Source organism: Pecten maximus, chromosome 2 (genome assembly GCF_902652985.1).
Source record: "Pecten maximus chromosome 2, xPecMax1.1, whole genome shotgun sequence".
NCBI lineage: Eukaryota > Metazoa > Mollusca > Bivalvia > Pectinida > Pectinidae > Pecten > Pecten maximus.
The window spans coordinates 26938993-27227350 of record NC_047016.1 but is presented as its reverse complement, the minus strand read 5'-3'; the positions used below and the strand labels follow the sequence as shown (position 1 = coordinate 27227350).

Below are 288358 nucleotides of genomic sequence, written 5' to 3'. Positions count from 1 at the left end.
CTTTCGCCATGACCGGTCCTGCTCGAGGCGGCTCCGAATATTCCAAGTGCTTTGTCAGCGGTTGTGTTGGTGAAAAGAGACACTACATCGTTCGTGTGAAATAAATGCCCGATCTTTGTGGATGAGTACTGTCGACAACCTTTCAGCTAGGTCTTTTGAATTTTTGACATGATGTTCTGATGTCCCAATTGGCTGTAGAGTGTTCCTTTATTTGTTAATCTTGGGTGTGCAGTTCATTCTTGGGGTGCTCTCTGTAGTGTGAAACATGTGTCTGTATTGTGATTCAGTTATCATATTTTCTTGCTGAAGTTTTGATATGGTAGCTACCAGTCGCCGTTTGGATATCCGAGCATAGCGACACAGTTCACTTGTGATCTAAGTTGATTAGCCTTGGCGTAACTCAATTTCTTACAAGCCTGTTCTGTGGCTATTATAAAAATCATCAGCTGGGACGATGGCATAGTTCAAACCCTTAGCTAGTAGAGTTTTGGCAGTATATATAATCTGTTAGATATTCTAATCACCCACTTATTTAGTAATGTTTCATTCAATTCTCCATTTGTGCTATTATTCGAAAATCTCTCTGTGATACGTTTCACTTTCGTCAAATGGCGTTCTTTGATCGTGTTGAACACTCTTTCCCCTTTGTGCTTCATGTGCGTGTTCATATCATAGAGTATGTCACTCGATAATCGCTCGGTAAGCTTAGCGATGTGTAATGTGTTCTCGCTATTCAATGTGTCATTTTTGGCCTCGGTCTGGGAATAGAACAGATGACTTTTCTTCACTTTGGCGTACGGTCAAGCTTTCTGTCAAAAAAAAGGGTACTGTCAAGGGAAGTGTTAGTAGAGAAAACGGATTGAGAACGTTGACGGGCGATAGAGAAAGTATCAAAACAAGTTTTATAACCTTCAAATGCATTCTAACTGAATTTATTTTTGGTTGAGAAATATAAGTAGGAAAATCGAATCGTAAAACATGATTACTGTACAAATATTAAATCAAGACTTTCGAATTTAGTGCTAAGAGATCGACTGTTTAAGGGAAAAGGGCAAATGATGTAAGAAACATTCATCGATATAAGTGTCTGTAAGTATAATATGTTGCCAGACTAAAAGATATTTCTGTTCCAACCTCAGTCACGTTGTTACTTTATTTTCATATACGAATGTCATAATCAAAGGATGTGTATTGAGTTAAAAACTGCGAAGATCCTATCTTACACACACTATTCAAAACAAGCCTGTCGACTTGCTGACGACTGACGAGAGTTCAGGTCTTGCAGACAACGTTTTGTTGATTTGTAATGCTATTAAGCACATTTTAGAAATAAATCTATATGCATAATTGCCATGGTTATCTAACCAATGACATTCCGGAAGGTTAAGCGTCTTCTGCTTCATCGCCGACATCCTTCATACAAATACAAATATGTCACATCCGGGTTAAGTTGCATACTCAAAATTATACAATGATGATGTCAACGGGACCACTAGGCATACCAACAAGCAGCGAACATGCCTGTCTTCATATCACACACGAAAATGGAAACTTTGCAAATGAGATCATGGTGTCGTTCATAAAACTTGCAATAATTTACATCAACTTGCATCTCTCGCAACCCCGTGTTGTTAGTTTTCTGTCAGCAGACGGCACCCGTCATGGGAAAGAGTGCTTGAATATATAGAATTTACTGGGTCATTAAATATGTAGATATGTATTAACAATTAGGGAATTAAAATCCTTCACACTTATGATACAGATTAATTAAAAGCTGTCATTGCTGGTAACATTATACGAAGTTTTTGTCGGTTGACAAGTATTACTGACTTATCGACAGAGTTTCCGTCGTGCATGAATAGTAATGTCACTATCTGAAACAGATTCTCGATCAAAATTAATCACATATCTAAACTGTTGACGTATAGTGAATTAAAATGCAAGGATGTTTACAGCAAAAGCTGTTCCCGGTATCTTTCCTGGTTAAAACATTTCCCGTTGTAGTTCTCCGACCTTTTCCCATTTCCGATTATTTGTGATAAGTTGTTTACTTTCTAGTCACTTTAGAGAAAAAAAGGTGAAGTTGTTTTGGTTTTGGAAGACGAATCAAGGTCAAAGCAAGCATTCGATGTGATTATACATGAGCGAGTTAAATTTTCTCATGGATAAACGCTTCATATCGATTGTTACAAGAACTAATTCTTGCAAATTGTATATGCTGATATGCAGCACCTCACGCTTTATCGAAATTCCCCTGATGTAATCACAATACCATTACATGATTTCAACATCAGTTGTCCAGGTAACCATAATCACATGACCCTGTCTGTCGTGGTCATCAATGTATACCGTCGTCATATGACCTTATCTAGTGCTGGCCTCGTCATCAACGGGCAGCATATGACCTTATCTATTGCTGGCCTCGTCATCAACGGGCAGCATATGATCTTATCTATTGCTGGCCTTGTCATCGATTTACACCAATTGACCTTATCTATTGATGGCCATGTCATCAATGGACACCAAATGACCTTATCTATTGATGACCTTGTCATAAATGGACACCAAATGACCTTATCTGTTGATGGCCTTGTCATTATTGGACACCAAATGACCTTATATATTGCTGGCCTCGTTATCAATGGGCAACATATGACCTTATCTATTGCTGGCCTCGTTATCAATGGGCAACATATGACCTTATCTATTGATGGCCTTGTCATTATTGGACACCATATGACTTTACCTATTGCTTGTCTTGTCATCAATGGGCACCATATGACCTTATCTATCGCTGGCCTCGTTGTAAATAGGCACCATTTGACCCTATCTATTGCTGGCCTCGTTATCAATATATACGATCGTCATATTCTGAGGCCTTGATAAATTAAGCACATTTTATGATGTGAGATTGAAAATGTTTGACTTGATTTTTGATTGAAGTTTGATTTAAACGCTTATACTTGTTTAATTATCGCAAATCGAGGTAGTTTTTTTGCAATTTGTGTATAGACATGCTGATTGCGAAATCATCAACTCGAAAGAAATATAATGACAGTAAATTTTCACTTTTGATAAAAATATTTAAGTTAACAGACAAAGAGGACCCGTGGTCGGGTGAATCTTTACATTGATCAGTAGTAAATTGAAGCATACTTTGGATTGATTTCCTGATAAAAGCGAGACATCGGCGAACCTTGCGCCCACTTTCCCCGCGCCACTATCAATATGTATTAATATATTGGTCTCATATCATTTCACTGTAGATAAATTTTGTATGGTCTCGCAGTCTTGTCTGCTACATGCATTGTCAGGTTTAGAAATCATTTATATTCATTATTTGTATAAGTGGATAGCAGATGGGCTATCTATGAAATGCGGGGTAATCGGAAGTCAAAATTTAATGATGTGAAGCGTATACTTCAACAAGATCTGCTTTTCAATGGGATATATCTATTTTCAAATTTGTCGTGAAAATAGAAAATAACGATGTATGAATGTATTGGTATCAACCCGATAGCGATAATTAAATTTTGTCTCTGTATGAAGTCATCAATGTTTATTTAAATATTCTACTACATGCATGATAACGCATTTGCCGTATACATATTATACTATATAAGGGTGAAGAAGGTGCGGGACCAACCAATTCGAAAGAGAAAGTGATTAGGTAACAAAGACCTATTTTCATCATTGTGTGTTGCCTCGTTGTTACTTTTGACATCTGATATAAACAAATCTTTGATAATAGTAATACTGCCTAAGAGGTAGGGCGTAAGAATTGTACATGTCTTCCAAATTGTATGATACGTAAGATGCAGGTAAATTAGTGATGTTGTATTTTTTTTCTTTCTTTTTTCTAATATCTCTCTTGATACTGCCTCACTTTTCTTTGAGCGTTCGTCCTTGTGGCCGAGATGCACCAGAGTCTAAAAATGGTAGTTGCTTAACGCTTATATCAGCATTGTGTGAGTAAAATGACCGGTTCGTCTATAATACTGCGATCAGGTGGAGTGTCTAATTGGCGACAAGCGGCAGCACAGTTCAGTGTGAAAACACTACGAAGTCGGTATCAGTTCCGCGCTATAACAAGGAGGCAAACATGAACATACCGCAGCCTTCCCGAGCAAACATAATCACCACGCACATGCAACTCGTACAAAGGTGAAGTCCTCCTTAGATAAGCTGTTGACATGATGTTAAACAATGTAAAATTAAACCAAAACAATAAGCACTTATTTCGTTAAATAATAACAATAATACTAATAACTATGTTTTATCAATTTCGTTTATATAGTTTTTTTTAAAGCATGCCTATGTTTTCATGAATCCGTATTTCTATGAACCTTCTGTTATAATTGTGTATTTGAGTACTCTCGCACTGGCATTGTACCCAGGGTAACTGCGGCCTGTATAGTTAGAATAGGCAGGAATGTTGCTATTCAGGAAGGGAATATTAACAATAGGAAAGTCGAAAGTATTGCACTTAGCTTCTATTGTATTAATAAGCAATATTAAATGTATGACTAAAGATCCAGATAACAAGTTTATATGGAGGAATCAGTATTGCATTAGATCTGAATAAGAAAATGGACATACATGTATCTAATCTCTCTATATCAATACCATCACATATGAATGCAAAAGCCAGTCGGCCAAAACAGGGTTACCGCGTGTTCCCATTGTTATGTTAGTTTTTAGGTAGAGCATCCTGCCACGAACTGAAGAAATACATTTAAACTAAGAATTGATTTTGGGTATATTTCAACAAATCGTTTGTCTTATTTCATAAAACATGTTTTAAGATGCTCCATATAGCCACAACCATATATCTCGTGTACCATGAAAAATGCGAATTGTTGTTATGAAAAATAGTAATGCACGAATTTGGAACGTCAAATATACAATATATCACCTCTCTGTGTCCTTGTCTTTAACAATGAATAGAAAATCCATGAATCCTTAACCGTTATCCATACACATTGTGGTTTTTGTTAAGTTTGCATTCTTTAGTAACGATTAAGCTATAAATGATATCGAACTGGACAATTTTAGAATTGCTTGAAACTTGAAATAAGACCTAATCAGTAACTCTGTAATTACCGTATTGCCTGATAAATGACGAAGATACGATTCATTTTCCTGAAAGCCTTCTTCCTTCTGCTCAATGTAAACATTTTTTTCGACCTGGTTCTTTAAAAACGTAAAAAGGACACAAAACTCACTCACTGGAAAGCAGCACAACGCTATCACTCATTATCAGAGATTGACTGACAGGTAGAATTGCACCCAGGTGTATGCTTATCCAATAAAGAATGCGTCGGTAGTTTCAATGACCTTGGCATTTGGATGCTGACCTGATTTTATCTGCCGCTACATGTTTCATTCCTGACAAAAGACAATGAATCGATGACAATGATCCACATTAACTTTCTGCGCCGATGACATGGGAAGCTAGCTGCACGGGAGGAAGATAAGTCGAAAATGATAACATTAAATATAAGTACATGTATGTATCGATCAATAATTGGTACAAACAACACTATTAAGGACGTACGGTCCCAATGTCTGAAATCAAAGCAGAACAATAAAACAAGAGATCCCAGAGGGAATTTGGTGCCCGTCATTGAATGATCTTTATGACGGCGATGTAGGACTGATTTTTTTTCATGTTTTTCCTTCTTTCCTCTTTTCGTCTTAATAATATGATAACAGGGTAAATATTCATGTGGAATAAAAAAAGATCTAAGAACGTTCAGAGAAATAGCGAAAACAAACTTTATCTTCAAAATCTAAGATAGCTGCCTGTCGACTATTTTATTTTCCCGAAAATTGAAAAGGCACAACTAGGGACGTGAGGAACCTACATGTGAAATTCGAGAAATATCCTTTCAGTTCTTCTCAAGAGATAATGATAATAGGTATTGTTTACGACGTTCCACGGATCACCGACGTATGACGGTTTGAATAGCCCATCATCTGGTGGTGGTGATCTAAATATTTACACATGTGAATTGATACTGTTACTTTATACGTTAATATCACTAACAGCATGTGTAGTTTAGGACACAATGGCACTAAAATGTTTGGTAAAATATCAAAAACAATCTAAAGAATCAATTCAATTAGAAACTGTAAAAGAAAGAGGGTAATATAAATGATTGTTAGTTTATATGTTGATTTGAATTGTTTCTGTGTTAAATAGATCGTCATAATGATTTATTGGGCTTTATAGTAAACAGCCCGAGAAAAAAAACATCTTAACATCAAGTAATGATATTGCTCTCACACGACGCTTTTGAGAAATCGGTGTGGAAGGCGCGGTGGCTAATTTCTGAATGCTTTTAACTGTTTATTTTCTCTGTTTTATTGAGATATAGCTGATTCAAACAGATACATGACGATTCTTGATAATAGCCGCAGTAATTGTTATAATTAGCATAGAATCGGCATCAACAGTAAACTAACTTTTTAGGAGTTAAAGGTAGAAAACATATATTGAGTAATAATTTGACAAAATCACAATCAATTTAATCATTTTGTTTTGTACAGAGTAAAGGTTTTTAAACAAATACATAGAATATAAAAGCTACAAGGTAGTTGACTATCCTGCGCATGCATCAAGTTACCAGTTTTCCCAAGTCAAGGCATAATTGAGACATTTCTAATACAGCTACACACATCTAGTGAATGCAATGTAAAGAACAGGGGGATCAGGGCTTGATGAAACCTACTATATGCTGTTATGGGGCGACTGTTGTATAATTAAGTATAATCGTTGTCTGTAACATGATGATATGGACCATTGTAGACATTAGGAATTGCCTGCTGCCATATCGACATGGCGACCTTAGTTGTTATGCGCTTTCATGTGAGTGATGATCACTCTATTATCGTAGGAGAGATTTAGTAGTGTTCGAGGTCATGATTCCGTTCCAACTTTATGGTATGTAAGTTTATTACCATTTCGTAAATACACCACTATCTCCCTTTGTAACTTTTTTTCTTACATACGAATATATAAGCAGTGTACCTTAACAATACCGAGGGAGAAATAATTTGATATATGTAGTGAGATAATTTGTATGTATTACTAAATTGTTGTCGTTAAAGTAAAACACGTGGCATGGTGCCAACCACCACGCTCTGACTTGTCGGCTAATTGATGTGTACAGTGTCATACCAGACAACATTGATGTCCTTCAAAACGAATCAGCAATCACTCTCCTCTAACCGCCAACTGTCCTAGCCTATTAGCTCCAGTAATGAGTGTATTGGACCTGTCGTAAAATATCGTCAGTTCTTTCCCCACACTGAATATAAGAACGCATGTAATATCCCCTGAGATGATGTGGCTATAGAGTGTTTTAATGGTCGTGTCTAATTATCATGTGTATGTACAGTTGTCCATTAATGCTATTTTGCAAGTTGAAGAACACTGATGATATTTCCTGAATGCATTAATTTGTATAACCGGGCATTTCTCCCCACATTAATAGGATATTGGGCATCGTATTCAAGGTAGAGCCGTAGCGTATCAGACATCAGTTTCGTCAATATTCCTTGAATTAAGAAAATTCTTTAACATAAAATTTTCATAGGGAAGCATTACGGAATTATTTTTAAAGTTCCTTAACTAAGATGTTCTCTTTAAATCCAATACTGCCTTTCTGTGAAGATGTTAATTTAAGGACTTGCCGTAGATTTAAGAACGTTGATAAAACCTGGGCCAGGTCGTCAGGATGTTCCACTTTTCTGTAATGGATCGATATGAAGAAAATGAAAAACGCATTCCAATAGTGCAAAATGGGTATAAAAATAGTACTTTTATTCTACACATTGTTTCATTTTATCAAATTGGGGTAAACACTATCAACCAACGTTTTGGTGTATTATTAAGTTATAATATCGAGCCTTGGTAATATAGAGCTTAAGATCATTTACCTCAATAATTACCCCGAGAGTGATAACCTCTGTAACTTATAAACGTCTGAGACAATTACGTGGTTGCGCGTGCGGATTGTTGAATATGTTGGACCAGCACGGAACAAACCAATTACATACCGACCACATAGTTTTCCTTGAAAACTGAAATCGGCATTTCATTACTTCAATATACGCGTTTATTTTAGTTTATTTTATGAAGATTGTGTTATTCCCACCAGGAGATTGCAATTAGATTAAACTAACGACGTTTCCAAGAAATATCGCTGTTTAATCTACTGATTACATGTCGCAACTGTACTACTAGTGTAAGGGGTACACAGTGAACTTTAACTCTGCCCGCCCCGGATTTCAATACTGTTTACTTGTTTGTAGGGACCATTATGTTCCTGTTACAAAAATATAGCATCTGCTTACAAAAACACTTACCTTAATGGCCATCCTAATATAAGACAAGATGTCTCGTGGTTCTACATTTATCTTTATCGTCACTTCATATAGGGAATTACGTGCGTATCGATAATTTTATGGTCATATATTTTAAATAGTCCATATTGATAAAAAATATCGTCTAAGGTAGTCATAGGACATCACACAGAACTACTGCAGCCTCAGATACTCCATGGTAATAAAAACATCTGTCTACTATAGTCAAAAATCCTCAGACGGATACTACTGCTCTCTCAGATACTCCCTGCGAATAACGCGTCTATCTAAGGTAGTCACAGAACATCATCTACTAGTACAACCCCAAATACTCCCTGTTAATAAATCCGTCTGTCTGAGGTAGTCACAGCACATCAGGTACTAGACCAAATACACCATGTAAATAAATCCGTGTGTCTGAGGTAGTCACAGAATATCAGATACTAGTACAACCCCAAATACTCCCTGTTGATAAATACGTCTGTCTGAGGTAGTCACAGAACATCAGATACTAGTACAACCCAAAATACTCCCTGTTAATAAATCCGTCTGTCTGAGGTAGTCACAGAACATCAGATACTAGTACAACCCAAAATACTCCCTGTTAATAAATACGTCTGTCTGAGGTAGTCACAGAACATCAGATACTAGTACAACCCAAATACTCCCTGTTAATAAATCCGTCTGTCTGAGGTAGTCACAGAACATCAGATACTAGTACAACCCCAAATACCACCTGTTAATAAATCCGTCTGTCTGAGGTAGTCACAGAACATCAGATACTAGTACAACCCCAAATACCACCTGTTAATAAATCCGTCTGTCTGAGGTAGTCACAGAACATCAGATACTAGTACAACCCCAACTACTCCCTGTTAATAAATCCGTCTGTCTGAGGTAGTCACAGAACATCAGATACTAGTACAACTCAAAATACTCCCTGTTGATAAATCTGTCTGTCTGAGGTAGTCACAGAACATCAGATACTAGTACAACCCAAAATACTCCCTGTTGATAAATCCGTCTGTCTGCGGTAGTCACAGAACATCAGATACTAGTAAAACCCAAAATACTCACTGTTAATAAATCCGTCTGTCTGAGGTTACATGAAATACTAGTTCAACCCCAAATACCACTTGTTAATAAATCCGTCTGTCTGAGGTAGTCACAGAACATCAGACACTAGTACAACCCCAACTACTCCCTGTTAATAAATCCGTCTGTCTGAGGTAATCACAGAACATCAGACACTAGTACAACCCCAAATACTCCTTGTTAGTAAATCCGTCTGTCTGAGGTAGTCACAGAACATCAGACACTAGTACAACCCCAAATACTCCTTGTTAATAACTCCGTCTGTCTGAGGTAGTCACAGAACATCAGATATAGTTCAACCCCAAATACTCCCTGTTGATAAATCCGCCTGTCTAAATTAAGGTAACCACAGAACATCAGATACTAGTTCAACCCCAAATACTCCCTGTTGATAAATCCGCCTGTCTAAATTAAGGTAGTCACAGAACATCAGATACTAGTTCAACCCCAAATACTCCCTGTTGATAAATCCGCCTGTCTAAATTAAGGTAGTCACCGAACATCAGATACTAGTTCAACCCCACATACTCCCTGTTAACAAATCCGTCTGTCTGAGGTAGTCACAGAACATCAGATACTAGTATATCCCCAAATACCACCTGTTAATAAATCCGTCTGTCTGAGGAAGGCACATACTACCATACACACAATGCTACATTCTCTACATAGCTTGTCGTTAAGACGTGCGTATAGAACAAGTATATCAATATGATTAATAATGTGATTTCCTTGATATACAACCAGTTTTTGTTATACATTTGTCTAATTACATCCACGTGTATGGCGTTTGTCTATAATCCTTATATAGCATGGTTTGCTCATCCACTACTATGTGGTAGTAAAATAATTATATAATTAGTTTAGCTAATCTATCAGCATTGATTACAGCACTTTCCTGAATATCTTACGACTTAAAGAATCAAACTAGCACAGTGGGGCGTCTATCATCAGTATCTTTAAAGCGTGATCTTAACCATGAACTTTGCTCTCATTGTTTTCTACATGTCAACCAATAAACAGCTACTTCGGGAGTTCAGAGGTAATATGGCGAATTGTACGACCATATCATTATTTTGAACAGGAAAGATTCGCACAGTATGATCGGAAACTGTTAATAAAGCGTCTCATCACCACTAATGACCATATACTAGAAGACACCACATCCTCTCAAGCAGGAACTGTGTAACATAAAATGAAATGACCCTTTATTTAATTAAAATAATTGTGTCCTTTTTTCTACCCAAATCTGTAAGCATGTCGGCGTTGATGGTTGCTGATTATTTAACATCACTGCTGCTACCCCCCCCCCCCCCCCCCCCCCCCCATACTACATTCGTTTTTCGTTTTTTATATAATTAAAGACATTCTTTTAAATAACTTTTTGCGGCATTACTCCATACATTATTTCATCATGCAAATATTACGTTAATTATGTCATATGTGGATACTCTCAATATTGTTTGACTGTAGGTATGTAATCACCTTAGCTTTGTAAGTGATTCTGTAAAGTACAATAAAATACAAGAACAAGAATGTATTCAAGCTTCTGTTTTTCATAAATTCCCGCATTTTACCATTTTCATTTTCAATACGAGACTTAGAAATACCATCCTGTTTATTTCAGGACATTGTCCTAATAAAACCAGAAGTTGTAGCTTAAAAAAGATACGCCATGAATTTGCTCTTGCAATCAATGCCCCTTTTGATCTTGCAAAACCTGATTCTACCTTAAACTGTAGTAGTTAATTTGGCGAGAAGCATGAATTCCCTCCGGACTTGTGAATTACTCAGGTTACCACAATTCAGCACAAACGAGTAAATTGATTTCTTGATTAGATAAGAAGCTGAATGTGAAACCTTATTGGACAGGAAATTAACGCTACGTCAGCAGTTTAGGGTTGACTGAACATTAAATGAAGATCTATTTTGTTAAAGGTTCATTTGTCAATTTATAACCGAAAAATGACACTACTGATTCTATAAAGTAACAAAGCTTTTAGAAATATAAACTCAAACCAAAGCTTCTAGTAATGCAGCCTCAAAACAAAGCTTCCAGTAATGCAGCCTCAAACCAAAGCTTCTAAAAATGTAGCCTCAAACCAAGGTTTCTTGTTATGCAGCTTCAAACCAAGGTTCCTAGTAATGCAGCCTCAAACCAAAGTTTCTACAAGTGGATCCTCAAACCAAAGTTTCTAGTCATCTTATAACTGAATCACAAAGTGTGCACACATAACCGTTAGAGATCGATACCAGAAAGTTCCCAAATGATGTAGCGATCATTTAGTCGTTCATTTGAAGATAAATCAGTTTCTCTCTAGCCACAACAAAACCAGACACGTTTCTTTATCGCAGTTTCATCTTTGGTTGTAATTACCTATTTGATTAATTCGTTTATATTCCAGTTTACATTATGTTCAAATACATTTTCTGAAGATTTGAACACTGATATTGTATGGTGATAAAAGATATATGATAACTTGAAAATACGTTACTGTAGCATTTATCATCGAGGTAATAGTAATTATGATTTGCTGTTTAAATGCATTTGTTATGATGTTGAAATCTCTTTATTGTCAATGCAAACATAAAATTTCGAACATCACATATCACATAAATGATTTATCCAAAAGGAAAACAGAGCGTCAAAATGGTCAATGATACAGGATCATTTAACTTGCAGAAGATATATTATTGTATCTATTTCGGCGATTGTTCCAAGCTTACTTTCCTGTAATGATGTATTCAAACCACGAAAACATTTTTTTCTTGCAATTCAAAATAATTATATATTGATCCAAGCCTAAATTTTACATATTTGAACGTTCAGTTTCCCAATATTTTGCCATTGTTAATGAAACAAATAAACAGCTTTACATTAAAAGAGCCTGTCGTTTTGATTGCCATGTATCAGTATATGATATCTCAATCGTCCAATGTACATTGTACTGCTATGCATGCATATCCTTGCTATTGTCATAAAACCATGTTTGTTATTGACGACGAATAACCAATACTTAAAACGTTGCAAAGATTTTTTTTAATTTATATTCAGATTTCATCATAATATTTCTCAAAAGCATACATACGATATTGTAATCTTAACCACAGACTTGCCAGCACATTAATGTCACGATAGTTTCTATACAAACTGTAATTTTATCCAATAGCGAAGTTCCTGGATATGTCAGATAACAAAACCCAATCTTCTCAAATTCTCTGCTATAACCCGCATGGCTGGCTTTCTTGTCTTGTCAGGATGCACCTCAATCTCATGGTATTGGATTATATAATGAATGTTTTTATTCGAGAGATGCAATCAAAAGTGATATTGAACACAATACGTATTTTTACGTTTTGAATCTATTAGAACTATCTAACAGTAATATATTTTCTTCACAGTTAACAATTGTAAAACAAAATGGAATTTGGAATTGCAAATGCGAGTAATGTGATTGGTTAGGTAGTCTGAATTTTTGTAACAATACAATGAATATTCACGTGATCTTCTGACGTCTGATGCAAACATTTATTGGACTAGACATAAAACTACTGGCGGTTAATTATTCTCTAAACTTATAAAACCAGAACATATATTCATATAAGTGGCATGGTATTTGTAGCACAAAATCGAAAAACCGAGGGGGAAATATAAACAAAAATATATTTACACGGAAGCCATTCCAAAATTGAAAAAAAAAAAAAAAAAAAAAAAATAAGACCTGGCCCCAGCTTCATCAAAGTTCTTTAACTGAGAATTCCCTATAATGATAGCATTACAAAATTGAAGGGAAGTTTCTTAACTAAGGTTCCCCCCTTTAATTCCAATAATGCTTTCCTATGAATAAATCTAAGTTAAGGAATTTCATTACCTTATACAAGGTCGGTAAACCGGAACCAGGTGATCCGAAAGCACAAGCTTCTAGTTTATATTCACAATATGTTTTCACACATTTATATTTCAATTCAGTATGCTTGAAAGCATTGGCGAATATTATATTTCTTTTTTTCATTACAATATTACTCCCTGTACAGTGTGTGATCATGTCGGGGACCGCGTTACCACGGGTAGTACTCTTCACTGTCGGGTTTTTCTTTCTTTTTCGTTTTCTTTTAGATAAACACGATCAATGTAATATTCACATAAATCCAATGTTGTTTTGGTCTCCTAAATGTTCAAAACATTAAAATCACTCCAAAAATTCCACATAAGTGTTGTAGATGGAACTACATTTCGTTTGTGTTGTTATAACGGTTGCTAAGACGGTGCCAAGAACTGTCTGACACTTTCCCGCAAAAACGGCTGCTCTCTATCCGACTTCACTTCAAGGTAAAATACGAAAAATGTATTTTATTGGGTGTTTTAACAGATAAAATCAAAAATAATTGCAACGTAAATATAAGGAAGAAACGTGATTCATGGTAAATATGTCCAGAAAGCCAATGTTGTTATGGCCTCATGAATGTTGAAATAAATGTAATTCCTGAAATATTGATGTTATTCTGTATGACTTTTTCATGCTTTTATAAGAGAAAACACACGTTATAAACCAAACCCACAGGAATAAAAAAAAACTATGTACAGTGAATGAGAAGTCTGTATGTAATGTAGCTGGGATATGACGGCGATATGTATTTAGTATCTTGAATGGTCGCTGACACGATACGTGTAGTGAATGGGTGCTGATTTGTGATATATCTATAAATTGACCCTGACATGTGATATGTCCATTGAGTGGAACTCTAATGGGAAACGTCTTGTAAACGTATACGATACATCTGTTCTATCGGATGGCCGCTGGCATGTGATGCATCTGTTACATAATAACAACTACAGCCAAAATATAGCTAGAACCGCCTAACGAAGGGTTGCCAAACAGCAACAAAGACATCCATGAAAAAGCATATATGCATCCGGTACAAACAAAAATAACATTACTGATTGTATGCTCGCAAGGATGTGGCGGGATTTCCAGGTATTTGCTTGCGGATAAATACAAAACGGCTGCCAGTGGTGCTGGACGGCCGGATAGCGGCCGATATGCCATTCTAACACGATTCGTTTGCAACGCGTGTTTTTATTGGTTACTGACCAGGTTCTAATCTGCGATAGAACCATGATCTATCCTGTTAAGCCACGTCCCGTTTCTAATCAAAACAATATGGCGTCAAGTTCGACTCGTACCGAAATTCAACACTCTGCACCATTTATGATTGATGATCCATGAGATTGGAATCGAAAATGAAGAAATCGAAAAGATGAGATAACTGAATAAATTTAACAAAAATCGTTAACATCATAATTCTTACCGTCATTTATTGATTGAAACCGAAATGAAATGAAACAAGTGCACATAACTTTCACATAACGATTGAGCCTATAGAAAAACATCAACTCTGACTTTGTCAAAACGCCCATGTTGTTATGCATACTGCATAAATCCAAATATGTCGTTAAATCTTCTGTAACAGGACTTTCACAGCAATCCAAATACACCGCTTCGTCAACATACAGATCGAACTCTCGCCAGTATGGGCGTGGCCAATTGACCGACTTTGAAAGCTTCTTTCTGATTGGTCAATCCGCCACAGTATAACACGTAACTAGCGGAGGTCACAGAGTACTTAACAGCGTACTTGTAGCGATGTAAAACAATGTTTCTAAATATATGCGATAGTAAACGTGTTAGAATGGGGATAGTACGTTGTTTTTCGTGGCTATACTGGCGATTAGAACATGAAATTTGGTTTAAACTCTCGACCTATCGGTCTCGAGTTCAAACCAAATTTCATGTTCTAATCGCCAGTATAGCCACTCAAAACAACATACTATCCCCTAAATATGTATCATCGCCTCTCATTTACCATCATAGGTAGCACTGTTGATGTAATCGTCAGCAGATAGGTATAACATTTCGCATGATTCAGCTATGAAATAGGACTTATTGTCACTCTGCTATCGTGTAAAAACGGTACAAGTCGTAACTTGGGCTGATATATTAATTTTCGAATATAATCTTGTTTTTGATCACGGCGTAAAATATGTTTGACCTTTGTAGAAAGGTGAGGTTATAATTTGAAACGTATCAAAGTATAAGACATCCACGAGAAAACGTCTGTAAAGCAAACAGATTAAGTTTGTAAATACGCAGAATTCGGAAAACTCGGACACCTAGTGGTACTTCAGTATATCTGGAGGTGGTAGGTATAGTTCAATGCCGAGCCTCACGCCTACATCCATTCGTAACACATATATGATATCGATATTCGCCACCTTCGAGAATGCAATAAGGCATTTTGATTATTTCAGAGGAAGTAATTGGTATGGTATGATTATATTAGAAGGAGAAAAAGGAATTCCCTAGAGTCACATTTTAAATAAAAGTGATCCGGACGCTATGTAACCAGCAGGCAAGGTGCCTAGATATCAGTCATGACCACTGTAGGAGATCATTAGCCTACATCTTAATAGGAAGTTAATTGCCCGAAATAAGTGCAGTTTTTTTTACACCAGTTCACGCTACAACGAGGGACACACGTAATATTACAGAACGATAGGAAACATCAACATTAACAAGAAGTTCAATATTCTCTCAACTTATAAAAAACAGACAATCCCTACATACATTGTATTAACGATATTGTTGTTATACCCCCAAATCGATAAAACGAAGGAAGCTATGAACAACAAATATATTTTCGCGAAAACCATTGAAGGAACCGTGGTGGGTAGATGGCCGGTAAAGTTAATGACCATAGCTTTTAATGTTGATGTATAAGGCTTTTACCTATATGGAAGCCTAATGATATCTATAAAGAATCATACATCAAGTTTTGATATACTGAAGTTACAAACAGGTGAACGTATTTCATATCGTAAAATTAGTAGAAGCTGTGCTAAGATATATGAAACATCCGTGTGGTCTATAAGAAAGATACTCTGAAATGCGACGAGATCTCGTAGAGATATGCTGCGTAATCAAAATTCCATATTGGTTTAAAGGAGAATCTCTGAAGAATGTGGTATCTTTTATTAAATTGTCAGTTCACATTCTTTCCATATTCGGGTTCAGAATTTCCCATCTACGATGTAAGGAAAGCGAGACTTTGGTGCTAATTTCCTGACGGAGCTATCAACATTTTACTTTTAAGATATTTTGCGTTTAGAGAACAATTTTAATCAAACTCTAATTACGATTATACCACAGAGTGGACATCTCTCATTATTTTTATAATAGTATCCAGATTTTCTGGTACCGAGACAATAGGGATGAAGGGAAGCTAGACTTTAAAATCATACGTATAACTCAGTTACTCAGAAAATGCTGATATTACACGTATTTCAACCTAGTCTGGTATATATTCATGTCAATGTATTATATAGATTCAACGCATGGAATACATAACGCGAATAGTATTGGTTTTATAACCTCAAATATCATCATTGTCTATATGGTCTTATCGAAACAAGCATTGTAATTCATTGTACTTGGAGATATTGCATTGTCATTTCAAAATGATGTTTTATCTGACATGTAAGATATTTACAAGGACTGTGGCATATTTTATGTCATTGAGTATACTTATGACAGACATATGCCTTTAAATTCGCAGTCAAATTTTGAAATTTTTGAAAATTTGAAATCATGACGTTTGAAAATAAGATATTTGAAATCATGCTGTTTCAAAATTTCAAAAAGAATAAATAATAGGAAAATGAAATTTCTTGTAACGTAGACATGCTCTTTTATCCCCCCCCCCCCCCCCCCCCCCCCCCCCCCCCCCCCCCCCCCCCCCCCCCCCCATACATGGTTTTTACAATCAATGATGTTTGGTCTGTTATGGAGACCAAGCCAAATCCAGCCTTTCCATGGCGATTTTAGCGATCCGTACAGTAAAATCTGCAAACCTAACACAAACATTTGAATTCCTTTCCCGTTCTTATGATTATGTCACAGAGTTAGTGCGCGGTGATGGGGGGATATTGCCACATTTAATGCGAAACTTCATTAGTTGTAAAAGACATGGTTCTGTTGCCGTAACGATCTCTGATTAGGCTCTCGGCGACATTAACTGGACATCCAAGGGCTCAGATCTATCCATAACTGTAAAAGGAGAAGTGATCTTTATCGTTTAAATAGAGCCATTCGCCTCGTTACCTCCCTTGCGTTTTATTTCCTTAAGTACAGTACCTTGTTATTTAATGTCGCTGTCGGAAAGCCGTCAATGGGTTACCACTGTCAGCTATAACCAAACTCTGTATGTAGGTTAACAAAATAAAAACCGGAAAGGGTCGTAAAGAGCTGCTTCGGATTAATATATCATATGGGCTGTTTTGTACAATCGTCACGACACGTCAGTTTACACAACTAAATTGAAATTAGCATTACACATTTTACACGAATCAATATAGTCATTCACTCTTACACAAACACATTAAGTGACCCGCTACTTAACTGTACAACTAATCTGAGGGCATTGTCTCATCAAATGAGCCATTGTTCGGTAAATTGACCAATGATATTTTTTTTTTCAAATTATATGCGGAAGGATGAAGAGTCTGCCTATTGTTATGTTTTGAGTGGCAGACAAGCTTCTTTCGGAATGTTGGATTCGAATATCACTTTATGAGAGTGTGGTTTCCTATCAACATATTTTGGTAAGTAAAGGGCAAAGTTAACTTTCTGGACATTTTATTATGTCATTTCACTAAAATCCTTTGTCGAGGGCACATTGGCGTGATATTATTCTCGTTCCATTATACGCATGGTGAAATGGGCAAATAGGTCTTTCCGGGGCAGACCAATTTGATTCAAACTCATCGAAACAAGGCAAATATATGAATTTAGATTCAACTGAAGAAACTGGTAAACAGTACAAAGGTAATTAGACCATGTGTTCCGTAAGGGTGAGCATGTTCTGTTTTACTGAAAGCATCTGTTATATAAATCTATGATGATCAAGGTAATCGCAATGAGTGCACTGGCAAAATGTCTTCATGTCAATTCAGGTCAAATTCAGGTCAATTTCAGGTCAAGATTTTCAGGTCAAATTGACCTGAAATGAGCAGATTGTTAATTCATGTCAAGAATTTCTTGACCTGAAATTTCTTCCATGTGAAGTTCAGAAATAAATTGGGTCAAATTTCATGTCAATTTTTTTCATGTCAAATTGACATGAAGACATTTTGCCTGTGTACTTGGTGACTAAAACGAATACTTGCTGACTAAAATGAAAACTTAGTGACTAAATTGAGTACTTTGTGACAAAAAATAGTACTTGGTGACTGAAATGAGTGTTTAGTGACATAAATGAGTACTTGGTGACATAAATGAGTACTTGGTGACTAACATGAGTACATGGTGACAATGATTACGGAACCATCGTGCACCGATTACATCTATCCTTGAATCACAAATGAAAAATAAAATACTCACTGATAATTGGCAGTGGTCTGCATAAACCCACCTTCCAAACTGTATTAGTTTATTCTTTAACCACATTTGCCAGCTATCATGAATTTGTGATTGTATTATCACTTTATTGAAAATTGAATAAACTATGACATAACAGCGTAGGTCGAGAACGCAGTTGTAAGCTGCCCCTTTTTCAGTTTAGGATTTTGGAGAACCTGCAGTATCCTTAATTTCAAGTGTATATATCATATCGACATGATGGATTTATCTTTATTATTTAAACATGATCTATAACCTTTTTATGTTCACTTAAACAAATGTCTAAGTTTCACTGAAGGGAGTGAACAAAGTCAAAAACAATTAAAATCTTGTCAGTAAAGACGTACCAGATGTTAAATTATTGTTTTAGAATAAGGAATGTCAATTGTAACATTGTTGTGCTTTATATTACGAAAGTGTCAATAGTTGGTAAGGTGAGCTATACATTGAGAACTTATCAACACAAGCACGTACCTTTGGTGTTCTGTTAGATAAGCGGCTCACTCAGAGTAACCGTCGATGTGTCCGGATGCAGTTACTGTAATTAGACAACCATGTGTGCCTACAAAGCTAAAGCGCACGAAGGGAGATAACTTTTACTGCTAAGCTTATGAGTAAGTCTAACGCATACAATAAGGAAAGTTATTTTCTCCTAACTTACACATATCCTCGGTTCTGAACATGACTTTCAGTGTGGTAAATATTTTAACAGCAATGTAGAAATGATTGTCCCTCCTTCATTCACCCAATAAAGCCCTCCAATACATCGTAACGTGTGTCTGTTAATGAATCGGGGTTTACAGTTTACTACATTATCATTATTCTATTATTTATAGCATATAGTTTCATAATACAACGACATATCTGCATTCTAATTTCAATTAATCTTAATTTCGCATCTAAAAGATCAAACGGTACATTTCTTAAACAGTTCTTTGCGTGGTGTGTATTTTGATATAGAATTTAATTTATTACGATGCTTCAGTTGGAGATAGAATCCAGTACCTCAAGATCACATTCCAACGCCCAACAATCAAGCTAAGGGAGGTTCTATCTTGCCAAGTGGTGCATTGTAAATTGTAATAATTTATGTTGTTGGTTACTGTTTCCTGTGGTTCTTGTTTCTTATAGTACTCATCATACTTCTGATTTGTACGAGCAAAACCGAATGCACACATTACTTACGATTTATGTAAGCTTAGATAGCTGAGAGGTAAATACTTGCTAAAACATGTAATCGAACAGAAAACATAACCAAGAAAAAGGTTAGGTTAACAAATAAAGTATGCGGCCAAAGGGAAACGTGCTCGACAACAGCAACATAATCAGCCACAAAAAGATTGTCCAATAAAGTCAAAGAAGGCAGAAATTAACATCTGTAGGTGAAATGTATCTATCTGAGATATCTTATTAAATAGGCGATGATGTTTTATGACAAACTACTAAGTATTTGATTCATCAAACCTGCAGGTGATTTGTTCAATAGTCATGATACAACTACCTTATTCTTTAGAGACAATAAAATTAAAAAAAAACCAAACAAACAAACAAACAAAAACAACGATATGATTAACTTAAAGGTAATCATCGTCATCAAAATTTTTAATTGGGGTTGCCTTTCGTTCTTTTAATAAAAATAGCCCAGCTGGAAATTTAGCCTATATTCCACCTGTCGATAACGACCACATATCAATAACAATGATAACTCTTGTTGCAGAGGCATATATCATGGATATAGTTTATCTAGTAGTAAAAATTGTAACGTTTTATGTCATTTATAATTCCGATAACACATGTCATAGGAAATAGCCAGTCATTTATATAATACACGAGGCATTAAACGAATTTATTTCACAAAAAGAAAAAAAAACACTTACAATGTCATTAAATGATAACAGTAGATATTGCAACGAAGTAGCGCTATATTTGGAACGCGGTTTAATCTTCGAGTTTACTGCTCACGGGTAGAGACTAATATCAACATATATAACTATAGGATGGGATTTAGGAACAACATTTTCTTATCCAATTAATCAACAATATTACCAGTTTTAAAGGTTAATAATGACAATTAGTAGCGCGTATCTACATATATGTATATATAATGTGTGTTGGCATGGGAGTATACCAGATAGAAAAGTATCCAAACAAATCCCATATTGTCGGTCAAGGCTACATCATAGTCTCATACTAGTTTATGTGATCTGTGATTCAAACAGCAACCGTCTTTGTGAAATAGAATATGTACAGTTCTCACTGATTCACGTTTGTCGTTTTAAAGCAGGTAGCTCCTATTAATAACAAAGCCATCGATGGTTCAGAACAATTTTGCACCAGATGATAATATTCGCATTTGGGATGTATCGCTTACAAAATACATAAGTTAACAGAGTTCTTTTGACTATAATGATTATTATCATTCTGTCTGTGAACACACGATAAGGTAGTAACTACTGCATCCAATTATTTTTCCCATGGCCCCCACCAGCCCCCAAGGCGTTCAGGGTTAGCGTTAGGATCAGCAGGGGGATAGACACAAGGTACAGCTGTCTCGTTCTGCTGCTGTAGCTTTGTAAGCATCTTCATCACCATGTCAGGATAGTCTGATGATAGGTCTACTCTTTCCTCTGGATCCTTGGCGATATTAAACAGCCACAGGTTCTTTTTGGATTGACTAGTATCATCACCCATGTTGATATCCTCCATAGTTGTGGGCACTGGAACCCATGTTCCATTGCCTATAATGTAATAAAGTGAATTGCTTAAAAAACCTCTGTTATCACATGACTATATATCATAAATAGGAAACCAATAATAGACACACGTGTTTATATGACTAACAATCCGAATGACACCAATATCGTTTTCTGATTTAGCATGTGCTAGTGATATATACATTTTATACCTTACAAATATACTATCAGTTTGTGCGAAACTAGCTAACGCTTTATATGTGTTTATCTATTCGACAAAAATGCTTTGAAATCAATTGCATCTGATACTAGACAATTTGCATGAATCGTACTTATCTTTGCGGACTCAAATTAAAAATTAAAGACCAAGCCTGAGGAAGGCATACCATCCTTGTTCAAAATAAAAGATAAATTACATAATTTCTGATTAGAAAAATTCAAAAGTTATTTATTGGATTGATAACATACCTGGGTCACCAGTTATCAACTTCCAGTCTCTCCACCTGATAGCAGCTCTGTAGCGATTATCAAACGGACTCCCCTTCAGTTTGTCTCCCACAGGCTTGGTTAATGGGTCTATGTTGTGTAGTAGTGTTTCTCTGGGACTCTTAGCTCCCTCACTTAAATCATAGAAAAAATAGAATGTATTAATCATCACACAGGCTACTGGTAGCAGTTTTAAATTACACTAACTAAAGCGCAATTTGGTGATTATCGCCATGGTTTGAAGAATTTCATTTATTCAATGGGATACTAAATGATGTAAAAGAATATTATAAACATTGTCATTGAACAATAAGGAAGGATCTAGGTAAATAATGATTTATCTATGACACTCTTTTAATTTCTGGCCAACTCCTGTTATTGGTAGTAAAACTGATACAATAGTGGTTTACTTTGTTTGTTTGTGTTTAACTTCCTTTTAACAGCCAGGTCATTTAAGGACGTGCCAGGTTTAGGAGGTGGAGGAAAGCCGGAGTACCTGGACCAAAACCTCCAGCCTTTGGTCAGTACCTGGCAACTGCCCAACGTAGGTTTCAAACTCGCAATCGCAATCCAGAAAGGGATGGGGGGCGGGGGCTAATGATAAAGTGTCGTTACACCTTTTCCACAAGGCCATCGCGATCCCAGAGTGGTTTACAAGGTATTGATATCACAAAAATGTTATTTCTTCCTTTTTTGTGCGACTATAAACAACAACAACAACAACAACAACAACAACAACAACAACAACAAAACAAAAACAACGTGTTTACTCATAATAATAATATTCTTTCAAACATAGATAGATATGTTTACCTGATTGTTTTCCATTGATTGAATCCATCAAGGGGTTTAGTGCCATTGAGGGAGCCCCCTGCTAATCCTACCAATGTAGGATACCAGTCTGTTACATGTAGAAGTTCATGGGACACACGTCTCTTTTCCTGTAGGGCTTTCCCGTGTACAAATCCGACTCCGTGGATCCCTCCTTCCCAAAGAGATTTCTTCCATCCTCTGAGGGGCCAGTTGTTACCTCCGTTTTTAATTTGTCCTCCGTTGTCTGAAAACGTTGTTTACTTCATCATTATTACATATCTTAAAGTGGATACTTAACCTTAACTTTGAACGAGGACAAAAATATAATTTAACAAGTTTCTTATAGAGTCATCCACCATTATTTACAATAGCAAAAGCATTATAAAAATGTTATCTATGATGCGAAAAAGAAATAAAAGATACTTACAATAGTGATCCATATTGAAAATTCTATTGATTGGTATTAGCGCTAACAAAAAGTTGATAATGAAACAACAAGTCCTTACAAAATTTATCCTAGAACACTCGCTTTCAGCCTTGACATTATCATCGACGATATGAAACTTCCATACATATCTTGATAAATTCGAACAACAAATGCATAATTGAGAGCGCTTTCATACATCGATATGAAATACTTTGTAAAAGTCAGTAACTCCCACAAATATTATCCGAAAGACTCATTTTCGAGAACCTACTCAAGGTATTGACAACGTACATACTCCATATAGATATTGTAAATTCCACCAATCATATAATTATAGCTTCGAGAGCACAACATAAGAGACACGAGCGGACTGCAGCATATCTATGTTCCTTGCAAAATACAAGGGACACAACGTAGAATGGCAATTTTACCGCTGAATGGGAAACAAAAGCATTTAAAAATTATTTTCCAATAATTGTATGACCATTGAATTGTTATGATAACCGTGATGATTTCAATTTCCCTATTGTATGTTTTAATTTGTAGATAACATCATTTCTAATTCCCTATCATGTATACGTGGAACCAATTTTCCCACACTTTTATTGTTGACATCATCATCAAACAGACATTTTCCCTTTAGTTTTACATGTTTGTTGAAATATATGGCATCCCGTTATTTCATTTTGAGCACTTGAAATTATCTGTATTCGACCTTATTTTAAATAGTTGTATGTCGTTCAGACAGCAGCAGCCGACTATTCCGTCTTTTCGTAATGTAGAGGTATATGCTCTTGTGAGCAGGTATTGATTGCTACGTCATTCTGTCATTTCTACGGGAATATATTGTTCATAATTTTCCTACATTTAATCGATTTTAGTAAGAATTACTATTTCGTTTTCATTTCAAAATTCTATCGTTATTTTTCAAATGAAGCCATAGTTAAGTAAAATGTATGCTTGACTATTTACCGTCCTTGCTCACATATCATGCAATCAAGCTTCTTTGATTTATTCATTTAAAACTGTATAACTGTTGTAAATGTTTCCCCAGAAAAAACTACAAACCTGTTGAGAAGACCATAATGGTATCGTCCCATATTCCTTTGGCCTGGAATGCCGCAGTGATGTTACCTACAGCCTCGTCCATGGCAGCTACCATACCTTTTAGATATTAATACTACAGTAAAAAATAGCTGTTGCTCGGCAATTTAACAAGTCATTTATCCTGAAAATCATAGACAAATAGCATTAAAACCGTCCAGTGCAATGCATCTTTTCCTGATAATACACTTGTACAACTAGTTAAAACACTGGTTTTTGAGAGATGAATGTCCATCGTCATCGATACATCCCATTTTGAGTGTAATAACAAAATATAGACACTATGGCAACGTCATACCCTTTGTTCAAATGACTAACATACTATGTAAGTTAACAGTCAATATATATTGAGGATTTTTCATTGATAGCCTACCAATTATATACTGCCCTGAAGGTAGGGCGTAATAATTATAACCTACTGACCCCATTGCATGATGCAGCGATTTTATCTTTTCTCTTCTATCAACGTTATTATTCTTAACGACTCCCATGACACTGCCTAACTTTTGACCTTAAGATGGTTGTTTGTCCCCTGTTAGCAAGACTTTTTAGTTCTGTCCCTTGGTCATGAGACACCAGTGTCTATAGAAATATAAGATGCTACTCTTGCTCAGGTATACTGCTTGGTGTCTTCGGAAGTATGCTTCAGAGAGGTAGCACTATAAAGCCGAACATTCTATGTTGAAAATCGATTTCGGTAACGAATACACTTGCTAAATGTTTAATGTGTAGTATCACCACCACATTTGTAACCTTTGTTGATATTATGTAGTACAACTGTATTTAATTTGTAAATGAAACACATGCTTGCCGGGGTTTAGTATCTTATTAAACCCTAATAAATTACTGACCTGCGTAAATTTGCCTGTTGTGGTCTTTAATAAAAGTATACTTGTTTTTGTATCTTGCGGGAACTTCTAAAGGTCCATGGACAGCTTGAAAAGCTAGATAGATAAACATGGGCTGAAAACAAAATTTAATAAAAAAAAAAAAAAAAAACAGATAGTTTTGCTGGCGCATAAGAAGCATGGCTGTGTGACTCATTGGTTACATGTGAAACATCAATAGCTGTTTAAATACAATCTAAAGTAACTCGGATAACCCATACCTGTTTACTTATGATAGACACAACTATATCGGTATGGAAATTTTCAGACCAGATTTAGAGTACATGGGATTAATAAAAGATTTTTTTTTTTAATTTCAATAAATATGGATTGAGTTATAGGTCAAATAATAATATGTGGCAGATATAAATAAACAACAGCATACAACTACTGTCCCCTACTTCTCCGGCATTTAAATATTACACGGGGCCGGAAGTGCGGAACAATACAAGTCAAGATTTATTCTAATGAATGAAAACAAAACAATAGAGTATGAACACCATATAAAATAAATTTGTGTTTCTACCATACACTGCCAAAACATAACACTGTTTCTACCACAATACCCTGTGTTATTCAACTCTCAGACCATCAGTTAATCATTACAGCTGTTGATTAACAATCTGTTTATACCACACGTGGTATAAACTCTGTACGCATTTCGATTGGCTTACACGGTGAACTTTGACCCAAGCTGCAATTGTTATTGACGTCATCAATAATCAAATGACGTCACATCACCGGGTCCCGGACGTCACCGGTACACTTTATTTGCATACGCGAAATTATACTTGGCCACGTTTCCCTTTGATTCAAACCGATATTATTGTGGTAGAAACAGGTCACACGACTCGAAATTGTTGGATATAGAATTTATTTCACACTCGCTAAAGCTCGTGTCTTTTGTAACTTTTAAAAAATAACTTACTCGTGTGAAATAAATTCCATATCCAACAACCACTCGTTGTGTAACCTCTATCTTTATTCAACGGCTTTGAATCAAGTATTAATGAGACCCCAAATGATCATGATATTGTTAGACATCGTGTTAAACTTGCATTCTGTAACAAAATAAGACATCTGCTTCATGCAAAACAAATTGTCCGTGTCGATTCCTGCGTAGAATGTAATTCAATACAATACACTTTGACCTTATATCCCGACAGGAAATCCAATGGATAGTACAGATTTGAAATTGATTGATGTATGAGATGCATAAATGAGTAAGCGTTTCTAACACCATGTTAAAGCCTTACCGTCTGTTACATCGCGCTGATATACTCAGTACACCTTATGGTGGCTACACACCGACAAACTATTACCTGGATTAGTGTTTAGTATTTTTAGGTTTTAGTATTTTCATACTATGAACATGTCTGTCTTGGTTATATAAGTTATGAAATGTCAATACATGCCATTTATTTATTTATTTACTTATTAAGTTTATACATAGTCATATTTATCAATAAGATAAACACTCACGTTTTTATATTGTAATATACATTAATATTTTAGCTTTGGAAATAATTTTCAAATATCACATTGTCAAAACACTTGACGCCGGATGCTAATCTTAACGCAAATAATCAATATTGTGCTATATACACATAAATGTGGCTAGTGTAGACTGTTACCATCAAATCCTTCGTATGTTAAAATATATCGTTATCGAATACAACAAAAACACCCCCCTAAATCCTGTAAGTGAAGGTTGTGACTTGATCGATAACGGCTGCTTCTCGTGAGTCATTTTCAGATAAATCATCGTATCCAAAGTATTCTCACAACATGTCATCTTTATTGTTTCTTTTTTGTTCAATTTCAACAGAATTTTATTGACTTTCAATTGGACATCAGGTTAAGCCTATGTAGTTCGTTTCCATATCACAAGCACAATTTTATAAGTGTATTATTCTGAATCTGTATTCCTTATATATGATGTTCAATGACGTATACCATAAATTACTTATAGGTAGTAAAGTGTAACGTTAACACAGACAGGTCAGCAAGAACCCTGCCATATAGCTGTATATCCTCCATAAGCATCAAGAAGCTGCTCAAATCTCCTAGGTTGATAATTATTATGAACAAGAAAACATTTCAATAAGAAAGCATTGTATAAAGTGTGATTTCGATCGGCCCAAAGGCTATATGTTATTTCAAGGAAACTGATTTCCTATTTATAGTAACAGTGACCTTGACCTTTGACCTTTCAATCAGTAAATCAATTCTAAGAAACACTAAGTATGAAAGTACTGAAAGATGTTTGGGTTAGATTGACCAAAGCAAACTCTAGATAATGCATCGAAGGAGAATTGTTTATCTATATTTAGTAACAGTGACCTAGACCTTCCAATTTAGACGCTGAGATGCAATTTAAAGCAAACACTTGCAATAGGAAAGCACTGTATGAAGTTTGAGTTACATCGGTCTAAGGAAACTGATTTTCTACCTATAGCAACAGTGACCTAGATCTTTGCATTAGGACGCTTCAAACAAATCCCAAGCAAGCAATTCCAATAAGGAAGCACTATGTGAAGTTCGAGTTCGATCGGTCCAAGGAAACCCATGTTATTGCACGGAAATAAAAGTGCTGATGGATAGACTGACGGACGGACGGGCACGGCGATTACTTATAAGGAATAATAAGTTCCGGATTATATGCCTCTAACACTAAAAATGTCATATACTTCCACATTTCATATACTTCTTACCACAGACAAAAATCAAAATCTGAATGAGAAGACGAATTCGGCAGTATAGGAAAGCTATATATTGCGTTTATAGAGTGAAATGCCAGTGATAAACATGGAATTCCTTTAAAAATGTTTACAAAATGTTTGATCATGATATACAAGCTTACCTTGGATGAGTTGTAGTTGTTGACAATGTCTATAACACGCTTGCTGTACATCTCTGTTGAGTATTCATCTGGATTGGGCACAACAGGCTTAAAGTTGTCTCGTAAATCATTTCCGCAAACATTTTGTCCGAAACAGTGTCTTTTGGTGTAATAATCCTCACTTCCAGTCAAATAACCTGCAATTAAATGAAGATAGTGGGATGTTCATGAAGCCAATGCCATTTCGCCCGTTCTTACCTTGCATCTAAAAATAGCATTATATATAGAGGTCAAGAATACATTGTCTTTGCTCATCAGCTGAAAGTCACAATAGCACAAGCCGTAATAGTGGACGTAAAACCCGTTAAATGAATAACCTTGCCTTCAAAGATTCGGTGAAAATCATGGAGGTAGTTGTGGCATAGAATAAGATAACCGAGCATTGTTCAGGAATTTTCTAACATCATGTAATCCTTTCTGCATTGGAATTATAAGCTAAATTGATGAAACGGGATCAGAAGGCATTTAATTAAACATGAAATAGAATACCAAACTATAAAATGTACGAAATACTAAATGTCGTTGACTTATACAATTTTCTGATAATGAGACAATATGACAAGGGAACACATCGAAATGCCAAAAACACAGATTATTATCATTAAATCTATTTATAGAAATATCGCACGTAATCGGGATACCATTAATTGTGGTGTTAACGCAAACGCGTAACCTTTTCAACCCGTCATGAAACAAGCATGGCTAAAGTAAAGTAATCAATTCAAATGAGAAGTATATTAGTGGTAGATTATGAAGACTATACTATATAGAAAAACTTAATGTTGGAATACAATACAACAGGTAATACAAGCACATTACGTTATACGGTATATTTACCAAAGAACGTGTCAAATCCTCTATTGTTGGGGAGATACTCCTCCTTGTAGAAGCCCAGATGCCATTTCCCTACAGCATGTGTGGAGTATCCAGCCTCTCTCATCTTGTCTGGTAGGGTGGGACTGTCTCTTGGTAAGGCATTCGGTTGGTCTGGCAAGATTACATGGTGCTGCAAACCGGTGTGAATCTGAAAAAAATCAAATATATATGTATAATGAGTCATTTTAACAAATACTAGTACAAAATCTTACATAACGTTATCCCCATTGAGCTCCAATGTCTCCTTATTTCAATAAGAATAAGAAATTTTAGAATTAGGTTTCGAGAAATGGAGGTTGATTTAGACAATGAATTTCTATGGAGGGCACCATGAAGAAATAGTCTATTTGTGTGAAAAGATATCAGATGTGTTTGAATCTTGTTGATATGATTTGAAGTTCAATTGCCGTCACTCTAGTTCTCATTTTGAAAATGTGGCCTAATCAAGATTGAACCTAGATTTGCCTGGTGGGTATCGTCAAGGAAGCAGAAACTGTTACATTTCCGTTTGTACTCTCCAATTAGTTTTTCAATGGCCTCCATTCAAATCTATATTTGCTCCTATTTTGCCCTCGTTTAAAGATCTTTAGTTAGAACTACGGATTCATTTTAATGTTGGTATTCTCTGTCATTTTATACATTGTATATTTGAACATAAAATAACATATCAATGTAAACCCATTAGTACACCAACGATATACATAAAATCGAAAAAAGCTGGGTAAAGGGTTTCCAATTAACCAACATTCACTTTTGCAGTAGATACTCTAGTTGACGATTTAGATGAAAGGTTTTGCCGATGCTAAAAAAAACGAAATTTCAAGGGCGTCCATTTAGCAACGAATTTGGCTTATATTTTGCCCTCATTTTTATAGTTTCTGAGATACAAGTGAGATATTCTTTCCATGTCTGTATTTCATGTTTGTACGTAACAAGGACGAATACGATGATTAACAGTTTGAACAATAAGAAAAGAAACAAGAATGATATTAGATACTGCCAATGCTTTATAATATTTATATATTTTATATTATTTTTTGATATTATTTTTTGATATTATTTTTTGATATTATTTTTTGAAATTATTTTTCCCCTCAGTTTGAGTTCCATCATGCTATTAGTTAGGGTCACGATTCTACTACACCAGTCATATTAAACCTCATAATCTACATTGACAACAAGCCAAACTCACTAACAAATAAGTACCAACACTGGTTTACTCAAAGGATGCGTAGCAGGACAACACACGGCCAAATCTCGTTATCATGTCTTTACAGCGACAGTACGAGCTTTGCTGCATTCCTTTAATGTCTGATTATCAATGATGTCAAAGTTTACATATATTCCATGTTTAAATCAAGGTTACGCTAGTGGTGTAATGATTGTAAAGTCAGGGTATTCGTCCTTCAATATGGCCATGCCTATGGTACGTATAACATAGCTATAGGGATATATTGAATCCAAATCGGAGACATTAGATGGTAGATGAAAAGCATACAACACTCAAACATCAATCAAATATAACTTTTTGCAAAGGCCCGTCGCTTTGGAACATGTGTTATTATATGTATTTAATATACCGTGGTTAGTAGTGAACACGTGTCTCTGCCCTTAACAAGAGCACTTTAATATTGTTTTGTACGTTTAACTATACCTGGTATCTCCCCGACATAAGCTGACTCCTGGTAGGTGTACATATGGGTTGTACATAGTAATTCTCCAGTCTAACACCCTCTCCAGACAGCTTGTCCAGGGTCGGTGTCTTGATTTCTGATCCATGATAACCAATGTCGTTATATCCGTAATCGTCGGCAAGAACAAATAAAATATGTGAGGCTGTTTTGTTTCGACAATATTCATATAACAGAAAGTGCTAACAAAATAAAACACGTAATACGTCGCCATTATGTCATTTTTATATGAACTACACAATGCACAAATCTAAACTGCACCTCGTGACCAAACCGGAATTTGCGATCAGGTCATAAAAATGTAGATCGGATTATGGATTAGAATATTTACAAGCTCGTACTTTATTTGATCAGTTATACCTCGAATTTTGATATATTCTTCAACATGGGATATTTATCTAGTTTCGCATAATTCCAGTATTGAATTAAGAATTCAAATGATTTCTGAAAATAACGTCTACATGTACCAGTAGTTTACTTGATGTATGATTATTCTAGGAAAGATTGTTCTATGTAAGCAAAGTAAGTAGGTTTGCTACTAATCGAAATACATAACAGTGTTTTACATCTTACTCGGCCAGTAACCTTCCATTAATGTACAACAAAGCGTTGAGCTATTTATACTTGTTTCTCTGTCAGTAATCTTCCATTACAGTACAACAAAACGTTGAGCTAGTTTACATGTTACTCGGTCAGTAACCTTCCATTACAGTACAACAAAACGTTGAGCTTATTTTACTTGTTACCCTGTCAGTAAACTTCCATGAATGTACAACAAAACGTTGAGCTATTTTTCCTTGTTACTCGGTCAGTAACCTTCCATTACAGTACAACAAAACGTTGAGCTATGTTTACTTGTTACCATGTCTGCAACCTTCCATTAATGTACAACAAAACGTTGAGCTATTTTTACTTGTTACCATGTCTGCAACCTTCCATTAATGTACAACAAAACGTTGAGCTATGTTTACTTGTTACTATGTCTGCAACCTTCCATTAATGTACAACAAAACGTTGAGCTATTTTTACTTGTTACCATGTCTGCAACCTTCCATTAATGTACAACAAAACGTTGAGCTATGTTTACTTGTTACCATGTCTGCAACCTTCCATTAATGTACAACAAAACGTTATGATTTTTACTTGATACCATTTATTAACCTGGATTGGTGTGATGATGATGATGATGATGAGGAGGAGGAGGAGGTTCATTCGTTAGAGGACACTTATATCGTGTTATAAATGTTATTTTCCACCAGAATCCTGTACGTTTCTTCTAACAACATCCTTGATATATGTACCTGATTGTTTTTCATTGATTGAACTCATCGAGGGGTTTAGTGCCGTCGAGGGAACCTTCGTTTAGTCCTGCCAAGGTTGGATACCAGTTCGGGTCGACACTGTTCCCTTCTTCTGTAGGGCTTTGATATTCGATTGATTTACCACCAGCATATGATTCATTCCCCGGCATCAAAATGAAAGTCATTTTTATTCAAAATATGACGAACACAAGAAACAGGTGATGGGTTTAGACTATACCAAATAATGTAACACTACCGTGTATGCTTAAGTAGTGTTATAGTAGTAATGCATTAACAATTTCATAATGATATAAAAAGGATGATCACAACAAATTCATGAACGACTGTTTTAACATAAAGCATGACTAGGGGCAATTCCATAATGAGTCTCTCAAAAAAGACTAACTTTCTTTCCGAGTGTCATCAGTCTATGAGTTCGCGAGCAGTACTTCGCAGGGGAAATCTATATCGTGAAATAGATGTGAATGTTTGCAGGTCATCGAACCGACACACAGATTTTGTACCGTGGTATGAATCGCAGTCCATTTCTCAAATAAAATGTTTATATGAAATGTGAATGTGAGATTGGGGTATTAGATATGATAGCCAAAGTCCATAAAACAACGAAATCTCTCTATATATACATATAGAATACATATTTGTCCGTGCGGTATTCAAAGTTAACATTTTGTCATATAAGTATATCTTGGTCAGTAACCGATCTGAAGTAAACGAAGCCTGTCCAACAATATTAGCGGCATACATTATCAATATTGTTAAATCCCATTAAAGTACTGACCTGCGTAAGTTCGTTTGTCCTTGTTTTCAGTGTGAGCATACAGTATCGGTCTTTGTGCCTTCGGGGAACTTGAGGAGGTTCATGGACAGCTAGGAATGCTAGGTACCTAAACATAGGAAAATACAGCGATAGGCTGAAGGTACAACAATCACAATAAAATCAAAGAATGCATAATGCTGTCATGATCCCATTATAGGTATACCAATCGAACATGTAATGAAGCACATTAATCGCGTCAGACATTGCGTCAGCTTGAAAAAAAAACAAATACAGACTGTATATAAATTTACAAATACTAGTTTGATGTTTTACGAAAAAACACAAACAAAAACACCTCGGCCAATGTTGTTTTTTTTAGGTGAGAATAGGAATACATTGTCGTTTATGTTCTTTCGAGAAGGTTTTTTTGAAGAGATTCCTGTTGACAATATATCCGACATTCCAAGGTGAAGACCATTATACCAAAACAGATCATCAGTAATGCAAAAGTATAAATATTCTTTTTCTCAAGACTTCAAGTATTAATTTCGTGAATATGGACTTATGCCCAGGCAAGGATTTGTAGACCTTATCATAATCGCATAACTGACATGTGATGGCAACCTGTTCATATTTTACCAACCAGTCCTATGACTTTGTAGAACTAGCAAATTATATTCCATCTCATTTTCAAGAAACTTTTCTCTGTAAGGAATCCATGCTTTATTTAATAGCCTGTGGTCATAGTTACCCGTGCAACACCAAGAAAGGTTTAAGATGACCCCCAAATATAATTACTTACATTCACTGCTAGATAGTACATTATACATAGAAATGTCTATACGTGCTCAAATCCCCCTCTAGATAATTTAGTTATATCTCTACATCATCACTATATGTAATGACTTTGTAAATGATTTTTTTAATTGTACATTAATGATTTGGCAAAAGATATAAATGATCTCAAATGAGGCATGTATATTTCAATCGTGTATCATTGCCATACTTCTTTATGCTGACGACATTTCACGTATTACCCCCGATTAACAGACGTTGGATATTTTAAATAACTGGTCTAGAAAGTGGAATCAAAGTTAACCATGACACAACTAATATCATTCATTTTAGGAATAATTCCATCCCTGTAACTGACTATACATTTTCATGAGGTGACATAAATGTCTCCTTAAATAGCAAATATAGAAACGTAGGACTCTGTTTTAAAGAACACTTAGATTTGTATTTTGCTGTCAGATAACTCTGTAAATCTGCCAGTAGAGCTCTAACAACGTTGTATCTAAAATATCCACATGCCGGTGAAACGTCTTATGACGTACTTAACAAGCTGCGTACAACATTAGTTGAGCCAGTACTTTTTTATGGGTGTGGATTGTGGACTATGAATAGATAAGGGAGGTTTCTGTCATATTGCACAAGGCAAGTAGATATTTTTGGGACCATCCCGTCGAGCGAATAATTTAGCACTTTGAGGTGATATGGGATGGCACTCTTGCAATGTAAGTCAGGATTTAGAAACTATACGTTTACTTTTCAGAAATCAAATACTCTGATGATAACAGACTCATAAAAGATTACATCGGTTGTACGTATACATGGAAAAATCGTGGGATTCTAGATTCAAAAGATTGGTTGACAACAAAAGTTTGAATGAGATTGTAAACTCAACGTTTTCTATTAAACACAAGATTAGACGAGTGAAAGAATGAATGGCTATTTCAGATGCTGATGATTGGTACAGATTTATATTGAATTATGGTAATAATATAAACGGTGACAAGCTGAGAACTAAATTTCTTTTGAATAAGAGTTAATTATTACCAGATTCATATGTCAAACTCGTTAGGCAAATGAACAAACGAAGAGTACTTCTTAATTTTAGATATGGCTCTCTACCTCTAGCAGTAGAAACTGGCAGTAGGAAAAAACACATGAAATAATTTTAGCAGTTGTGATAGCACCGACAAATTTAAGTTTTTAATGTCTAAGGAGGAATTACACATTCCACTTTCAAATCATTTATATAACATGTTACAGACTATGTGAATGATAACTTTAACCAGTGTCGTGTAAGCCATGTTTGGCTGAATATCACATAAAATTACATTTTTGATTGATGAACTTGGGGGTAAATAAGATTTTTTAAGTAATATCCCAGATAGTTGTACCTACATTGTAGCTACTTGATAGAGTGAAATTAGCAGACCTTGCTGGTAGAGCTCTACCCAACCCTTTTGAAAACTAGATTTCACTTCTATGTAGATCAAGAAACCTATATGATATATATTTACTATTTATTCATTTCATTCAATACTACTTTAAAAGACAATGTTTTAATGCAGTAATTGTAAAAGAAGTGTTTTAATCATTTATGTATGTGACAGTACGATTTCAGAGAGTTTGGTAGGTAGGGGCTGTCCCAGTCACCTGCTCTCTGGATTGGAATTTGTGATTAAGCCATTGGTTTTATTACTTATTGTAACAGGTCTAATCAGATGTTAAACAATGATTTTATACTTTATAAATATATACTTGTACAGTGTAATTCTGATAGATGACACTTTAATAAACAAATTGATTGTTTGATTGATTATATGATTATTGTTTCTGTAGTGAAAAAGTGTCTTCCATCAATCTTCGCTATATAGAGGAAACCCATCAAAAATGCATGTTTCTGGAGTCTTGTATACGTTCTTCCATACATTGCCTTTGAACTTTAACCCAGCTCGTTTTATTGTAAAAAGACAAATTTTACATAGAATATAAGCAATTATCTGAAATACCATTAATATCATTTGCCGTTTTACAACCAAAAACGTTGATGTACTAGTAAATAGGGGAACTGTGTTTAAATGAACGTGTTTCATCTCAATAATCCGACTAAGCTTAAATTGCTGGATGAAACGATGTTCTGATGAAAACACCGCCAAAGAAAGTTCTTTCTGTGAATAATCCGTTGCCAGTCAAAGAATCTTAGGAAGTTATTATCCTGACTTAAAGATTATCTTCTTGACAAAAAACAGAGTAAATTAAAACAATTATAGTTCTAATTGGGTATCTATTAATGCCGGAGTACCCCAAGGCTCTATCCTTTGGCCTCTGCTATTCTTAGCGTACATTAATGACACTGTTTCTTATATAAATTCAATAATAAAACTGTTTGCCGACGATACGTCTTTGTATATGGTTGTAGAAAATCCTAAAACGACACATGAAATATACCAGAAACGGACTTGGCAAAAATAAATACATGGTCACGTTAGTGGCTTGTAGTTTTAACCCTTATAAATCGGAACCCATCACCACAAGTAGGAAAGGATATCCCTCAAATCACACTATCCTTCATTTGAAGTTCCTAAAAATAATGTATCTTTCCATCAGCGTCTTTGTCTCTTCCAACGGTAGTTGGACAGACCATGTCAACTACATTATCACTAAAACATCAGCTAAACTTACGTCATGCGAACATTAAAAGGCCAAGTTGATTGAAAGACTTTACAAACAATCTGTTTTTCATGTATAAGACCTTTACTTGAGTAGGGAGATATTGTGTGGGGAAATATACCGTATGAACTAGGGAAAAACTTCAAAATCTCGATATTGAAGCCGCCTGAATTGTAGCAGGTGCAACTAAATTAGTTAGCATTGAAAAACTTTTATAAAATCAGGCTGGGTCAGCATTTTTGATCGGAGGCAAATTCGTGAAATTATTCAGTTCCATAAAATGTGTTATCAATATACACTAGAGTATCTATATAGAGAGGATATTGAATGGTTCCCCGTTTAATTTAACATATATTTCACGAGTATGACAGAATATCGATATTTTCACGAGTGCGAAGCACGAGTGAAAAATATCGAAATATTCTGTCATACGAGTGAAATATGTTATATGCAACGGGAAACCATTCAATTTTCTTTTTATTGCATTTCATAAACTTGAAAACAACATTAAAAACATCGAAAAAAAAAGTGCAAGAATCAGTAATGACGTCATCTCTTTGTGACGTTACTCCACGTCAACTTGACGGCGCCATTTTGAAAGGACTGATCAACACAATTTAAGCGTTTTCTGCTGTTATAGGATAATCTGTGCATGGATAGCTAACGTCAAGTGAGTATTTTGTCCATAACTAGTCAGACATTTTCAGATATACAGCAAAATAACCAATTTATCTATCTCCGCTTCGATTGGAAAAATCGGCAAGTTTCAGCGAGGTGAATACAAAGGTCCACTCTGATTGGTCAAAAACGGAAAACTTATATTTTCACTGCAAAATCTTATATTTTCACTGCTCATCGCTGCAGTGAAAATATAAGTTTTATTAATTTGATAAATTTCTATATTTCAATGGCAAAAATGCAATAAAGCCTTATCCCGAGTACTGTATCTGAAGGTCATCAGTATGATACAGGGAACTCGGACCATACTTTTATTCCACCAATATAGTGAGCAAAACTTCTTTTTATAAACAATCTTTCCTACATTCTGTTATAGATCAGTGGAATAGCCTTCAACAAAATATTCGCTCAAATTCTTCTACTGCTGCTTTAAAATCAAATCTTACCTTGATAAGCAATACACTCAGAAAACGCCCATCTATTATAGTTTTGGTACCCGTAATGCCCCTGTCACACTTGACCGGATTGGTGTACCGGACATCAACGGATAGAAATTTTTGTTATCCGGTGGTATACGGTGGCAAAGTTGTCAGTCCGGTAGAAAAATCCAAACTGACGACGTACTTGCACCGAATATGGAACGGATAAAACGTACCAATAACGAACATGTAACGTACGGCTACCGTACTACCAACCGGGTGTCTCCGAATGAGTAACGAACAACAAACGAACATGAACCGGTGAATCAGGACGTGTACAGGATGCATTCCGGACAAACCGAACACCTAACGGACATTAACGCGCGCGTGCAGAAAAAAACAAGATATATGCATTTCTCCGCAGTTCTACCATGAGTTGGCCATATAGACCGAACTGCCTTCGTCTCTCCGGGCTCAGCCATGACCTCGACCAATAACGTCTTCGCTGTTGCCTGTGGTGCCTTCTTCTCCTGTGGGAAAGGTACTGGTGAAGGTCCATCTGAACATTGTTCATATGCATTTCTGCCTGCAGCAAGGCGGCCCTAAACTGCACAGAAACTTTAGTCTGACATTCCATGCTGACAACTGTCTGTGAATCTAATTTGGAAGCTTCCAAGAACCTTTTTATATGCCTACGATAATTAATCAGTTTCTGTCGGTAGTCAGTTCCTCCCCCTGTAGGTATCCTGTAGGTATTCTGTATTCATCCGTTCTGTGCGTGTTATCCGTTTTCAATCCGTTTGTCTATTCGTCGTGTCCGGTGTTAATCCTGCAAGCATCCTGTGTTTGTCCGTTATGTGTTCGTTATGTGTCCGCTGAAGGTCCGGTTTATGCGTGGCGTATGCATTCAAGTTCCATCAACGGAGTGGGTAACGCATGCCCCCCCGTACACCTACCGCATATAAACGAACAATGACAGGATATATACAGGATAAAACGGACATGCACAGGACAGCCAACGAATATTCTTATCCGTTACTGTCCGTTTCAAGTTTTGTGCATGCACAAAACTTTCCAACGGATACCACCGGACGCACCGTACATCACCTGACATGAAACGAATGAACCGAACATAAAACGAATATTGACGAACATCACCGGATGTCCAAAAATGGTATCCGTTTCACGTCCGGTGGCCCAATCCGGTAAAGTGTGACAGGGGCATAAGGGTCAGATATATCATGCGCGACTTCTAACGGACTGTAGCTCTTTCAATGGCAATTTATCTGCAAAAACAGTTCTCGATCTCCGTTATGTATATGCGGTGAAATCGAAGACAACAAGCATTTTTTTTATTAGATTGTAGATGACATTGTTTGCGTTATGATGTTAATCTAGAATTGTTACTTTGTGGAGAGGAATCTTTTTCTTTATCTGATAATAAAATTGTATTTCTAGCTGTTCAGAATTATATACTTACAAACTGGCAGGTTTTCTTAAATAGATTAATATGACATGTAAACATGTACAATATATAATATGATTATACATGTATTTCCCAGTGTCATATTATACAATGTATCAGTATGCTTGAAACGAAATAAAAGAAAGTTTAAACTAAATAATCTTAGATGCATCGAATGTACTTTAGACCGTATCGATAAAGGGAAGTCGTGTGATAAGAGTAAAACTCTTAGTAACGTTTGTGACGTAGTTTCCCCACCGTGAAATAGAGTCAGTTTGAATAGTAAAGAGTATTAAGACTTCGTGTACTACCAATAACTTTTTAGTTTGGTGTGTAACATTCTCCTCCGTGTTTGGCCCTTATCAACAAAGATCTTTTCGTCATGATTAATCATCTTACTTGGTAACATGTGTTGGTCGCCCCAAGAACACCTGGTATAAGCGGCATGGATGTGACCATACAAAATGTATCACATGCCTGTAGGTAGTGTAATTTATTGTTTGGTCCTTTAGGACGATTCCTAAATATAATAGTCCAATGAAACTGGAATGTTCTTTTCAAGAATAATAATTTAAACGTCTGGTAAATAATTTGTAAGCTGTGTTTGTCAAAGTTTCGAAACCACCTTCTTACAAACAAAGAATGTCCATTATACACAGAGATAAGATCAACGTTCTTGAGAAGGAAATACTATGTTAGACCAAATGCATTTAAGTCTATTGATCTCATGTCGTCAGAGGACACAAATATTGTTCAAAATTTGGCTACATATATTTACAAAGCTAATGAAATAGGAAATGAAAGATTATTTAACTAAATTTTGTTTTATTTTTCTTTTGTAATGTTCGAGTACCCTTCGCTTACTATATTGGTCTTGTTTGATTGTAATATGCATAGGCTAACTGAATTATTACTGTTCCTTATTGTACTTATATAAATGTTGCTTCTCAATTGTACATCAAATTTCCACCATACAATGTAGTTCACATATTTATTGTAATTGTTTTGTATAAATGCTCAAAGACATATATATCATAACTTACAAATTATTCAGCAGAGTCGTCGTCTTTGTTCGTGTGGATATTTATTTGCATATTTATACGAACAAGAGATCCCAGAGGGATCTTGGCGCCCATCATTGAATGATCTTTAAAGGTTCCATGTCAGATTGATCTTTTCTCTACCTTTTCCTTCCTCCAAGTCTTACTATCTGTGTAAATTCAGAAACAGCCCTCTAGTACTTTTCAAACAAGGGGAACCTATATATAAAATTGAAGATTAAGCGATAATGGCTGTCTGTCGGCCATGTCGTTTTCGGTTTGGTCCCAAAATGCAATACCAGGGACCAAGGGGAACCTACATATGAAATTTAAGATCCCTTCAGTACCTTCTGTAAAATAGCGATACCAAACTTCAATTGTTAAAATAAAAGATAGCTGCCTGTCGGCCATGTTGTTTTCTGACTGGTCTCAAAATCCAATATGCATAACTAGGGACCGAGGGCAGCCTTCAAATGAAACTTTCAGAAAGATCCCTTCAGCACTTTCTGAGAAATAGCGATAACAAACTTCAATTGTCAAAATCCAAGATGGCTGCCTGTTGGCCATGTTGTTTTCCGATTGGTCCCAAAATGCAATATGCATAATAAGAAACCAAGAGGAACCTACAAATGAAATTTCAGAAAGATCCCTTCATTAGTTTCTGAGAAATAGCGATAACAAACTTCAATTGTCAAAGTCCAAGATGGCTGCCTGTCGGCCATGTTGTTTTCCGATTAGTCTCAAAATGCAATATGCATAACTAGGCACCGAGGGGAACCTACATATAAAATTTCAGAAAGATTCCTTAATTACTTTCTGAGAAATAGTAATAACAAACTTCAATTGTCAAAATCCAAGATGGCTGCTTGTCGGCCATGTTGTTTTCCGATTGGTCTCAAAATGCAATATGCATAACTAGGCACCAAGAGGAACCTACATATGAAATTTGAGAAAGATCCATTCAGTGCTTTCTGAGAAATAGCGATAACAAACTTCAATTGTCAAAATCCAAGATGGCTGCCTGTCGACTATGTTTTTTTCCGATTGGTCTCAAAATGCATTATGCATAACTAGGCACCAAGGGGAACCTATATGAATGAAATTTGAGAAAGATCCCTTAAGTGCTTTCTGAGAAATAGCGATAACAAACTTCAATTGTCAAAATCCAAGATGGCTGCCTGTCGGCCATGTTGTTTTCCGATTGGTCTCAAAATTAAGGGGAACCTATATATGAAATTTGAGAAAGATACCTGCAGTTCTTTCTGAGAAATAACGATAACAAGAATTGTTTACAGACGGAGGGACGGAGGGACGGACGGACGGACGGACCACGGACGCAGGGCGATTTGAATAGCCCACCATCTGATGATGGTGGGCTAATAATACACAATTCAACGAGAACAGTTTGTATCTAGTTTAGACGTTGATTTGAACACCGATATTATTCTATCAGATAGAGTTGACCGGTGAAAAAAAGTGCAATCAACGATTGCGAAAGCTCAGCGGCGGCAGCAATCACACTATGCATTCATTTTTTATGTATGTATAAGCATGTCATTTTGAAATTGTACGTCACATAATATCGCTCCTAGACCTCTAATGGATGTATAAACCAAATAAGAAGGATGTGGACTTAAAAGCTTTCCAAAACTTACCCCCAAAATCTTTAAAGAGGGTTTTTGTGTAAAAAAAGTAAGTCCAATAAATGGTAAAATGCCAAAAAAATCACAATTTTTTTTTTGCATGATTTTGCCATAACATCACTCCAGGACATTTAATGAATGTATAAACCATATTAGAAGGGCATGAGGTGTATACTTTTGGACTTACAAGCTTTCCAAAAACTTACCCCAAAAACTTTAAAGTTTTGGGGTGGGACGCCGACGCCGGAGTGACGGCATTAGCTCTCGGTTACTCGTAACCGGTGAGCTAAAAATGCAATTTTTATTGGATTACATTTATGAATCGTCCTAAAGGACCAATCTAGTGGTAAACGGTACGTGTTACTAGGTAAGTAGTGTTAGAATAGTACTTTAGTACTTTATTTGGCGCACTCAAATTTTAGAGCCAAAAGTATTTTATATAGAAACAGTGTATAGAAAGTGCAACTAACACAATCATAATTTAGCAGAATGCTTGAGCTCGAAAAGCTCTGGAATAAGATTACCACTAAAGTATGTAATGTCCATTCTTCATGCAAAGCTTGCATTTCATAAGTACAAATGATGAACTTTACTAGTGTACTTTTGTGAGTGAAATTGGGGCTGTATCTACATGTTTGTGAGGCCCAGTATAAAGAAACAAGAGATCCCAGAGGGATCTTGGCGCCCACCATTGAATGATCTTTATAGGTTCCATGTCAGATTGATCTTTTCTCTACTTTTCCCTTCCTCTAAGTCTTACTAATCTGTGTAAATTCAGAAACAGCCCTCTAGTACTTTTCAAACAAGGGGAACCTATATATAAAATTTAAGATTTAGCGATAATGGCTGTCTGTCGGCCATGTTGTTTTTGGATTGGTCCCAAAATGCAATACCAGGGACCAAAGGGAACCTACATATGAAATTGGAGAAAGATCCCTTCAGCACTTTCTGAAAAATAGGGATAACAAACTTCAATTGTCAAAATACAAGATGGCTGCCTGTCGGCCAGGTTGTTTTCTGACTGGTCTCAAAATCCAATATGGATAACTAGGCACAGAGGGCAACCTACAAATGAAATTTCAGAAAGATCCTTTCAGCAATTTCTGATAAATAGCGATAACAAACTTCAATTATCAAAATCCAAGATGGCTGCCTGTCGGCCATGTTGTTTTCCGATTAGTCTCAAAATGCAATATGCATAACTAGGCACCGAGGGGAACCTACATATGAAATTTCAGAAAGATCCCTTTATTGCTTTCTGAGAAATAGTGATAACAAACTTCAATTGTCAAAATCCAAGATGGCTGCCTGTCGGCAATGTTCTTTTCTGATAGGTCTCAAAATGCAATATGCATAACTAGGCACCAAGGGAAACATACATATGAAATTTCAGAAAGATCCCTTCATTACTTTCTGAGAAATAGCGATAACAAACTTCAATTGTCAAAATCCAAGATGGCTGCCTGTCGGCCATGTTGTTTTCCGATTGGTCTCAAAATGCAATATGCATAACTAGGCACCAAGGGAAACATACATATGAAATTTCAGAAAGATCCCTTCATTACTTTCTGAGAAATAGCGATAACAAACTTCAATTGTCAAAATCCAAGATGGCTGCCCGTCGGCCATGTTGTTTTCCGATTGGTCTCAAAATGCAATATGCATAACTAGGCACCAAGGGGAACATACATACGAAATTTGAGAAAGATCCCTTCAGTACTTTCTGAGGATTAGCGATAACAAGAATTGTTTACGGACGGAGGGACGGAGGGACGGACGGAGGGACGGACCACGGACGCAGGGCGATTTGAATAGCCCACCATCTGATGATGGTGGGCTAAAAATCCTATTTGAAATGATTGAATAACTCGAAGTATAATTTTCGTGTGTCAACAACGATTGGTGGTAAACGCCGACATTTTTTAACAGCTAAATTCCGTTTGTAATACTGAATATATCGGCACTACAAACCTACATGCTATTATAAGTGTTGCATAAATTCATTAAAGAAATTGTCGGTGGAATCTTATACCAGAGGGATCTTGGCGCCCACCATTGAATGATCTTCATAGGTTCCATGTCAGATTGATCTTTTCTCTACTTTTCCCTTCATTTTACTAATCTGTATAAATTGAGAAATATCCCTCCAGTACTTTTTAAACAAGGGAAATTAAACTTATATATGAAATTTGAGATTAAGCGATAATGGTTGTCTGTCGACAATGTTTTCAGATTGGTCCAAAAAATGCAATACGACGGACCAAGGAGAACCTACATATGAAAATTGAAAAAGATCCCTTCAGTACTTTTTCAGAAATAGCGATAACAAACTTCTATGGTCAAAATCCAAGATGGCTGCCTGTCGGCCATGTTGTTTTCCGATCGGTCCCAAAATGCAATATGCATAACTAGGCACCAAGGGGAATCTACGTATGAAATTTGAGAAAGATCCCTTCAGTACTTTCTCAGAAATAGCGATAACAAACTTCAATTGTCAAAATCCAAGATGGCTGCCTAACGGCCATCTTGTTTTCCGATCGGTCCCAAAATGCAATGTGCATAACTAGGCACCAAGGGGAACCCACATATGAAATTTGAGAAAGATCCCTTCAGTACTTTCTCAGAAATAGCGATAACAAACTTCTATGGTCAAAATCCAAGATGGCTGCCTGTCGGCCATTTTGTTTTCTGATCGGCCCCAAAATGCAATATGCGTAACTAGGCACCAAGGGGAACCTACATATGAAATTTGAGAAAGATCCCTTCAGTACTTTCTCAGAAATAGCGATAACAAACTTCAATTGTCAAAATCCAAGATGGCTGCCAAACGGCCATCTTGTTTTCCGATCGGTCCCAAAATGCAATGTGCATAACTAAGCACCAAGGGGAACCCACATATGAAATTTGAGAAAGATCCCTTCAGTACTTTCTCAGAAATAGCGATAACAAACTTCTATGGTCAAAATCCAAGATGGCTGCCTATCGGCCATTTTGTTTTCTGATCGGTCCCAAAATGCAATATGCATAACTAGGCACCAAGGGGAACCTACATATGAAATTTGAGAAAGATCCCTTCAGTACTTTCTCAGAAATAGCGATAACAAACTTCAATGGTCAAAATCCAAGATGGCTGCCTGTCGGCCATGTTGTTTTCCGATCGGTCCCAAAATGCAATATGCATAACTAGGCACCAAGGGGAACCTACATATGAAATTTGAGAAAGATCCCTTCAGTACTTTCTCAGAAATAGCGATAACAAGAATTGTTTACGGACGGACGGAGGGACGGACGGACGGACGGACGGACGGACCACGGACCACGGACGCAGGGCGATTTGAATAGCCCACCATCTGATGATGGTGGGCTAAAAATATCTATTGAAATACATTGAGTTAACTGTACATTTAATTACAACAAATATTTCTTTGATATCTTTACTTGTTATAATAAATCAGTTTAAAATATCAATAAAACATTCATATTGATAATAAGCGTATTTTATTGACAGATCAAGGAACAGTGATCTAAACAATGTAAAAATAGAGGAATGTATACATAACAATGAAACCTTTAAAATGAGTAGCACTTGGTTTCCATAGCAACTGCCATCGACTGGCTGTAGCGTCAGTACCTATAAAATAATATCTAAACTCCAAGATTAGGAGACTTTATTGTAACATTACTGGTGAAATGAAAGATTGCAAACACAAGTTCTTCCAACATTTGTTACAATATATCCATGACATACAGGCATACCTCACAATCCACTCACCAATCAGAGATAATATTGTCACCAAACAGAATCTCTCATGGGCCTGTTCTGCGAGAGATTTGCTGGCCAGCATAGGCATATGAGGGCCTCATGCTGACCGACAAAGCTCATGCACTGGGGTTGAGCTATCCCTGTCCACTGAACAGGCCTATGTTAGATTATTAGCTAGCTCACATGCTTACAAAAAATGGTTTGCAATCAGAATAAACCTAGGATAATTACTACAATAATTATTATAATAATGTCACGTCACCATGTAATTTATTTTGAGGCATCATTTTAGCCCTCTTTGCCTACAACATGTGAGATTGGATGAACATTTCCATTAAAATGGGATCACCACGTTAAATATTTGAGAAATTTGTTTCTGGAATATACAGGTATTTCAGACCTATATCATACTAGAGCATGTACCCCGCCAGTAATCAGTAATTATAAATGACAAATATTTCATCAGTATGTTCACCATGTGATTCCCAGATTGAAGGAACCACATTTTATCTCCAATGGTCAAACAACTATCGACAGATCGTTACAAATACTTGATAAATACAGAACAGCACTATATATTTCTAAAAATTGCACTTCTATCACAGGTATAACTAAACTTCAAAAATATAAAGTAGTATGTCCATATCATCAGATTATTTTATGTCAAATATACACATTTTTTCATTAATTGTTTCCAGAAAGTATTCAATTTTCAAAATTCCAGCAGAGCTGAGCTCTTATGAGCCTGATAGGACATATTGCATATTTAGAATGCTACACAAAGCTGGACAATTTTCTTAATGCCTTTTTTACAGTTGTATTACATTTTGTAGCACATCTGAACATTTCATGATAAATGATTTGTGATGGAGACATTCTGTAGGTACACTATTTTCTCATTCTCCCTAAATAAATCAACTTACTTATTAACAGACTTATTACTGCATCATAATTCTAACATGTAATTATTATACAATTGGCAGATGAGCATTTTATTTTAAGTAAAAAATGTGCCTTTCCTTAATTTTCAATTTACTAATGTCCATCTTCCTTAAGAAATGAGAATACTTGTAGGAGGAGGAGGGAAGAGCACCCGCGTGATAAATACAATAAATGCTAGTAAAAGTAACAATATAGGCCTAGCAACAGCTCAATAGAAAACAATATATATTATATGAGGAGATTCCTAGTTATATGAGGAGATTCCTAGTAAACTAACATTCTGTTGAAGTATACACAAAACAATTAACAAGACAAATATATTAAAACTAATATAATCAAAGCCATTTGTATATATTTGCAAATGAACACAGTAAATACTAGTAGATGAAATGTTCAGCATACAATATTATATTCTAGTCTAATATATGATACAAAAAGAGTATTAATCCTTTCAAAACAAAAACTCTGTATGTACGTCTATGATCAGATAATCATGTGGAGAAATAGATATGAGCCAGGTTTGACAGAGTAAGGTTACTGGACCTGACTGTAATAGTTACATGCTGTTCGAAGGCTTACTTTAACCAGACTACAATAATAATAGTACAGATTTAAATGGTCACAGATTATCTGAACAAAATTAAGCCATCATTAATTCGAAAATGTGTCAAAAACATTGGCATAAGTGGTCAATAAAGGTAGATACACAATGTCATGTAAAATAACAATAGAAAATATGCTTTGTATACTTATGATTTCTGTAACCTGTTGCTTCATGTTACATCACAAAGAGGAGACAAGACAAAATTCCAATCACGTACATGTAATACCAAATTTACATATAAACCCGTAAGGCACTAATCCAAAACAATGGTTTTTTTTCATAATGGTAACAAACAGTAAAATTATTCATAGGAAGACTTTGGAATGTATAGTGTTAATTCATGTGTCATGATGATAAATAATACCAGTTCATAAAAAATAATACAAAAAAATATACATATATTATATACCACACCTTTTAATTACCACAATAAATTTCCGCATAAATATCAACCTCAATAGAATTCTTACAAATTATCACCAACTAAAGGAATATGAAAATAACAAAAAAAAAATACTATTTTTCAGCTATACAGTATATTGTGTATGTCTCGCCAAAACAAGCTAAATACAGCCTACTTTTCCCATGGCCCCCACCAGCCCCCAAGGTGTTCAGGGTTGGCATTAGGATCAAAGGGAGGATAGACACAGGGTACAGCTGTTTCGTTCTGCTGCTGTAGCTTTGTCAGCATCTTCATCACCATGTCAGGGTAGTCTGATGATAGGTCTACTCTTTCCACTGGATCCTTGGCGATATTGAAGAGCCACAGGTTCTTTTTGGATTGACTAGTATCATCGTCCATCTGGATATCCTCGTCAGTAGTGGGCACTGGGACCCAGGTTCCATTGCCTGTATGTATAGTTTATTGTGTTTATCTTACTTATCAGATACACATTAGCAAAAAATTGTGTAAAAGATTTCTCAATTTGAATTATAACAAACAATTCTCAATGTAAATTGTTTTGACCAGCAAAAATGAAAAAAAATATCACTAATTATGCCTTTATCATTTGAATGTTGTGTTCAGAAAAAAAATCACTCAGTATATTCAAATATATAACTGTTGTGAGGGAAAACAATAACCTGCCATATGATACATTGACATGGCAGTAGTAGTAATATTCCTAGACCTTTTGTCAATATAGTTTCCATCTAATGAAAGATATACCTGGGTGACCTGTAATTAACTTCCAGTCTCTCCATCTGATAGCAGCCCTGTAGCGATTATCAAACGGACTCCCCTTCAGTTTGTCTCCCACAGGCTTGGTTAGTGGGTCTATGTTGTGTAGCAGAGTTTCTCTGGGACTCTTAGCTCCCTCACTGACAAATGAATCCAATATATAGCTTATAAGACCATTCTTTAGCACAAAAAGATAAAATATTGTGCCATGAAAGACATAACAGATTTCAGCAGATACATTTTGCATCAAACATTTTTTAGAATAGAACAAAAATATTGAAACTGTCGTTTTATAAGATATCAAGTCATATAAAATAATTCAAAGAAATGTACACAGAAACGTTTTTAGTATTCTGTAATATTTTTTCATAACATGAACATAATTATGTGCTGGATAAAGACAATAACAAAGTTCTAACAGTGTTTAGTAAACTTTAACAATTATAGAGATCTATTTATATGTATATATATATATATACATGTATATATATAATACAATGTAATAATAATGAACACTTGTAATATCAGAGAGATTGCTCACAAGGTGATAACAACATGTCCTGTTTTACTATGATAATTATTAATAGAATCTGCTTGTAACATTCTTCACACCTGATTGTTTTCCATTGATTGAATCCATCGAGGGGTTTAGTGCCATTGAGGGAGCCCCCTGCTAGTCCTACCAATGTTGGATACCAGTCTGTTACATGTAGAAGTTCAGGGGACACACGTCTCTTTTCCTGTAGGGCTTTCCCGTGTACAAATCCGACTCCGCGCATCCCTCCCTCCCATAGAGACGCCTTCCATCCTCTAAGGGGCCAGTTATTGCCCCCAGATAATATCTGTCCCCCATTGTCTGAAAGTATCAATGTTCAATTGTGCAAAACATTTTCCAAAACATTTATAAAAGAAATGTGAGATAACAATAATTTTAGAATTGCAAAATTATTGAAAATGCACCAAATATGTTTTAGAGATAACAAAAAGAAGAAATCTTACAAACCTGTTGAGAAAACCATAATGGTATCATCCCACATTCCTTTGGCCTGGAATGCTGCTGTGATGTTACCCACAGCCTCGTCCATGGCCGCTACCATACCTGTATATTTACACTTGCAAAGTTGTGTCACTATATAACAATACCAGACCGATTTGTTTACCATTCTTGCATGGAAACATTGACCTTTGAACTTGCGTATGAAAATATGACAGGGTACTGGAACTACTTTCGCCAAGCACATGGCTTTGTTTACATTTACAATTTAAGTTACAAAGGGTTTGTTTACCATTGTTAAATGTATAAAAATAACATGTTTGACAATATTAAATATGATAATCTATCAAAATGTTTTTGTTATTTATGTTAATATCATCATAAAAAACAGAACTATTGTTTAACGCGGAAAAAAAGTCTCAATTTGTTGTGAAGCGTCACCATTGGCTGTTCTAATAATTGACTCCTCCCACTGTGTCCGACTTTTATATGATTTTTTTATTTACAAAGAAAAAATATTGTAATCACAAAGACTTATAGAAACAACATCCGTAAGTGTAAATATAGGGATTGGATTTCACTTTTATGTTAACCATGCTTTTATGGAGCAATTCCTCTAAGAATATATTCTAAATGGGGCGCTAGTGCGCCCCATAGAATATATTCTTAGAGGAATTGCTCCATAAAAGCATGGTTAACATAAAAGTGAAATCCAATCCCTATATATATATATACATTGCACAAAGACATATATACTACAGTAAACAATTGCAATCTAATCTTAACAATTTTTTATCATAATAAGACAATTTTTAGCATGTATATTTCACAGACCTTATTTCTTTGTTTGCTTGGTTTATCACTTCATGAACAGCCAGGGTCATTTTGAGGAGGGGTCTCCTTGTAGTAGTTGGTGACTACTTCAATGAATAACATACGGAAGGCCTACTGCATGTCATATCCAAAGCAATTAAGGTTAAATATATTGCCTGGGGACACAACCATGACAGAAAAGACTGGCCCATTTCTTAGCTTCCTGAGAAACACAAACCAACACAGGTAGGGATCATCAAACCACACACCTCAAATCGTCACCAGAGGTTACATGGCTGGCTCTCTAACTGACTGAGCTACCACTAAGACTTTGAGACAAACTTAAGTTTTACAATTTTATTTTTGAAGCTGTTCTTTCCTTTTTAATAATTGAATCTTTTCTTAATTGTGATGGAACAACTAGTGTAAACATATCAGAAAAGGGTCCCACAATAAGTACTTCTAAACCTGGGTGTTACATTACAATTGACACAACATAACTCCAGATATTTATATGTCCTTCTCATTTAATTAGAATTCCATGTATTGTATACCTATATAATTATAAACTACCAGAAAAACACGAACTCTAACAGGGATATCCGATCTGAAGTATACTGACCTGCGTATGTTCTTCTGTTGTGGTTTTTGATGTGAGCATACTTGTCGGTGTACCTTGATGGAACTTGTAATGGTGAGTGGACAGCTTGTAATGCTAGGTACAGAAACATAGGCTGAAAAGACAAATAGTTAGAGAATTTAATTAACTTCATTTTACTAAATTAACATATACCCCCGGTATACATTGTACAGGTGTACCATATTTGACCTAATAAGCATATCTGTAGCTATAGGCCACCCCCACCTTTTTTCAGTTCCTTACCTCACTGATCTGTTAATATAATCTTCATTTTCACAACATAAATGTATAATATGTATATAAAAACGTTTTTTCCACACAAATTTCAAATGGAATTTTTTCCCTGTACGTTGGTTTTATTTGAAGTGCTCTCTCTTAGTTTTTTTAAGCACATGGTGCACTTATTAGGTCAAAAACACTATACCCGGTATGTGTTTTGCTAATCACACTTCCTAACTTATCTTGTTCTGCTAAATAATCAAACCTCCTAGCTTGTCTAGCTCTGCTGAAAGTCCTGAGAACTGTTAAAACTACCATGTAATACTGGGACAAAAACTAGCAAAAATGATAAACAGCATACATCATAATTAACAATTAGATTCTAACCTACAGTAACTATTTTGTGACACAAAGATACATCAGTTGATGGGAACCAATGCTTTAATGATAAACATACTGACACATTAAAACTACTGCTGAACAATTCAATATGAAATTCAGAAAGGATACATAGTAAATACTGCTATATCACAATGAATCCAGAAAAAAATGTACATTATATGTACATGTATTAAGGTTTATTTGAGCACATTACATATTGACCCCTACATTACTTTGAATAGCCACGAAGAAATGTTATAATTATTAAACTTATTTCCTTATACATTAAATCAGATTGTCACAGAAATAAATCTGTTTTAAGAAGCCTTATACAGATAATTGAAATGTACAGTAGACAGCAAAATTACAGTTAAAATTAATACATCATACTAATCTGTAGTAACCTCATGCATGGTGACAACTGCATCATCTCTTACTCATAGTACATATATACATAATCATGGTATATGTACATTGCTAGGTTTATCATAGGACAATGAAGTGATATTACTCTCTACTTCAGATCTACAAGGATTTATCGGTGAGCTTATTATCAGACATGGACTTAATGCCAGATAAAGTACTTAGGGAGCAGATCACCTGATCACCGACAGCTGGTACTTATGTGTCATGTACAGATGACTGTACCAGGAATGGATACAAATTATACAAATGTTAAATATCTAAATCACAATGAATAAAAACAACACCAACATACCACCACCTCCCAAAACACACATGTATGCATTTTGCTCACAGGGGGGGGGGGGGGGGGGGGGGGGGGGTTCATCCCTAAATAACCATATATAGCTCAATCGCTGATAGGACATTGGACAATACAAAACAAAACCACAATCAATCATATACATTAATTGTGATGTTCCAGCAACCCAAAGAATGTAGATATGAACTTCCTGTTGTAGTTGTGCTCTGTTTGAAATACCCAGGTAAATAATCATATCTCTTTAATGATATTTTGTATGTTTTTAGCCTGCTGACACACAAACAGCTTTCACAATGGTAATATACAATGTACACACAAAAAAGATTATTATTTCAGAAAGTTTATAAATGCATAATGGCAAGTCAGCGGTAAAATTAAACGTTAATGTATTTTGTCCTGAAAACTTCTGTTACATTTCTTATTGTTGATGTTTTTGAAATGCTTCGGTGTTGGTGTTAGTGGAATCTGAATAAAAAAAATACATCTCTTCAATACCCCCACGCTAGCGTAGGTGTATTGAAGAGATGTATTTTAATCAGATTGGTGTTAGTGAATTTTCTTTTCCTTTTCCTGGCAACATACAGTAACTTATCTATTTTGCAACAATTATTAAATAGATTTGATCAACTTCCATATGTATCAATTACTATTATTGGCACACAAGGATTAAAACTAAAGCTCATGCAGGGGTCACTACTTATCTTTTTAAGTTTTAGGATCTGATTGAGAAATCAAATCCCAGCTGGCTAGGTGACAGGCCAGTACACTACCAATTATGCCACCTATAAGAACTGTTACATGTAAAGTATATTACCTTGGATGAGTTGTAGTTGTTGACAATGTCTATAACACGCTTACTGTACATCTCTGTTGAGTATTCATCTGGATTGGGCACAACAGCTTTAAAGTTGTCTCGTAAATCTCTCCCACAAAAATCATGTCCAGAACATCTTGACTTAGTATAGTAGTCTTCACTTCCAGTCAAATAGCCTTTATATAATAATAATGAAAAAGATAACTCTCTGAAAAATAACGTCAGGGTATACAAGGTACAGTACGAATGTATCATATGACACTTTAGCTTACATGGTTCCATCATCTGAAAACATTATTTAGTCAATGTCCTTGACCATATATTGTATCTGATGGCAGTACAAAATGTTAATGTTTACCTGAGGTTAGATAACATGAAGATTATGAGGCAGAAATTCATCCGATGATTAAAACTGGCATGTTGATGACCTGATCTATCATCAATTTTGTTATGTCATTATACACTTTGCATATTGAGATAAAAGACAAATAATCACTAGTATCCAAACAAACGATTTTTAATAATGTACTTAATTTGATATTACATGTAGTTTTCTTTTAAAGTTAAGTAAGCAATTAATATCAAACAATTATAATTATGTTGAAATTAGTTACATGAATATTATCAAATTGTATGCTTACCATAGAATGTGTCAAATCCCCTGTTGTTGGGGAGATACTCCTCCTTGTAGAAGCCCAGGTGCCATTTCCCTACAGCATGTGTGGAGTATCCAGCCTCTCTCATCTTGTCTGGTAGGGTGGGGCTGTCTCTTGGTAAGGCATTCGGTTGGGGTGCCCAGATTATACCATGCTGCAGTCCGGTGTGGATCTGTGAATTAAATTTAAACTTTCATCTACAAAAAAAATCATTAAATTGAGAAAATGAATTGATACAACTATGAACGTTACATGCATAAAATTACAACATACATATTGATAATCATGCATGTATACTAGCCAGAGTTTCCTCTGGCCCTGTCACCGCCCTACACCAGACATGGTGTCAGGACCAGAGGAAATTTGGGCTAGCATGTATACATGTACATGTAACATGCAAAGTATATAGGGCCTTTTATACTACAAAACTATGAACCCTACAACAAAAAACATACATCTTTTGTTCATCAAATAAAAACTGAAAATAAAGAAAATACAAATATCATAACCTTTTTAAGGAAAATTATGAAAAATATATCAAATAAATGTATAAAAAACACTTCATACATTGATCAGTTATATATTTATTTAATGATTTCACACTGCGCTGAGCTACAAAGACATAAAGGGTCATTTGATGATGTATCCGCCGTACGGAAAATTTGAAGCGGCAGCCGAATAAATGTTAATCAATCAAGGTACATTTAGTACCTACACTACAGTATGAACAGAAACTGAGAATAAAAAAATGTAAGCATTATTTGAAATGTTATACCTGGTATCTTCCAGACATAAGTTGACTCCTGGTAGGTGTACATATGGGCTGTACATAATAATTCTCCAGTCTAACACCCTCTCCAGACAGCTTGTCCAGGGTCGGTGTCTTGATTTCTGATCCATGATAACCAATGTCGTTATATCCGTAATCGTCGGCAAGAACAAATAAAATGTGTGGCTGTTTTGCTTCGACAATAGTCACGAAACATAAAAGAATAACACATAAAACCGATGATAATATACTATTTTCCAACATCCTTTTTTTTGGATATAGAATCTAGTATGTCTTCGTACAACAATGACTCTTGGTTGACAAAGCAAATCGAAACTACACACTCGTGACCCACCGGAAGTTCGAAATCCACAAAACGGAGTACGGAACTAAGGCTAAATATATGTACGGATCTGACGCAGGTTTGTATAACGGGCCTCACTGCACACTTCTGTCAAAAATCATAAATAGACTCTACATAAAATGATAATAAATGAAAGAAACACCCCGACCTTTGATTCATATCAGTATGCACATTTCTTTCTTTTTTAGTTTGAATTAAATTCGATATTTGAGTCTGATTTGTTTTTTACCATTTACCAGAGACATATATACAGAGAGATTGGCAGCTCTCTATTTGCCCTTGTGTTTACATAGTGGCCCCTGACCTTCCCACAATCCTTTGCGGTCGCTCGGTTCAGTCTTCACTAGACGCCATATTGGAGAAAACTTGAAAACCAGACACATAATTATCGATAATTTCTATTTGAAATCATCACCAAGATCCAATTATGTGCTTTAATTTTATTAATATCAAAGTGCAGAAGTGTCATCAATATGAAATATATCACAATTTGCTGTCCAAGTGTTTGTATTTTGAGTATGAAAGTCAAGCACAACGCAGGAAAGATCGGCGGGAATCTCCAATTTTCGAAAAGTCCCTATGGGGTTTTCGAGAATACGGATAAATGACAACAATGTGCATGATAATCAAGACCACATTCCATAAGTATGATAGTTTTTGGTTAATGTGGTAACTTTTGTAGTGGCCAAAATAAAACGATGTGCTTTCTGTGTGTATTTAAAATGACGATGTTTTGGTCTGACGTAATGGCGGATTAACCAGAACATGTCGAATAAGTTCCAATACTACGATACACACATGCGCATAGCCCGATTTACCTGCGCTCGCGTGTGTTTGATAGGCGACAGGACGCTCTCGATAAGGGATATGCTTGAGTGGTCACGAATAAAGGGAGCCACTATGTGAACGGGAAAATAGCGATGTTACTAATCTCTCTGTATATATGTCTCTGCATTTACTTGGGGTTGGGGCGCAGTTTAATGTTAAAATTAAGTTTAAATTTCCATGAAATATGATAAATACGTCTCTGGTATCACTAAAAAGTTTAAATAGGTGATATCAACTTTTACAAATAGGGAACTAGTTTATTAAGCGGATCAGGGAATCTATATTTCAAAGCATAGTGAATCATGTTCCTGAAAAAATGGCAGCCGGTCACGACCGTTTTCTTCGTCAGTGTGACCAGATTGACATCGTGTAAGTGATATCACATTCTTGTAAATGATATCACATTCGTGTAAATGATATCACATTCGTGTAAGTGGTATCACATTCTTGTAAGTGATATCTCATTCTTGTAAGTGATATATCACATTCGTGTAAACTTGTGATATCACATTCGTGTACAGTTGAGTGTAAGCTAACCTTTACACCCTAGTGCACTCCTACATTTAAGCTACAGGTAAACTAGTAGTGCACTACGTCCAGTCAGGTGTGACCACAGATCCCCCTATAAAGATGGACAGTGCCACTGGACACCTGTGTTAGATACCTGTAGTTGTTACTTATACAGACCTGTGTAAATTGACTGCCTTATATCTGTCATCCTGACTTTACCATGCAGGTATACTTAAATGTTGATAAAATTTAATCTAATATTAACTCAAAATAAAATTGGCTGCGGCTCTTATATGATATATTGCACAAGAGGAATTAAAACTCTATCAATTGGGTTTGTAGTGGGGTTTTTTATCATTATTTTTTTTTAAAGATTTCATTATAGTGTAAAATCAAGGTTTTTCCTGATTTCAAAATGTTGATGCTTTTCATTTATTTGTTTAGATCAGAGACCTAAATACTATGTTTAGATGTAATTAATATATTAATTCTACCTTAGGCCTTGATGACTGTTTGTAGATCTTTTTCTCAAGTACACTGTATATGTACATATATTTTGATATTTATTATTTTATCACACAAAAATATTTTTAAATTCAATGTATTGTTACTTCACTAATATCTGTTAATTCAACCATGAAGTCATTTCATAGTACAGAATCAAGAATCAGAAGTTTCGTATATTCTCATTTATGTTCTGTAAGAGACAATATCTACACAACAAGTTATGTACATGTACCTGTATGTATAATTGGTACTCTCAGGACATGCCTGTTGTCATGGCCACCAGGGCCCCAGGGCCAAAACCCCAACCTTACCACCACCTGATAGACCTCCATAACACCTTACCCATATATATCAGATGAGGATCAGTATTAAGGTATACTTGTTTTAACACCTGGCTATAGTTTTGTCAAGTCCCCAATTACTCCTCCCGTGAATTGTAAAAAAAAACAACCTTTGGCTTAAGGCCCACGTGATCCACATGTGTATATACTATATTTGTTAGCAGGTTAACTTTATAGAAGAAAATTACGAAATTACAAATACAAGTGTTGTACATTTCAAGTGTTGTATCACAGGTGCCTGACTCGTTTTATAAAATAATAACATATAGAGTACATATGAATGACATTTATATGTACTCTATATGTTATTATTTTATAAAACGAGTCAGGCACCTGTGGTTGTATGACAAGTACAGCTCCAGATACATCAACATGTATGTGTGTTATATAAGCTTTAAACAGTTGCTCTCCCCCTCCCTCCCCAAGTTTGCCAGTATATGTATTTCATAACAAAAACGACATTAATTGTTCCCTCAGGCCATTATCTCATTCTGTGTTGCATGTAACTGTAGTAGATATGTTCTTCCCATGATAACACAACTCCTAGGGTTCTTTCATACGAAGTTTATTGTATCCAATACAAAAAACCCTGTAACATGAATAAATCATATTACCAATAATACACATTACAGCATAATACATTCAAACAATTATACAAGATGTAGCATCTAATAACTGATCGTAATCAGTTGAAATTGTTAAACATATATATACTTTACAGCTAATTATTCATTCCATAAATTAGATAGAAGATAGCTACATGTATATCTATTACCAATTACATGAATAATTACAAAATACGTCACATTATAAAAATACCCACCTCAATGCGAAGAGGGCTTTTCCCGGACCAAGTCCGCCGAGTCTTTGCTTGCCGACTCGTACAATATTTACAATGTAGTCGTACTATTTAAATAAAACAATACACATTAAAATAATATTAACGCTTCATTGAAACAACTTGTTCTCTAAATTGACCACGCCCGATATTTAACTCAAAGAGAAACTTTCAAAAATAATAAACTTATAACGCTTATCAAATATATTAAACAAATACTATATTATATTACGCTTATATAATTTAGACAAGTACTTAAATCTCAGACTGGCCTAATCGTCGACAGATTCAAATAGTTGTATAATTCTGTAGCATAGATATAGGTGCTGTTGCATCGGCCACTCTGTCCAAAAGTGACCATAACCCCACTAAAATTACCCAACATCAAACATTCGAAACATTCATGTAGACAACACCATATATGGACAATATACATAATAGATAGACAAGTTACATAACGATACGTCACATCCGTCCAGTGGCTCACATTCATCCACACGTGCTAATTTCCCGCGCGCGCTAACGCCATGTCGCATTGCGTATGATACGTACAGTACACGTACGGTATACGTATTTCGCGGACGGCTGACATCCGGTATACACGCTCGCGTAGAGATGAAATAAATATAAACAATTAAAAAGCAGTATTGTAAAATAATGACACTACTACATAACTGATACATGTACCTAAAATCAGATCCAATAAGTTAGATCTTCAAAGTGTACAGAAATCAACTATTTCAGTAAAGGAAGATGGAAGGTGTATTACAAGTAACAAATACCTTTTATAAACTTAAAATTTTGAAATGTAGAACTGTTATGATCACTTAATTACCAGTACATTCAAAGAATCTCTTTCTTTACATATTAAATCAATGTTTAATCGATTTCTTTATGTGTTCAGGTTTCTGACTTTTAGCATTTGATGTATACACATAGAATGTTCAACATATATTATGGGCTGAATTAGGTTTTAATAAGCATAATATCACATCAAAAATGAAATTATGAATAGGCTGCTTAATTTAATCTGAAATTAAACTACAATATAAATTAAATGTATCAAATTGAAAATGTTCAAGTAAAGATAATTGTTTTCAAACGTTTTATTACATACTTTCAAGTGATGAAAACAAAATTACTGGAATTAAACATGTGAAATATATAACTGATCAATCAATACAAAATATAAAGTACCAAAAGATAAATGAAACTTAGCTTGAACAATTTAACTTAGTTAAAGGATTTTATAAAGTAAATCTGTCTTACTTAGTTACAGTGTATGATTAACAAGAATAGAAAGGTTGAAATATAACATCAAACTAAACTTCCAAAACCTTTTTAATAACTCTTGGAATATATTTATTATTTATTTAAAGGGTTTTACGTCTGCTATTACGGCCTTTGAATATAACTGCTATATAGCCTTATATATATATATACAGTACAGGTAAAAATCACAGGTAGCCTTGGATACTGCCCATTACCTGTATGGAGTTTTTGCTGTTTACCACCTCTTAGGGTGTAGTGCACTACTAGTTTACCTGTAGTTTAAATGTGGTGCATTACTAGTTTAAACGTAGTGCACTAGGTGTAAAGGTTAGCTAATATCGGTGTCAAGTTCATAATGAAGCACGATTAAAATCACCCGCTGACCACGGATTAAATGAATATACACTGAATATGCACTGCAAGATTGAATCTGATGATGTATATATAATTGTGAGTAAGATCAAGAAGTGATATGGTTAGCTATAGTTTCACATCAACAAAACAATAAAAGTAAAATAGTTATAATGAATTAGGAACATTTTAGGAATCTGAAACCAGTATGACATGACGGTATAATAGCTGTGAGTGTACGCCTATATTTCGAGGTTAAAATTAATGATTACAATCATTGAAACATTGCTGTCAATTTATGCGGTTGTCCTGATTGTTCGCTTCCACTTCGGTGGTAAACCATGTTATTTTAGTAATGTACAGTAAATAATTTAAGAATATCGTTTTTCAACCTTGAACTGCCACAGGTACCTAATAATAGCCCGATAATAAGTTTTAACTGGAAGAGAAATTAGATTTATTACATATTCTACTGCCATGATTTTCGCACTTTCCTTGTGTCTTTCTGTAAACAGCAGAAACATTATAACCTAATACATGTTTTTTGTTTTTAGAAGCGGAACATGCGTGAAAATCATTGAAAGACTGTTTCACCAGAAGAAGTAACTTCAACGATATATTTAGTACATACACTACTTGCAATGTCAAACTTCCGAAGAGTTCCGATTGCAATTTTTGACTCGCGCCATATCCCACACCCGAGGAATTCCGACGGTCTAAGCATCTCGATGATCCCGATTATATGCTAAGTATACAAAGATGGAGGAGGAGAAGGAGCAACCTCGCGACGTTTTCCCAAATTCTCCTGATGAGGACCCCACAGACTTGGCACGAAAGGCGGGGAAAGTAAATATCATCAACAGATAACTTTGCCATATTACAGAACAGTACATCCCATGCCTGTATGAGGCACTATAGAACCCGAACTAAAAGAGCAATTCAGCAATAGATCGATACGCAGTCAGTCTTTAAAATTCTGACCGGTTGTAATTGCATGTTTATGCCATAGGGGCTCGTTATTTTGAGTAGCATATGACATCAGTTTCAGTATTCATATAAATGTATACATAGCTATATACAGATCGGGGAGAAGTCCTGATTTCACTATTATAGTGATATTCCACTATAATAGCTAAATATAGCTATAAAAACAGTAGCAAATCGAAGCATTTATGACAGAAAAGTTATATGTGACAAAAAGCGAGAGTTAAGGTCGGTAGTAGCCCCAGTTTCCTCTGGCCCTGACACCATGTCTGGTGTAGGGCCAGAGTGCACTACTATATGAAAACGTGGAATTATCCGACACCGTTTGGTGTCGCTAAGAATCTGGTGTAAATACAATAAAATCGGGAGTGAAATAACACCTACCTTACATATATGGATGAATGAGATATTTATTTACCCCAGAACACCCATTTAGTCCCATCTAGGTGTTTTATTCCGTCCGTATAGACCCTCGCTTTACGCTAGTCAAAATTTCATACAGTTGACCCGCCATTTTGTAAGTGATAGTACGACTATAACCACCCGAATCGGAATGCAATGGACCGAAAAGACCACATATCAATTATTGTGTTTTTCTTCTTACATAGTTTAAATTAAGAAAACTAAGCTTATTATTTCCCAAAACCTGTTATATTCAATTCAAAAATTCATTATTTATAAATTATAAGCGGTAAAATATATAAAAATAAATGTTGTATTTTTTTCTTTTCGTTCCATCGCGCACTGATTATGGTAATTAGGTCGCCCGCGACCTACATAGTTAGCAATATGGCGTTGAGTCAAGTATGAAATTTTGACTAGCGTAAAGCGAGGGTTTATACGGACGGAATAAAACACCTAGGTGGGACTAAATGGGCGGTACGACGATTTACCCAAAAACACCCAAAAACACCCAAAACTACCCAAAAACACCCAAAAACCACCCCAAAACACCATAAACCTACCCAAAAACACCCTTAAATGTCGAGATAATCGCATTATCACATTAAAATTAGTGTTAAAACATTTTTTTGTCGACTTGCTAAACTACGATTTTGATTTTTGTTTTCTTGGTCCGTATATTTCAAGACACAAAAACGCACAACTACCCAAAAACACTCCAAAACACCATAAACCTACCCAAAAACACCCTTAAATGTCGAGATAAATGCATTATCATGTTAAAAATGGCTTTGAAAAAAGTTCTTGGTCGACTTGATAAACGACGATTTGGGTTTTGTTGTTTTGACTCGTATTTCTTTATACAATTTCGAAGCGCCCTATTCGAAGGGGCATAACTCTAGCCTGTACTCTTACAATACGGCCACGTGGTTAGTTCTTGTGTCATAAGCCGACCTTTATTTTTTGAACAAATAAACAAGTTTTTGTTCTTGATTCTGATATTGCTTTAATATTTGTAGTAAATCTGTTTTAATTTTTTTTTATTTTTACTACTTACTTGTTTTTCATATTTCCATAGTACATGTAATTTCATTTTATTTTTTATTAATGCTTGGCATCTATATCAAAACTCTGTATATGGTACGCTTCATATAGGAAATATGTAGAAAGTATTGGAAACAAACGTGAACACGTGCCTGCAATTAATGCGAATTAGATAACAATTATGTAAGGGCTGAATAAACTTTTTGAGTTATATTTGTGAATTAGTTATAACAAGTGCTACCAGGGACATAATGTTCTGTTAAAACTGGCCATATATAACATGTAACATCTTACTAATTTTCTATTATAACGAGCCGTATACAACTTGTAACATCTTACTATTTTCTATTATAACGGGTCAAATACAAAGTGTATCATCTTAATAATTTTCTATTATAACGGGTCATATATAACATGTAAAATCTTAATAAGTTTCTATTTTAACGGGTCGTTGTAACATGCATAGCATTTAAATAACGGGCCGTTTATAACATGTAACGACTTACATCATATAGCCTTTATTATTATGAGGGCATGGTTTGTTGCATACCAATATTTATTTCGGTTATAATACTTCTCTGCTTCTAGTAATATAAGTTTAAAATGCAATTCATACATGATGTGAAATAAATTCTGAAAATTTAGAATTTTTACTAGCCAAAACAGCAATGGATACGTTGCAAATCTACTTCGGAAGATACCGCTTTTTGTGATATTCGGATCATTTGTCCGAACTTGATAAAACTTGTCCATGAAAGATTAGTAACGCCCAGGCAAGATTCATAGAGTAAATTTTCAACATCGTGGGTATATGAATGAGCCAACTTAGGTTAATTATTCTATAGGCAAACCTTTGATATACGAATTTGTTTTGCTTGTAGGGAAAACGAAACTCACTGAATTCCAAAAATTATGTATTTGATTTTAAAAACTTGAAAATATATTCCCTCACAAGCAATTATTGGCGCGTGCCGATTAGAACACCAGAAATCGCAGACACCTGTGGTGCAGTGACAGGTGTGACGAGCTTGTGAACCGTAATTTCACACCTGGTAATTGTTTAGCGGTATACTTACCAATTCAAACTTGAGAATTCGTAATTCTCCGAACATGTTTATACATCTTTTAAAAGTCCTTTTTTAAGTGAAGATATGACTTGCGACACGAATGGAAAGCAAAATCACAAGGGTCTCGATCACTTCACGATAATTACACAATTACAAAAAGATTTTTTTTTTTTTTTTATTAAATCGTACACTTTAATCATTGCGAGTTTAATAAGTTTTAGTATTAATTATGATTAGTCACGATGAACTAAATTGTATGTTTTTTATCATAAAAAACGGAGCTAAAATTATGGTTTTAATAAGTACCTTATATATGTACCTGCACGAAAACTATCAATAATATTATAATTGTTGCGAAGCACTTTTATATTATTTCACTGACAACGATCGTATATATGTATATCTTTCTCAAGCATTTAATCGTCGGTTATCCATGAGACAATGACATGTTCAAATAAGGGATAAAATCTGGTATGTATAAGTACGTTGTAGGCTGGTTTTCATACGGGAGAGATATAGTCTAGTGTAGATCATGATGAATCTATTTATTAATTTCTGAATTAAGTGTCCTTCACGACAGGTGCAATTCGCGTACTTCGATGTGCGATATCTCGGCACTCGGTGAACAGATTTTGACATTTTTCTTTGGTGGTTACATAGAATAACATATTTGAATATCGTTTTTCGTTCCAGGTACACTTTAATGTAGAGAAAACAATTACCGAAACTAAATATACACGTCTCTGCCGAAACTGAGAACTAATGCGGTTTAATTAAATTGGCATTATTTTCGAGGAATGGACCCAAATATATGTCTTCATTGCACAACTATATCATACGTTGAATATTAGGGTTTTAAATGACCAAGAGATATCTAAAATCATTTTTATTCATTCGTGTTTCGCGGTCCGATTGCCGTCTGAGTTGAATATCAATTTAACAGTTCTATATTTTAATGAAAAAAGCATGTGTTATAATTCCAACATCCTCATTCTGCAAATTCTACATGAACTTGTAAAATACAAAATCAGAATCAATAATAATGATTTAATATATTATCTATGGTTATGCATATTACACAATATGCAAGAAATAATAAGTGCAGGATACAGTACTTTACCTTGATGATAAGTAAGGTTATGAACTATATATGATTGACTACTCAGATTCATTTTCTGTATGAAATATTTGTTTACTTTGCTTTACTGGACAATAAAGACATTCAACATATTTCAACTATATATATTACTCCATCCTATTCTTTTAGCTGCCTAATACATTCACAGATATGGATGGTAATTTCTATAATATTTGAAGATCAATTTCTCACACCTGGGGAGATGATTGACATGCCTGTGTATATCTAATTGGCCAGTGTATTGAAATATTTCCTGAGGCTATACCTGAACTGTCCGGTAATAAAATGGTGTCACATCTGTATCAGCAGGTGTGGGCAGAGAGAGGAGGGGGATCTTTTTCACTTCCACTTTATTCACTCTAAGCCTTTTTATTTATTTAAACATATTTTTATTTGTAACTGAACTTTACAAAGGGATTGGGCACAAGTTATACAACTTATATAAAGCCCTTTCCCGATATAATTATACATATTATATTCACTCTAAGCCTGACAGCTCATAAGCATACTAAAAGATTACATCATATGATTTACAATCCTTAATATATAATACAAATTACCGAAAGATCAATCTGATTAAAATCAGCTGTTACATGGCTACGTTTACTATGCACTACGCCTGAACAGAAACGTTTGATTCACGTAAGTTTGTCCATTGGAAAGACGTCGTCCTAACGTTACACAAACACGTTACTAAAACGTTATCCCCACGTTATATACACGTATTTTTTCCGTAATTGGAACGATGCACAAACGTGAATGAATGTGCAGTAGACGTTTCTTAAACGATTAATTAATTTATGTAACGTTAATATGATAACCTTTCCGCAACGTTTATCTACCATATGTTCCACGTATCTGCAACGTTGCATAAACGTAAGTAAGTTTCTCTTATTATTTCGTAACAGAGTAAAACTTTTAGGCAACGTTTTGTAATTACCATGAAACGCTAATGTAACTTGTCTGCAACGCTTATCTGACATTTATTCGACGTTTCGGCAACATTGCATAAATGTCATTTAGTTGAAATTAGACTTCATACCGAAAATTTCGTAACGAAATGAAACCTTTCTTCAATTCTGGTGAAATGAATGGGTCGCCACGTTGTATTTCACTTCACGTCTTTTTCACGCTGTGCTACGTTTTCCAGCGCACACCAATGTACACTTTTATACAAAACATGACCTGCTATATATTTTAGTGACAAGACTTAATTTATTATTTGATATCCAGTATTTTCCTCGTCTCACACAGATTCATCTTCTCTGCTCGTCACAGTGTCGTGGATTTCCTCTGAAACAAAAGTAATAAACATTGATACCTTACAATTTTTCTGCTCGGTCATTTTTTTTGGGGGGGGGGGGGGGCATTTTGAATTAATAAAATCTATATAGGTCCCGTTCTTATTCATTAAATCTTGTATTGGGGTATTCCTATATGGAATTCGATTACCGAAATGTACCACTAGAGAGATATTTTGAAGCAGACTTTTGATTCAAAAGCCATAAGAAAGTGCCAGTCACAAAGGTACAAAAACGATCAGAAAATTTATAACTTGAACGCCTTTAATATTTATTTGAATAAAAGAATAATGATGATATCCTCAAATAAATCCACAAGCAAAATTAACAGAAATTCTTTGAAATATCATAACTCAATCGCTATAACAAGTCGCGTATTGTTTTTGATACAAGTGGGGTATGCATTTAATGGGCGCTGCCATTTTGTGCTTAGTCACATGATCTAAGTCACGTGCATTAATTGTAGATTGAAATACCGTTAAACAATGGTTTTGTAACATTTTTAAATATTTCAATACACGGAAAGGATATGTCGAAACACTTGAATGGCATTCGATATAACATAGTCATTTTTAATGAACGTGTATAAGTATTTACAGTTCGAATAGCTACGGTAGAACACGTGTGTACACCCACACCAACCTCATCACAAAATATAGTAAACTTTTTACGAAGTACCCGCACGTAGAATTAATTAACAAGTTAAAATTAGTATCCTGCTACATATGTTCCTCAAACCGATATATGTCAAAAATATGAATAAAACAGTTATATGTACTTACCGAGTTCTTTAATGACGCGAGTCCACTGTGTACTGCTCAGTTAAAGATGGAGTGGGTAGACAATAATTAATATTAAGTGCAAAAAAGTTGAATGAAAGGTAATCAAATCATGTTTTTATTTCCTGTTGATTTAACAGTATTCGCAATAATACATACAAGCTGTTACAAATCCATTTCTTCTGAACTAGTTTTACATTAAATATTCCATAATTACATTACAATCATTGTAAATATTATATATCTAACATGATATAATATAAGCAATATTAAGACCAAGCTATTACAATCATAGAACATTTTACCAAAATAACATATCCAATATACTTATTTTAAACCATTAAGTTGTACAATATTATAAAATTGGTTATTTAACAGAACGCTTAAATATAGACTCTAACTGATAAAAGAGGGCAAAATATCACCGAAAACGTAAACAACCCTGGTGTTTATTATCATTTGTATATTCAGTCTCAGTTTACCCGTGTCGGAGTTATACTTTTAATATGGTGATCTAGACTGCTATAAAAGCAATCAAATAATATCAAAATTTGTTTCGTGATAATTTATGTACATAAATTTTTCGTACAAACTAAGTTAGCTACATATTATTGGTTTCCGCGTGCCTGAGTCATACTTTATGGTCGTCTATAGACCAATACTAGCTAGATTAGTAATATTTCAAACTTTTTGTTTGAATACCTTTAAATATGTAGTATTTCTATATCAAACATATTGCAGTATAAATGCATAATTTTATGTATAGTTCCAGTATGAAAATGGTGTTCGCTATGTTATTGGCAAGCATTATATTTCCAGTTTTAGATTAATATTATGATAATTGATAATAATTACTCTTTGTAATCACCTTTATGTACGTGTATCGTTGTCATATTTCCGATACAGATGTGATAATCTTGCATTATTTTAGCTATAAATAGTGTTCTCTTAATAAATTAAATGTATCTATCCATATAATTTCAATAAGTTCGGATGAAATTCAGACTTTGTTGACACATTTTTTATAGGTTGCATATATTATTGTTTAAATGTATATTTGTAAACGCTATATTATCATTATTGTTGTGGTGATATATTTAATTTTATTCTGAATAAATGTCAAGAACTGGATCCTCAGTTTTTCTTTCTTATTCTTCCACGAGGTATGTACCGAAAGCCACGTGGTCATTTTTTTGAAGTCTTTGCTTGTTACAGTTACCTCCCTTCGAATATACTTCGTTTCAATTTCAGAACTGAGAACCGAAATCAGCACTAATCAAGTTGGTTAAGAATCTTTTAAATGTCATAATTAAGCTTGCCATGCATTTATCTCGACATTAAAGGGTGTTTTTGGGTAGGTTTATGGTGTTTGTGGGTGGTTTTTGGGTGTTTTTGGGTAAATCGTCGCGTCAAATATAGTCTTTGCTTGTTAGAGTTACCTCCCTTCGAATATACATTTTACAATTTCAGAACTGATAACCTAAATTAGCACTAATCAGGTTGGCGAAGGACCTTTTAAATGTCATAATTAATGTTGCCATGCATTTATCTCGACATTTAAGGGTGTTTTTGGGTAGGTTTATGGTGTTTTTGGGTGGTTTTGGGGTGTTTTGGGGTGTTTTTGGGTAAATCGTCGCGCCCCTAAATGGGTGTTCTGGGGTAAATAAATATCTCATTTATCCATATATGTAAAGTAGGTGTTATGTCACTCCCCATTTTATTGTATTTACACCCGATTCTAAGCGACACCAAACGATGCGCTCTGACCCTACACCAGACATGGTGTCAGGGCCAGAGCAAACTCGGGCTAGGTCGGTAGGTACATGATCCATGTCCTTGGTTGCTATGATAACTGTGTAAAAATTGAAATTTCACCTGTGCATTTTTCTGTAAAATCATCTTTTTCGTAACCAGAAATTACAATTTCTGTTTCATTTGCTTATTTCCTAATATCTAATTCATGTGAACGTCACTTCAATCTGTATATACTTTCCCATAATTTTCCTAATCCAAACAGAGCCGCTGCAAACGGAAGTGGAATAACACATTTTTTCTTGTTTTTTTTTCCGAATCTGGAGACGACAACCATCATTCTGATCTATTAGTATAGAGATTGAAAAACAGCGATTTCACAGAAAAATGCACTGGTGACATTTTAATTTTATTGCCGGTATTGTAACAACCAAGCACATGGATCATGCACCTACAAACCATAACTCTCGCTTTTTGTCAGGTATGCCTTTTCTGGCTGAAATGCTTCAATTTGCTACTGTTTATATAGCTCTATAAAGCTATTATAGTGGAATACCACTATAATAGTGAAATCAAGACTTCTCCCCAACCTGATATAGGTAACACCGATTTTTATAAGGTTTGAGAATGTATATGAATACTGAATTTATAGTGTTGTGGTTGTTAACGGATGTCATGTATTACTCAAAATCTTAGAACTGTCAGAGTCCCCGCCCCCTATAGGAGTTTGACATTGTATCAGTAAGAATATGTAATTATATGTAGCAGAAATGGACTGGGATGAATGCCGGCGATCAGGTAGCTGAATTAGTAGAGCATCCGGCTAGTGTTTGGAGGTCCCAGGTTCGAACAGGCAGTGCATTTTCTTCTATTACACACACACACACATATATATATAAGCCATATAAAAATATCCAGTATATGATAAGAAATGACTAGGAATGACCCAAATGTTCACCCTAGTCAATTCTTGTAAAGTATTTTGAAACGCATTTTTATAAATTGTCTATTTGCATTGTAAATGGAGCAGATGAGTTTGCTGTAATGTTTGGTTGGAGATTAATACCAGAAACCCTGGTTTAAGTTCATGTCAGGACATATATGTGTTTGTTTGTATGTTCATTCATGTTATATTGTTCCATTTACTTGTGGTTAAAAGTCCAAGAGGGCTGGTCTATATGTCCATCATTTCCACTGTACATGTCATGACTAAATACATGTAGTATGCTTGTATTTTGATGGATATTTTTTCAGACAAATTTGCTGCAATGGATGGAGGTTTCAGTCTCAGAACCTGAGAAACGGACAACAACATCCATGAAAGTCCAGGACACCTACATCGTTTATCTGATAGAGACAAGGTGAGAGCACAAATAAATATCAGGAAATGTTTTAAAGTGTTAATTAAATTTAAAAGAAGTACCGGGTAGTTTTCTTCTCTGAAATTATAATCATAGATTCACTTTTCTTGCTTTTAGGCTGTGTATTAATTATATTGCCACTCTTAACAAAATCTAATGTGTGAATTGTAATATATATTGAGATTATATTGCAAGGTTATAGATTAATTAAGTCTTTAAATAGTTACAGGTAGCAAATGATAAACTCAGACATTATTGGTTTATATTTTGCCTTGATGATATATTAAGTGTCATCTGTCATTTAACTTTTAGTTTTTGATTAGTTTTAACTCTTGAATTAACACTTTCTTAATGGTTAATGAGATTTCAACCAGCTATTAATTACATTTGCTCACCTCTCAATGCAACATAACAATCTAAGAAATGAGGCATATATGTAGTACTTGTAAGAAACATGTGACACATGTAGTGAAACATTCAAGTCTTAAATCCATCAGGATAACAGAAGTGAAGCTTAAATGTTTTGGGGATGGAACAACATCACTTTGGAGAAGATACAGTGAATTTGAGCTGCTGCGTAATTATCTGGACATCACATACCCTGCTGTTGTAGTACCACCATTACCAGAGAAAAAGGTAGGTCAATAGGTAGAGTGTCGAACAATATCTAAATAAAGATGGGGCGTTATACTGTCGATATAAGTGGTATAATACAGACCTATAGATCTAAATAAAGATATGGCACTACTGACAAAATTCAGTTGATATTAGTGGTATATACGGAGGTAGAACTATAGATCTAAATATTAATTACGCAGTCTATGTTAGATATAGAGAGGAAAACAAGATCTAGAGTATATATATAGTGTAACACTTTGTAACACATCGGAACACAATGACACTCTTATGATATATTACTAAAATATGTAACACATTGACACACTATGTAACACATTGACACACTATGTTGCACATTGACACACTATGTAACACATTGACACACTATGTTACACATTGACACACTATGTAACACTTTGACACACTATGTAACACATTGACACACTATGTTACACATTGACACACTATGTAACACATTGACACACTATGTAACACATTGACACACTATGTAACACATTGACACACTATGTTGCACATTGACACACTATGTAACACATTGACACACTATGTTACAAATTGACACACTATGTTACACATTGACACACTATGTAACACATTGACACACTATGTTACTTACACATTGACACACTATGTAACACATTGACACGCTGGTTACACATTGACACACTTTGTAACACATTGACACACTATGTTACACATTGACACACTATGTTACACATTGACACACTATGTTACACATTGACACGCTGGTTACACATTGACACACTATGTAACACATTGACACACTATGTAACACATTGACACACTATGTTACACATCGACACACTATGTAACACATTGACACATTATGTTACACATTGACACACTATGTAACACATTGACACACTGGTTACACATTGACACACTATGTTACACATTGATACACTATGTTACACATTGACACACTTTGTAACACATTGACACACTATGTAACACATTGACACACTATGTAACACATTGATACACTATGTAACACATTGACACACTATGTTACACATTGACACACTATGTTACACATTGACACACTATGTTACACATTGACACATTATGTTACACATTGACACACTATGTAACACATTGACACACTGGTTACACATTGACACACTATGTTACACATTGATACACTATGTTACACATTGACACACTATGTAACACATTGACACACTATGTTACACATTGATACACATTGACACACTATGTAACACATTGACACACTATGTTACACATTGACATGCTGGTAACACATTGACATATTGACACACTATGTAACACATTGACACACTATGTAACACATTGACACACTATGTTACACATTGACACACTATGTAACACATTGACACACTATGTAACACATTGACACACTATGTAACACATTGACACACTATGTAACACATTGACACACTATGTAACACATTGAAACACTATGTAACACATTGACACACTATGTAACACATTGAAACACTATGTAACACATTGACACACTATGTAACACATTGACACACTATGTAACACATTAACACACTATGTAACACATTGACACACTATGTTACACATTGACACACTATGTAACACATTGACACACTATGTAACACATTGACACACTATGTTACACATTGACACACTATGTAACACATTGACACACTGGTATGTAATACATGTACATGTATTATAAGATCGCTATATCCACAGGTCACCTATGTATGGCAGAATTCGGCGACCGACAAGTTTGACCCGGACTTTGTTGATAGGCGCAGAGCAGCATTAGAGGTAAAATGCAATCTTCATAGATATGAATTTATTTATGTTATAGATATGTGTGTGTGTGGTTTAAGAAATCATGAAATTGCCACATTCACACAAAATGAGCACATACTGAGGTTCTATACTATTTGGTCAAATAGTCAAATGGTCAAATTTATCTATCACATGGTCATTTGGTCAAAATGGTGGTTATATGGACACAGTTGTGTTTGTCAGTAAAAATATCAGAAATATCAGCGTGAATTAAATGCAAGATGCTGTCAAACTTCAATTCTGTTTGTTAACAAACTTTCATTAAATTATTCTTTGTTTATTTAGGAAGAAACTTTGTATTAAAGACTTCTACCTCCTGATCAGACATTTTCATTCAGTTATCATCTTTAGATCTAAATTGTCAGTTATTATCTATCTTACTGGAAAGGCATTTTATGACAATTTTTACAACTAATGTGTTACTTTAGAGAGGAGCTTTCTTGTTTTAAGGAAAATTCAAACTAATACGTGAGCCAGCTTGATTAAATTGATGATATTCATGTCGCTCACATATCTCCCTTGTTTTAGGCCAAAACCCTGTTAAATAATCATCACTCTCCCTTAATGGTCTGAAACATGATGTGTATGTCATGTGTTTATGTTGATGTTACAGATATTCCTGTTAAGAGTAGCTGCTCATCCTATCCTGTCTCAAGATAAAGTCTTCATTGGATTTCTACAGCAGGTAACTTACAGTACTGTTCTTGGTGATTTACCTGTAAATATAAACACTGTCTTCACTTATACATGAATCTGGTATACAGAGTTACAGCTCTATGCTCAGTATATAGGTAATTGATAAACAGGTAGTTTGTAAGCATTGGAAGATAACCTGAAAATGCATCATTTATAGACAGATTTTGCTTACTTTGGTGGCAGTCTTTCTATACAGATTTTTCTCCCTTGGGTGGTCTTTTTAGACAGATTTCTCTTGTCTCCCTAGGGAGGTCTTTATAGACAGATTTTTCTCCCTTGGGTGTTCTTTTTAGACAGATTTTTCTTCCTTGGGTGTTCTTTTTAGACAGATTTGTCTCCCTTGGGTGGTCTTTATAGACATTTCTCTCCCTTCTGTGTTCTTTTTAGACAGATTTGTCTCCCTTGGGTGGTCTTTATAGACATTTCTCTCCCTTCTGTGGTCTTTTTAGACAGATTTGTCTCCCTTGGGTGGTCTTAATAGAAAGATTTATCTCCTTTTGACAGTCTTTTATACAGATATCTCTCAATTAAGACATATTTCTCTCCGTTGGACGATCTTTAAAGACAGACTTCTTTCCTTTCGGGGGGGGGGGGGGGGGGGGGGGGGGGTTGAGTTCTTTATAAGTTAAGACAGATTTCTTTCCTTTAGGCAGTCTTATATAGTTTTTTCTCTCAATTGGATGGTCTTTATAGACAGATTTCTCTCCCTTGGATGGTTGTTAGATGTTTCACATAACTATTTCAGCCAATCAGCTAGAGTGCTTCACCTGAACCAAGTCTGTGAAGAAAAATTTTTCTTTAGATTTGTGGCTATTTCCTCAGTAAATAACACATGCAATGGATACTTTCTATATACGAGAATAAAAAGTAGGGTCTTGAGATTTTAAAAATCAAAAATATACACTCCTGGTATAAATAGAAAGATATAGGATTCTAGGTGTAAAAAGGCGGGACTTCCCCAGGTCGGGGTTCCCCTTTCCACTCTAAATATCAGGGTTACTGTCTTCAAAGTACTGGTGTGCTCTTATATGCTATTTAACCTATCCAATAACAAAATTTGAGCTTCAAATGAGTGATTGAGGGGATGGAGTCATAAGTAATAACATAAAGTGAAATAATTAGTTGTGTGAGACCTTACAGAGAGTTTTCTCTCCCTTTGGTGGTGTTTATATCTCTCTTTAGACAGTTTTATTGCTTCTTCACAGCATGTTATAAAGTCATTGAAATGCCTTACAGTCAATGGTTCCTTAAACATTTTTTTCTAATTAACAGAAATGCTACATAACATTTGTTTTATTGCTAAAGCTTCTTTGATTTGTATGTTTTAGGAGGAAGGATGGAAGGACTTGGTGTATAATACAGATTTCCAAAGCAAGGTACGATGTGTAATATGTAACCATCACTGTTGTGGAGCACTAAGTGTGTACTACACTGATGGTAGTAATAAGTTGTTACAGCAGCCAGTGTAATATATAGATAAAATGTTTTTAGGTAACTGTATGTAGTATATGTTATAAGGTAACTGTATGGAGTATATGTTATAAGGTAACTGTATGGAGTATATGTTTTAAGGTAACTGTATGTAGTATATGTTTTAAGGTAACTGTATGTAGTATATGTTTTAAGGTAACTGTATGGAGTATATGTTATAAGGTAACTGTATGGAGCATATGTTTTACGGTAACTGAAAGGAGTATATGTTTTAAAGTTACTGTAGGGAGGAGATGATTCATAGATTCTTTTAAAAATATGTCAACTGTTCTGTAATACACGTAAATGTTGAATTTGAGTCTTGTCAACAGTTATATCTTTAACCAGACACTAATTACAACCCAGTGTGTGGTAAGGCATGGCAAGTCTCCATTAATCTTTTGATGTGATCACCATTTGGACTTTGGACACCATTATTCACTCTCACTCAGTGTTAAAGCCTTTTGGACCTCATTTTACTAGTCATTACTATAACTCTTTATACTTTAAAGCAATGTTATGGACATTAAGGAATTTGGCATTTATATTATAATAGGTACCCTTTGACCCTGTATGATAAAGTTTTATACATTTGTGCCAGCAGTAGGCAGAAGGATAATTAACTACACTGTTGTTTTTAGCTCACCGGTTACGAGTAACCGAGAGCTAATGCTGTCACCCCGTCATCGGCGTCGGTGTCCTACCCCAAAACTTGAAAAGTTTTTGGGGTAAGTTTTTGGAAAGCTTGTAAGTCCAAAAATATACACCTCATGCCCTTCTAATTTGGTTCATACATTCATTAGAGAAACAGGAGTGATGCTGTGGCAAAATCTTACAGAAAAAAATTGGCATTTTACCATTTAGTGGACTTACTTTTTTTTAACACAAAAACTCACTTTAAAGATTTTGGGGGTTAGTTTTGAAAAGCTTGTAAGTCCACACCCTTCTTATTTGGTTTATACATCCATTAGAGGTTTAGGAGCAATATTATGTGACGTACAATTTCAAAATGACATGCTTATACATACATAAAAAATGAATGCATAGTGTGATTGCTGCTGCCGGTGAGCTTTCGCTATCATTGATTGCACTTGTTGTACCAGATGTAGTCAGTCCCCTTCTGACATCTGTTTAAACAGTCTTCACCACCAAGGCCAAATCATACTTGTATTTTTGTGTTTCCATATTGTTTGGGTACACAATCATCAACACAACAAATTAGTATGATTTTTTTTTAAGTAGTCTTTCAATATTTTAGGCTGATTCCAAATTGAAAAGTCTGAGTGCATCATTTCGTCTGAAGAAACCAGACAGAAGATTCGAGGAGCTGAAAAATTACAGCAATGAGCTTGAAAATAACATTTCCAATCTACTGAAGATACGTGCTGTAAGTGTTTAAGTCAAATCAAAGCTATTTCAATTCTTCTTTTTGTTCATATCACAAAGATCAACTTCTGATTTAGTGTCTCTATCCTCTTCAGTGGTTTTAGACAAAGTCTCAAATGACCTATTCTAATCGCCTTTTGTCAATCAGCATGCAACCATAAACAATTTACATTTTCGACTTCTCAGAAACCTCTGAACCAATTTCAGTGAAATCTTTCAGAAACCTTCCATGGAAAAAGGTCAACCAAAATTGTAAATTGTAAATTATAAATTATATGGAAATCACATTTTCGACTATCATTTCTAGATCTATTTGAATTCGTTTTAACGTGGTTAACATTACCAACATGGGATGACAGTTTGATTGTATACACATGTTGGCCCTGACTGACCCCTAGGGGTTGATGGGCAGAACCAAATAGTGTTAAATTAAATGAAATATTTTAAAACTCAGGTAACCATTAAGGCCCATGGCCATCTTGTTATATGCTATGAACATATAAACCTTTAAAGATCCCTGAATTACTTAAATAATCAAGATGTAAAAAATGCTTTTTAAATTAATATCCTTGTTTTGACTATATAGTAGTGACAGCATTACACAATGTACATGTAGACAATCCCTGTTTTCATTGGTCAATCACTGAGTTATTGTTCATTCAACTCAACTTTTCTTTGGTCAAGCATATCAGCTATCATTGGTCACCAGTGTGTGTTATGTTTGTATTTGTTGGTCACATGTCTGTTGACCATTACAGAGAATGGCTGACAAGATTTATGGGATACACAAGGTGCATGCTAACTACAGCCGTGTGTTTTGTGAGTGGAGTGGTATAGAGAAGGACATGGCAGAGCCACTACAGAGTGCAGGGCACTACATGAATGTGTGAGTATCACATGTACATACGGTCAATATTCTACCTGTAATCAATATACTACTATAAACCTGTAATCAATATTCTACTATAAACCTGTAATCAATATTCTACTATAAACCTGTAATCAATATACTACTACAAACCTGTAATCAATATTCTACTATAAACCTGTAATCAATATACTACTACAAACCTGTAATCAATATACTATAAACCTGTAATCAATATTCTACTATAAACCTGTAATCAATATACTACTATAAACCTGTAATCAATATTCAACTATAAACCTGTAATCAATATACTACTACAAACCTGTTAAATCAATATTCTACTATACACCTGTAATCAATATTCTACTATAAACCTGTAATCAATATTCTACTATAAACCTGTAATCAATATACTTCTACAAACCTGTTAAATCAATATTCTACTATACACCTGTAATCAATATTCTACTATAAACCTGTAATCAATATTCTACTATAAACTGTAATCAATATTCTACTATAAACCTGTAATCAATATTCTACTATAAACCTGTTAAATCAATATTCTACTATAAACCTGTAATCAATATACTACTACAAACCTGTTAAATCAATATTCTACTATACACCTGTAATCAATATTCTACTATAAACCTGTAATCAATATTCTACTATAAACCTGTAATCAATATACTACTACAAACCTGTTAAATCAATATTCTACTATACACCTGTAATCAATATTCTACTATAAACCTGTAATCAATATTCTACTATAAACCTGTAATCAATATTCTACTATAAACTGTAATCAATATTCTACTATAAACCTGTAATCAATATTCTACTACAAACCCTGTAATCAATATTCTACTACAAACCTGTAACTTGTCCAGATTTATTACCCCCCCCCCCCCCCCCCCCCCCCCCCCCCCTTACTCCACACCCATCAGAGATCTGAAGGAGATACTGTAATGCTGTTATCTGTCTTTCATCCCCCCCCGTGGGCATCAGTTTAGTTTCTGTGACCTTGTTTCAGGTTCAGCCAATCTGTGGACAGTGCTTTAGAGGATGAGGAGCAGTATGCTGATCAACTTAAGGAATACCTGGCCTTTGGGGATGCCCTCAGGTAGGTGATCATTTTGTAGGAGATAAAGTGTAATCTTGTGATTCCTAACTGTAGGAGATATAGTGTAATCTTGTGATTCCTAACTGTAGGAGATATAGTGTAATCTTGTGATTCCTAACTGTAGGAGATAAAGTGTAATCTTGTGATTCCTATCTGTAGGAGATATATATAGTGTAATCTTGTGATTCCTAACTGTAGGAGATATAGTGTAATCTTGTGATTCCTAACTGTAGGAGATATAGTGTAATAAGAAGATTTCCTTCCTGTGATTGATCCTGACAAGAACAGGTCTCTGTTTTATTTTTGTCTATCAATTTGGTGCTCTTTTATTCACTTATATGTAAACTCTTTTTGTATTCTGTCATATTCCTTGATGACAAATTAAAAAAAAAAATATAACAAATTAAACAAACAGCTCATGTTACCTGGTAATGATCATAATGCTATGTGTATGTTGACAGGTCTGTGTGTAGGAAATATGAATGTCTACAGTATGACCTTGAACGAGCTGATGATAACCTCTCCTACAAGGCCAATCAGAAAGAACAAATGGTGAGTGTTTCTATGATCTAACAGACCAATGCTGGTTCAATAATTGGTCTGTAATCATATATTCAAGCTCTGGTTGAATTGTTACTTAACATTTGGCCCTACAGGACCGGTTTGAGTGTAACATGTTAAATTAAGGTCAAAGTTCAATGTACATTTCTTAATTTCATTTCTGGCTTTGCTTCAAATTTAGCAGCGTTTTTATCTTGATGTAGGCATAGCTGTATAGAATAATGAAGTAAGATAAAACATACACTAGCCTTGTTGTAGATCTAATCAGCACAGCTGTCTCAAATCATGTCACATTATTGTGTTTAGTGAACTAAAGTTGTCATACACACCATCAACTTATCATGATCTGTTTTGTTTATCAATCATCCAGGCCAATATTATCCAGGCAATTCTTAAATAATTAATTACTAATCTGTTTTCTGCGCATGGTAAATATCGTTAATCAAACCCCATTATGTCAGGTGGGCATTTTCAATTTAAGAATCATAACAATTGGCATACATTTATTGACTTCTAATAAATCCTATATTACTTCAGAATTGTGTGAAACCTTGATAGTTATCTCCCCTGTATATATGTATTTTTGACATGCTAGCAGGAAAACCCGGAAAGTCCATCCCAGGTAAAGTGATCATATACCTGTAAAGTGATATAAATCAACAGGTAAAATTAGAAATATTGTGTAGATATAGAGGTAAGCTTTGGTATATCTGATCTATAGGTGTAATTAGCAATATTCAGGGGTAAACTGTTATTCATCTTCAAGTAAAAATAGAGATACCTGCATACGGTAAGTTTTATGTGTCTACAGATATGTTTTATATATCTAAAGGACACAAATGAGATTTTCTGATAAAGTTTTATATACATGTATCTACAGGTAGAAATAAAGATATTCTGGTATAATATTCAATTGTGATTGTGATCATGACTTCTTTTGGCTAGACCTGTTAAAATCTCAGATATACAGTCAAACTTCGATGTTTCGAAGTTCAAGGGACTAACAGAAAAACTTCGAAACAGCGGGACTTCGAATAATTCATGGTTGACAATAGATCGATGTTTTCTTGATAATGACCATATCTGTTAACGTTACATGTCCTCAGTGTCTTCGTGTTGATCGTCGCCTGTCAGGCTCACATCGAAAAGTTTAGTTAATTTATACCTCAAACACAACAAAATAAAAATTCTTTTCATTAATTATACCTAAGCATTTTATTAATCAAACAAAATATGTATCGGTTACAAAACACTTATATCACGTTTAACAGATAAAGCAAAAGAAGTACAATGCACACTTATGTAAGTTGTTAGGCTTTTCTGCTAAAGACACGTGCGTTTACGTTATGTGCATATAAAATACGGAATGCCGATCGGTTGGAGAATGCATGATTGAATGACAAATAGTCGATTTACTTGGATATTTATGTATAAGTTTGAAACATGACACTTTGAATATGAGTGAAGCCATCGCTAATTGTTTGTGTTTAAAATTGGTCCGATTGTTTTACAGTTCCGTAAAATTTACTCACCGACCGCTGATTTCAATGACGGCGGAGATTATCAGAGACGACTACCGAAATGTTTTACCGGAGTGATTAAATGTCATGGCTTCTAAATACACCTTTTATCTATCAATTTGGTCTGATTATTAATTAACCCCATGAACGGGAGTGACAACACACGCTATCGTTATCCCTACTGTCAGTCAGGGCATTTGGGGGAGAGGTGTGAAATCTTGCCGCAGGGGTCACGACAAACACCTGTCCAGTGGTCAGTACAGGTAAATTTTTTGTTCGAATCATGAGATGTCAATTACCTATAATATCATAGCTAACGGGTCATGAAAATAGTTCGATACATCGAAAACTTCGATTTATAAAAATTCGAATCATACATAGTTTCGTTACTTAGTGGTGTTATATAGTGAGAAAATTCGGGACCAAGCAAAAAGTTCGATACAGCGAGAAATTCGAATCAACGAAGTTCGAATCATCGAGGTTTGACTAGTTAAATTGAAATTATTTTTATTTCAACAACATGTATCATTAATGTAGATAGACATAGTACAGGTCCGATATCTTTGTGTACCCTTGTTTATGGCGGTCCATTATCTATGTGTACCTTTGTTTTATGACAACAAAATCAAAACAATGATTGTGCATTTGCATGTAAATGTTGTGAATATTGCATGTACATGTGTACTGCTATATGAAAAGTGCTTTTCATAATACACCAACTTGCATGTCGGATCCTTCGAACATTCATACATTATTATCGGGCCCAGTATACAAATAAATGTAATATTGAAAGCACAGTGTCATATTAATTTTATTACTGTAAATTTCAAAATGATATCGAAAATGAATTATTTGTTGTTTGAATATGATATAAACCTAAATGCAAATTTAAACTAGCCCTGACCATTATATTTCAAGCCCACCATCATCAGATAGTGTGCTATTCAAATCACCTTGCATCCTTGGTCCATCTGTCATCTGTAAACTATCCTTGTCATCAGATATTCCTCAAAATTCATGTGTAGGTCACCCTTGTTCCCTAGTTGTGCAAACTGAATTTAGATTTTTGATCAGAAAAACAGAATGGCTGACAGGCTGCCATCTTGGATTTTGAGAATTGTAGTTTGTTATCGCTCCTTCTAGAAAAGAACTTGAAGGATGTTTCTCAAACTTTACATGTATTCATTTTATCAGATTATTAATAGAGAAAAAAGAAAGAAGTGAAAAGTATTGAGTATTGAGAAAAGTATAAACTGAATATTAAACCTGACTTCACTGAAATTGATTGGAAATGATTGATATATGATATAATCAAGACCTATTTTTGAAAATTTAAAGTGTAGGAGATTTAAAATACAATATGACCATCATAGCAGCATTTCATTTTTTATAAATTTATTAATTAAAATCCAATATGATCAATTTGCGCTCTTTAGTGCTAATCTTCTGAAATAAGATACAGTTTCTAATAAACTTACTCCCCCATTACCAGTTTAATGAAAGTAATTTATGTGCATGGTTGAAATCTATCATTCTAGTAAGTGACAGCATGGAATCTAATATGGCTGCCCTGGAACAGCCCACAGTATCTGGGAAATATTATCTTCAACTTGATTGGATATTTTTTGTAAAAAGTTTGTAGTTCTAATTATGAACTGATTTTGCGAAATTAGATAAAAAATGCATGGTTGTGGTCAAATTAGATATAGACACTACTAACCCTGATTCTATCATGAAGAAAGAGACCATGAAGAAAGAGAGCTGGCCCTGATGAAAAATTAGGACCAAAACTCCTCTGGTGCAGCATGAGTATCAAGCTTGCAGTGATATAAGGGGGGACAAAGGGTCCGTGTAAAACCCAACCCCTACCTAGAGAAAATATTAAATATAAAAGCTGTGTGGTGCATTCTTAAGGAGTTTGTGGATTATTATTATTTCACAACAATTGCTAAACAACAAGTTATCTCAACTTTCATACACTGACATGCTTGGTGACTGACTCCTCTCTCACCAAGCCCCAGGCCAGGACAGCTACAGTAATTTTATCAGGTGGTGGGTGTCTTTTGTTTATTCAATCAGGCCAGGGTCAAAGTGTCTGAATTTTCCAGAATCTTATGAGGAATGAGAGCAGAAGATGGCTGACAGTAATCGTTTCCTATAGAAAACAAATGAGCGACCGCTGTTCCAAAATCACGGTCATTACTCACATTATACAGGTGGTCGCTATACAGAGGGTAGTTATATAGTAAGATCCCACTGCGAATCTGAATATCGGTCGTTATAGACAGGCGGTCGTTTTATACAGTTGGTTATTAGAGCAGGATCTACTGTATATATTTTTGGCATGGATGGAAGCGTGCAAGTGCTGTTGTGCTGTTACTTCACACATTTTTCAACAGAAGTATAGATAGTATAATAGAACATACAATGTGAGTGTTTTCACATGGTCTGCAGTGTTTGTTTTGCTTCTAATTGAAATTCTTCCAGTTGGTAAATTGTTTCTAATAATAGCTACCAAAAGCTGGAACCCAGCAGGCCATGAATGACAATCTAGGAACTATCATGGATTTTAGAGGCCTTAAGACCCTGGTCTTACATTATAGTTACCATGCCAGTACTGCTATTTACATTACAAACACTGATGTCAGATAAGGCTATGGAACTTGAACTGGAGCATCCTGAAGTGAGGTGGAAATAATGCTGTATATATAGAGTGTAGCACCCTGGGGATAGAAGAACAGGGTTATAGGGGAAATCTTTAAAATTCTTCTTTCAAAGTATACATTGATAATTAAAGGAATTTTAACTTAATTTGATTAAGGTGGAAAGAAGTCAGCCAAAATGATGGCTAATTGCAGTGGTCATTCATTATAAAGGGGCGAAATAGGAAGATAACTATAAAACATTCAATCCTGTTCCCTCTAGAAAATGGAATCAAAGGATTTGAATACGGTTTTATGAATCACATTCCCACCTTTATTTTATTGTGTATTGTGACTGTTGTAGGTACAGGGTAAGATTGTGCATTGACTGTTGTAGGTACAGGGTAAGATTGTGTATTGTGACTGTTGTAGGTACAGGGTAAGATTGTGTATTGTGACTGTTGTAGGTACAGGGTAAGATTGGTTTATGACTGTTGTAGGTACAGGGTAAGATTGTGTATTATGACTGTTGTAGGTACAGGGTAAGATGGTGTATTGACTGTTGTAGGTACAGGGTAAGATTGTGTATTGACTGTTGTAGGTACAGGGTAAGATTGTGTTGTAGGTACAGGGTAAGATTGTGTATTGACTGTTGTAGGTACAGGGCAAGATTGTGTATTGTGACTGTTGTAGGTACAGGGTAAGATTGTGTATTGACTGTTGTAGGTACAGGGTAAGATGGTGTATTGACTGTTGTAGGGTACAGGGTAAGATTGGTATTATGACTGTTGTTAGGTTACAGGGTAAGATTGTGTATTGTTGTAATGGTAAGGTATATATGTAGGTCGGTAAGGTTATTGACTGTAGGTACAGTAAATGTTTGCTGTAGAAGGTAATGTGTTACGTAACAGGTAGGGTTTGATATTGAGTCGGATGTTGTGTAGGGAATTGTTATATTTGTAGGTACAGGAAATGATGTGGTACAGGGTAGATTGTGTTATGACTGTTGTAGGTACAGGGTAAGATTGTGTTGTAGTACAGGTAGATTGTGTTTAGTGACAGGTAGTTTGAGTAACGGTAGTGTTTATACTTGTGGTACAGGGTAATTTGTTGTTGTAGTCAGGGTAGATGTGTTTGACTTTAGTACAGGAGAGTGTATTGACGTTTAGGTACAGGTAGAGTTGACTGTGTAGTAATGGTATGCTGTTGTAGGTACGGTAAGATGTGTATGCTGTTTATACGGTAGATGTTTGATGGGTACAGGTAAGTTGATTGATGTGAGTACAGGTAGATTGTTGATAGTAAGTAAGATGTTTATGTGAGGTACAGGGTAAGATGGTTTATGACTTGTAGGACGGTAATGATTGTGTTTAGGACAGGTAAGATGTGTATGATTAGGTACAGGTAAGATTGTGTATTGACTTGTAGGTACAGGGTAGATTGTGATTGACTGTGTAGGTACAGGGTAGATTGTGTATGACTGTGTGGTACAGGTAAGATTGTGTATGAGTGTAGGTACAGGTAAGATTGTGATTGGACATGTTGTAGGTATACAGGTGATGAGGTTACAGTAGATGTGTATTGACTGTTGTAGGTACAGGGAGATTGTGTTGTAGGAAGGGTAGATTGGATGTTGACTGAGGTACAGGGTAAGATTGTGATTATGACTGTTGTAGGTACAGGGTAAGATTGTATTGACTGTGTAGGTACAGGGTAAGATTGTGTTTGACTGTTTAGGTACAGGGTAAGATTGTGTAGGAACTGTGTAGGTACAGTAAGTGAGATTTAGTACGGTAAGATTGTGTATTAGACTGTGTAGGTACAGGGTAAGATGATGTATGTGGACAGGTAGATTTATTGTTGTAGGTACAGGGTAAGATGTGTATTTGACTGTTGTAGTACAGGGTAATGTATTGACTGTTGTAGGTACAGGGTAAGATTGTGTTATGACTTGTAGGTACAGGGTAAGATTGTGTATTGTGACTTGTAGGTACAGGGTAAGATTGTGTATTGTGACTTGTAGGTACAGGGTAAGATTGTGTATTGACTGTTGTAGGTACAGGGTAAGATTGTGTATTGACTGTTGTAGGTACAGGGTAAGATTGTGTATTGACTGTTGTAGGTACAGGGTAAGATTGTGTAATTGACTGTTGTAGGTACAGGTAAGATTGTGTATTGTGATGTAGGACAGGGTAAGATTGTATTGACGTGTGTACAGGGTAAGACTGTTTTGTCGTAAATTGTGATGACTTGTAGGTACAGGGTAAGATGTGTATTGACTGTTGTAGTAAGGTAAGATTGTGTTATGACTTGTAGGTACAGGGTAAGATTGTGTATTGACTGTTGTAGGTACAGGGTAAGATTGTGTTGTAGGTACAGGGTAAGATTGTGTATTGACTGTTGTAGGTACAGGGTAAGATTGTGTATTGACTGTTGTAGGTACAGGGTAAGATTGTGTTATGACTTGTAGGTACAGGGTAAGATTGTGTATTGTGACTTGTAGGTACAGGGTAAGATTGTGTATTGTGACTTGTAGGTACAGGGTAAGATTGTGTATTTAGATTGTATGGAGGTACAGGGTAAGATTGTGTATTGGACTGTTGTAGGTACAGGGTAAGTATTGCTTTGTAGGTACAGGGTAAGATTGTGTATTGACTGTTGTAGGTACAGGTAGATTGTTGTAGGTAGGTAATTGTGTTTGAGGTACAGGGTAAGATGTGTTGAAATATGACTTGAGGTACATTGTAGGTAGTAGGTAAGATTGTTGGTAGTACAGAATATTGTGTATTGACTTGTAGGTACAGGGTAAGATTGTGTATTGTGACTGTTGTAGGTACAGGGTAAGATTGTGTATTGTGACTGTTGTAGGTACAGGGTAAGATGGTGTATTGACTGTTGTAGGTACAGGGTAAGATTGTGTATTGTGACTGTTGTAGGTACAGGGTAAGATTGTGTATTGTGACTTGTAGGTACAGGGTAAGATTGTGTATTGTGACTTGTAGGTACAGGGTAAGATTGTGTATTATGACTGTTGTAGGTACAGGGTAAGATTGTGTATTGTGACTTGTAGGTACAGGGTAAGATTGTGTATTGTGACTGTTGTAGGTACAGGGTAAGATTGTGTATTTTGACTGTTGTAGGTACAGGGTAAGATTGTGTATTGACTGTTGTAGGTACAGGGTAAGATTGTGTTGTAGGTACAGGGTAAGATTGTGTTATGACTTGTAGGTACAGGGTAAGATTGTGTATTGTGACTTGTAGGTACAGGGTAAGATTGTGTATTGACTGTTGTAGGTACAGGGTAAGATTGTGTATTGTGACTGTTGTAGGTACAGGGTAAGATTGTGTATTGACTGTTGTAGGTACAGGGTAAGATTGTGTATTGACTGTTGTAGGTACAGGGTAAGATTGTGTTGTAGGTACAGGGTAAGATTGTGTTATGACTTGTAGGTACAGGGTAAGATTGTGTATTATGACTGTTGTAGGTACAGGGTAAGATTGTGTTATTGATTGTAGGTACAGGGTGATTGTTATTGATGTTGTAGTACAGGGTAAGATTGTGTATTTGACTGTTGTAGGTACAGGGTAAGATTGTTGTAGGTACAGGGTAGTGATTGATTGTAGGTACAGGGTAAGATTGTGTATTGTGACTGTTGTAGGTACAGGGTAAGATTGTGTATTGTGACTGTTGTAGGTACAGGGTAAGATTGTGTATTATGACTGTTGTAGGTACAGGGTAAGATTGTGTATTGACTGTTGTAGGTACAGGGTAAGATTGTTTATTGTGACTGTTGTAGGTACAGGGTAAGATGGTGTATTGACTGTTGTAGGTACAGGGTAAGATTGTGTATTATGACTGTTGTAGGTACAGGGTAAGATTGTGTTGTAGGTACAGGGTAAGATGGTGTATTGACTGTTGTAGGTACAGGGTAAGATTGTGTATTGTGACTGTTGTAGGTACAGGGTAAGATGGTTTATTGATGTTGTAAGGTATGACTGTGTTTGACGTGTAGTACAGGGTAAGATGTGTAGTGACGTTGTAGGTACAGGGCAAGATTGTGTATTGTGACTGTTGTAGGTACAGGGTAAGATTGTGTATTGACTGTTGTAGGTACAGGGTATGATTGTGTAAGGTATGATGTTGGTAGGTACAGGGTAAGATTGGTATGACTGTTGTAGGTTACAGGGTAAGATTGTGTATTTGAGGTGGTACTGTTGTAGGTACAGGGTATGATTGTGTATTGTGATTGTAGGTACAGGGTAAGATTGTGTATTGTGACTGTTGTAGGTACAGGGTAAGATTGTGTATTATGACTGTTGTAGGTACAGGGTAAGATTGTGTATTGACTGTTGTAGGTACAGGGTAAGATGGTGTATTGACTGTTGTAGGTACAGGGTAAGATTGTGTATTATGACTGTTGTAGGTACAGGGTAAGATTGTGTATTGACTGTTGTAGGTACAGGGTAAGATTGTGTATTGACAGTTGTAGGTACAGGGTAATATTGTGTATTGACTGTTGTAGGTACAGGGTAAGATTGTGTATTGACTGTTGTAGGTACAGGGTATGAATTGTGTATTATGACGTTGTAGGTACAGGGTAAGATTGTGTATTGACTGTTGTAGGTACAGGGTAAGATTGTGTATTATGACTGTTGTAGGTACAGGGTATGATTGTGTATTATGACTGTTGTAGGTACAGGGTAAGATTGTGTATTGACTGTTGTAGGTACAGGGTAAGATTGTGTATTGACTGTTGTAGGTACAGGGTAAGATTGTGTATTATGACTGTTGTAGGTACAGGGTATGATTGTGTATTATGACTGTTGTAGGTACAGGGTAAGATTGTGTATTGACTGTTGTAGGTACAGGGTATGATTGTGTATTGACTGTTGTAGGTACAGGGTAAGATTGTGTATTGACTGTTGTAGGTACAGGGTAAGATTGTGTATTATGACTGTTGTAGGTACAGGGTAAGATTGTGTTGTAGGTACAGGGTATGATTGTGTATTATGACTGTTGTAGGTACAGGGTAAGATGGTGTATTGACTGTTGTGGGTACAGGGTAAGATTGTTTATTATGACTGTTGTAGGTACACGGTAAGATTGTGTATTGACTGTTGTAGGTACAGGGTAAGATTGTGTATTATGACTGTTGTAGGTACAGGGTAAGATTGTGCATTGACTTGTAGGTACAGGGCAAGATTGTGTATTGTGACTTGTAGGTACAGGGTAAGATTGTGTTATGACTTGTAGGTACAGGATAAGATTGTGTTGTAGGTACAGGGTAAGATTGTGTTGTAGGTACAGGGTAAGATGGTTTATTGACTGTTGTAGGTACAGGGTAAGATTGTGTATTATGACTGTTGTAGGTACAGGGTAAGATGGTTTATTGACTGTTGTAGGTACAGGGTAAGATTGTGTTGTAGGTACAGGGTAGGATTGTGTATTATGACTTGTAGGTACAGGGTAAGATTGTGTATTGTGACTGTTGTAGGTACAGGGTAAGATTATGTTGTAGGTACAGGGTATGATTGTGTTGTAGGTACAGGGTATGATTGTGTTGTAGGTACAGGGTAAGATTGTGTATTATGACTGTTGTAGGTACAGGGTAAGATTGTGTTGTAGGTACAGGGTATGATTGTGTTGTAGGTACAGGGTAAGATTGTGTATTATGACTGTTGTAGGTACAGGGTAAGATTGTGTATTATGACTGTTGTAGGTACAGGGTAAGATTGTTTATTATGACTGTTGTAGGTACAGGGTAAGATTGTTTATTATGACTGTTGTAGGTACAGGGTAAGATTGTTTATTATGACTGTTGTAGGTACAGGGTAAGATTGTTTATTATGACTGTTGTAGGTACAGGGTATGATTGTGTTGTAGGTACAGGGTAAGATTGTGTATTATGACTGTTGTAGGTACAGGGTAAGATTGTGTTGTAGGTACAGGGTAAGATTGTGTATTATGACTGTTGTAGGTACAGGGTAAGTTGTGTATTATGACTGTTGTAGGTACAGGGTAAGATTGTGTTGTAGGTACAGGGTAAGATGGTTTATTATGACTGTTGTAGGTACAGGGTAAGATTGTGTATTATGACTGTTGTAGGTACAGGGTAAGATTGTGTTGTAGGTACAGGGTAAGATGGTTTATTGACTGTTGTAGGTACAGGGTAAGATTGTGTATTGTGACTGTTGTAGGTACAGGGTAAGATTGTTTATTATGACTGTTGTAGGTACAGGGTAAGATTGTTTATTATGACTGTTGTAGGTACAGGGTAAGATTGTGTATTATGACTGTTGTAGGTACAGGGTAAGATTGTGTATTGTGACTGTTGTAGGTACAGGGTAAGATTGTGTATTGACTGTTGTAGGTACAGGGTATGATTGTGTATTATGACTGTTGTAGGTACAGGGTAAGATTGTGTATTGTGACTGTTGTAGGTACAGGGTATGATTGTGTATTATGACTGTTGTAGGTACAGGGTAAGATGGTTTATTGACTGTTGTAGGTACAGGGTAAGATTGTGTATTGACTGTTGTAGGTACAGCGTAAGATTGTGTTGTAGGTACAGGGTAAGATTGTGTATTGACTGTTGTAGGTATAGGGTAAGATTGTGTATTGTGACTGTTGTAGGTACAGGGTAAGATTGTGTATTGACTGTTGTAGGTACAGGGTAAGGCTGGTGGGTCATTCTCACTTACTGGAATGAAATCTAAACTGTTTGGAGGAGACACCCCTGAACAACGTGACCAGAAGGTCAAACAATTGGAGGAGCAGATTCAGCAAGCAGAACAAGAACTTCAGTTTGCCAACCAGGAGACACAGTAAGTTGCCTCCCTTGTCTGGAACCCTGCTTGAATTAATTGCCCCGTCGACATGCATGTTAGATAAAAGTTCTAACATTATCTCTATGGGTGGCTTATTGTGTTGTACAGTGTATCAGTTGTCTCTGTTGTAATCCTTTATAATCTTCAGTGTTTAGTCTAATGTTTTGAAACTTTCGAAAGAGATCACTTCTAGCATAGTCTCTGAAATAAGATACATTTCTTGCCACATTTGTTTTAATGAAAAGTCATGCAGCCACTCTCCAAGAAATTATGGTTTCTATTTCAACCAAATTGAAAAAATTGAATTGTGATATAAAAAATTGAATTCATTTTAAAATGATATTGATCACATTTCCCAAAAAGTTACGTTTGATGTGAAACTGCAATGTTTGATGCGAAACTGCAATGTCATGACATCCTGTATGTTATTCTGCCCTGACAATGGATTAAATATACATTATGTAGTTGGATCAGAATAACTGGTTATTAGAAATTAATATTTCTGACAATTAAACCCTTGTAATAGAATTTCATTTCAAGTTGATCTTGGTGCAGTGTCAGTTTTATTAAATTTGATAAATTAAGTTTAGTTTTTAAGATATAAAGAATAGTTATCATTGGAAAGGTGATTCTGAAATTTGTGTGGTTAAAACTGAACCTTTACACTACAGGAAGTTTGTAGATGCTGCCCTACGGGACATTGATCGATTTAAACGACAGAGAGTTAAGGATCTTCGGGAAATATTTACTAACTATGCTATCATGCAAATAAAACAAAGTAAGAAGGTAAGTAAACACAGCCTGATGAAACATTTATGTGTAGATTAAGGATAATTCTCTGTGGAGAGTTTATCATAGACATGGAGGTATATACTAGGGAATGTAACATGGATGTATCAATTATTTACTCTGTACAGTGTAATTGGATGGTATCATTTTATTTATTTAATACAGTGTAATTGAAAGGTATAATGTTTTATTCAGTACATTGTAATATGAATGTATCAATTATTTATTCAGTACATTGTAATATGAATGTATCAATTATTTATTCGGTACATTGTAATATGAATGTATCAATTATTTATTCGGTACATTGTAATATGAATGTATCAATTATTTATTCAGTTCATTGTAATATGAATGTATCAATTATTTATTCAGTACAGTGTAATTGGAGGGTATCAATTATTTATTCAGTTCATTGTAATATGAATGTATCAATTACTTATTCAGTACACTGTAATATGAATGTATCAATTATTTATTCAGTACAGTGTAATTGGAGGGTATCAATTATTTATTCAGTTCATTGTAATATGAATGTATCAATTATTTATTCGGTACATTGTAATATGAATGTATCAATTATTTATTCAGTACATTGTAATATGAATGTATCAATTATTTATTTAGTACATTGTAATTGGAGGGTATCAATTATTTATTCAGTACACTGTAATATGAATGTATCAATTATTTATTCAGTACATTGTAATATGAATGTATCAATTATTTATTCAGTACAGTGTAATTGGAGGGTATCAATTATTTATTCAGTTCATTGTAATATGAATGTATCAATTACTTATTCAGTACACTGTAATATGAATGTATAAATGATTTATTCAGTACATTGTAATATGAAGGTATCAATTATTTATTCAGTACAGTGTAATTGGAACGTATCAATTATTTATTCTTTAAATAACCATTTGATTTCTTTACAGGGCATTGCAATTTGGACAAGTGCAAAGGATTGCTTTACAAAAATGTGAATTCACTGACAACATCGGAACTGTTTTACTAGTTACTACATCATACAGGAGCTTGTGACCATGATTTTAGTTTTCAACAATCAGATTCACACAGGTGTGTAGGACACATATAGCAGCCATTAATGTTGTCTGTGTGTTCTTAGCCAGAAAGCATTGTGTATGATTTGTTACAAATAGTTTTGAATGGACAGAAGGGGACCAAATTTGTACATTGTTATAGTGCTGTGATGTGAGGGAAAATAAATGTGAGGCAGACAATCCAACGTACTGTTAGGTATTAAATTAGTAATACTTTACATGTAAGTCATTTGGGAGTTCAGTGACTGTCTACCAAATATATACTGTACAATGATCTGGTCAAGGAAGCTAAATGTATGACCTACACGATATATTACCCCATATATACACTTGGTCATTGGTGTTACCAGAGTCCTTGGTGTTACAGAGTTATTGGTGTTACTTGACACATCAGTCATTAGTGTTACACGAATCATTTGTGTTATCCTAAATGTAGATGTGTATTTGTGTAACAATATTACCCTAACTATGTATATGTATTAGTGTAACCAGGTTACCCTATCTACAATGTATATGTTGATATTTCTACCACAATACGCTGTGTTATTCCACTCTCGAGCCATTGTATAAATGTGCCGACTGTTGGATATATATATGTTATATTCCACTAGTGGAATATGACCTTCCGGTCTTTCATTGGTCAAGAATTCAAACTTTGACCCAAGCTGCAATTATTATTGACATCAACAATAATTGAATGACTTCACATCACTGGGTCCTGTACACCTTATTTGCATACGCAAAATAAGACTTGGTAGTGATTCCCTTTGATTCAAGCCGATATTATTGTGGTAGAAACAGGTCATACGACTCGTGATTTTTGGATACGATATTTGTTTCACACTTGCAAGTTATTTTTTAAAAGTTACGAAATACACTCGCTGAAGCTTGTCTTTTGTAACTTTAAAAAGATAACTTATCTTGTAGAATAAATTCCATATCCAACAACCACTCGTTGTGTAACCTCTATATATAATACATCAGTGGAACCTAACAATTACATGGAGTACTGGTCAAACATTACATACTCGACTGTTTTGCTATTTGAGATTTAAACTATGGATTCCTCTATAATTGCCATCTTTATATGAATTCAAGTGTTGTGAGGGTTTAATCCTGTATCAAACTTCCTTAATCGGCCATTATATGTGATCCCACCTTGATATATTTACCGACTGATATTGTTGTATCTATGACCTTTGATAACCTTTGTGACATTGAATTGGTGCATGAATGGGGCATCAATGTTAAACACACACATCTTTTTGCTAAAATGATTTTTGTTTTGACTGATTATTTAACCTTGATTTCCCATCAGAAGTATTGGAATATATACACAGGATCACTAGAAAGATAAGAATGAAAATTGATACTGATGACTGACTTTATCATTTCTGTAATGATATCCAAACCTTCAGAGCTAAACATGAAAAAAATCACAAATTTTATATTGTACATGTAATCACAAATAGATAAGGGATGGAGCATCAACACAAAGGATTCCGTAAACTTGTAGGTTTTAATATGTTTACATGTTTTGGATGGCTAGGCCAACCGTCATCAGAACAATTTTACATTGGTAACAGGATAGCTAAGGTGCAAATTACGGTTCAACAATCTGATTGTTACATTGTCACGTGATTAAACAATGGTATAATAAAGTGCTGGGAAAAGGCAAAGTAACTTGTGATGGACATAATGGAAATATTGTACATGTAAGTGATAGAATTTTTTTTTTTTCTTAATTTTATGAAGCAATAATTTTTCAAAAAGGAAATTAAACAAACTGATAGATAATGGTGATGGGCTACGTGTTTAGTTTCCCTGATATTGCCACTTAATGTTCACACATGAATTGGAGTGTTTACAAGGTTGCTATTTAGAAATGTAGAATATCTAAGGAACATTGGCATTGGAGGGGGGGGTCTTATTAAATGTTAGAGTGTTCCATAGTATATTGTTGTGTTTGTGGTTAATGTTGAAAACTGTATTTCCCCAAGTGTGACATTAGAAGTTACCACATACAGAGGTTACTCATTAAAATCAATGAAATCCATGCTTGTTTACGATAAGGTGATACTGTTGTCAGTTATGTACAAAATATATTTATGGATGTGTATTGATATCCCGGAACAATTCGTAATATTGCTGCTTAAATCCCAGTAGTTGGGTTTAGCTGATGGACCAGAACTTTAATCATGTTACATTTATATGTATATGCTTGCATTCCTCTTGGATGATTGTCTGTATTTAGTTTACTTGCTTTGAAGGCTATCTCTGACTACCTGATTGTATGCACTGTTATGTTTAATTTATAATGACTTTTCAAAAGTTTGCTACAATATTAATCAGTCTTGTATAAATACTGACAATTCATCTACTGTGATTGTACTCTCAGTGGGAAATGTGCAATACTGTGTTTTCCTAGTAAAATACACACAATTCAATTCCACGGAGTTATTTTTATATTTCATTGATTTAAAAAAAAACAATGTATACACAAAGACAAATTGTTCAAAATTTTCTATGTATATGTGTTAACTTTGGACAAGTGGGTTTCTGTTGGTATGAAAAAAGTGCATTGATGTAAGTGTGTGGAACATCAGACCTGCTTAATACCCCACAGCTGGGGGGGGGGGTTGAGTATACTGGAATCAGCATGTTTGTCTGTCATGTGTAGACATAATTTTGTACAACCTACTGCTCCCAGAAATATTCACAGATTTCAACAAAACTTTGCTGCGCATGTTATTCATGCCATGTTCTTGTGTCTCCTAGACTACAATCAAGTTCCATCAAATTTTACTGGAGTTATGACCCTTGGTGTCATTTATTGAACCAGTCCTTATATGAGGCAATGGCTAATTATCTTAAAAACAGTTGATATTTTGTGTACACATGTACATCGGAGCATTGCACACATGGATGTAAGCCACACTTCTGACTGTTGTCAGAGGTCATGGTGTCAAAGGTCACAGATGCATTGCAGTACTAAGCTCTAAATGAAGCAGACCTTGATCAGGTAGTGTAATTTATTAAAGACTATAATTGAGACATCAGGTGTTTCCAGAAGTGTTACTATGGAAACTTAATGCAAGCTTTCCATTAGCCAAAGTTAAGGTATCATCCGATTAACCTGAAAATTAGTATACACAGGGTACTCTTTTCCATAACAATATATATCACCTGGTTGCCATAGTAACAAAAAGAAACCCTATGAGCTATCTTGCCCAGACGACTCGAAATAAGTTTAATCTATTTCAATAAAACTACTCAAGAATGTTAGGGGCCATGTTTAGACATGCATGCGGGCATTTCCAGGAAATTTTGGTTGCCATGGTAATCGGGTCACTTCACACAGATTTGTGTAATGGCCAATAATACCTCTTCAGTCCTTAGATCAATTTTATACAAACTTGGTCAAGTGGTTAACTTGTATCCTAGCTTATAGCCACAATAGCCAGACTTGTCTGGGCCCTCTCTCCCAACAGATTAGTTTGTTGTGACCAAAGCAACCAATGCAAAGGTTACAGGCCCATCCTATTACATATTTCAACATTATTTTGCCGTTAAATCACTCCTAGACTTGACAACACGGTTAAATAAAAAAAAAACGAGCAGAAGTAATAAGGTAACAGGTACAGATTTGCGGTCCAAAAGGTTGGTCCATTTTGGACCGGTGTTGTTCGTTTATGAAATAAAGACGGACCTGGCGATTGTATATTGTTTCCAGACGAGCCTTGACAAAGACTCCCAAGGCCTGTAATAACATATGCAGGTCCGTCAAGAATTATGTTTGAAATATTACATCTAAAAAACTAAAAGGTCCCTGGTTTACCATCTACAACCTCTATTGCTAGGATTTTGCCATCAACCATAGCTAGTGTCCGCCTAAATATTCCTCATAAATGTATATTGACCAGCGTTATCAAGCCTGGTCATGACCGTGGAGGGGTCGCTTTAGTGCAAGGTAGACATTTCTCACTCGGGACACCATTTTAAGTCACCCGACGGACTGAGCGTGATAGGTTATTGGTTAGACTTGTGCATTAACTCTTGTTTTTGGTGCTAGTCTTTTACAAAGATCAACTCCAGTACATAATGTCCTTGTTCTGTTTTCCATTCTGTAGAATTCACTATCCACCTATGTTTTAATGCGGATTGGTGCTTTCGTGACATATATTGGTATTTTAGACAGGAAGAGTAGATATAAAGATACGAGGGCTGATTTATGTGTTGTGAGCCTCAATTTGAAAAATGTGAATTTTTCCGGACATATTATATTATTTTTCAACAAATCCCCTTCACTATCTATACACTTTTGCCAGTGGTGTTTAATGGCCTCAATATGCCACTTTTATAGAACTCATTTGTCATCTGTCCAGAAAGTCATCCACTACATGTATGACATTATCATCGGACTGAAAGTGGGTGCCTGAAATAGCTGTTTTCAGTTTTGGAAATATATGAAAGTCTGATGAAGCGATATCAGGTGAATAAGGCGGATGCTCAATCAATTTAAAGCCACAGTCGTGAATGTCAGCCATGGCAATGGCAGAATTGAGAACAGCAGCATTGTCTTGATGGAATAACACACTTTTAGTGAGCTTTCCGCGGGGCTTAAGATAAATATTTTCCCGTAACTGCCTCATAAGTGAATCATAGTATGTGCCATTGGTGGTTTGTCCCTTTTGGAGATAATACATGTATATCAGAAGAATACCATCTCTGAAGAAGAATGTTGACAGGATCTTTCTCAAAAAGGTTGAGATTAGCACGCGATAATGTGCGTCTGTTGTGCTTCTGATCAACTGTCAGAATTGTTGGTAACCATCGGCCCGAAAGCTTTCTCATTGCAAGGTCCTCGGTCAGAATGGAATGTACTCTTTCCTGCTTTCCTGTGAAATGCCAACTCTAGTGGCTATATATCTTTCTGTGACTCGTATGTCAGTCATAACAATATCACGAGCTTAATTGACCATTTCTGGGTTACAACATTAACAGACCTTCCAGGACGGAGGTCATACCCAAGGCTCTGTCGGCCACGCTTAAATTAAGCCACCCACCTTTCCACTGTAGGATATGAAGAGGCATCTTTCCCTAATGTTGCTACTTTATCATTATGGATATTATTAAAGGTGTAAAACCTTTTTTGTGCAAATATTGGATCGCTGTTCTTTCGCCGATTTTGCCTATTTTGCAAAAGCCGCTTGTCTTGTTTACTTTAGAGTGCTACCTCGTCGATATAAATTAACCAAATCAGACCAGTCATTGGGTACACGGCCCTGTATAGTCAGAGAATAGTAGGACTTAAAAAGAACTTCCTTGAGAACCTTCGATACGAGGCTCAGAGAATAGTAGGACTTAAAAAGAACTTCCTTGAGAACCTTCGATACGAGGCTCAGAGATTAGTAGGACTTAAAAAGAACTTCCTTGAGTACCTGCTTCGATACGAGGCTCAAAACATATCAATCATCCCTCGTACATGTTATATAGAAGCTAGAGTGGAGTATGGAGTCGTGTGATGTTTATCCTTACTTGCCTTGTCAAGTTAGCAATATGTCTATGTAGTACGATCGACCATGGCTACATACTGAAGTCCTGTTGCAAACCAGTCACAATACGATGAGCCAAGAAGTCTTGTTTTAATGGGAGTACATAGATGCATAATGTAGTTTAGGTTTGTTTTTGTTTAACGTCCTATTAACAGCCAGGGTCATTTAGGACGTGCCAGGTTTTAAAGGTGGAGGAAGCCGGAGTACCCGGAGAAAAAATACCGGCCTACGGTCAGTACCTGGCAACTGCCCCACGTAGGTTTCGAACTCGCAACCCAGAGGTGGAGAGCTAGTGTTAAAGTGTCGGGACACATTAGCCACTCGGCCACCGCGGCCCCTTACATAATGTAAAGAAGACAACCATTGGACCACAAATAGGCACGTGTAGTCCTATATTATAATTAGCCAGAAATACCAACATGTAGTGTGTCTGGTTAGTTTTATCAAGATAAGACTAGATATGTCCCTGTGGTTTGACTGACCGTTCTATCGACTAAGTTAGTTTGGTTAAACACTCCCCTCAAAATACATGCCTCCTCGGCTGGTATCATTATTACTCTGGGTGACGCCAAGCATTTATAAAGGCAATGTCATTCAATAAGTCTATAGATCCATGAACCCAGGAACCTGTAGTCGGTTCACTTTGATAATATAAGATAATATAACATTCTGTTGTACATATTCAAGCTTGATGGGGTTTATTCTAAAAGAGTGTGAAGTATGGGATAGTATTGAAAACAGTGAAATATCTTATCATGATATTTAGTTTCAGAATAACTTGTATTTCATTCTTGATAAGAAATTAAGTAGCACAAATTTCTTAATTGGTCCATCTACATCATTTCAAAAAGGGAGGTTTTAGTGTTTATTATTTTCCTAGGACGGATGGAAACGTCTTATTGGATGAAGAAAACAGCTGTTTTATTTTAGACCGAATGGCTGATGTATCATTATTAAGGACGGAGTAAAACGTCTGCTTTATTTAGGACGGTCAGGTGTAAACGGCTGCGCTTTCGTGTAGAGCCGATTTAAAATGTTTTGCTTCTGACGACATTACATGTCATGCGTCACCTGATTACCATAACAATAATGATACCCCGTTTAGCAGCAATAATAACTTGCTAACCCCAGATTGGTGTTAATTCTCAGTAGGTAGATTTGTGATAATGAGTTAGAGAGGATTACCTTCGATGTCTCTAATCATATACGAAAACATGCATCATAATTACTATATAATCGTTTGAAATGACATAAAATGAACCTAATTAGCAACAATAATCGCTTTACGTTACAACCGTTATCGATGATCTGACTGCGAATTACAATGTGACGTAAACATGCCTACCACCAGGGACAGCTGGACTTCTCAAACCGACAGTCTTTTGGTTAGCATCGGCTGGACTAGCAACCAGACAACTAGGGCAGATTTCCCGCTTGCTGAGGCAGACTTCCCGCTTATATCGACAGTCTGATAACCGGACAACTGAGGCAGACTTCCCGCTTATATCGAAAATCTAATAACCGGACAACTGCGGCAGACTTCCCGCTTACTGAGGCAGAATTCTCGTTTATATCGAATAACCGGACAACTGAGGCAGTCTTTCCGCTTATATCGACAGTCTGATAACCGGACAACTGAGGTAGACTTCCCGCTGATATCGACAGTCTGATAACCGGACAACTGAGGCAGACTGCCCGCTTACTGAGGCAGACTTCCCGCTTACTGAGGCAGACTTCCCGCTTATATCGACAGTCTGATGTCCGGATAACTGCGGCAGACTGCCCGCTTACTGAAGCAGACTTCCCGCTTATATCGACAGTCTAATAACTGGACAACTGAGGCAGACTTCCCGCTTAAATCGACAATCTGATAACCGGACAACTGAGGCAGACTTCCCGCTTAAATCGACAATCTGATAACTAGACAACTGAGGCAGACTTCCCGCTTAGTAAGGCAGACTTCCCGCTAATATCGACAGTCTGATATCCGGATAACTGAGGTAAAGTAGCATTTACTTTGTGTTGTGTTCAGTATGTTATGATTGTTAACCTACCCGATACAGTTATTTACAGTTATTGCTGACAGATTAGTTACATTACAAGTTCGTCTCCTGGCCATTTGACTTTTTGAAATTTTGATACTATATTTAGTGATTTAATGACAGATCGTTTTAGATAACACATTGAAACACTTTTCATATAATACTATGCGGAACCTCGGTCATAAATAATCTTGATTATTTTTAAAATTTATCCAAGAACATCGCTCCCTCTATTAGGCACTACACAGTTTAAGAATATTGGCGAATTTTATATATATAAAAAAAAAATCATTGTTTTTGCCAATTTTCTGCGATATTGTTTTCTCTTGTTAGACTTTCTATTTTTATACTATATATGATGCTTGGTAATTCCCAGAAACAAATCGTCATGTAGATGAATATGCTTTTTAAACTGTATATGGTGCTTGGTAATTTCAAGTAATTCTAAACGGGTCTATAGATGATTGTATGTTTTTGTATTGTATACGGTGCTTGGTAATTTCCAATAAGTTTATACAGTCATAGAGACGATACAGAAATAAGGTACAATTTTGTATGTCACCTGGTCATCTTTCGTTCAGTGGGGTTTTACCTTAATACGTATCTTATTTTATAACGTTACAAAAATATGTATGTACTCTTTGAAAGCTGCCAATCTGTTTTACAAGATAAACTATCCAAGGCCACGTTTGCTATTTTTAAACTATATATATATATGGGAAATATGTAATTGATATTCACCTTTGTTCTGTTTGATATTGTTTTATTTTAAGCAGTTCTTTTTATTTATTGTTTTTTTCTATTTTTTTTTAAACCGTTGAATGCCCACCAGTCGCTGGTGTGATTTTTTTTTCAAAGAATATGATAATGATATACAATACCATTTGGTAATAGATAAGAAGTATCTACCAGGGATACCTAGGGAGTATAGGGTTGTAAGGTATGGTTTCTACTCTAGAAGTGGAATTTATTGAATGTGGATTTGTTCCTTCAGAAAATGATTCCAAAAAAAAATATTGTTCACCCCTCCATATATAGCGAGCTAGTGAACGGCATGATAAGTACATTTGGACCTATACCGGGGCATACTTAGTAAAACATACGACTAGCACTAAAGGAAATGCACTGAGAATTATTGTGTACCTGGTTTGTTCCTTAAACAAGCTGATGACACATCCATTTGAACAAACTGTACCTTTGGCGACTTGTTTTTGTTTCCATACGAGACTTAAACTGAAGATTTTCTCACAACAGGTACATGTAATAGAAACCAATGCATTTTGATTTTGTCTAATGATGATTCATTGTCTTTAAAGAAAAACGTAACTGACCATGTCAATCGGTTATACACCAAAAGAACCGAGAATACACCAAAATAATTTCCTATTTCTAAATAGTAATATCCCTACTTCTTTTTCCCCTGCAGTGTTTACATGTTGGATGTCCTAGTTGAATCCATATTGGATGACTCTTCACTATACCACGATTTCTATGACAGAAAACTATTGTCGGAAAAAACAACAAAAGGTTTCGAGAGATGCCATTGGATGTTGATCATGCGAAAATTTCAAATGGTTGAGATATCCTGATCTCATTGAAAAATATTATGTTTCCTTGTGTGTTATGAAGTCAGGCGTGTTAGATGTCCTTTGATTTTCACAGTGGTTCCATTGTCACCACCCTGGTTCTCTTTTTAGGAACGTGTCATTTCCTGGGTTTTTATTTAAAATTTAATTTTACCTCGGAATGCCCTCGTTTTTATCGATGTCGAGTAAGAGCTATAACTTCGTTAACATGGTGACATACTGATGCTATAGTTTTATCGATTACTAAGTTAATTTTGAATACAAGTTATATTCCGTAAACATATGATGGTGTCAAATCGTTTAATGGGCATCCTAATTTTTTATTTATTTTTTTGTCATTTCTATGAACTCGTAATAATGGGAATTAACATTTCGTGTGTTTTACATCACAATGTTCTATTATACTTTCATAATACAACATGGACGTATTTTATTTTGTTTTAGAAAATGGGCATTTTCATGAAAAACGGTAACAACCAAATGGGGAGCCAGCAGTCTAAGCTATCAAAGATAGCTGCCCTGAACAACTCGAAATTGAGTGAGAGTATCATTGATATGCTGATTCTTAGAGGAGATGGAAATCGGTGTCAGGCTGTCTGTAGAGGTGAGTGTACATAATATGTATATCGTCATTCTGCGGAACCTATTGATTTCATCGAATTGATTACAAAATGATTACAGTAAGACAAAACATTGGATCTAAAGATTTATTATACACAAAATGATAACACAAAATGTGAATTTATCAAAAATATCTTAAGAAATAAATAGATATATTACGAGACAAATGGATCGGCCCGGGATTACAGTGAAATAAAATCCGAAAGTTTCTTATGTTTAATCGGCCTTTAAAAATCTGATATGGGCTGACTAACATGAGAACTCATGCCATATTGAAAAGGGAGGGAAAAGCCAACCCGCCATCGGGTCGGTACTTTGTCGACTGTTTTTAGCTATTCAATACCGTCGTGTGGATATAACGCGCACATGTTTCTAAACATCTGAGTTCTAAACATCTGAGTTTCCAAACATTTGAGTTTCCAAACATTTGAGTTTCCAAACATCTGAGTTTCTAAACATAAAGTTGGTATATAGACTTCAGACAATTTTTTCTGCTGATCGATTATCTTATTTGAACGGATATCATTATAACTTTATATTTTGGTACTATGTCAATGACAGAAACGTTTGCTTAATGAATTAGGATGCACGTGACTTGATTTTCTTCTTCTTTCTGCAGGAAACCCAATAACAAATGCCGGCAAACAAAAGCAAATGGTGAAGATGTTGGCAATAGTTATGATTCCAATAGTAGCTCTTCTTGGCATAACTGCTAATTTCTTCGTCGGGACGTTGAATACATATTCAAAACTGCTTTCAATTCGCCAAGATTTGTTCCTGGGACGCGAGCTTGGTACGTTTCTGCGGTACTTTCAGCGGGAACGTGATATGAGTACTCTTTACGCCAGCAGAATTGGCCCGGAAACTAAAAGTCGTCTTCTTAACCGTTACATCGACACAGACAGCGCACTGAATAATTTGTCATCATGGCCTGTCAGTGTGAATAATAAACGCCCCGAATTTCAGACTGTGGATGAGTTCACGGCTTATCTGGCCAGGCACCGATACGAACTAGACATCAACGAACTCACAACTAGAGGTGAAATTGTTTTTTATTCGGACTGCATTGATGTTTTCATTAAGTGGCTATATGAGGCAATATCGGAGGCGAGTTCCGAAACAATATGGAAAAGTCTGGTGGCATACCAAGAGATCATTGTAACCAGCGAAAACATCGGCAGGGAGAGAGGGTATGGGGTAACATTTTACGCATTGGGATATTTTCGTAATCGGGAGGAATACCTCATGTTCCTGGAAAGCCAAGACATTGCTAATGTCACTTATCGATTTGCCAGGCAACTTTCAGAAATCGCTTTCAACATTTACGATAACAGTTTGAACGATCATCCAATTATATTCGAAAATATCAAGAGTATGCGTTATGAAATTCGTTCTAACTACTCGTCAGCTGTTGGCGGATCACTGGAGCTTGCCGATAGTTGGGATGGCAATATGACTTTCTACCAGGATGTTATCCGAGACGTCCAGCGGTCCATTGCTGTAGAACTCGACGTTATTATGGAGGATAATGCAGCGAGAAGTGTCCGCAATATCACTGTATTTTCATTTATGTTCGGGGCATTTTTGTTGATATGTCCTCTGGTGGTATTTGGAGTTTACTCGCTGACGTCACAAATCCAAAAGTACTCTATTTCAATCGCTACGAGGTATGTATCGATGAATAGAATCCTTCTTGGAACAAATCTAAGATTTCATTAATTACGATTTTGAAAATTCATATGTAATTTTGGCTAATAGACATACGCCGTTAGTAGTAAGCATTTCTTGGCTAGACAATACACGCCGTTAATTAATAATTCCTTCGCTGGACCATATAAGCCGTTAGTTATTAATAATTTCTTGACTAGCCAAACACGCCATTACATAATATAATGAAGTATATAGTAATGTCTGGCTTGACCATATACACTATAAGTAATTAGTCATTTAGAGCTGGAACACATAGTCCGTTAGTAATTATTGATTTCAGATTTCTGAAAAATAGGATCGGAAGCGGAAATAAGAGCATTTTACTTAAAAAAACGACTATATTCTGCTAGAAATACTACTTTGCTCATACATGAAATATACTGCTTAGGTTTTACTCATACAATTCACATTTTTTTCAATGTAGAACACGTGCGTTGAAGCAGGAAAAAATGTGCACAGACACACTTCTTTATCAAATGTTGCCGAAATCGGTTGCCGAAAGACTCAAGCGTAGTGAGGAGGTGGTCGCAGAGACATTCCAACACGCCACACTCTTCTTTGGCGATATTGTGGGGTTCACACAAATCTCCTCTAACAGTTCTCCACTCCAGGTCGTCAACATGCTTAACAAGCTTTTCTCGTGCTTCGATAAACGCATAGAAGAGCATGATGTGTACAAGGTGGAAACAATTGGGGATGCTTACATGGTTGTATCAGGTGGGTGTCACGTGATATAATTGGTTTACTTGATGTTTTCTTCTCACAATACAGGAAATATGTAGCGGAACGTTTATCGCATTGCTGAAGTGGCCAGGTGGAGGGACGTAAATGAAAACTTTATTTATTTTAAAACAACTGCGAAACATGTCATGTAAGCTTATAGTAATCACGTTTGTTGGCCTCGATGGAAGCGCGCGAGGGATCTAAGTTTGGGAGGAGGACAAATGAAGGCTAGTATATGTTACCACTGTGCCACCCGACCACCCTTGAGGAACGTCCGTCTGGAGTGTCATCAATTACACAGTATACATTTGACGAATGTTTAGTTAAAACAAGTATGTTATAATGAATCTGTGTATATAATTACTTGAATCAAACACAGGATGAATACTGGTCTCACTGTCGACAACCTAATTTTGAGAGGAAATGTGATATATAATTATTACTATAAACCTTTTATTAGTTTAGGAAATTTATAATGCTGCACTCTAGTTCACAACTTAAACGTCTTCATTATATATTCCAGGTGTGCCAAAACCAAATGGGCAAAAACACGCAGGCGAGATCGCCACAATGGCCCTCGATATCTTGGTACGTGTTAGCTGCATGAAAATCCCACACATTCCGGGAAAGACGTTCCAGCTCCGGATAGGATGTCACTCAGGTATTCACGTACAAATGTATTTTATAATGAGCTGAATTAAATGTCGCGTAAATTATGCATAGTTTTGAAGAAAAAAATAATGAAACCTAGTCTATGTGTCTCTCTAATTATGAACACGTGCTATAGACACACTTCTCTTTTTTCTGAAGTAGTTATTAGGAAAACAACACCCGGTCAATTATACCTGGACATCGATCAAGTTCTTATCAAATCTTCAAATACTCAGGGCTGATTGCAGAACTCTACTCTATACTTATCAGTGTAGCTGATTGCACTACGCTACCATATGTTTATCAGTGTAGCTGATTGCACTACGCAACTCTTTACTTATCAGTGTAACTGATTACACTACGCTACTCTATACTTATCAGTGTAGCGTAGCGTAATGCAATCAAGCGGGGGTATTCGACCATGCCTTATTGGTACATGTCTTTCTCTTAGGTTCCGTTGTGTCAGGCGTGGTGGGAACAAAGATGCCGAGGTACTGCTTGTTTGGGGAAAGTGTCAATGTGGCCGCTAAAATGGAGTCGCTAGGGCGCCGTAAGTGTTGATATCAGACGCTGGAATATCTAGGAGGTGGCTTTGTTACCAGGGCCTTAGTTTCATTATTCTACAATACTATTTTGTCAACTATTAATTTTTTTAACATCAGATACGGCACCAAAATGATCAATATTTAAACAAGGATATAACTTAGAAAGACAGTTCAGCAATCAATCTTATAACAAACTTGTTTTTTAATCTAATTCCAATAATTATAACCACTACAATTAATTGTTGGGTATGAAGAAAAGACGCCACAAGGATTAGCCCGGGATTCGATCCTTATCGAAAAGTTTGGTGATGTTTAACTAATCACCAAGTAGAAGTGATTAGATTAATCTCCAGGAAGTAAGCAATAAGTATATCCCCACAGAGTAAGCACTTTGGTGAAGAAAATACCTTGATTTTTCAAAGATTTACCTCCATATATCCTCGCATCAGTAAAAAGCGACTTATTACTTGGCCATCCCGGGCCACTCTGTGGAACTTATAACAAATATATCACTTCTGTTGTTAGCGGGTATGATACACATCAGCGAGACTACGTTTGACATACTCAATTCACTGGGAGGTTACGTGATGGAGATGCGAACCGACGACGGGGCCAAGGTAAAACGCAGATTTTGTGTAGGATATTTTAGGCTTTTAATAAACTCAACATATCTGATAATATCATCTAAATCTAGATTTCTGATCTGTCAAAGTGATACAATAGAAACATTTCCTCTATCGCCGTTTATTCATGTAAGTGCTACATAAATCTTCATATCATGTAATTATTTTCTGGCGATTTTATTTTGTCATGTTAGTGGTGGTATAGTTAGTGGTGTTTGTTTTGCTGACGTTGGTGGGTATTTTTATTGTGTTGGGCGTTGCCGTTTTTATTCTGCTACGATCCAAGCCACATCGACGTATTTTGCCACGTTATATCATCGTGTGACATCTATGACTGTTTCCATATACAGAATCATTACTTGATCTAGAACACTTTGATCATGAAACAAAAATAAAATTATTAAGTGGATGTGTTTGCATTGTAGGACGATACCGTGCTGAATACAGCCTTTAGAGGTGTCGTTAGAACCTACTGGTTGACACATAAGGATGGCTTCTCCTCAGACGATATTTACATGTCGTCTAGAGACAATACCCCGGAGTCAGACGATGCTCACCAGAAACTCTACGAGGTCGCAAGGAACAACGAAGATCGGCAGAAGTAAGGCGAGGCCAGCAGAAAAAAATAGCGCTGTTAACGAACAAGATATGTATCAGATTTATCAAAGACATGGTCAAGGTTTTATCTATTTTCTTGTATGCTTTCTCGGATATGTAGGAAAAATACATTTTATGACGGCTTTCATCTGTTTTTGACTCGAATATGAGAAAAATATATGACGACTGTCCCCTAATGCTGTCTGAACTTGATGTTTTGGCTCGGACATGAGTAAAAATTGACGACTGTCATTTGGTGTCGGTTTTTGTTGGTGTTTTGGAGCCTTTTCTTGGTCTTGTTGTCTCTTAACTAAATCTTAGTGATGTGTCTGGTCCTATGCTGTGACTCTGTTTATATACTACTGAAAGTAAAATGATTTAGATAACGTGGTATAGATGTTTTCTTTGTTTTTCATCAATAAAGCAATTTTTTACCCTTTGCGATAATCATCTCACTTATTAAACTTACCAAATGTTCTTGTTTTCCGTGCGTTTTTTAGCGCTAGACCACCATACGAATATGTGTTGTGTCTTGTGATTCAGTTCTTTGTAAATACAGGCTTTGGACTTTGCTGTTGAACTTAGTCCCTTAGGAATGTCGTAACTTACATATCCCGTTTTAATTAATTTGAACAGTGGCACGGTTAAGAATATACACATATACTTGCTTTTGTATTTAAAACTGAGGAATATAATAGGGATAATTTACCTCAGTACGTAGTAACACTTAAGGTTCTTTGTACCAATGACGAATCCTAGAAGGACGAAACAGCTGTGAGATACATTTTAATTCACTTTTGGCTCACCTGCATTTAACTTGCAATTTGTATTGAACGGCACTGATATGTTTTTGTTTTGTGTGTTTTTGCTTTTGTTTGTTTTTGTTTGTGTGTGTATTTTTTACATTTGATGACATTAAACACAATGTGCTATTAAAACGTACATCGGCCACCTTGTCATCTATAAGGTATTCGCTGTCGTTGTCGATCAAATGACTTACTTTTAGCGGCAGGCACAATGGAAACTATATCGGCTTTATGGGTGTCTCGCTCTGAATATTCAGCATATTTCACATGTATTTCGGGTATTCTGGAATTAACCGTTATAACCTATGTATTTCATAAAGTTTAACATGGTTGAATAGACATCTAGTTCAATACTATTCAATTCTAATATAATTAGTTTCACTATGCAAAGAAGTGCTTTCTATGACCATTGATATATTCTTCTCGTCCGAAATACTGACAAACCAGTGAAATTTCGACGAGGTTTCCTCTTTTGGGCTTTGCAATTTACATAGTACATAGGGCATGTTTATATAATAACTTTGATATCATGTGAATGGATATATGCTCCTCTACGCTACTGGCAAAGATAAATTCAACATTTCAGTTTTTGTAAGAGTTATAAGTACATGTATCTGTCTGTTAGTGGTTTGATTAGAGCGAGTTTGTGTAGCAGTGTGAATGAGGACGTCGGATGGGACAACCACTATTTACAGAAAAAAATGTGATTGTGGGTCTGAAGGATTTGCCAATGTCTGATACTGACCTGGTGGTACGATATCTATTTTTTTAGAAAATTAATTTATATGCTAACCTGCTGCACCCTAGTACCTTTACGATTACACCAAGATCTTTTACTGAATCAGTTTCCATAGTTACGACCATATAGAATTTAGTGATGAGGTTGGCTGATTTCGTTACCATAGTCAGCGAGGATTGGACATTTATCTTGATAGAACTTCATATCCCCATTTTTCTGGTATATACAGGTGTATATCAATACGATATATAAGTGTTATGTACGGGAGTTAATGGATCAATAAGTACAAGTAATGTCATTAGCGAATGCAGGTTAATCGCCGAGAGCAACAATGGATCCATTAATTGTTTGAGATGATTCCCAGTCTACGTATAGGGAGAAAGTTTTACACCTGCTTTATACGTATATCAAACATATTTACACGTATGTTATCAAAATAAACGAGTTGGATGTTGCAACATATTTTCATTCATTGAAAAATTTAACAAAAATCATAATCTCATTATTCAGTTTAGATTCACAATGAATTTACAGTGTATTCAACATATGTTTATCTACAATGTACAGCTTTGAAATACGCAAAATTAACAACGTTGTATGAATCGAAAAATAAACTATGACGTAAAACTCATCACGTGTAGTGCCCACCGTGTCTTAAACGTCTACCAGTTGGAAAAAATAATGGAAGTGTCATTTAAAATATATATTTGTATATTCTAGTGCACACGACATAAAAATCAGATAACATTGCCATTTTCAAATTAAAAAATAACACGGATCGTTCCTCTAGTATAATGTGAACACTTTGCATAAGAAAAATGTATCCATATTTTTGAATTTGGTTGGTATCGTTGGTGAGACTGTATACGAGTCAGTGTGTGTCAACTTTTTAAAAGTTTATTAATGCAATGTACCAGAAATAGTTCCAAAATGTGACAATTTTCACAATGAAAATGATGAAGTGCATTCAACTTGTATAAAAGGGACTCAAATCATTAAGAAGTGTTATAACATTTAAAAGTATGTTAAACGTGATATTTTCAGCACAAACACATTCACAACACTTTAATAATGTTGTCAGCAGTCTTATTTCAAATATTCCAATGCTTGCCTTAAAGCAAATGTCCGGAGGAAAATGTCCAACCATTGCGTCTCTTTATCACGTTTAATTTTTATGTTAATTAAGTTTTCAAATATTTTGCATAAGAAGGGTTTAATAAACTTGAAATCTATTTGATATGAAAGTGTACCAAAGTATTTTGTTAATCCCAGGCCCTATAATGATATACATCATACACTTGTACGTTCCTGCCAATTCTTTGTGTTGGTAAAGCTAACCAATCTTAATGGTCATCTTTAATCCTACGTACGCTCTATACCACTTACCGGTTACTATGAATTGTATACTTACTTATCAATGTAACAACTAACATCTTTCGGTAGATATTTCGCAACTATTGCATACTATCAAAGTCGTTATTTTAAAGAATATTCAATTGTTTTCACTATATTCAAGGATAAAATACTAATACGAATTGTTTTTTGAAATACGAGTAATACAAGAAACAATATGTTTCATAATCTCTGCAACAGCAAAAGCTACACTTGAGTCCAAAAAATGAGTTCTCTCCTTAAACTGACATCTTGGGCATATTTCGGGTACAATTATCGTTTACTGCTAAATTTCCCAAACAGTCGATATCAAGCATCAAAGTTATTCAGGAATGTAGAATTCAAAGATTATACTTGATACACTTTGAAACACTGATACTTGATATCTCACTGAAATTCAGCTGTAGTATTTATACCAACAAGCTATCGTTATCCTCACTGATGAGATCATCAAACGCATCAATCGATCTGAAATGGAAAACAAATTGGTTTGGAAGTACAGTATATTTGACCCGACTAATTAACGTATAACTCGTCAATAATTTTAATATTTGAAATTCATTTATAAATTACTTATCCTGCAAAACAGGAGTAAGTGTTGTTCCTTCCGAACCCTCATAGCAAACAAAGCCGTGCAGCTGACACATGACATATATATCAGGACGTGGAAAAAATAATATAACAACACACATGCAATCAATTATCAACATGTTGGAAATAAGAACAAAATGAGGAAAACCATGCTTGTTGACAATATTAACTTCGGGTATTTCCCTCATATTGTGTTCAGGTTTTATCAACATGTTGGAGGTACGAAAATTCGAAACTAAACATGCTTCATAACAATATTAGTCGAGTGAAGGTTAAACTCAGCATGCACAAGGAAAGGCCTTCAATGAAATAGGGGTAATAATGGGAAGTACCAGTTTCTGTAAGCACACAGTAGGACCAAATGTCGGCATTGTAGCCACAGGCACACAGTAGAGTACAAAGTCACTTCTTCAACATATACTTTTGGTGAAATTTCGGAATTAAGTTTTAAGTGACTTTCACCTTTGATCAATAATAGTTCTCCCTGCTGTATCTATACAATTTAATAAAATGGCTGACCAGTGTTATTGCTGTTTTATCTAATTTATAAGTGATAAAATTGCAGAAGACACCAGACACTATCTCTCAGATTACATCAGTCTATGTGTATTTTCAAAAAAGATGTATATAGTGGTGTAATATGTTAAATGTTATGATACCTGGTATCTACTTACATGGAACCAGGGGAGGAGACATGAGCAATATCCATTGCATTCATTATCTGTTCAACATTGAGTGTATGGTCATACTCAGATCCAAACCCAGACATGTCCTCCACTGGCCAAGTCGTTTCTCTGACAACACATCAAGCAGCATATTCATCATTTTAGATGCAATAAAACAGCCACACCCCACGGGGTACAGGCAATGTAACAAGCCAGTGACAGCTATGCAGCGAGGAGAGTTTATTATCTAAGATGGATGCAGTGAATATAACAATGGAATATTAGTACACAGAACAAATCTATAACGTGAGACTTTAATGATTTAGTAGGTAATGAATGGCTAATGGTAAATAACTTCCATAAGAGAAGAATATATTCATCATCATATTTGATTAGTTTAGACTTCCATATGTAGAGTCAAGAACCATTACAACAGCATCATATACAGCTGTTTCGTTCTTCTAGGACTCGACAGTGATGCTAAGGACCAAAAGTGTTTATACCTAGGAGGAGACTGACGAATCTCAAAGTGAGTCGAGAGAAATGTTAAAAGTGTAGATACAGCCATGATAAACATAACACAAAGCTAATCTAGTTTAGGGTTCACAACAAGTGATTAAAACTTTTAATTCTACCCCGATACTCTACATTCCTGTTCATAGAATGTATTTACATTTTAACTTGTTGAACTAACCAATGACAACAACAAATGATACACCATGACAACACTATGATTCAATATGAAAACAACAGTTCACGTAAACTTATTTCACACACAATTCATCAGTTTTATAGTGGGTTAGCTCCCTTTGTCCAATATAACGTTGGTGCGAAATAAGATGATGAATATATTCAAGATATAAGTGCAACACTGGAAATAGAAAAATAAAAATTCCAATCAAATTGCAAATATAATTTTTAAGCGTAATAAAAATTTAAATTCCTCAACGCGCGTGTCTACATCACCATTTAAATGATATACAAATACCTATATATTATGATGTCATAACCTACCTAATACATTGTAAATTTGTGATTTAACAAAATTTCAAAATTTGCTATTGGATGCACAATCTTATATTTAAGTAAGTGTATGAAATATTATTTGGGAGGTTGATACTCTGTTTTAAAAACAATGTACATCATATTTATTTCAAACCCTTTTCCAAAATTAACTCCAAGCGCGTTCACTATCACCAATAAACTTTGCTAGATAATTAGAAAATAATCACCCTGACTGGCCATTACGACTTTCTCATAAGACAATATTTGTGTTAGTAAGACATCTGCTATGACTATCGTGGTAAAGCCACACATGCCCTGATGATTAAAACTAAGAAAAGCATGCAAGATAGCCTGAGCAAGCTAGCTAGTTATCACTTTGATATAAATTAAGGAATGCCTGACGAAAGATACCAGCTACTAAGAGTTACTGCAAGCTGTAAGCCATTTCTTTCTTAATCTAATGTTTTTATGCAAGACAAAAGATTTTCAATACACACATCAAAGATAGGATAAAATACTCAAAACCAGGGAAGGTTCATATTGGGAGCAATTCTTCTGCAGACCACAGTCTCCTGATCAAATTTTATTTCAATATGCAATATATATTATGTTTCATTTAATTCATCCTAATAATCTATTGATGGTCTGAGTGTGCTTCCAATTGCAGTTGTCCAGTCAAGTGAATAGTTACAGTATTTATAAAACACTTAGAAAGAGGAAAAACAAGTGTACATTATATAAATCAATAAATAGAAATGGAAATAGTATGTGAACATGCCGATAGTATGTTGAATACATGTATGTGGATAGTATGATGATCATGTCGCATAATGTCAGTAGCATCTTTTTTTTTTTTTTTTTTACTTTTGGGATTGAGGGGACATGGGTCTTTTCGACTCTGTTTTGACCGGTCAAAATTTCTGTGAATTAGTGATATGACTTCTAAAATTCCTAAAAATCAAAGGTCACCTTCATGTTTTGTTAACTGCTTACGTTAAAGTAAAGGAAAGACGATCTAAAATCACCAATAGTGACTATATAAGTTATATATTAGTTCACATCGCATCATAAAAATATTTTTCAAACACCTGCGAGAGTTACCCCCCTTTGTTCAAAGATTGTCGTCAGATAGAGTGGGCTCCATATCACCGGAGAAATCTGCACGATCTGGACTAAACTAAGCTGAAATAATTTGAACTAAACTAAACAAAACTTATAACAATATGTTAATGTGGTAAAGTCTTTTACCTGTCCTGATCAAACAGAGAAGCTGGACAGAATTGACGTAAAATAAAAATAAAACCCTGAAAATCCATCTACTTGAATCTTTAGCATCTTCAATAAGTTATTATTTTATAATACTTAACTGTATAATTATTTTAATTGTTTGGCTCCACCCTACAGTAACAGAAAAAAAAACATGAACATAAATGTAAAGTTTTGATTGGGTTGCTTTCAATTTTTAAGTATGTGGTTGGCTAAATGGTTAAATACAAAAAAAATTGAAGATTATAGCTTGGTTGGTAAAATTATTTGCGGTATTAATATCGGACTGATTAGAGGCTAATACCAACATAAAATGATTAATCACCAAACGGAACTTACCGCTTAATCCCACTGTCCGCTGTCGCTTCTGTTGCCATCCCTTCATCAGTATCAGTGGTTTTCTCTCGTTTCCGAGACGCCCTGCTGTTCGGTGTTGGTACGGCACTACCAATTAAACACACGGATTCCATTACGCTATTTGTACAATGACTTGCTGACCGTACTAAACCTCTGGCCAACCCTATAGGAATTGCTACCGCCGGTATGTATCAAAATCGGTTCTAAGGTCAGCATATAAGTCACAGTGACATAATTTAACATGTATTCCACTATCATCCACATACATACTCCCATGTCATCATGAAATGTTGCTGAACAGTTTGCATTATGATGGTCAAATTTCAAAATGTAGGACAGAGTACCTGGTAGGCCATGGTCGAAATGATATGGAAACATTAACACAAATTCATCAATGTCATAACTGTTACCTATATTTTCTAGGTTGAATCAACGTTTTAAATTTCAACTGAAACACTTACATGATATCTTGAATCAAAGTTCCTATGTGCTTGTAGCGGGGATTATGTGGTTTTCTTGAATTTCGTCCTGAAATCAATTTTTTTTAAAAGAAATAAGGTGGAATGTTAGAAATGTCCAATTACATGTAATAAGAGCTAAATTTTAGAAAACCTCCAACAATTTGAGGGACAATGCAAGCAAATTTATTATCAATAATTAGCTTTTTTGTCATTACCATTTGATCTAACAACTTGGTTTTAATTTTACCTGGGAATGGAAGCCAATATTTTTTAAATGCCTGTTCCTTTGGTATGTTTGGATAAAGGTAAACAAGTTTGTCCACATCTTTGATCCTTTCAGCAAGACTCTTGACAGTAAAGTCTTCTCCCTCATAAGGCTGCGCAAAGTTTGCCTCCCTTGTCACTTCAACCTTAGCACTGGCGTCTAATAACGATCAATTTTAGGTTTATTTAACAATTATGTAGTGAAATAAATTCCATAACATAAACAAGTGATATTTAATATAATCTGAAGTGATCTGTTTTTTTAGTAATTTCGAAAATTTAGAAAATTTTATACATTGTATTAAAACATAAGAAACTAAAGTATAGAGGTAATAGTCAATGAAAACACAGGAACAGATAGATAATCACTTTAACAAAAACCTCAACGAATTTGGATACAAATATTCAAACAGAGACTTGATTTAATAAACTGGAAAATTGGTCAATACCAAGTATTTAATAACATTCAAGAATGAAATCAAACACTTCCTTGTTTTAATGTATAAATAAAAATACTTATTTCTGTGTATTGTTAGCCTTTGTATCAGGAGGTATTAATAAAAATACGTCTCTCTGTGTAATATTAGTTTTTAAATCAAGGATGAAAACTTACTTTGTTGCTGTGTAACATTATCTACCCAGCCAACAGTGACACCACCCAACTCAGATTCACTGAAGCGTAACAGAAAGTTCCCGTTGGCCACACTAAGCAGTTGCTGCTCTGCCTTAGACCGACTAATGAATCCCACAATACAACTACAAAAAAGTTTAAATTCAGAATTAATCTCCTTAAAAAAGTTCAATATAACCCTATTGCGCAAAATACAAGTCAATGTACACAAATATTTAAGTAAAACGTTAGATATATAGAGGATATCTAACAGTGTCTTCAGCACGAGTGAAAAATATCAAAATATTAGCCACACGAGTGAAATATATTTGGTATTAATGAAGACACTGTTAGATATTCTGTTTATTACATTTTTTATCAACAAACAACCTACCCCGTATGCTAACTAGGCCTACAGCGATAATTTGTAAACAAAAACAGTAGTTCCCCCTGTCCAGGTGCTGACATATATGTTGGGCTTTCTGATTGGTCAATATTTTTGGTATTTTGTAATCATTAATTTGATTGGTCAAATCAGCAAAAGTGATATTTTTCACTTCACTAGTGAAAAATATTATATTTTTTAATATCACTTTTATAGAATGAATAATTTTTGATATTTCACTGGTAAAAATGTAATAAATTGGTGTATTCAGATGAAATACAAAAAACACTATTCCTCATTTAGATATTTCTTGGAAATTTATGAAACGATACCAAGTATATATTTGATGCAACAGAGTCTCGTTACATAACAAGTTAAACTTTTCCAATTTCGCAGGACACGGTCGTTTACACAATAAATGTGTAAGGGAGTGGATGTTTAATTGTAAATCTATGACATTGGACAGTGTCATCCAAACGTTTTACACTTACCCGTCCTGCCACAGTTCCCTCAGGTGTTTCGCTGTCAGCTTCAGGATGCTGTAAAACCAATCCCAGAAAGTAAAGCTGACAGTCCCAGATGCAAGTTGAAGATTATCCTGTCAAAGTAAAAATGATAATTTACACATGCAGAGTATTCTACCAATCTAAAAAAAACCGATAAGCATACGTACATCATCCTGTCAACAACCAGTGAAGATATGTTAGATTCGTTTAAAGAAATAAAAAGTCAGTCAGAATGCAGTTTAAAACAATCTACAAGTACAGATTATCATGTCGATTTTCTTGTCAAATTGCAAAGAAAAGATATTCAATATTAACCTTGACAAACTGTGCCCATGTGATACTGTATGGTGAGTAATCATCTACATCACGGCTTCCTAAAACAGAAGTATATTTTAGTCAACAAATACCATATTTACCATAGAAAGCATCCCTCCTTAATAACAATAGACAATCACTACCATGTACTTACGCACACAATTTTATACTATAAATAAAACCAAATCACAAATAAAATTTATGTTACTTTTTATAACAGGTCTGATAAACTATCCATTATTCAATATGGACAGATAATGCTGAAATACTGTACCACGTAGTAAGCACAAACACATATCGGCATCGATTCAGGTTTGAGATTGCTTTGTGACTATATTTTAGTAATCATAATGTATGTATCTTCCCGAATTTAGATTATAAGATGGAATATTTGCCAACCTATTATCCAAATACTCTCCTATATATTAGCAATAAATACTGTGCATGTAGCTAATAGAATTACTGAAATCTATTTGCCCGAACTTTTCTTATAAGAGGTTAAGTGAGACATGAGAAGGCAAAACATCTGTTTTTATGTCAATGCAATATCAGTTTTTCCAATAAAATGAAAATACCCTGAAAGATCTTGTGTGCCAGATAGTCGAGATCATCCTTCGACAGTCCACGTTGTGTCATTTGCTCAAACTTACAACTGAGTAACTCGCACATTAGAGGCCAGGGAACAAGTTCTGGCACTTCAAACATCTGCCTGTCCTATAAAGATACAAACGAAAGCAAAGTAGACCATTGATATGAAATTCGAAGCATTACAAGTAAAATCCCTGGCACAATGTAGTTAATCGTCTACTTGGCTAATAGCTCGAGAACATTACACGGTGTATACCCACTTCCACAATACCTTTGAACAAGTAAACTTCATCTTTGGATACTTATATCTTGCAACAATGAAAGAACATAACTTTTGAAAATATGTTTATCACTATAACAGATAGCTGTTCAAAGTGGAAAGGAAAATTTAGTCAGAGAGGACCACCAGGATACTTACTGCCAATGCAAACTGGTTGTCCCACATGATTGTCGCCATGGCTCGGCATTCCTGGCTGCCATGGACGATCACAACTATAGGATTAGAGTTTGTCTGTATAATAAAACAACGCAAATAGCTATAGATGTGTTCTAATGATCGTTTGTTAAAAAGTAGTCATTTTCTGATGATCTATCTCAATATTATATACACCAGTATCAGTTGTATTCGGCAAGGTGATAAAGGAATTCAGTGGATTGGAGAGTAGGGATTTATCACATCACAATGTGACCTATAGGAGGTTATACACAAAAAAGCAACGTGAATTACATATGTAAACATAAAAAGTCGTTTACCTGTTTATCTACTTATGCATACATCAATCACTTTTAATAAGTAGTTCGTGTGTAATATTCCTACCCAAACAAATTGTTCTTGGTTTCCAATCTGGAATGTTGACTTAAATACGATACAGAATTTCTCTTCCGTCACATTCTGAAAGGATAGAACATTAATGTGAAATGTCCGAAAAACAAGTGCAACAAAACATTCATATATATACTGTAATATTTTACTGAGTGGCAGCAAATTCTGAGATAACATGTCGGCTGTTTGACTGATTCAGGTGGCCAACTAATGCAGACGCTGCAGTGTCCTTCGTTGGGGTAAGCTGATACACCTTTTTATTCATAAAGAAATAGGCAAATAATGTCTTTACACCTGAGCTGTATCCGTTACTACTAATAAGAACCTTTAAAATTATACTAGCATTATATATTATATAATGGATTCGTTTAGGATAATATGGTCATACTACCTTACCTGCTTTCTATCAGCTCGGCTAATTTTCTGGAGTTGCTGGGGAAAAAACACATTCTGTAAGTTATTACTCTATGTTTACTCATTTGTTTACGACATTGCGTAAGTTTTCTTTGTTTGATTGGTCTGTGCGGGAGTGCTGTTTTGTATTGGAGATAATGAATTATTTTCGTTAAAGAATTGGAGGGTATTGGCAATTTTTTTTCTTTTTGGAATATCTCATAACCGTTATATAAAACAAAAATCGAAGATTATTTTATTGCAGAAATCAATAGCTACCCAAATGTTCAATGTCAGGTCACGGTACAGTATGTTTCGAGATATAGGTTGATCTATACTTTAAATCCAGTATTTAACTTCAATTTCAATTTCAAACTATTTTATTGACATAAACCACATGCCGCAATTATTGGACATATATTGTATGCCAGAGCCTATTAAAGTCCTCTCCGATCAGTATTTACCATACTCTTCAGTGAAACACTATGTTCTTGTGTCGTTTCGTTGTACTCCATGCGCCCATTGTCATTTAGAAGTTTACCAGATGTCTCTTTAAATAGGTGTGGACTTTCAGATTCCTGCAGGCGACTCAACTGGCGCTCACTGTAAATTGAGACACATAAGCAAACGAGTATGTAACAGGCTATAACAGGATGGAGACAATACGAGTATGTAAGGGCTATAACAGGATGGAGACAATACGAGTATATAACAGACAATAACAGGATGGAGACAATACGAGTATGTAAGGGCTATAACAGGATGGAGACAATACGAGTATGTTACACACTATAACAGGATGGAGACAATACGAGTATATAACAGGCTATAACAGGATGGAGACATTACGAGTATGTTACACACTATAACAGGATGGACACAATACGAGTATGTTACACACTATAACAGGATGGAGACAATACGAGTATGTAACAGGCTATAACAGGATGGAGACAATACGAGTATATAACAGACTATAACAGGATGGAGACAATACGAGTATGTAACAGGCTATAACAGGATGGAGACAATACGAGTATATAACAGACTATAACAGGATGGAGACAATACGAGTATGTAAGGGCTATAACAGGATGGAGACAATACGAGTATGTAACAGACTATAACAGGATGGAGACAATACGAGTATGTAACAGGCTATAGCAGGACGGAGACAATACGAGTATGTAACAGGTTATAACAGGATGGAGACAATACGAGTATGTAACAGAATATAACAGGATGTAGACAATACGAGTATGTAAGGGCTATAACAGGATGAAGACAATACGAGTATGCAACAGGCTATAATAGGATGGAGACAATACGAGTATAAAACAGACTATAACAGGATGGAGAAAATACGAGTATGTGAGGGCTATAACAGGATGGAGACAATACGAGTATGTAACAGGCTATAACAGGATGGAGACAATACGAGTATATAACAGACAATAACAGGACGGAGACAATACGAGTATGTAACAGGCTATAACAGGATGGAGACATTACGAGTATGTAAGGGCTATAACAGGATGGAGACATTACGAGTATGTAAGGGCTATAACAGGATGGAGACAATACGAGTATGTAACAGGCTATAACAGGATGGAGACAATACGAGTATGTAAGGGCTATAACAGGATGGACACAATACGAGTATATTACACACTATAACAGGATGAACACAATACGAGTATGTTACAGGCTATAACAGGATGGAGACAATACGAGTATGTAAGGGCTATAACAGGATGGAGACAATACGAGTATGTAACAGGCTATAACAGGATGGAGACATTACGAGTATGTAACAGGCTATAACAGGATGGAGACAATACGAGTATGTAACAGGCTATAACAGGATGGAGACAATACGAGTATGTAACAGGCTATAACAGGATGGAGACAATACGAGTATGTAACAGACTATAACAGGATGTAGACAATACGAGTATGTAACAGGCTATAACAGGATGGAGACAATACGAGTATATAACAGACTATAACAGGATGGAGACAATACGAGTATGTAACAGGCTATAACAGGATGGAGACAATACGAGTATGTAACAGGCTATAACAGGATGGAGACAATACGAGTATGTAACAGGCTATAACAGGATGGAGACAATACGAGTATGTAAGGGCTATAACAGGATGGAGACAATACGAGTATGTAAGGGCTATAACAGGATGGAGACAATACGAGTATGTAACAGGCTCGCATGTGGGTTAATGTTGCGTCCCGTTTTGTTGCTCATTAGTGTATTCATGTAAAATATACATTGTTGTACATTGTTGCAACTTGTACATTCCAATGACGTCACATTGTTTACAGATCCCGCGTTGTGTCTGCACTGCCTGACACGAAGGCTTCATTCTGTGTTTTTTAATGTTTTTGTTAGTTTTCTGATAATTCAATTGATCAGGTATGATTAAACAACCCCAATCAATATGAGGTGTGATTGTAATTTTAAGTTTAAACCGCATGTTGCGAAAAATACTTCAACTTTCACTTTGTCAGTGCATTCGTGATCGCAGCTTCGATCGGCTGTCATGGCAACGACGAGGACGGTGGTTTCATCACAGTGACGAATTTACAAACTTGCATGTGTACAGCCGAAAACTTCTAACTATACCTTATGTCTTTGGAAATCATCTGTAAATAATTAATTGAATTAATTACGATCCATTGCATTCGTTTATTAACGTTTGTTCGTTTCTATATGCCGATTTCGATACTTAAAACACTGAAGAGTTCCAATATTGGAGAATGAACATTAACACTTGCTCTATGAATCGTCCTAGAGCACCCGACTATCCTAAATCAATACTTATGAAACAGGTACGAGCGTGAAGGTAATTGTATGAGAGCAACGAAAAGTGCTGTACATTCTTACGAAAATGACAAACATCGTCAAAATTACTTAAAAAGTAGTCAATTAATCGGCATTTCTTCAATTAACACAAGTTTATAACGCTGTTATGTAACCATACTTGAATAAATAGAAGAATGTACAGCACTTTTTCTCGGTTTCTTAGCACGATGAATAAGTGTATCATATTTGTTTGTACGACAAAATACGTTGGTCGGGTGCTCTGGCCATATTTACCGACCAAGTGTTAATGTAGTCCTTCGTGCCGGTCACGTGACCACGCGAGAACACGAGGAACGACGAAAACATCCCGATAAAGACGTTGGACACATAACATTAAAATCCGATCAAAAAAACAAACAGAACTAACCGGGAAATCATTAAATATTGAATTTATATTAAAACATGATGTTTTTTGTTCTTTTTAATTATAAATGCAACATTAACCCACATGCGCTATAACAGGATGGAGACAATACGAGTATGTAACAGGCTATAACAGGATGGAGACAATACGAGTATGTAACAGACTATAACAGGATGTAGACAATACGAGTATGTAACAGACTATAACAGTATGGAGACAATACGAGTATGTAACAGACTATAACAGGATGGAGACAATACGAGTATGTAAGGGCTATAACAGGATGGAGACAATACGAGTATGTAACAGGCTATAACAGGATGGAGACAATACGAGTATGTAACAGGCTATAACAGGATGGAGACAATACGAGTATGTAACAGGCTATAACAGGATGGAGACAATAAGAGTATGTAACAGGCTATAACAGGATGGAGACAATACGAGTATGTAACAGGCTATAACAGGATGGAGACATTACGAGTATGTAAGGGCTATAACAGGATGGAAACAATACGAGTATGTTACAGGCTATAACAGGATGGAGACAATACGAGTATGTAAGGGCTATAACAGGATGGAGACAATACGAGTATGTAACAGGCTATAACAGGATGGAGACAATACGAGTATGTAACAGGCTATAACAGGATGGAGACAATACGAGTATGTTACAGGCTATAACGGGATGGAGACAATACGAGTATGTAACAGGCTATAACAGGATGGAGACATTACGAGTATGTAACAGACTATAACGGGATGGAGACAATACGAGTATGTAACAGGCTATAACAGGATGGAGACAATACGAGTATGTAACAGGCTATAACAGGATGGAGACAATACGAGTATGTAAGGGCTATAACAGGATGGAGACAATACGAGTATGTAACAGGCTATAACAGGATGGAGACAATACGAGTATGTAATACACTATAACAGGATGGAGACAATACGAGTATGTAAGGGCTATAACGGGATGGAGACAATACGAGTATGTAACAGAATATAACAGGATGGAGACAATACGAGTATGTAAGGGCTATAACAGGATGGAGACATTACGAGTATGTAAGGGCTATAACGGGATGGAGACAATACGAGTATGTAACAGGCTATAACAGGATGGAGACAATACGAGTATGTTACAGGCTATAACGGGATGGAGACAATACGAGTATGTAACAGGCTATAACAGGATGGAGACAATACGAGTATGTAACAGGCTATAACAGGATGGAGACAATACGAGTATGTAATACACTATAACAGGATGGAGACAATACGAGTATGTAAGGGCTATAACGGGATGGAGACAATACGAGTATGTAACAGAATATAACAGGATGGAGACAATACGAGTATGTAAGGGCTATAACAGGATGGAGACATTACGAGTATGTAAGGGCTATAACAGGATGGAGACAATACGAGTATGTAACAGGCTATAACAGGATGGAGACAATACGAGTATGTAAGGGCTATAACAGGATGGAGACAATACGAGTATGTAAGGGCTATAACAGTATGGAGACAATACGAGTATGTAAGGGCTATAACAGGATGGAGACAATACGAGTATGTAACAGGCTATAACAGGATGGACACAATACGAGTATGTAACAGAATGTAACAGGATGGAGACAATACGAGTATGTAACAGAATGTAACAGGATGGAGACAATACGAGTATGTAAGGGCTATAACAGGATGGAGACAATACGAGTATGTAACAGAATGTAACAGGATGGAGACAATACGAGTATGTAACAGAATGTAACAGGATGGAGACAATACGAGTATGTAAGGGCTATAACAGGATGGAGACAATACGAGTATGTAACAGGTGATAACAGGATGGAGACAATACGAGTATGTAACAGGCTATAACAGGATGGAGACAATACGAGTATGTAAGGGCTATAACAGGATGGAGACAATACGAGTATGTAACAGGCTATAACAGGATGGAGACAATACGAGTATGTAACAGGCTATAACAGGATGGATACAATACGAGTATGTTACACACTATAACAGGATGAACACAATACGAGTATATAACAGACTATAACAGGATGGAGACATTACGAGTATGTAACAGGCTATAACAGGATGTAGACAATACGAGTATGTGACAGGCTATAACAGGACGGAGACAATACGAGTATGTAAGGGCTATAACAGGATGGAGACAATACGAGTATGTAAGGGCTATAACGGGATGGGGACAATACGAGTATATAACAGAATATAACAGGATGTAGACAATACGAGTATATAACAGAATATAACAGGATGGAGAAAATACGAGTATGTGAGGGCTAGAACAGGATGGAGACAATACGAGTATGTAACAGGCTATAACAGGATGGAGACAATACGAGTATGTAAGGGCTATAACAGGATGGAAACAATACGAGTATGTAAGGGCTATAACAGGACGGAGACAATACGAGTATGTAACAGGCTATAACGGGATGGAGACAATACGAGTATGTTACAGGCTATAACAGGATGGAGACAATACGAGTATGTAAGGGCTATAACAGGATGGAGACAATACGAGTATGTAACAGGCTATAACAGGATGGAGACAATACGAGTATGTAACAGACTATAACAGGATGGAGACAATACGAGTATATAACAGACTATAACAGGATGGAGACAATACGAGTATGTAACAGGCTATAACAGGATGGAGACAATACGAGTATATAACAGACTATAACAGGATGGAGACAATACGAGTATATAACAGGCTATAACAGGATGGAGACAATACGAGTATGTAAGGGCTATAACAGGATGGAGACATTACGAGTATATAACAGGCTATAACAGGACGGAGACAATACTAGTATGTAACAGGCTATAACAGGACGGAGACAATACGAGTATATAACAGACTATAACAGTATGGAGACAATACGAGTATGTAACAGGCTATAACAGGATGGAGACAATACGAGTATGTAACAGGCTATAACAGGATGGAGACAATACGAGTATGTAAGGGCTATAACAGGACGGAGACAATACGAGTATGTAACAGGCTATAACAGGATGGGGACAATACGAGTATGTAACAGGTTATAACAGGATGGAGACAATACGAGTATGTAAGGGCTATAACAGGATGGAGACAATACGAGTATGTAACAGGCTATAACAGGATGGGGACAATACGAGTATGTAACAGGCTATAACAGGATGGAGACAATACGAGTATGTAACAGGCTATAACAGGATGGAGACAATACGAGTATGTAAGGGCTATAACAGGATGGAGACAATACGAGTATGTAACAGGCTATAACAGGATGGAGACAATACGAGTATGTAAGGGCTATAACAGTATGGAGACAATACGAGTATGTTACAGAATGTAACAGGATGGAGACAATACGAGTATGTAACAGAATGTAACAGGATGGAGACAATACGAGTATGTAACAGGCTATAACAGGATGGAGACAATACGAGTATATAACAGGCTATAACAGGATGGAGACATTACGAGTATGTAACAGGCTATAACAGGATGGAGACAATACGAGTATGTAAGGGCTATAACAGGATGGACACAATACGAGTATGTAAGGGCTATAACAGTATGGAGACAATACGAGTATGTAACAGGCTATAACAGGATGGGGACAATACGAGTATGTAAAAGGCTATAACAGGAAGGACACAATACGAGTATGTAAGGGCTATAACAGTATGGAGACAATACGAGTATGTAAGGGCTATAACGGGATGGGGACAATACGAGTATGTAAAAGGCTATAACAGGATGGACACAATACGAGTATGTAACAGAATGTAACAGGATGGAGACATTACGAGTATGTAAGGGCTATAACAGGATGGACACAATACGAGTATGTAACAGGCTATAACAGGATGGAGACAATACGAGTATATAACAGACAATAACAGGATGGAGACATTACGAGTATGTAACAGGCTATAACAGGATGGAGACAATACGAGTATGTAAGGGCTATAACAGGATGGAGACAATACGAGTATATAACAGACAATAACAGGATGGAGACAATACGAGTATGTAACAGACAATAACAGGATGGAGACATTACGAGTATATAACAGAATGTAACAGGATGGAGACAATACGAGTATGTAAGGGCTATAACAGGATGGACACAATACGAGTATGTAACAGGCTATAACAGGATGGAGACAATACGAGTATGTAAGGGCTATAACAGGATGGAGACAATACGAGTATGTAACAGGCTATAACAGGATGGAGACAATACGAGTATGTAATACACTATAACAGGATGGAGACAATACGAGTATGTAAGGGCTATAACGGGATGGAGACAATACGAGTATGTAACAGAATATAACAGGATGGAGACAATACGAGTATGTAAGGGCTATAACAGGATGGAGACATTACGAGTATGTAAGGGCTATAACGGGATGGAGACAATACGAGTATGTAACAGGCTATAACAGGATGGAGACAATACGAGTATGTTACAGGCTATAACGGGATGGAGACAATACGAGTATGTAACAGGCTATAACAGGATGGAGACAATACGAGTATGTAACAGGCTATAACAGGATGGAGACAATACGAGTATGTAATACACTATAACAGGATGGAGACAATACGAGTATGTAAGGGCTATAACGGGATGGAGACAATACGAGTATGTAACAGAATATAACAGGATGGAGACAATACGAGTATGTAAGGGCTATAACAGGATGGAGACATTACGAGTATGTAAGGGCTATAACAGGATGGAGACAATACGAGTATGTAACAGGCTATAACAGGATGGAGACAATACGAGTATGTAAGGGCTATAACAGGATGGAGACAATACGAGTATGTAAGGGCTATAACAGTATGGAGACAATACGAGTATGTAAGGGCTATAACAGGATGGAGACAATACGAGTATGTAACAGGCTATAACAGGATGGACACAATACGAGTATGTAACAGAATGTAACAGGATGGAGACAATACGAGTATGTAACAGAATGTAACAGGATGGAGACAATACGAGTATGTAAGGGCTATAACAGGATGGAGACAATACGAGTATGTAACAGAATGTAACAGGATGGAGACAATACGAGTATGCAAGGGCTATAACAGGATGGAGACAATACGAGTATGTAACAGAATGTAACAGGATGGAGACAATACGAGTATGTAAGGGCTATAACAGGATGGAGACAATACGAGTATGTAACAGGTGATAACAGGATGGAGACAATACGAGTATGTAACAGGCTATAACAGGATGGAGACAATACGAGTATGTAAGGGCTATAACAGGATGGAGACAATACGAGTATGTAACAGGCTATAACAGGATGGAGACAATACGAGTATGTAAGGGCTATAACAGGATGGATACAATACGAGTATGTTACACACTATAACAGGATGAACACAATACGAGTATATAACAGACTATAACAGGATGGAGACATTACGAGTATGTAACAGGCTATAACAGGATGTAGACAATACGAGTATGTGACAGGCTATAACAGGACGGAGACAATACGAGTATGTAAGGGCTATAACAGGATGGAGACAATACGAGTATGTAAGGGCTATAACGGGATGGGGACAATACGAGTATATAACAGAATATAACAGGATGTAGACAATACGAGTATATAACAGAATATAACAGGATGGAGAAAATACGAGTATGTGAGGGCTAGAACAGGATGGAGACAATACGAGTATGTAACAGGCTATAACAGGATGGAGACAATACGAGTATGTAAGGGCTATAACAGGATGGAAACAATACGAGTATGTAAGGGCTATAACAGGACGGAGACAATACGAGTATGTAACAGGCTATAACGGGATGGAGACAATACGAGTATGTTACAGGCTATAACAGGATGGAGACAATACGAGTATGTAAGGGCTATAACAGGATGGAGACAATACGAGTATGTAACAGGCTATAACAGGATGGAGACAATACGAGTATGTAACAGACTATAACAGGATGGAGACAATACGAGTATATAACAGACTATAACAGGATGGAGACAATACGAGTATGTAACAGGCTATAACAGGATGGAGACAATACGAGTATATAACAGACTATAACAGGATGGAGACAATACGAGTATATAACAGGCTATAACAGGATGGAGACAATACGAGTATGTAAGGGCTATAACAGGATGGAGACATTACGAGTATATAACAGGCTATAACAGGACGGAGACAATACTAGTATGTAACAGGCTATAACAGGACGGAGACAATACGAGTATATAACAGACTATAACAGTATGGAGACAATACGAGTATGTAACAGGCTATAACAGGATGGAGACAATACGAGTATGTAACAGGCTATAACAGGATGGAGACAATACGAGTATGTAAGGGCTATAACAGGATGGAGACAATACGAGTATGTAACAGGCTATAACAGGATGGGGACAATACGAGTATGTAAGGGCTATAACAGGATGGAGACAATACGAGTATGTAACAGGCTATAACAGGATGGAGACATTACGAGTATGTAAGGGCTATAACGGGATGGAGACAATACGAGTATGTAACAGGCTATAACAGGATGGAGACAATACGAGTATGTAACAGGCTATAACAGGATGGAGACAATACGAGTATGTAAGGGCTATAACAGGATGGAGACAATACGAGTATGTAACAGGCTATAACAGGATGGAGACAATACGAGTATGTAAGGGCTATAACAGTATGGAGACAATACGAGTATGTTACAGAATGTAACAGGATGGAGACAATACGAGTATGTAACAGAATGTAACAGGATGGAGACAATACGAGTATGTAACAGGCTATAACAGGATGGAGACAATACGAGTATATAACAGGCTATAACAGGATGGAGACATTACGAGTATGTAACAGGCTATAACAGGATGGAGACAATACGAGTATGTAAGGGCTATAACAGGATGGACACAATACGAGTATGTAAGGGCTATAACAGTATGGAGACAATACGAGTATGTAACAGGCTATAACAGGATGGGGACAATACGAGTATGTAAAAGGCTATAACAGGAAGGACACAATACGAGTATGTAAGGGCTATAACAGTATGGAGACAATACGAGTATGTAAGGGCTATAACGGGATGGACACAATACGAGTATGTAACAGAATGTAACAGGATGGAGACATTACGAGTATGTAAGGGCTATAACAGGATGGACACAATACGAGTATGTAACAGGCTATAACAGGATGGACACAATACGAGTATGTAACAGAATGTAACAGGATGGAGACATTACGAGTATGTAAGGGCTATAACAGGATGGACACAATACGAGTATGTAACAGGCTATAACAGGATGGAGACAATACGAGTATATAACAGACAATAACAGGATGGAGACATTACGAGTATGTAACAGGCTATAACAGGATGGAGACAATACGAGTATGTAAGGGCTATAACAGGATGGAGACAATACGAGTATATAACAGACAATAACAGGATGGAGACAATACGAGTATGTAACAGACAATAACAGGATGGAGACATTACGAGTATATAACAGAATGTAACAGGATGGAGACAATACGAGTATGTAAGGGCTATAACAGGATGGAGACAATACGAGTATGTAAGGGCTATAACAGGATGGACACAATACGAGTATGTAACAGGCTATAACAGGATGAACACAATACGAGTATATAACAGACAATAACAGGATGGAGACATTACGAGTATGTAACAGGCTATAACAGGATGGAGACAATACGAGTATGTAAGGGCTATAACAGGATGGAGACAATACGAGTATATAACAGACAATAACAGGATGGAGACAATACGAGTATGTAACAGGCTATAACAGGATGGAGACATTACGAGTATATAACAGGCTATAACAGGATGGAGACAATACGAGTATATAACAGACTATAACAGGATGGAGACAATACGAGTATGTAAGGGCTATAACAGGATGGAGACAATACGAGTATGTAACAGGCTATAACAGGATGGAGACATTACGAGTATGTAACAGGCTATAACAGGATGGAGACAATACGAGTATGTAAGGGCTATAACAGGATGGAGACAATACGAGTATATAACAGACTATAACAGGATGGAGACATTACGAGTATGTAAGGGCTATAACAGTATGGAGACAATACGAGTATGTAACAGGCTATAACAGGATGAAGACAATACGAGTATGTAAGGGCTATAACAGGTTGGAGACAATACGAGTATGTGAGGGCTATAACAGGATGGAGACAATACGAGTATGTAAGGGCTATAACAGGATGGAGACATTACGAGTATGTAAGGGCTATAACAGGATGGAGACAATACGAGTATGTAAGGGCTATAACAGTATGGACACAATACGAGTATGTAACAGAATGTAACAGGATGTAGACAATACGAGTATGTAACAGACTATAACAGTATGGAGACAATACGAGTATGTAACAGGCTATAACAGGATGGAGACAATACGAGTATATAACAGACTATAACAGGATGGAGACAATACGAGTATGTTACACACTATAACAGTATGGACACAATACGAGTATGTAACAGAATGTAACAGGATGTAGACAATACGAGTATGTAACAGACTATAACAGTATGGACACAATACGAGTATGTAACAGAATGTAACAGGATGTAGACAATACGAGTATGTAACAGGCTATAACAGGACGGAGACAATACGAGTATGTAAGGGCTATAACAGGATGGAGACAATACGAGTATGTAACAGGCTATAACAGGATGGAGACAATACGAGTATGTTACACACTATAACAGGATGGAGACATTACGAGTATGTAAGGGCTATAACAGGATGGAGACAATACGAGTATGTAACAGGCTATAACAGGATGGAGACAATACGAGTATGTAACAGAATATAACAGGATGGAGACAATACGAGTATGTAACACACTATAACAGTATGGAGACAATACGAGTATGTAAGGGCTATAACAGGATGGAGACAATACGAGTATGTAAGGGCTATAACAGGATGGAGACAATACGAGTATGTAACAGGCTATAACAGGACGGAGACAATACGAGTATGTAACAGAATGTAACAGGATGGAGACAATACGAGTATGTAAGGGCTATAACAGGATGGAGACAATACGAGTATGTAACAGGCTATAACAGGATGGAGACAATACGAGTATGTAACAGGCTATAACAGGATGGAGACAATACGAGTATGTAAGGGCTATAACAGGATGGAGACAATACGAGTATGTAAGGGCTATAACAGGATGGAGACAATACGAGTATGTAACAGGCTATAACAGGACGGAGACAATACGAGTATGTAACAGAATGTAACAGGATGGAGACAATACGAGTATGTAAGGGCTATAACAGGATGGAGACAATACGAGTATGTAACAGGCTATAAAAGGATGTATTTATGTGGGTGTAAATATGAACAAAAGATTATCTTGTTTTTCTGTTGTTGCTGTTAGGATAAACCTTGTAGGATATATAATGAGTAAGACTAGGATGTCCTCACCTTATGAGAACTGCTGTAACCTTTCGAGGATCCATGTAAGTTTTCAGTTTGTTACCAAGTAGGAGCCTCACTTTGGCTGTGAACTTATTGTTGACCTTCAGTATCTGTGGAGGCTGGCATTCCACTATAAAGGCGCTGTGTCAAAAAATCGTTGACAGGTGATATTCAAACTTAATGTATTCAAATGATACTGATATAAGGTCGACATACAAAATGTGCACATTGTGGAGATTAAATAGATGTTAGTTAAAGAGTTCTAGAGCCACGATGAATAAAGTTTTTCCTTTTCCAATTTTAGCGACGACACGTTAGCGATTTGAAAGATACTTGGATCATTTAAAGGATTATCAAATACATACTTCTGCCAAAGGACATAGCAATGCTTTTCAAATCGTCTAATAGCCGAACCTTCTTAAACAACTAGGTAGCCCCTTTTGGCATACGTGAGCCTTATAACGATTGTTTTCCTAAAATGTCTCTCGCATTGAATGGATCACAAATGTTTTGACAAAATAATTGTCAGCACATTTTTACAAATACGCAAACAAACCCGCGGCGACAGTCACTTTGCAGGATACAGAAGAACTTGCTTTGCTTAATAGCCTGTTATTCGTAGTTGATCAGGTGACGGACGTACGCAGGTTTGTGGAAATGAAACTCATCCACAGTAAGCTGATTTTAGGTAGTTTGTGAGATTAAGTACATTTTGACCTAAATAATGCGAATTTCTATCTTCTGACTTTGTTAATGAGGATGACTGCCTTTTGTAAAGGTTAGTGAGAATGCTATTTTTATCTTCTGAAAAGGTTAATAAAAATTAATAACGTTTGACAGAGTTCGTGAAAATGCTATTTTATTCTGACCAGGTCAGTTCAAATTAATACCATTTTACAAGTTTAATGACGATGTCTACCTTCTGACAATGTTAGCGAGGATACTGTTAACAGAACTGCTCGAGCTGGCCACCATGTCCTGTATACCGTGAGGAACATCAATGGGAAAGTCTTGTCCAAAGGACTCCATCTGGGAAATCTGATTTCGATTTTTCCATGTCAAGTCAGCCAAGCCTTCAAACCTGTTATTCAAATGTGATATCATTGATTTTTCATTGTCCCAAAACATGTATTTATATAGCAAGTGTGGCATGGGACTAGGGAACTTTTTTATTGCAATCATCATTCATTTAAAAGTCACTTCCCACTTGAGTTCTGTAAGATCTCAGTGATAATGTTAACTGTTACTAAGGCAGTTGTGTACGTGTTGAACAAAACAAAGGGTCAGAACATTGTTTATATAGGGTTTAGGACCAGGTTACCATGGAGTATGCTCAACCCTTCTTACACAACTACAAGTAGTTAATGTGAAAAAGATGAAATGCTTGAACAGACGTCGTCCAAATTAGAAATAATCTCAGGAAGCTGCCCTACATGGAATATCGCATCAAATGAAGACACGTTACGGAATAACTACTTGCCTTAGCCTAAAATATTATCAAACTGTTAAAAAAACTAACCAGTTCTGTATGGTGGCCAGTGCTCGGAGGTCAAACTCGACTCCGTTACCTGCTAACCTCTGTTGCTGTTTCCATGACAACACTTCCTGATTGACCAGTTTTTGGAGAACCTCAAGTTCACAGCGTGTCTGATGAAAATTCTCTATAAAATCCTGTCAATCAACAACAGTAACAACTTACGATAATTAACTCTATCAATGCCACCTGTTTGGAACAACGAATACAAATAAACTGGATATTGTAGCATTGTTATATTACTGTTACATAGGCTAACCACGAAATTTCGTATATATGAAACAAACCACGAAAGAACGTAGACAGAACATTTCATGTGATACAGTCAATGTATCAGGTTTTACATATAGATCGAGGGGAATGCTGATATCGATGACTGTATAGGTAGATTTACTTTTATCGATAACAACTATGACATTGAGCCTGGCCTTTTCTGTAATATAAATAACAAATTCATCCAAACATCAAACTTTACAAAGCTGGAGAAAAATCCATAGCTAACACGATGAAACTTGACACAGAACCAGTGTGTAATAGTAGATGTCCTCTTCACTTACAAAAAAGTGACGAGGGCACACTATTCCGTACAGTACAACCTGATTGAAATGTGAACCACGTGACACATAACACATACTCGTCTTATCTGTACGAGCTGTGTGACCATATCTTTTATGGTATGGTTGATTTCCTGTGTCCTCTGGGTTAGACTGGACCTCTGGTTCATACATAACACAAGGTTTTGTTGGTATGCATCAGGAGCCATATTCGTAATAGAATTCTGCACATTATGGAGCTGGTTCTCAATCTGCTGTGTTTGGCCTGTAATTAAACGGTATACTGATTCAGTTTGTGCAATACTCCAAGACGTTTACTCCTTGTACTCATTCTTCACAAAGTCAGCTGAACTAAATTTCATTTGGGCTATTATTTTTAATTAAGCAATACCAGTATGCAAGTATTTCCAAATAAGTGTTTTCGTCGTCATATTTTGAATACCTTTTTTCATGAAGTTTGAATATTGATCTTTGAATTTGATATATTCTAAAAATATACTATACAAATACTTTGTAGTTTTTTTCATCTGATGTGAAACAGAGATTTTCGAGGTAAACATATCTAATACTTACGATTTTAAGAATATTTTCTCAAAACCGTATATCGATATGTATATCGTTTTGAATGTAACCAATCAACTAATATACTTTATACCTTTAACCTGGTTAAGCTTCTGACGCGTGATATTAAACTGTTTGAACTTTTCATCCAGTGTTTGCAGATAGTTCTGTGTTACCTGAAATGCGAGGATATGAAGTTAGACGAATGTAATAATGTATATACAAGATAATATGATATCATTTTACTCGTTATTTAACAACAACTGACTCCAGTATCAGTGTCTTTGTTTTATTCATATTTACAGTAGCTTTCGATATATCTCTCTTTTGATTGCCTCCTGTGTAAGTATCTCCCCTAGTAGTAATTTTCCCTGTAATTGCCTCCCGTGTAATGTTTGCCCCTTGCAGTAACTTCCCCTGTAATTTCCTTTTGTGTACCATCTCACCTTGTAGTTACTTCTCCTTCATTTTCTCCCTTTTAATTTTCTCCCAATGCAGTAGCTTCCCCTGTAATTGCCTCCCATGTAATTATCTTCCCTAGCAGTAACTTCCTTTGAAATTACCTTTTGTGTAATTATCTCCCCTTGTAGTTACTTCTCCTTAATTGTCTCTCTTTTAAGTATCTCCCGTTGTAGTGTCTTCGCCTGTAGTTACTCCCCCTGTAATAACCTTTTGTGTAATTATCTCCCCTGGTGGTAACTTCCTCTGTAATTACCATTTGTATAATTATCTCCCCTTGTAGTTACTTCTCCTTCATTGTCTCTCTTTTAAGTATCTCCCGTTGTAGTCTTCCCCTGTAGTTACTCCCCCTATAATAACCTTTTGTGTAATTATCTCCCCTTGTAGTTACTTTCTTAATTGCCTCCCTTGTAATTATACCTCTTTTGTAGTTACTTCCCTTGTTATTGCCTCCCTTGTAATAAGCTCTCCTTGTCGTTTCTTCCCCTGTTATTTCTCCCCCCTCCCCTGTATTTGTCTCTCCTGTAATTTCCTTTTGTGTAACCATCTCCCCTTGAAGTTACTTCTCCTTAATTGTCCCCCTTTTAATTTTTTCCCAATGCAGTAGCTTCCCCTGTCATTGCCTCCCGTGTAATTATCTTCCCTAGCAGTTACTTCCTTTGAAATTACCTTTTGTGTAATTATCTCCCCTTGTAGTTACTTCTCCTTAATTGTCTCTCTTTTAAGTATCTCCCGTTGTAGTGTCTTCCCCTGTAGTTATTCCCCCTATAATAACCTTTTGTGTAATTATCTCCCCTTGTGGTAACTTCCTCTGTAATTACCATTTGTGTAATTATCTCCCCTTGTAGTTACTTCTCCTTAATTGTCTCTCTTTTAAGTATCTCCCGTTGTAGTGTCTTCGCCTGTAGTTATTCCCCCTATAATAACCTTTTGTGTAATTATCTCCCCTTGTGGTAACTTCCTCTGTAATTACCTTTTGTGTAATTATCTCCCATTGTAGTTACTTCCCCTTAATTGTCTCTCTTTTAAGTATCTCCCGTTGTAGTGTCTTCCCCTGTAGTTACCCCCCCCCCCCCCCCCCCCCCCCTATAATAACCTTTTGTGTAATTATCTCCCCTGGTGGTAACTTCCTCTGTAATTACCTTTTGTGTAATTATCTCCCCTTGTAGTTACTTCTCCTTCATTGTCTCTCCTCTAAGTATCTCCCGTTGTAGTGTCTTCCCCTGTAGTTACTCATCCTATAATAACCTTTTGTGTAATTATCTCCCCTTGTAGTTACTTTTTTAATTGCCTCCCTTGTAAATATACCTCTTTTGTAGTTACTTCCCTTGTTATTGCCTCCTTTGTAATAAGCTCACCTTGTCGTTTCTTCCCCTGTTATTTCTCCCCTCTCCCCTGTATTTGTCTCTCCTGTCATTTCCTTTTGTGTAACTATATCCCCTTGTAGTTACTTCTCCTATAATTGCCTCCCGTGTAAGCATACCTCTTTGTAATTGCCGTCCCTATACTTACTTGGGTTCTACTCTGTAAACGTTCAATCCTCTGAATGACATCCAGCTGGCGGTGATACTGAGTGTCACCTCCATTCTCAGATGTAGCCTGATCAAACCAACAAAAATACCGACATTTTAACCACACTAGAATTCAAACTCAAAATTAATAACCAGAGGGCAAAACATGAACAAAAATATCGAGTGCACGGATACTTTTGAAAAAGTACAATAAGCCCGGGTGCTCAAATGAGGAGTAGGGGTGGAGATATCTGAACCACAAGGGACAAGCCTCGAACACGCCCCGACTTATCGAGTAAGTAAATAGAATGAGACAATGATGTGCACCATCACGTTTCCTCTGGTATTAACAGACTGCATCTCTCTCGACACAGCATGTTAATGTATCAGTCCGTAGACGACATTTGTCATCGTTATAATGGTAACACGCCCTTGAATAAATAACCAACTGGTATATGTAAACACCAAAGAAAGGAGAATCAGATATGTTACTATCTAGAAATGGAAAAATAGCAACTGAATTGAAGTCATCCTGCATATCATACCGCTTAGTTGTCATAATAAATTTACTCTCTTGTCATAATATTACGAGGAATACGTCATGATTATATATAATAAATGATCCTATACTTATTACTATATCATCCAGAAATATAAGTAAATGCAACAATTGTGTTTCCCCACTAACATTTTCTGCCTGAGCCACTGCACGCTCCTCCTGCGACAGGTAGCTTTTCACTAACTTGACAAACTCCAGTGCATTCCCCGTGTATCTTTGCTAAAATAAAAAAGAACACCAACGTGTAAACACGTGTATTTCACCTAGTATTTAAATGTAGAATCAGTTCTGGTCAAAAGCTAATAGACTGATTCATACCTACGGAATCTGCTTTGATGCAAATTTACAGTGTAACATTTGTTTGTGTCTACCTAGACATTAATGTATCATTTGGATGTAAAGAGCAAATACGTTACTTATTTATGTTTCCTCATAACTCGATTTCCTTATAAAGCTAAAGAACTAGTATTGTAATGAAGGATCACTCTATTGCAATAGGTATAAATTAAAACCTTATGTTTTATAGGCATTTTCCTCCATTACTATAAAAGCTAATATCCATAACCTGAGTAAGTTATATGCACTTTTTATAGGCATTTTTCTCTATTACTTAAAAGCAATTGTTCTTCACCTGAGTAAGTTACTTTTTATAGGCATTTTCCTCCATTAGTATAAAAGCTATTGTCCTTTACCTGAGTAAGTTACTTTCATCAAACATTCACTTACTGTTACTTACTCTGATTTTATGTTCAGAATCCCGAAGTTTTGTTTTCAGGACGAACTCGGTTGTTTTACGAATTGAGCTCCTGAGATCATTTAACAAGGATTCTAACATCTGATTGGCAAATCCTTCATCTTCTACGTTTCCTGAATTCTCTTCGTTCACTTCACTCCTGAACTCACAAAGTAAAACGAAAATAATGATATACCAATATAATGATGAAATCATAATTGAAACTCAAAATCGATTAAAAGAGAACAGACATATAGATTTGCGTTGAGACTCCTGAGGAAGTACAATGGGAATAAGCCAATGTCCTTCTGAAGAAAAAGCGTCTCCCGCCATACAAATCTAGGTCCGTGTTAAGTCACAATCTCAAATGAGAGTTAGGTTGGTGACATTGGAACAACTGATGCCTTGCATCTTCGACATTACCCACGTTCTCATCCCCAACCTTTCTCATTGAATTATAGAATAATTGGCGTGTATTTGCACACGTACATGTAAATGATAACCTAAGTCAAATAGGAATGCAAATAGCTTAGTTATATAATCTATGTAACATATTATTTAATGTGGCCTACAATGGCAGATCTTCTATAAGGTCCGCTAGCTGGTCACGGACTTCCACGGTGAATGGATCGCGGTACTGGTCCAGCAGCTGACGCTGAATCTGTATAGGTAACATCTTCACACGTCCCCATAATGATTTAGACTGCTCGTACAACGGTGTTCGTGGTGTCTGAAAAAAGTTACTTATTAGTGTTACTGACACATCACAAGAATTGGTACACAAAGGTTGGTTCTTTAACTGACCAAATATGACACCAGTTCAGAGCAAGTACATAGCCATTTCCCCACTGGAGTGATATTGACTTCAAGGGTGTAAACTAACTGTATCGTGTTCATCTAGAAAAGTAACCCTATCTCCGATAAAACTTACTATATTTATCCGGCAATGTCCTTACATTGTAATAAACTCGAGTCATAATGTAGTAAACTCAACCTCAACTTCGAGTCATAATGTAGTAAACTCAACCTCAACTTCGAGTCATAATGTAATAAAAACAACCTCAACTTCGAGTCATAATGTAATAAACTCAACCTCAACTTCCGAGTCATAATGTAATGAACTCAACACCTACTTCGAGTCATAATGTAATAAAAAAAAATCCCTTCTTTGAACCAAAATGTAATAAACTTAATCTCTACTTTGAGGCATACTGTAATAAATTCAACCCTTCCTTAAAGTCAAAGTTTGTATAATTGGATCTTGGGTGTAATTACACAATAAATACGGTATAATTCATTTACATTAAAAATGCTAAGATGATTTAAACAACATGCCAATAAATTTGATATTTAGTTGTAACAATATCAACATCAATTAAACAATGGAACCATCGCAAGGTAGATATAGAGAAACTTCTATTCTAAGGTCAGTGCTCACGGAACATGTAAAACACAATTGATTATACATAATCTCACATGAAAATGGTCATGACAAAACGATTAAAAAACGACTAAGGTATATAAACACTAGTTACGTTGAGTTCCGTTTCACTAGTAGTACTGCCAGGAGACCTTTCTTCATCAACACTCATATTTACGTCGGGATTTTCACGTTTCCACTTCAATCTACAAAGGACAAAGCGTTTCTCATTACAATACGTGAAGTTAAAACAAATGTAACAGGCCATGATCAAATAGCGATATTATCAGCAATGTTACTGCAATATCATCCGCCCTGCTTTACTTACAATGCTTTGCTATGCCCCCTCCTCCTTCCTTAGTATAATGTTTTTTCAGTGGTATGCCTCCCTACAAAGCTATGTCTTTTCTATCAGGCTTTCTCTTCTGTAGTAATATGATGGACTCTTGTGCTTCTAATCTTAAGTATGTTTGCAATTACAAATGCTATACAAAATGCGAGCCCTCAAATAGAGCAGAAAGAAAATACGAGCCTTCAAATTGAGCAGAAAGAAAATACGAGCCTTCAAATAGAGCAGAAAGAAAATACGAGCCTTCAAATAGAGCAGAAAGAAAATGTGAGCCTTCAAATAGAGCAGGAAGAAAATACGATACTTCAAATAGAGCAGAAAGAAAATGTGAGCCTTCAAATAGAGCAGAAAGAAAATGTGAGACTTCAAATAGAGCAGAAAGAAAATACGAGCCTTCAAATAGAGCAGAAAGAAAATACGAGCCTTCAAATAGAGCAGAAAGAAAATGTGAGCCTTCAAATAGAGCAGAAAGAAAATACGAGCCTTCAAATAGAGCAGAAAGAACAGAACGACATGTCGCATCACTGTTAATGTTGTCCTCTATAATATATAAGTACCGTAACATCGACACTAATTTTACTTTATTTCCCTATTGACCATGTTGTACATGCTCAATAAGCAGTTCAAATGAAAGTAAACATTGTCCTCTGTATCACGAAGGCCCTCCTGGGTCACTCGCATATTGAGTTAGGTCACGTGATTGTAAATGCGGTAACATTAACACCGTTAGAGATTTTTGCAAAGTGCAACCTCTAAATCACTTTTTTCAACAAGGTATCTTGAATCAATGGAAAGAGTATATCAATAGGCATCTGAAAAATGCAAAATGTAGCCTTCGTGTCCGGCAGTGCAGACAAAACGCGGAACCTGTTGAAGTTGCAACAACATACACTAATGAGCAACAGAATGGGGCGCAACATTAACTGTGATGCGATGTTAAAGTATTGTACTGATATTGTTCCTGAAGTATAACATTGTGGACACTTAAGTGGTGTATAACATTGTGTAGTGATGCATAACATTGTGTAGTGATGTATAACATTGTGTAGTGATGTATAACATTGTGTAGTGATGTATAACATTATGTAGTGATGTATAACATTGTGTAGTGATGTATAACATTGTGTAGTGATGTATAACATTGTGTAGTGATGTATAACATTGTGTAGTGATGTATCACATTGTAGACACTTTAGTGATGTATAACATTGTGTAGTGATGTATAACATTGTGTAGTGATGTATAACATTGTGTAGTGATGAATAACATTGTGTAGTGATGTATAACATTATGTAGTGATGTATAACATTGTGTAGTGATGTATAACATTGTGTAGTGGTGTATAACATTGTGTAGTGGTGTATAACATTGTAGACACTTTAGTGATGTATAACATTGTAGACACTTTAGTGATGTATAACATTGTAGACACTTTAGTGATGTATAACATTGTTGACACTTTAGTGGTGTATAACATTGTGTAGTGATGTATAACATTGTGTAGTGATGTATAACACTGTGTAGTGATGTATAACATTGTGTAGTGATGTATAACATTGTTGACACTTTAGTGATGTATAACATTGTTGACACTTTAGTGATGTATAACATTGTTGACACTTTAGTGGTGTATAACATTGTGTAGTGATGTACAACATTGTGTAGTGATGTATAACATTGTGTAGTGATGTATAACTTTGTGTAGTGGTGTATAACATTGTGTAGTGATGTATAACATTGTTGACACTTTAGTGGTGTATAACATTGTGTAGTGATGTATAACAGTGTGTAGTGATGTATAACATTGTGTAGTGATGTATAACATTGTGTAGTGGTGTATAACATTGTGTAGTGATGTATAACATTGTGTAGTGATGTATAACATTGTTGACACTTTAGTGGTGTATAACATTGTGTAGTGATGTATAACAGTGTGTAGTGATGTATAACATTGTAGACACTTTAGTGATGTATAACATTGTGTAGTGATGTATAACATTGTGTAGTGATGTATAACATTGTGGACACTTTAGTGATGTATAACATTGTGTAGTGATGTACAACATTGTGTAGTGATGTATAACATTGTGTAGTGATGTATAACATTGTGTAGTGGTGTATAACATTGTGTAGTGATGTATAACATTGTGTAGTGATGTATAACATTGTGTAGTGATGTATAACATTGTGGACACTTTAGTGATGTATAACATTATGTAGTGGTGTATAACATTGTGTAGTCATGTATAACATTGTGTAGTGGTGTATAACATTGTGGACACTTAAGTGATGTATCTTGCATTGCGACGTGAAAATAATAATTCATGGAAATATTCCTTCTAATTTTCTTTCCCAGATGTCTGGCCAGTCGTTCAGACGCGTCTCTGGTACATATGGCAAGCCGTTTTAACATTTAATCCCATTTCCTCTTAAGGGGATATTTTTTCACTTAAGTGAAATTCTTATTTCACTTAAGTGAAAAAAGAATTTTCACTTAAGTGAAAAAAACATAATGCAAATAATATATTCACCTTAAGGTGAAAAGAATTTCACTTAAGTGAAATTCTTTTTCACTTAAGTGAAATAAAACATAATGCAAATAAACGTTAATATCCCTTAAGACGAAAAGAATTTCACTTCAGTGAAAAAAAAATTATGTGCAGACATAATGCAAAACACTTGTCCCATAAGTGAAATTCTTTTCATCTTAAGGTAAATAAAACTGACCATATGTCCATAAAGTCACTCTGTCCTCCTATCCACCCCATGGTATAATGGAATGAACCCTCCCCTTGGACCTGTCAACTAAGAAACAGAGTGAGTAAACTTCAACTTTGACACGTTCTTATCACTTACCATAATGGAAATAAATAAAACATATATTTAATGGAAATAAAACATAAGTGAAAGTAAATCATATGGGAAATAGTATTGATTTTATTAACAACAAATGAAGTAGAGAAAAGGTCTCGAATTGGTCAGAAATTAAACACCCAATGCTTGGTCAATAGATGGACTAGTCCATATCTGATTCATGAGAGTGGGTGTCCGATTTACTCAACAGCAGCATTTGCATTATGTTTTATTTCACTTAAGTGAAAAAGATTTTCCCTTAAGATGAATAAAATTTATTTCACTTAAGTGAAATTCTTTTTCACTTAAGTGAAATAAAACATAATGCAAAAAAAGTCTTTTAACCTTAAGGTAAAAAGTATTTCACTTAAGTGAAATAAATTTGAAGCATATTTTACCTCAAGAGGAAATGGGATTAAATGTTAAAACGGCTTGCCATAGGTACACATGTTTGAGAAGAAAAATAAAACCGGAGGGAATATTTCAAATATGAACATTTGGTGAGGTCGATATATTGCTTTACCAACCATATTAACCGAATCACTTTAGTGATGTATAACATTGTGTAGTGATGTATAACATTGTGTAGTGATGTATAACATTGTGTAGTGGTGTATAACATTGTGTAGTGATGTATAACATTGTGTAGTGATGTATAACATTGTGTAGTGATGTATAACATTGTGTAGTGATGTATAACATTGTGTAGTGAAGTATAACATTGTGTAGTGATGTATAACATTGTGTAGTGGTGTATAACATTGTGTAGTGGTGTATAACATTGTGTAGTGATGTATAACATTGTGTAGTGATGTATAACATTGTGTAGTGATGTATAACATTGTGTAGTGATGTATAACATTGTGTAGTGGTGTATAACATTGTGTAGTGATGTATAACATTGTGTAGTGATGTATATAACATTGTGTAGTGGTGTATAACGTTGTGGACACTTTAGTGATGTATAACATTGTGTAGTGATGTATAACATTGTGTAGTGGTGTATAACATTGTGTAGTGATGTATAACATTGTGTAGTCATGTATAACATTGTGTAGTCATGTATAATATTGTGTTGTGGTGTATAACGTTGTGGACACTTTAGTGATGTATAACATTGTGTAGTGATGTATAACATTGTGTAGTGGTGTATAACATTGTGTAGTGATGTATAACATTGTGTAGTGATGTATAACATTGTGTAGTGGTGTATAACATTGTGTAGTGGTGTATAACATTGTGGACTATCTTTTACCAACCATATTAACCGAATCAAAGGTTCTTCATTTTTATGTTTGATAACAGATTTACACAGGGACATCGTATGACAAAATAAACGCAATATTAATCTGGTATTTCCAAAAAATATAATCATAAGGTTAATATCTCAAAGTATTAACCTACAGGAGACCTTATCTAATACAGAACTTAAAAAAGTAATAGAGAGTTCAGAAAAATGCTTTAATCCAAGGACGAACCGCATTGTTTCCAAACAGGTCGTTCTCTTGGCTATGTTCTTAATCCAATTTGAATTGTTCTCAAGTGCCGAGCTTCCTTTTACCCTTGTAACCTTTATAAATGGGTGTCATCCTGTTTCTCCCAAAACTGAAAAATATATATCCTGTTTCTCCCAAAAACTCTTGTAAACAATAAAGGGAGAGTGATGTTTTAACAGTTAAGTTAACTGCTACCTGTACAGGTAAATCAATGTTCTTGTTACCTGTACAGGTTATCAGTTGACAAATAAATGAAATAATAGATTTATCCATATATTCAGAGATGGTTTGAATTTAAAAATAAAACGTGTAATTTAATAAGAAATAGATAGATAAAAATAAAAAGTTATGTATGTATACATTTATATTTATGATAAATTTATAGAAGTGATTATAATTGACAACATTTAGATTTATCCATATATTCATAGATGGTCTGAATTTAAAAATAAACATGGAATTTACTAAGAAATAAATAAATAAAAAATTATGAATATAATGGATTTATTGAAGTGATTATAATTGACTTCTTCTATATTTGTCCATATATTCATAAATGGTTTGAATTTAGAAATAAAACTGATAAATTAATAAAAGTTATTTATATTTCAACATTTCAAAATTGTACAAATAGTGGGGCCGACCTCCCTAGGGGCTGAGAGGCGGGGCCAAAAGGGGTCATTTTGGCAGAATGGATATAAACAACTTTTTCTCTGAAACTAAGCAATGGATATCTCTAATATTTAACTGATAGCATTCTCTAGGGTTACAAATTCAAAATTAAACAAATGACAGGGCCAACCCTCTTGGGGCTGAGGGGCGGTACCAAAAGGGGTCAATTTGGTTAAATTGATATAAACAACTTCTTCTCTGAAACTAAGCAATGGATATCACTCACATTTGTATGGAAGCATGGTCATTGGGTGAAGAGATTCAAAATTGTACAAATCTTAGGGTTGACCCCACCAGGGGGCTGAGGGGTGGGGCTAAAAGGGGTCAATTTGGCTAAATTGATATGATCAACTTCTTCTCTGAAACAGCTCATATTTGACTGCTAGCATCCTTTTGGGTAAGGATTCAAAATTTTATAAAGGAAGGAACTGACCCCCCAGGGTGCAGAGGGCAGGGTCAAAAGGGGTCAATTGGTTTAAACAACTTCTTTTCTGAAACTAAGCAATGGATAACACTCACATTTGTGAGGTTGTCTCTATGAGGTTGCGCCAAAAGTCAGTTTCTTTTCATGAACTAATGTATTTTTTGGCATAAAACCTCACGTACCCATATAAAATGCCTATGAGATATCGACATAGCAATACCAGTGACAAATAAAATCATCATTCTTGTTTCATATCACTTGAAATCCAGGTGAGCGATACAGGCCCTCTGGGCCTCTTGTTTATGATATAAATAATGTTAATTTGTAATGTATGTATGAATGTATATTTGGTGCTTATTACATTGTATTTTGAAGATAATATAGTGCTTATTAGTTATCCATTGTTTAAGTATCATATCACCAGTAAAAAGTACATATATGTGTGCAATACATTATTTTTAACTTTTTAAAGTTTAGAATATGTTTGACATATGTATTCACATATTTGATTTTGTCAATGAAATAATATGTAATTTCATATCTCAAAGTATAATATCAAATTGACATTTTTGTAGTTCTATCACCTATCTACCTGTGTTTTCCTGGATTTTGCAATAAAGGAATGAGAGAGTTAATTACTTTCTGTGTTTACTTAATAATTAGACCCCTGTGTAAACAAATCCTGTTTCTCCCCAAAAATATTTTACCTAGATTTTCAGTTTTGGGAGAAACAGGATTAAACCTATAAATGTAGTGTGTTGAAACACTGGACTCCCATTTATATCCCGAGTAAATGAGATATTACACGAGTCTCACAGCAGACGTGAAAAACTGACCAAGAATTTATTTGGCTAACAAGTTTTTTTGTCGTTTTTTCTTTTGTTATTTCTTTTAAACTGTGTACGTAACATGGGCATTTTTTTTCAGGTACTTCAGAAAACAGACGTTTTTTTAAGCTGTTGTGTAATCTCTCACAGTAAGACCTTTGGCATGCTTCGTCCGGGCAAACATGCGTGATAAATATAAGTTCGTATACATGTAAATATGGAGGGTTAAAAGGGACATAAGTCAAACATAATATTTTCATTCTTTTTTCTTACTTTTTTTTACTTTTCTAATTGCAACTTCTCATTATTTGTCATTACTGATTTATTTCTCACAATTTTAATGCTTCATTTTACGTAATTACTTTTTTGAATTCAAAACTCTTTATTTTAACATAACATAGGATTGCTATGATATGCGGAACTACGAAAACCAGTCTAGTACTTCGAGCTCTTGGCCTAGGCCTACTGCCTGTGCCATTCAACCGGAGCAATCTAATTAAAATCTAGATGGTCATTCTCACTACGTTACATGAGCAACGTGTAGTGATAATGACCATCTAGATTTTAATTAGATTGATCATACAGCGCCCGTACTGCCAGTTCCAAGACTTCGGATATATAGATAACGGTTAGACTTCTATCAACCGATGATATTGCCGAAAATTGATTCATATATTTAATTGTAAATTTCATTTCATTTCGGGACTTTCCCCTATGTAATTTAATATCAAGAACAGGTGAGCAAGTTATCTCCCTTTTTCTATCACAGATGAAATTAAGTAATTAGCAAGTTTTAAATTATTTATGTGAATTTGACCAATAATTCATGTAAATGAAGCTTAATAATGCATAATAAATCATATTTTTATTTTTAAATAACTTTTTTCAACCTTTTATCAGGTAGCAGTGTACACCAGTTTGCCCTGGAGTTTCTGAAAATTAAGTGGCTAAATTATCTCTTACTCTTATATATATTTGCTTTGTTATTTGTTAGCTTTGTTTATCACCCTTTGAATAGCCAGCTGAGTCAGTTTGAGGCAGGGTCTCCTTGTAGTAGTTAGTGACTACCTCTGAACAACATGCAGGAGACCTGTCTGTCCACATGCCATCCAGGAAATGGAGCTTACCAAGCAAAATAAATAATATTTTCTTTTCAAATAAATGATTTAAACTTCTTGTAAGGTAGCAGTGTAGACCAGTTTGCCAAGATTCTAAAAAATAAGTAGCATCTTTAAGTCTGAGGCTGGGTCTCCTTGTAGTAGTTTGTGACTACCTGACTGAACAACATACAAGAGGCCCAATGCATGCCATCTAGAACAAAAAGGGTAAAGTGGTCTTGTCCAAAGACATAACCATGACAGCACATACCGGCCTGATTGTCAGCTTCCCTTTTCTTCTGGTTATCATTAAATCCTGGTCATTGTTTGAATTTGTCAAATAATTTTCTATAATACCTTTATATAAGTAAAAGTTTAAATTCAAAAGATAAAAACACAACTACTTTGTTCCCCAACACTGAATTTAACATAGTGCAACACAGTAAATACATAATAGTTCCAAAAACTTAAGTATAAATTTGTCAGAATTGGTGTCTTGCGCATTGTTTTCTTTGGTATATGGTATTTAAAGCAGAGATATTTCAAAATTTACCAATTGCTACCTATGTGCAGATGAAATTTTGGAGAAAAACTATTTTGTAAAATAGTGATAACAAAATATTAGTAATTCTTTAATTTTGACAAGTAGTTTTCTATTATACCTTTTGTAATAAGTTGAAACTGATTACAAATTCAAAAGACAAAACTACAACATGGTTCCACACCCTAAATTAGTTAATTAACTTAATGCGATATAACAATCAACATAATTTTAGTAAAATTTTCTCAGAACAGGTTTCTCGCACATGGTTTTCTTTGGCACATGTAAGCATAGGGTTGAATATGTTGATATGGAATTGATAATAAAGCAACTTGTAGATATTTGAAAATTTACTAATTCATGAAATTTCAAAGTCAACTATTTTGTAAAATTGTGATAGCTAAAACCTGGTAACTCTTTGATTTTGTCAAATAATTTTCTATCTTATACTTTTTTGTAATAAATTGAAATTGATTTAATTTTAAAAGATAAAAAAAAATGCATGACATCTTTCTATACGCCCAAAGCAACAGAATTTTTCCTATTGCAACATAATAACAGAGACATATATTTGTATATCTGTATATATGTCTCTGATAATAATTGACAATATTAATATTTTAGCTTAAAATTTGTCAGAACAGCTTTCTGTCATATTGCTTTCTTTGGTGCATAAAAGTGAAGGGTTTAAATATATTTGAAAACTTATTTCATTTATTAATCAATGCAACAGATGATATAATTTGACACTGTCAAAATTTAAAGCATTAGAACATATCTAGATATTTCATTAAGAATTTGGGAAACAAATTCTATTGCTGAAAAAGAATTATTTAATATACTGCTAGTGTGTACTGAAGTACATGTACAGTATACGTAGTTCCTTGAAAGTTCGTGTCATCGTAAGCTAATATGTACGAGATATGATTCTCGAAATGTCGTTGCTCCACAACATAAACAAATATCATCAGCTGATCAAGACATCAAAGCATAAACTAACGACACAGTAATTTCATTAAACAAACAAACAATAAAGACATTAAATATTACATATTCAACGTTAACGTCGCCTGTCTCTAAAACGTTAATGAACACGTAACATTTACACTAGACCGAGGAAACATACTGGAAACCTACAGGAAACCTACGAGATTTGTTATCGAAAAGATGAACGCTGGTCTAGCTGATTGACCCACTTCCGTCACAAAAGTTGAGCGATGTCGTAAAACGACACGGAAAAATCGTCAAAAACAAACATTTTATTGGTACACAAACGGTGTCTCAATACCAATAATATTACATATCTAATAAGCACAATGCCTAGGATTTAACCGTTTTGATAAAATCATAATATGAAGTTACCAGTCGGTGGCTGTTGGGGAGCGCCCCGTGATTATATATTTATGTTCAGATTTTACTGCCCCCTGGTGTTAGAATAGTTTGAAAAAATGCATCAAGGGTTTTTTGGGACATAATTCTGAAACACTTACATTGTTGTGGTGAAACAAAATATACTTAAATAACCAAATAGGAAAAGAAGAAAATGCGATATTAAACCACTAAATTTGAAAACCATAAAACTATCAAGCAGAAACTGAAAAAATGACATATTAAATCAAAGTTTTTGGTCACAAAATAGAAATAGCCGACTAGCCTAATATCTAAAATTGTTAAACAGAATTTTACTTAGTTTATAGCATCAGTCTGCAGCAATAGGAATATAAAACAAAGAAACACAAACTATCTACCGCTGAATAAAAGAAATTAAATATCAATACTTATCACGATGTAAAAATAAAGAAATGAAAAAATAAAAGATAAAGGAACAATAATCAAAACAATAAGTTAAATGGTTAAACAAACAAGAAAAGTTAAACATATAATTATGTCCCTTTTAACCCTCCATATGTATATTGTTTCGTAATTGTTCTAAAATAAAGTTTACAATATGATATGATATGCGAGAGAGTGGCGTGATTTTATTACTCGTTTTACTATAGTTAACAAGCCGTACTACATTATTTGATATGAAAAAATACATGAAACATTTTGATGTACCGACAGTTGAATTACGGACTGGCTCCACTATTTCTGACATACAATTTGAAACGAGTGACATAACTGACATACTGAAATCATTAAATATAAATAAAGCTGTTGGGAATGATACAATCAGTCACAATATGTTAAAAAATACAGCAAATTCAGTAGCTTTACCATTGAGTATTATTTTTAGAGCTTCTCTGGAAACTGGAGTTTTTCCTAAATTGTGGAAACATGCATTAGTTACACCTTTATTTAAATCTGGGGACAAACATATTTTTTCAAATTACAGGCCAATTTCACTACTCAGTACGGTTGGGAAAGTTTTTGAAAGGTTAATTGTTAAATATTTAAATAATTACTTGCTAGATCATTCATTAATATATAAGCTTCAGTCTGGTTTTCAACCTGGCCATTCGACAGTTCATCAACTTATTGAAATTTATCACACTTTGTGTGAAAATCTAGAAAAAAGACATCCTACATGTTTAGTTTTCTGTGATATATCGAAAGCTTTTGATCGTGTGTGGCACAAGGGACTGGGGGTGAAACTAGCAAACTATGGTATTAGCGGCAAACTTTTAAATTGGCTTTTAAATTATATAAGTGAAAGGAAACAACAAGTTTGTGTGGGTGACTCTAAATCACTTGTTAAAACTACTAACGCTGGCGTTCCACAAGGTTCTGTACTTGGTCCCTTGTTATTTATTTTATACATTAATGACATTTCCGATAATCTACAAAGTCTTTCAAAGTTGTTTGCAGACGATACGTCATTATTATATTCAAATCCATCCCCTCAAAATGTTGAATCTGTAATCAACAACGATTTAGAGCACATTCAAAATTGGGCAAATAAATGGTTAGTAAAGTTTAATCCTTCCAAAACAGAGGCACTGCTTATCCATAATTCTGAGCTAGATTATGTAATTGATATTGAATTTGATAATGTTAGTGTGAACTTCGTAGAAAACCATAGGCACTTGGGAGTTATATTGGACGGAAATTGTAAATGGACCAGTCATATTGATGGTATTTGTAAAAAGGTATCGAAACAGATAAGTGTTTTGCGTAAACTTAAATATATATTAAATCGCCACACTTTATATAGAATATATACTTCGTATATTATACCATTATTAGAATATTGTTGTGAGGTATGGGATGGGTGTAGTCTCGGTGACTCAGATAAACTAGAAAAACTTCAACTAGAAGCTGCACGTGTGATTACGGGATTACCATCTTACACTAGTATACAGTCATTATATTCTGAAAGTGGTTTAGAACCTCTTGCTATTAGACGCTCTAGGCGAAAATTGCAGCTTTTTTATAAAATTAAACATAAATTATCTCCAAATTACCTAACATCACTTCTTCCACCATTAGTATCAGAAAATTCTCAATATAACCTTAGAAATGCCAATAATTACTCGTTACCAAATTACCGTTTACATCTTACTAATTCATCTTTCTTTCCCTCTACTATCCAACTATGGAATCATTTAGATAACGAAATCCGACAAAGTGTTACGTACTCGGCCTTTAAACATTCTCTTCAAAATTTTACAGACACGAAAGTTCCCTTCTACTATCAAATTGGTGACAGAAAACATAACATTATGCATGCAAGATTAAGAAACAGATCTAGTACTCTTAACAACGATTTATTTCATGCAAATTTGATTAATTTTAAACACTGCCAATGTGGACACCCTGTTGAAGATGCATATCATTTCTTTTTTGAATGTAATAATTACTCTGTTCAGCGTTTGCAACTGTTTCGTGATCTAAATTATTTCATCCCACTAGACCTGCAACTTCTGCTATTCGGAAAAAATGAACTTTCTCATCAAGAAAATGTAACTATATGCCAATCAACCCAACTATTTATTAAAAATACAAATAGATTTTAAAAATATCTTAATTGGAAATTAATGTACATTGTATTTTTGTCTTTGCGGACTCGGGTGACATTCGGGTGTGTGTGAAATGTTATAAATGAAGGACCAGAAAAGAAAAGGAGGAAGACACCACTGGCATGGATTATCATAGACATTAGACAAGTTTGAACGAAAGGAAAGTCGAATTGTGTACCAAAGTGATTGTTGCCCGAGTCCGCTTAGGTCTACCACAAAACTATTTGTCTTTTTGAAGTATTTAGATATACATGTATATCCCATATATATAAGATTATTTGTATCAATATCTTATAAAATCTCTTTCTGTCTCTCTCTTCCTTCCCCCCTCCAACTCCCCCTCTCTTCCCCTTTCTCTCCGTCTCCCTCCCCTTCTGTCTCTCTCTCTCTCTTTCTCTCTATTTCTTATAAAATTAGATTGTAAATATGTAAATAAAACTACCATCATGTGAATTTTTTCTCAATGTAAAATTGTATCGGGAGAGGGCTTAATATAAGTTGGAAAACTTGTGCCCAATCCCTTTGTAACAAATTGTAAATTACAAATAAAATATGTTTAAATCAAATCAGACGTATCAAAGGTGTGTGTTTATATCATAGAAATATTATTATATTAAACCTGGTATGTACAAATTTATTCAACTTCTAGAAACAGCTAACAAAAAAGATCCTTCAAATTTAGCAAAATATATTAAATACAGTAATAAACAAAGAACAGATTTTTTATTAGTATAAAAAATGTCCTTCTACACTCTACCTGTTGTACAATGTATGTGTTAGTCCGGTTGTGTGTGTGTATGCGAGTGTGTGGTTTTGTATTGTATCATTTCTGTACATGTATATATTTGTTGAACCCATGAGCCGTAAGGCTCAAGGAAATAAAGAACTTTAAACTTGATATCACCTCTGCTCCTCCTTGATTACATTATCTTTTTACGGAGTTCTACATACCTTGGTTGACAGGTAAAGTTTAGACTATAGCCTTGATCCAACATGATATGGTACACGAAATGACAACTACACTATTTTGTTACATACGTATCAATACAATATATAAATAAGAGTTCCGGCTAGCAGCAATGCGTACATGTAAATTGAAACCATAATAGTTTGTGTTTTGAATATGGATTTTAAGTGTAGGTGTCCTATTAATTTTTCTGTTGTGCTGATAAATATATTATATATTATATAGTTCAACATTCTAATGTAATTATTTTAGTGTTGTAATGTGTATTAGGTGCTAAGGCGGTACTTACCGGGAATACAAATAATTAAATATTTTTGTTTTGGCCCCGGATATGACGCGACAGGTGGCGTTCTGGTCAAGATGAAGTATGTGATTGGTCAATATAGCGGTCAATGCAAAATGCAGATTTACAGTTAAAAACGAAACAAAGTTAAAGGGACCTCACGGTAAACCAATATTTATTTTGTATTTTGTATCATATTATTGGGTATATCTTTTAAAAAAATAACCTTCTGAACAATAACCATTCGAATTCGATGATGTAGGCCTATGTACATAAAAACATCAATTATCAATTATTAAAAGGTTATCAAACAATCTGAATATGCAAAAAAATTGTGACATATACGATAAACGCATGCGCACAACAAACTAAAACACATGGAAACAAAAATGGCTTCCAATGTGAATCGACTGCGGTTGAAAACGATAACAGCTTCCGCAATGAAGAGAATAATAGGAAAATGGGTCAAAAACAATCCTAGAATTAAACATGGGAAGCAGTACAATAGACTGTAACAGTTCAAACATGAAAACAGCAGTAATACGGACGCCGCTCGTATTCTGCTTGATTGTTTGATAGTAGCTATAGGTCATGACAATCTCGGTAATATTTACACAAACTCGGTAAGATTTCCACAAACTCGATAAGATTTCCACAAACTCTGTAATAGTTCCACAAACTCGGTAATATTTATACAGTCTGTGCCAGTACATCGCTACTGTCACTATACTATATATATATGAACAATGTTTACACTTATTTACGCATAAATATGTGTGCCGTAATATATACAGAACGTGTTATTTAACATTTAAACCACTGTATAATATCGTTATCCAACTAACCCAGATGGAATATAGATATCGCCTTGTAAACTATCGTATGTTTGTGTTGAAGCCACGATTTCAAAACAGTCACGTAATGATTTAAAAATAATTTCCGCGCTAAATTAAGAGGGGGATTCCCAACTAAATCGAGTGGTCAAGCTGGACATAGGGATTGACTGTGAACATTGGGACAGCACAGAAACATAACTGGAAAGGAACAAAACGCGTACATTCACTGAAAATTGCAACGCTTTTACCGTGATGTCCCTTTTAAATTGAATGCAAGCTGAATAAGTGGATGCATCTATTCAAATGAGACATTTGCAGTCCTATTATCACCAAAAATGATTCAAACTGATATAATTTTGTTATCCGTGCTGAAACTGCGCATTTATTAATTAAAATGTAGTTCATTCATTTATTTCACCAGTAGTTTTACATTATAACCACCAGCATTAAAACTATGCCGTTTATCTTTTTTAAAGATATTTCTTGTTTATTAATAACCTCCTGATAGAAATGAGTTCAAATGGATGCAGAAATAAGGTAAACTATACTACCTGTCCACAGAAGTAATGGTAAATCGTACATTTTCATTAGTAAAATAACAAAGTTTCTAATATTTTCGTAAATATAATTTTTGTTACGGCGACTATAAGTGTATAATTCGTACTCGTTAAACGGTGATTGCCTCCTATAAATACTGAAATAGGTTTCAGATATAGCAATGTGCGAGTATTTACCGTAAAACATAATATATAAATATATGTTTACGGTGTTTTTTAACACTATTTAGCTGGTTGATGTTTGTAAACAATGCTACACCGAGGAAGAGAGACGAGTCACGTGTGAGTGAGTAACGAGTCCACACATATGGCGTTCTGCCTACAAAGCGGTAACATATAGCTTGTATGACCTACCGAATTATAATGTGATTGTTTCGCACTGATTTAGGTATTGACAAATCATGGCTGCGGACACTTTTAATTTTCGTAGTTAGAGGAAAATCTTGGTTTTATGATACACTATTTAAACAATATTACGCCAGATAAAATATAGTCGCTTTAACAAGATGATCTCCGGAGTTTTGCAGTCTATTTTGTATGCAACAATAACAGTGTTTTTATACAAACATATAGGTACGGTAGCTAATACATGTAACGTGTTTGTAGTGTCTATTAGAATATATACGGTAGTCAATGTTCTATGTATTACGTGTTTAGTGTACACATGACCCCCGGCTGTATATAAAAGGTGTCTTGTCCCCGATATTTACTTCCCTGCTTAACAGTGTGTACATGTAGTAACTTTTCAATGATAAACATATCCATATTCTGCGTAGTTTTGCCCTTACCTTTCGCTAATGCCATACTGGATTGGTGTATATAGGTAACGTACATTGACTCTTCCTACCAAACTTATGACATATAACGGATAGGTATGTATAGGTAATTAACGTACCTCGGCTCTTCCTCCCAAGCTAGCAGCCAACCCTCACTTGCGGCATGACCTTCTCTGACGTTGCATACAATTTCATATTATTTGTGAATTCTTAAAGTGCATAGATACACGGCGCGACGACCTGCCTAAACCATTTCCGGACTAACTTATCAGCGTATACAATATGCAAGTGCGTGCTATTTTAAGTGTTCAGTGACGTAGACCATTCGGGGAAACTTTATAAATAAACGTGGAAGGTTTATGTATTTATAGATCAAGTAAGGCGATATCTGTTATCAGGCTTGAGGTCAGATCTAAACAGTTATTATCACAGATTTATAAAATTACCCCTAACACACGTCATTGATATAGGTTGATATATACATTTTTAAATATCAAATATGCTTATTACCTTGGTTACCTTCCATAGCATAGCTTGATTATGGTTTATGCGCAAGCGAAAAGCCATGGAAGCTATATCTAATCGCGCGCTTCAATCCGGGCCAACAAGCGTGATTAATATAAGTTAATATAGCTTGTTTCGCAATTATTGTAAAATAAATAAAGTTAACATATATCTAATGCATTGAAATAACTACCTTACAATCGATATTCACAGTGTATCTGTAAGAAGTGCAATTACTTTCTACCAAACCCGTTTGTTTTATGACAATACTCTAATTAGAAAACTAACTATATTAGTAGCGGTCCGTTATTTATCGTATTTCTAATATACAGACAAATACAAAACAATGGTAATTAACTTTAATTAGTGAATTACATCTACTTAAACAATCTTATAGTTCTTACAAGGATCGGAATTAGCACTTAAATTGTTATAGTATACAGTATATAAGAATAAAATAATATGGACCATGACTTGGGAATTCATGCAAAGTTTCCGTTGTAACGGCTAAGAGTGGATCTGAAAGAGACAAAATGAACATGTTAACATCAATTATATAAATTGTTATTGTAGTTATTTACATCGTTTTACAGATGATTGCTATCTACATGTAAAACATCAATCATATACTCTCAGACGGTCGACACTGTCGATGGATTCCGTGATCGGCCAGTCGAGAGTGGAGTTTGATTTCTAAGTTTCGATGAGTAGTCCACTGCATCCCATCGACAGCCTGCCCAATATTGTAGGTGAACATGGTATTGAAGACAGCTCAGAAATTTGTTTGGGGATTCATCGGCTATAAAACCGATTCTTCCATCATTCAATAATACAAAAGCAATCATTGATAACCATCATCGTCAACCACAATACACAAGAAATCGACAAATAAAAGAAAGAGAAACGAGTTCAACCAGCGCTGATTTAGAGAAAATTTAAGTGTAATCGATTATAACTGGTTATAATGATGTCACCGAAAGGCTTATCACGATACGGACATGACAGGGACTAGGCAAGAATTCACACCCCACGGTCCATATACATGTAACCGGTATTGTACACGGTTAGGAATGTGTACAAAGTCCATGTTGGACAGGAGTATTGTACGAATGTTTGGTACATGTACTTTATGTGTGGTTTACGTGAAGAATGACACATGCTGATAATACGCGTATAAAGGCTTGATCAAGTGCCATTCGAGCTTTTAAGAGCCGACTGTTTGACGGACGTTGTGACAAAGGTCATGGTGAGTTTCTGTTGACGCTTGGAGGGGACTGCGTAATTTCAAATATATAACTTTAGAGCGCTTTCATCACATCTGTGAACTGTACTGCAAAAAGGTAATTTCAGATTTCCAGGTTTGCAGGCGCAGAAACAAATCTTACAAATAAAATCTGCTTAACTAAGGATTGATTCTGTGAAATTAGTATTGTTTTCTGGTGAAATAGCATCTTATCGATGGAAATCCGGAAACAAGAGCTTAGCAATATCTGATGAAGCGCGGCCTAGTTGGACCACGCCACACCCCCATATACATGTAACATTGGCAGTAAAACCACTTTCTTGTTGAGACTGGCATTCAAACTTGAGTCGACCCAAATGATAGAGGACTTCTTCCTTTATCATACGGGGCTCCACGTGTCCAGCGTCCGATTAAGATTTGACGCAGGTCAACAAAAGGTTATCAGGACCACGAATCCAGGTAGTGTGCCATGTTGTCACCACAATTTTACATTTAAAATTATTAAATTCAAATTCGACTTTTCACTGTTACCATGGCAAATGTAGTCTAATGGGTAAGCTCGGAGTTACACTTGAAACAAATAAGGGTATTACAATGCAGTGTCGTGGGTTTCCAGATGCCCTTTGTGTTTCAACTTCAAAAGATAAATAATTACAAAATATTCCAGCTTGATTTCAGTATCATCTTTAATATACTTTATGTTCATATTGCAAGTGAATTACATATCATGGTTATGGCAGTGATAAGGTGTCGGTACTACCTACATGAACCACGTGCTGTACAGTCTTTAATTTAAATGTCTTAAAAGCAGACAACACAAAAATGATATATCTTCCTCAATGTTTGTACTCATATGACAATCACGTGAGTTTTGAGAGAGCGTCATTTATCAAAGGTTAAACAAATGGCTGACGGATGATTGTATAAAATACACAAAACTTGTTTTGAAAGACCTTCATTAGAGAACAACATCCAAATCCTGCCTTAGTGAGATCATTCCTGTGTGGGATGAACACTATAAACCAACAATGTTAAAATCTGTCTCAATTTATCCGTTATATGTACACTGACTGTGGAAATGATTAGCAGTAAAAGGGTGTCTTGCACAGATATTTTCTGAAGATTTCACAAGCTTTAGAAAAACAATGGATGGAAATAATGTACAAAATTCTATGGCGACCAGAAATATTTTTTTCTGAGGAATTTATGTGAGCAGGCTTTTACAGGGATTCGGCCTAAATTTAAATAGGGGGTTTCAGTGAAGCAGAGGACGCTTACCCTTCCGACACACCTGGTCTTACTCTCCTTGTATTTTATATAGGTCTCCATTTGAGTTAGAATTACGATTTCGTTGTATACAGGTCAGTACTCTCTATTCAAAATAATACTGCTGGCAGCATATATGTAAAGAAGGGCTCACACAGAAAATCTTACATGTATAATACTGCTGGCAGCATATATGTAAAGAAGGGCTCACACAGAAAATCTTACATGTATAAGCGGCAGATTTTCAAGATATTTAAGGATACATACAGATGTAGAATATCATTTTGATGCTGCATTTAAATCAGTTTGGCACGAAATGAAGTCACAGAAAAAAACCCCAAAAACTTACTATTAGATATCAAATGTTGAAACCATCATTAAGAAATTTCAAATAACAACTAAAATTATGCTTATCTTTCATATGATACAAAATTTCAGACATGATATACAAATATATATAATATATATCCATCCACAGTAAACAATAAGTAATGTTATCAACACAACAGGAAGTTGAACAGCTTGTATGAGTTTGCAGAAAAAAAATTATTAAAAGGATTAACAAGACTTTTACGACCGGTTTTTGAATTGATTCATAGAATTAATATAAGTATCTAAATTTGAAAACTTTTCTGTAAAAGGTTTGACCTGTTTGGCACAATTAATACCTTAATGACACTATAATTACCAGGCATAGCAGGATTTTTAGAATTATGGGACCAACAACCAATTACCTAGATTAAAAAACAAATTCTAAGATACTGCAAACAATATTGATCCTAACTAAATGTAGCCTTTGCTTCAGTAGATATTTACAGAGAGAGATATAGTAAAGTGAGTAAGACAATCAAAATAATATCAATTTAAGTACTGAGCAAATGTAAACATGTTGATAAAAATAAACACTGTTCAATAATAATACCTCCAACATTAAATGCCCTACAATGTGCAGATAGATCAATTGGGGAAATACAAAACATTTTATATCAATAAAACCTTCATACATGTAGATTTATACTGCATTTTAAAAAATAATTTCATTGACACAAAAATGATCTGCTATGTTATTGGTTACGTTTCCCTTGATACATTTAATTTTCTTTTGATTAAAAATAGAGTATAAATTATGACAGTTCCTGTAAATGAAACTGACGGCTAAAAATGTAAATGTCAAACTAATATATCATAACAAAAAATAAACTTAAATCAACGTGAATTATAACATTAAAAGGCATTGTAAATTGAGACATTGGTAACAGGATTAGGCCTGGAGGTTAAAGGGGTGGGTGTGGGGTGGGTGCTAGGACTGAGCATTGGGGTTAAGGTTGGGGATAGGACTGAGCATTGGGTTAAGGTTGGGGATAGGACTGGACCTTGGGGTTAAGGTTGAGGACAGGACTGGGCCTTGGGGTTAAGGTTGGGGATAGGACTTGGCCTCGGGTTTAAAGTTGGGGATAGGACTTTGCCTTGGGGTTAAGGTTGGGGACAGGACTGGGCCTTGGGGTTAAGGTTGGGGACAGGACTGGGCCTTGGAGTTAAGGTTGGGGATAGGACTTGGCCTTGGGGTTAAGGTTGGGGATAGGACTGGGCCTTGGGGTTAAGGTTGGGGATAGGACTTGGCCTCGGGTTTAAAGTTGGGGATAGGACTTTGCCTTGGGGTTAAGGTTGGGGATAGGACTGGGCCTTGGAGTTAAGGTTGGGGATAGGACTTGGCCTCGGGTTAAGGTTGGGTATAGGACTTGGCCTTGGAGTTAAGGTTGGGGATAGGACTGGGCCTTGGGGTTAAAGTTGGGGATAGGACTGGGCATTGGGGTTAAGGTTGGAGATAGGACTTGGCCTTGGGGTTAAAGTTGGGGATAGGACTGGGCCTTGGGGTTAAAGTTGGGGATAGGACTGGGCCTTGGGGTTAAAGTTGGGGATAGGACTGGGCCTTGGGGTTAAGGTTGGGTATAGGACTTGGCCTTGGAGTTAAAGTTGGGGATAGGACTGGGCCTTGGGGTTAAAGTTGGGGATAGGACTGGGCCTTGGAGTTAAGGTTGGGTATAGGACTTGGCCTTGGAGTTAAAGTTGGGGATAGGACTGGGCCTTGGGGTTAAAGTTGGGGATAGGACTGGGCCTTGGGGTTAAGGTTGGGTATAGGACTTGGCCTTGGAGTTAAGGTTGGGTATAGGACTGGGCCTTGGAGTTAAGGTTGGGGATAGGACTGGGCCTTGGGGTTAAAGTTGGGGATAGGACTGGGCCTTGGAGTTAAGGTTGGGGATAGGACTGGGCCTTGGGGTTAAGGTTGGGGATAGGACTGGGCCTTGGAGTTAAGGTTGGGTATAGGACTGGGCCTTAGGGTTAAGGTTGGGGATAGGACTTGGCCTTGGAGTTAAGGTTGGGTATAGGACTGGGCCTTAGGGTTAAGGTTGGGGATAGGACTTGGCCTTGGGGTTAAGGTTGGGTATAGGACTGGGCCTTGGAGTTAAGGTTGGGGATAGGACTGGGCCTTGGGGTTAAGGTTGGGGATAGGACTGGGCCTTGGAGTTAAGGTTGGGTATAGGACTTGGCCTTGGAGTTAAGGTTGGGTATAGGACTGGGCCTTGGAGTTAAGGTTGGGGATAGGACTGGGCCTTGGAGTTAAGGTTGGGGATAGGACTGGGCCTTGGGGTTAAGGTTGGGTATAGGACTGGGCCTTGGAGTTAAGGTTGGGGATAGGACTGGGCCTTGGGGTTAAAGTTGGGGATAGGACTTGGCCTTGGGGTTTAAATTGGGGATAGGACTGGGCCTTGGGGTTAAAGTTGGGTATAGGACTTGGCCTTAGGGTTAAGGTTGGGGATATGATTGGGCCTTGGGTTTAGTTTGGGTTGATATGTTGGGGATTGGGGGGCTATAGAAATTGGCCCGGGGTTAAAAGTTGGTGATAATATATTGGGGGTTAGGAATGGGTCTGAGGGTTAGGAGAAGGGACTGATATATCGATGGCATGGTCTAGGCGTTAAAGGGTTATGGGGTATACACAGGGAAGTCCATGCTGCCAGAGGTTAACAGACTCTGTTAATTTAACCAACCAAAACAGTTAATCTTATTATATTGAATACAACAGTTTTACATGATGGGAGATCATGATCATACAACATGTTTAAATCAACCAATTGAAGTAAATGAGAAGCAGTTAAAGGTACATGTAGTGCTGACTAGATTACTAGTTTTACTAATACAGTATATTAAACACATCAGGTGATTAATCTATATATAAATCCTGCCTCGTCTTCCAAGCTATAACAAGCTGATGCTTTCTGATCAAGCAAAGCCAAGAAGATCAAGCTAACTGTACTGATTTTATGATAGAAAATTTTCTGGATTTACAGCATTCCTCTAAATATTCTAATATTGGTGAATTTCACACTTAAAGGCATCGAAGACTTGGTGCCAAAATATAAATCCTTCCATTAGGAATCCTTACTTCTAGTTAGAGTTGTACGTATAAAATAGCTCATATGACCTAAACAACTGATCTGAGAGCCCTTTAAACATACACACTTACAGAAAGTATGAATTACCGTATTTATTCTAATAAACGCCCCGGGGGCGTGAAATTTTTTTCCAAGGGGGGGGGGGGGGGGGGGGGGGGGAGGGCGTTTATGCGAGATCAAAATTTCAGAGTCGGTAAGTTGTGAGATCTGTTGTATGTACCCATTTCACACCATGAAACATGTGTATATATATGTATCCAAAACATTGTAAAACTAAGAGACAAACTTTGTTTTGTGGTTTGTGTTAGTTTTCTGTTGGATATCCTTTAAATAATTACCTCTGGACACACATGGATGGATATATAACTGTGCCACGGTAAGTTCTTTTTCTCGAATTGAGGAATTTTTCTTTCCAAAAAAAAAGGGGGGGGGGGGGGGGGGCGTTTATTAGGGTGGGGGCGTTTATTAGGATAAATACGGTACATTGTTTAAATGATGACTTCTCTATATCGTAACTCTCAGGTTATAAGTATACAGTACTGAGGATTTCTGCACAGTTCTTGGCACATGTACAGTACATACATATTGTATATAAGTATAACTTTCATAAACTTACTTTTCTTCTTTTACACAATGGGTAATCTACTTTGTATACATGCAAATTTGGGTAGTGTGGTGATTATAACACAATTGTCATCTAGATGGCAGGAGTAATAGTTATTACATGTAAGGTCACCGAGTCAACTACCAACCAAGGGGTATTCTGCCCTCCAGCCCCACCAACCCTCAGATCCAGTAAGACTGTATGATACTATATGGAAGTAGATCCTATAACTTGTTTTTTGAACTATGGTGAAAATTAATATTTCTGTAATCAGTTCTATGTCGTAACAATGTAGGTAAGATAAAGTTACAAATAATATTCAGGTGAAAATGTAAAACTATCAACATAATTGTAACCATGATAGTTGACACAAGCTGTGTGAAGAATCCACACTACAGTTGGAAACAGACATTAAAACCTGTTGTCAAGTTTAGTCATCTTTGTGAGAACAAATTTCTGTGGCAGCCCTTATAATATTTGATCATCACATTAGTGCTAAACTTTACCGCCATAGGAGACTTGAGGATGCATGCTACCATACTGTCACAAGGAAGCTTAAGGATGTATGCTACCTTCTTGTTACAGTTGAAGCTTAAGGATACATGCTACCTTATTGTGATTTGGAGACTGTATACCGCCTAAATACTGTGAAAAAGGATCAAACTTAAGGATGTATGTACTACCCTTTTGTGACAAGATGACTTAAAGAGATATGATATCTCACAGTGACAAATACATAAAAGAATTCTATATCAGAAAGAAATATACACATATATGTATAGCTTTGAGAATCACTACACTGCTGTAGATTAATATCAAAACCAAAGAGGACACAATCTATATTAGGTAACTGTGCACATACCTAGTATGTATCTACAGTATAAACTGTGACTTATAAGCAATTCATTTTCTAAAAATCAGGCCCAAGTATCATTAATATTGCTTGACCAATTAAGATTCCTTAGCTCAAGGAACTTAATTTTTTTCCATAGGAATACATTAATTAGAGAAAGTTCCTTGTTCCAGAAAAATGTTTTCTTATCAGAACAATTTAAAGTTAAGGAATATTGGTGAAACTGGGGCCAGAAAACTTGCTACCAAATTACCACACAATTAGTGTTATGGTACAAAATGAATGTAAATTTGCTCATGCAGGTACAATTGAAATAATGTCTATCACTATATATATAAATCTGAATCGATACACTAACCATATATACAAAATTCTTTACAAAATCTGACAAAGCTAATAATAAATGATCTAGTACAGCATACTGTTGTCCCCTCTTCCCTGTAAACACACAATAAACAGGCTTTCCTTGTTTACCTCTAGGTAAACTGTTACAACTCAGTCAAACTTCATCTAGTCGTTGTCTCTCTTCTCGTCGAAAATCACCAATAATTTTGATGATAGGGTCTCTGTTCAGAGTACAAATATCTAGTTACATTGTATACTGGGACTGGTAGCAAAGATATTACATGCAGCTCTTTTTACGAAAATATTTGGCTTGTAAAAGTGAAAATAGACACAAGAGCTTGCACAAATTCTTTGATATGACTTTACACTTTATCCCAAGTTTGAAACAAATAGTTTGGGATCATTATCTGGACATTCAAACTCCAATATAGAGTAGAAAGCAGGCATAAAATATGTCAAATACAAATATGTGGAAAAATCTTACAAGCTTATTGTTGCAAATTTCAGGATACCAGATTTTCAAATTCTTCAAAAGTAAGGGAGTCAATTTTACGAGGAGGTGGAGGGGGAGGGGGGACTTTGATTTTGATATGTTTTTCCTCCAGGTGTCCGGCCTCCCTACTGAGGGTGCTCTGAGGGGAAGAGTCAACAGAAGGCAGGACATTGTGTTGTTGGTCCAGTTCACACATTTCCAGTGGAATTTTGTGTTTTGTCGTTGCTGTGGCACGCACTTCCCTATTGTCAATATATTGAATGTCAGAAGTCGTCACGAAGTCTGCTGACATGTCGCTGCCTTTGAAAGCAGATTCGGTATTATTGTTATGAGAGTTGCTGACACTGTTGTCTAAGTCTGTACCACTATTACGGCCTGCAAAACTTTTCACATTGTTATTATTATTTATAGCGTTATCATTCACGTGAGAACTTGATGAACTTGTTACTGTGGAGAAATAATCACTGTCTCCTTTCATCAACAGGTTCAGTTCTTGTGAAGAAATACTGTCTATGCTTACTTGCGAAATGGTGGAATCCCTGTAAGACTTTGAGTTTCGGAATTCAGGGGGTGGGGCAATTTTTGGTGTCTTGGTCAGTTTCAGTTCCAGCTTGTTTCCGCTGGCATCTTGATGTGGCAACGGCGTTATGATTTTGAGATGTTCCTCATTGGAGTTCCGTGGATAATAACTCTCCACATTATCATTAAACCCATTAGCAAATGGATTGCCTGTCACAGAGGACAGATCACCAAACTGTCCAACAGGCTCCCCATAAAATCCATCCGGTGAACTATACGACATTGGCTGTCCATGCATGACATGTTGCCAATAGGCACTCTCCGGTTTGGACAAGTTTTCCGTGGACATTTCCTTGTGTCCACTATCTGGAGAGTCTGTGTCGAAGTCAGACTTATTGTTCCGGATAAACGATGAGGAGTCCGTCATTGAACCCATGTAGGAGCTATCCAGGTCCTGTTGATCCGGTGTAAACACTGGCCCCACCTGGGGTGTGGTTGGGTCAGGCAACAAAGCAAACTGTTAAAATAGATTTATTGATCAAATTCACATGGTGTTGGGGTAAATTAAGATAACATCTTTTTATAGAAAATACTCATATATTATTTTTTTTGTAAAATGTTGTATCTAGTCTGATTCTTCAACACTAACAATATAATGAAATTTCATTTAAAGTTTCAAAATATCCATTGATATACAGGTCAAAATGTAATAAATGATTCTTGCTGGATTAATAAGATTTACCTCCCTTGTACCATGTTCTGGACATTTTACTTACAAGGGAGACAACCTTGTTATTAAAATGAACAAGCCTCTTCACTTTAGTGTAATATGAGATGCGTTGTGAGGAACGAGTTAAAATATTTATGTAGATATTATTCATTATTCTTAAACAAGTGTTTATACATTTTTTCTACCACAATACCCTGTGTTATTCAACTCTCAGACCATCAGTTAATCATTACAGCTGTTGATTAACAATCTGTTTATACCACACGTGGTATAAACTCTGTACGCATTTCGATTGGCTAACACGGTGAACTTTGACCCAAGCTGCAATTGTTATTGACGTCATCAATAATCTAATGACGTCACATCACCGGGTCCCGGACGTCACCGCGGTACACTTTATTTGCATACGCGAAATTATACTTGGCAATGTTTCCCTTTGATTCAAGCCGATATTATTGTGGTAGAAACAGGTCACACGACTCGTGATTGCTGGATATGGAATTTATTTCACACTCGTAAGTTATTTTTTAAAAGTTGCAAAAAACACTCGCTAAAGCTCGTGTCTTTTGTAACTTTTAAAAAATAACTTACTCGTGTGAAATAAATTCCATATCCAACAATCACTCGTTGTGTAACCTCTATTTATCTCTCTATTAATACTTATAATTTATATATTTTGTTCTTCTGACATTAATGTACAGATCTAGTTATGATAATAGACTTTACTTGTAAATGTGAAGGTGGTGGAAGCAGAGTTTCCATGGATGCCGATGTCCCTTTGACCTGGATTTCCAGTTCATGTAATCGTGTAACAAGTTCAGCCATGTGTTGGAGAATTTCCCTGTTGTGAACCAATAGCTGGTGAGCTCTTGCCTGTGGACACAGCAATACAAGGACATACAGTATATGTTAACGTCATGTCATACAGATAAATGTCTGTTTATAACAGTACACATATGTTAACGTCATGTCATACAGATAAATGTCTGTTTAAAACAGAACACATATGTTAATGTCATGTCATAGAGATAAATGTCTGTTTAAAACAGAACACATATGTTAATGTCATGTCATAGAGATAAATGTCTGTTTATAACAGAACACATATGTTAACGTCATGTCATAAAGATAAATGTCTGTTTAAAACAGAACACATATGTTAATGTCATGTCATAGAGATAAATGTCTGTTTAAAACAGAACACATATGTTAATGTCATGTCATAGAGATAAATGTCTGTTTATAACAGTACACTTATGTTAACGTCATGTCATACAGATAAATGTCTGTTTAAAACAGTACACATATGTTAACGTCATGTCATAAAGATAAATGTTTGTTTATAACAGTACACATATGTTAACGTCGTGTCATAAAGATAAATGTCTGTTTATAACAGTACACATATGTTAACGTCATGTCATAAAGATAAATGTCTGTTTATAACAGTACACATGTTAACGTCATGTCATAAAGATAAATGTCTGTTAAAACAGAACACATATGTTAATGTCATGTCATAGAGATAAATGTCTGTTTATAACAGTACACATATGCTAACGTCGTGTCATAAAGATAAATGTCTGTTTATAACAGTACGCATATGTTAACGTCATGTCATAAAGATAAATGTCTGTTTATAACAGTACACATATGTTAACGTCATGTCATAAAGATAAATGTCTGTTTATAACAGTACACATATGTTAAAGTCATGTTATAAAGATAAATGTCTGTTTAAAACAGAACACATATGTTAACGTCATGTCATAAAGATAAATGTCTGTTTAAAACAGAACACATATGTTAATGTCATGTCATAGAGATAAATGTCTGTTTATAACAGTACACATATGCTAACGTCGTGTCATAAAGATAAATGTCTGTTTATAACAGTACACATATGTTAACGTCGTGTCATAAAGATAAATGTTTGTTTAAAACAGTACACATATGTTAACGTCATGTCATAAAGATAAATGTCTGTTTATAACAGTACACATATGTTAACGTCATGTCATAAAGATAAATGTCTGTTTATAACAGTACACATATGTTACGTCATGTCATAAATATAAATGTCTGTTTATAACAGTACACATATGTTAACGTCATGTCATAAAGATAAATGTTTGTTTATAACAGTACACATATGTTAAAGTCATGTTATAAAGATAGATGTCTGTTTATAACAGAACACATATGTTAACGTCATGTTATAAAGATAAATGTCTGTTTAAAACAGAACACATATGTTAACGTCATGTCATAAAGATAAATGTCTGTTTATAAAGATAAATAGGATATATATGTTAACGTCATGTTATAAAGATAAACAGTACACATATGTTAACGTCATGTCATACAGATATATTTCTGTTTATAACAGTACACATATGTTAAAGTCATGTCATAAAGATAAATGTCTGTTTAAAACAGAACACATATGTTAACGTCATGTCATAAAGATAAATGTCTGTTTATAACAGTACACATATGTTAACGTCATGTCATAAAGATAAATGTCTGTTTAAAACAGAACACATATGTTAACGTCATGTCATAAAGATAAATGTCTGTTAAAACAGAACACATATGTTAACGTCATGTCATAGAGATAAATGTCTGTTTATAACAGTACACATATGTTAAAGTCATGTCATAAAGATAAATGTCTGTTTATAACAGTACACATATGTTAACTTCATGTCATACAGATAAATGTCTGTTTATAAAGATAAATAGGATATATATGTTAACGTCATGTTATAAAGATAAACAGTACAAATATGTTAACGTCATGTCATACAGATATATTTCTGTTTATAACAGTACACATATGTTAAAGTCATGTCATAAAGATAAATGTCTGTTTAAAACAGAACACATATGTTAACATCATGTCATAAAGATAAATGTCTGTTTATAACAGTACACATATGTTAATGTCATGTCATAAAGATATATTTCTGTTTATAACAGTACACATATGTTAAAGTCATGTTATAAAGATAAATGTCTGTTTAAAACAGAACACATATGTTAACGTCATGTCATAAAGATAAATGTCTGTTTAAAACAGAACACATATGTTAACATCATGTCATAAAGATAAATGTCTGTTTATAACAGTACACATATGTTAATGTCATGTCATAAAGATATATTTCTGTTTATAACAGAACACATATGTTAATGTCATGTCATAAAGATGAATGTCTGTTTAAAACAGAACACATATGTTAACGTCATGTCATAAAGATAAATGTCTGTTTAAAACAGTACACATATGTTAATGTCATGTCATAAAGATAAATGTCTGTTTAAAACAGAACACATATGTTAACGTCATGTTATAAAGATAAATGTCTGTTTAAAACAGTACACATATGTTAATGTCATGTCATAAAGATAAATGTCTGTTTAAAACAGAACACATATGTTAACGTCGTGTCATAAATATAAATGTCTATTTATAACAGTACACATATGTTAACGTCATGTCATACAGATATATTTCTGTTTATAACAGTACACATATGTTAACGTCATGTCATAAAGATAAATGTCTATTTATAACAGTACACATATGTTTACGTCATGCCATAAAGATAAATAGGACATATATGTTAACGTCATGTTATAAAGATAAACAGTACATATATGTTAATGCCATGTTATAAAGACAAATGCCTGTTTCACTGAGAGACTACTATAATATATTTTATCTGTTTAAAGTCATGTTAATGATTCAGTGAGGTAAACTATGTAATAGGAGAGGAAAGAGCAACAACCAGATTGTTTTAATCTTTGGCCTTCCACTGACCGCAAGATGGAATCATGGACTCTCTAATCATCCATCAAAGTTTAGCGAAGTCCACTTCCATTACACTGACCTCCCTTCTATAACAAAGTCTTCGACCCAGTGACACTCACAAGACCCTGTACCACCTGCCATGGGTATTTTTAGCTGGGTGCCAAATGTTACATTAGGAAATTGCAGCAAACACACCAGGACCCTAACCTGGGCCCTCCAAACTCTAGACACTTGACAATTCGTGCTACCTGACTACTATTTTACAAGGATTTTCACAATTAATCATTGCATGATTGTGTGAAGGATTCATGACTGTTAATTACTTTAGAATCATATACAGGGTAGATACTGGAGTCTGTACCTCAGTGAAGGATTACATGACTGTTACTATAGAATGATATACCGGGTAGATACTGGAGTCTATACCTCAGTGAAGGATTACATGACCGTTACTATAGAATGATATACCGGGTAGATACTGGAGTCTATACCTCAGTGAAGGATTACATGACTGTTACTATAGAATGATATACCGGGTAGATACTGGAGTCTATACCTCAGTGAAGGATTCATGACTGTTACTATAGAATGATATACCGGGTAGATACTGGAGTCTATACCTCAGTGAAGGATTCATGACTGTTACTATAGAATGATATACCGGGTAGATACTGGAGTCTATACCTCAGTGAAGGATTACATGACTGTTACTATAGAATGATATACCGGGTAGATACTGGAGTCTATACCTCAGTGAAGGATTACATGACTGTTACTATAGAATGATATACCGGGTAGATACTGGAGTCTATACCTCAGTGAAGGATTCATGACTGTTACTATAGAATGATATACCGGGTAGATACTGGAGTCTATACCTCAGTGAAGGATTACATGACTGTTACTATAGAATGATATACCGGGTAGATACTGGAGTCTATACCTCAGTGAAGGATTACATGACTGTTACTATAGAATGATATACCGGGTTACATACTGGAGTCTATACCTCAGTGAAGGATTACATGACTGTTACTATAGAATGATATACCGGGTAACATACTGGAGTCTATACCTCAGTGAAGGATTCATGACTGTTACTATAGAATGATATACCGGGTAGATACTGGAGTCTATACCTCAGTGAAGGATTCATGACTGTTACTATAGAATGATATACCGGGTAGATACTGGAGTCTATACCTCAGTGAAGGATTACATGACTGTTACTATAGAATGATATACCGGGTAGATACTGGAGTCTATACCTCAGTGAAGGATTACATGACCGTTACTATAGAATGATATACCGGGTAGATACTGGAGTCTATACCTCAGTGAAGGATTACATGACTGTTACTATAGAATGATATACCGGGTAGATACTGGAGTCTATACCTCAGTGAAGGATTCATGACTGTTACTATAGAATGATATACCGGGTAGATATTGGAGTGGGTAGATACTGGAGTACCTCAGTGAAGGATTCATGACTGTTACTATAGAATGATATACCGGGTAGATACTGGAGTCTATACCTCGGTGAAGGAACCTGTACCTGAGATTCTATACGAGCTGCGGTCTCTGCAGCCAGCTGGTCCTTGAGGAGATGGACCTGAGCGAGAGCCACTTGTGTGTGGTGCTGGTTCTGCTCCACATGGTCCTGTAGTAGCTGGACGTGGTGCTGGACACTGGCTGGATATACACCATCTTCCTCCCCTGTCGTGTGGAGTGGCGACGCCTTGCCTTTACGCTTCACCTACAACCACAAAAACATATGTTCAGATACTTTTCAAAATATTTGCTGTGAAATTTTGTGTAGTGATGTGACTATTTAACTACTGATCCAGAAGTACCTATTTTTAAGACTGATGAAATCCTATTTCCTGTGTACTTGCCAACTTTAGGAAACATTCCATGAGGATCAGGCTTGTACAAATTTAAACTTTATAATATTTTAATGTTATACCACTTGTTAATGTTGAAATTATGAATAATATGTTTTATAAGCAAACATATGTTAATACATGTATCGATATACTGTTTCATCTTGCTTGAGCAGATGTCACATTTATTTATTTCCAATTAAAAGCTGTGAAATCCTAATTAACACTAAATACAAACACCTCTGTTACAGATTTCAGCTTCATAATTCAAGATCATACAATATCAGCTATAGAACACATAATCCTACTGACCAAAGGTCAAGCAGCCTCAGATATTCAGAATAAGAGGGGTTTTTTGTCTGTTTTTTTTTTTCTGTTTCTATTTTCACTTGCCATGCCTGGGGGAGATAATCTCATAAACATAGGCAGCCTTACAAACAGTCACAGAATACACAGACATCAAGACTCACAACACAAAAAGTCCAAGAGATGAAATTCAAATACCTGTTATACAGACATTACTTTTACAGTTATTTTCCAGTTTATCTGACTATAAAACCCATAGATCTGTTAAAGGAGAGAATATGATCACAATACTAGCTCATAGCAGACACATTTCCCTTTGGCCTAGTGGTAGGATGTCTGCTCAGAGATTGAGAGGTCACTAAATTCAAGAGGCCCATGGCAGTGTTGTTTTAATTTCTGCTTAATATGACAGATTAACGGTTGGTCAGAACATCTCAGGATCTGTGAAAACAATTAGCACCTGCTAAACCTCACTGGTGAAACTTGAGAAGAGGTTTGCAATGTGCGTCTTTAAGAAAATCATAACAGTGCAATTATGTGACAAAATGGCCACCGTGGCTCCCAATTTGAACTCTTTATCAGGTCAAGATTTTGATAAATACGCTTTGTTGGCTTCCCTTCTTTAGCATCGTCACTAATTTTATTTTCAGCTTAATGGTCCCAGTGGGACAGGAGAAGAAATGTTTTATGCGTTTTTCAAGATGGTGCCCATGGTGGCCATTGTGGATTTTTGACGACCCAGACAAATTAGAACACCTCCATTGGGCAAATACCATCTCAGGATCATTCCTTGCAAGTTTCTGCTCAAGACTACTGTTTAGATTGTGAAAAGTTTACGCATGGCTAACAGCAGCAAAATGGTGGCCATGACAGTCGTCTTGGATTTCAGACCTGCCTGAAGAATTACATCACTTGGTCTGCAATATCTCGGGATTATTCATGGCAAGATTCATATCAATGTTACTGGTGGAACTTGAGAAGAAGTTTAGAATATGTGTTGTTAAAAAAAAGCATGATTGCTCAATCATGTTACAAAATGGCTGCTGTATAGCTGTAATGTTGAACTTTTTATAAAGCCAAAAAATAAAAGTACTATGTTGACTGTCTTTCTTTTACATCCTCACCAGCTTTCAGTTCAATGGCACCAGTAAAATCCGAGAAGATGTTTAAAATGTGTTTTACCAAATTGCAACCATCTTGAATGGAAAAATAAAAACTCTTGGTCAGCACAATCGCATGTTTATTTTTTGGTTAAGGATTCTCATTTATTCTACAAAATTAAGAGAAACAACACCATTATAAACTAACGTATACCCTGGTGGATATCTCCCAGCCATTTACTATTTTGTCTTCGGCAGGTTTTTCTTTAATTAGGGAGATATCTACCACATGCTTTTGTTTTTGTAACTACATGTGGGCGCCATGACATTTTCTGTAGACTACACCAATTATCGCCTTTAGAGTATCAAATTACCCACATTTCTCTCTATTATTGAGTTTACCAATGGTGGGAAGAGTTTCCTGTGTTTTGTTAAGGTATCTAAGTACATAACTTACAATTTAAACTATTTCTTCTTCAGACTTCACTGTAGGTAGACATATGTATATAGATACTGTACAGTCACATGTTCTGGGCTCTCAAACAGAGGGGTCAATGCCAGTATACACAAATCACTCACCTTTTGTTTAACTATCTCAACTAGATAAGATGTGGAAAGGTTTCCTAACTACAAATACGTAGATCAATTAAAATTGAACATTTCTCAACAAAACAGAGCAGACAAGTCTAAATAGCCAGCTCTGAAAGGAGCCTAGTAGTCAGGATGGGTTTACAATGGACAGTGAGAGAGGTTTCTTCTAATATTCTTACTACAACCTATACGGCTTGTGTCAACACTTGATACCGGCCCCTTGAAAACTAAAAAATTTGAGGGAAAAAACAAACAGTTCAAAAATATCACACAGTTATGACTGTTAACTCCTGTGTGTAGTTGTATGATAGTTATATTACACAGTTATGACTGTTAACTCCTGTGTGTATAGTTGTATGATAGTTATATCACACAGTTATCACTGTTAACTCCTGTGTGTAGTTGTATGATAGTTATATCACACAGTTATCACTGTTAACTCCTGTGTGTAGTTGTATGATAGTTATATCACACAGTTATCACTGTTAACTCCTGTGTGTATAGTTGTATGATAGTTATATCACACAGTTATCACTGTTAACTCCTGTGTGTAGTTGTATGATAGTTATATCACACAGTTATCACTGTTAACTCCTGTGTATAGTTGTATGATAGTTATATTACACAGTTATCACTGTTAACTCCTGTGTGTAGTTATATGATAGTTATATCACACAGTTATCACTGTTAACTCCCTGGTGTATAGTTGTAATGATAGTTATCAGCTCAACACAGTTATCACTAGTTAACTCCTGTGTGTAGTGATGATTATGATAGTTATATCACACAGTTATCACTGTTAACTCACTGTGTGTATAGTTGTATGATAGTATATCCACAAGTATCCACTGTTTAAACTCCTGTGTGTAGTTGTATGATATATAGTTATATCACACAGTTATCACTGTTAACTTCTGTGTATAGTTGTATGATAGTTATATCACACAGTTATCACTGTTAACTCCTGTGTGTAGCTGTATGATAGTTATATCACACAGTTATCACTGTTAACTCCCATGTGTATAGTTGTATGATAGTTATATCACACAGTTATCACTGTTGACTCCTGTGTGTAGTTGTATGATACTTATATCACACAGTTATCACTGTTAACTCCTGTGTATATAGTTGTATGATAGTTATATCACACAGTTATCACTGTTAACTCCTGTGTGTATAGTTGTATGATAGTTATATCACACAGTTATCACTGTTAACTCCTGTGTATAGTTGTATGATAGTTATATCACACAGTTATTACTGTTAACTCCTGTGTGTAGTTGTATGATAGTTATATTACACAGTTATCACTGTTAACTCCTGTGTATAGTTGTATGATAGTTATATCACACAGTTATCACTGTTAACTCCTGTGTGTAGTTGTTTAATAGTTATATCACACAGTTATCACTGTTAACTCCTGTGTGTATATTATATAGTTGTATGATAGTTATATTACACAGTTATGACTGTTAACTCCTGTGTATAGTTGTATGATAGTTATATCACACAGTTATCACTGTTAACACCTGTGTGTAGTTGTATGATAGTTATATTACACAGTTATCACTGTTAACTCCTGTGTATAGTTGTATGATAGTTATATCACACAGTTATCACTGTTAACTCCTGTGTGTAGTTGTATGATAGTTATATCACACAGTTATTACTGTTAACTCCTGTGTATAGTAGTTGTATGATAGTTATATCACACAGTTATCACTGTTAACTCCTGTGTATAGTTGTATGATAGTTATATCACACAGTTATCACTGTTAACTCCTGTGTATAGTTGTATGATAGTTATATCACACAGTTATCACTGTTAACACCTGTGTGTAGTTGTATGATAGTTATATTACACAGTTATCACTGTTAACTCCTGTGTATAGTTGTATGATAGTTATATCACACAGTTATCACTGTTAACTCCTGTGTGTAGTTGTATGATAGTTATATCACACAGTTATTACTGTTAACTCCTGTGTATAGTAGTTGTATGATAGTTATATCACACAGTTATCACTGTTAACTCCTGTGTATAGTTGTATGATAGTTATATCACACAGTTATCACTGTTAACTCCTGTGTGTAGTTGTATGATAGTTATGTCACACAGTTATCACTGTTAACTCCTGTGTGTAGTTGTATGATAGTTATGTCACACAGTTATAACTGTTAACTCCTGTGTGTAGTTGTATGATAGTTATATCACACAGTTATCACTGTTAACTCCTGTGTGTAGTTGTATGATAGTTATATCACACAGTTATCACTGTTAACTCCTGTGTGTAGTTGTATGATAGTTATATCACACAGTTATGACTGTTAACTCCTGTGTGTAGTTGTATGATAGTTATATCACACAGTTATGACTGTTAACTCCTGTGTATAGCTGTATGATAGTTATATCACACAGTTATCACTGTTAACTCCTGTGTGTAGTTGTATGATAGTTATATCACACAGTTATCACTGTTAACTCCTGTGTGAAGTTGTTTGATAGTTATATCACACAGTTATCACTGTTAACTCCTGTGTATAGTTGTATGATAGTTATATCACACAGTTATCACTGTTAACTCCTGTGTGTAGTTGTTTGATAGTTATATCACACAGTTATCACTGTTAACTCCTGTGTGTATAGTTGTATGATAGTTATATCACACAGTTATCACTGTTAACTCCTGTGTGTAGTTGTATGATAGTTATATCACACAGTTATCATTGTAACTCCTGTGTGTATAGTTGTATGATAGTTATATCACACAGTTATCACTGTTAACTCCTGTGTGTAGTTGTTTGATAGTTATATCACACAGTTATCACTGTTAACTCCTGTGTGTATAGTTGTATGATAGTTATATTACACAGTTATGACTGTTAACTCCTGTGTATAGTTGTATGATAGTTATATCACACAGTTATCACTGTTAACTCCTGTGTGTAGTTGTATGATAGTTATATCACACAGTTATCACTGTTAACTCCTGTGTGTAGTTGTATGATAGTTATATCACACAGTTATCACTGTTAACTCCTGTGTATAGCTGTATGATAGTTATATCACACAGTTATCACTGTTAACTCCTGTGTATAGTTGTATGATAGTTATATCACACAGTTATCACTGTTAACTCCTGTGTGTAGTTGTATGATAGTTATATCACACAGTTATCACTGTTAACTCCTGTGTATAGTTGTATGATAGTTATATCACACAGTTATCACTGTTAACTCCTGTGTATAGTTGTATGATAGTTATATCACACAGTTATCACTGTTAACTCCTGTGTGTGTAGTTGTATGATAGTTATATTACACAGTTATCACTGTTAACTCCTGTGTGTAGTTGTATGATAGTTATATCACACAGTTATTACTGTTAACTCCTGTGTGTAGTTGTATGATAGTTATATCACACAGTTATCACTGTTAACTCCTGTGTGTAGTTGTATGATAGTTATATCACACAGTTATCACTGTTAACTCCTGTGTATAGTTGTATGATAGTTATATCACACAGTTATGACTGTTAACTCCTGTGTGTAGTTGTATGATAGTTATATCACACAGTTATCACTGTTAACTCCTGTGTATAGTTGTATGATAGTTATATCACACAGTTATGACTGTTAATTCCTGTGTGTATAGTTGTATGATAGTTATATCACACAGTTATCACTGTTAACTCCTGTGTGTATAGTTGTATGATAGTTATATCACACAGTTATCACTGTTAACTCCTGTGTGTGTAGTTGTATGATAGTTATATCACACAGTTATCACTGTTAACTCCTGTGTGTATAGTTGTATGATAGTTATATCACACAGTTATCACTGTTAACTCCTGTGTGTATAGTTGTATGATAGTTATATCACACAGTTATCACTGTTAACTCCTGTGTGTATAGTTGTATGATAGTTATATCACACAGTTATGACTGTTAACTCCTGTGTGTATAGTTGTATGATAGTTATATCACACAGTTATCACTGTTAACTCCTGTGTGTATAGTTGTATGATAGTTATATCACACAGTTATCACTGTTAACTCCTGTGTGTGTAGTTGTATGATAGTTATATCACACAGTTATCATTGTAACTCCTGTGTGTAGTTGTTTGATGTATGGATCGGTTTATATATATGCGTTTATAGACATTTCTAGGTTTTACAATAATTGGTTTGTCTGTGTCAGGTATCAGTGCTAATATCTTAACCTCCAAAAGTAAATACTAGTTTAAATTAATGTAATTTGTCTTTTTCAGACAGCAAACAAGACTACAGCTTGTTTCTTTGTCACTCCAGGGAAGAAGGTAGTTGTCTTCCTCAGACAGTTACATTTGAGACGGTATCATGTTTGGTCTACACAATGTCAGGATAGGATACGTGTCTATCGACACTCATCACATTCACTACACATCAAAATTCAATGTAGGATTGATGTTGTCTTAATTATAACTCAGTCACATGATTGACCTATACTGTCAGACTGTCACATGACTAACAAAGTCACATGATCTACACTCTCTGTTACTGACCTATATCATCCTCTAGGTCCTCTCATCCTATGTTAGAAACCTTTCATGTTTCCCCAGCCATGTTATACCAATTTACCCCAAAAGTCCACCATGATGTATCACCATGTTCAATCTTCCAAATGCCCACAAACAATTACACCGTCTAGCCAGCCCAAAAGTTGTACATCCTTCTAACAAATCCCACGCCTGTTCTTTAACCGATCTGACATCCTGTAAGCATGGTCGTGATCTAATTGTATTTCACAGAAATGGCTTCATTTCAATTTTCCACATCGGAAGATTCCACAGACTTAACAGTGATCTACTTTAATGATTTATTGTGGATCAGTTCACACTTATCTGCCTCTCTAGATTTTTTTTCTATGCCAAATGTAGTCGATTACGTTTCTGGTCAATTGACACCTACAAATGTTACTGTCGGTACTGACACCTACAAATGTTCCTGGCAGTATGTATTGGACGTACAATACAGCACTTGTATCCCAATCAGAATTTAATTAGTCTGGTCCTTTTGCTTTTTTTTTTTTGACAAAATTGGATGTCAATGAAAACTAGTAGTCATGTCTCCATGGCGACTCCCCTGTTGGAGATCCTTCTCTGTGTAATTGTAATGAGCAATGATTCAGACTTGATGATGAAATTCAGATATCATAGTTAGCAGCCATAAACATCAATCCGATCTAATCAGCCTATATCTATAAATTGTCAACAAGGTTTGGAAGACGTCCTGTTGATCACCGACCGATTAAATGGCTTCATTTACTAAATAGGGCATCAATCTGTTTGCCTTCCATAACATTAATGACAGCTTAATTCAAATTGATGTTTTCTATTTTGAAAGACTCCTCAATTTCAGGTATCACACTTTTTTCTGATCATATTTTCTCTGATTGCACAAGCTGCCATATTTATAGATATAGGCTTTGACATCCTAATGATAAATTAATACTGATCATTTAGTCTGAGAATCTGAGCGACCCAAGACTTTACAGTGACAATTATTGACGAGAGCAGAATCCTGACAAACTGTAGGGAATCGTGACAGACTCCACTATCTGTTGAACACAAGTCTATTAAATGATTGGAACAGACAATTTCCATTTTACATTACATCCCAACACTCAAGAAATGCTAGATAATTGGTATCTCAAATAATACTTTCCAATATACAAACTAACAGTATTCATTTTCAATGAAATCGTGTTTGCAATTTCCTTCTTATCTCTCATGCTTCAGCTGGTTAATTGTCGCTATGACTGTCAATTTTGATTAACACAACTGTTATAAATGACAACTTGTAGAGTTTTAGGGTTTAAGTGACAGCTGGACAATCCTCACACAGCTCCTCTGCTGACAAGTTATACCTACATTATACTATACTGTGAACATGGTTATTACGTAGGGGGTTAATTTCGCAAACTGGATAGGTAATTAAACTTTGCATGCAGGGGTTATTTCTGGGAAATTTTCTTTTTACCTGTTCCATAAATACCACATACATCACAAAATAATATGTAGCGGAAATGTTCACAGCTGAAAGACTTTCGCTTGTTTTACGTAAATTTCCCCATCATGTAAATTTACAGTGCTTAAGATAATATTTTGGTGACTATAAGTCATTATTTTAGTGTCTTTATTGTTTTAGAGCTTTTCTTGCTAAAAAATTGATCTATTAAATTATGATTTATTTTATCACTATTTCTGTTGATCATTTCTACAGTATTTACCCTGCATTCCTTTATTGGGTTCATACCATTTGTACCAGTACAAATCTGCTGTACTCATAATAGAATGGCTGTACAAGGAGAACTGAACCAGTTCTAGAGGATCGTTGTTTCAAATGTACAACTTCAATCCAATATGGCAGAACTAGTACTGTGACTATATATCTTCATTTGTCATGGAAAAGTACTTTTTGTTAAAAATGAGATGGGGACTCTCCGTTTGCAGTGAAATTTTATGAGTTTTATAAGTCAATGTTTGACAGAACTATCCAGGTATTGATTTTACATCTGTTACACTGTAAAACAGGAAAATAACCAGTTTTTATGTTTGAAGCAAGCGATGGTCGCTATCTTAGGAACTCGCTTGAGATTCATTGGTGTCCCATTATATGACATCATACCTACATACCTATTTGATATAACTGGTACGACCACGATAAAGGAAGGCATGACAGGTATAGTAGGTGTGCCGATACTTCATTGTGGTTATGATCTGCTTAACTTACTTATGATCCACCAAAATAAATACATAAACACCATATTTCACACTCATTCTGAATGGCTAACATCACACTAGTTCAGCCTTAGGTACCAACTCACCGGTGACTTTGCTGCCATGGCGATGAGCAGGTCCTGAGCCTGTTGGAGGGCAAGCTCCGCCGGTGGTATGACCTTGCCCTCGCCCTTTAAGGGACTGTTTCCCGTGGTCAGGTGTTTCTTTTCCTCTTTAACGTCCTTCTTTTCTTTCACTGTTAAAATGGAAGTGTACAAATTCTTTAATGTCTTTCTTAACTTTCACTGTTAAAACGGAAGTGTACAAATTACAATCACAATAAATGTGTTCGTTTTTCTAAGAATATAAGACAGTCTCAACTGAATCAGACACTGATTTGTAGAATATCAAAATTCCTTTAATATATTTGTAAGCCCTATACAAGTAGAATTAGACATCCTCCCTCCAGGTTCTCTGACAACCCCAGCTCCAAATTAACTACATGTATACATAGAAGTGCAATCAATGATTGTGAAGCTAACCGACAGCAGCACACTATGCATTCATTTTTTATGTATGTATTAAAGCATGTCATTTTGAAAAAGTCTGTCACATATTATCCCTCCTAGACCTTTAATGGATGTATAAACCAACTTAGAAGGGTGTGGACTCACAAGATTTCCAAAACTTACCCCAAAAGTGGGTTTTGGTGCCAAGAAAAAGTCATCCCATCAAAGATTAAACTCATGATCCAATGTTTATTTCATTCACATTATCGTTCAATGTTCATGCCAAATGGCAATTCCTTGCACCAAAGTACTCTACTAAATCATTTCTAGTATGATGCGTACAATAGCAGATCCAGTTAATTGCTGGTTTGCTTTTTTTTTTTTGACAAAATTGGATGTCAATGAAAACTAGTAGTCATGTCTCCATGGCGACTCCCCTGTTGGAGATCCTTCTCTGTGTAATTGTAATGAGCAATGATTCAGACTTGATGGAGAAATTCAGATATCATAGTTAGCAGCCATAAACATCAATCCGATCTAATCAGCCTATATCTATAAATTGTCAACAAGGTTTTGATCACCGACCGATTAAATGGCTTCATTTACTAAATAGGGCATCAATCTGTTTGCCTTCCATAACATTAATGACAGCTTAATTCAAATTGATGTTTTCTATTTTGAAAGACTCCTCAATTTCAGGTATCACACTTTTTTCTGATCATATTTTCTCTGATTGCACAAGCTGCCATATTTATAGATATAGGCTTTGACATCCTGATGATAAATTAATACTGATCATTTAGTCTGAGAATCTGAGCGACCCAAGACTTTACAGTGACAATTATTGACGAGAGCAGAATCCTGACAAACTGTAGGGAATCGTGACAGACTCCACTATCTGTTGAACACAAGTCTATTAAATGATTGGAACAGACAATTTCCATTTTACATTACATCCCAACACTCAAGAAATGCTAGATAATTGGTATCTCAAATAATACTTTCCAATATACAAACAAACAGTATTCATTTTCAATGAAATCGTGTTTGCAATTTCCTTCTTATCTCTCATGCTTCAGCTGGTTAATTGTCGCTATGACTGTCAATTTTGATTAACACAACTGTTATAAATGACAACTTGTAGAGTTTTAGGGTTTAAGTGACAGCTGGACAATTCTCACACAGCTCCTCTGCTGACAAGTTATACCTACATTATACTATACTGTGAACATGGTTATTACGTAGGGGGTTAATTTCGCAAACTGGATAGGTAATTAAACTTTGCATGCAGGGGTTATTTCTGGGAAATTTTCTTTTTACCTGTTCCATAAATACCACATACATCACAAAATAATATGTAGCGGAAATGTTCACAGCTGAAAGACTTTCGCTTGTTTTACGTAAATTTCCCCATCATGTAAATTTACAGTGCTTAAGATAATATTTTGGTGACTATAAGTCATTATTTTAGTGTCTTTATTGTTTTAGAGCTTTTCTTGCTAAAAAATTGATCTATTAAATTATGATTTATTTTATCGCTATTTCTGTTGATCATTTCTACAGTATTTACCCTGCATTCCTTTATTGGGTTCATACCATTTGTACCAGTACAAATCTGCTGTACTCATAATGGAATGGCTGTACAAGGAGAACTGAACCAGTTCTAGAGGATCGTTGTTTCAAATGTACAACTTCAATCCAATATGGCAGAACTAGTACTGTGACTATATATATCTTCATTTGTCATGGAAAAGTACTTTTTGTTAAAAATGAGATGGGGACTCTCCGTTTGCAGTGAAATTTTATGAGTTTTATAAGTCAATGTTTGACAGAACTATCCAGGTATTGATTTTACATCTGTTACACTGTAAAACAGGAAAATAACCAGTTTTTATGTTTGAAGCAAGCGATGGTCGCTATCTTAGGAACTCGCTTGAGATTCATTGGTGTCCCATTATATGACATCATACCTACATACCTATTTGATATAACTGGTACGACCACGATAAAGGAAGGCATGACAGGTATAGTAGGTGTGCCGATACTTCATTGTGGTTATGATCTGCTTAACTTACTTATGATCCACCAAAATAAATACATAAACACCATATTTCACACTCATTCTGAATGGCTAACATCACACTAGTTCAGCCTTAGGTACCAACTCACCGGTGACTTTGCTGCCATGGCGATGAGCAGGTCCTGAGCCTGTTGGAGGGCAAGCTCCGCCGGTGGTATGACCTTGCCCTCGCCCTTTAAGGGACTGTTTCCCGTGGTCAGGTGTTTCTTTTCCTCTTTAACGTCCTTCTTTTCTTTCACTGTTAAAATGGAAGTGTACAAATTCTTTAATGTCTTTCTTAACTTTCACTGTTAAAACGGAAGTGTACAAATTACAATCACAATAAATGTGTTCGTTTTTCTAAGAATATAAGACAGTCTCAACTGAATCAGACACTGATTTGTAGAATATCAAAATTCCTTTAATATATTTGTAAGCCCTATACAAGTAGAATTAGACATCCTCCCTCCAGGTTCTCTGACAACCCCAGCTCCAAATTAACTACATGTATACATAGAAGTGCAATCAATGATTGTGAAGCTAACCGACAGCAGCACACTATGCATTCATTTTTTATGTATGTATTAAAGCATGTCATTTTGAAACAAGAGGCCCATGGGGCCTGTATCGCTCACCTGGTTGGATTTGACCAAAGAAATAATGAAGTCCAGACTCTCTGAGTTTACAACATGCATTTATAACTTTATGACTAGTAGTGATTTAAAGGAATTACCTCTATTTCCCATATGGGGCCCCGCCCCTTTGGCCCCTTGGGGGTCAGAGTCACCATTTATGCAAAATCTGTTCCCCTTCCCCCAAGAATGCTTCTGACTAAATTGGGTTCAAATCCATTCATAACTTAATGACAAGTAGCGATTTGAAGGAATTACCTCTATTTCCCCATTAGGCCCCGCCCCTTTGGCCCCTTGGGGGTCAGAGTCACCATTTATGCAAAATCTGTTCCCCTTCCCCAAAGGATGTTTCTGACCAAATTGGGCTCAAATCCATTCATAACTTTATGACTAGTAGCGATTTAAAGGAATTGCCTCAATTTCCCCTATTGGGCCCTGCCCCTCAGGCCCCTTGGGGGTCAGAGTCACCATTTATGCAAAATCTGTTCCCCTTCCCCAAAGGATGTTTCTGACCAAATTGGGTTCAAATCCATTCATAACTTTATGACTAGTAGCGATTTGAAGGAATTACCTCTATTTCCCCATTAGGCCCCGCCCCTTTGGCCCCTTGGGGGTCAGAGTCACCATTTATGCAAAATCTGTTCCCCTTCCCCAAAGGATGTTTCTGACCAAATTGGGTTCAAATCCATTCATAACTTTATGACTAGTAGCGATTTGAAGGAATTACCTATTTCCCCATAAGGCCCCGCCCCTTTGGCCCCTTCGGGGTCAGAGTCACCATTTATGCAAAATCTGTTCCCCTTCCCCAAAGGATGTTTCTGACCAAATTGGGTTCAAATCCATTGATAACTTTATGACTAGTAGCGATTTGAAGGAATTGCCTTAATTTCCCCTATTGGGCCCTGCCCCTCAGGCCCCTTGGGGGTCAGAGTCACCATTTATGCAAAATCTGATCCCCTTCCCCGAAGGATGTTTCTGACCAAATTGGGTTCAAATCCATTCATAACTTTATGACTAGTAGCGATTTGAAGGAATTACCTCTATTTCCCCATTAGGCCCCGCCCCTTTGGCCCCTTGGGGGTCAGAGTCACCATTTATGCAAAATCTGTTCCCCTTCCCCAAAGGATGTTTCTGACCAAATTGGGTTCAAATCCATTCATAACTTTATGACTAGTAGCGATTTGAAGGAATTGCCTTAATTTCCCCTATTGGGCCCTGCCTCTCAGGCCCCTTGGGGGTCAGAGTCACCATTTATGCAAAATCTGTTCCCCTTCCCCAAAGGATGTTTCTGACCAAATTGGGTTCAAATCCATTCATAACTTTATGACTAGTAGCGATTTGAAGGAATTACCTCTATTTCCCCATTAGGCCCCGCCCCTTTGGCCCCTTGGGGGTCAGCGTCACCATTTATGCAAAATCTGTTCCCCTTCCCCAAAGGATGTTTCTGACCAAATTGGGTTCAAATCCATTCATAACTTTATGACTAGTAGCGATTTAAAGGAATTGCCTTAATTTCCCCTATTGGGCCCTGCCCCTCAGGCCCCTTTGGGGTCAAAGTCACCATTTATGCAAAATCTGATCCCCTTCCCCGAAGGATGTTTCTGACCAAATTGGGTTCAAATCCATTCATAACTTTATGACTAGTAGCGATTTGAAGGAATTACCTCTATTTCCCCATTAGGCCCCGCCCCTTTGGCCCCTTGGGGGTCAGAGTAACCATTTATGCAAAATCTGTTCCCCTTCCCCAAAGGATGTTTCTGACCAAATCGGGTTCAAATCCATTCATAACTTTATGACTAGTAGCGATTTGAAGGAATTACCTCTATTTCCCCATTAGGCCCCGCCCCTTTAGCCCCTTGGGGGTCAGAGTCACCATTTATGCAAAATCTGTTCCCCTTCCCCAAAGGATGTTTCTGACCAAATTGGGTTCAAATCCATTCATAACTTTATGACTAGTAGCGATTTAAAGGAATTGCCTCAATTTCCCCTATTGGACCCCGCCCCTCAGGCCCCTTGGGGGTCAGAGTCACCATTTATGCAAAATCTGATCCCCTTCTGCCAAGGATGTTTCTGACCAAATTTGGTCAAAATCCAATAAGAACTTTATGACTAGTAGCGATTTGAAGCAAATGTTGACGGACGGACGACGGACGACGGACGCTGCACCATGGCATAAGCTCACCGGACCTTCGGTCCAGGTGAGCTAAAAATCTGTCACATATTATCCCTCCTAGACCTCTAATGGATGTATAAACCAACTTAGAAGGGTGTGGACTCACAAGATTTCCAAAACTTACCCCAAAAGTGGGTTTTGGTGCCAAAAAAAAAGTCCACAAAATGCAAAATGCTAATAATGATTTACATGGATACCAAATATTGAAGTTTCAAACTCTGTTGTTAATCTTCCTTCACAAACTACATACAAATTAAAACTATGTTGAAACTGAATTTGTGTTTCTTTCAGGAAGGCCTTATTTGATAAAAGCAAATGTGGAATTAATTAACTTTCCAATAGCCAATTGATTTAACAGTCTGTAGAGAAATCAGATACCTGTATCATAACACCTTTATCAGATTCCACTAGGCTTACATCTAACTTTAATTAGATTGTCTGTTTTCATTTCAAAATATTTCATTTTTTCCAAAATACTTTGCATGCAAATACTCTTTTGGATCCTAAACACAAAATTGTTTTTAAAGATTTAACTTAATTTGGCATCATTCCAAAATTCCACAAACTTGGCGATCAAATATTCACTTGTAGAATTTCAGATAATGGGTTGTATCTCAAGAATCACCATAATGAAAATAAGACATATTTGCGAGTAAATTTTTTATCGCTGGCACCTCTAGTCTGGAGTTAACATCTCCTGTACCTCTACACAAACACTGGAGTTAACATCTCCTGTACCTCTACACAAACACTGGAGTAAACATCTCCTGTACCTCTACACAAACACTGGAGTTAACATCTCCTGTACCTCTACACAAACACTGGAGTTAACATCTCCTGTACCTCTACACAAACACTGGAGTAAACATCTCCCGTACCTCTACACAAACACTGGAGTTAACATCTCCTGTACCTCTACAATCACTGGAGTTGACATCTCCTGTACCTCTACACAAACACTGGAGTTAACATCTCCTGTACCTCTACACAAACACTGGAGTTAACATCTCCTGTACCTCTACACAAACACTGGAGTTAACATCTCCTGTACCTCTACACAAACACTGGAGTTAACATCTCCTGTACCTCTACACAAACACTGGAGTTAACATCTCCTGTACCTCTACACAAACACTGGAATTAGTATCTTCTGTACCTCTACACAAACACTGGAGTTAGTATCTCCTGTACCTCTACACAAACACTGGAGTTAGTATCTCATGTACCTCTACACAAACACTGGAGTTAACATCTCCTGTACCTCTACACAAACACTGGAGTTAACATCTCCTGTACCTCTACACAAACACTGGAGTTAACATCTCCTGTACCTCTACACAAACACTGGAGTTAACATCTCCTGTACCTCTACACAAACACTGGAGTTAACATCTCCTGTACCTCTACACAAACACTGGAATTAGTATCTTCTGTACCTCTACACAAACACTGGAGTTAGTATCTCCTGTACCTCTACACAAACACTGGAGTTAGTATCTCCTGTACCTCTACACAAACACTGGAGTTAACATCTCCTGTACCTCTACACAAACACTGGAGTTAACATCTCCTGTACCTCTACACAAACACTGGAGTTAACATCTCCTGTACCTCTACACAAACACTGGAGTTAACATCTCCTGTACCTCTACACAAACACTGGAGTTAACATCTCCTGTACCTCTACACAAACACTGGAGTTAACATCTTCCGTACCTCTACACAAACACTGGAGTTAACATCTCCTGTACCTCTACACAAACACTGGAGTTGACATCTCCTGTACCTCTACACAAACACTGGAGTTAACATCTCCTGTACCTCTACACAAACACTGGAGTTAACATCTCCTGTACCTCTACACAAACACTGGAGTTAACATCTCCTGTACCTCTACACAAACACTGGAGTTAGTATCTCCTGTACCTCTACACAAACACTGGAGTTAACATCTCCTGTACCTCTACACAAACACTGGAGTTAACATCTCCTGTACCTCTACAATCACTGGAGTTAACATCTCCTGTACCTCTACACAAACACTGGAGTTAACATCTCCTGTACCTCTACACAAACACTGGAGTTAACATCTCCTGTACCTCTACACAAACACTGGAGTTAACATCTCCTGTACCTCTACACAAACACTGGAGTTAACATCTCCTGTACCTCTACACAAACACTGGAGTTAACATCTCCTGTACCTCTACACAAACACTGGAGTTAACATCTCCTGTACCTCTACACAAACACTGGAGTTAACATCTCCTGTACCTCTACACAAACACTGGATTTAACATCTCCTGTACCTCTACAATCACTGGAGTTGACATCTCTGTGATATATATACCTTGAGATAACAGAATACAGGCTACAATACTTACCTAGTTTGGAATCTCCTGCTTCTAAATCTTCTGAGAAATGGCTACTGCGTTCTGGATCAATGTTTTGGGCAGCATGGTGGATTGTAAGCTTGTGACAAACCTCGAAAGCCTGACCAATCGTTCGAACAATTCGCATTGCCTGACTCTGAAAATATAAATATTATCAATGTCATTTTGTTCGCCTGACTCTGAAAATATAAATATTATAAACGTCAAAGTTTAACAACAGGTTATTAATATAAACATTACCAAAGGGTCCTGCATTCACAGTGGACTACAAACAAGACACAAGAACTCAGACTTCCTACGAGTTTCATACTTGCAATGTAATTACACATTTGTAAACACAGTGTAACAAATGCATGTTATCAACTTGCAACACCTTAAGTTATAGTAAAAGTATGCAAATGAAATTAAAACTTCATAGATCAATATGACACTGCCATGTACGATCGTGACGACTGATTGATAATTTGTAAGCCTCGTATTGAAGGCGGTATTTAAGGATGTTCTTTTTAAGTCCTACTATTCTCTGACTATATTGGGCCATTGACCCAAGGACTGGTCTTATTTGGTTAGTTTTTATCAAAGAGGTAGAACTGTAAAGTAAACAAGACAAGCGACTTTTGCAAATTGGACAAAATCGGCTAAGGTTAGGGTGAAAGAGTCTGTCAATGCCATGACCCTAGCCCTATAACCCTAACATTCAGTAGATGACTATCTGAACAGCCAAGAAAAGGAGTTCTATAAAAGTGGCATTGATGCCCTTAAACACAGCTGGCAAAAGTGTAGAGATACTGAAGGAGATTATGTTGAAAAGTAATACAATATGTTCGGCAAAATTCAAATCCTTCAAGAGGAGGCTCACAACTTATCAATCAGCACTCGTATAACCTTGTATGTTACCTTGACCATAAACCGTTGTCCGTTATACTAAATATGACATGTATATATTTGACATGAATGCCATACCCTTACCATTAATGCTGGTGTGTTGCTTGTTCCAATGTCAGTGTAATACATATCTTTATAATGTCAGCTGATTGCCAGTGTCGTGTGAGAAAAGCAATATTGTATTTATGGTATCTATATTAATATTTCATACTCTTTTGTTTATGCCTTTTTATGTAAATCATAATTCAAAAGAAAATAATTTTAGCTTCTATAGCCCTTATTGATAACATCTAAATACTACACACCTATATAAAGTCAGTTTCATACCTTACACATTAACACAGTAATGGCTTAGAAATCTTCAAATAAAAAACATTCCAACCTCTATTTATATATACTAATATCCAGGGAACAATATTGCACATACATGTAGTCTCCTAATTCAGGTGGTCTCCTAATAAAAGTGGTCCTTTAATTAATAGAGGTGATCTCTTTAAGCAGGTGATCACCTTAGACAGGTGATCACCTAATACAGGTGGTCTCATTATACAGGTGATCACCTAATACAGGTGGTCTCCTTATACAAGTAGTCTCCTAATACAGGTGGTCTCCTAATACAGGTGGTCTCCTAATACAGGTGGTCTCCTAATAAAAGTGGTCATTTAATTAATACATGTGATCTCTTTAAACAGGTGACCACCTAATACAGGTGGTCTCCTTATACAAGTAGTCTCCTAATACAGGTGGTCTCCTTATACAGGTGGTCTCCTAATACAGGTGGTCTCCTAATACAGGATGTCTCCTTACACAGGTGATCTCTTCTCATAAGTGGTTGCTAAATATAGGTTTATCACTGAATATTTACATTTACACTGCAGCCCCACTATATAACTTTTACCAAGCTCACTTGGAAGTTGTGAGTCCATTAATATAGTGACGTCATAATTGTCACGTCGGCGATAACGAAAGATTGCTGTTGAAAAGGCTGTTCCGTCTTTGACGATAATAATTTGTTCATTCATCATCGGAGCAAAATTCCTGGATATAGATTCTAGTCTTTAAAAATCATTGTCAAATGTAAATATAAGCATTGAACTGCTTTTAGTTGGAAGTTATGGGCTGATGAATGCCAACTGGACAAAGGTGAATTCAACATGAAGCGCTGCCGCGCTTCATTAAATTTGCCTTTGTCCAGTTGGCATTCATCAGCCCATAACTTCCAACTGAAAGCAGTTCAATGCTTAAATACAGATTAACAGGGATACAGCTATAATATTATGGAGGCTTAATTAACATCAGATTTGAGAGTACACGTATAAATCATTATGAGACTTTCTCAGTATATTCTATGTGTAACATTACTTTAAAAAAATCATTAGGAATGTGCTTTAACAGTTCTGAAGATCATATTCTTACTTGGAGTAAGATTTTGAGACTTGGCCTTCCTGTAGAAAATGAAATAATGAAACTGAAATCACGGTGCATTCAAACAAACAAGAACAAACCTGAAGAATGTTTGAGGGTCAAACACTCTGGAAACATAAACTTTCCATCAAACTTTCCAATTAAGACATTTCAAAATATTCTCAAAGCAGATCAAAAATCAAACCAAAGATAGCACATATCAAAGGATTACAAAATATTCTTAGAATGTAATTCATATGCAATGAACAAGGCACCTTTGAATCTATACAGATGTAAACGCACCAACAACTCACCTCCCCAGCCTGAAAAGTTATCTAATGGAATTTCCCAGGTGCCAGTGCATTCACCTCCTGTATCAAACAAAATGGCTGCTTACATTCGAAGCCTACAAAATACTTTCCATATGCCTTTCAAGATGGAATTGGTCCAAATTGTAATTTAGAATTTGTTATCATAAAAAATGCGAGAGAAACTCAGAGAAAAAAAAGTGAGAAAATTCCAAATGAAGTTTCTCACATAGCAATCTGCTTTTTCTAATGAAATTTGAAAACATATATAGTATATATCCTATCATTCAGGATAAATACCAAGCTTCAGTGTGTTGGGTGAAACTATCAACTTGAGAAGATTTCCCTTTTCTTACAAGGTTTCGCTGTTGCTAGGTTCTGTTAATGTGTTGAACACCTGTAAATAGATCTGTTTAATACATTGCAAGATAGCAGCATTGCCATAGGCAACCTCCTAGTAAAAACTGGCAGGTAAGTTTTGAGAGGTTTTGAGTAAGTCTAATGTTTATTTGTAGGTCTTAGGTTTCTGTGTATGGCTGCTAACATGACGATGCTCCATGGCAACATGAACATACCTAATTAGTATCTTAGAAAAACAGTAAAACTTACAATTACATCTGCCCACAGACCAACAGCATGCTATCTGCCATTATCAGATTTGGGAGTAAAGATATCAGCTTACTTTTTAATATACCTTCTACCCCTAGTCTGTCAAAATGCAATGGACTGCTCCACGATGAGCTGTGTTTTTTAGGTTAGTGTCAATATTTATTACAGTAGTATATCTCTGGTATCAGTGCAATGGAACTTTGATAAGCAGAAGTTCTCATTGTCTTACCACATAGACAATGTGCTCCAGTACATCTTCAACAATGATCAAGTAATAATGATCAATTGGAAACATACAATACCAAAAGTGACATATGTATATATTTCCACCGTCCAAAAGTTGATTGCACCTGACTTTTTTCAGTTTAGAATCTAAATGAATAAAGTCATCAATTGCATCTCTGTGATATTCTAACGTCAACCCACCTCCATATTTGGTATGTGTATTAAGTCATCCGCCAGTGTTCACAATATATAATATAATGTCACAACATTCATGCTGTCTATCATAAGTTAGAAATCACTTTATATTACAAAGTGCTCATTTCCTTATTTACGGCTTTTGAAAGTAATAGAGTACAATTTGTATATTAAAATTTTACATCAACAGGAAATGAATGAGAAATATATAGTTATGTTTCATTTCAGATAAAAGTACACTTTTATATATTATAATTATCACAGATCAAAACAGGCATGATATATAATGTGGAAATAGACAACTAATGATTTACAAACATTTGTGTTTAAATACATGTACTTATGAAATGTTAAACAATGATTTTCAAAAATATGAAACTGGTTTTCACATGGTTAAGCTGTTTTAGAGGCCAGACATATATAAAAGACTACATGGACATACATTTTGAGTAAGCTTTCTTTATTTTACTTATTATTACATATAATATAAAATATTTCCAGAAGAAACAAGATCTTAACTAAGTATATTAAGGCGTATGTTTGTCAAAAGGAGGGAAATAAATGTACTTTTCCAAGTAATGAAAATTCAAACATGCTTAATCGACTTCCCCTTGGAAACTCCCTAATTTTGGACATTTTTTATGAATGGATATGAGACAAAAATGGAGGTATGAATCTAACCTACATGTAAAACATATCAAATAATTGCCTTTTACTTGAATTAATTAAGTCTCCTATGGTGAATTAAGTATTACTTGGAACATTAACTAGGGACCAAATTGCAAACAAAGTGTTGAAATTAAATATAAATCCTTAAACCATATATTTTTCGCCATCCTCACATTGGAAAGAAAACTGATATACATCAGACAATTCTCTGCCCACAGACAGACAACCCATGTCAACCCTTCAAGGAGGGTACAGACAGACAACCCTGGAGATTCCACGACAACCCTTCATGGGGAGCAGGCAACCCTGGAGATTCCATGACAACCCTTCATGGGGGAGTACAGAGAGACAACCCTGGAGATTCCATGACAACCCTTCATGGGGGAGTACAGAGAGACAACCCTGGAGATTCCATGACAACCCTTCATGGGGAGTACAGAGAGACAACCCTTGAGATTCCATGAAAACCCTTCATGGGGAGTACAGAGAGACAACCCTGGAGATTCCATGACAACCCTTCATAGGGGATACAGAGAGACAACCCTGGAGATTCCATGACAACCCTTCATGGGGGAGTAGACAGACAACCCTGGAGATTCCATGACAACCCTTCATGGGGAGCAGGCAACCCTGGAGATTCCATGACAACCCTTCATGGGGGAGTACAGAGAGACAACCCTGGAGATTCCATGACAACCCTTCATGGGGGAGTACAGAGAGACAACCCTGGAGATTCCATGACAACCCTTCATGGGGAGTACAGAGAGACAACCCTTGAGATTCCATGAAAACCCTTCATGGGGAGTACAGAGAGACAACCCTGGAGATTCCATGACAACCCTTCATGGGGAGCAGGCAACCCTGGAGATTCCATGACAACCCTTCATGGGGGATACAGAGAGACAACCCTGGAGATTCCATGACAACCCTTCATGGGGGAGTAGACAGACAACCCTGGAGATTCCATGACAACCCTTCATGGGTAGCAGACAACCCTGGAGATTCCATGACAACCCTTCATGGGTAGCAGACAACCCTGGAGATTCCTTGACAACCCTTCATTGGGAGCAGACAAACCCTTCATGGGGGATACAGACAGACAACCCTGGATATTCCACGACAACCCTTCATGGGGAGCAGGCAACCCTGGAGATTCCATGACAACCCTTCATGGGGAGCATGCAGGCAACCCTGGAGATTCCATGACAACCCTTCACGGGGAGCAGACAGACAATATGGGGGAGTGTGGGACAGATTGGGTGCAAGGAGCACAAAAACATTTCATGGAGCAAAATAATATAAAAAATATCAATTTCAACAAAATTCATTGTTTCAGCATGACATATGTATGTGATTTATACTGTACACAAAGTTTAAATCAAATATACAATTCCTGAGCGAGAGTTTAAACAAACCTTTGATTTTGATGTTTTTTTCTTGCTCTGAGTTGAATCAGTTCGTCTGAGTTGAGGATGTGGTCCATAGTCATCAAAACGAAACTGACTATCTGACGATCCATAGCGACTGTAGTTATTATAATACATTGTTTGTAGTCCTGATGATATGATAGGTCTAACTGTGTCACGGGATTATCATCAATGCTGATACATTGTAATAAAAACGTTCCACAAAATTCAGTTCCACAAAAAACTCACTGTGCTTTTTGTATAAATCCAGGAAGAATGAATTGCGAAATGTCATCATATATGTCAACACTGAACAAAAGGAACACCAGATTATCTCCCTTTGATATATATTGCATAGATAGGTTTTTACTGGTACATGATCATTGTATCATAAATTACCTTTTTTTTTCAAATGCCGACTTAGATTTCCTCCTGATAGACCAAAAATTACAGCAATAATTTGAGATATTTCCACGATTAAGTCTGATATCACTTTCACTACACGAACATTCCTCACAGTTCTGAAGTTCGGAACTCTCCACCATGAAAACTTATCTGTCTAGTTATCAGCGGAGTACACAGACAGATCGTTTTCAAATTATGCCTGCAGTAAGACACAATGACCTTTGTTGACCCCTGTTGAGGAAGGCCCCCCACAGGTGCTGATAGGGTGAGGTGCAGTTATTTGTTGTAAGTCACTTTCTATCAAAATCACATAGCTGTTAAGATGGAAAAAAGACCATAAAATGTTTGTCTGATAATGCCCTTTTTCCTCATTTCCAAAGGCAGGGTGTTGGAAGACAGAAGAAAACTTATCTTAAAATATAACACAAATGTTTAAACATCAGAGTAAAAGTGGAAGTTTTTAAAAATCATCAGAAATCAAGTCTGACACATCATACGATGATATGGAAATTATTTTGCACTAAAACTAACATTCATGTGGATTCCACCAGAATATCAACTGTTTTAATTTATAAATTCATGCACTTATCAACATCCAGACATTTTGAATTCGTCAAATCTTATAATCACAACACCTTGTGATTCTATAAGAAAATATATCCATTACATGAATTCACATTGTTCCATTATGTTCCCAAGACTCTAAAGTTAACGGAATTGTCCCTTGAAAAGTAGACAATCAACACAAACTCTAGGTAGGCAGAACATATTCAAGAGGATCCACACATGAAGTTCCTACCCGTTCGAAAGTAGCTCATATTTTGGCAGTTCGTTCTCACATCTAGGTTTTTATATAGTCATGCAATCCTCTCAAGAACGAAAACATTTTAACGAATAACACACCCATCTCTCTGAAGTCCGTTCATTAGTTTTCTTAAACATGAATAAGAATTCTCCCTAATTATGTGGAAAATTCTTTCTACGAAGAAAGTAAAAGATAAAAAAAACATGTAAGAGAGCTAGGAATACTGCCGTAAAGATGTTGATGGATATGTAAGTGAAAGCCAAGCGAAGCCAAGACAACAAGAGTGGAATAAATAAGTAATTTAATCACTCCTATGTGGTAATATCAGACCAGTATAGCTTACAAACATCCACATGATGGTGATTTATCTACAAACATCCCTGTGATAATGATTTATCAACACATCTATCATCTTCTATCTATAGGTATGTACATGTGCATACAATACCAGGATAGACATTGAGTAAGTTACCCCAGGGGAAAGTTGCCCAGGAGGTTTTAATTACAGTTAAATATCATAAGTATCAGGTACACTTAATGCAATCAGAGTTTATGTTTTGGAATGCTTTCTTAATGCTGGATTTTTGCTGATGATATACTAAAAGTATATAGCTAGTGTAAAGAATAGATTCTTTGTTAGCATACATGTAATATATTACACTGTTTCCACAAAAAGTGTTAAAATATTGGTGAAATATATCTGTCTCTGGTCTTACGGAGTAAGAATCAAAGAAAAAGCTGAAGGTGATTTGAAATTTGAAAAAATACAGTTAAAACATGACTGAGCTTTCAGAATAAAAAAATTTGAAGTAGCATCATCTGTGTGGTGGTAGATGGCAGAAGTAACTTAAGGCTATTCACACAAAAACAACAAAACCTAAGCTGAATGTTCTGCTTTCTACGCAAGACTTGAAATCAGGAAATCTGTGGATCCATCAAAAACAGTTGTCTGTTTCTAATTAGTTATCTGTTCTGAGTTAACTAGCCTGTTTTATCACTTTCTCTACACATCCTCACCCATGTCTCAGGGACAATTATATATTAGTGTCCAACCCATCTCAATGTATTTTCTGTCCTCCTTTTTTTTCCCATTTCTCTACCATCCTGCCATGACTGTCTACTGGCAGCATGGTCTGCAGCATACTGGCAGCATAATTTAAATATTTGAAACATGCTGCTAGCATGCTGCTCCCCTTATAATTACTAGGGCAAAACTTTGCAGCATGATGGCAGCATGGGCTGCGCATGCTGCCAGCACGCTGCTCGTATGCTGCCAGCATGCTGCAAATCCCCTCTACCATGACTATCTAGCCTCTACTATCCTGCCATGACTATCTAACCTCTACTATCCTGTCATGACTATCTACCCTCTACCATCCTGTCATGACTATCTATCCTCTACCATCCTGTCATGACTACCTTACTCTACCATCCTGCCATGACTATCTACCCTCTACCATCCTGTCATGACTATCTACCCTCTACCATCCTGCCATGACTATCTACCCTCTACCATCCTGCCATGACTATCTAACCTCTACAATCCTGTCATGACTTCCTACCCTCTACCATCCTGCTATGACCATCTAACCTCTACCATCCTGCCATGACCATCTAACCTCTACCATCCTGTCATGACTATCTATCCTCTACCATCATGCCATGACTATCTACCCTCTACCATCCTGCCATGACAATCTAACCTCTACCATCCTGCCATGACTATCTACCCTCTACCATGACTACCTATCCTCTACCATCCTGTCATGACTATCTAACCTCTACCATCCTTCCATGACTATCTACTCTCTACCATCCTGTCATGACTATCTAGCCTCAACCATCCTGTCATGACTATCTACTCTCTACCATCCTGCCATGACTTCCTACCCTCTACCATCCTGCCATGACTTCCTACCCTCTACCATCCTGTCATGACTATCTACCCTCTACCCTCTACCATGACTATCTAACCTCTACCATCCTGCCATGACCATCTACCCTCTACCATCCTGCCATGACCATCTACTCTCTACCATCCTGCCATGACAATCTAACCTCTACCATCCTGCCATGACTGTCTAACCTCTATCATCCTGCCATGACTATCTACCCTCTACCATCCTGTCATGACTATCTACCCTCTACCATCCTGCTAGACTACCTTACTCTACCATCCTGTCATGACTATCTAACCTCTATCATCCTGCCATGACTACCTACCCTCTACCATCCTACCATGACTATCTAACCTCTACCATCCTGTCATGACTTCCTACCCTCTACCATCCTGTCATGACTATCTACTCTCTACCATCCTGTCATGACTATCTAACCTCTACCATCCTACCATGACTATCTAACCTCTACCATCCTGTCATGACTATCTAACCTCTACCATCCTGCCATGACTATCTACTCTCTACCATCCTGTCATGACTATCTACCCTCTACCATCCTGTCATGACTTCCTACCCTCTACCATCCTGTCATGACTATCTACTCTCTACCATCCTGTCATGACTATCTAACCTCTACCATCCTACCATGACTATCTAACCTCTACTATCCTGTCATGACTATCTAACCTCTATCATCCTGCCATGACCATCTAGCCTCTACCATCCTGCCATGACTATCTACCCTCTACCATCCTGCCATGACTATCTACCCTCTACCATCCTGCCATGACTACCTTACCTCTACCATCCTGCCATGACTATCTAACCTCTACCATCCTGTCATGACTATCTACCCTCTACCATCCTGCCATGACTACCTACTCTACCATCCTGCCATGACTATCTAACCTCTACCATCCTGTCATGACTATCTACCCTCTACCATCCTGTCATGACTATCTAACCTCTACCATCCTGTCATGACTTCCTACCCTCTACCATCCTGCTAGACTACCTTACCTCTACCATCCTGTCATGACTATCTACCTCTACCATCCCACTATGACTACCTATCTACCCTCTACCATCCTGTCATGACTATCTACCCTCTACCATCCTGTCATGACTATCTACCCTCTACCATCCTGCCATGACTATCTACCCTCTACCATCCTGCCATGACTATCTACCCTCTACCATCCTGCCATGACTATCTACCCTCTACCATCCTGCCATGACTATCTAACCTCTACCATCCTGCCATGACTATCTATCCTCTACCATCCTGCCATGACTTCCTACCCTCTACCATCCTGCCATGACTATCTACCCTCTACCATCCTGCCATGACTATCTACCCTCTACCATCCTGCCATGACTATCTACCTCTACCATCCTGCCATGACTATCTACCCTCTACTATCCTACCATGACTATCTACCCTCTACCATCCTGCCATGACTATCTACCCTTTACCATCCTGCCTTGACTCTCTACCCTCTACTATCCTACCATGACTATCTAACCTCTACCATCCTGCCATGACTATCTACCCTCTACCATCCTGCCATGACCATCTACTCTCTACCATCCTACCATGACTATCTAATAACCTCTACAATCCTGTCATGACTTCCTACCCTCTACCATCCTGCCATGACTATCTACCCTCTACCATCCTGTCATGACTACCTACTCTCTACCCTCCTGCCATGACTATCTAACCTCTATCATCCTGCCATGACTATCTAACCTCTACCATCCTGTCATGACTATCTACCCTCTACCATCCTGCCATGACTACCTATCCTCTACCATCCTGTCATGACTATCTACCCTCTACCATCCTGTCATGACTATCTATCCTCTACCATCCTGTCATGACTACCTACTCTCTACCATCCTGTCATGACTATCTACTCTCTACCATCCTGCCATGACTATCTACCCTCTACCATCCTGTCATGACTATCTACCCTCTACCATCCTGTCGTGACTATCTACCCTCTACCATCCTGTCATGACTATCTACCCTCTACCATCCTGCCATGACCATCTACTCTCTACCATCCTGCCATGACCATCTACTCTCTACCATCCTACCATGACAATCTAACCTCTACTATCCTGTCATGACTATCTTAACTCTCTACCATCCTGCCATGACTATCTACCCTCTACCATCCTGTCATGACTATCTACCCTCTACCATCCTGCCATGACTATCTACCCTCTACCATCCTGCCATGACTATCTAACCTCTACCATCCTGCCATGACTATCTACCCTCTACCATCCTGCCATGACTATCTACCCTCTACCATCCTGTCATGACTATCTACCCTCTACCATCCTGTCATGACTATCTACCCTCTACCATGACTATCTACCTTCTACCCTCTACCATGACTATCTACCCTCTACCTTGACTATCTACCCTCTACCATTCTGTCATGACTATCTAACCTCTACTATCCTGTCATGACTATTTACCCTCTACCATGACTATCTACCCTCTACCATCCTGCCATGACTACCTACCCTCTACCCTCTACCATGACTATCTACCTTCTACCCTCTACCATGACTATCTACCCTCTACCTTGACTATCTACCCTCTACCATTCTGTCATGACTATCTAACCTCTACTATCCTGTCATGGACTATTACCCTCTACCATGACTATCTACCTCTACCATCCTGCCATGACTATCTACCCTCTACCATCCTGCCATGACTACCTACCCTCTACCATCATGCCATGACTATCTACCCTCTACCATCCTGCCATGACAATCTACCCTCTACCATCCTGCCATGACTATCTACCCTCATCCAAGGACTATATAGCCTCTACCATCCTGTCATGACTATATAGCCTCTACCATCCTGTCATGACTATCTACCCTCTACCATCCTGTCATGACTATCTACCCTCTACCCTCTACCATGACTATCTACCTTCTACCCTCTACCATGACTATCTACCCTCTACCTTGACTATCTACCCTCTACCATTCTGTCATGACTATCTAACCTCTACTATCCTGTCATGACTATTTACCCTCTACCATGACTATCTACCCTCTACCATCCTGCCATGACTATCTACCCTCTACCATCCTGCCATGACTACCTACCCTCTACCATCATGCCATGACTATCTACCCTCTACCATCCTGCCATGACAATCTAACCTCTACCATCCTGCCATGACTATCTACCCTCTACCATGACTATATAGCCTCTACCATCCTGTCATGACTATATAGCCTCTACCATCCTGCCATGACTATCTACCCTCTACCATCCTGTCATGACTATCTACCCTCTACCATCCTGTCATGACTATCTACCTTCTACCCTCTACCATGAATATCTACCCTCTACCATCCTGTCATGACTATCTGTCCTCTACCATGACTATCTACCCTCTACCACGACTCATCTACCCTCTACCATAACTATCTACCCTCTTCCATCCTGCCATGACTATCTACCCTTTACCATCCTGCCATGACTATCTACGCTCTAACATGACTATCTACCCTCTACCATCCTGCCATGACTATCTAACCTCTACCATCCTGCCATGACTATCTACCCTCTTCCATCCTGCCATGACTATCTACCCTCTAACATGACTATCTACCCTCTATATACCTATATAGCCTCTACCATCTTGCCATGACTATCTAACCTCTACCATCCTGCCATGACTACAGAACTCTACTGTACATTGTATATGTATCAATACCATCCTCACTATCCAATTTAAGATAGCCTTCCTTTCCTCAACTACACAATTGATAATCTGATTCTTCAAGAAATGTTTACATTTTTTCTCTCTATAGTATACATCATGCTATGTATCTCTACCCTCTTCTCTCTCTCTTTCTTTCTCTACATACATACTCTTAGACTGGCCATCAGAAGATTTATTATCAAGAATTGCTCAGCTAAATTCTTATACTAGATTATCTCCCCCTAGTTTGAAACTTAGGAATCATGAAGATATATCCTAGGGACCAAAAATCATAAAGCTCCTTTGTTTTATAGTTTTAATATTCTAGAGACAGCGGGGCCAGTCTAACATAGCCTTTGTTTCTCATCTTTTATGAATACACTTTCCCAACTTAGTTTGATTAACCCTGTCAAACTCTCACACAAATATATCCATCAATATTCCCACCTCTCACTTCCCTAATTGGTAACATGATAACAACAGACAGCTATCAAACTGGACAAAACCAACCAAATCTCCATCACTTGATACTAGTACCTGACATATCAGGCAGGATGTTAGGCTGAGAATCCAGAGGTCAACTTTTATCTAGGTCACAGTGGCTTTGACCTGTCCAAAATGTTTATTCCAAGATTACACTGAACATCTGAAAATGTCTTGTTCAAAATGTAAATATCAAAACACATTAATACAGAATAATTTCAAGCTATAAATATTTGAGTATGATAAATACACCAATTAAAAAACATGTCTACCACCGATTTTGCCTGGGGAATATTATCACATTAACCAACAGTAACATGTAAAGACAACGCCCATCTATACAACAGCTTATCAGCCTCCAGCCAATTTGAGAAAAACGCTATAATGTCTTAAACATTTGCCAGGATTCTATATTATATGTGAGTCACATAAATACCAAACATATATTCTCCAACATACACAAGGACTACTGAAACCAAATGTTAGCAAGCTCAACTATCATATTTGGCTAGGATGCTGTTTGCTATAACAAATTTAAAGTCAATTCTCTCATTTTGCATGCACATCATTTAATTTGTACTGAATATTGCATCTCTTAAAATTAAATATCAATTGCAGTTGTCAGCATTTCTAATAAAATCCTGTTTTCATATCTTTTTAACAAAATAATTCTATTTCATATTTCATTATTAAGATGTAAATGATCCACTATCAACACTGGGAAATTGTTAAAAGAATCTAATACAGGTACTACTGCTGACTTCCTCCCTAACAACACAGCTATATAATACAACTCAAACTGGTGTCGACTTCCTCTCTCACAACACAGCTATATAATACAACTCAAACTGGTGTCGACTTCCTCTCTCACAACACAGCTATATAATACAACTCAAACTGGTGTCGACTTCCTCTCTAACAACACAGCTATATAATACAACTCAAACTGGTGTCGACTTCCTCTCTAACAACACAGCTATATAATACAACTCAAACTGGTGTCGACTTCCTCTCTAACAACACAGCTATATAATACAACTCAAACTGGTACTGACTTCCTCCCTAACAACACAGCTATATAATACAACTCAAACTGGTGCCGACTTCCTCTCTAACAACACAGCTATATAATACAACTCAAACTGGTGTCGACTTCCTCTCTAACAACACAGCTATATAATACAACTCAAACTGGTGTCGACTTCCTCTCTCACAACACAGCTATATAATACAACTCAAACTGGTGTCGACTTCCTCTCTAACAACACAGCTATATAATACAACTCAAACTGGTGCTGACTTCCTCTCTCACAACACAGCTATATAATACAACTCAAACTGGTGTCGACTTCCTCTCTAACAACACAGCTATATAATACAACTCAAACTGGTGTCGACTTCCTCTCTAACAACACAGCTATATAATACAACTCAAACTGGTGTCGACTTCCTCCCTAACAACACAGCTATATAATACAACTCAAACTGGTGCCGACTTCCTCTCTAACAACACAGCTATATAATACAACTCAAACTGGTGTCGACTTCCTCTCTAACAACACAGCTATATAATACAACTCAAACTGGTGTCGACTTCCTCTCTAACAACACAGCTATATAATACAACTCAAACTGGTGTCGACTTCCTCTCTAACAACACAGCTATATAATACAACTCAAACTGGTGTCGACTTCCTCTCACAACACAGCTATATAATACAACTCAAACTGGTACTGACTTCCTCTCTCACAACACAGCTATATAATACAACTCAAACTGGTGTCGACTTCCTCTCTAACAACACAGCTATATAATACAACTCAAACTGGTGTCGACTTCCTCTCTCACAACACAGCTATATAATACAACTCAAACTGGTGTCGACTTCCTCTCTAACAACACAGCTATATAATACAACTCAAACTGGTGTCGACTTCCTCTCTAACAACACAGCTATATAATACAACTCAAACTGGTGTCGACTTCCTCTCTCACAACACAGCTATATAATACAACTCAAACTGGTGTCGACTTCCTCTCTCACAACACAGCTATATAATACAACTCAAACTGGTGTCGACTTCCTCTCTCACAACACAGCTATATAATACAACTCAAACTGGTGTCGACTTCCTCTCTACAACACAGCTATATAATACAACTCAAACTGGTGTCGACTTCCTCTCTAACAACACAGCTATATAATACAACTCAAACTGGTGTCGACTTCCTCTCTAACAACACAGCTATATAATACAACTCAAACTGGTGTCGACTTCCTCTCTAACAACACAGCTATATAATACAACTCAAACTGGTGTCGACTTCCTCTCTAACAACACAGCTATATAATACAACTCAAACTGGTGTCGACTTCCTCTCTAACAACACAGCTATATAATACAACTCAAACTGGTGTCGACTTCCTCTCTCACAACACAGCTATATAATACAACTCAAACTGGTGTCGACTTCCTCTCTAACAACACAGCTATATAATACAACTCAAACTGGTGTCGACTTCCTCTCTAACAACACAGCTATATAATACAACTCAAACTGGTGTCGACTTCCTCTCTAACAACACAGCTATATAATACAACTCAAACTGGTGTCGACTTCCTCTCTAACAACACAGCTATATAATACAACTCAAACTGGTGTCGACTTCCTCTCTAACAACACAGCTATATAATACAACTCAAACTGGTGTCGACTTCCTCTCTCACAACACAGCTATATAATACAACTCAAACTGGTGTCGACTTCCTCTCTAACAACACAGCTATATAATACAACTCAAACTGGTGTCGACTTCCTCTCTCACAACACAGCTATATAATACAACTCAAACTGGTGTCGACTTCCTCTCTCACAACACAGCTATATAATACAACTCAAACTGGTGTCGACTTCCTCTCTCACAACACAGCTATATAATACAACTCAAACTGGTGTCGACTTCCTCTCCTACAACACAGCTATATAATACAACTCAAACTGGTGTCGACTTCCTCTCTATCAACACAGCTATATAATACAACTCAAACTGGTGTCGACTTCCTCTCTCACAACACAGCTATATAATACAACTCAAACTGGTGTCGACTTCCTCCCTAACAACACAGCTATATAATACAACTCAAACTGGTGCCGACTTCCTCTCTATCAACACAGCTATATAATACAACTCAAACTGGTGTCGACTTCCTCTCTAACAACACAGCTATATAATACAACTCAAACTGGTGTCGACTTCCTCTCTATCAACACAGCTATATAATACAACTCAAACTGGTGTCGACTTCCTCTCTCACAACACAGCTATATAATACAACTCAAACTGGTGCCGACTTCCTCTCTATCAACACAGCTATATAATACAACTCAAACTGGTGTCGACTTCCTCTCTAACAACACAGCTATATAATACAACTCAAACTGGTGCCAACTTCCTCTCACAACACAGCTATATAATACAACTCAAACTGGTGTCGACTTCCTCTCTAACAACACAGCTATATAATACAACTCAAACTGGTGTCAACTTCCTCTCTCACAACACAGCTATATAATACAACTCAAACTGGTGTCGACTTCCTCTCTCACAACACAGCTATATAATACAACTAAAAGTGCTGTCAACTTCCTCCCTAACAACACAGCTATATAATACAACTCAAACTGGTGTCGACTTCCTCTCTAACAACACAGCTATATAATACAACTCAAACTGGTGTCGACTTCCTCTCTAACAACACAGCTATATAATACAACTCAAATTGGTGTCGACTTCCTCTCTCACAACACAGCTATATAATACAACTCAAACTGGTGTCGACTTCCTCTCTCACAACACAGCTATATAATACAACTCAAACTGGTGTCGACTTCCTCTAACAACACAGCTATATAATACAACTCAAACTGGTGTCGACTTCCTCTCTAACAACACAGCTATATAATACAACTCAAACTGGTGTCGACTTCCTCTCTAACAACACAGCTATATAATACAACTCAAACTGGTGTCGACTTCCTCTCTAACAACACAGCTATATAATACAACTCAAACTGGTGTCGACTTCCTCTCTAACAACACAGCTATATAATACAACTCAAACTGGTGTCGACTTCCTCTCACAACACGGCTATATAATACAACTCAAACTGGTGTCGACTTCCTCTCTAACAACACAGCTATATAATACAACTCAAACTGGTGTCGACTTCCTCTCTAACAACACAGCTATATAATACAACTCAAACTGGTGTCGACTTCCTCTCTAACAACACAGCTATATAATACAACTCAAACTGGTGTCGACTTCCTCTCTAACAACACAGCTATATAATACAACTCAAACTGGTGTCGACTTCCTCTCTAACAACACAGCTATATAATACAACTCAAACTGGTGCCGACTTCCTCTCTCACAACACAGCTATATAATACAACTCAAACTGGTGTCGACTTCCTCTCTAACAACACAGCTATATAATACAACTCAAACTGGTGTCGACTTCCTCCCTAACAACACAGCTATATAATACAACTCAAACTGCTGTCGACTTCCTCTCTAACAACACAGCTATATAATACAACTCAAACTGGTGCCGACTTCCTCTCTCACAACACAGCTATATAATACAACTCAAAGTAGAACTTAATGGTTTACAAGGAAACTGTGGCGTATACAGGCTTAATCATACAGCACTGACTCGGATAACTTGTGAGCCACATTGTGTTTTTGGGGTTAATATTGCATAATTGAAGCCAGCTAGCTAGCTCTATATACATTCACCAAATGCCTTTTAGGAGGTTATTACAAAAATACTGCTAAAAGATAGTAACAGTGACTTTGATCTTGACCAAAAACTCCTCACTCAAACTTGCCCAAGATAATATGGTCTTTTATCATTGTGTAACCTTTGATCAAAATCCCTCAAGGAATAAAGCCATCAAAGTGCTGGTCGTGATCAGAAGTTCAAAATCACAGGAACACAGCCTGTAATTCAGTAAACAGGGTGAAAAAACAAAATTAAAAAAAATGTGATGATTCAAATCTTCTTAAAACAAAAGTAACAATAATTTACACAAAAGAAAATCCTAATCACCTAATTACATGATAATGTAAAATATCTTATTTAGAGCATTAAAGATAATGGATCTCACAAATACCAAAAACTTTTCAGAAACAACAAAGCACATTTCAATTTAGCACTTACAATGTTTCCTAAAATATATCACAAAATTATGATGAATCCAGAATAGGCTTTTAAACTTATTTCAATCCCATAAAAATAGCATACACTATATCAACACTTATGTAAAATCTTCTCAAAAGAAAACAATGCATGAATATAAGATAATGAAGCTGATATGTTGAAAGCACTAGTTGACACATATATCCTATTTCAAAAGCAGCCGGAACTGTAGAAGAAATCTCCTAATCTTTTGATGAGGAGCCAAATTATTACGTAGGTTTTATTTATCATAAGATAGTTTGAAATAAATAGACAAGATACAACAGGCTTAGAGAGGCGACAAGAAACCTTGTAGAACATCCAGAAGATTACTGTAGGCCCAGTGTTTTAATTCTGTAGGAGAAGTTTAACCTATGAGCTCCTTGTAGAACATCCCAGATTACTGCAGGCCCCATGTTCTAATTCAGGAAGTGTAACTCTTGTTGTTGACAGCTTCCCTGATTATCGTGGCTGGTATTTTGTATTTAATCTAAAATATATGGTTTTTAATTCACCAGCGGTGAGATCAAAAGGTCTCAGCCATCATCAAATCTCAAGAACTATCATCTTGGCATAATTTAATGGTCGAATTAATATAAATGAAAAAATTTTCCATGAAATGCACGTAATACATATGTAGTACATGAACGGAAAATGGATGTGGTACGTACATAGTTATCATCTTTTCAACTTCAGAGAAACAATGCAAATATTCAGGTGGTAAACAATGAGATAATAAAAGTTTCTTCACCAGCCTTGCTCTTTTGAAACAATTTCCAAGATAAAAATTCTAATATACACATGAAATACCAAATATTCTAGATGCTTAGTAAATTCTTTTCCTGGTCTAAGTAACATTACCAAATTAATTCAGAAACCTGTGATTCCACTTTCTCTGATTAGTTTCTGGATCTGTACAATATAAATTCAGGTCCAGGAATGCAAACACTGCAAACTAATTGCTGTTTTAAGCACAAATTCCCAATCTTAATAAATGCCATTAACTAAAGCATTTGTTTAGGTTAATTTTCCAACATCTGCATCCCACTTTTTATGGAAACATATAATTGCATTTAGAAATTTCAGAAAAATTCACAAAAAAATACTGTCCTTGTTAAAATCATCCTGAAAGATATTACAGGTATCCGCAATATATCCAACAGAAATGTCATCCTCAGAATACTCTTTCAGAGTTACACACATTTCTGTTATTATGATATGTAAACAGGTTACTGTGCAGCACACAAACCCTGAGAGGGCCTGATGAGATTGGTGTACAACACCCTCACACTACATACAGAGGTCTGAACCCTGAATCCATCACTTTAACCCTCACCAACATTGACTGTCAAAACAAGCTGTGGCAATGAAGAATGACCCCATCCATCTCCAAGTTGGTATAAATATATTTAAAGATAAGTAGTTTTTTTTTACAAATTCCGTTTGCCTCTAAATTTAATATAGAGAGGTCAGTTTATCAATGAGGTAATGTGCATGTCAATATAAACCATATCAGTTTTGAGGAATGATGGAATTCCACATTAAAGAAACAAAAATCAGCGGATGATATCTGATAATAGTGAAACAAAAGCTTCACAATAGGTTTTCTTATCGTTACATAATTTAATTTCACTCTTGTGTTCTGACATTAGAAATACCATCCTTATTATTCTTACCATTCTTTGCCATGAAAAAAATATAATACTAAAATTTCCCAATATTATGTAGATTCTATATAATTCTATTGGGGTTTTCATGCAGAGTTCTGGTCCATTAAAAAATACTTTAACATAAAGGTTAGAGGCTTCATAATCCCCTCACAGTGGAGTGTTCTGTTTGTACATACAATATGTACCTTCAAACATACATGTATATACCGGTAGGTATATATAGGTATAATACTCACCTTTAACATACATGTGTAGGTATAACACTCACCTTTAACATACATGTGTAGGTATATATAGGTATAACACTCACCTTTAACATACATGTGTAGGCATAACACTCACCTTTAACATACATGTGTAGGTATAACACTCACCTTTAACATACATGTGTAGGTATAACACTCACCTTTAACATACATGTGTAGGTATAACACTCACCTTTAACATACATGTGTAGGTATAACACTCACCTTTAACATACATGTGTAGGTATAACACTCACCTTTAACATACATGTGTAGGTATATAACACTCACCTTTAACTTACATGTGTAGGTATAACACTCACCTTTAATATACATGTGTAGGTATATTTAGGTATAACACTCACCTTTAACATACATGTATATAGGTATATATAGGTATAACACTCACCTTTAACATACATGTGTAGGTATAACACTCACCTTTAACATACATGTGTAGGTATATATAGGTATAACACTCACCTTTAACATACATGTGTAGGTATTACACTCACCTTTAACATACATGTGTAGGTATATATAGGTATAACACTCACCTTTAACATACATGTATATAGGTATATATAGGTATAACACTCACCTTTAACATACATGTGTAGGTATAACACTCACCTGTAACATACATGTGTAGGTATATATAGGTATAACACTCACCTTTAACATACATGTGTAGGTATAACACTCACCTTTAACATACATGTGTAGGTATAACACTCACCTTTAACATACATGTGTAGGTATATAACACTCACCTTTAACATACATGTGTAGGTATAACACTCACCTTTAACATACATGTGTAGGTATAACACTCACCTTTAACATACATGTGTAGGTATAACACTCACCTTTAACATACATGTGTAGGTATATATAGGTATAACACTCACCTGTAACATACATGTGTAGGTATAACACTCACCTTTTCTAGGAGCTCTAGTGACTTCATTTTTAAACATATTTTGATCAAATATTACCGTATACCAGGGTCAAGTAGGTACTATCTCGAAAGAGTTCTGGTTTTAGGGTGCTAAAGATGCCAATTACAGGTCACGGATAAGGTTGATATTACTAGTTATAGACAATCATTTACAGTGCTCCGATGACTTCATTTTTAATTGCCATGACTAATGAGTAAAAATAATATTTATTAGCAAATTAAAAAGAGTTAATTTTCAATAAAATAAAATAGCGCATAGTTGTATAATATGTATAGTTCACTTCTTGGCATCGGACCCAGTTTTCTCAAGTTCAACTAAAATATTTAAAAGTAAAATGTAATTCACAATCGAAAATTTCCCTGTTACCATAGCAACAAAATTGTTAACTTTGCAAATAAGAAGGACCTCAGGGGTTTTGTATTGTACCACACTGAAAACTCCGAGAGAGACAGCCAATTAAATTCCATGGCAGTATTTAACGGACACTGATTAAAAACAACTGTGATGAGTTCTGAGCTCTAATTAAGTTTTACACTTCGGCTGACAAAACAAAATTTTAAAAGTGTTAAACTGTTAAAGAATTAAAAACAGAATCTGTCGTATTATAATAGGGACCTTTCATTGTTTCTTTTCTTCAAATTATTTTTGATTCATGACATGTTCAACAAGTATTCGCTGTAAAACTACCAGCTACTCTACTGCAATTCTCTGCATGATATGCTGGTTATGGCCAAATGGAAAATGTTTTAGCTATAGTCAAAACTATGGGGAAACCGAGTGCATTTTTCTACAAGAGGCTCAGAGGGCCTGTATCGCTCACCTGTTTGGATTTGACCAAACATCAAAATAATGTTCATCTTCAATTTGTTAATATCTGTATTTGTTGATGTCAAACAATGATATATATGGTTATGGGGTTGGGATCTCAATGGTTTCAAAAATATAACCAAGAATCTAAGACCCTAGGGGTGGAGAAAGACCCAAGGACCTATTTTTACATCATAATTGTGTTTATCCCTTTATGCCTACCAATGCTATACCGTATATGGTTATAGGGTGGGGATCACAATGGTTTCAAAGATATATCAGAGAAACTAAGTCCCCAGGGGTTAAGGAAAGACCCAGGGGCCTTAATTTTTACATCATGATTGTGTTTATCTCTTGATGTCCAGCAATGCTATATATGGTTATGGGTGGGGATCTCAATTAAGGGTTTAAACTAGTAGCAATTTAAAGGATTTAGCTCAATATCAGCTATTTGGCCCTGCCGCTACGGCTCCCAGGGAGCCACACCCGCCATTTACACAACATTAGATCACATTTACTCAATTGGCTCCACAGAACTTCATCAAAATCTATTCAGGCGTTCAGGACTGGTAGCAGTTTAAAGGATTAACCTTAATTTTCCCCACTGGATCCCGCCCCTCCAGCCCCAGGGGAGCCACACCCTCCATTTATACAAACTTTGATCCCCTTTGCCTAATAATGCTCCAGATTAAATTTCATCAAAATGCTGCTATATAATGTGAGCTGATAATCAGTACTAATAGTGCTGATTGAGGACTATATTTAACAACTTCCATATTTACTACAGTATGTATATTTCAATATCAATGATTTCTGAGTCTTTTTGAACAGTAGCAGAGATAAAATCTCAATATATGTAAAATGTATATATGTTTAGACATATAGGAGGTAAAGTCTGACTTGGGAAATTACATATCTTCTTAAACATTAAAGAAACCGTTCATGGATTTTAAAGGTTCAATCTATTCGAAAATAATTCAACAGCACAAAATAAATTGGAAAAGTTGTAGCCATTCTAACACAATAGATTAGAGCACATCTATCTCTACAACTTTAAAACAAGACATTCTGGTGCTTCAGAATTCTATAATTAACAGATCAATCTAAATGAGCCTGATCAGGGTTTCAATGTACTTGACATTGAGACAATATAAATTAAAGAATACCAAATGCAACAATTTGAAGAGAAACTCATCAGATATGTTTTCTGAAGTGGAAGCAACACTATACAATTATACTTCCACCAGCATAGTGAGTAGAAAATGAATGTCAATTCTTATTTAGCATATTGGTAATGAGATTTAGCTCACAGAATCACAACACCATATAATGACAAAATCTACACATTTAGCAGTAAATTTTGTGTATTGACAGTGAAAATTGATTACATTGCAATTGTTAGGAAACCAGAACATCGAAATTTACATCAAATTCAACCTTTAATTTACTTTCCTGAAATGCTCTAATTAAAATCCATTGAAGGCGAGAGAAAATACCTTGATTCAATTTGTTTTTACACATCTCAAAAGCTGATGAATTGCGGCGTAATAGAATTTTTCTTTACGCTTTAATTATATTTTGGTAAATGAACTCTAGAAAGAGACCATCAACTAAACAGGGAATACCACAGCTAGACGTAGTGATACAATGTCGTTCACAATGTAAAACGTCAATACTTGAATCGGAAATATAAATCTTAACAATAATGTTAGAGCAACCATTCATTAATCTGTAGCAACAACAGGTTTTCTCCAGTTTATATAATGAGTCAATGTTACTGTATAAAGCAATGTATACACTTCTTGGTAGTTTTTCTTATATATATATCTATCTAGTTCTTCTTTATTAGCTACATTCAAATAAAATATTAGGGTATTATCTCCCTTGTTTGTGTTAGCTGTATTTATCAAATCCAAATATCAATATTAGGGTATTATCTCCCTTATTTGTTTAAGCTGTAATTACCAAATCCAAATATCAATATTAGGGTATTATCTCCCTTGTTTGTTTAAGCTGTAAATACCAAATCCAAATATCAATATTAGGTAATTATCTCCCTTGTTTGTTTAAGCTGTAAATACCAAATCCAAATATCAATATTAGGAAATTATCTCCCTTGTTTGTTTAAGCTGTAAATACCAAATCCAAATATCAATATTAGGTAATTATCTCCCTTGTTTGTTTAAGCTGTAAATACCAAATCCAAATATCAATATTAGGTAATTATCTCCCTTGTTTGTTTAAGCTGTAAATACCAAATCCAAATATCAATATTAGGAAATTATCTCCCTTGTTTGTTTAAGCTGTAAATACCAAATCCAAATATCAATATTAGGGAATTATCTCCCTTGTTTGTTTAAGCTGTAAGTACCAAATCCAAATATCAATATTAGGGAATTATCTCCCTTGTTTGTTTAAGCTGTAAGTACCAAATCCAAATATCAATATTAGGGAATTATCTCCCTTGTTTGTTTAAGCTGTAATTACCAAATCCAAATATCAATATCAGGAAATTATCTCCCTTGTTTGTTTAAGCTGTAAATACCAAATCCAAATATCAATATTAGGAAATTATCTCCCTTGTTTGTTTAAGCTGTAAGTACCAAATCTAAATATCAATATTAGGAAATTATCTCCCTTGTTTGTTTAAGCTGTAAGTACCAAATCCAAATATGAATATTAGGAAATTATCTCCCTTGTTTGTTTAAGCTGTAAATACCAAATCCAAATATCAATATTAGGAAATTATCTCCCTTGTTTGTTTAAGCTGTAAGTACCGAATCCAAATATCAATATTAGGGAATTATCTCCCTTGTTTGTAAGTACCAAATCCAAATATGACCAAATACTCATATAACAAAGTCTATATATTCTGGCTATAGACAAGACTGTCAATATCTTTGTTGACATTCTCAGCTTACTTTTTTGAACTACATGATACATATCAATAAAAATTAAGCAAAAATTCTTTACTTTAAAACTGATGTATGAACATCAGTCTATCTCAAAAGCAGTATTCCATGTTAAGAAAGAATATAGAGTTTATAAACACACAAATACAAAAAACAAACTTTATCTGAATATGAAATAGATGTTTATTCTTAATTTCTTAAAAAAAAGTTAAATTGATAATTACTTCAACAGTTCAACTAGAAGTATAATTTTTCAAAGTCAATACAGATCTGTCAGAAATGGTTTTCTGTAAACAGCAAGATAAAATTACCATCAATACATGTAATGTAATTTGTCAATAACATCCACTATTTAGCTTTGATGTCAAGACCCATCAATACGTGTTAGGAGAAGTCCAGAGATTGTAACATTATTTATTTTCTATTAAAATATCCTATTGAATCAGATATCTCTTGGGAAATTACTGGAAAGCCATTAAATGGATGAGACTTTTATCCTTGTATTGTCTAATGAAGAGTGCTGCCTCAATGATAATGGCTAATTTTTCGAACAGAGGATGCAACTACAAGTTTGATGCTTGGTTCTTTAAATGAAGCTTGCAAGTTTATGTATGATTATTCCAATATGGCATGTCTGTTACAATTTTACAGATGACTCAGTCCTTAAATCGAAGGTCTGGTTGTAGCTAACAGGTCTGTAAATGGTAATGTGGTAAGTTAAGCTTTAAGTAGAAGAATTAAAGGCAGAAGTTGTCACCCAATGAACCTGATCATTAACATTCTTTACCCAATAAACATACTGATTTGAGTGGGATTCATTACCCATCTGAATTCAAGATTTGATACCTTACAAACCAGACATCTTACTTTAATATTCATCACCCAATGAACTTTTATAATCAACCTCAGAAGATATTTGTGCAGCTAGGAAATGCTCATTTGCCTTCCTTTCTATTAAACAGTATTTCTGCAATCTATGTAAAAAGTTTAGAATACAGAATTTTTGTTATTTCTATATAAATGTACCAGAGTTACCATTATCATCAGCTGCTTGCTATTTTAATGTTGATTTCTCCTGCTGTGTCAGCTATTGTGCCTAATTAATGACATTCTCCAATCGATTTTTGATGTCAATGACTTGTTAGAGGATGCAGAAATTCCTGTTGACAGGTTGGAATTTCATTCTCTACATGGAATGTAACTTCCTATTTACTACAATTATATATAACCACATTCCTGAGGAAGGAAATAAAAATCATAGAAAACCATCTAGTTAGACAGAATGAACTTAATCAAGGGATAGGGATAGCAATTTAAGCTACGGTAAATAAAACAGCAGAATGGTTAGGACTCTCAAAAGTACAATACATAACAAATGTACAATATAAAACAAAAGTTCAATACAGACGGAAACCCAATTAATACAATATAACACAGAGACTGATTATCCTGTTGATACTTTTTAATTTTTGACAGTTTGGAAATAGCTGTTAGATGTTCATTAAGAGATTTTGGTTTCAGGGACTTTATATTACCAAGAAGTACGAAACAGCTGTATGGTGCAGTTTCATCCATTTCAACTGTACAGCACCTAACTCTCAGTTGGTTTTTAAATGGTGCTAATATCATATGTGTCTTTGTACACTGCTAAAACACCTCAAGTTCTCAACACATATTCACTACATGTTATATACAGTAGTTAATGTGGTTGAGTGATTGTAATTTATCGATCATAAGAAGAATTATAATTATTGTAAGAGTTTATTACATGTTAATAATGACTTTCTACTTACATTTGTTACAACAGCCAAAGTCTGATTTATTTAATAGCTAGGAAATAAAATCAATGCCTAAAATGAGATTCCATTATATTAATAACAAGCTTGTCTTGAACTTGACACAATGTAAGTCCATCTGTGTTAGGAAAACTCTTGCAATGATTAATTGTAATTTAACAATTACCTATGATGATTAATTTTATAAACCAATATAAACTCAATTCATCATTTCCTTATAAAATATTCTGTCATTATGTTTTTGAAGCCTGTATCTTTCTAAATATCATTCATGCTTAAGATCAAATTTAAGATTCAAGCAGAGGCGACTCCATTTTTGGACACAACACACTATTGCTATGAAGTGATGGTCCGAACACTTGATTCTTTTTAGCTGATTGTTTTCAATCTTAAAATTCAAGTGCCACTGTCTGAGTGATGTGAATCTATACTAATACAGCTACAGACAGATTAGCATTTACATGTAGAATGTACATACATATAGACTCCAGACTTTTACTACTGTATACCATCAATATAAGTGTTGGAGTGAGGAACTGAAGTTTAATATTATGTTACAGCACAGTTTGTAACAATTATAGTACGCTAGACTGTCAAGGCCTGCATCAATAGATGTGTTACATAATTGTCAGCACAACTCTGTAACAAACAGACAAGAGTCACTGTCCTCAAAACACTTGCATCTTATGGCGTTACATTGGGTACATTCAAGAGTGGGGAAATCTGTTCTAATGAATCAAATTGACAGTGCATGATGAGCAGATCTTGGGCAGATACAACTTGGATAGGTATACATTGTATACATCTGTAACATATATATATATACGTAGATATAATATATACCATTTGATCTTTTTAACCTGGCTTTGAAACCAAATAATTTTAATACCCTAACCTCTTCTCTCCTCTACTCTCCTTACAAAAAACTTGCATCCCAATCTCATGGGAGACACCATCAAAGTGAGTATTAACAGCTGAATTATTTGGTTTTACTTAACTTTCACACATTCAGAGAAGTACACAAAAACTGTCTCAATATATCACAATGCCAAACACATGAGCTAAACCTCTAAGTTCTAAGTCTACCCATAGTACCGATCTGTTTCACACAAAGACATATTGGTTACATCACCAACAGATGTTCCTATGCCTTCTGTACAGGCTAAATGTCCAAGGTCATCATACTGCCATCTTGTTTGTACATAGAAGATGTATTTTCCAGATGTGTTCTGTCTTTGAGTCTCTATAGATGCCTGGGATAAGTAAACATTTTCCAGACAATAAACTCTATGCGTAATTAACCTGTAACAGTTTTTCTCTTCCGACATAGGATGGCAACCATACTGCGAATAGTCAAGGTTAATTAGGTGCTCCATGTGTAACATTCATGTCAAACTCATTCAAGAGCAAGGCCTTGGTGTCCCAGAGAGCTGAAATTGATTTCTGGTAACCAGATATGTTAGCCTGGTGTGTTCAAAACAAACAGTCAAGTCATTAAGAAACCGATCAACTTTTGGTAGCATTGAGACATCAACTTTTGATAGAAAATCTGAATTAAGTGTTAACAAACTTATCAAATATCAATTTTATACTTGATTTTCTCTTCCCAATGTTTCCATTAAAAATTAGAAAAACTAAAACCTGTGACACCCACTGGCAATGACCGAAGACAATAATTAATCTCAGCTCAGAATAATATTGACAGTCAAACCAGCTGAGAAAACATAAGTGCTTGAGGAATATTCACAGACATTAACTAAACATGAATGTTCAAGGAATATTCAGACAAACAGACCCAGGTTGAATATGATTCCCAGTTTTGATATGCAATAAACATATCTTAACTGTAACCTAGCTAGATTAAGCCTTGATCTTAATCCAAGTTTGGATATTTACATTAACAAAACTAATTCCATGCATGGTTATAGATATCATAGTATCCCAGTCTTGATTAAGTTTGGATATTCATGGTAACCAAAGTTTTATTTGATGCCAAAGTTGGATATTTACGGTAATCAAGCCTCATCTGTTTTCAAGGTTGGATATTTGCAAGTCTAAAACCTTAATACCACAGTTAACATAGGCTAGACTGCTTTGATTGCAAATGTAAAATGTATTAATGTGATCTGAATCTAATGTAGATATTTACGGTAATCAAGGCCTTATCTAAGAACACTTGAAGCAAGTGCGGTCTCCCGAGATCTCATTACAATGTACAGCCAGTGCTTTAGAAACTGTGAACCTTTATAGAATCCATGGTCTGCCATCTGATGCAGCCTCCGCAACTATCAGAGGCGGCACAGCTGCTGAATCTAACAGCAGTATCGAGACAGATTTGTGAGGCAGATGTGAGCAAGTGCAGCCAACAGATCAGTGACTACTATGGGAACTCTCCAGTGGCTAGTCCTTAAATGTCTGATGCCTGACACATTGCCTTTTACGCCAACAAAACAATATGAGCTTTTTATACAGTTTTGGTAATCCTCAAAGGGGGAACCATGATACATGTAAAACATGTTTTACTTGACAATCCTGAAGTCCCAAAAACTCCATCTCTTGCATGTATATCTGTCTATATACACCTCCCCAGGGGCACCTCTCAGCTGTTCTCTACAGCATTTCCAACAAATTATTTATATGCTTGGCAGATATTTAAAAATCTTTCAAGATCAGGTAAATGTTACCAGTATATTCTATCTGGTGGGCTAATCTACATACCAGGTAGATATAAAGATGCTGTTTATTTCTTGGAACAAAATTAATATAATTTGCAATTTTATTTCAACAACGGATTTCTAGGGATGTATGTACAGACCTAGATATATTTCTGTGAAGAGTTCCTCTATACAATTTGATAATTTCAGTAATGTTTAATATGTGGTGTTAAAATTCCTGTATAACAGTTGACAAGTTTTATCCTGCTTGTCTGCATGGCCATCAGTCATCATTTATCATTTGTCAGCAGTCAGACCAGAGATGTCAGATCCAATTGTCAATCATTAAAGCAGTCAGCCATTGGCTGTAAGTATGTTGTCAATTCTTAGCCAAGTTGGCTGAAAGTATGTTGTCCATTGTCAATTGTTAGTGATCAGTTATCAGTTGTCAACTCTAAGTTGTCTTTTGGCAGTCAACAGTTGTCAATCCCATGTTTTTAATATTCAACAATCGGTCCTCAGTATTTAAGAGTCAGTCATCAATCGTTATTAGCACCAGTTATCAGCCACCAACCATCAGAATCAATGTACAATTTTATAAAGTGAAACAGAAGCTCATAGACAAGACTTTTACACCATCAGACCATAGAGAGTTCCATGTAAGGTCCCTTAGGCACATACGCATAAAGATAAAAGTCTTCATAGTTTCTAAGTTGAGGGATTCAGATGCATTTTTTTTTAAAAGAAGATTGCTATTTTGTGAGATAACATACACCCAGCTGTTAAAACTCTGGGAATCCAATACCTGCGACCCCTATCTACCACCTTAGACCTGCCAAGATCAAAGAAGGAGAATGGATATATTGTTATTGAAGGGGAGTAAAATGTTTGATGATCGATGCACTATGTGATGATTAAAACAAAATTCCAAGACCTTAATTGACCATGTTAGAACATAGGTACTATATTAGGACTTTACTGATGGAATCGGTTTGACAACCAAAAAAACTCTGTTCGGGTTAACCAACTTATTCCAGGGCCGTGTTCATCAACCAGCATCACAAAGCAATCCATTAAGGCCCTCATGTTTCCTTTGAGTAAAATGCTTCCTTAATTCTCCAACAAAAAATTGAAAACAACTGATGAATGTCTTTCTATTGGAGGAGCTGTAGGAGAATTTCCAGTTCACATGACATATGTGATTAATTACTTCTTTGTTATCCATAAATAACAAAATAGTCCTACACCATTGATCACAATAGCACTAATTAATTTTCAAGGTCACCAGTTATAGAGATAAAAAGTATTTCCAATCCAGGTTTTTCCCCTCATGCCATTATACTTATCCTGGAAGCTAATAATCAGCTTCAGAGAAAAACTTTGAAAATCATCTGCCTTGCAAAAAAATCCAACTTTTGCAAATGTTCATTCCCTGTCTTCCTAAATGAGAAAGACAAGCATAGCTAGAATACAAGGTATAGCAATAGCATCGGGACAGATTTTTTGGGAGGCAGGGAAACAAGGGGGAGGGGGTCAGGGGTTAAAAATTGGGTGACAGGGAGACAAGGGAATCAAGGGGGCATAAGGTCATGGGTTAAAGTTTGGGTTGCAGGGAAACAAGGAAAACAAGGGGGCATGAGGTCAGGGGTTAAACTTGGGGGAGTAGGGAGACATGGGAATAAATGGAGGGAGTTGGGGCACTGGATGGATTGGTTTTGGTTTCATTTAAGAAGGGGTCAGGATGGAATATTGGTTTGTGTGGATAAAGACCAGCACTAAAAATAAACACTTCATGTTTTAAACCATTGACAAGGAAAAGTTATAAATATAGACCAAATATTAAAGTTATACCCCCTCACCATCTGATAATCTCCACTAGACTTGTTCAGTCATATCAAATGTTTACACACACTACCAGATCCACCATCTGTTGCCAAAACCTCAGCCAAGGTAAACAAACAATCTGATAACATGTCAATTTTCTCCTGGAGTTATCATAATAAGAAAATAGTTGTATGGTTGTATTAGAGTTCACAGAAGAACAGTACACAGGAGGATAGACTGGCCAACAGCCCAGGAGTCTTTTCGTAAAGAAATGTTCAACTGTATTCCAATACTAGATTATCTCCCCCTAGTTTGAAACTTTAGAATGAAAAAATATCGTAAAGACAAACATTGTAAAACTAAATCTTATTCATGATTTTAAGATTCTAGAGACAGGGGACCGGCCGAACTGGAGAAAAATGCAGATATTGGCAGTTAAAGTTTCAATCTTATATACCTATCGGAAATGGTTAAAGTTTCTATCTTATATACCTATTGGAAATAGTTAAAGTTTCTATCTTATATACCCATCTGAAAACTGTCTCGCCATATCTTCTCTTATAATTATCTTAAAGGAGTGTTTTTTTAAAATAGGTATACCTCTTCATTTTGAAGCTATGAAATGGTAACATATAATGTTGAAAACAGTCCGAGACAGATGTCGGAGTAAATGCTTTTAATGGCTCTCAAGGTAAAGCATGCCAGAGATCCTGATGTAGTTTGATCCTGTCTGGGAACTCTTTTATCAATGTATATAAAACTGTCCCTATTAATAATACCTAAAAAAAGCTTACCAACCTTCTATGAATGAACAAGTAATAATATCATTACATATATAATTCGTAAAAAAAATGTATCAATATAGAAAAACAAATCAGGATAAATATTTAATGATTATTGCACAATTTACATGTTTTAGATTTCCAGTTAGAGATGCATGATATTAAAGATCAAACAAACAGCAGACAGAAATAGGAATATTGATACGTTACATTTTTGCAGTAGCTTAGCCACAATAGAAAGGGTGGATTGGAAACTGTAGACAATTAATGTTCCTTTCACTATACAGCTGTACACAGAATGACCCCTAGGAGTACAGTAAGAGTTGCTGGCCCCAGTGAAGGTTGAGAGCAATAATATCTACTTCAGGTGCCAAAATACAAAACCAATTATCTACAAGTGTAATTCTCAGAAATTGAAATCTTACCCAAATATATTTAGAGAAAAAACTGGCATTGAAAATGTTTGTACTTCAATGAACTCAGAAAAGGGTTAGAAAAGTGCAGATTAAAATTGAAAACAATCTGAAATGCTTTCACTTGCCAAGAAATCCATTTGAATCGTGTAGTTTGGAGGGTTATGTACCTTGCTTTAATATAGATGATGAATTTAAAAAAGACAATAAATCTCAGCACACTATATAGTAGGTATTTCTACACAATGCACTCTGATTTACATTCTAATAATATTATTGTTGTAAATATATGTGACGAGCCGACAGTAAGATGGCTCATGTCAACTCGCCCCGAAAGTGATGTGCAACGGTGCGTTACGGCACTCGCCAGTCTTCAATGTCAAGCTGCTAGTCTATACGGTCGTGTTTCACGCTGTGTCAGTTTGACCGTAGACCCACGGCATACCATATACTAAGTCTGTGTGAATAATCACAATATTATGAGCTATCCTGATCTTTTAAACACGTCAGCTCTCAAGGATAGCTTTTAGCCGATATTATAAAGGGTCTTCGATGTCCATGTCCAATCAGCCTATTAGGAATCTATATTTCATAACAATGATCTTGGAAATCTTTTGTAACTTTACTTATACACACATCCTGTCAAGCTTGTGTTTGTTTTCATGATACACATTTCCCATAATCATTAATAATGTCATGAAATTGATGTCTTTATAATGAGAAGATGCAATTACAAACTTGTGGAATCTGATTTAGTTTTAACATCGTTAATGTATCTGGCTGAAACACACTTAATTTCCAAAAAAAGGCCTTATTAACACCTGGAATAGTTCTCAGAATCAATTTAGGAGGAGCCTGCAGAATGAATTTCTGTCCCTACATTAACTGCACAAAAGTCACACAGGTGACAAGAATGAAATCTATCAAGGATGTTTAATCATGAGAATCCTTTTCACAGACCTGGAGTGTCATTTAGTTGAAAAACACAAAAGTGTCCAATTTTGCATCGAGGATTTTATATAGTTGATGTCTGTAATTTTTTATAAGAAACTTAATAGTTTCTGCCTCAGCATGTTAATGAAATTAGTTTTGATGAAAGGTCTGTGTGACATTACACCAGTGAAACTCAATCAATTACATATCGATGTAATAAGATTTGATGTTGTCGTAAAGTATTGGTGTCTCCACAGTGTACGTACTTGGCCTTGTGTTATATATTGTACTCTGGTATAGTCATGTTATATTGTACTCTAGTATAGTCGTGTTATATATTGTACTCTGGTATAGTCGTGTTATATATTGTACTCTGGTATAGTCGTGTTATATATTGTACTCTGGTTATAGTCGTGTTATATTGTACTCTGGTATAGTCGTGTTATATTGTACTCTGGTTATAGTCGTGTTATATTGTACTCTGGTATAGTCGTGTTATATATTGTACTCTGATATAGTCGTGTTATATATTGTACTCTGGTTATAGTCGTGTTATATATTGTACTCTGGTATAGTCGTGTTATATTGTACTCTGGTTATAGTCGTGTTATATTGTACTCTGGTTATAGTCGTGTTATATTGTACTCTGGTATAGTCGTGTTATATTGTACTCTGGTTATATTCGTGTTATATATTGTACTCTGGTATAGTCATGTTATATATTGTACTCTGGTATAGTCGTGTTATATATTGTACTCTGGTATAGTCGTGTTATATTGTACTCTGGTTATAGTCGTGTTATATATTGTACTCTGGTATAGTCGTGTTATATTGTACTCTGGTATAGTCGTGTTATATATTGTACTCTGGTTATAGTCGTGTTATATTGTACTCTGGTATAGTCGTGTTATATATTGTACTCTGGTATAGTCGTGTTATATATTGTACTCTGGTATAGTCGTGTTATATTGTACTCTGGTTATAGTCGTGTTATATATTGTACTCTGGTATAGTCGTGTTATATTGTACTCTGGTTATAGTCGTGTTATATTGTACTCTGGTATAGTCGTGTTATATATTGTACTCTGGTATAGTCGTGTTATATATTGTACTCTGGTATAGTCGTGTTATATTGTACTCTGGTTATAGTCGTGTTATATATTGTACTCTGGTATAGTCGTGTTATATTGTACTCTGGTTATAGTCGTGTTATATTGTACTCTGGTATAGTCGTGTTATATATTGTACTCTGGTATAGTCGTGTTATATATTGTACTCTGGTTATAGTCGTGTTATATATTGTACTCTGGTATAGTCGTGTTATATTGTACTCTGGTTATAGTCGTGTTATATTGTACTCTGGTTATAGTCGTGTTATATATTGTACTCTGGTATAGTCGTGTTATATTGTACTCTGGTTATAGTCGTGTTATATTGTACTCTGGTATAGTCGTGTTATATATTGTACTCTGGTATAGTCGTGTTATATATTGTACTCTGGTTATAGTCGTGTTATATTGTACTCTGGTATAGTCGTGTTATATATTGTACTCTGGTATAGTCGTGTTATATTGTACTCTGGTATAGTCGTGTTATATATTGTACTCTGGTATAGTCATGTTATATATTGTACTCTGGTTATAGTCGCGTTATATTGTACTCTGGTATAGTCGTGTTATATTGTACTCTGGTATAGTCGTGTTATATATTGTACTCTGGTATAGTCGTGTTATATTGTACTCTGGTATAGTCATGTTATATTGTACTCTGGTATAGTCATCTGACTACATAGCCATTGTAACATACCTGTGAGATATACATGTATACAGCCTATGACATATACATTGTATATCACTTATAACTGAAGTCGACTTTCAAGATCAAAGTGTAAATGGTATGTCCTAGACATTAGACAAGGTTGGGCCTCAGATCAAAGTGTAAATGGTGTGTCTTAGACATCATACAAGGTTGGGCCTGAGGTCAAAGTGTAAATGGTGTGTCTTAGACATCATACAAGGTTGGGCCTGAGGTCAAAGTGTAAATGGTGTGTCTTAAGACATCATACAAGGTTGGGCCTGAGGTCAAAGTGTAAATGGTGTGTCTTAAGACATCATACAAGGTTGGGCCTGAGGTCATAGTGTAAATGGTGTGTCTTAGACATTAGACAAGGTTGGGCCTGAGGTCAGAGTGTAAATGGTGTGTCTTAGACATTATACAAGGTTGGGCCTGAGGTCAAAGTGTAAATGGTGTGTCTTAGACATTATACAAGGTTGGGCCTAAGGTCAAAGTGTAAATGGTGTGTCTTAGACATCATACAAGGTTGGGCCTGAGGTCAAAGTGTAAATGGTGTGTCTTAGACATTATACAAGGTTGGGCCTAAGGTCAAAGTGTAAATGGTGTGTCTTAGACATCATACAAGGTTGGGCCTGAGGTCAAAGTGTAAATGGTGTGTCTTAAGACATCATACAAGGTTGGGCCTGAGGTCAGAGTGTAAATGGTGTGTCTTAGACATTAGACAAGGTTGGGCCTGAGGTCAAAGTGTAAATGGTGTGTCTTAGACATCATACAAGGTTGGGCCTGAGGTCAGAGTGTAAATGGTGTGTCTTAGACATTATACAAGGTTGGGCCTGAGGTCAAAGTGTAAATGGTGTGTCTTAGACATTATACAAGGTTGGGCCTAAGGTCAGAGTGTAAATGGTGTGTCTTAGACATCATACAAGGTTGGGCCTGAGGTCAAAGTGTAAATGGTGTGTCTTAGACATTATACAAGGTTGGGCCTAAGGTCAAAGTGTAAATGGTGTGTCTTAGACATCATACAAGGTTGGGCCTGAGGTCAAAGTGTAAATGGTGTGTCTTAAGACATCATACAAGGTTGGGCCTGAGGTCAGAGTGTAAATGGTGTGTCTTAGACATTAGACAAGGTTGGGCCTGAGGTCAAAGTGTAAATGGTGTGTCTTAGACATTATACAAGGTTGGACCTGAGGTCAGAGTGTAAATGGTGTGTCTTAGACATTAGACAAGGTTGGGTCTGAGGTCAAAGTGTAAATGGTGTGTCTTAGACATTAGACAAGGTTGGACCTGAGGTCAGAGTGTAAATGGTGTGTCTTAGACATCATACAAGGTTGGGTCTGAGGTCAAAGTGTAAATGGTGTGTCTTAGACATTAGACAAGGTTGGACCTGAGGTCAGAGTGTAAATGGTGTGTCTTAGACATCATACAAGGTTGGGTCTGAGGTCAAAGTGTAAATGGTGTGTCTTAGACATTAGACAAGGTTGGGTCTGAGGTCAAAGTGTAAATGGTGTGTCTTAGACATTAGACAAGGTTGGACCTGAGGTCAAAGTGTAAATGGTGTGTCTTAGACATCATACAAGGTTGGACCTGAGGTCAGAGTGTAAATGGTGTGTCTTAAGACATCACACAAGGTTGGGTCTGAGGTCAAAGTGTAAATGGTGTGTCTTAGACATTAGACAAGGTTGGGCCTGAGGTCAGAGTGTAAATGGTGTGTCCTAGACATTAGACAAGGTTGGGCCTGAGGTCAAAGTGTAAATGGTGTGTCTTAGACATTAGACAAGGTTGGGCCTGAGGTCAGAGTGTAAATGGTGTGTCTTAGACATTAGACAAGGTTGGGCCTCAGATCAAAGTGTAAATGGTGTCTTAGACATTAGACAAGGTTGGGCCTGAGGTCAGAGTGTAAATGGTGTGTCCTAGACATTAGACAAGGTTGGGCCTCAGATCAAAGTGTAAATGGTGTGTCTTAGACATCATACAAGGTTGGGCCTGAGGTCAAAGTGTAAATGGTGTGTCTTAGACATCATACAAGGTTGGGCCTGAGGTCAAAGTGTAAATGGTGTGTCTTAGACATTAGACAAGGTTTGGCCTGATGTTTCAGCGTAAATGGTGTGTCTTTTAAGGTGCCTTGACCTCAGGCCCAACCTTGTCCAATTTCAAATAAAAGACATCAGAAAAAGTTTGGACTGAGGTTATAATGGAAATGGTATGTCTTAAAGGTAAATTTAGCTAAGGTGCAAAGCATTGGTCTGAGGTCATAGTGTAAATGACATATGTCTTAAATAGAGGTTAAATTCATGACCTAACTGATGATCCTGGAATCTGTGGTGATTTAACCTTACCTTTTTGTAAGCCTTGAAAACGTTACATTTGAACACATTAGTCGGACCGTCTCTAGCTATGTAGCTCCAGATCTTCAGGTCCTGTGAGTCATGTGACACATAGAAGATTCTACAAGGTCAAACAATCAACTACAATATATACATATAAATGTACATTTACAGATTTTCTAAACGTTTCCTTTATATGGAATATTTCTAGGAAAACATTAAGTAAGTTAATATATATAAAATTCAATTAGTTCTGTTAAATGTTTTTCCATCCTATAATTATATTGAGCTGCTACACACTGTTTACACCAATAAAGGACATTTTTGCCAGGAAAAAAAAGATGTTTTGCAATGGTGGAAAAATGAAATTGATATGTGAATTTCACACTGATTAGAGGAGTATTAGAGCATTATAACAACAACTTAAATTACCTGAATATAGGATGATGCATCACTAATATTTTCTCTTCTGTCATTCGTCCACCGAGTGATTTCTGAAAACAGACAATAAATTTAACTGTGGGCATCACTGATTCCACCAATTAAATATTGCAAAACATTAAGTATCATTTATAATCACATGTGAATTCAATACACAGCTATGTCATGGAGATTGCTAAAGTAATTTAGTTAAAATGATGCTGAGATGTAATGCATTCTCAATATACAACCTGTTAATTAGATTGTTTTGTAAGTTAAGTGTTATGAATTCTAGCCACAAATTGTCATTGGTAAATTGAGACACAGAATGTTCTCAAGATGTACCAGGTCACATGAACTTTAATTTTAAATCAACCAGTAACTTGTTTTTTGATCAATTTTAAAACTGTATAGGTCAAGAATGAAAATCAAATAGCCATATTTTCCAAAGAGAAACTTTGTACATGGCCATACAGAAAACATCCTAAATTTCAATACATATGTAAGGTCAATGTCAAAGGTCAAGTAGCTAGAGGTCACAAGTACACATTTTTTTAACACAGTGCTTGATCATGATGTGTATATACCCGAGTGTCATTTGCAAAAGATATGTGACCTGAAATTTCAACATATTATTACAAGAGGCATGGGCCTATACATCTCACCTGACATTAATGTTTTGATAATTCTATATTATCTCTTGGTTAAATCAAAAGAACTTAATTGTTTCTGTGATCTAAAAAGATGACCCTTGGAATAATGGTCAAAGGTATTTCTTTTTGAAAAATCTTCACAATTTCAGATTGATAAAGTAAAATTAAAGATTTTTGATAGGGGGAGGGGGGGGGGGGTACTTTTTATGCAAGGGGGGTAGGCTTTGGTAGGTGTATAAAAAGTATCTGGATGCTTTCTATGCAGGAGGTACATATTATGCATGACACCGGGCATCGTCGCAGGAACATAAAAACTACATATCTTCATTCTAGGCCTTTCAGCTAATTGACAGGAGTCATCTGAAGGTTTTAAGAAATTGACCCCTGAGATGTTGAATATGGGTCAAGGTCATCTATTTTCAGACTTTGTTACAGGACATCCAAGGAACCTTAAACTATGATGTTTCTTGATGGGGCTTTTAGTTAGTTACTGGTTTACCACCTACATGACTTCACCTATTGCTGAATTAAAAAAATGAACTGTCTAGTAGAGCTACCTGTAGGTGATGAGGACCATATTTTACCATACAAAATATCACACAGATAGATACCTGGTGCACCAAGTGTTCCATCAATGCATGAATCATATAGATTATAGGATAAGAAATGCCCTGGGCATTTAGGGAACCTGAAGGTCACAGACAGATGCAAGGGAAAAGTTCCAAACTTCATGCATCTGAATGGGAATAAAAACATATTCCATTATCAGAAAATATTTATTTTTGAACATTGGTTGTTATATGGTTCTGAAAACTGAAACTCGGAGTGGATATAAGTATATGTATAGACTTTGGGTGCTTAAGTACTCTATGTTCATATACAGAAATAATAGGAAATAGGAAGTAGTCGCATACTCTATTAAATACAGTAACATGTTTATCACTTTAAATGAGGAATACTGACAGCATTGTAATTAAATTCTGTTGTACATACGTCACAATAGAGATACATGTTGACAACTCATCAATGGTGAGTCTTTACAGTAATTAATTACAGTAAAATCATAACAGTTTTACAGGTAAAGGTTTTGAAGGTAGACATTAAATTATTAAGGTATATTTTTGTAATATTTGTTTATTAATTGTTCTTATTAAAAGATGAAGTTTTCTTGTTGTTGTTTAGAAATTCCCTTTGTGTCATACTATTATATTATCCTTAGAATTCATTACCATATATAACTGCCTTCATAAAATCCGGGAAAAAATCAGTAATATACTGAGAACAATACTTTATATGTTATGTTCACACTTCCAGCGTCAGGTGCTATCTTATCTATCTCCGTGGAATCTCCACCAGGGACTCGTCCAACTGTATACAGCTGTCCACTGAGAATTCAGTGATAAAACATCACACAAAGGTTGCGTGTGTGTCAAAGGGGAGATAATTTGCATGTCTACTCTCTTCAATAGCTATTGTACCTCAAATTACTCTATGGAAAAATTAAAATACCATTACATAAGAGAGGCAATGAAATCTGCACTGGAGTGCTGGCAGCCTGGTACATAACACTACATCGTGATCACTACAAAGATGTATCACCTGTGATCAAGGATTGTTAACAGGTTAATACATTAACACTCCCTGTAGAGTATATATATATATATATACAACAAAGTTGGTGTGCAATCACTTTTACTATCACACAAATCCTTCTTTCTCAGCAAACACATAGGTGGTCCGTAGTTTTGTGTCGTTTCATGACTATCGACAATCACATTAAACCAGAAACCAAATCTAGATCACTGCCAGAGTCGTTGTTGGGTAACACACAACCTTCATCAGCCGAGTCATGTATATTAAATCTTTGACAAAACATCTTGTTACATCACAACCAATAGCCTGGGTGCAAATTAAGGTTTTACTGAAAAACGTTTGTGTAATTTTTGTTAAATGATTGGATCACTCCTAGATGTTTATGATGAACAAAATGATATTATGTTAATACAATGCTGATTATATTTCAGAAAAAAAAAACAAGAGAAAAACATAATGAAATTGGTATTGATTATGTTAAAAATGCAACATTTTATGTTTTCCTTTTTAAACATGAGCTTTATTAATTGTACACAAATTATCTAACAAAATAAAAAAAGTAAGAGGAAGATCCTGGAAAAATCCCTGCTTGGTAAGAATAGAAGACCACAGAAGGCCTTCAAATGGGAGGACACTATCTAGTTCCTGGAGAAAAAATCCCTGCTTGGAAAGTATGGGAGGAAACTATCTACTTCCTGGAGAAAAAATCCCTGCTTGGTAAGAATAGAAGTGAAGGCCTAAAGTGGGAGGAAATTGTAGTTATTTTCTGGAGAACATCCATGTAGTTGGGCAGATTTTTTTGTTATCAATTGAGGAATCAATGCGACCCTATATAGTCAGCTTGCATGCTATATCCCATGTTTTTTCTAAAAGATATTGACACGCAGACCTTTCATTGTACAAATTGATTGAGCTGAACATACTTTGTACCAGTTATGGTGTAAGTGCTGACAGTTTTTAGAGATCACTGTGATCTGCTGTCATCAATCAAATTTTCTACATGTATCTAATTACAAAGATATAATCATCTATAATACAGATTATATATATGTCATCAGTTGACTTAGGGTGGAAAATTGTGAACCTTGGATATTCATCAATCATTGATGTTCCAGAGATTTCTATCAAAAATCATCAAAATTTAACTACATATTTTCCAATAAGCATAATAAATATTTAGTCTTTTACACCATTAAGTCTCCAAGATCCTGGAGAAAAAAGGTCTTTTGTAAATAATGGACAGCACCAGCCATTATGCAATGCAATGGTTACATCTGTCAAAATCAACATATTTCTACCAGTCTCATGTCTAAATCTACACTAGGAAAATCCAGAAAGTCTGACTCTTTTTTCTTTTCATTACTGATTATTGCTTCATTATATCTGCATTTGAATTTTATTTACCCTTTCCAGAAAAAAGATCAGTCACCAAATATCTAAAGATTCAATTGAATCCAATTTACAACTGACTTTACATGGATAATTAATCATTGGTATTTAAAAAAAAAAATTTGAAACTGTTATAAAAGGAGGAGTATTTTAAGCAACATTTTAGGTAAACATGTACAATGTATACTTCAGTTATATATCACATGTACACTACAGTGAAGAAGCTGTTTTGAGGTATTAGTGAGGTATCTATCAGAATATCCATATGCCTATCAATCCCCTCAGATTTCATGAAACATCACATGCAAACATTTTTGTTCACAATGAATTCAAAAGAATTGAATACACTGAAAAAAGAAGATTTTTTTTGTGACAAAAATGAACAATATCCAGGCTTGGAAAAAAGCTTTTAGTAATTCTGCTTTGTGTTCCTTTATTTGACTCGTTATAGTCGTGCTAAATAGCAGGTACTGTATCATATAAAGGAAGGCAAATGAATCTCAAGCAAGTTCCCAAGATGGCAGCCGTACGTCGCTCGCTTCAAAAATGAAAACCTATCATTTTTTCCTTTTTGACAACCTAATAAATGTTTATTCAATATACCTAATTAGATCTGTCAAACATTGACTTATGGTTGATTTATAAAATTTCATCCCAAATCGAGGGAGTCCTCGTCTCGATTTTAACAAAAAGTACTTTTGCATGACAAATGAAAAATCACCGTTCTGCCATCTTGGATCAAGTTGTACATTTGAAAAAAGTAATCCATGAAAACAGGGGGGTACAACCCCGATAAAGAAACACACCAGTTGGTACATCAAATGTTGAATTACTTGAAATTGGATTCATTTTAAGAAATGACTCATTATTAAATAGATAAATTGTATTGATGCATCAGTAAGTTTTCCGATTAGAATATTTACACAGAGAAAGGACAATGAAAATTTTAGACTTTTTTAGGACAGTCACAGCTCCAAAACAGAGGGCTATTCCCTCAGGTCGACACACACAAACTCAAAACGTTACAGTAAAGTCTGTAACTGGTCAACCATATGTAATTTATTAGCTCAACTGGTCTAAAGGTATATGCCACACCTTGGCATCGGTTGTCCGTCTGTCATTAGTCCGTTATCAGTCCCTACATCAACAGTTTCTTCAAGGGACTTCTTCTTAACCAGAACTGATTGGAATTTAACTTAATTTGACTGGAAGCATCCGTAGGTTGTGGGGATTTAAAAGGGGGACAACTTGTCTACATCGCTATAGATGAAGGTTCAAAATGCTGGTACAAATTACCCTCCTGGGGCTTTGGGGTAAACCCAAAAGGGGGCAATTCAGATATACATTTTGTATTGCTATAAAACTACTTCTCTAACACTATGCACTGGATTACAGCCCATCATGGTGAGTGTCTTTCAACTTATGTAATTAACTTTTCTTTGAATCTCCTTTGGGACCAGAAAGCTACATGTTAGTTGAAGGAAAGTGCTGATTACAATATATGGTAAGACAAGTGGCAGATACCAACATGGAAAAGTTTTTGTCATACAACTTTAGTATATTGAGGTATTTTGCCACAATTACCTAAACATCAAGGTGAACAATATAGGTCCTCTAGACTTCTTATTTTTAGTTTAGCCCTACCCCTGCTCACCCCTACAGGGAGAAGAAACATCTTATTTGGTTTTACCCAGAATTCTGCATTTTATACTAACACTATTTATTTGACCAATGGAGAAGTTACTACATTTACTGCATGTGTTTTGAAAATTGATCTTAAATGGCTTTACAGAAAAATTATGTAGTAAAGGTTACTTAACTGGGATCTATTTAAAAGTATACAATAATTGATTGATGAAGGCAGATTAGGGAACAAATTATGATTCAAATTGGAAAACTAAAGGGAGACAAATCTAAAACAGCAGGAATACAATCTAACCAGGCTTTGAATGTTGATAGATCCTCTACAAATCTATATGATTACAGATGGATTGTCCACTACATGGACTGTCCACTCTCATCAATCCAGCCATTTCTCCGACCATATCAACCCTATTGAATACAACAATTACCAACTACATATTGCTGCCTTCTCCAGCCTCCCTAATGATAAATACCCTGTAGTGGACTTCCACATGACATCCCTTGGAAACCAACCTGTTTCCATGGCTGCAGCTTCTGTGATATTAATAAGAGTAAGTTTATGAATGCAGAGTCTACCAGCTGGGCCTTCTCTCAAAATCCAATCACACACAAAATGTACATTCTTGAGAATATGTCGTCACATAGATCTCACAATATGACACTCATTAATGACATTTTGGAGTCTTTTTCTATTTAAAGGAAATGTATCATTAAGCCTTACAGAAGATCAACTTCACATCAAGATGTCAAAATAATTATTAGAGAATTCAGTATGAAGAGCTACAAATAAAAAATAAATAAAAATTACCTTATAAACACATTTGTAATGCCTGGAGGACAGGCACATGTTACAATGTATTGAAGGTCTTGTTGGGTAGGCCTACATGGGAGATGGCGCTAGGCCATACAAGTACTCCCAACATGTGCCGTGTGAGGAATGGCCATATCCATGGTTTGAAAATACACAGAATGGCTCTAGAAGGAGAAAGGATTTTTAATACCATATCTGGCAGTGATACTGGATACCTTGATAAAATGATGACATGGTAGACATGGAAATCCTACCATGACTGAATTGACTTTTTACACTAATGTTGGTGTTCATTCGCTAGAACACATCAATCATCATATGTTCAAATCATTAAAAGATATGTTGCCATTTTGTATAGCCTAAATTTTGAAGCTAATAAGACGACAGAAACAGTTAACTTTCGAAAAAATTCAGAAGTACCATTTCCTTCACCCAGCAATCAAGCATCAACTTTTCCAATTAAACCAACTTTTATTATAAGAATTTCAAGGTCATAGAGATCAAAGGTTTGAGGTGTTAAAATCCTCAAAATGGTTAAGGGAGATTGTTTATCTATGTTTACATGGAGTTTAGGGAGCTTGTTATCTATATACATGTACACAAGAATTTGAGGGGACTGTTTATGTATGTACACAGAAAGTTGAGGGAGCTTGTTTATCTATGTAAACATTGAGTTTAGGGAGCATGTTTATATCATTGACTGTACACAGGAAGTTGAGGGAGCTTGTGTATCCATGGACACAGGAAGTTGAGGGAGCTTGTGTATCAATGGACACAGGAAGTTGAGAGAGCTTGTGTATCCATGGACACAGGAAGTTGAGGGAGCTTGTGTATCAATGGACACAGGAAGTTGAGGGAGCTTGTGTATCCATGGACACAGGAAGTTGAGAGAGCTTGTGTATCCATGGACACAGGCAATTGAGGGAGATAGTTTATCAATGCAAACAGGAAATTGAGGGAGCTTGTTTATCTATGTAAACAGGAAATTGAGGGAGATTGTTTATCTATGTACACAGGAATCGTTAAGGGAGCTAATTTATCTATGTACACACCAAGTTGAGGGAGCTTGTCTGATAATCTATGTTTATAGGAAGTCCAGGGTGCAGTGTTTAAAAAGTTACTCAATTTTACGCTTGTTTTGAAAAAACAGCACAAACAGGAAGTGTAGATAAATATAATTACCAAAAGTATCAACAATAATTTCTGCCAAATCCAGCAGCAATATTCTACTGGGTTTGGCAATCATGTGTCTCTATATACACCAATCAGAGACTGTAGGTTGCCTGGTAATTAGATTATTGGTGTGAGGAATTACAGTTTGGAGTGTGATTATTTGGAGATCATCTATCCCAAGGTCATAAATCAACCCAGAGGTCAATGACAGAACTTTCTCAAAGTCAAAATGTAGTCCAGAGATCAATCAAGTGTCCCTAGACATTTCATGTGAACAAACAAAAAACCACCATGTTTGAGAGTCAAAAGGTTAATACACTTCGTATTGTATGTACAAGCATTCAAATAAAATGCCTCTCTTTTCTGCTTTTGTCCTTAACAAATTGTTAACCTACAGATATTTCAGTAATTATTGCAACATGCTTTCATTCAAGATATATTACAATTATTTTCCAACTTTTTTTGCTGCCTCTCCCGATATATGGTTCCAATCAAATGTGAATTAATTCCTGTCATTCTTCAAGAAAAAAAGGATTTTAGCTTTCTTTTTTCATTTTTGTTTTTGTTTTTGTTTCTTGTTTTTTTGCAATAATACAGCTATACATAATATATAAATGTTTACCCAATAATGGTCCAGACAAAATTTCATCAAAATTCATTAAGTTGTTCAGGACAAGCAGCAATTTAAATAATTTACCCCGATTTCCCCTATTGGGATCTGCCCCTCCAGTCCCTATTAGGGAGCCATGCACATCTTCTGTAAATCAATTTCCCCTATTTTGCCCCGACCCTCCAGCCCCAAGAAAGCAACAACCTCTGTTTATACAATGTTAGATCTGCTTTGCCCACAAATGCTCCAGACCAAATTTCATCAAAATTCATTCAATCATTCAGGACTCGGTGAGATTTAAATGATTTACCTCGATTTTCCTGCCCCTCCAGCACCACATTTTGTTTATACCACAATAGATCTCCTTTAACCAATAATGCTTCAGACCAAAATTCAATGAATTCAAATAACATAACCTGAGTATGTTTTTTTTTAATTTGAAGTGATATATATCATTTAAATCAGCGATTTAACATTTCCAGACAATATTACAATTATTCTCATGTTGTATTTTAGTATATTTTTTTACATAGATAAAGGTAAACCAATTAAATAGAAAATCTCTTTTTTTTCTGCTGGTTTCCTCAAAAATACCAAGGATAAGTGATTGAAATTTCCATATATACATGTACATAAATTGTATTACAGATAATGTATATATCCTAGCAACACTGAACCATCCCTTTCAGAAGCTGAGACCACTCACTGTGTTGTACCAGGTAATTAAGCGATGTTTAAGGTTTTTTAACATCTTGTTGGATTTGTCTTTTACCTATTTGAGCAGTAACAATTTTTTAACACAATTTTATAATTTCAAATGGGAGTGAAATGAGATAATGCCTGTTCTCCCTGCCAGATTTTATTACCTACAGTGTATTGTGACACGTTGGTCGGTGGGTGTGATAGCTATACTAATGTTAACATTGGCATCTCATAATTTAAGGAATGTCTGGGCTAATGTCTGTAATTTCAAGGCACTACTAATTGGTTAGTGTAAAAGTAGGTGAAAGAAAGCATTTCAATTACATTGATGTTCTCCACAATATTTTGTATCCAAGCAAAGAGCATTGATTTAAAATGACTAGCATCTAAGAAATAGAACAATACATCTATAGATGTATTATCACAGAGTAAAATAAATATGATTTTTTGTTTGTATAAAAGTTGATAAAGCTGACTATACTTTGACAAACAATGTGTTAGGTAATGGCTGTGTTGGTGAATTGTTCCAGCCAATTTGAAGGAATCAGAGTTCTGTCAGATCCAAGTCTGAGCACCAGGGTCAGTGGATATCAGAGAATCTGACCAGTACAGTGACCAGTAAGTGACAAGGGCCAGACGAGGCTGTGACACTTTCCCAATAAGGACATATGACAGGTTTATATGTAGGTTGATCATTAAACCATTATCAGGAACCTTGTCAATGTCGGGTAATAGCTGGGGTTAGCTGGACTGGTGAGCCGTACAGCTTTGTGGCTTTTTTCACCATACCTACATATTTGTGATGAATATCATAGCAACATTCCTATACAAACAATACCAGATTTTGCAATTTTCTATGTTTCAGCTGTAATAAGAATTCTACATCAGTATATAAAAGATAATTGGCCCAGTTTGGTGTGGGGGGACATATATATGTTGTGACACTGCATTGTGAATGTGTTGTAACTGACTAGTGACTGACTTGTGAATATACATGTGATGTGACAAACTGTTGTGAATGTGATGTAACTGTCTTGTGACTGACTTGTGACTGTCTTGTGACTGACTTGTGACTGACTTGTGACTGACTTGTGACTGACTGTTGTGAATATACATGTGATGTGACACTGTTGTGAATGTGATGTGACTGACTTGTGACTGACTTGTGACTGACTGGTGTGAATATACATGTCATGTGACACTGTTGTGAATTTGATGTGACTGACTTGTGACTGACTTGTGACTGACTTGTGAATATACATATGGTGTGACAAACTGTTGTGAATGTGATGTGACTGACTTGTGACTGACTGGTGTGAATATACATATGATGTGACAAACTGTTGTGAATGTGATGTAACTGACTTGTGACTGACTGGTGTGAATATACATATGATGTTACAAGACTTGTGACTTGACTGGTGTGAATATACATGTCATGTGACAAACTGTTGTGAATGTGTTGTGACTTCAGACTTGTGACCGCTGTTGTGACCATGTATTTAAATTGTGTTGTGGTTAAATGAATGTATATACAGTGTATTGTGACTTTGTAGCTGTGTTAATGACTGCCTTGATGTAATATAACACTGGGTTGCGACTAACTCGAGACTCTATAATGTGACAGATGTGTGTGACTCTATGTTGTGATTGACGTGTGACTATGTTGTGACTGTCGTGTGACTCTATGTTGTGACTGACATGTGTCAGTTTTGTGACTGATGTGTGGCTCTATGTTGTGACTGACATGTGACTATGCTGTGACTGACATGTGACTCTATGTTGTGACTGATGTGTGACTATGTTGTGACTGTCATGTGACTCTATGTTGTGACTGACATGTGTCAGTTTTGTGACTGACGTGTGGCTCTAAGTTGTGACTGATGTGTGACTATGTTGTGACTGTCGTGTGACTATGTTGTGACTGACATGTGTCAGTTTTGTGACTTACGTGTGGCTCTAAGTTGTGACTGATGTGTGACTGTTGTGACTGACATGTGACTATGTTGTGACTGATGTGTGATTCTATGTTGTGACTGACATGTGTCAGTTTTGTGACTGATGTGTGGCTCTAATTTGTGACTGATGTGTGACTCTATGTTGTGACTGACATGTGACTATGTTGTGACTGATGTGTGACTCTATGTTGTGACTGACATGTGTCAGTTTTGTGACTGATGTGTGGCTCTAAGTTGTGACTGTCGTGTGACTCTATGTTGTGACTGACGTGTGTCAGTTTTGTGACTGATGTATGGCTCTAAGTTGTGACTGATGTGTGACTCTATGTTGTGACTGACATGTGACTATGTTGTGACTGATGTGTGATTCTATGTTGTGACTGACATGTGTCAGTTTTGTGACTGATGTGTGGCTCTAAGTTGTGACTGATGTGTGACTCTATGTTGTGACTGACATGTGACTATGTTGTGACTGATGTGTGACTATGTTGTGACTGTCGTGTGACTCTTTGTTGTGACTGACATGTGTCAGTTTTGTGACTGATGTATGGCTCTAAGTTGTGACTGATGTGTGACTCTATGTAGTGACTGACATGTGACTATGTTGTGATTGATGTGTGACTCTATGTTGTGACTGACATGTGTCAGTTTTGTGACTGACGTGGGGCTCTAAGTTGTGACTGATGTGTGACTCTATGTTGTGACTGACATGTGACTATGTTGTGATTGACATGTGACTCTATGTTGTGACTGACATATGTCAGTTTTGTGACTGATTTGTGGCACTAAGTTGTGACTGATGTGTGACTATGTTGTGACTGACATGTGACTATGTTGTGACTGATGTGTGATTCTATGTTGTGACTGACATATGTCAGTTTTGTGACTGATGTGTGGCTCTAAGTTGTGACTGATGTGTGACTATGTTGTGACTGACATGTGACTATGTTGTGACTGATGTGTGATTCTATGTTGTGACTGTCGTGTGACTCTATGTTGTGACTGACATGTGTCAGTTTTGTGACGAGTGATCTCTATTGTGACTGATGTGTGACTCTATGTTGTGACTGATGTGTGACTCTATGTTGTGACTGACATGTGTCAGTTTTGTGACTGATGTGGCTCTAAGTTGTGACTGATGTGTGACTCTATGTTGTGACTGACATGTGACTATGTTGTGATTGATGTGTGACTCTATGTTGTGACTGATGTGTGACTCTATGTTGTGACTGACATGTGACTATGTTGTGACTGACATGTGACTATGTTGTGACTGATGTGTGCTTCCATGTTGTGACTGACATGTGTCAGTTTTGTGACTGATGTGTGGCTCTAAGTTGTGACTGATGTGTGACTCTATGTTTGTGAATACTGTGACATGTGTGATTTCTTGTTGTGACTGTCGTGTGACTCTATGTTGATGTTGACTATGTGTGATGACTGTGACCTATGTTGTGACTGATGTTGCAGTTTGTGACTGGTTGCTGTTGTGACTGGGATGTGTCTGTTTGTGACTGACTTGTTGTGACTGTTGTGACTGTGTGTGACTGTTGTGACTGACTGTTGTACTTGTGTATGCGTTGACTTAGTTGGTGACTGTGTTGTGTGACATTGTTTGTGACTTGAATTGTTGTTACCATGTGTGTGACGTGACTGTTGTGACTGTTGTGGTGCATGTTTGTGTGACATGTGTTGTGACTGATGTGGTCATGTGACTGTGTGATTTTGTGACTGATGTGTGACAGTTTTGGTGACTGTGTTGTGACTGTGTTTGACTTGTTTTTGTGACTGTGTGGTGACGTGGTAGGTGTGACTGTTGTTGTGACTGCTGTGTTTGACGTTGTTGTTGACGTGTTGTGAGACTGTGTTGTGACTGTGTGGTGACTGACTGTTGTTACCATTTTGTGATACTGTGTGGTGACTGTGTTGTGACTGTGTGAGTGTGTTGTGACTGTTGTTGGTGGGACTGTGAGTGTGTTGTGAGTGTGTGGTTGACTGTGTTGGTGACTGTTGTGACTGTGTTTGTGACTGTGTTGTGACTGTGTGGTGACTGTGGGTGTGGACTGTGTGTGACTGTGTGGTGACTGGTTGGTGACTGTTGTGTGACTGTGTTGTCGTGTGGGACTGTGTGGTACTGTTGTGATGTGTGGTGACGTGTGGTGACTGTTGTGACTGTGTTGGACTGTGTGTGACTGTGTGTGTGAGTGGTGGTGACTGGGTGTTTGTGACTGTGTGGTGACTGTGTTGTGACTGTGTGGGACTGTGTGTGTGACTGTGTTGTGACTGTGTACGGTGGACGTGTGACTGTGTGTGACTGTGGGTTACTGTTGTGATGTGTGTGACGTTGGCTGTGTGACTGTTGTGACTGTGTTGTTACTGTGTGTGACTGTTGGATTTGCTGTGTGGTTTACTGTGTGGTGTTGTGACTGTGTGGTGACTGTGTGGTGACTGTGTGTGACTCTATGTTGTGACTGTTGTGACTGTGTTGTGACTGTGTGGTGACTGTGTTGTGACTGTGTTGTGACTGTTGGTGACTGTGTGGTGACTGTGTGGTGACTGTGTTGTGACTGTGTGGTGACTGTGTGGTGACTGTGTGGTGACTGTGTGGTGACTGTGTGGTGACTGTGTTGTGACTGTTGTGACTGTGGGGTGACTGTGTGGTGACTGTGTGGTGACTGTGTGGTGACTGTGTGGTGACTGTGTGGTGACTGTGTGGTGACTGTGTTGTGACTGTGTTGTGACTGTGTGGTGACTGTGTGGTGACTGTGTGGTGACTGTGTGGTGACTGTGTGGTGACTGTGTGGTGACTGTGTGGTGACTGTGTTGTGACTGTGTGGTGACTGTGTGGTGACTGTTGTGACTGTGTTGTGACTGTGTGGTGACTGTGTGGTGACTGTGTGGTGACTGTTGTGACTGTGTGGTGACTGTGTGGTGACTGTGTGGTGACTGTGTGGTGACTGTGTGGTGACTGTGTGGTGACTGTGTGGTGACTGTGGGGTGACTGTGTGGTGACTGTGTGGTGACTGTGTTGTGACTGTGTGGTGACTGTGTTGTGACTGTTGGTGACTGTGTTGTGACTGTGTGGTGACTGTGTTTGGCTGTGTGGTGACTGTGTTGTGACTGTGTGACTGTGTGGTGACTGTGTTGTGACTGTGTGGTGACTGTGTCGTGACTGTGTTGTGACTGTGTGGTGACTGTGTTGTGACTGTGTTGTGACTGTGTTGTGACTGTGTGGTTACTGTGTTGTGACTGTGTGGTGACTGTGTGGTGACTGTGTGGTGACTGTGTTGTGACTGTTGTGACTGTGTGGTGACTGTGTGGTGACTGCGTGGTGACTGTGTGGTGACTGTGTGGTGACTGTGTGGTGACTGTTGTGACCCTGTGGTGACTGTTGTGACTGTGTGGTGACTGTGTGGTGACTGTGTGGTGACTGTGTTGTGACTGTGTGGTGACTGTGTTGTGACTGTTGTGACTGTGTTGTGACTGTGTGGTGACTGTGTTGTGACTGTGTTGTGACTGTGTTGTGACTGTGTGGTGACTGTGTTGTGACTGTGTTGTGACTGTGTGGTGACTGTGTTGTGACTGTGTTGTGACTGTGTGGTGACTGTGTTGTGACTGTGTTGTGACTGTGTTGTGACTGTGTTGTGACTGTGTGGTGACTGTGTGGTGACTGTGTTGTGACTGTGTTGTGACTGTGTGGTGACTGTGTTGTGACTGTTGTGACTGTGTGGTTACTGTTGTGACTGTGTGGTTACTGTGTTGTGACTGTGTGGTGACTGTTGTGACTGTGTTGTGACTGTGTTGTGACTGTGTGGTGACTGTGTGGTGACTGTGTTGTGACTGTGTGGTGACTGTGTGGTGACTGTGTGGTGACTGTGTGGTGACTGTGTTGTGACTGTGTTGTGATTGTGTGGTGACTGTGTGGTGACTGTGTGGTGACAGTTGTGAGTTTGTTGTGACTGTGTGGTAACTGTGTGGTGACGACTGTGTGGTGACTGTGTTGTGACTGTGTGGTGACTGTGTGGTGACTGTGTTGTGACTGTGTGGTGACTGTGTTGTCACGACTGTGTTGTGATTGTGTTGTCACGATTGTGTGGTGACTGTGTGGTGACTGTGTTGTGACTGTGTTGTGACTGTGTGGTGACTGTGTGGTGACTGTTGTGACTGTGTTGTCACGACTGTGTTGTGATTGTGTGGCGACTGTGTTGCGACTGTGTGGTGCCTGTGTGGTGACTGTGTGGTGACTGTGTTGTGACTGTGTGGTGACTGTGTGGTGACTGTGTGGTGACTGTGTGGTGACTGTTTGGTGACTGTGTGGTGACTGTGTTGTGACTGTTTGGTTACTGTGTTGTGACTGTGTGGTGACTGTTGTGAGTGTGTTGTGACTGTGTGGTGACTGTGTGGTGACTGTGTGGTGACTGTTGTGACTGTGTGGTGACTGTGTGGTGACTGTGTGGTGACTGTGTTGTGACTGTGTTGTGATTGTGTGGTGACTGTGTGGCGACTGTGTTGTGACTGTGTGGTGACTGTGTTGTGACTGTGTTGTGACTGTGTGGTGACTGTGTGGTGACTGTGTGGTGACTGTGTGGTGACTGTTGTGACTGTGTGGTGACTGTGTGGTGACTGTGTGGTGACTGTGTGGTGACTGTGTTGTGACTGTGTGGTGACTGTTGTGACTGTGTGGTGACTGTGTGGTGACTGTGTGGTGACTGTGTGGTGACTGTTGTGACTGTGTTGTGACTGTGTTGTGACTGTGTGGTGACTGTGTGGTGACTGTGTTGTGACTGTGTGGTGACTGTGTGGTGACTGTGTGGGGACTGTGTGGTGACTGTGTGGTGACTGTGTGGTGACTGTGTGGGGACTGTGTGGTGACTGTGTGGTTACTGTGTGGTGACTGTGTGGTGACTGTGTGGTGACTGTGTTGTGATTGTGTGGTGACTGTGTGGTGACTGTGTGGTGACTGTGTGGCGACTGTGTTGTGACTGTTGTGACTGTGTGGTGACTGTGTGGTGACTGTGTTGTGACTGTTGTGACTGTGTGGTGACTGTGTGGTGACTGTGTGGCGACTGTGTTGTGACTGTTGTGACTGTGTGGTGACTGTGTGGTGACTGTGTGGTTACTGTGTGGTTACTGTGTGGTGACTGTGTGGTGACTGTGTGGTGACTGTGTGGTGACTGTGTGGTGACTGTTGTGACTGTGTGGTGACTGTGTGGTAACTGTTGTGACTGTTGTGACTGTGTGGCGACTGTGTGGCGACTGTGTGGTTACTGTGTGGTGACTGTGTGGTGACTGTGTGGTGACTGTGTGGTGACTGTGTTGTGACTGTGTGGTGACTGTGTGGCGACTGTGTGGTTACTGTGTGGTGACTGTGTGGTGACTGTGTGGTGACTGTTGTGACTGTGTGGTGACTGTTGTGACTGTGTGGTGACTGTTGTGATTGTGTGGTGACTGTGTGGTTACTGTGTGGTTACTGTGTGGTGACTGTGTTGTGACTGTGTGGTGACTGTTGTGACTGTGTGGTGACTGTGTGGTGACTGTGTGGTGACTGTGTGGTGACTGTGTGGTTACTGTGTGGTGACTGTGTGGCGACTGTGTGGTGACTGTGTGGTGACTGTGTGGTTACTGTGTGGTTACTGTGTGGTGACTGTGTGGTGACTGTGTGGTGACTGTGTGGTGACTGTGTGGTTACTGTGTGGTGACTGTGTGGTGACTGTGTTGTGAACAATATGTACAGCTGTATCATAAATTAGAATTGTCAGTAAGAAAGGAAGTAAAAAATAAACATGTTTATCCATTTATATTGTAATTACATTCCAGTAACCTGAAGTTTGGCGAGATGTAGACTGCAGACAGAACTTGTAAGGTTACTATGGGGACAAAGGCTTTTTGTTAAAGAACATTTAAATCTGTTATTATTTATATTTCTAACCAAAACATGATTTCCAGAAATCTCAAGAAAATCAAAGAATCGGTTTAGAATTGAAATGGCGACGTGCTGCCTGGAAAGGCGTGACAAATGATTGGTCGTAGCTGAAGCTATAGAATTCTATAGAAAATGCCATTACTGTTTAAATCCTCAAAACACATCATTTTGGTACTTGAGACATATTGTCATTGCAAAAATTCTCTGAAGATGAATTTCTATAGTGAATCTGGTTTATTGATTTTTATTATGTCACAGAATTTCTTTTACTTATATTTTAACAGTAAGTGATTCAGGATGTTTTTTTTATGTATTATACTCACATATGTACTCAAATTATATCCTTATCCTAACCAGCTGGGGCCCACAGGGCCTGTACCACTCACCTGGATACATGATATAATACTAAAATCTTTTGACATTTACCTATAATCAGTAGTGTAGAAGTTAATGTCTTATTTACTACCTGGTGATGTTCGGTTGTAGGGATTAAATATCCTATACCTAGCATCATGTACACCTATAGGATCAAATAATAAGGAGGTGCTATATGTCAAGGACATAAAGATTCTGTTGCATGAGTTGGCCATTTTTATATGGAATTTGTAAAAGATCCAACCAATATCAATACAAAAATTCAGGAACTAAAATCATAGATGGCTGCTTGGCAACCATAGCTTCTTTTGAACAATTCAAAAGTTAAAAGTTTGATTCAGTACTTTTTCAGCATTATACCATTGCAATATAATTATTTGGGATTATCAAAATCCAAGATGGCCACCTACTACCTATTTTGTTATTTTAACTATAGTTTCAAAATTGCACATGCACAATAGTCACCATGAAAAGCCTACATATGTTTGAGAAATGTCCTGTGTACATTATGAGAAACAGAAATATGCCATTTACTTATGTCAAAATCCAAAACGACTGTGAGTATCAGCCATTTTCTTTTTCCCTGATCAGTTGATAATTGTAAACATGCACAACTAGGAACAAAGGGACAGAGGGTGATATGTACAATCAAGTTAATCTCATAAACAGTAATAACAATAATTGTTTACATGTGTACAGATGGATGACCAAGTCAGCTAGACCATAGAAGTGTGATTCTTACAGGTGAGTGATTCCTCCGATGGTGGGTTTATAAACTTCCCTGGTTGAAATGACTATGATAATTTGTATTTTGCAGTATTTGTTGGATTATTTTTACATTTCTGAACCTCGCACATTGACAGTTATCATAAGTTTTCATTAAGTGCATCTATCTGGTTTTGGAATTGTAGCCAAAAACTGAGTGTTCTTCTGAATAGGCATGATAGTGTTAAGGTACAATTAAAATGGATTGGATTCCAAGTACCATTCACAAACTGTTAAAGTTCTCCTTCATCCTCATCACACAACTCTTGCAACATTTTTATCATTTTTTTTTTTAACAGATTTTGATTTAAACCTTCCCACAAATTAAAACAAATTTTCAAATGCAAAGCCATCGACAGCTAAGTGATAAAATCAAATCAATGCTCCCTTCTCCTACGCTCACAATAACAGAAGGCTTCCACACATTATTGATATCACTACAGTAGCTTTCAATGTGCATGTCTGCCCCAGCTAGATGTCCACAGAACTTTTGTCAAACCTGTTAGTTCGGAAATCCGATTGACTGATATGGTGATGGAAACAAAGGTTAACTCTTGGCGAGTTAGTGAGAGAGAGATCTCCTTTTTACTTCACACTCTTCACATTTTCCTGTCTTGAGGGAAATCAAGGGCGTGTAAGTCTAAATCATTTCTGTATCAATACTTTGGTGTAGTCGGTCAGTTTTGTTCTGCAGTGAGGTTTTCAGCCATCATCAGCTTACCATCCCAAAGTTTGATCAATAGTGATTTAGGTAAAGGGACATAGCGATGTACCTTGTCATTTACCAGTAGTGTGATGACACCATCAATACCGCTCACACAGTACAATCTAAGGTCTTAAATTTTACTTCTGAGATAGAAGCTATAGTTAAGATCCCGAAAGATTACACTCATTTTGATCATTATTTTAAATAGACAGTGCACATTTATATTTTAACTATGAGAAAAATGTACAGATGATTATTACTTTGTCTAACTGAAATCCTTTTTAATGAATAAAATTAGGTCTAGGAGGCCACAACTGCTCACAATTACAGTTGGCTATTTATGAATACATGTAATGACAAAATTACTGTTTTGCGTTTTTGATCTATGTAAGTGATACTTCATAAAATGGTGTATTTCTAATAGTAGTGATATTGTTCACTGATGTAATTGGTGAATCATAATGTAGGCTTTGCCTTGATACATATTGTCAGCAATGAAAGATACCAGTATTGTGTTACTGAAAATGATCCCTATTTCAGTATTTGTGTTTTTGATAAATCACTCATAACCATGCACCAAGAAACCATTATAGCAACGAGAATGGGTGTCGTTGATCCTGTGTAGTAAAACTTACAACGCTACTGCTACTTCAGTTCAAAGCTATATACAAGATACAAGAATCATTGGAATACTTAAGAAAATTAATTTTAAAGGTTTTTTTTAACATATTTCACCCAGTGACCTTAAATTTGATAGCCCTCCATTCCAGGTACCTACTTGTCAAATATCACTATTGCTAAAATCTCTTATTACTTGAGAAACAAGATTCCAAAAGAGACTTTGAACTGTTTGACCCTTGTGTCCTTGAACTTTCTTAAAGAACCTGCTAGAAAAATATAGTCCTCTGTTAGTCTTATATATAAGAAACCCAGAGAGCCTGTGTCGCTTACCTGGTTGGATTTGACCAAATGTCAAGGGTTAATGCTAAATTCATTAATTGCTCCATTTGTTGATGTCAAACAATGCTATATATGGTTACAGGTAGGGGATCTCAACAGTTTTCAAAATATATAACAAGAAACCAAGTCCCTAGGGGTGAAGAAAGACACCTGCAGGGCCTATTTTTACATCATAATTGTATTTTTACCCTTGGTGCCCAGCAATGCTATGTATAATTATGGGGTGGGCATCTCAAGGGTTTAAAAATACAACCAAAAAACTAAGTCCCTAGGGGTGGGGATGGAACGTATGATTATGGGGTGGGGATCAAAACGGTTTCAAAAATACAAGTAGCGATTTAAAGGACTATGCCTAATTTTCCCCTAATGGGCTTCGCCCCTGTGACCCCAGGGGGTCAGGTGAGCTAATAATGAAAAGAATATTCTCAAGGAATTTTACCTACATTGTACCTGGTATTTGACTCCTGTTACTTTGAAAATAGGTCTAGGTCAATTATGTGAGGAAACTTTATAACACTGTCCTAGACAACCCACTGGCAAATAAACAATGTATTATATTACAAGGCTTCTGGATCTTATGAAGCTTGTGAAGATCCTCAAGTATTGTGACTTACCTTGCGTTTGTTGCGTAGAGTTATTTTCACACCATCAGTTGAAATGTTCAAGTACACTTTCTTCTTCTTTATCGCTTTGGCCTTGAATTCATACTGAAACAGAACACATATAACAAGTACAATTTTGGTATCCATACAACCCTTGGTATCAGTACAACCCTTGGTATATCAGTAGAACCCTTGGTATATCAGTACAACCCTTGGTATCAGTACAACCCTTGGTATCAGTACAACCCTTGGTATATCAGTACAACCCTTGGTATCAGTACAACCCTTGGTATCAGTACAACCCTTGGTATCAGTACAACCCTTGGTATCAGTACAACCCTTGGTATATCAGTACAACCCTTGGTATCAGTACAACCCTTGGTATCAGTACAACCCTTGGTATCAGTACAACCCTTGGTATCAGTACAACCCTTGGTATCAGTACAACCCTTGGTATATCAGTACAACCCTTGGTATCAGTACAACTCTTGGTATATCAGTACAACCCTTGGTATATCAGTACAACCCTTGGTATCAGTACAACCATTGATATATCAGTACAACCCTTGGTATCAGTACAACCCTTGGTATCAGTACAACCCTTGGTATCCGTACAACCCTTGGTATATCAGTACAACCCTTGGTATCAGAACAACCCTTGGTATCAGTACAACCCTTGGTATCCGTACAACCCTTGGTATATCAGTACAACCCTTGGTATCAGTACAACCCTTGGTATCTGTACAACCCTTGGTATATCAGTACAACCCTTGGTATCAGAACAATCCTTGGTATCAGTACAACCCTTGGTATCCGTACAACCCTTGGTATCAGTACAACCCTTGGTATCAGAACAATCCTTGGTATCAGAACAACCCTTGGTATCAGTACAACCCTTGGTATATCAGTACAACCCTTGGTATCAGTACAACCCTTGGTATATCAGTACAACCCTTGGTATCCGTACAACCCTTGGTATCAGTACAACCCTTGGTATCCGTACAACCCTTGGTATATCAGTACAACCCTTGGTATCAGAACAACCCTTGGTATCAGTACAACCCTTGGTATCAGTACAACTCTTGGTATCAGTACAACCCTTGGTATATCAGTACAACCCTTGGTATCAGTACAACCCTTGGTATCAGTACAACCCTTGGTATATCAGTACAACCCTTGGTATCAGTACAACCCTTGGTATCAGTACAACCCTTGGAATATCAGTACAACTCTTGGTATCAGTACAACCCTTGGTATCCGTACAACCCTTGGTATATCAGTACAACCCTTGGTATATCAGTACAACCCTTGGTATATCAGAACAACCCTTGGTATCAGTACAACCCTTGGTATCAGTACAACCCTTGGTATCAGTACAACCCTTGGTATCCGTACTACCCTTGGTATATCAGTACAACCCTTGGTATATCAGTACAACCCTTGGTATATCAGTACAACCCTTGGTATATCAGTACAACCATTGATATCAGTACAACCCTTGGTATCAGTACAACCCTTGGTATCCGTACAACCCTTAGCCTTTGAAGTACTCATTAAAATGTGTTTTCATTTGTAGAGAAAAAAACATTTTTCTTTCAGAAAACTCTGGATATTGACATTGTTGTAATGGTAAAACATGGTGGAAAGAACAGATAGCAATTGATGTCATTTAAAACAAATTTAATCATTTATATGTTTTGAAGTGTGGAGTTTGTGGTAACTAATCTGTTTTGTTCCAATAGCAACTGTAGGTTACATGCTTACTAATTGAAATATGGTCCAACCAAAATACAATGAACAGCAAGCAAGCTTAAGGTGTACCAAAGGTGACATCAACATGTCCGTGTAAGTCTGATAGAACACATTCTCAGTATTGTCTAAGGAAGGGTGTGGCTAGTGCTTTGTCTCAGTTAAAGTCACGAAAACTTTGATGCTCCAGACTAATTAAAGAGATTGATACAGCATATAGGCTTACCAGTCCTCAATAGTGCCATGACACTTACAAAACATTAAATCCCTGACATCTAAACTGTTGCAAGACCACTTGAATTTATTTTCATCAAAAGTTTAATAAGCGCAAAATCCAATGTTGATTTTGATACAACTTTTTTGTTCTTATTTTTAATTGTTTCTATAAAAGAACACTTTATTTTTGTTGTGATTAATTTTTTTTTTTTTTTTCTTTTCACTTTCTTTATTTTTCCAAGTTCACATATATAAACACATTGCTACAAGAAACAAAACATGGCTATTTGATTAATTCTTACTTCTGCTTACATACATACTTTTACTGTCTAGTACAAAATATATTTTCAATCTTACTTAATATTATTAATTATTAACTAGATCCAGTGCTGTGCTGATAGAAATCCATCTTTCTCTTATTCGGTTCGCCTTTGTTAGGGAATAAAATATCACACTTTGTTTTTCAATTTGTTTATAGTACATAAAAATTGACCGGATCCCTTCAATAGATGGGATAATATTTTTACATCTGCAGGAATAAATATACTTTTTCACAAGTAAAATACAAAAATTAATAACATCAAATTGAGAGTCATTATTACAACCTAACAGGACTGAAGTACAATTCATATCAAACAATATATTTAAATTAGTTATAAATCTATTTTTTATGAATTCCCATAGAACACGAACATAAGGGCATTCCCAGAAAAGGTGTTCAATTGTTTCTCTATTAGCCATACAAAAAGTACATAGTTCCCTTTCAACAATTTTCATTTTCATTAATCTAGAATTTGTATAAATAATTCTATGAAGCAACCTAAATTGAAAAGTCCTTATGTTTGTATCATCTGACAACAAAAAAACTGACTTAAATATCAGTTTCCAATCTTCCAAATTAAATACAGTTCCTAACTTTCTATTCCATTTTTCTACGACTTTGTTTGGAAATTCCTGCTGTTCACCGATAAGAAGATTATAACAAGAGGCCCATGGGGCCTGTATCGCTCACCTGGTTGGATTAGACCAAATGTCGAAATAATGTTCATATTCAATTTGTTTTATTTGTAAAACTCTAACAATGCTAAATATGGTTATAGTGTGGGGATCCCAACTGCTTTAAAGATTAATGAAGTCCAGATTCTTTAAGGTCTGAAAGACCTCAAGAATTGTTTATAGAACATGCATTCATCACTTTATGACTAGTAGCGATTTAAAGGAATTACCTCTATTTCACCTATTGGGCCCCGCCCCTTTGGCCCTTCGGGGGTCAGAGTCACCATTTATGCAAAATCTGTTCCCCTGTTTCTGACCAAATTGGTTTCAAATCCATTCATAACTTGATGACTAGTAGCGATTCAAAGGAATTACCTCTATTTCCCCCACTGGGCCCCGCCTTTTTGGCCCCTTTAGGGTCAGAGTCATCGTTTATGCAAAATCTGTTCCCCTTCCCCCCCAAGGATGTTTCGGACCAAATTGGGTTCAAATCCATTCATAACTTTATGACTAGTAGTAGCAATTTAAAGGAATTACTTCTATTTCCCTTATTGGGCCCCACCCATTTGGCCCCTCCGGGGGTCAGAGCCACCATTTATGCAAAATCTGTTCCCCTTCCCCCAAGGATGTTTCTGACCAAATTGGGTTCAAATCCATTCATAACTTTATGACTAGTAGCGATTTAGAGGAATTACTTCTATTTCCCATATTTGGCCCCGCCCTTTTGGCCCCTTTAGGGTCAGAGTCACCGTTTATGCAAAATCTGTTCCCCTACCCCCAAGGATGTTTCTGATCAAATTGGGTTCAAATCCATTCATAACTTTTTGACTAGTAGCAATTTAAAGGAATTACCTCTATTTCCCCTATTGGGCCCCACCCCTTTAGCCCCTCTGGGGTCAGAGCCACCATTTATGCAAAATCTGTTCCCCTTCTCCCAAGGATGTTTCTGACCAAATTGGGTTCAAATCCATTCATAACTTTATGACTAGTAGACATTTAGAGGAATTACCTCTATTTCCAACTGGAATAGTTTTCTGGATTCAATAATTTCTTTATCCATGTTATTTTTTGAGCTTGACAATAAGATTTTACATGTGGCATTCCTAGTCCCCCATTTTCATAAGTATTTATCATTGTATTTCTTTTGATTTTATCTTTTTTTCCGGACCATAAAAAATTGAAAAAAACTTTTTGTAGATTTTGGAGAAATGTTTCTAATGGATCTGGGAGTGTAGAAAATAAATGCGTAAATATTGGTAGTACTAGAGTTTTTATAACTGTAATTTTTCCCAAATAACTCAAGTTTCTAAAAGACCAGGGGCCGGTTGTTCGAACGTTCATTAAATTAAACCATCATTAAAGTATCATTAAGTCTTAATGATTCATTAAATGTCTAATGATAGATTAGTTAATGAATCATTAAAAATGTGTTGTTGGAAAGGTCATTTAAGGTATCATTAACAAATAAAGGTTTAATGAAGACTTAATGACGGATCCATAATTAAACCATCATTATCTGTGGGGATTCCCTCTTCCCATAATGCAACATGCGTAAACATCCCGGAGACAAGTAAAGATCAAAGATGGCAAAGATGGCAAGAAAAAAAATGACTAAAACATCTTGCGACCATATGTTTGTGAATTTACCTGTAAATCAATGATAATATGTTCGTGTAATGTTTTAATGATACAAACTTTGATGGACATAGGAAAATCAGGTTATTCAACCTTTAGTTATTTTACAAACATAACGAACAGGTTATATAACATTTATATTAAGCACTCTTGTTGGCCCGGATGGAATCATGGAGATGTGTGGGAGGAGACCGGAGTATACGGGGGAAAGTACCTGGTCGGGAAGGGCAGGTATCCCTATTTACCTTTTCACGTCCGATCGGGGAATCGAACCCGGTCGGCCTAGTAGAACAAGAGGCCCATGGGGCCTGCATCGCTCACCTGGTTGGATTAGGCCAAATGTCAAAATAATGTTCATATTCAATTTGTTTTATTTGTTAATCTCTAACAATGCTATATATGGTTATAGTGTGGGAATCCAAACTGCTTTAAAGATTAATGAAGTCCTGACTCTCTAAGGTCTGAAAGACCTCAAGAATTGCTTTTAGAACATGCATTCCTCACTTTATGACTAGTAGTGATTCAAAGGAATTACCTCTATTTCACCTATTGGGCCCCGCCCCTTTGGCCCCTCGGGGGTCAGAGTCACCATTTATGCAAAATCTGTTCTTCTTCCCCCAAGGATGTTTCTAATTAAATTGGGTTCAAATCCATTCATAACTTTATGATAAGTAGCGATTTAAAATAATTACCCCTATTTCCCCTATTGGGCCCCGCCCCTTTCGGGTCAGAGTCACCATTTATGCAATATCTCTTCCCCTTCCCCCAAGGATGTTTCTGACCAAATTGGGTTCAAATCCATTCATAACTTAATAACTAGTAGCGATTTAAAGGAATTACCTCTATTTCCCCTATTGGGCCCCGCCCTTTTGGCCCCTTTGGGGTCAGAGTCACCATTTATGCAAAATCTGTTCTTCTTCCCCCAAGGATGTTTCTGACCAAATTGGGTTCAAATCCATTCATAACTTTATGACTAGTAGCGATTCAAAGGAATTACCTCTATTTCACCTATTGGGCCCCGCCCTTTTGGCCCCTCGGGGGTCAGAGTCACCATTTATGCACAATCTGTTCCCCTTCCACCAAGGATGTTTCTGACCAAATTGGGTTCAAATCCATTCATAATTTTATGACAAGTAGCGATTTAAAGGAATTACCTCTATTTCCCCTATTGGGCCCCGCCCCTTTGGCCCCTCTGGGGTCAGAGCTACCATTTATGCAAAATCTGTTCCCCTTCCCCAAAGGATGCTTCTGACCAACTTGGGTTCAAATCCATTCAAATCTTTATGACTAGTAGCGATTTAAAGGAATTACCTCTATTTCCCCTATTGGGCCCCGCCCCTTTGGCCCCTTTGCGGTCAGAGTCACCATTTATGCAAAATCTGTTCTTCTTCCCCGAAGGATGTTTCTGACCAAATTGGGTTCAAATCCATTCATAACTTTATGACTAGTAGTGATTCAAAGGAATTACCTCTATTTCCCCTATTGGGCCCCGCATCTTTGGCCCCTCGGGGGTCAGAGTCACCATTTATGCAAAATCTGTTTCCCTTCCCCCAAGGATGTTTCTGACCAAATTGGGTTCAAATCCATTCATAACTTTATGACAAGTAGCGATTTAAAGGAATTACCTCTATTTCCCCTATTGGGCCCCGTCCCTTTGGCCCCTCGGGGGTCAGAGTCACCATTTATGCAAAATCTGTTCCCCTTCTCCCAAGGATGTTTCTGACCAAATTGGGTTCAAATCCCTTCATAACTTAACAACTAGTAGCGATTTAAAGGAATTACCTCTATTTCCCCTAATGGGCCCCGCCCTTTTGGCCCCTCTGGGGTCAGAGTCACCATTTATGCAAAATCTGTTCCCCTTCTGCCAAGGATGTTTCTGACCAAATTGGGTTCAAATCCATTCATAACTTTATGACTAGTAGCGATTTAAAGGAATTACCTCTATTTCCCCTATTGGGCCCCGTCCCTTTGGCCCCTCTGGGGTCAGAGTCACCATTTATGCAAAATCTGTTCCCCTTCCCCCAAGGATGTTTCTGACCAAATTGGGTTCAAATCCATTCAAATCTGTATGACTAGTAGTGATTTAAAGGAATTACCTCTATTTCCCCTTTTGGGCCCCGCCCCTTTGGCCCCTTTGGGGTCAGAGTCACCATTTACGCAAAATCTGTTCTTCTTCCCCCAAGGATGTTTCTAATTAAATTTGGTTCAAATCCATTCATAACTTTATTATTAGTAGCGATTTAAAATAATTACCCCTATTTCCCCTATTGGGCCCCGCCCCTTTGGGGTCAGAGTCACCATTTATGCAATATCTCTTCCCCTTCCCCCAAGGATGTTTCTGACGAACTTGGGTTCAAATCCATTCAAATCTTTATGACTAGTAGCGATTTAAAGGAATTACCTCTATTTCCCCTATTGGGCCCCGCCCCTTTGGCCCCTTTGGGGTCAGAGTCACCATTTATGCAAAATCTGTTCTTCTTCCCCCAAGGATGTTTCTGACCAAATTGGGTTCAAATCCATTCATAACTTTATGACTAGTAGCAATTCAAAGGAATTACCTCTATTTCACCTATTGGGCCCCGCCCTTTTGGCCCCTCGGGGGTCAGATTCACCATTTATGCACAATCTGTTCCCCTTCCACCAAGGATGTTTCTGACCAAATTGGGTTCAAATCCATTCATAATTTTATGACAAGTAGCGATTTAAAGGAATTACCTCTATTTCCCCTATTGGGCCCCGCCCCTTTGGCCCCTCTGGGGTCAGAGCTACCATTTATGCAAAATCTGTTCCCCTTCCCCAAAGGATGCTTCTGACCAACTTGGGTTCAAATCCATTCAAATCTTTATGACTAGTAGTGATTTAAAGGAATTACCTCTATTTCCCCTATTGGGCCCCGCCCCTTTGGCCCCTTTGCGGTCAGAGTCACCATTTATGCAAAATCTGTTCTTCTTCCCCCAAGGATGTTTCTGACCAAATTGGGTTCAAATCCATTCATAACTTTATGACTAGTAGTGATTCAAAGGAATTACCTCTATTTCCCCTATTGGGCCCCGCCCCTTTGGCCCCTCGGGGTCAGAGTCACCATTTATGCAAAATCTGTTCCCCTTCCCCCAAGGATGTTTCTGACCAAATTGGGTTCAAATCCATTCATAACTTTATGACAAGTAGCGATTTAAAGGAATTACCTCTATTTCCCCTATTGGGCCCCGCCCCTTTGGCCCTTCGGGGGTCAGAGTCACCATTTATGCAAAATCTGTTCCCCTTCTCCCAAGGATGTTTCTGACCAAATTGGGTTCAAATCCCTTCATAACTTAACAACTAGTAGCGATTTAAAGGAATTACCTCTATTTCCCCTAATGGGCCCCGCCCTTTTGGCCCCTCTGGGGTCAGAGTCACCATTTATGCAAAATCTGTTCCCCTTCTGCCAAGGATGTTTCTGACCAAATTGGGTTCAAATCCATTCATAACTTTATGCCTAGTAGCGCTTTAAAGGAATTACCTCTATTTCCCCTATTGGGCCCCGTCCCTTTGGCCCCTCCGGGGTCAGAGCTACCATTTATGCAAAATCTGTTCCCCTTCCCCCAAGGATGTTTCTGACCAAATTGGGTTCAAATCCATTCATAACTTTATGACTAGTAGCGATTTAAAGGAATTACCTCTATTTCCCCTATTGGGCCCCGCCCCTTTGGCCCTTCGGGGGTCAGAGTCACCATTTATGCAAAATCTGTTCCCCTTCCCCCAAGGATGTTTCTGACCAAATTGGGTTCAAATCCATTCATAACTTTATGACAAGTAGCGATTTAAAGGAATTACCTCTATTTCCCCTATTGGGCCCCGTCCCTTTGGCCCCTCGGGGGTCAGAGTCACCATTTATGCAAAATCTGTTCCCCTTCTCCCAAGGATGTTTCTGACCAAATTGGGTTCAAATCCCTTCATAACTTAACAACTAGTATCGATTTAAAGGAATTACCTCTATTTCCCCTAATGGGCCCCGCCCTTTTGGCCCCTCTGGGGTCAGAGTCACCATTTATGCAAAATCTGTTCCCCTTCCCCCAAGGATGTTTCTGACCAAATTGGGTTCAAATCCATTCATAACTTTATGACTAGTAGCGATTTAAAGGAATTACCTCTATTTCCCCTATTGGGCCCCGCCCCTTTGGCCCTTCGGGGGTCAGAGTCACCATTTATGCAAAATCTGTTCCCCTTCTCCCAAGGATGTTTCTGACCAAATTGGGTTCAAATCCCTTCATAACTTAACAACTAGTAGCGATTTAAAAGAATTACCTCTATTTCCCCTAATGGGCCCCGCCCTTTTGGCCCCTCTGGGGTCAGAGTCACCATTTATGCAAAATCTGTTCCCCTTCTGCCAAGGATGTTTCTGACCAAATTGGGTTCAAATCCATTCATAACTTTATGCCTAGTAGCGCTTTAAAGGAATTACCTCTATTTCCCCTATTGGGCCCCGTCCCTTTGGCCCCTCCGGGGTCAGAGCTACCATTTATGCAAAATCTGTTCCCCTTCCCCCAAGGATGTTTCTGACCAAATTGGGTTCAAATCCATTCATAACTTTATGACTAGTAGCGATTTAAAGGAATTACCTCTATTTCCCCTATTGGGCCCCGCCCCTTTGGCCCTTCGGGGGTCAGAGTCACCATTTATGCAAAATCTGTTCCCCTTCTGCCAAGGATGTTTCTGGCCGAATTTGGTCAAAATCCAATAAGAACTTTTTGACTAGTAGCGATTTGAAGCAAATGTTGACGGACGACGGACGGACGACGGACGACGGACGGACGACGGACGCTGCGCCATGACATAAGCTCACCGGACCTTCGGTCCAGGTGAGCTAAAAACGAGTGCGATATCCACTATGCCACCCGACCACCCTAGAATACGATTATTCTGTTTAGATATAATTTAATATCTTAATGATTACCATTTTTTTAAAATAATTTTGTAAGCTTGCCTCATTGATATGAAAATATTTTTAAAAACATGATTTCGTTCAGTATTACGAGAGATTATGTTTGGTCTGTATACCTTCATTGTCACACATTGCCTGAACGTAACTGATGGAATGGTATCCCTTCCGATTGACAAAAGTCGGCTCGTTCTGAGTCGGAGCCTGAATACGAGTCTGTGTTCCAGAAAAAATACACGGATACTAGCTTGTGGTTGTACTTTTCAATTGCTATAATCTTCATTATCCTGCTAAATGTGAAAACTGCATGGGAAGATATTCGAAAGAGCACAGGTCCGAACGTGTTACATTCGCTATTATGTTGCTACACTTTGTAAATGTACCTTTCTGTTTTGGATTTATTTAAACCTATTTGTATTGCCATAAATCAAATCAAAAAGGATTGGGCAAAAGTTATAATAACATTATTAAAGCCCTTTCCCAAATAATTACAAAGGTTCAACATTTGGCAAAAAGAGAGTGTGAAAGCCATCAATTAAATATTTTCGTAACATTGTTCTCCGAAGATTCAAAATGTAAGGAAGTACAGGAATTTTTTTTATACATTTTTGAGAATTCACATAATTATTATAATTTTTAGAAATGTATATGAATTGTGACATGACGTAATGTGCAAAGTACCGTCATGTGCTTGATAGTGACGTTTTCCGCGGCACAACGTTACAAATCAACACGGCTGTTTTTTTTGTTTTTGTTTTCATTTTGTAGTACGTCATGATCTTGGTCAATGTCTGGAGAAACGTATTGAATGTTTTATCCGCAGAGAGAATGACATTTCACATATTCATACAGGTTTTCTTGTTTACAACATTACAACAGTGTTATAATATGACTTAAAATTAATTATACGTTTTATCGGGAGGCGTCTATACCATGCACGTGTAATTTTAAACATAATTCCATGCGTCACATAAATGTATTTTTAAGCATACATGTACGTGTATATGTATTTGTTTTCTTCAAATTATCAAACATTCCATGTATGCATATAACAATTTATTTGTTTTAAGTTTTGCACTTTGAAATATGCGGGGCATAATTGTCCTATCATAACTCAAACCGAATAACACTGGCAACAGTATTCCGTTATACCTATTATTCATATTCGTCTCTTAAACCTACATCGATCTGCACCAATGTCACATCATAACTATTTTTCATTAATACAAGTAGTGAAAGAAAACACACATATATTCCCTTACTGACTACATAAGTAAAACACAGTTACCACTATTGTGCTGTTACCTATATTTTTCTCCTATTCATAGCTCTCTCCAGTTTATCTCTTACTAAATCTACTGTTAAAAACGATCTTTTCTGGACAAAACCGGTATCTCGCTCGGACTTGGTTTTCGGTATAATCATCCGACATGGAAAACTCTTGATGGGATAGCCGACTCTGCTGTCTTCTATGTACATCAAACATAATATTCATCGCCATTTTCAGTAATGATGGTTTAATGATGCCCCCAACCATCTTTAAATATCGGTGATTTAAGTAAGCTTTAATGAGTCGCTAATGATTGTTTAGCGTTAATGAACGTTTGTACAACGTCATAATTTTGCCAATGACGTCATGACATTTAATGAAGGTTTAATGAAGGTTTAATCCATCATTATCTTTTAATGAACGTTCGAACAACCGGCCCCAGTCATTTAAGAGTTTTTTAACAGATATAAGTTTTTCTTCAAAATTATGCTTAAGTGATGTCTTCCTTAGTCAGATCAAAAGAAATGCCAAGTAGTTTAAATTTCCCACTATGGTTCCAATGAAGACCTCTCTCTTGTAAATATTCCTCACCACAACCCCGTTTAACCCCAATCCATAATAAGTGGGTTTTGTCCAGGTTTGTTCGTAAACCAGAACAGTCTATAAAAAGATCAAGTGTGCTTAGTGCGTTTTCTAATGAAGTTTCATCATCATCAAGGCATAGTGTTGAATCGTCTGCATATTGACTCAACATATATTCAGAGTTTTCTATATTAATGCCCTTTATATTTGGATTAAACTTAAGAGATGAACTAAGAAGTTCTATAGATAATATAAAAATATATGGTGATAAAGGGTCTCCCTGCCTAACTCCTCTTTCAATATTAAAGAATTTTGACATATGTCCATTATTAGAAATACAACTCGAACAGTTATTATAAAAACATTTCATCCATTTTCTTAAATTGGGCCCAAAACCTTGAAATTCTAATGCTTTTTGAATAAATGGCCATTCTAGGGAATCAAAAGCTTTCTCAAAGTCCAATAAAATGAGTAATCCTGGGATGTTATTTTCACATGTTTTTTCAATTATATCTAAAATAAATCTAGTACATTCCCCTATGTATCTACCTTTTACAAACCCTTTTTGTGAATCACTAATAAGTTTATTTAAGTATGGTTTTATTCTATTTGCAATACATGAGGAAACAATTTTATAATCTACATTGAAAAGTGATATAGGGCGCCAGTTTTTTAAAAACAGTTTTGATTTACCTTCTTTTGGAATACAATTTATAATGCCCTGTCGCTGCGAAATAGACATATACCCCTTTTCAAAAGATTCATTAAAAGAGTTAATAAGGGGGTTGTAAATATCGTTCCAAAAAAATTTATAGAATTCCACTATAAATCCATCTAAACCAGGAGATTTTGAATTTTTCATATTTTTGAGTGCCTTTAAACATTCTAATCTATTAATAATGCGATTGTGATTAATTTGATAATAATATTAGTTGACGATGAATGATAAGAAAGGGAAGCTCACCATATTTTTCCTTTCATGCATGTTTTGTGATAGCTAGGTTAATTATATGTATGGTCAGTAGTAAAAGTTTCAAGACCAACCTTCATTTCCTCATATATATATTTTTACACTGCACTCCTAGAATAACCCTCACACCTCCTAACAGGACAGCAAGCTCTGTTTACTCAGCGAAAATGACACAACAAGGTATTGGCGGAATATGGCTCATCTTTTAGATGGCCGAATATTTATTTAAACATATTTTAAAAAGAATTACCAAACTTTTTAGATAACATTTTTTATGAGTAAAGGTGCGGCCTATAAATGACTTAGCGCCGACATCATAAAAGTGAATCGTTATGATGACTCACATATACAAAGTTAAACATTTAAAGTACTATTCAATACAATACATAGTAAATATTATATACAAAACATGAAATAAGGGCGAGGTGGGAGGGTTAAATCGCTTTTTGTTGGTGAGTAAATTCTTCAGGAAAATGTTGTTGGTGGGTAACTTCTTGAAGAAAAATCAAAAATGGCGAGAGGCTTGAAAATTTTGATCTGTCCCCTGTGGGGTTCGCATGCTGAAACAGGGGTCAGTTGTCACGTGGTACAGAACTGACCAATGAGCATGTGTTCCAAAAATAAATGCCGATGAATAGAATGACCAATGAAATCGTGTTACAATTGTAAATACCGGGAAATTCAAAATATATTAAACTGCATCAAGTTTATACGTTTGTGAAAAAAGTCGTCTATTGCTAGACTTTTATTTATAAATCATCCCCGTATTAACATGTATATATCCTCCCTGTACTACACACACTCCGTCATTATGTTATACTGATACAACCTTTAAGACGATATAAGAAGAAGTGTCAAATTGATATCTAAAACCAACCAGACAGATGTTTAACAGTAATGATCCTATTCATTAAAGAAAAATAAAGAGATTTACCAAAACACAGAGTAAAGTACAGATAGATTTGAAGTGAGAGCGAACAGACAGGAACCGTGATCACCTACACCATAGATCCAGAGGAGCTATTACCGTAATGTTTGGTATGAGGTATGTTTATAGCTGGTCCTGAATCTTACACAATAAGGCATGATGTGGTGGTGGGTATCCCCAACACTAACAGACATATACTTTATATCGTATCTGACAAGGTAATGACTGTCTTACCACGCCAAACTCTCCTCGTCTGGAGCGAGGGGAACTCTTGTCGAGGGGAACCATGTCGGTGTTGTGGTAGGGATTAGCATACAGACATGGATTCACCAGGATTCCTTATCAGATATACACATATGTCAGATGTTTTGAACAGAATTAACCTTCAGAAATGTTGAAAGAAAATCTGTATCACATATATACCAAAAAAAAAAACAAATTCCAGGAGCAAATGTTGTGTACCATCTTGTTATGTTTCGTTCATGTTACAGAAAAACCTGTTTTCCCAGACCACCCTGAATAGGCCAAGATATATAAATAAATCTTAAATTAAAACTTAGAAAATGCCATGAATGCAACCCACCACCCTCATCTGTACCCTAAAATGCAAAAGACTGTGTGTTATGAAACTATGGTGTCTAACAGAACTAGAGGCCACATGGATAACACCTGGATATTTCAGTGATTTTGGCAAAACATACCATTTTGATTAAATTACATTACATATATGCCAGGCATTGAATTCAACACGTTTTGTTTTACCCAAGGATGCTTCAGGTCCAAATATATATTGACTAAATCTTGTCATTCTTACAGTAGAAGAAAGATGTCAGTAAATTTGCTTTATACCCACTATTGGGCCCCACCCCTCAGACTCCTGGGAGGGTCAGCCCCATCATTTGTTTAATTTTGAATCCCAGTACTACCTTGGGAAGCTTCCAGTCAACTTGCAAATAAATTTCCAGATATTTGAAGGAACTGTTGACATAAGGAGAGATGACAGACATCACAGTATCGAACACAGGGAAGTTCCTCTTAGTCCTTGGACAAGGTCAGCTAATCAAATCAGTTGAGGGGTTTATGTCATTGATTTGGAACTGGATGAGGCATGATGGGCTAACACTATACATGTATGCCCCCCTCCATCCCCCCTAACCCCCCACCAACCCCCACCCTTATACCCCAATAAAATGAAAGAAAGCAATCAATCTTAATACAAAACTTTAAAGTGAAATGCGAATGTCATATATTTATTGTAAACAACTTTGCAGCAAGTGAGACAATTAACAGGAGGTGGTCTTGTTACACTGGAATAGCAGATGTCTCATGTTATTAAGGGTCCCTGATGATAGTTTCTAAGCTAACTGCAACATAATCATTTTTCTCAAAACACAGGTGGTCACTTTAACAGGAGACACTAGAAAGTCACCTTGATGATCCAATTGTCACCAACAGCACCATCTGCACACCCGTATGATCTTTATTGGCTCATGTAATTTGAGAAAAATGTTTATCCCTAACAGAAACATTGATTGGTAACTGCTTGCCAGCTTTTGAAAACCTTCTGTTTCCTTTGTCCGGTAAAGGCCTTGATACTATCTTTTCAGAGTGACAGAGACTACACATGCTTATAATAATCGGCAGAGTGACAGAGACAGTATATGTTTTTCAGCTGAGTGACAAAGACAGTATATGTTTTTCAGCTGAGTGACAAAGACAGTATATGTTTTTCAGCTGAGTGACAAAGACAGTATATGTTTTTCAGAAGAGTGACAGAGACAGTATATGCTTTTCAGCCGAGTGACAGAGACTGTATGTTTTTTAGCAGAGTGACAGAGAGAGTATATTTTCTGAAGAGTGACAGAGACAGTATATGTTTTTCAGCAGAGTGACAGATCAAGACAGTATATGTTTTTCAGCTGAGTGACAGAGACTGTATATGTTTTTCAGCTGAGTGACAGAGAGAGTATATGTTTTTCAGCTGAGTGACAGAGAGAGTATATGTTTTTCAGCTGAGTGACAGAGACAGTATATGTTTTTCAGCTGAGTGACAGAGACTGTATATGTTTTTCAGCTGAGTGACAGAGAGAGTATATGTTTTTCAGCTGAGTGACAGAGACAGTATATGTTTTTTCAGAAGAGTGACAGAGACAGTATATGTTTTTCAGCAGAGTGACAGAGACAGTATATGTTTTTCAGCAGAGTGACAGAGACAATATATGTTTTTCAGCAGAGTGACAGAGACAGTATATGTTTTTCAGCTGAGTGACAGAGAGAGTATATGTTTTTCAGCAGAGTGACAGAGACTGTATACTCATCACCTGCATGACAGAGAATGTACAACTTTTCAGCTGAGTACAATGTACCAGGGCCTGTCTTTAAAGTGTAACACTATAATGTACTTTCAAGCTAGCCATTGAAGCGTACTCTGCTTTTCCCCCTTGTTTATGCTTTTAGCATATTGTGTAAGACTACAATCTCACAAAACTAAATCTTATAAAACAATAAAATGGATACTTATATATCACAAAGATATAATTCAATAATTATATATAACTTACCCTGATTCTACGCATGGCAGCCACAATCTCAACACGACTGCTTGGTCGAGGTACATCCAGGGTCCCAATATACTGTAAAACACACACATACTTATATTAGATATGTAATACTACTCATATTAGTCTGGTATTGTTTTAAAACAAGAAGCATGAAAATCATAAGATATTTCTAAGAGTTACTTCCCTTAGAAACCATTTTTACACTGCATTATGTAGGAATGATAAACGTACCTAAATAACAATTCACAAGTCATCATCCACTAGTTATCGAGGAAGAGTTTGATGGCTGTGACAGTAATTAAGCCACTAGTATCTCATATTGGGGTATCTGATCATCTCACTCAGAACAGGATCTCTACAGAGGATCTACATGTAAAAAGGCATATTTGTGTGTACATACACATGTATGTACATGTACACAGGCAATACTTTACATCAAAACCACATGTTTTGCCTGTCAATGTATCCCCCAATATACAGTGTTAACTCTTTGCTTCTTTTCCCACTAATATCCTCACACAAGCTCACAAACATTTCACTTTGTATTTCCCCGAGAACTACCTGACCTGTAGTGAAACAGCATCAATTTTTGTTTTTTACATTTTGTCTGTGTCAAGATGGTCAGACCAACATTTATACAAAATTAAGCCCTAAATCACCCATGGTAACTTTCCACCAAATTTGGGGGAAAAAATCCTGTCATTCCTACAGAAGTCAGAAGGATTTCAAAAGATTTTACTTAATTATCCCCTACTGAGCCCCATACCTCAGGCCCCAAGGAGTCATGCAGGCTCACCATTTATTCAAAAATACTTTCATGAGTGCATAGAAGCAATCTAGACCAAATGATATTATACTGTTACAACATTTTGATCAACATCACAGAAATGCTTTGCACTGTGCTACAGTTGAATCTACAAAAACACAGTGAAAATTCTGATTGAGAACAACCGTGTGAGATTGTGACTTCATTTTGGCATTGTGTTGATCTTGAGATGTCACAGCAAGGCTTTATCAGATGGGTTTGTGAATCAATCACAGAAATCAATTTGATTAAAAGAGGAGTATTGGTGAAAGTAAAGCACATATCTATGAAAGAAAGACAGAGTTAAACAAAAGTAAATGTAAATATAACAGTTAAATGCTTGTCAGGTTGTATCTATTGTCACTGTTAATGCATTCTGGCCCAGGTGAGAAAGCTATAGATAGAATGACAAGAGCAACTACAATGAAACCTAGCATGTACATGTAAGATGACACTCATGACCCATATAACCTGTAGAAGGTCTTAATAGAGAGGTGTCAGTGTAGACAGTGTTACATGACAGCAAGAATGACTAAATAAGGTTTCCACCCTATACCAGGAACTAGAGCCCCTTAAATCCGGAAATATTTGTAGGAATACACAGACATAACTTATGCCTTATGATGCTTGTAAAACGAAACAATGTTTATTTATCATTAATGATGGCAGGATTTAAACTCATCTTCAAAAGCTTAAGCTTCTTAGCATGTTTCCAACAACATCTTCAAGGTTGTCCTTGACATTAAATCAACCTTTGGACAGTCCCTTCTGTGTCTACAAGCTCTTTTCAGACGTTAGCCATTACTTGTACCTAATTCACCAAGGGAAAAGAGGAGCTCACAACATGACAAGAAATAACAATTTATTTCACTTATAAAAACCCATCCCAGCAAACATATATGTCGACGACAAAGCATCTCTACAATGGGTGTGAGTAACTGAAAATGGCCTTGTTTGAGGTGTTGGTAACAAGTAAAAATGAGTTAATTTTTCCTCAATTATCCAATCAGCAGCATCATTAATCATAATGCAGACTGACTATAAAATGTTTCATGTCTACACAGAGACTAGAGTTGTCTGCAAAGTGAATTAAATGTGATAAATTTCAAGTGACTTTTATTTTTAAGCATATTGTAGTTGAAACAGCTATTCAGCTAAAATTTGTGCCTTATATTAAACTGAAAGCTGCCACCAGCAATGTTTATATTAATGGACGACCATGGCACATATCTGTGACTGACAGATATGTACATTTCATTTGCTAATACTTGGTAATTTCATCAATTCCTCGATCATACGATCATATGTAAGTTTCCTATTTTTAGTACTACTGTAGTTAAAGTAATGTCTACAGCTTTTAGATTCAAGGACATATTGAAACCCTGTTTTAAATTACAATTTTCATGTTCTCTTTCTTAACAGCTTTATACCTTGAGAAGATTGTATCTCCATACAAGCTAGTAGGACCTCTAATGTTACCGCCCAACAACTCTTTATAACCCTGGTAATGGCACAGTTGTAACTCCATCAGACAATATCAGGTGAAGACCTGGGATCAGTGTGATTTGATAGTGTGTGATGGGCCTCCCAATATCTTGTTCAGTGAGGTGGCCACCAGATACTACAAGAGACCCACACCTTCACAGTTAGCAGGATTACAGAAACTATACCACTTAACATTAGCAGGATAAATCTTATACTATACCACTTAGTGTTGGCAGAATAAATCTTATATTATACCACTTAACATAAGCAGGATAAATCTTATACTATACCACTTAGTGTTGGCAGAATAAATCTTATATTATACCACTTAACATCAGCAGGATAAATCTTATACTATACCACTTAGTGTTGGCAGAATAAATCTTATATTATACCACTTAACATCAGCAGGATAAATCTTATACTATACCACTTAGTGTTGGCAGAATAAATCTTATATTATACCACTTAACATTAGGAGGATAAATCTAATATTGTACCACTTAACATTAGGAGGATAAATCTAATATTGTACCACTTAACATTAGGAGGATAAATCTAATATTGTACCACTTAACATTAAGAGGATAAATCTAATATTGTACCACTTAACATTAGAAGGATAAATCTAATATTGTACCACTTAACATTAGAAGGATAAATCTAATATTGTACCACTTAACATTAGGAGGATATATCTAATATTGTACCACTTAACATTAGGAGGATATATCTAATATTGTACCACTTAACATTAGGAGGATATATCTAATATTGTACCACTTAACATTAGGAGGATATATCTTATACTTTACCACTAAACATTAGCATAATAAATCTAATAATATACCACGTAACTTTAGGAAAATTAATTTGATACTATACCACTAAACATAAAGAGGATAAACCTAACTTTACCACTTAATGTTAGCAGGATATCTTTTCTCATACAACCTAAAATCAGCAGGATTGATATTTTATAATACACCATACAACTAGCAAGATAAAATAATATTTAATATTATACCAAATGACATTTCAAAGCTTGATAAATATATAATCATTACACCATGTAACACTTACTGATGCATAGTCAATTCTAATACTACTGTGAACATGTTTCTTAACCAACTATAATATCAAAAATATCTAAGTTTTGTAGTTCATTCGGATTTACCATTGGTGGAACAGTACAAATATTTCCTCAAATGTACGATACAAGTATTTAGATAAAGATGGGTCAGATAGTTGTCAGATCCACTGATACTTCACATCCTGATCTCATTAGAAATTTTATTTCTGAAGATTGGGGAGACTCCCAGCAATCATACAAAGTATTGGCAACTTCAGACATTTAAATGTTGAGCAACACAGGAAATAAACTCCATAAGTCCTTTTGGTCATGGTGTTATAAACTCTGCATTATGTTTGATTAATTCTCTGTGGTTTAACTACCTTACCATGTACCTTTACTGATGGCTAACCTTGATAATAAATACACATTCTATACTCAAGGGACTTTGAACCATAGAACCGTACACTGGCACTATCTTACTTTTTCTACAAGAAAACTTTGGCTTGCATTGAGATTTTTTGAAACACAATTTGATAGTGTTTCCAGATATAATCTGGAAACTCTGTGACTCATCGTTCTAATATATGATTTTCACTTTTAAGATAAGGTAGATCATACCGGTGTAATTTGTAGTCTTAAGAAACAGAGACTTCTGGAGAAATTGTCGGTAATATTGTGTTGATGCAAAAATGTGTTAAATAATAAAGTAAAGTAAACAGGAGCTCACAAGGATATACGCCCACCTTCTTATTAATAAAGGGAATTGGTTCACAACATCTAACATTTCAACAGCTAGTAGCTAGCAAAATATGATAACAAAAGAGGATAAAGCCATTTTGCACTTAGCGAAAATGGAGCCAGGCCAAATTTCTGTAAATTGATACGTTGTAGTGTTTATAATTAAATCAAATAAAATAAATTTCTGTTTAGACCCTTAAAATTCCAAATAATATTAAATTGTTTAAAATTTTGTTATTTTATTTTAAAAATAAACCACAGAAAAAAAATAAAATGAATTGGTTTTTAATCAATAAACCATAGCGAGGAGGCAGTGATTATTTTACTCAATTAACAGACAAGTTGTCCAGAGAAAAACAAAACTAGTTCTAGATCTGTCATCCTGAATAGTACTTGCATGCCTGGCCAGATAGAACTTAGCAGTATTTTGTAACATGAAATGTTATGACATTGAAAATTAATTTGATCCCACACATTCTCAGTGAGTGGTACACCGTCAGCAGTCGAGATCAACACATTTCTTTGTCATTTCAAACAGCAATTTCTTAAAATCTAAAGTACATTCCAATCCAATTTAAAAGTTGAAAATGAAACAACAGCCTAAGTAAGCATACATATATGTATATGTTATGAACTATACTGGAAGTTTGCATGCCTAACAGATATCTATACTCACATTAAATTTTTAATAACATTTTCAGTCTAGAAATAACCATTAAAATATGTTCAATGTTGCATGGGCCTTATCTTTAAATGAAATGTGTTTTCTTCATTTCATACACTGGCAATACACATATCACTGCATGGATATAAAATGGTACAATCAAATAAAAATGACAGAAAGCATAATATAAATATAAGTGCCTTCATGCTGAATTTTTTAAGCCAAACCTGTTTCTGTTATAAAACAACACTGAGCAAGGCTTGGAACAGTTGGTCTTGAAAATCACCAACATCAACAGTGAACAAGGCTGGGAACAGTCTTCCTTGAAAATCACCAAAATCAACAGCGAGCAAGGCTGGGAACAATTCAGGCCTTGAAAATCACCAACATCAACAGTGAACAAGGCTTGGAACCGTCTTCCTTGAAAATCACCAAAATCAACAGCGAGCAAGGCTGGGAACAATTGGCCTTGAAAATCACCAAAATCAACAGCGAGCAAGGCTGGGAACAATTGGCCTTGGAAATCACCAAAATCAACAGCGAGCGAGGCTGGGAACAATTGGCCTTGGAAATCACCAAAATCAACAGCGAGCAAAGCTGGGAACAATTGGCCTTGGAAATCACCAAAATCAACAGCGAGCAAGGCTGGGAACAATTGGCCTTGGAAATCACTAACATCAACAGTGAACAAGGCTTGAAACAGTACAACGCATTTGAGATCACCAAAATGCAAATAAAGGAAACGATTGGCCTTTGAGATATAACGAACATCGAAAACAAGCATGCATGTGCATTCAAGGCTGAGAACATTTAAATTGCCTTGGTGGTCACCATCATTGAAAACAACAAGGCTAGGTGCATTATGGACACAGAGATCACTGATATCATCAATATCAGGGACCATAAAACAGTACATACAATGAAAAAGTGATCACAGTGCCTGCACCGGAATTCTTAATACAGATTTATGAGCATGTCGAAATCTGTATAAAAATTAATCTGACATATTTAAAATTGAGAGAATGTGAAAACATATCATTAAATTAAAAAAAATGCTGAGATTTGTACAAATACTTGATTGAAAGAAAAATTGTAAAATTACCTGGTCTTCAGACATACATTTACAGTTTAGACAGAAATACAGAGCAAATTATGTAGCACCTTTTATAGTTAATTACCTTGAGAAAGTTATATCACCAAAATGGCCAAAGCTTGGTCAACTGTGTATCATTAAAAGCCAATAAAAGTTAGACAAATGTCACACATACACAATTAAGGATCACTATGGACTACAAATACTGTACTGGTAATTCAAAGTTGAAAGGTCAAATGTCAGTTAACGAAGAATGAATAGCTAGTAATTGTCAGTCAGGGTCAATATTTGACTGTGATGGAAGTTGTCTTGGGGTTTTCATGAATAATTATCTAAATCTAAATTAAAATGGTTTTAAATCTTTACAAGGGGACTCGGCCAGATGACTACCAATAAATGGCCAGGTCCATATGTACAGCATAGCTCACTTGGTTGAAGTGTCCATCTAAAAATTGGAGGTCAAGTCAGTGTACAGTACTTGGCATTTAAGGAATTACCAGGTACCTGACAATCGCAAATGGCAAAGTCTTTGGAAAAAGGATGAAGGTCTTATAGTTTGTTAGAGCACCTGTCTAGAATGTAGAGGTCTCTGATTTGAATCCTAGCTGTCCAGCCCTGTTGCATTTTCCATCTCCTATTACAATATAGTCACTTCTTTTTTTAATAAACTGACAAAAACATCAAGCTTTTTCCAGTTTTAACTTCAGCCAAAAAAACATTTCAGACTGTCAAAATGTCATGGCTGCCTGTTGGATTTGCCAATGTGGAAGTGGTAAATTACTAGTCTCATACCCAGTGAATAAAAGAGGCATGATCAATCCATGATGAAGATGGACAGCAGAACAGATGGGACAGACATATCATTACCAAAACAGCTCCAGGACAAAGATGATAGCATTCAAAGTAAATCTGAACACAGCCAGACCTGTATCAACATGGCTGACAGATCAGTGTCACTAAAGTGCTTTCAGATCGTGATCTATTTATGAATTAAAGACCAGTTCTCTATGACGTTGAGTTTGAATTTCAGGGACTCTGGCATGCTGGTTATTCTTAATCAGGGATCTGACATATTTTTATTGTTCTTTTTTAAGTTTAAGGTGGCATTGAATGAGATTCTTTAATTAAGCTGTGCTGAGCTCTACATTTTTTTTTTATCTTCTAACATACAGAGTTAGAAGTGTTAATCAATCAATGCTACCACACAAAGACATCTGTACATCCACACATGTATGTCTTCTCATTTACAAATCCCTTTCAATCAAATAAACTTGGTGACTTCAATAGTGTTTTGTAATTATCAGCAAAAAGTGTGCATCCAAATGGTTTGCAATCAAGGAAGCTTAATTAAGATATATATATATACATATGCTTTTCCATCAAACATATTTATTGTCTGATCTATTGAATTAGCAAATGAAAGGTAATGGAAGTGCAAGCTGATACCAAATGACAAACAAGAGGTCTTATGGGCCTGCATCACTCACCTGGTATTCACTTGTTTCATGATTATCTGCCTTTCAATTAATCAAAAGAACTTGTTTCTGTAATTTTACAAATTGGACCCATGTGACCTTGAAATGGAATGTACGTCAAGTTTTCACTTCTAGTAATTATGTTTGGAATCATCCCAGAAACCTACCAGCTAAATATTGTGATTCTTGATGAACATGCAGAAATTGAATGTTTTATCAAATTTGACTGCTGTGATCTTAGAAAAGGGTCAAGGGCACTTCCCTTTGCAAACTTTGTCTGACCTCATTCCAGGAACATAACACATATACATCTTGATTCTAGGCACTTAAGTAAAAAAGAAGAAATCATCAGATGGGTTTTAAAAAGCTGAACCTTGTGACTTTGAATATCGGTCAAGGTAATTTCTTTTTGCAATTTAACTTTAATGCTGTCATGTCATCCAAGTAAAGGTACCTACCCCAGCTATAAACATTTTGTATCTTGATTTTCAGGCCATTTCGTTCATCATAATTTCTTTGAATGTCCTAAATGTTATCCCTGTGGCATTGACAATCATGGGTCAAGTTTATTTCTGTTTGATAACTTTGTTGGGCTCCATCCCAGAAACTTACCAAACATATATCTTGATTTCAAGCCTTATAGTTATAGTCAGAAGTTGTTTGAATATGTCTTAACAAATTTGACTCTGTGAATATGGGACAAGGCCATTTCTTTTCACAAATTTTGTTGTCTGACCATCCCTGGAATATACCAAACATATCTTTTGTTTCTTAAGGCATTTCAGTAAATCAGATGAAGTCAGTTGAATGATTTAAAAAATTTGACCTTTAAATTATAGTAGATATAGGTTGACAATTAAGTACCGACTGAACCTTACAATATTTTGTGGTAAATGTTTTGACCCCCTACTCCCCTCCATTAATGGTGATATTGTGTGACTTAGAACTCAGCATCCAGAGGATATTAGATGGAATACAATAAACTCTAAAATACATCAGAACCTATTATATATGGCATTTCTCTAAATCGAACATGAACCATTCTGATGCGGAGAAATGCATCTGACCTTTTTTCTATTCGTACTGATCACTGAACATTGTTGTCATGAATATCTGTATGTGGTTACAATGAGCCCTGGAGTCTGACTAGAAGTGCCAACCACAATAAAACTATCTATAATTCATTTATGTTATATCGTTTTCCTGATAAATTACATTTTTTACTCTCTACAAAAATATCGCATGGTTGAGTTTGGCGACATAAGCTGCAAGCATTTTCCGGAAGGAGGAGGAATCCTGATATATTCATTTAACTCTTCCTGTTATTCCGGCTAATTAAATAAACACTGAAGCAACACATATCGATACATACAGGGTTACATTAGCCGTAGAAAGCAGAGGCCACACAAGCAACATAACAGTACATGACCGTAGCTATTGGCTGATTGTAACAATCACAAACCACAGGTACATCGTGAAATGATAGGAACTTAAAAGGCTCACTGATATAACCAACCAAACAACAGATTAAATGCCAGTAACACAGAATCTCTTTCACAAAAACACAAACCTGACATGTTGCACAACAAAAAAAACCAATACAAAATAGCAGAAAGCCATCAGAGGTAAATCATTCTGAGGATCGTCTGTTTCATCCTCTCCACAATTTTAAAGACAATGGGTGATGACAATCATTTAAGATCAATAAGGAACGAGGATTCCTTGTCATCACTTAGCTTCTAGTGTAAAACTTTGGGGCATGTGGTGCTATTTCAGAAAGCTGAGAGTTTTATTAGGCCATCAACATGTCCGTTTAGCTAACGTCGAATGTAACATGGGGTTTATCCGGAGATCTGTCATTAATGTTATTTGGGTTATACTGTTAGATTAATGAGCAGATCTCCGGATGTAGTCCCCATTATAGCTCCATTTTTCTATATTACTCATGTCTGCCTTCCATTTGACAAAGTTTTCCAATCAACTTTACAGCGAATTTGTAATTTCAAACGAGTCCTTGGGTAGTTAATACACTACACAAACTTCCGTAAATTAGAGTTTCAGCATTCCTCTAAGCTACACTTATTTCTAACACCAGAAAAAATGTTTCCTCAAGCTCAACATGGGTCTCTATATTATTTGTTACATAATGTTAGGGGAAATCAAATTCTAGAAAACAGTACATATCATGGTCAACATTGGTCAGGTTGTAAAGATCTATTTTTTGTAAATATTGTAAATGTTGGTCATAGCTATAGTAAACACCAGTTTTTGTAAAATTCTGGTAATGTAAACACCAGTTTTTGTACATGTCTTTATTGTAAACACCAGTTTTTGTACATGTCTTTATTGTAAACACCAGTTTTTGTAGTCATGTCTTTATTGTATTACCTAGCTGTTCATGTGAATGTCTGCCATTGTAAACACCTGTTAGCGTAAACATCCAAACATCTAGCTGTTATTGTAAATTTCTGTCATTGTAAACACCTATTATATTTTAAATATCTGAATGTTATTGTAAACATTTGCTATAATAAACACCTGTTATTGTAAACATCTGTAATTGCAAATTTCTGTTATTGTAAACACCTGTTATATTTTAAATTCCTGAATGTTATTGTAAACATTTGTAATTATAAACACCTGTTAGTGTAAATATCTGTTATTGTTACACCTATTATTGTAAACATCTATACATCTGTAATTGTAAACATCTATTATATAATAAACACCTGTTAGAGTAAATATCTGTTATTGTAAACATAAGTTCCTAAAACATTTTCATATGAGATACCAATAATGGGATATCGCCTGTCAATTAAGACCACATGTGGAACTCTTTTAAAAAGGAAATACAGGACATAGCCTCTACATTATTTGCTGTACATAAAAAGTAACCGGTTAAATTGATTATATCACTCTACTTTAAACTTAAAACTAAAAACTAAAACACCCCTACTGAACTAAAACAATCAGCTGAGAGGTTGGTGCGAAAGCCATTTACCAAGCAAGGTGAAAGGTTTGCAGATTTTGTCACTGAACACATCTTCTGCCTTTGAAGATGATCTGTTGCTGTTTTGGAAGAACATAAATGATCAGAAATGTATATCATCAACAACAAGTCATTTGTAAATTAGTCAAATCCTATGCCATGAAATTTATATTCTTGTAAAATCTTTAAAATGAAATTTACACATTGTAGGTCACCATAGTCGGTATATTTTAAATCACTCAGTTTGTATTTGGTTTCATTGCCATCTAAATGACAGCAAAAGCTATAAAGCCCATGTTTTACAACATTTTTGAGTTATTGAGGTCTGTATGGATCAATATAATAAAATGGTTAAAGGATGGGGTTGATGGATAGATAGCAAGCTTCTGGTCCCTGAACAACGTCCATTTCCCTTGAACTTGCCTCAGAAAATAGACCTGGTCTCAAGAAACCAGAAACTTGATACATATCCCTCATACAACATTAATTCTAAGTAATAAGGTATTATCAATCCTATTTCTCTAGCACAATACATAAGGTAGCATACATGTACATCCTTAAGTCTTACCATCCAAGTCTGCCACCGTAGGGCAGCGCCATACATGCCCTGCTTTAGTCACAATATAAGAGAGTGTAGAACATAAAGCCTTCTTTTTAAGCTTGTCACAATAAGGTAGCATACATCCTTAAGTTCTGTCACAATAAGGTAGCATACATCCTTAAGTTCTGTCACAGTAAGGTAGCATACATCCTTACGTTCTGTCACAGTAAGGTAGCATACATCCTTAAGTTCTGTCACAATAAGGTAGCATACATCCTTACGTTCTGTCACAATAAGGTAGCATACATCCTTACGTTCTGTCACAGTAAGGTAGCATACATCCTTAAGTTCTGTCACAATAAGGTAGCATACATCCTTAAGTTCTGTCACAGTAAGGTAGCATACATCCTTACGTTCTGTCACAGTAAGGTAGCATACATCCTTAAGTTCTGTCACAATAAGGTAGCATACATCCTTACGTTCTGTCACAATAAGGTAGCATACATCCTTACGTTCTGTCACAGTAAGGTAGCATACATCCTTAAGTTCTGTCACAGTAAGGTAGCATACATCCTTACGTTCTGTCACAGTAAGGTAGCATACATCCTTACGTTCTGTCACAATAAGGTAGCATACATCCTTACGTTCTGTCACAGTAAGGTAGCATACATTCTTACGTTCTGTCAGAGTAAGGTAGCATACATCGTTAACTTCTGTCACAGTAAGGTAGCATACATCCTTACGTTCTGTCACAATAAGGTAGCATACATCCTTAAGTTCTGTCACAGTAAGGTAGCATACATCCTTAAGTTCTGTCACAATAAGGTAGCATACATCCTTAAGTTCTGTCACATTAAGGTAGCATACATCCTTACGTTCTGTCACAGTAAGGTAGCATACATCCTTAAGTTCTGTCACAGTAAGGTAGCATACATCCTTAAGTTCTGTCACAGTAAGGTAGCATACATCCTTAAGTTCTGTCACAACAAGGTAGCATACATCCTTACGTTCTGTCAAAATAAGGTAGCATACATCCTTAAGTTCTGTCACAGTAAGGTAGCATACATCCTTAAGTTCTGTCACAATAAGGTAGCATACATCCTTAAGTTCTGTCACAATAAGGTAGCATACATCCTTACGTTCTGTCACAATAAGGTAGCATACATCCTTAAGTTCTGTCAAAATAAGGTAGCATACATCCTTACGTTCTGTCACAGTAAGGTAGCATACATCGTTAACTTCTGTCACAGTAAGGTAGCATACATCCTTAACTTCTGTCACAATAAGGTAGCATACATCCTTAAGTTCTGTCACAATAAGGTAGCATACATCCTTAAGTTCTGTCATAGTAAGGAAGCATACATCCTTAAGTTCTGTCACAGTAAGGTAGCATACATCCTTAAGTTCTGTCACAGTAAGGTAGCATACATCATTAAGTTCTGTCATAGTAAGGTAGCATCATACATCCTTACGTTCTGTCAGAGTAAGGTAGCATACATCCTTACATTCTGTCATAGTAAAGTAGCATACATCCTTACGTTCTGTCACAGTAAGGTAGCATACATCCTTACATTCTGTCATAGTAAAGTAGCATACATCCTTACCTTCTGTCACAATAAGGTAGCATACATCCTTACGTTCTGTCACAATAAGGTAGCATACATCCTTAAGTTCTGTCACAGTAAGGTAGCATACATCCTTACGTTCTGTCACAGTAAGGTAGCATACATCCTTAAGTTCTGTCACAGTAAGGTAGCATACATCCTTACGTTCTGTCACAATAAGGTAGCATACATCTTTAACTTCTGTCACAGTAAGGTAGCATACATCGTTAACTTCTGTCAGAGTAAGGTAGCATACATCCTTACGTTCTGTCAGAGTAAGGTAGCATACATCCTTACATTCTGTCATAGTAAAGTAGCATACATCCTTACGTTCTGTCACAGTAAGGAAGCATACATCCTTACATTCTGTCATAGTAAAGTAGCATACATCCTTACGTTCTGTCACAGTAAGGTAGCATACATCCTTAAGTTCTGTCACAATAAGGTAGCCTACATCCTTACGTTCTGTCACAATAAGGTAGCATACATCCTTAAGTTCTGTCACAGTAAGGTAGCATACATCCTTACGTTCTGTCACAATAAGGTAGCATACATCCTTACGTTCTGTCACAGTAAGGTAGCATACATCCTTAAGTTCTGTCAGAGTAAGGTAGCATACATCTTTAACTTCTGTCACAGTAAGGTAGCATACATCCTTACGTTCTGTCACAATAAGGTAGCATACAACCTTAAGTTCTGTCACAATAAGGTAGCATACATCCTTAAGTTCTGTCACATTAAGGTAGCATACATCCTTACGTTCTGTCACAGTAAGGTAGCATACATCCTTAAGTTCTGTCACAGTAAGGTAGCATACATCATTAAGTTCTGTCATAGTAAGGTAGCATCATACATCCTTACGTTCTGTCAGAGTAAGGTAGCATACATCCTTACATTCTGTCATAGTAAAGTAGCATACATCCTTACGTTCTGTCACAGTAAGGTAGCATACATCCTTACATTCTGTCATAGTAAAGTAGCATACATCCTTACCTTCTGTCACAATAAGGTAGCATACATCCTTACGTTCTGTCACAATAAGGTAGCATACATCCTTAAGTTCTGTCACAGTAAGGTAGCATACATCCTTACGTTCTGTCACAGTAAGGTAGCATACATCGTTAACTTCTGTCACAGTAAGGTAGCATACATCCTTAAGTTCTGTCACAATAAGGTAGCATACATCCTTACGTTCTGTCACAATAAGGTAGCATACATCCTTACGTTCTGTCACAGTAAGGTAGCATACATCCTTAAGTTCTGTCACAATAAGGTAGCATACATCCTTAAGTTCTGTCACAGTAAGGTAGCATACATCCTTACGTTCTGTCACAGTAAGGTAGCATACATCCTTAAGTTCTGTCACAACAGTAAGGTAGCATACATCCTTACGTTCTGTCACAGTAAGGTAGCATACATCCTTACGTTCTGTCACAGTAAGGTAGCATACATCCTTACGTTCTGTCAGCATAGGTAGCATACATCCTTACGTTCTGTCACAGTAAGGTAGCATACATTCTTACGTTCTGTCAGAGTAAGGTAGCATACATCGTTACATTCTGTCACAGTAAGGTAGCATACATCCTTACGTTCTGTCACAATAAGGTAGCATACATCCTTAAGTTCTGTCACAGTAAGGTAGCATACATCCTTAAGTTCTGTCACAATAAGGTAGCATACATCCTTAAGTTCTGTCACATTAAGGTAGCATACATCCTTACGTTCTGTCACAGTAAGGTAGCATACATCCTTAAGTTCTGTCACAGTAAGGTAGCATACATCCTTAAGTTCTGTCACAGTAAGGTAGCATACATCCTTAAGTTCTGTCACAACAAGGTAGCATACATCCTTACGTTCTGTCAAAGTAAGGTAGCATACATCCTTAAGTTCTGTCACAGTAAGGTAGCATACATCCTTAAGTTCTGTCACAATAAGGTAGCATACATCCTTAAGTTCTGTCACAATAAGGTAGCATACATCCTTACGTTCTGTCACAATAAGGTAGCATACATCCTTAAGTTCTGTCAAAATAAGGTAGCATACATCCTTACGTTCTGTCACAGTAAGGTAGCATACATCGTTAACTTCTGTCACAGTAAGGTAGCATACATCCTTAACTTCTGTCACAATAAGGTAGCATACATCCTTAAGTTCTGTCACAATAAGGTAGCATACATCATTAAGTTCTGTCATAGTAAGGTAGCATACATCCTTAAGTTCTGTCACAGTAAGGTAGCATACATCCTTAAGTTCTGTCACAGTAAGGTAGCATACATCATTAAGTTCTGTCATAGTAAGGTAGCATCATACATCCTTACGTTCTGTCAGAGTAAGGTAGCATACATCCTTACATTCTGTCATAGTAAAGTAGCATACATCCTTACGTTCTGTCACAGTAAGGTAGCATACATCCTTACATTCTGTCATAGTAAAGTAGCATACATCCTTACCTTCTGTCACAATAAGGTAGCATACATCCTTACGTTCTGTCACAATAAGGTAGCATACATCCTTAAGTTCTGTCACAGTAAGGTAGCATACATCCTTACGTTCTGTCACAGTAAGGTAGCATACATCCTTAAGTTCTGTCACAGTAAGGTAGCATACATCCTTACGTTCTGTCACAATAAGGTAGCATACATCTTTAACTTCTGTCACAGTAAGGTAGCATACATCGTTAACTTCTGTCAGAGTAAGGTAGCATACATCCTTACGTTCTGTCAGAGTAAGGTAGCATACATCCTTACATTCTGTCATAGTAAAGTAGCATACATCCTTACGTTCTGTCACAGTAAGGAAGCATACATCCTTACATTCTGTCATAGTAAAGTAGCATACATCCTTACGTTCTGTCACAGTAAGGTAGCATACATCCTTAAGTTCTGTCACAATAAGGTAGCCTACATCCTTACGTTCTGTCACAATAAGGTAGCATACATCCTTAAGTTCTGTCACAGTAAGGTAGCATACATCCTTACGTTCTGTCACAATAAGGTAGCATACATCCTTACGTTCTGTCACAGTAAGGTAGCATACATTCTTACGTTCTGTCAGAGTAAGGTAGCATACATCTTTAACTTCTGTCACAGTAAGGTAGCATACATCCTTACATTCTGTCACAATAAGGTAGCACACATCCATAAGTTCTGTCACAGTAAGGTAGCATACATCCTTAAGTTCTGTCACAATAAGGTAGCATACATCCTTAAGTTCTGTCACATTAAGGTAGCATACATCCTTACGTTCTGTCACAGTAAGGTAGCATACATCCTTAAGTTCTGTCACAGTAAGGTAGCATACATCCTTAAGTTCTGTCACAGTAAGGTAGCATACATCCTTAAGTTCTGTCACAACAAGGTAGCATACATCCTTACGTTCTGTCAAAATAAGGTAGCATACATCCTTAAGTTCTGTCACAGTAAGGTAGCATATATATATACATCCTTAAGTTCTGTCACAATAAGGTAGCATACATCCTTAAGTTCTGTCACAATAAGGTAGCATACATCCTTACGTTCTGTCACAATAAGGTAGCATACATCCTTACGTTCTGTCAAAATAAGGTAGCATACATCCTTACGTTCTGTCACAGTAAGGTAGCATACATCGTTAACTTCTGTCACAATAAGGTAGCATACATCCTTACGTTCTGTCACAATAAGGTAGCATACATCCTTAAGTTCTGTCATAGTAAGGTAGCATACATCCTTAAGTTCTGTCACAGTAAGGTAGCATACATCCTTAAGTTCTGTCACAGTAAGGTAGCATACATCATTAAGTTCTGTCATAGTAAGGTAGCATCATACATCCTTACGTTCTGTCAGAGTAAGGTAGCATACATCCTTACATTCTGTCATAGTAAAGTAGCATACATCCTTACGTTCTGTCACAGTAAGGTAGCATACATCCTTACGTTCTGTCATAGTAAAGTAGCATACATCCTTACGTTCTGTCACAGTAAGGTAGCATACATCCTTACGTTCTGTCACAATAAGGTAGCATACATCCTTACGTTCTGTCACAATAAGGTAGCATACATCCTTAAGTTCTGTCACAGTAAGGTAGCATACATCCTTAAGTTCTGTCACAATAAGGTAGCATACATCCTTAAGTTCTGTCACAGTAAGGTAGCATACATCCTTACGTTCTGTCACAATAAGGTAGCATACATCGTTAACTTCTGTCACAGTAAGGTAGCATACATCGTTAACTTCTGTCACAGTAAGGTAGCATACATCGTTAACTTCTGTCAGAGTAAGGTAGCATACATCCTTACGTTCTGTCACAGTAAGGTAGCATACATCCTTACGTTCTGTCACAGTAAGGTAGCATACATCCTTAACTTCTGTCACAGTACACAAGCATTACCAATACTGGGTAAAGCACACAACCTTCAGTCACAGTTCTGTCGGGACAACCTTCAGTCACAGTTCTGTCAGGTCCATAAACATATACTTATATAAGCATGTCTAACTTTGAGAGACTTTGGGCTTAGCAACAATATCAGCTTAGCGTTGACAAAATATGACAGAAATGTTGTCTCATTTCTTGAGATCTGATTGATCATTTTTGACACGCCTGTATCATCACTCAAGGTTATTAATTAATGGATAAAGATATAGATATAATTACAGGAAATCACACAGCTTCATTCCCTCGACGACCAAACTCACTCATTAAAAGGATATGTTGCTCTCTATATGGACAATTAACCTTCAAACAATCAGATGATATGTCTTTAATCATTAAGCTTCATAGCAAAACCAAGTCGAGCCACAGTGGAACAAATCAATGATGGGAAGATTTCAGGATCAGTAAAATAGCCTTGGTTTCCAGTGTAAACAGCATTATAATGTACTAACTAAAGGAGAGGAGATATCTGGATCATATGCAATGTCAGTATTGACAGGGATCTGGATTAGACAGGGGACAGTTTTGACAGGTTTCACTGTGGATGTGCTGTGTTACATGTATAACCCTAGCTAGTAGCAACGAGTTCTATCAATCAGCATAGAAATGGCTGCTGAATGCTTTAATTGAAAAAAAAAATTAATTAACTAATTAAACAATAAGTCAGAAATGCTTTAAAATGTTTAAAATCAGTTTCTGAATGTTATTTTAATCCTTTGATTTAGTAATTAAATACGCCCAAACAAACATTACGAGAGAATTAAATTGCAGGTTCATTGTAGTCATAACAATAGTGTTAGTAAATGTATTATCAATGAAAGGAAACATTACAATGACATGTTAATTAAATCAATTTAAATATAGACACACACAATATAACATTGGATGTCTATAGGCAGACACATATTTACTGTAGGATTGGGTATGTCTCAGTTTGAACAGGTGTATCATATACACACATGGATATACACATTTAAAAGTATAACAAACCTGTCATAGAATTTGTAGATGGTATTGATTTTGAGCCAAAATTATTCCAACTTTGTAATGCGACACACTTCACTGATAAATATTTCATAAAGAAAAATTCAATATTAACTTTAGATATAGGTCTAGAGATAGAGTTTCTGTCATCCTGTCAAAGTCAGCAGCTAATACACCAGGTATATAGTTATACATCCATCACTAGTAAAATAGATAATATAAGTCTGACTGAAAGTTTCTGTATATGTTATATATCTATACACACAACAATCAATTACTATTTCTTTCACTTTCACTGTAATTACTACATGTCCTTGTACTTCATAAATATTTTTTTATAATAAAACCAGACCATTAAATTTACTAGAAGAACATGCCTTACCACCTGTATGTAACGTAAGTAACAGATCTAGACTGAATATTACTTTTTAAACCTGCTTATAAAGACCACCTGCATATTACTTTTTAAACCTGTTTATAAAGGCCACCTGATATTACTCTTTAAACCTGTTTATAAAGACCACCTGGTATTACTTTTTAAACTGTTAATAAAGACCACCTGATATTCCTTTTTAAACCTGTTTATAAAGACCACCTGCATATTACTTTTTAAACCTGTTTATAAAGACCACCTTATATTACTTTTTAAACCTGTTTATAAAGACCACCTGCATATTACTTTTTAAACCTGTTTATAAAGACCACCTGATATTACTTTTTAAACCTGTTTATAAAGACCACCTGCATATTACTTTTTAAACCTGTTTATAAAGACCACTTGGTATTACTTTTTAAACCTGTTGATAAAGACCACCTGATATTACTTTTTAAACCTTTTTCTAATGATCACCTCTATATAACAAAAACTTGTATATAAAGATCATGTATAAATTCCATAAATCTGTCTAAAATCCACTTGCATATTCACTAAACCTGTCTATAAAGATTACCTTTATACAGTACCTGTAACAGCATGTCTTGGTCACCCATAGAAAAACTTTTTATAAAGCCAACCTCTTTATAAAGGTCATCTATACAAAACTTTTTATAACTCTAACCTCTCTATAAAGGTGCACCTATACAAATCTTTTTATAGGCCAACCTCTTTATAAAGGTCACATGTAAAAAGCTTTTCATAAAGCTAACCTTTTTATAAAGGTCACCTAAACAAAACTTTTTATAAAGCGAACCTCTTTATAAAGGTCACCTTTATTTAAAGGCCACATGTTTACATTCCCATGTACATCAATATAATTCATTTTATAAAAAAAAAAAACTCTATATATAAAGACAACCTTCCTATACAGGCCATTTTTCTACTTCCTTTGAGGTTGCAAAGACAAGTTTTTAGAAAACGAAGTTCAAGATGACTAAAAGAAAGGACACTGTCATGTTGTCTGACATTGCTTTTTAACTGTTCAACAAATTTCTTCCAAGAAGAAACAATAAGCAGGATGGTAGATATAGGGTATAATGACATTATCTTGAAGACTTGAACCTTACCTTAAGTTAGAATTTTAGTTATAAACATCTGCAGGAATTATTTCTAAAAGTTTTATAATGTTTCAATATGACATTCTGCTCGGAAGTAACAATAAGATTTTCAACATGGTCGGCATTCCATCATATCTTGTTCGACATCACTTAGGAAAATCTGATATCATAAGATTTTCAAGATGGAGCAGCTCTTATATGGCAGCCATAATGAATGTGGCAAAGGTGGAAACTTCAGGTAATTAAAACCATTCATCTGTTGACTATAATATATCAATAAGGCCATACAGTGGTGTAATTTCTGTTTTTAACTTAAATACCTGTCAAACACTTTCTGTTGGTGGACAAAACAGATCTACTGCTGCTGATGAGTCTAACCAAATTATTGTATGTGAACTGAGTAATGACATGTGTGAGAAATCTATAATTATCAATCAGGCTGTAGTAAAACAGATCAATTATTTAGTATTTTTATGACTTCTATTTTCAGGTGAAAAATCAAATCATAAACATGTACAGCAATATTCCTTATTCTTATCAACAAAACCAGGTATCTCAATTCAATCACACAAAAATTATTCATGAAAATTACATACCTGATACCAATAAATCTTCAGGATAACACAAGATAAACTGTATACATGTATGTATCAGGAAGAAAAATCATTGACTTTGTCTTAATTAAAAGGTTTCAGACAGGACACAGAGAATGGGGAGGTACTATTGACGGATATCATGTTACAGTACTACCTTGTAGAGACAGAACTACAAACAGGTGCTTGTACGTTGTACATCTACCTGGTATACTGATTTTGGCAAAATATAATCATTGTTTGCAATAACCATGAAATAATCAAATAAATAAACCTGATTAGAGTCTATTATGATGCTGTCTCTGTCCCAAACTCACATACAGCAAATATTAAGGATGGTTAACATTAAATATATTGTTCAAAAAATCATGATGATAAAACTTGCTTCACAAACATATTCATGTAAGAACATTAAGGTAAATCTTTAAAGTGTTTTTATTTCTTTTAATAAATGTAATATCTTAACAATATTTATCTTTGTAGTACTTGCAGATATTATCTCTAAGCTTCATCACGTTATGACTGCCATGTCATACAGTGGATATAGATCTATATATGTATATATATGTCATATCTTTGTGTACAAACTCAGTTAATCACATCACCACAGATACAGATCAGAAAATAATTCTTTATCATAAAACAAGATTTTAAAGAATTAGTTCATATTTGTTTTATATGGAACTTTTAACAATATTCAGATGTTTACTGAACATAGAATGGAAATTCCTTTTTATTTCCTCTATTTCCTGTGAATCTATAGAGGTAAAGATCAACCCCTAATTTCTATCTATAGACACCAGAGTCACCCCTATAGACACCAGAGTCACCCCTATAGACACCAGATTCACCCATATAGACACCAGATTCACCCCTATAGACACCAGAGTCACCCCTATAGACACCAGAGTCACCCCTATAGACACCAGAGTCACCCCTATAGACACCAGAGTCACCCCTATAGACACCGGAGTCACCCCTATAGACACCAGATTCACCCCTATTTCAATGTGGATCTGTGTCACCCGCTATGTTTATAACTTAATTATTTGGACTGAAGATATATATAGAATTGTCATAAAAGACAATAAATAATTGATTTGTTTTATTACAGCTTGATTGATAATTACAGATTTCTCACACATGTGTCATTACTGTTATCACAGACAATAATTCCATTAGAATCATGAGCAGAATTATGAGTACCTAAGTGGTGCCATAGACGCCAAGATCACACCCTTTTCCAGAGGCTATGGTCACTCCTTATTTCTCTCTGGATCTATAAAGGCCAAAGTCACACCCTAGTTTTTATATATATATCTATATAGAGACCAGAATCACACCCTTTTTCCTGTGGATCTAGAGGCCAGAGTCACCAACTATTTCCTGTTGATCTAGAGGCCAGAGTCACCAACTATTTCCTGTTGATCTAGAGGCCAGAGTCACCAACTATTTCCTGTTGATCTAGAGGCCAGAGTCACCAACTATTTCCTGTTGATCTAGAGGCCAGTGTCACCATGCAACTATTTCCTGTTGATCTGGAGGCCAGGGTCACCCCAATTTTCCTATGTATCTAGAAGCCAGGGTCACCCCTATTTCCTGTTGATCTAGAGGCCAGAGTCAACTCCTATTTCCTGTTGATCTGGAGGCCAGGGTCACCCCAATTTTCCTATTGATCTAGAGGCCAGGGTCACCCCCATTTCCTGTTGATCTAGAGGCAAGAGTCACCCCACTAGTTTGGAGTCTCCCAATATTTTCTGTTGATCTGACCTAGTCTGGAGGAGAAGTGAGAAGTTATTACAGGTGGTTAAGTCTTGCCCCCCCCCCCCCCCCCCCCCCCCCCCCCCCCCCCCCCCCTACACTGCTCAATCAGTAATGAGCAACCTCACACTTAGCATGTGTATATATGTGTATGTGTGTAATGCATTTGCATGTCAACAATTCACTGATATTCAAATCTCTTTGTACAGTATCTGGTGCTTGGTATGTATGTTACATGTATAGGTAAAGGATATACACTCTGCCTATACCTAGCCCATCAAATACTGAGCACAAGTTCAAGGTAACACAGTATGATCACATAAACTTTTGTTAAATGCATAGAAAAAAAACTTTTCTAAACTTACCTTTGCTTGAAAGTGTATTCCATGTTGAAAAGCATCCTCGTTATGAAGAGGGATCCGAGTGTCATAACCATCCTCCGAAACAAGGTCATAATGTCGCTTGGATAGCATTTTTATCCCTTGTACAACTTTCCCATGCTATCAATCACAAGCTATGTTTGGTGGCAGGGATGATGGTGAATGGAGTCGGCCATTACTCCTATACACTAGTGCCTCTGACAAGTATCACATAAGCTGTGTGTATAGTGGTGATCACTGCTTCAGCTGCTACTAGGGTACAGTGGCTGGCCACACACTCTGATACCAGATCACACCCCTATGTGTGGGAGACAGGACACTCCACTAGTTACTCTCTCAGTACTTAAAACTCGGGTTGGTACTCCTTGTCAGGTTGGTACTCCTAGTCAGGTTGGTACTCCTTGTCAGGTTTGTACTCAAAACTCTTACGGCTGTTACCCACAACTCCTTCTTTAATGACACTGTACTCATAAGTTCAATACTCGAAACTTGTAAGGTTGGTACTCACTCTCCTAAAGATGGTATCTAATAACACTTCATATACTCATATGGCTGGTACTCCTAAATTTTGTATTTAATGATACTGTACTGATAAGGTTGTACTTATAATGGTTTAGGAGAATCAGGTATTACCAACATTGCTTTCTGATTAGATTAAGCTCTTCTTTTCCTTTTTTAACAGATATAAGGTATACTCCATAAATATGGTACTCCAGTGTAAAGTGTATTCCATACTCCATCACTTCAGTACTCCCTTACAGAGAGGATTGTGGTACTCCTATTCTTGTTCCCGGTGGATAAAATGGTACTCCACTTTATCCGCGATGCTCTGTTCCCTGTAGAAAGGATAGATACTGTATTAATGAACTTGATACTCCAAACACAGGTAGTTTACAATATACAACAGCTAGAATTCACTAATTAAGCTTACTCAAATTAGCACAAGACAGAGAAGTTATTATTGATTAATATTTTAGATTTTTCTATATAAGTTCTTACTTGTCATTAATACAACTAGCAGACTGATCTTGTGATGAAAGTAAAATAATCTCAATGATATCATAGCAGATTCTTATATAGTCATATGACGAACAAGGAATCCCTTTTTATAAATAACTGTTGATTCCTAACTGGTGCCAGTAGCCAATGTGCGAGATCGTGATGTTTTCTCCCTATATATGGTAGCCTTTAATGATTGTACAGGCAGAACCTTACAGTGGTGTCAGACCTGCCACTCACTGGTGTGTCCCTCACATCTCACTGGTGTTATAACCTCACATCTCACTGGTGTGGGCCTCACGTCTCACTGATCTCGGCCTCTCCACTCACTGATGTTAACCTCACCACTCACTGGTGTTAACCTCACCTCTCACTGGTGTTAGCCTCACCTCCCACTGGTGTTAACCTCACCACTCACTGGTATTAACCTCACCTCTCACTGGTGTTAACCTCACCTCTCACTGGTGGTAACCTCACCTCTCACTGGTGTTAACCTCTCCACTCACTGATATTAACCTCACCACTCACTGATGTTAACCTCTCCACTCACTGATATTAACCTCACCACTCACTGATGTTAACCTCTCCACTCACTGGTGTTAACCTCACCTTTCACTGGTGTTAACCTCACCTCTCACTGGTGTTAACCTCACCACTCACTGGTGTTAACCTCACCACTCACTGGTGTTAACCTCACCTCTCACTGGTGTTAACCTCACCACTCACTGGTGTTAACCTCACCTCTCACTGGTGTTAACCTCACCACTCACTGGTGTTAACCTCACCACTCACTGGTCTTAACCTAACTCACCACTCACTGGTGTTAACCTCACCACTCACTGGTGTTAACCTAACTCACCTCTCAATGGTGTTAACCTCACCTCTCACTGGTGTTAACCTCACCTCTCACTGATGTTAACCTCACCACTCACTGATGTTAACCTCACCACTCACTGGTGTTAACCTCACCTCTTAATGGTGTTAACCACACCACTCACCGGTGTTAACCTCACCACTCACTGGTGTTAACCTCACCTCTCACTGGTGTTATCCTCACCACTCACTGGTGTTAACCTCACCTCTCACTGGTGTTAACCTCACCACTCACTGGTCGTATATAACCTCACCACTCACTGATGGTAACCTCACCACTCACTGGTGCTAACTTCACCACTCACTGGTGTTAACCTCACCACTCACTGGTGTTAACCTCACCACTCACTGGTGTTAACCTCACCACTCACCGGTGTTAACCTCATCACTCACTGATGTTAACCTCACCACTCACTGATGTTAACCTCACCTCTCACTGGTGGTAACCTCACCACTCACTGATGTTACCCTCTTCAATCACTGGTGTTAACCTCACCACTCACTGGTATTAACCTCACCACTCACTGATGGTAATCTCACCACTCAATGGTCATAACCTTACCACTCACTGGCGTTAACCCCCCACTCACTGGTGTTAACATCACCACTCACTGGTGTTAAGCTAACTCACCACTCACTGGTATTATCTCACCACTCACTGTTGTTAACCTAACGACTCACTGGTGGAAACCTCACCAATCACTGCTGTTAACCTTACCACTCACTGGTGTGCCCTCACATCTCACTGGTGTGGGCCTCACATCTCACTGGTGTTAACCTCACCACTCACTGGTGTTAACCTCACCACTCACTGATGTTAACCTCACCACTCACTGGTGGTAACCTCACCACTCACTGATGTTACCCTCTTCAATCACTGGTGTTAACCTCACCACTCACTGGTATTAACCTCACCACTCACTGATGGTAATCTCACCACTCAATGGTCATAACCTTACCACTCACTGGCGTTAACCCCCCACTCACTGGTGTTAACATCACCACTCACTGGTGTTAAGCTAACTCACCACTCACTGGTATTATCTCACCACTCACTGTTGTTAACCTAACGACTCACTGGTGGAAACCTCACCAATCACTGCTGTTAACCTTACCACTCACTGGTGTGCCCTCACATCTCACTGGTGTGGGCCTCACATCTCACTGGTGTTAACCTCACCACTCACTGGTGTTAACCTCACCACTCACTGATGTTAACCTCACCACTCACTGGTGTTAACCTCACCACTAACTGGTGTTAACCTTACCACTAACTGGTGTTAACCTCACCACTCACTGGTGGTAACCTCACCACTCACTGGTGTTAACCTCACCACATACTGGTGGTATTGACCACACCACTCACTGGTGTTAACCTTACCACTAACTGGTGTTAACCTCACCACTCACTGGTGGTAACCTCACCACACACTGGTGGTAACCTCACCACTCACTTGTGTTAACCTCACCACACACTCGTGTTAACCTCACCACACACTGGTGTTAACCTCACCACACACTGGTGTTAACCTCACCACTCACTGGTGTTAACCTCACCACTCACTGGTGTTAACCTCACCACACACTCGTGTTAACCTCACCACTCACTGGTGTTAACCTCACCACTCACTGGTGTAGCCTATCCATTCAACTCCAACTCAAAAGTCCTAATTCTACGTTTTAAAAACTCATCTAAAATCCTTTTGGTTTGGTTGTCATTATATTGTGACAGATCAGTGGTTCTGGCCATCAAGTATCTCAGTGAATGCTGGTTTTGATTTCCTTCTGCCTTCCCTGTGTACTGTGTACAGACATGTGGACCATTACGATCCAACTTAACCAGGTGTAGCTGATCAATACTCATGAAAGATGATTTTTTTTTAGATACCAAAAATAAAAAAACTGTCTCTATAAGGTGTAGCTGCTCTGTCATTCTTTCCAGCTTTCTATAATTATACCCACACTTCCACTGCAGCAGACATGTCAGGATACTGTCAACAAATACGCCAATATCCCTAAAAGGTAATGTTATTATTCCATTTGACACATTGTATCTGGAATCTACGTCAGACTATTCTCCCATTGGATAACAAATGGCATCATCAAACAACTTGGAATAAAGGGAGTTTTGTCAATGTATAACTACACTGGCATTCAGGATCCTTCAAATGAGTCAGCGATCTATAAACAAAAGACCAGTTCCAACAGGTTAACATATATATGTAGCATACATAATTTAGGTTTTCAGTGCAGAAGTCTTTTAAAATTAGACAATAGTTTTACATGTACTTTAAATAAGACTACATGTGCGAATGATGCTTACATCAACTGAAAATGTATAGTCAGATGTTTGTCATGGATAATTGTAAAACAAACGAAAACATTTCTGTAGTATCAATGTTTAGTGTTGTTAGATATCTCTATTGTATCAATGTTTAGCATTGTTAGATATCTCTAACGTATCAATGTAAAGCGTTGTTAGATATCTTTGTAATATTAATGTTAAGTGTTGTTAGATATCTCTATATTATCAATGTTTAGTGTTGTTAGATATCTCTATAGTATCCATGTTTAGTGTTGTTAGATATCTCTATAGTATCAATGTTTAGTGTTGTTAGATATCTATATATTATCAATGTTTAGTGTTGTTAGATATCTCTATAGTATCACTGTTTAGTGTTGTTAGATATCTCTATAGTATCAATGTTTAGTGTTGTTAGATATCTCTATAGTATCAATGTTTAGTGTTGTTAGATATCTCTATAGTATCAATGTTTAGGGTTGTTAGATATCTCTATAGTATCAATGTTTAGTGTTGTTAGATATCTCTATAGTATCAATGTTCAGTGTTGTTTGATATCTCTGTAGTATCAATGTTCAGTGTTGTTAGATATCTCTATAGTATCAATGTTTAGTGTTGTTAGATATCTCTGTAGTATCAATGTTTAGTGTTGTTAGATATCTCTATTGTATCAATGTTTAGCATTGTTAGATATCTCTAACGTATCAATGTAAAGCGTTGTTAGATATCTTTGTAATATTAATGTTAAGTGTTGTTAGATATCTCTATAGTATCAATGTTCAGTGTTGTTTGATATCTCTGTAGTATCAATGTTCAGTGTTGTTAGATAGCTCTATAGTATCAATGTTTAGTGTTGTTAGATATCTCTATAGTATCAATGTTTAGTGTTGTTAGATAGCTCTATATTATCAATGTTTAGTGTTGTTAGATATCTCTATAGTATCAATATTCAGTGTTGTTAGATATCTCTGATGTATCAATGTTCAGTGTTGTTAGATATCTCTATAGTATCAATGTTTAGTGTTGTTAGATATCTCTATAGTATCAATGTTTAGTGTTGTTAGATATCTCTATAGTATCAATGTTTAGTGTTGTTAGATATCTCTATAGTATCCATGTTTAGTGTTGTTAGATATCTCTATAGTATCAATGTTCAGTGTTGTTAGTTATCTCTGATGTATCAATGTTCAGTGTTGTTAGATATCTCTATAGTATCAATGTTTAGTATTGTTAGATATCTCTATAGTATCAATGTTTAGTGTTGTTAGATATCTCTATAGTATCAATGTTTAGTGTTGTTAGATATCTCTATAGTATCAATGTTTAGTGTTGTTTGATATCTCTATAGTATCAATGTTTAGTGTTGTTAGATATCTATAGTATCAATGTTTAGGGTTGTTAGATATCTATAGTATCAATGTTTAGTGTTGTTAGATATCTATAGTATCAATGTTTAGTGTTGTTAGATATCTCTATTGTATCAATGTTTAGGGTTGTTAGATATCTATAGTATCAATGTTTAGTGTTGTTAGATATCTCTATAGTATCAATGTTTAGTGTTGTTAGATATCTCTATAGTATCAATGTTTAGTGTTGTTAGATATCTCTATAGTATCAATGTTTAGTGTTGTTAGATATCTCTATAGTATCAATGTTCAGTGTTGTTAGATAGCTCTATATTATCAATGTTTAGTGTTGTTAGATATCTCTATAGTATCCATGTTTAGTGTTGTTAGATATCTCTATAGTATCAATGTTCAGTGTTGTTAGATATCTCTGATGTATCAATGTTCAGTGTTGTTAGATATCTCTATAGTATCAATGTTTAGTGTTGTTAGATATCTCTGATGTATCAATGTTTAGTGTTGTAAGATATCTCTGTAGTATCAATGTTTAGTGTTGTTAGATATCTCTGTAGTATCAATGTTTAGTATTGTTAGATATCTCTATAGTATCAATGTTTAGTGTTGTTAGATATCTCTATAGTATCATTGTTTAGTGTTGCTAGATATCTCTATAGTATCAATGTTTAGTATTGTTAGATATCTCTATAGTATCAATGTTTAGTGTTGTTAGATATCTCTATAGTATCAATGTTTAGTGTTGTTAGATATCTCTATAGTATCAATGTTTAGTGTTGTTAGATATCTCTATTGTATCAATGTTTAGGGTTGTTAGATATCTATAGTATCAATGTTTAGTGTTGTTAGATATCTCTATAGTATCCATGTTTAGTGTTGTTAGATATCTCTATAGTATCAATGTTTAGTGTTGTTAGATATCTATAGTATCAATGTTTAGGGTTGTTAGATATCTATAGTATCAATGTTTAGTGTTGTTAGATATCTATAGTATCAATGTTTAGTGTTGTTAGATATCTCTATTGTATCAATGTTTAGGGTTGTTAGATATCTATAGTATCAATGTTTAGTGTTGTTAGATATCTCTATAGTATCAATGTTTAGTGTTGTTAGATATCTCTATAGTATCAATGTTTAGTGTTGTTAGATATCTCTATAGTATCAATGTTTAGTGTTGTTAGATATCTATATAGTATCAATGTTTAGTGTTGTTAGATATCTCTATAGTATCAATGTTTAGTGTTGTTAGATATCTCTGTAGTATCAATGTTTAGTGTTGTTAGATATCTCTATAGTATCAATGTTTAGGGTTGTTAGATATCTCTATAGTATCAATGTTTAGTGTTGTTAGATATCTCTATAGTATCAATGTTTAGGGTTGTTAGATATCTATAGTATCAATGTTTAGTGTTGTTAGATATCTATAGTATCAATGTTTAGTGTTGTTAGATATCTCTATTGTATCAATGTTTAGGGTTGTTAGATATCTATAGTATCAATGTTTAGTGTTGTTAGATATCTCTATAGTATCAATGTTTAGTGTTGTTAGATATCTCTATAGTATCAATGTTTAGTGTTGTTAGATATCTCTATAGTATCAATGTTTAGTGTTGTTAGATATCTATATAGTATCAATGTTTAGTGTTGTTAGATATCTCTATAGTATCAATGTTTAGTGTTGTTAGATATCTCTATAGTATCAATGTTCAGTGTTGTTACATATCTCTCACCAAGTACCTGTGTGTCTCTCAATGAGAACACTCTGGTACTCTATATGCTGCTGGGCAGCTTGTTGCTTGGGTTTGGTGAGATACTAATATTTGTTATAGACATGCAGAGGACACCTCATCTTGCTTTGGGGAATTAGCTTTGTTTAGATGCCTCTGATGCCTGATTGTCCATTTCTTTAGTCGGTATTGAAGTCTCTGATAAAAACAAGCACTGACGATCTTTCTGGTTCCATGATTATTAAGTTTTATTTCTGTGTCCAAAAGTTCCGAATTAGTAAATTATAATAATCCAAATTGTCCTAACATTCACACACTCTCATGTCCATAATTCCAATCCTTGTTCCTAGCTCTTGCTCCTGTTCTCTAACTCTCTCTATATCCTAACACACTGTTTTATATAATTGACATAAACAGTAATTGAAGAACAGAATCTCATTGGCTAGTTACCTAATTGAAATATACTTGGGTGGATCTAATAATAAAATGGGCGGAGCTACCACCTGGCTATCCTAAAGATAACATATGGTATGAGTACAATAACCTGTAAGGCCAGCTTGGACTCACTGCTATTTACCTTCTACACCTGTCATTAATTAACCCTATTGAGCAATTATATAAGTCACCTGTAGATTACCTGTGACAGGTTTACAGAGTCAATTAAAGACTTAATTCAATTGAGACATACCTTACTTACTATGACACTTCTTAAACATCAAAGGAAACCTAAGCCAAATATTTCCTGTTTTGTAGGGTTCTATACAAGTTATTTCCAAAATTCTAAAATCAACATTTTTACTTGTGAAATATCTCTATAGTATCAATGTTTAGTGTTGTTAGATATCTCTATAGTATCAATGTTCAGTGTTGTTAGATATCTCTATTGTATCAATGTTCAGTGTTGTTAGATATCTCTACAGTATCAATGTTTAGTGTTGTTAGATATCTCTATAGTATCAATGTTCAGTGTTGTTAGATATCTCTGTTATATCAATGTTTAGTGTTGTTAGATATCTCGATAGTATCAATGTTTAGTGTTGTGAAATATCTCTATAGTATCAATGTTCAGTGTTGTTAGATATCTCTATAGTATCAATATTCAGTGTTGTTAGATATCTCTATAGTATCAATGTTCAGTGTTGTTAGATATCTCTATAGTATCAATGTTCAGTGTTGTTAGATATCTCTGTTATATCAATGTTTAGTGTTGTTAGATATCTCGATAGTATCAATGTTTAGTGTTGTGAAATATCTCTATAGTATCAATGTTCAGTGTTGTTA

The 288358-nt window shown here is 36.2% G+C and overlaps 6 protein-coding genes and 1 long non-coding RNA gene across 10 annotated transcripts; 3 read left to right on the top strand and 4 right to left on the bottom strand.

The window, feature by feature from the left end:
- Positions 1–20739: 20739 nt before the first annotated feature.
- Positions 20740–38071, bottom strand: LOC117342303 (arylsulfatase B-like). Its single transcript, XM_033904409.1, has 10 exons — positions 37890–38071; positions 32897–33029; positions 30760–30978; positions 29067–29253; positions 28191–28366; positions 25292–25403; positions 24405–24500; positions 22910–23153; positions 22079–22230; positions 20740–21655 (listed from the first exon to the last, which is right to left on the bottom strand). The coding sequence occupies exons 1-10, from the start codon at positions 38069–38071 to the stop codon at positions 21381–21383; spliced, it is 1776 nt and encodes a 591-aa protein (XP_033760300.1). The 3' UTR covers positions 20740–21380.
- A 6992-nt stretch (positions 38072–45063) lies between these two features.
- LOC117321672 (arylsulfatase J-like) lies at positions 45064–54442 on the bottom strand. The gene is made up of 8 exons (XM_033876180.1): positions 54088–54442; positions 53298–53484; positions 52657–52832; positions 50501–50612; positions 49075–49170; positions 48684–48927; positions 48060–48211; positions 45064–47740 (listed from the first exon to the last, which is right to left on the bottom strand). Exons 1-8 carry the CDS (start codon positions 54343–54345, stop codon positions 47466–47468), a joined length of 1500 nt encoding a protein of 499 aa, XP_033732071.1. The 5' UTR covers positions 54346–54442; the 3' UTR covers positions 45064–47465.
- A 5375-nt stretch (positions 54443–59817) lies between these two features.
- Positions 59818–92798, top strand: LOC117321670 (sorting nexin-4-like). Of its 3 annotated transcripts, none has more exons than XM_033876178.1 (14): positions 59818–59938; positions 68814–68920; positions 69418–69556; positions 71288–71365; positions 72006–72077; positions 73417–73464; positions 74817–74945; positions 75703–75830; positions 76855–76944; positions 77406–77496; positions 78104–78127; positions 88335–88492; positions 89167–89281; positions 90226–92798. In XM_033876178.1, the coding sequence occupies exons 1-14, from the start codon at positions 59852–59854 to the stop codon at positions 90271–90273; spliced, it is 1314 nt and encodes a 437-aa protein (XP_033732069.1). In that variant the 5' UTR covers positions 59818–59851; the 3' UTR covers positions 90274–92798. The 3 variants fall into 3 exon arrangements, with proteins under 3 accessions (XP_033732069.1, XP_033732068.1, XP_033732070.1); XM_033876177.1 differs by having other exon boundaries at positions 78101–78127; XM_033876179.1 differs by lacking the exon at positions 78104–78127.
- LOC117321671 lies at positions 85339–88041 on the top strand. The gene is made up of 3 exons (XR_004531393.1): positions 85339–85396; positions 87128–87162; positions 88006–88041. It is a non-coding gene; the product is annotated as an uncharacterized LOC117321671 (long non-coding RNA).
- A 4478-nt stretch (positions 92799–97276) lies between the features above and the next one.
- On the top strand, positions 97277–105395 carry LOC117321669. 2 transcript variants are annotated; one of them, XM_033876176.1, is made up of 9 exons: positions 97277–97546; positions 97614–97906; positions 99979–100138; positions 100775–101822; positions 102290–102582; positions 103112–103249; positions 103691–103789; positions 104310–104401; positions 104833–105395. In XM_033876176.1, exons 3-9 carry the CDS (start codon positions 99982–99984, stop codon positions 105010–105012), a joined length of 2007 nt encoding a protein of 668 aa, XP_033732067.1. In that variant the 5' UTR covers positions 97277–97546; positions 97614–97906; positions 99979–99981; the 3' UTR covers positions 105013–105395. The 2 variants fall into 2 exon arrangements, with proteins under 2 accessions (XP_033732067.1, XP_033732066.1); XM_033876175.1 differs by having other exon boundaries at positions 97277–97906.
- Positions 105396–106997: 1602 nt separating this feature from the next.
- Positions 106998–152079, bottom strand: LOC117321668 (signal transducer and activator of transcription 5A-like). The gene is made up of 24 exons (XM_033876174.1): positions 151985–152079; positions 136451–136541; positions 135488–135645; positions 134919–135075; positions 134312–134401; positions 133625–133711; positions 131748–131829; positions 131173–131357; positions 130524–130675; positions 129924–130085; positions 129011–129145; positions 116635–116773; positions 116174–116209; positions 115772–115846; positions 115373–115465; positions 114942–115080; positions 114367–114425; positions 114037–114143; positions 113164–113306; positions 112534–112710; positions 112287–112353; positions 111808–111912; positions 109207–109326; positions 106998–108409 (listed from the first exon to the last, which is right to left on the bottom strand). Exons 2-24 carry the CDS (start codon positions 136505–136507, stop codon positions 108352–108354), a joined length of 2583 nt encoding a protein of 860 aa, XP_033732065.1. The 5' UTR covers positions 136508–136541; positions 151985–152079; the 3' UTR covers positions 106998–108351.
- A 6616-nt stretch (positions 152080–158695) lies between these two features.
- Positions 158696–280646, bottom strand: LOC117342297 (carboxyl-terminal PDZ ligand of neuronal nitric oxide synthase protein-like). The gene is made up of 12 exons (XM_033904398.1): positions 279801–280646; positions 257725–257796; positions 241912–242004; positions 222048–222109; positions 221628–221736; positions 184202–184346; positions 179123–179271; positions 178809–178818; positions 176552–176700; positions 167360–167560; positions 162711–162857; positions 158696–161771 (listed from the first exon to the last, which is right to left on the bottom strand). Exons 1-12 carry the CDS (start codon positions 279906–279908, stop codon positions 160746–160748), a joined length of 2271 nt encoding a protein of 756 aa, XP_033760289.1. The 5' UTR covers positions 279909–280646; the 3' UTR covers positions 158696–160745.
- Positions 280647–288358: the final 7712 nt, after the last annotated feature.

Bases quoted from the DNA above. Each gene is read 5' to 3' on its own strand.
- LOC117342303 (XM_033904409.1), bottom strand. From the start codon at position 38,071: ATGGAATGTCAGACTAAAGTTTCTGTGCAGTTTAGGGCCGCCTTGCTG. The intron at 28,367-29,066 runs GTAAATATACCG...ATTTAATTGCAG, and splicing joins AGGATTTGACACGTTCTTTG to GTTATTTGACTGGAAGTGAG. The intron at 21,656-22,078 runs GTATGTTATCAA...ATTACATTATAG, and splicing joins GTTGATAACTGGTGACCCAG to GCAATGGAACATGGGTTCCA.
- LOC117342297 (XM_033904398.1), bottom strand. From the start codon at position 279,908: ATGCTATCCAAGCGACATTATGACCTTGTTTCGGAGGATGGTTATGAC. The intron at 257,797-279,800 runs GTAAGTTTAGAA...TGTGTTTTACAG, and splicing joins GAATACACTTTCAAGCAAAG to TATATTGGGACCCTGGATGT. The intron at 179,272-184,201 runs GTAAGTATTGTA...CCATTTTAACAG, and splicing joins AGCAGGAGATTCCAAACTAG to TGAAAGAAAAGAAGGACGTT.
- LOC117321668 (XM_033876174.1), bottom strand. From the start codon at position 136,507: ATGAGTGTTGATGAAGAAAGGTCTCCTGGCAGTACTACTAGTGAAACG. The intron at 115,847-116,173 runs GTAAGGTAGTAT...CTATCCTTTCAG, and splicing joins GCCGAGCTGATAGAAAGCAG to AATGTGACGGAAGAGAAATT. The intron at 112,711-113,163 runs GTAAGTTTTCAT...GATCGTTATTAG, and splicing joins TAATGTTACACAGCAACAAA to ACGCCAGTGCTAAGGTTGAA.
- LOC117321669 (XM_033876176.1), top strand. From the start codon at position 99,982: ATGGGCATTTTCATGAAAAACGGTAACAACCAAATGGGGAGCCAGCAG. The intron at 102,583-103,111 runs GTGGGTGTCACG...TATATATTCCAG, and splicing joins TGCTTACATGGTTGTATCAG to GTGTGCCAAAACCAAATGGG. The intron at 103,250-103,690 runs GTATTCACGTAC...TCTTTCTCTTAG, and splicing joins CCGGATAGGATGTCACTCAG to GTTCCGTTGTGTCAGGCGTG.
- LOC117321670 (XM_033876177.1), top strand. From the start codon at position 59,852: ATGGAGGAGGAGAAGGAGCAACCTCGCGACGTTTTCCCAAATTCTCCT. The intron at 76,945-77,405 runs GTAGGTGATCAT...GTATGTTGACAG, and splicing joins GCCTTTGGGGATGCCCTCAG to GTCTGTGTGTAGGAAATATG. The intron at 88,493-89,166 runs GTAAGTTGCCTC...TTTACACTACAG, and splicing joins TTTGCCAACCAGGAGACACA to GAAGTTTGTAGATGCTGCCC.
- LOC117321672 (XM_033876180.1), bottom strand. From the start codon at position 54,345: ATGTTGGAAAATAGTATATTATCATCGGTTTTATGTGTTATTCTTTTA. The intron at 52,833-53,297 runs GTAAGCATACAA...TATTATATAAAG, and splicing joins GGGATTTGACACATTCTATG to GCTATTTGACTGGAAGTGAA. The intron at 47,741-48,059 runs GTATATCTTTCA...CTATACATACAG, and splicing joins GTTAATTACAGGTCACCCAG to GCAATGGAACCTGGGTCCCA.